This window comes from Heloderma suspectum, chromosome 1 (assembly GCF_057233095.1).
Source record: "Heloderma suspectum isolate Gila_16-S chromosome 1, 16-S_ref, whole genome shotgun sequence".
Classification (NCBI taxonomy): domain Eukaryota; kingdom Metazoa; phylum Chordata; class Lepidosauria; order Squamata; family Helodermatidae; genus Heloderma; species Heloderma suspectum.
The window spans coordinates 108,685,562-108,973,919 of NC_139458.1; the positions used below are offsets into that span (position 1 = coordinate 108,685,562).

At 42.2% G+C, this 288,358-nt stretch overlaps 2 protein-coding genes across 2 annotated transcripts; one reads left to right on the forward strand and one right to left on the reverse strand.

The window, feature by feature from the left end:
* The first annotated feature begins 4,123 nt into the window (after positions 1-4,123).
* KIAA1549L (KIAA1549 like) lies at positions 4,124-239,903 on the forward strand. The gene is made up of 20 exons (XM_084853439.1): positions 4,124-5,005; positions 106,758-110,420; positions 112,745-112,857; positions 115,388-115,607; positions 118,995-119,128; positions 121,960-122,122; positions 124,756-124,815; positions 128,743-128,894; positions 129,839-130,010; positions 137,882-138,045; positions 147,619-147,809; positions 152,863-152,990; positions 165,502-165,680; positions 172,309-172,526; positions 194,256-194,385; positions 203,129-203,479; positions 216,929-217,026; positions 218,388-218,536; positions 227,475-227,626; positions 237,457-239,903. Exons 1-20 carry the CDS (start codon positions 4,762-4,764, stop codon positions 237,736-237,738), a joined length of 6,963 nt encoding a protein of 2,320 aa, XP_084709565.1. The 5' UTR covers positions 4,124-4,761; the 3' UTR covers positions 237,739-239,903.
* Positions 239,904-274,064: 34,161 nt separating this feature from the next.
* Positions 274,065-278,908, reverse strand: C1H11orf91 (chromosome 1 C11orf91 homolog). Its single transcript, XM_084828178.1, has 2 exons — positions 278,494-278,908; positions 274,065-274,150 (listed from the first exon to the last, which is right to left on the reverse strand). The coding sequence occupies exons 1-2, from the start codon at positions 278,906-278,908 to the stop codon at positions 274,065-274,067; spliced, it is 501 nt and encodes a 166-aa protein (XP_084684304.1).
* Between the last annotated feature and the right edge of the window lie 9,450 nt (positions 278,909-288,358).

Genomic DNA, 288,358 nt, shown 5'->3' on the forward strand with positions numbered 1-288,358 from the left:
ATTTCATGTACCATCTGATATTAGTGTTCCAAACTGGAAACTTTGGCTTCTGCAGAAGTTCAGTAGCTTCAGCATGGCAAAGGATTCAATCAGCCTCCACAAACTTCTTTCTCCCCCTCCACTTCAGTTTTTCCTAAACAGCTGCAGGCCTCAGATTATACTGGAAAGAGGGTTCGGATTATGTGATGTCATGATCCAGAAAGGGCTTTAAAATAGGTTTTACAGTTTTAAAAAAGCAAGAAAAAGCCCTCAGCCACCTCACCTTATAAAGTTAATTTAAGTATGTGCAATCCTTACAAACCGATAAATTGCTCTGAAGTGCTACTGCTCTGAAAGGAGCCATTTGTCTTGGGGAACTCTCCCTTTCCCCTCTCTATTTCCAATCACCATTTTCTTTTCTTCTTTTCCCCTTCCCTTCTCTTCCCTGGTCTTTCTCTTATTTATTCCATCCAGAGCATATCTTGGGAGATTTTTAAAGAGAATTCTCTTTGGTGGGCAAGAGAAGTTCTCAACTGTATTTGACTTCATACAAACAGACAAGAGGATTTGTTTTTATCATTCTCCCCTTCACCCAAGACTGAGAAAAGCGGGTTCATGTGGTTGCTGATGGGGCTGTTTTGTCTGTCCATTGCCATTATCCAGCAATAGGAAGGGCTGTAGCTCAGTGGCAGAGCACCTGCTTGGCATGCAGAAGGTCCCAGGTTCAATCCCCAGCATCTCCAGGTAGGGCTGGGAAAGGATCCTGCCTGAAACCCTGGAAAGCCGAGGCTGCTAGTCAGTGTTGACAATACTGGGCTAGATGGACCCAGGGTCTGACTAAGTAAGTATAAGGCAGCTTCCTATGTTCCTATGAACAGAAAGCTTTAATAAAAATAGGAGTTCTTGGTTTGCTTTTTTAAAATGGAGGGGAGATAAATACTGCTCATTTATACAATCCTATGTATGCCTACTCTGAAGCCCCATTATGTTTAATGAGGCTTACCTTCAGGAAAGTGTGCATAGGATTCCAGCGCAAGTTACTTTTGCAGGGAGGTTTGCACCTTGATGTTCCACATGTTTACTCAGAAATAAGTCCTGAGTTGCAAGCATGGTATTGCAGGCTTAATACAGTGCCTACCCAATTTCATCTAATGAAGTAACTACCCTTTCAGCTCAGTCCTATGCATGTTTTGTCATTTGTGTTTTTTTCATTTTGCATGAACTCTAGCTTCAGTGGTGAGGGAAAGGCACTTTGTACATGCTCAGAGTTTCTCCATAACTTAGTCCTGTTTTTTAAAACAGACTCCTTGGCTGAATCCTGGTGAAGTCTTGGCACAAATGAAGTCATGAGGAGGAAGATAAAATGACAGCTAGTGTATAACAAGAAGGAGGTAGAGGAGAGTTGCACAGAACAAAACATCTGTTTTTATGAAGAGTTGCTAGATGATGGAAGAATGAGGAGGAATTGTTGTATGGAGGGGAACAGAATGGGTAGGGGGAGACTGTAAGTGCTCAGTAGTGAAAATAAAAGCATTCTGCATATGCTCAGAGGCACTCTATATTTAAGAACATAAGAAGAGCTGTGTTGCATCAGACCAAGGTCCATCTAGTCCAGAATTCTGTTCACACAGTGGCCACCCAGCTACCCATGGGAACCTATAAGCAGGACTAGAGTGCAAAAGAACCCTCCCACCCATGTTCCCCTGCTGCTAATATTGGTGAATGTAAATTTGGATGGCTTTAACAGGGGATTGGACAAACTCATGGACAATAAGGCTATCAATGGTTACTAGTCCTGATAGTTATATGCTACCTCCAGTATCAGAGGCAGTATGCCTATGTACCCCAGTTGCTGGGAAACTTGGGCAGGAGGGTGCTGTTGCACTCATGTTCTGCTTGTGGGTTTCCCATGGGCAGCTGGTTGGCCACTGTGTGAACAGAATGCTGGACTGGTGGACTTTGGTGATCCGGCATGGTCTTCTTATGTTCTTATATACTTTTTTTCGTGTTATGAAAGGGAGATTTTCCAGTCCAAGCGAGCATTGTGGGTCACTGTCTAGGGGTAATCAGTGCTGCTTTGGGGGAGAGCAGGATACCACTTGTATTAAGAACGGTTATCCACTTATTCAGCAAAAGAACAAAATCTGTAAAGATGAACCAGCCAACTTTAAAGCCTTATCTATCCATACCTTTTTACAGGGACTGATAGAACATGTAAATTGAGCACATGCGGCATATGCCGAATGAGCAGCAATGTTGTAACACATCCTTCTTTAAATTTTTTCAATCTGACATGGTTATGGGAGTGAAATGATTTGAAATCCCTGTAGATAATCAGTGACTGGAGGTTGACAGGGTGACTATTTCCCTGTTGATTCCCACCAACTTTTTACACAATACTATTCTTAGAGATCAAGGGTAGGCAACCTAGTACCCTACAGATATTTGGACTACAAGTCCCATAAACCCCAGCCAACATGGCCAATAGTCAGGGATGTTGGGAGATGTAGCCCCAAACATCTGGACAGCACCAGGTTGCCTAACTTGTTATAGACTGGCTTAAAAATCTAGTCAGAGTATTTGGTGGTGCTCCAATTGTTTAAATAATTATTATCTCACATCTGGAATGTGGAAATTTGGGAGATTAGCTCAGCATCATGGGGTTTGATGTGTAGCGTTCTTTACAGTTCATTGTCACTGGTGCTCTTTGACACCAATATGAAGCTGTTTGGAGAAATCATCCAGATCTCTGGAATTAGATTTTGTTAATATGCTGATGACACCCAGATTTATATGTCTATATCTAAATATGCAGGAGTGGCTGTGTCTGACTTAAGTCTGGAAGTCATTTGTTGTTGTTGTTGTTCAGTCGTTCAGTCGTGTCCGACTCTTCGTGACCCCATGGACCATAGCACGCGGAAGGTATTAAATGAAACTGAGGGTACTTCCAGATGAGGATTTTATTGTTCAGTTGCCCTGCCTTATTCACCAAATTTTACAGGGGTCCAGAGAAAGTTGTCTTCCACTTGTAACCAGCCTATGTTTTCCCACTGCTTCTTTTTTTCTTATCACAGAAAACCCATTAAGGTAACCCCCCCCCCCCAATAGCTGCACAATGCCTTCTGATTGGTAGTGCTAGGAGCCCTCAGCCTGAATCAAGGGAGGTTGGATGTGGTAATGGTAGGTAATCTGTGTGCTCCTCAGCGAACTCTCGTCACTTGCCTTTGGCGGAGTGGTACACACTGCATCAAAACAAGTTCGGAGCCTTGGAATTCTCCCAAACTCTGCTTTGCTCCCAGAAAAATGGGTAGCAGCAGGAGCCAGGAGTGCTTCATATGAGCTGAACTTGTTCCACAGGGGTTCATCTTGTGGGGGGAGTGGAGGAATCACACCATGCTTATCCATGCTTTTGTATCCCCAAGGATTGCCTATACTCACTTTATGTGGGGCTGCCCTTGAAGATAATTTGGAAGCCATCGTTGATGCACAGATATGCCACAGCCTGCTTCTCGATGAATATGAGGAACTGAAAATATATCCAGCAAGTTTTGTGGCAACGGTGCTTTTCCAGACCTAAATTCATGTACTTGCTTTTGAAGCTCTAAATAGCCTGGGCCCAAAATACCTCCCTTCCCACCTCTCTCCATATGAATCCGTGCTGCTTAAGATCTCCTGATCAGCCCTGCTGTGTTTCCAGCATTCCATATGGGGAAATGCTAAACCATTAGGCCAGGGTCTTTGCTGCAGTTGCCCTGGTCTCTGGAATTACTTCCATATGATGGTCAGGACAAGCTCCTCTTGCCTTGATGGCCTTCTTAACCTCTGCAAGGACCACCTGTTTGGGGGTGATTATTGGATGCTTACCGATGAATTGGCAGATTGTATTGTGTGTGGTGTTGAACCCTAATTTTATTTTGAATCACACATTTTTGAAAACCACCTTGAGCCGGGGAATGGCTGTTAGTTAACTATTTTAAAGAAGACGCTTGTCCGTGAGGATCCATTGCCGAACACACTATACCGGTTCCTGGAGAGGAGCGGCGCAATCTTCCTTTCTGAACGTTGGAGGCACAGATTGCAATGGCACCACGTCAGGGCGGGCTGTTCTGCCGGGAAGAGGGGGAAGGCTGGGTTTACTTCTTTTGAAGAGCAGGGGAGGAGAAGAGTGTTGCGCGCCGGCATCTGAACGACCCTGCCTGGGCCACTGCGGTGGCGCTGAGAGGTGCCCTCGCACAAGCCTCTCCGTAAGGAGGGGCTCGCCCTTGCCCAGGGAGGGCCTCGCGAGCCCAGAAGAGGTCCCCCTCGCCTTGGGAGCGCCGCCATCTCTGCGACTAGTCAGGAGCCAGGAGGGGGAGGAGGGTTGCTACGTGATTCCTTTGTCGATGAGGCGCCCTTTCTGCGCTGCAATCTCGACTCCGGCCCCAGAGCAAGGGAAGGAGGCGCCGCGCACGAGGGCCGAGGAGCGAGGGAGCCCCTCGGGCTCTGCTGCCAGGCTCAGGGCCGCCCCTCTCTCCCCACCCCGGTGCCCATAGCGAGGGGAGGCGGGAAGGGCCCGGCGGCGGGCGGATCCAAGAGGAGGCTCTGCAGCTTCTCGCGGCAGCCTCTCCACCTGCCGCTCTGAGGCGGCGGCGGCGGCGGCGGCGGCATTATTGGCGGGAGCTCGCCACCTGTCTCTCGCCCGCCTTTCCTGGCGGCGGCGCCATGGGCAGCCGCGCGCGGTGAGAGGCGAGCGGGCAGGCGCCGGACCCTCGACGGGGATGTGTGAGCTGAGCCGCCCCACAAATGGCTCTCGGCGAGGCGGCGGCCCCGAGGTGTGAGCCTCCCGTGCGCCTGCGGCGGGGACTCTTCGCAGCCGGCATCTCGCGGGCTCGGGCGACCAGCCTTGGCCTTAGCCTGCTGCCGCTGCCGCCATGCCCTGACCGGAGGGCCGCCGAGGCGGCGGCGGCCGTCCGAGGGCCCCTCTCCAAGGCGGTCATGCTCCTTGGGGTGCTTTTAGTCCTTTGCCAGCGCGTCCAAGCGGGACAAGGTAAGACGCGCGCCTGGGTCTGAATGAGCGGGCAAACGGGGTGGGAGGACGCGCTCAGCGATACGGGGTGGTGATGGTGGCGGCTGCTACAAGACCCGCTGCAGCTATCGCCTGAACGGGGATCCTTCTCCAAAAGGAAGAAACCATTCTCGGACCAGCGGCCGGGGTTTGCAGTTGAGCTTTGGGGATGGATCCCGAGGGGAAACGCGCGTCCGCTGGCAGATCCCACCCCGGGTCCCTCCCCCCCGCCTCCTTAGAATGAAGGGACCAGGTCTGTAGGTGTCGCGCAGAGGGGCCATCTTCTCAGCGTCTCTCTCTTCCCCTTCCCAATAATGGTAACAAAAGTTAAGCGCTTCTGCATAATAGCTGCACTTCACTGCAATGCCGGAGTGCTTATTTCTGTGGCCGTGGGGTTCGTGTTTGATTTTCAGAAGGTGCCCGAAGGCTTTTCAGTATTTTAGCATGGCATAACTCTGAGCCCCCCCCCCCCCCGCCCTCTCGTCCTCATTTTTTGTAGCTGGTTGAATGGTAAAAATGTAACAAAGGAGGCCAATTTTGGGCTGTGCTTTGAAAGTTGCCTATAGGGAAGCGTGTACTCTCCTACCTCTTCTTGACTAGCACGTCTCTTCCCCACATCATCTGTTTTACCATGTAGAGAAAAGGGTTGGAAGAGGCTATTGTTGCCTGAGAAAATTACTTTCTTCCTGTGATTTGTTTTGTGGGAAGGGAGGATGAGCGCAGTGTCCAGAGTAGATGAGAGTACAGAAATGAACCTTTAGGATAACATTCTTAGACCCTTGGGATTTTTTTTTTTGGGGGGGGGACCATTCCTGTGGAATTTTCTGTTCTGAAAATAGCAGGAATGCACAGGTTGACATCAAACTGAAAATTGCTACATGCATTCATTCACAAACTGAATAACAGCAAAGTGCCTGGAACTAGTTTCACAGTTCTCTGGATTCTGACCACTGTTTCTAGTATTTATTTGGTTAATATAAATGGTTTATTATTGAATGGCTCATCTGTTGCAAGCAGTAAGGAACTGATTCTCCCACCTCCCTTTGGTTGTTTCTGTGACAACCAAGGTGGCTACCTACCAGTAGAGACGGGATATCAGATAGGGTTAGCTGTTCTTAAGGAAGTTCTGTTTTTCTTGGGTTTTGTTTGGGTTGAACCATCAGAAATCACCTGCTCTAACAGTCTAGTGAAGTCTTGAACACCTTATTTAGGGTCTGGAAGAAGTTTGCCTGCACATCCATCTGACACCTCCCCCCACCCCTGGCTGCTATTCCCTCAAACACTTTGCCTGTTCTCTAGCATGGTTCACTGTGATCTTTCTTGTGCACTGCTTCTGCCATGTAATAACCTGGATACCTGCACAGGGTGCAATCCAGAGAAGACTAAGCCTGCTTAAATTCCATTGAATTCATTGTGACTGCTTAAATTCCACTGAAATCTTTGTGCATTTAAGTCCCATTCAAATAACTGGGTCTTACGCTTGGGACTTATTACTTTTGATTAACACCCATTTAATATTTTTTTTGGATTGTAGTCATTGAGTGTGCTGCCTTGTTATAGGGGCTAACTAATCTTTTGAGAAAATACTTTAAGAAACTAGAGAGTGGTATCATACATATCAGCCTCAATTTGGATCAAGGCAGTAGTTGGTGAGTCACCTCTAGTTGATGTGGTGGTTCCTGAACTGGTAGGAAACCCCACTTTGCTTTGGCGCAGAGATTTCCCTTGCTGAATTGGAATTCCTTGCTGAATTACATTTTAAGTTTGTATAAACTGGTTTATATATTATACTTATTTTACATATCAATTATAAACAATTCTTATTTGTGGCCAATTGCAATAATATGCCGATATGAGCAATTTTGGGGAGCTCCCAGTCAATCTCCCATCACACTCATACCTGATCAGCTTTAATAATTACAACAGAATTATTCACTAGATCCTAATTTGCATTAGGTACAGCATGTTGCATTGCTCTTGAAATAAGTTAGCGGAGAAAGCAGGTTTGAATTCTAGGAGACTTTAGTGTTCATACATCCATCTTTGTGTAGTTACCTGTATCAACTCTTTTGACAAGATTTTTTCAGACCTAGGGGTGACATACAAGTACTTCTTTGTTTTTAATTTGTAACGTAGGAAGAGGTTTGAGGTTAGAGGAGCATAGAGATCTGGTGATGGAAACTCTGAGTTCCATTTCTGTCCCATATGTACCTTCTCGTACATGACTTTCAGTCACAATGTATGTGTGATATGATGTTAGTAGAACTTATCAAAAAAATGTTGCTTGTTTCTTTATTTCTCCAACAGCAGCTTTTTAAAGAAAGAAACATGCTGTAGTATATAATTCCTAAAGTGTAAAAATGAATGAAAAGGCTAGTAATACACATTAATAGGCTCTCCGTTCTACTATACTGCTTGATAGCATATTATTTCTTTGTACAAATGAAATGTCTTTTTACTTGGCAGTTTAGGTAAAGGGTCTCTGGTGATGTGATCACTTGCTATCGGTATTTAAAGGGACATTATGGATCTGTTGCTTGAGTTGGATAAAAGGCAGTTCAGACAACATAGAAAGTTTACAAGATAAACAAGTATAATTTATGTAGTGAACTAATGGGAACATAAGATGTCTGTTTTCACAGAAAAAACACCCTACAAAGAATTTGTTGTTCTTTTAAAAAATTACAAATCTTATCAGAAATGTGAAGGTTGCTAATGCAAAAATTTAAAGCAGGATAAAATGCTGAAGTATCCTTCAGAGAAGCTCATTATCAAATAGTAGTTCTTTGTTTCGAAATGAACAAAAGAAACTGGATGGTTTCAAGATGCATACCACTGATGTTCTGAAAAGGCAATTTAAAAGAAGCCATTATAAACCTGGATTGTTTGATTTCTATTTAATCTGATGACTTAAGGAATTAGGTGGATGCACTACTAACAAGGCTTCATTTTATAACAGTAACAGCTACTTGGAAAAGAGAAATAAGTAAGAATATTAATTAGGTATAATTGTGACATCTAATGAAAAAACTGCAAACTTTAAAATTGCTGCAGCAGAATTCCACAAAATTCATACTCTTCTTTGGTTCACTGTGCTTTGATTTTCATCAGCCATTTCTACTTCTTAGCTGTTACTGTTTTAACTATATTTCTGTGACCCAACAATAAAGCTTTCTGGACATGCAGGGTTATAGACAACTGCAAAATATAAGAAGCCTGATTTGTGAGATCTCCAGCTACAGCAATATATATATATAATTTCAATTTCTGTTAATTTAATATTGTAACTTTTGACAGTGATGGCAGGAGTGGAAAATTAAATTTTTGCAAGCTTCAGATTTAAATCCCAGTGGGACTTACTTATTAGTTCATATATCTAGGTCGGAGAAGAATTAGCCATGAGTAAGGGATAGATTTTTATGCCAAATCCAAGTCTAAACTACATGTTAGACACAAAAATGAGTAATAGACCCTGACATGCCCTTTTTCTTATGAAAAACATTTCTTCCACTGCTTTTCCACTTCCTATTACCTAATAAGCTGTCTTTTTTGCTGTCATGTTCTAGACATGTATTTACACTTGCAAAATATATTTGGACCTGTAGAGGAGGAAAAACAGCTTGGAGGATATGAACTTGGAGCAGAGAAGTGGTAGGTGGGAGAAGAATTAAGCACCTGATCCTTTGCCTCTCCAAGTTAGTCCATTCCAAAGCTTCTTTTCCTTAGAAGGAGGTGCCATTGGGGTTTCATTACTTGTAGGTGACCATACATTTTGGCTAAGTTTGTAACCAACCATTGTTTCTAGCCAGCAGAGTTCAGCTGTCTCGCTTGCTGTACCACAGAGAACAAAGAAGTGCTGACTTTTTGTACCCCTGCCTGGCAAGCCCCCCCAAGAGGTGTTTCTGTGTGTGTGCATGTGTAAACCCCTCCAACCTATGATATCCGAGCACAAGATGCATCCGAGCACAAGATGCAGCTTGACACCATTTTGAGAGAGCCAATGCTGGCAGCTTTTAAAAAAAAATTCAACTCCCTGTGATAGAATATGGTAGAGGTTTTCCCTCCTGGTCACTAGAATTAATTTCTGGCTGCCTCTGGCATATTTGTGGATACTTGGTTACAAGCCTTGGTATGTAATGGCTTTATGTGTAACTTGAACTGTCTTCCTTAAGGCATTCTTTACAGGTACCCTACAGAATCATCACATTGCACAAATAGTGTAGGTCGGCATCAGTTTGCCAATTTACTAATTTGCTGCACATGGTAGATATATGGACAATTGTACATTAGGTTCAAGAACTAACTCATGGGAAATGAACCTGGCTGTGCATTATACACACAATGGGAGAGCATCCCTACCACATCATGATTTTGCCTGTTGGAAATTCTGAAGGACAGGCAGAGAAACCTGAAGGGGCTAGAAATCACACACAGAGGCTGTGTTTGGATGATTGCCAAGGGAAACAATGCAGTATGAGTTGTTTCCCTGGCCCCCGTGTGTGCCGATCACATGCCCAGCATTTCCCTAGTTACCCACACCGTGGGTTGCCATGTTATCTGAATGCTTCTCACCCATCTCACCATCTCTACTGCAAGCCATGGGTTGTAGGGTGGGTAAGAAACCCCCTGCTGAGCCGCGTACCAAGTTTGGGTGACATGGCAACCCATGACACAGTGCAGATAATTAAGGAAATGCCAGCCACATGACTGGGGGAAACAACCCATACTAGGTTGTTTCCCCCACTGATTGTCAGAATCCAGTCACAGTGAAGTAGGAACTACTAGTTGTCTCTCTCCCTCCATTGTTTTTTCACCTTTATCTCTCTCCTGAGTGGCTAATTTCCCTTAGGAACTGGGAGGAGAAGGAGCAGGGAAAATGAACCAGACAAGAAGTAAAGGGATATAAAGAACAAACAGAAAGAAGCAGCCAATGGTGGCTCATGTATCAGAAGTAACCCTCATACCTATGTTAAATCACAGTCTGCTACTTGTTCAATCACAGTTCAGGTTATAGAATCTTAGAATAGAATAGTAGGGTTGGAAGGGGCCTGCAAGACCATCGAGTCCAGTCCCTTGCTCAATGCAGAATCCAAGTCAGAGCATCCCTGACAGATGGCTGTCCTTTATCAGGGGAAAAGCAGGAGGGGAGATTTTCCAACAGGTATTTTATTGGATTCTGTGATTCCTTATGCTGACCAGAATAAACAGATGGTGATCCAAACTCTTAAATAGCTTCGGTGAAAAATCTTGTTGATGGTAGGATATAAGGCAGGGGTGCAGGACCTCAGCCATGAGGGCCAAATTTGGCCCTCTGGGTGTCCCCAGAAGGCCATACCCCTTCCCCTTTCCCCCAACCACTGATTGTTTGGTGGTTTCCCAGTTTTTGTGCAGGTTATTTTTCCATTCTAAGATGTTGAAATGCCTCTCCTAAGCATTTCAACATCTAAGATGTTGAAATGCCTCTCCTCTTATTTATTGGCAATAAGAGCTTTAAGATAAAATATGCTGGTATTTCTTTTTTTTGGCTCTGCCTCTTTTGCCTTCAGCCCCACCCACCCCTGTAATGTGGCCCCTGGAGCATCTCCAAAATGGAATTTGGCTCTCTGCTGAAAGAGGTTCTTCACCCCCTGGTATAAGGTAATCAATGCAGATAGTAAACAAGGGTATTCTTATGGTGAATAGTTTAAACAAAAAATAACCCATCCCTTGCTGCTACTGCTGACCAGAAAAGGTGGGAAATCCACCATGTTTGCAACTAGGGGCTCCTTCACATTGAGCTTTTATTGTGCGATTGAGATTGCTCCTTCATGGAACTTTGAGGGCTCTTTACATGACGCCATGATCATCCAAGGCGTCTCCTGCACTAAATGCCCTTTGTTCCATTTTTAAATAGATGACAGATAGTGAGCTATTGAATTACCCCGTTGTGTTCTGCTTCAGTTAGGAGTGAGATCAGTGAAAGATAATGGAAGACTCAGATACGGGGAGAAGGAGCGGGAAGGGGATGGGGGAAAAGGAAGCACGTGAAAAAGTGAGTCGTTGTGATCCTGCATTTAAAATGGAAGCAGAAAGCCCCATTTTAAATGCAGGATTTTAGGCTGGTGTAGAGATACCCTAAGTATACCTGAACATTCTTGAAGGGGCACATCTGTAGTAAAACCAGCTATCTCTCCAGCCTGAAATCTATGTACAGAGTTCAGAATAACTTTTTCAGAGTAATAAACTAGTTCAACAAGTTAGTGAGTGATTTATGCTCCTTGCCTTAACTAAGTTTAAGAGATTAGATTCTGGAGAAGGAGGGGATTAAGGATTTGCCCCCCCAATAAGTATTAAGGTAAACAGAAAAGGACAAGCATGTTGGGCTGAATAGTCTTTTCCTGTTCCCAAAATGTCTAATGTCCTTTGCTGTGTAGATATGCTTATATCATGATATTGGTAATAGGATTTAACATACAATTAGCTCTCTTTCAGTATGGATGTAGATCTGGGCAGAAACATTATCTGAACTTCTCTTTTACCCAAATTCACTTTACCTCACCTTTTTGCCCAGGTCTTTTTAACCTTCTACTCAGTTATCCCTGGCTGACAGCCAGAATTTTTTTTTTAAACAGAATTTGAGATGGTTGCATTTTCTTGTGAAAGTTCTGACTTGTGCTCTGCAAACATTCCCAGCTCTTGAAAAGTAATTCTGCAGCAGCTAATTGTTGACTGTTTTGTCATTTTCACGTCCTTGGTGGTATGCAAAGTATTATCTTGTTTTCATCTTAATACGCTACTTTAAGTGCCAGTGGTTGTTCACATATTGCCAGTGGTTATTTGACATTGCTTTTACTCAGATCAGAGTGCTGTTTTAAAGATCACTTTTTACTATAAATGCGTGCTTGTGGAATGTGTGCACTACAAGACACACAGTGTGTGTATGTTTTTTACTACATTACTTCAAAAGGTCAATTTATTATTTTAGCATTACTTTCTCAGCTGCCAGCGTCCTTGTTTGGTATATATCTGGCTACATTTGCTATATACTTGGCTACATACATTAGAAATTTAGTCTGCAATTTACTATGATAATATAGGGTTAAATCCAACCAGTGATGTGGGATGGAAATTTTTTCCGGTGCTTAATTTTTCCACATAAAAAGTTCTGTTTCATGTGTACATCAGTAACAATGAATGGATGCCAATTGCAAATACAATTATTGGGCAAGCTTCGTAGTTTCAAAGTTGTAATTAATGTTTTTCAGGCGATTATCCCTAGCAAGTATGTAAGAGAATAGATATATGCCATTGGAATACATATATGTCTCAGTGTAAAATGGAACTCATAGGTAGTGACAGCGAAACGGAAGGTGCCCCAACAGCCTCAATGGAAGAGAGTTGAAACAGATAAGTAGCTGTCAGCATATCATGCACAGTCCTTTGAGCAGCTAAAATTAATTAGTGCAGCCTTCCCTGACCTGGTGCCTGCCATGCTGCTGACTGGCGGTTCCTGGGAGTTGTAGTCCAATACATCTGGAGGGCGCTAGATCGGGGCAGGCTAAATTAGAGTGTCAACAGTTTTCAGTTACTTTGTTTCTTCCTTACATTTAAACAATAACAGAAGTACATTTTTTAAAACATAATTTAAGTTTTAAATCATATTAAGGGTGTAATCCTATGTATGTTTAGATAGAAAAAACTCCTACATCTCCCAGCATGCCTGAGCCAGCATGGACGGTTAGGGTATGCTGGGAATTGTAGGACTTTTTTCTGTCTAAATATGCATAGCATTGCATCCTAAGTGTGCTTTAATTTCCCCCCTCAAATATTTCAGGTCACATTCTTGTGGTGTATTGAGAAAAAAATAAATAACACAGGGTACTTTTTTGGCATTGTTGTGTATTTTACTTGCTACATTATATCACTCTCTATTGGTTTTGCACTGCAAACTGAAAATTTCTGGATGAAAACTGCCTAATTTGCACATAAAAATGTCCAATACAAAAATTATCTGGAAAATCCACATCACTGAATCCAGCATCATGCTAGCAGAAGTCTGCTAGTGGAGCAGGACTTTCTTCCTCTCTCCTCCCCACTGGAGCCCTCTGCACTACCTGAAAATCTGCTCCAGCAGGCTTCTCAGCCCTCCTGAACAGATTTTGGGGGCATACAGGAAACAGCAAAGGCGAAACGCCCCTTACAGTTCTACTGATAGAAGCAGTACATCAATGGAATGCCACCATTAGATCCAACTCATAGTTTGCCATAAAATAGTTATTGCCATGACCAAAAAAATGAAGGGTGTGAACACAATTTTAGACCTTGTACCACCTGCACTACAGCATCACTGTTGGGCAATATTTGAGTATCCAAAAGGCTGTATTATTACACTGCACTACTTTGTAACATCCCCTCCTACCCCACCCTCACTGCCCACAGATGCGAGGTAACTAGAATCCTGTTGCTCAGCAATGCTTGTTTTAGTAAGGGCTTATTGAAATGGTAGATTTAATTAATGCATATTTTAGCCTCTGTCCAATAATCTTGCAGTGCCCCATTCAGAAACAATAGCACAACATCCAGTATTCTGAAAGCTTTTCCTGGCTGTCTTTCCCTATTTGGAATGGTAAGCTTACAAGGAAAGGAAAGGAAAGGAAAGGAAAGGAAAGGAAAGGAAAGGAAAGGAAAGGTTCCTCCTGTGCAAGCACTGGGTCATTACTGACCCTTAGAGGGACACCGCTTGCCCTGGCGTTTTCATGGCAGACTATAGCGGGGTGGTTTGCCATTGCCTTCCTGAGTCATGACTGCCTTTCCCCCAGCAAGCTGGGCACTCATTTTACTGACCTCGGAAGGATGGAAGGCTGAGTCGACCTGAGCCGGCTACCTGAGACCCGGCTTCCGCTGGGATCGAACTCAGGTCGTGGGGAGAGTTTCGGTTGCAATACTGCTGCCTACCACTCTGCACCACATGATGCTTACAAACCAATCACAAAACCACAAGAGGGAAAGTATACGTTGCCTTTCTATGAAACTATTACCAAACAGGCTAAAAAGAAAAAGAGTTAATAAAATCACAGAAATAACCTCAAGTACAGCAAATATATAATAATATAATATATTAAAAATATATGCCCAAAGGTCACTTGCAGATGCAACACTGTTGAGCTTTGCTGCTGAGGATGAGCATAATTTTATCTGAATGACAGCAAGCAAGGCAGTCGGTTCAGCCAGAACAGAACGCTCAAACTGGCTACATCACTGCTGCACTGTATTCTGTTGACATGTAGACAGTTCCATTTGTGAGTGGCACTTTTCCTGTGCAAAAAAGGGAGAATAAAAAGGAATAAAGGAAAGGAGTATAAAAATAATAAATTAAAGGCAAACAAAATTAGATATTGCAGCCATGGCAAGATTCCTGGGAAGGTGTGCATGCAACCCATTCAAGTGAAAATAATTCTGTGAGTTATGCTGGAGAAAGTTCTTTTCATTGGTTTTGTTTTGTCTTTTTTTTCTTCGTGGATTCTTGTTTGCTTAATCTTTTGTTATTTTTACTGGTTCATCTGCAGACAGAAAAGTTCATTTAAAGAACTATATCTTGCATGAGCTTTGTTCAGTCGTGTCTGACTCTTCGTGACCCCATGGACCATAGCATGCCAGGCCTTCCTGTCCTGCGCTCTCTCCCGGAGCGTGCTCAAGTTCATATTCATTGCATCGGTGATGCTATCTAGCCATCTCATCCTCTGCTGTTCTCACCCTTCTCCGTTTGCCTTCAGTCTTTCCCAGCATCAGGGTCTTTTCCAGAGAGTTTTCTCTTCGCATTAGGTGGCCAAAATATTTGAGCTTCAGCTTCAGTATCTGTCCTTCCAATGAGCACTCAGGGTTGATTTCCTTTAGGATTGACTAACTTGACCTCCTTGCAGTCCAGGGGACTCGTAAGAGTCTTCTCCAGCACCACAGTTCGAAAGCATCAATTCTTCGGTGCTCAGCCTTCCTTATAGTCCAGCTCTCACAGCCATACATTACTACTGGGAAAACCATAGCTTTGATTAGACGGACCTTTGTCGGCAAGGTGATGTCTCTGCTTCTTACTATGCTGTCTAGGTTTGCCATAGCTTTCCTCCCAAGGAGCAAGCGTCTTTTAATTTCATGGCTACAGTCACCGTCTGCGGTGATCTTGGAGCCCAAGAAAGTAAAATCTGTCACTGCTTCCATTTCTTCCCCTTCTATATGCCAGGAAGTGATAGGGCCAGATACCATGATCTTAGTTTTTTTAATGTTGAGTTTTCAACAGCATCCAAGGAAAGATAGGCTCTCTGTCAGTTGTATGAAAATCATCTTGCCTTCCTTTTACTTTGGTAGTGGGATTTTAACAAGTGTCTCAGGGGATCCCTCCAGCTCACTGCTTCAAGAAACTACTAGATATCCTTCTGAGTAAAGAAACCTTGCCTCATCTTTAGCTCCTTTTGGGATTTCATGGCTATGAATATTTTACAGTAAATGAAGTTAGTACATGCTAAATTGCCAGGGTAACATCTAATTTTGATGTCAGGAGCCACTGTTTAACTAGTCATTACTGCTTGAATTGCCTAATTTTCTTTTGAGTTAATGCCAACAGTGTGTTCGAGTGAAGTTTATTGCTAGTAGAGCGGAAGTAAATCAACAGTTCACCATTAAACATTTATATTGGCTTACACAACCTATTGTAGTGGGCAGAAGAGGAGGAGATGAGAAAATATATGTCTTGCAGCTGTGACAGATGCACACCCTACAAAGTGGCTGGAAGTTAACTGAATGGTAAAGGTGCTGGGAGCATTGCCTCTGCTCTTTCAAAAAAAGAATTTTGCCCACCTTGTTTATAAGCCTCTGCTCTTGCTATCTTATCAGCAAGGTCCTCCGACTTTCCAAGCAATTTACAGACACCAATTAATTGAAAGTGTCATGAATATGTCGTACTAAATGCAATTTACACATGTTGAAAATCTTGGAGTTCTTCTTTTCAGTGGTGCAAAACAAATAATTAGCTCTTGTTTAAATGAATGTTAGCTGGTTGTAAGATATTGTGTTTTGTATGGAATGGAGTGTAGAACCCATGGATCTTTTCTTTCCTGTTTTAGTTACGAGAACATCCACAAACCTTTCAATTCATGATACTTTGTAGTTTGGTTTGTAAAGGAATGTATTTATATTTAATGCATACAGCATATATTGTGGACATATTTTATGAAGTATTATTAAGTATAACATTGTGGTTTGGGCTGCAGCTCAAGAGCATTTATGGATGAATAAACAAATGTTCTGCAGCTCTCATGGTATTATCCTTGTGTACAAAATGTTCTTGCTTTTATTCTTTGCCTTAGCAGGGTAGAATGCATGTATCTTAATAAGTATTCTTCCCTGAAGCATGTTGAGGGCTAATGCTCCATTTTAACTGCTCTGTTGCATTATTCAGCCATGTGGGTTTTACGCATATTGCCACAGCTTATCCAGGAAAAATACTTTAGAAGCTGGTCATGCCCCGCACCCCCCAGCTCCCACCACTTCTTAGAGAATTTCTTAATTGAGCAAAAATGAACTTACAGTACACTGATTAGAAAGAGAGCCAGTGTGGTGTAATGGTTAGAGTGTTGGACGGGGCATTTGGGAGATCTGGGTTCTAGTCCTTATTTGGCTATGAAGCTCAATGAGTGACTTTGGGCTGATTCTTTGAGTCACAGACTCTCAGCCTAACTTACCTCAACGGGTTGTTGTGAGGATAAAATGGGAGAGCAGGAGGATCATGTACACCTCCTTGGGCTCCTTGCAAGAGGAAAAAAGGCGGGATATAAATGTAATGAATAAATTAGAGGAATTATATTCCTCTAAGAGTGCAATCCTATCCATGTTTAGACAGAGAGAAGTCCTACAACTCTCAGCATTCCCCAGCCAAGTATGGTGGGAGTTGTAGGACTTTTCTCTGTCTAAACATGCATAGGATTGTGCCCTAAATGACTCACTGGGTCATTTATTAAGTGGCCCACTGGAACTCCTCATAGCAACTTAAATAATTACATACAATGTTTTTTTTTTTTAAATCTGCATTATACAGATTTCATGTACATGTTTAATTGTGTTTTACATACATGAAAAGCTTCCTAGATTGAAGTATGTACCCCTTTTGGTTTTTAATAATTGTTTAAAGCTGTCCTAAGCACACAGCTGGAGCAGAAGCACAATGAGAGCTGTTAACCCAGCAACTATCTGGGGGAAAAACTGATGGCTTATATATTGGAAATTCCTGATTCACCCGTTGCAGCTGTGTCTACTTCTGTGGTAACAGCTGGGTCTTTCTCTTAATGTGTAGACCCTTGCTCCCAAGTAGACCCTTCCTTCTGAGTAAACCCTGGGTGAAGGGTCTTCCGGTAGCCAGGTGGGCAGTTCAGGTCTGAGCATCCCACCTGCTCCATTGCTGCCAGTGCTCTGGTGAGCCATGGGATGAGAGAGGGGACTCTGGAATCACAGAAGGGCTTGTGACAGGGTTGAAAGAGTTATTTGGGACTTCAAGGGAGGCATTCCTGCAGTGGGACCGCTGAGGTTGCCCCATGTTCTTCTGCAGGAGTGGGCTTGCTGAGGAATCCCAATCTTCCTCCTCTGAAGAGACCTTGGGCTTGAGTTGGACGGAGCCTGGCAGTTATACAGATAGTTGGAAGCTGGGACTCGAGTAATGAAAGTGAACATGGGGTTCATAGCCCAGCATTCTGCAACATGATGCCCTCCAGGTGTTTTGGTCAGCAAATGGGATGCAACAGCTCTGCACGGTCAGCATTCCCGATGGGAACCAGTGGAGAAACATGTGGAGGGAACCAGTTTGTGGAAGGCTGCCTTAGCTCATGGCTTGCCAGGGCTAAATTCCCAGTTATACTTCCAAAAAGGCATTTGCTGTTTAGTTCAGTCAACGCACATGCAGACATCCGTCTGTGACCTTGCTGACCTTGCTTCTTGTCACCCCAGGTCTTACCCTAGCAATCTACAATATGTGTGCATTTAGTCTCAGCTGTATAAGTTAACCCAGAGAGTGTCCAACATTTTGATGAGCAGAACTCCTGTCACAAGTGGTTCTTCATGCATTTTATGAACACACAATGGGTGGGAGCAGGGCTGTGTCTGCAGGTCCCCCTCCCAACATCACCCTATGACAGTGTTATGAATATATGAATGGGAAGCCTATATATGTAGGTTTCTGCACGCAATCTGGGTTCCAGGTCAAGTGGAGGAGCCTATGCATGTATAGCTATATGCACGTAAATTTCTGTTCAGACATTACGCTAAACATGTGGAGGTCAGGGGCAAAGCACTGAGTATATTGATGCCTGGGGCAGGGCCAGAAGGCAGAGCCCCCCCCCCCCAGTTGTGGAAAGCGCTTAAGTATTTCTTGGCTTTACCAGGCTCAGTCTTAAAAGAGAAGCACATGTACTCCACTCTGTGTTCTTGACAGCACTCTTGACTTGTGTCTGACTGATTATGCTTCAGGCCTTGATCTTAATGTTTTTGTTATTTAGTGCTTTGCAATATATAATTAACTAGGTGCAGTTCTAGTAAAAAACATTTTTTCATTCAGTTTTGGGAGCTGAAACCACAGAGGATATATACCTTAATATTAAAATACACATTTTTAGTGTAGTGTATGCTGTGACATTCACTGCACTGTTTATTCTACCCTGTTGTGATATGAATGTGAATGAGGGACATTTTAAAACCTGAACCATCACTGTTTGTCAAAATGCCTTGTGATCAGTGGGTGAAATCGCATTATTAGAGTAAATGATAAAAACCTTATTCTTGTGCTCTTCCTAGTTTTTGGAGGGAATTCATAAATAGTGATAATTGTACAGAAGTATAGTACATGAATTCAGTGTTATGTGCCTATTATATGTGGATTCACCTGTATTAGTGGAATTACCTGTTTCCCTGTGGAAAGTGAGCTTTCAAATGGGAAACAGTGCCTCATAACTGCATTCTTTAGGGATCTCACATGAAAAAAAAACTTTAGTGAGCAGACAGTGAGACCTACGGGTAGAACAGCCTTGTAAACATGATCACAAAAATTACTAGCCTGTTAAGAAGCTTGTAACTTGCCGCTGAGGAGGGAAAGCCCCCCTCTATGGAGCCAGCATGAAAATGCAGGAAACCAGCCTTTTAACAGGCTACTGAAAATTTTTGTCTTCTGCCAGGCAGCTTGGTATAGTAGGAATACTGCTGAGGGAAGGCTTCCCTTCCTCTACAGCCAGCACAGAAACCAAGTGGACTGGAAGAGGAGCGGCAGAAAGATCTGTCTTCCTCCACAAGCCCTGCTCACTTGCCTGCATGGAACTCCTTGTCATGTGCCATCCCATTCACTGGCTTCCCCTGTGAGGTTCACAGGGGAAGCCAGTGGCATCTCAAAGGGTCAGATCTGAGCAAGGAGAGTCCAACCTAAGTAGAACAGTCAGGTCTAGGCAGGCAAAAGTTGTGACAGATAGATAGAGACCAGTCTAGGTAAGTGCATCTGGCACAGCAAGCTAAGTAAAGGGCCTTCTTGTGTAAAGGGCAGCTGCAACAGGACCATGGATAGCTCAGAGTGAGCTTTGCTCACGAGTGTTGTCTCCTACTGGAAACATAGGATGATGTTATCTCAGCAGCAAGCTAGAGCTTTATGTAGGAAACTATTATTTGTGGTGTGGTCAGTTCTGCCCTCCTCTGGCAGAGCTCACTGGTCTGTTCAAGGCCCCCCCCCCGAATTTGTAGTTTCAGACTTCTGTGGGGCGGCTGAAATGGAGGTTCTGCCAGGGGTTCTTCCTCTGACTTGGAGGATGATGGCCAAACGGTGTCTTCTGGCTGGGGATGGGGGGCTGAATATAGGACTAGCAGTCTGCTCCTTGTCTTCTTCAGAGGCTTTCCTGTATCCTGAAAAGGCTGAGGGTTGGGGGACATGATACCTATAGCTCTCAGATACTGTAAGTTGTTAAACACAAGGGCTTGTGAGGCTGTCATGGACCAGGACTCCAAACCCTCATCTTCAAAATTCCCTATCCCTTGTCCTCCAAGGAGCGACCAGAGTTAGTGGTTCCAGGAGATAACTCGACCACAAAAAGGTGTCACAAGGCTTCCACATCCCCAGGACCCAGTTCACCAGGAAGATCCCAGGAGTTGGCTCCCCTATGTCCAGAAGAAGTCACATTACCATCCTCAGAGGACTCAGGCCCCAAGGACACTAGCATATCCCAGCTACTCCCAAGTTGTCACAACCTGAGATTGCTAAAACAGGCCAGGCCCCTTAAAGAGACTAAGCCTCAGTCAGTATGGAAGCAGGCCAACCCGTCTAAAGGCTGCTATTTAAGTCTCAGTCTTGCTCTGCTCCATGTTCTAGCAACATACAGACAGCCCTGCCTATCTTCTAGCTGCAGCACCACTTTGAGCTTTCTGTGGTCCTGATATTATTCCATCTTTGCTTCTTGAGAAACCTGACCTAACCTGACCCCTGCTCAAGAAGTGATCCATAGCAGAACCCTACAACCCAAGCTACATCGCAGAACATCATCAAAACCCAAAGCCTGAAATGGTACAGTTTCAACTTTAGATGACATAGGGTGGGCCAGGCAAGGGACAGAATTCATAGTGATTTCAGGAGAAAAAAGAAAGAGTCAAAGCCTATATATTATTATTATTATTCATTTTATAACCCACTTACATATGAATATTCTAGGTGGTGTACAAAGTTAAAAACAATTTAACAAAACCCCCCAACAATAAAAACAGCACAGCATAAAAATGATATACAAGAATCAACAAAAGGAACAAGAGTTCTAAAAAAGGGAAGGCCTGCCAGAATAATAGAGTCTTTAATTCCTGCTTTAAAACCTTCAAGGAAGTTAGCATGTGTATTTCAACCGGCAGGTCATTCCACAACTGAGGGCAGCAAAGAATCTCATATTAGGCAGCTGCAGCAGATAGCCCTCAGAGGACATTAGGTGATGGACAGGGACATAGGGGAGAAGGCACTCCCTAAGGTACCTTGGACCTAGACCATGTAAGGCCTTAAAGGTAAGAACCAGCACTTTATATTTTGCTCAGAAACAAATTGGCAGCCAGGGTAAAGATTTTAAACTGGTGTAATATGGTCTCCATGAGGTGTCCCAGAGACCAGCCTGGCTGCCATATTTTGTACCAGTTGAAGTTTCCGAACTAAATATATGGGCAGCCTAGAGTACAGCACATTACAGAAATCAAGCCTAGAGGTTACCAGCACATGCACCACCATTACCAGGTCCACATATTCCAGGAATGGGTGTAGCTGACCTATCAGCCGAAGTTGATAACAGGCACTTCTCACTGTTGCCTCCACTTGGGGTGCCAGGATCAGGGTTGGGTCAAGAAGCACGCCCAAGCGATGAACTTGCTCCTTTGGGGGAATGCAACCCCATCCAGAACTGGATGACATATGTCAATACCTGAAGTAGGACCCTGCACCGTGAGCACCCTTGTCTTGCCTGGATTCAGCTTCAGCTTGTTCTCCCTCATCCAGCCCATGACCACCTTCAGGCAGTCATTCAGAGGACTCATACCTTCCTTGGATAAAGATGTTAAGGAGAAATAGATTTGGGCGTCATCAGCATACTGATAACACCCAGCCCCGAATATCCTGATGATCTCTCCCAGCTGTTTCCATGTAAATATTAAACTGCATTGGGGATGCTGTAGATATTAAACAGCACTGGGGATTTACTCTTGTTTCAGAATAAAAGAACCCAAAGACCTCACTTTCTTGTTAGTCACAGGTACTTGGAAACTTACCAAAGGCACAGCCTGCCCTCTGCTCATGAATCCAAAAGTGGGGTAATCATCCTGGCTGCCTAGATAGCCTTGAGCACCAAGCTTTCCAGAAATAACCCCAAAGGGTTGATATATCTATGATGTAACCATCTCTCAGGTCCGTCTGCCTCCACGTTGGGACAGCTGTCCTCACTGTCCCACAAGCTTTCGCCCCTAAATTCACCAGGTAAAAGAGACATGCAATATGCCTAATTGGTTCCCTTTATCCTTTTGTTGTTGGAAGCATAGAAAGAAAAGGCGGGAAGAGGATCCGGAGTCAAACTCTGAATAATCCCTCACACATTAACCCAGTTATAAATTAACAAAATCTGGATAATATTGTTCATTGTTGTTTGTCTGCTCCCATCCTACACCGAGTTCCTGTAGTTTCCTGTAGGGGAAACTCTGGACCTCTAGATGTTGCCTCCGAGTTCGGAGGCGGCTGCCTATCTGAATAGGATTGTGCCCTTACTGTCAAGAATGCACAATGGTGACGCTACTCACATGTTGGAAACGGAGCATAAATGTCTATCAGTAAATTATACTTTAGGTCAATAATTTTAACAAGCAATGAAAGAAAAAAAAACTATGCTGGGAATCTTGCAGAGAGAATAAAAAAATATTTCCCCCATGGCTTCATTATTTCTAGTCATTTTACATCTCTTGTCTTTCTATAAAAGTGTTCTTATTACATAGCGTTTAGAAATCATTTTGGGGAGGAGTAAAGGGTAGGTAAACTATATATAGATACTTTCTCTTATATTCTAAAAGAATTATTTCATAATCCAAAGCTGTTCAGGAAAAAAAATGGACCTTGGGAAAAAAACCCAGAAAAAATGTCCCCCCCCCAAATTTTCCATTCTCCCCCCCTTCTCATCTCTAAGGGAAGACTCTAGGGAAATAAGATTTTCTAGTTGATGGATTAACTTAACTGATTAGACTCCCCTTTAATTGTGACCTCTAGAAAGAAACACACACACTCTCTTACTTGTTTAAAAACACTGCTATTAGTTTTGGGAATCTAATATATTCAGGTTTTAAGGGCTAGAGAGCTCAATAACCTGCTCTAAAAATATTTTAATCAGGCTGTGGGTGCAGCGAACAAAATTTTGCTGTATTAATTCATGCCTGAAGTGCTATTTCTGGCATTCAGCCGTGGGCATACATACCTAACTTGCTGCAGTGATACACCCTGTTGTGTTGCTTAAATATTTAATTGAACTCTGTATTATAGAAGCCAAAATGATAAATAATTTACTGAACTATTTATATTAGTAATTAAGTGATATGGTTTCTATATTTTGAACTATAAATGTAAAGATTGCAATTAACAGCAGATAGTAAATTGCACTGATTGCTTAGAATTCTCATTAAAACATGACTGTAAGACACCTCCACCGTGACAGAGAGGGGGTATGTTCGGCTCTCCAGCGTTGACACTTCAACCTTCTGCAAGCCCCACCACACCTCTGTCAGGTTCTCATGGAGAACGTCCAACATCCCTCCCTGCCAAGGCCAGACTAGCAAGTGGATGGGGAGTAGGGTGACTCCACCTCACCTGGCTCTGCTCTGAGAATGCTGACAGAGATACTCAAACAGACTCTGACATTCCACAGCCGCAATAGTCTCAGAGTCTTCCAGACTACTTCTAATCAAATCCTAGCTATAAACTACAAGGCCCACTGCGGTGCTGAAGGCAGTCCCTGAGAACTGGTGCTGTTTCTTTCTTCGTAGCCTTATTTTTATTTTTTATTTTTTTAAATGCGCTTGTGTGCAAGCATTGAGTAGATTAAGAAGTTTGTATGGCTCTGCAGAGTATACCATTCAGACTTCAGTAGTCTCTCTATGACTCTGTTAAGTGCCCTAAAGTCTTGTTTTACAGTCTCTTGCACAGAGTGTCTGAATTAGCCTCATACAGAAAGCTCTCCCTGAGTCTTTCCCTTTTTGACTGGTCTAATCGCTGTCTATGTGAGAGATCCTGATGTCTTAATAGTACCTCCCTGGCTCCAAATCTGCCCCTATACTATGTACTCTTTTACTCTTTCTTAACCTGTATCCCATTTCACAAAGATTCCTTGAGCCAGTTACCATGTGCTACCCATGACTTGGGCTTCCAGTTGTTTCACTGACAGTAAAATACACATTTTCTATTTAATGCACACGCATAAGCCAGCGCTCAGCAGTTCTACTTTCCATGTTGATCTTTGCTTGTAAGAATATACCAACAGAATTAGCATTGATTGGTCCGTGAGTGTAGTCTTGCCTACAGAATCCTGTGGCTTTGGGAAAAGTCATTCTTTTAAAACTGTGAACCGTGTAGGAAATCTCCTGTTCATTTTGGAACAGCCACTGCAGGCTAGAATCCCATAAAGTTCAACAACAATGTTTTCTTGTATGGGGAACACAACTGTTCATGTTCGTGACAGCCACATGAAGGTTCATGTATGATTGTATGGCTTACAGTCTAGTGCAGGGATAAGCAATCTTATACCCTCCAGATTTTTGAACTACAGCTTCCATCAGCCCCAGCCAGTAGGGGGTTATGGTAGTCCAAAACATCTGGAGGGTACTAGGTTGCCTTCATCTGCTCTAGCATGTGTGTAAATGATACTGCTTTAGCTGACTTTTTAATTTATTTACTGTGACTTGCAAAATATTCATAAACCAGCTGCTCATGTTGATAGTCAGCCTCCTGTTTAGAATGTGCTGATGCACTTTTGCTCCTTGATACCAGTACTTGGACAGCTATGGTTTTGTCTGTGTTTTAGGAGCACAGCATCCCTTTATGCTAGAATATATGGCTTCTCTCCAGAGAAGTGTTCATGGTGTTCCGCTTGAATAATGGGGTTTTCCTGCCTCCTACTTGCTGCAGCCTCTTCTGCTCCTTAAAAAGCCTCTCCTGAATGGTGGGGGAACCCTATGGAATGATATGGGATGTGATGTGGGTGGTAGTGTTTGCAGCTGGAGGGTGAATTGGCAGAAATTGGGGACTTCCTCTTGTGTGTATGCAAGTGCCTTCTACCTGCGCAGAGGGGCTGTCTGGATCCCACCATATGTATACAGTATTCTTATTGTCAGATGGGGAACTGAAGTCCATAGCTTACTGTGTAATTTGTGTAAGCATTAGACTGTCATCTTTACCGGTTTATAATGCCATCAAATTGTACCTACTGGCAGAACCAATAATTTTTCTTAATATTCTTTGTGTTGCCATTAAGTAATTATGATTAGTGCTGCTTACTGTATTGTTAAAAGTCAGGACTACTATAATGATTGGCACTCAAAGGTCTTCTCCATAATTGAGCTAAAACTACTATACAGTTTCTTGACAAGTTAATTGAGCTTTTTTTTGCTATTAATATGGTTGATATTAATATGGACCCTATGTGGTATTTGCCGATCTTGGCATGCCACACCATAGGCTGAAGCCATGTACTTCTGAATGTGGCATCTGAGTACTACTGAAAACTGCACCTCCTTGTACAGTTTATTAAGATGAGATTAGGCTCACCAAAGTAATTTCAAATGATACAATATACTTACTTTGTTGTTCAGTCGTTAAGTCATGTCCAACTCTTCGTGACCCCATGGACCATAGCACGCCAGGCCTTCCTGTCCTCCACTCTCTCCCGGAGTGTGCTCAAGTTCATACTCATTGCATTGGTGATGCTATCTAGCCATCTCATCCTCTGCCGTCCCCTTCTCCTTTTGCTTTCAATCTTTCCCAGCATCAGGGTCTTTTCCAGTGACTTTTCTCTTCGCATTAGGTGGCCAAAACATTTGAGCTTCAGCTTCAGTATCTGTCCTTCCAATGAGCAGTCAGGGTTGATTTCCTTTAGGATGGACTGATTTGACCTCCTTGCAGTCCAGGGGACTTGTAAGAGTCTTCTCCAGCACCACAATTCGAAAGCATCAATTCTTCGGCGCTCAGCCTTCCTTATAGTCCAGCTCTCACAGCAATACATTACCACTGGGAAAACCATAGCTTTGATTAGACGGACCTTTGTCGGCAAGGTGATGTCTCTGCTTCTTACTATGCTGTCTAGGTTTGCCATAGCTTTCCTCCCAAGGAGCAAGCGTCTTTTAATTTCATGGCAACAGTCACCGTCTGCGGTGATCTTGGAGCCCAAGAAAATAAAATCTGTCACTGCTTCCATTTCTTCCCCTTCTATATGCCAAGAGGTGATGGGGCCAGATGCCATGATCTTCGTTTTTTTAATGTTGAGTTCCAAACCAGCATTTGCAGTCTCCACTTTCACCCTCAACAAGAGGCTCTTTAGATCCTCTTTGCTCTCTGCCATTAGGGTGGTATCGTCTGCGTATCTGAGGTTGTTGATAATTCTCCCGGCAATCTTAATTCTGACCTGTGATTCATCCAATCCGGCGTTTCTCATGATGTACTCTGCATATAAGTTAAATAAGCAGGGCGACAATATACAGTCTTGTCGTACTCCTTTTCCAATTTTGAGCCAATCAGTTGTTCCATATCCGGTTCTTACCGCTTCTTGACCCTCGTACAGGTTTCTCAGGAGACAGGCAAGGTGGTCTGGTACTCCCATCTCTTTAAGAATTTGCCACAGTTTGTTGTGATCCACACAATCAAAGGCTTTAGCGTAGTCAATGAAGCAGAAATAGACGTTTTTCTGGAATTCTCTTGCTTTCTCCATGATGCAGCGAATGTTGGTGATTTGATCTGTAGTTCCTCTGCCTCTTCGAAACCCAGCTTGTACTTCCGGAGGTTCTCGGTTCACATACTGCTGAAGCCTAGCTTGTAGGATTTTGAGCATCACCTTGCTGGCATGTGAAATGAGCGCAATTTTGCGGTAGTTTGAACACTCTTTGGCATTGCCCTTCTTTGGAACTGGAATGTAAACTGCCTTTTCCAGTCTTGTGGCCACTGTTGAGTGTTCCAAATTTGTTGGCATATTGAGTGCAGCACTTTAACAGCATCATCTTTTAGGATTTTAAATAGCTCAGCTGGAATACTGTCCTCTCCACTAGCTTTGTTGTTAGTAATGCTTCCTAAGGCCCACTTGACTTCACTCTCTAGGATGTCCGGCTCAAGTTCAGTGACTGCGCTATCATGGCTATCAGGGACATTAAGATCTTTCCTGTATAGTTCTTCTGTGTATTCTTTCCACCTCTTCTTAATCTCATCTGCTTCTGTTAGATCCCTGCCTTCTTTATCCCTTATCATGCCCGTCTTTGCACAAAACTTTCCCTTGATATCTCCGATTTTCTGGAAAAGATCTCTAGTCTTTCCCATTCTATTGTTTTCCTCGATTTCTTTGCATTGTTCATTTACAAAGGCCTTCTTGTCTCTCCTTGCTATTCTCTGGAAATCTGCATTCACTTGGGTATATCTTCCCTTTTCTCCCTTATTTTTCGCTTCCCTTCTTTCTTCAGCTACTTGTAAAGCCTCATCAGACAGCCACTTTGCTTCCTTGCATTTCTTTTTCTTTGGGATGGATTTCGTTGCTGCCTCCTGAACAATGATACAGACCTCCGTCCATAGTTCCTCAGGCACTCTATCAGGTCTAATCCCTGAAATCTATTCCTCACCTCCACTGTATATTCATAAGGGATATGATTTAGGTCATACCTGAATGGTTTAGTGGTTTTCCCTACGTTCTTCAATTTAAGCCGAACTTTTGCAACAAGAAGCTCATGATCTGAGCCACAGTCAACTCCAGGTCTTGTTTTTACTGACTGTATAGAGCTTCTCCATCTTTGACTGCAAAGGACATAATCAATCTGATTTCGATATTGACCGTCTGGTGATGTCCATGTGTCTCCTGTGCTGTTGGAAAACAGTGTTTGCTATGATCAGCATGTTCCCTTGGCAAAACTCTGTTAGCCTTTGTCCTGCTTCATTTTGTACACTAAGGCCATGCTTGCCTGTTATCTAGGTTATTTCTTGACTTCCTACTTTAGCATTCCAATCCTCTGTGATGAAAAGGACATCTTTTTTTGGTGTTAGTTCTAGAAGGTATTGTAGGTCTTCATAGAACCGATCAACCTCCGCTTCTTCGGCCTCAGTGGTTGGGGCATAGACTTGAATTACTGTGATATTGAATGGTTTGCCTTGGATTCGTTCTGAGATCATTCTATTGTTTTTGAGATTGTACCCCAGTAGTGCTTTTCCCACCCTTTTATTGACTATGAGTGCTACTCCATTTCTTCTAAGGGATTCTTGCCCACAGTAGTAGATATGATGGTCACCTGAATTAAATTCGCCCATGCCTGTCCATTTTAGTTTGCAGATTCCCAAGATGTCGATGTTCAATCTTGCCATCTCATGTTTGACCACCTCCAGCTTACCTTGATTCATTGATCTTACATTCCAGGTTCCTAAACAATATTGTTCTTTACAGCATCGGATTTTCTTTTCACCACCAGACACATCCACAGCTGAGTGTCCTTTCGGCTTTGGCCCAGCCGCTTCACTCTTTCTGGCGCTACTTGGAAATTCCCTCTGCTTTTCCCCAGTAGTATATTGGACACCTTCCGACCTGAGGGGCTCATCTTCCGGCGTCATATCTTTTAGCCTTGTGATATGTTCCATGGGGTTTTCTTGGCAAGAATACTGGAGTGGGTTGCCATTTCCTTCTCCAGTGGACCACATTTTGTCAGAACTCTCCACCATGACCTGACCATCTTGGGTGGCCCTGCATGGCATAGCTTATGGCTTCACTGAGTTACACAAGCCCCTTCGCCACAACAAGGCAGTGATCCATGAAGAGGAATATACTTACTACTCATATTCTTTTTTCCTTTTCAGTAAAAACAAAGGAGTCTTGTGGTACCTTAAAGGCTAATCTGCAAAAGTTTATACCACAACAGATCTTTTAGGCTGCAATCCTATGCACACTTAACTGGGCATAAGTTCCACTCAACTCAGCGGGATCTACTTCTGAGTAGATATGTATAAGATTGCATTGTGAGGGCAGGGTCCAAGAAGACCTGCCACTTCCAGAAATGAGTGTTTCCACTTGTTTTGGGGCTTGCCCCTGTAAGCACTACATTGTGGCTGCCAGCAGTAGGGCCCACATGCGCACCAGGGCCGGCAGGGCTGGCCACGTGCAGAAAGCCCCCCTTGGATCTTCCTTTGGTCTTTAAAGTGCCACATGATTCTTAGCCTGTCACATCAAAGCACAACTAACACGATATCCCTCTGGAATTTGTTCCCAATAAGAATGGCTCCATTTTCTTTCTCCCCCTTTCTTCTACCAGTATATTTACACCACTTTGTTCCCTAAAATACATTATTTTAGTGGAGGTCAGCGATATTTTTATTAAATAAATAAATAAATAAAGTAATAAATAAATAAATAAATAAAGTAAATAAAATACATTATTTTAGTGGAGGTCAGCGATATTTCCTCGAGTGGAGGTCAGCCATATTTTTGTGAACTGGCATGTAAGGATGCACATACTTTCACATTATGATGGGTATTGATACTGCTTGTATCCAATGCTGTACATCTACCAGTGGAACAAAACCACTGGATGAATGGATTCTATCTCTTCCCCTGCTGCCCCCCTCCAGATCTGTTTCAGAGTGATGCCAGTTAAATCCATACCATACAATACATGTGTCTGTGAGTCAGTATGTCTGATGTTCCTCTGTACATCAGAGGGGGGGGGGAACAAAAGGGAAGAGAGCAAGAGGAAGTCCTGTTGTGCAAGCAGAAATTTGCTCACATGACATTGGATATAGCCTACTTAATTTCTTAGTTATAACATTTATCTTCTGAGAAACTGTGCGCAAGTCTTGCAGAAGGGGTACATTAAACCCACGCTTTTCTATAGCATCTGTAATTATAAGACTCTACCAGTAAGTGCAGGTAGCTTTTATGTGTAAGTCTTTGCCTCTAGTTACAGCACTGAAGACTAGCAAGCATATAGGCTTACAACTCAGGGTGAGGAATTTTGCCTTCCTCCTCCGTTCCTGGCAAAAATGTCCAACTCTCCCCCTTTGCAGTACTGGTCTTTCAGGTGGCGGCCTTTCACAGTTTTCCTTCACTGGTGGTTGTCAATTCCTAGGGAAGTAGCTCTTCAGACCAACCAGCAGGTGGAGCTCTTCAGCAGCCTCTTAGAAAGATGCCCTTGACATGCCTGAGGTCTTCCTGTTGCTGAAGAAGTGAGGAGGGAAGAAGCACTGTGGGCTAATGACAAAGAGGGGGAAGGCAGGGCTCCAGTGCTTGAAAAAACAAAATTTATTGTGCTCTACGTGTCTTGGAATATCTCCTTCAGGAGCTATAAATCAAATCATGGCCCCTCCAGGAAATTCCTGACTTGTGTGGCGGATAACTTCCTCCTACAGAAAGTAGAGGAAGGAACTAGAGGATTGGCTATCCTTGACTTGATCCTAACCAACAGAGATGACTTAGTGGATAAAGTAGCAGTTACAGGAACTCTGAGGAAAAGCGACCATGTTATACTTGAGTCCTTGGTTCTAAGGGAAGCAAAAGCTGAGTGTAGTCAAACGTGTACACTGGATTTTAGGAAAGCTGATTTTAATAAACTCAGAACAATGATCAGTAAGGTCCCATGGCAAGCGACTCTAATGAGAAAAGGAGTCCAAGATGGGTGGGAGCTTTTAAAAAAGGAAATTCTCAAGGCACAATTACAAACAATTCCAACAAGAAGAAAAGGTGGAAGACAACAGAAGAAGCCAATGTGGCTTCACAAAAAGCTTAGGGATGACCTGAAAACAAAAAAGGACACATATAGGAAGTGGAAAGAAGGCCAAGTAACAAAGGAAGAGTACAGGCAGGTAGCACAGAATTGCAGGGATGGCGTCAGGAAGGCTCAAGCGGAGAACGAGGTGAGGTTAGCAAGGGATGCTAAAAACAACAAAAAGGCTTTCTTCAGCTACGTGCATAGTAAAAGACAGAGGAAAGAAATGGTTGTTCAGCTATTAAATAAGGCTGGCAAAATGATAACAGATGACAAAGAAAAGGCAGAGGTGCTCAATTCCTACTTTGGCTCAGTCTTCTCCCAAAAGAGGGTCTATGACCCCCCCTAGCAAAGGCGAAGTACAGGCTGAAGGGGCAGGATTGCAGCTTGAGATCGATAGGCATATGGTCAAGGAACACCTCATTACTTTGAATGAGTTCAAATCTCCAAGGCCAGATGAACTGCATCCTAGAGTAATAAAGGAACTGGCATAACAACTCTCAGAACCGCTGTCTGTTCTCTTTGAGCAAAGAGAATAGATCATGGAGGACAGGTGAAGTGCCAGATGACTGGAGGAGGGCTAATGTTGTCCCTATTTTCAAAAAGGGTAAAAAGGAGGAACCTGGGAACTACAGACCAGTCAGTCTGACATCAATCCCTGGGAAAATTCTGGAGCAGATGATAAAGCAATCCATCTGGAAGCACCTTGAAAACAATGCCGTGATTACTCGAAGCCAACATGGATTTGTCAAAAACAAGTCCTGCCAGATGAATCTGATCTCATTTTTTGATCAAGTAACCTCCCTTGTAGACTGTGGGAATGCTGTAGACATCATATACCTCGACTTCAGCAAAGCTTTCAACAAAGTGCCCCATGATATCCTGATGAGCAAACTAGCTCAAAGTGGGCTAGATGAAACAACGATCCGGTGAATCCACAGTTGGCTACAGAATCGGACTCAAAGAGTGCTTATCAATGGGACCTTCTCAAACTGGGGAGAGGTAACGAGTGGGGTACCGCAGGGCTCAGTCCTGGGCCCAGTGCTCTTCAACATTTGTAATGACTTGGAGAAGGAGGTGCAGGGAATGCTGATCAAATTTGCAGATGACACAAAATTGGGCGGGATAGCTAATACTTCGGAAGACAGAAAAAAAATTCAAAGTGATCTGGATAGACTGGAGCGCTGGGCAGAAAACAACAGAATGACATTTATTAGGGATAAATGCCAAGTTCTGCACCTAGGAAAAAGAAACCAAATGCACAGTTACAAGATGTGGGATACATGGCTCAACAATACTACAAGCGAGAAGGATCTTGGAATTGTTGTCAATCACAAGCTGAATATAAGCCAACAATGTGATGTGGCTGCAAAAGAGGGAATGCTCTTTTGGGCTGCATTCATAGAAGCATCGCTTCCAAATCCCAGGAAGTACTAGTTCCCCTCTACTCAGCACTGGTTAGGCCTCATCTGGAGTACTTTGTCCAGTTCTGGGCACCACACTTTAAGAAGGATGCAGACAAACTGGAGAGGGTTCAGAGGAGGGCAACAAAGATGATCAGGGGACTGGAAACAAAGCCATATGAAGAGAGACTGAAAGAACTGGGCATGTTTAGCCTTGAGAAGAGAAGACTGAGGGGAGATATGATTGTGGTCTTCAAGTACTTGAAAGGTTGTCACAGAGAAGAAGGCCAGGATCTCTTCTTGATCATCCCAGAGTACAGGACACGGAATAATGGGCTCAAGTTACAGGAAGCCAGATTCCGGCTGAACATCAGGAAAAATGTCCTGACTGTTAGAGCAATACGACAATGGAACCCATTCCCTAGGGAGGTGGTGGGCTCTCCCTCACTGGAGGCATTCAAGACGAGGCTGGACAGCCATCTGTCAGGGATGCTGTGACTTGGATTCCTGCATTGAGCAGGGGGTTGGACTCGATGGCCTTGTAGGCCCCTTCCAACCCTACTATTCTATGATTCTATGAAATAAAACATTTACATTAAGAATAATATCTTATGAATGATACCCTATTCCATATTACAAAAGTTCAAAAAAAATGTTTTTCACTAAAATGCTTAACCATTGGTGCTCCTGCCCTTTGAAGTCTTAAATTACACAAATGCTCACCTATTCTAAGCTTTAGAGGGCTCAAAGGCTTACCAGTATAGATCTTTTGGCAGGGGCATGCAATGGCATAGATTGTGCCACATGGATGATGTCCTTTTGGCTTTGGTGTATGAAACACTATTGGTTTGTCACAGAGTTATAGCTTCCAACCTGTTTTTACTGCAAGCAGCAGACAAGTGGCAAAGTAACACAAGGATCAGAGAAGAGCTGAAGTAAAGCAAACATCAGAGAAGTGAAGGAACATGACATCAGAGAAACAAACTAACACAACATCAGAGAAGCACATAATGACAGCTCTCAACAGGGAAATGGAGGCTAGACTCCCGCTGGCTAAAAGAGTGGGAAGAGGCCTTTGTGACCTCTTGAGCACATCACTGCCAGGCCACAAAGGCATACCCAGGAATTAATGCAGAGGAATGCAGCACACTGCAGCAGAACTGCTTGGGAGTTGCGTTAATTGAAAAAAAAATAGAGTAAAACAACTTTCCGATAATGCAGCCTTTCAAGATGGAAGTTGCTGATTGGCAGCACACTAGCCACAATGTCATGTGCCACAATCAACCTCAAAACACTCCCAATCCACAGGAAATCCCCCATGAAGACAGCCCTCAAGTATCCCAGCCAATGAAGCCTGAGGTGTGGTTGCAGGTGAGGCACTCCTCCAGTAGCTGCTTTGGCCCTAGCGAGCCACTCTTAACAACCTGTCTTCACTTATTTTGTTCTTCCCACCACCCACCTTTTCCTGCTCATTCCCAGAACTTTATAGCAGCATCTTGATGAGGCCCAGCTGTTGCTGCGGAGGCTTCCTCTCCCACAGCTGTGCTGTGCTACTCTTATCAGCTTAAGCCATCCCCAGGCAGTGCTCCCTTTTATACTTAGACCTAGCTACCTGCTGCCTCTGCCTGGGTGTTTTCAGCAAGAGAAGGAGGCTGGCTTGGTCTGGTGAGTCCTAGCAGGCTGTTTCAGAAACACACAATTATGAATTGCAGCATCAAATATTCTTCACCTTTTCTGCATTTCCAAGGAATTGTGATATATACACACCTCTTGCTTGTACACACCATTCTGACTACACACAGTGCTTTCCCAACATAGTTTTGAAATGCGTTACTGATAACTGGATTACAGGAAAATAAATTAAAATGCTTGGGATTGATGTAAAAAGATTGGGATTCATCTCTCCCCATTCTGCATTCTTAGTTGTAGTCTGAACTAGCTAATCTATTGGAGTTTGAATTTAATTTCCTGCTTTTTTTCTTCCAAAGAAGATGGGCAACAAATAGTTATGCTGGTGTAACCCAGTATAATACCAACTCAAGTGCTGAGTTTGTTCACAGTCTCAAAATTACATGCACTACATGTCAGAAAAACTTTAGCCATTCCCAGTGATAATTTCCACTGATTCTTGCCATGCACATCAGATCCTGGAATCTAATCCTGATGATTTGTTGGATTTTGCAACCTGAGTACTTCAAGCTAGATTTGTTTTGATAAGGAGACAGAGTATTTTGGATGACAACAGCATTGAAGGTTCCTCTTCTGCCTCTCTAGGTTTGTGTGCATACAAACTTTCCTTAAGAATGCTTCTGAAAGTATTCTTTCCATACTTTCCCTTAAAATATTTACCCAGAGTTCCTGAAAACAAGGACTGTTGGAATTACTGCTGGTCAGAACTAAGTATTATATGAGCAAACAAGGGTCAGAAATGTCCATATAGTTTAGTTTATTCTCAGTTCTTACCAAATATTTGTTGCACCAGGGAGACAGGTCATTTACAGTCAGGGCCAGAAATATGAGAACAAGGATAACGGTTTTGGCAGTTGGCCTCTGTACACCGCCACATTGAAGTTGAAAGGAAACACACCCAGATGGGAGTGAAGTCAGGACTTTCAGCTGTAATTCAAGGGGTTTGACAAAAGTGGGGCACTAACCATTCAGGAAGTACAGCCAGCGGCATACACACACACCCGTCGTTGGTGGCTCATAAGTAATGGAACAAACCAACATTTCAGACTTAAGGATTGCCTTTAATACCTGGATGAAAATCCTTTGCAGTCAATGACTGCCTGAAGTCTGGAACCCATGGACATGACCAAATGCTGAGTTTCCTCCCTCGAGATGCTTTGCCAGGCCTTTACTGCAGCTGCCTTCAGCTGCTGCTTGTTTGTGGGTCTTTCTGCCTTCAGTCTTGTCTTCAGTAAGTGAAAAGCATGCTCTATTGGGTAGAGATAGGTGACTGACTTGGCCATTGAAGAACATCCCACTTCTTTGCCTTGAGAAACTCCTGGGTACCTTTTGCTGTATGTTTTGGGTCATTATCCATCTGCAATATGAAGTGGTGTCCTATCAGTTTAGTAGCATTCGGCTGAATCTGAGCAGAAAGTATAGCCCTATACACTTCAGAATTAATCCTGCTGCTTTTATCAGCAGTCAGGTCATCAATAAACACCAGTGACCCAGTTCCATTGGCAGCCATACATGCCCATGCCATAACACTGCCTCCACCATGTTTGACAGATGATGTGGTCTGCTTTGGATCATGAGCTGTTCCTTTCCTTCTCCATACTTTTCTCTCCCCATCATTCTGGTACAAGTTAATCTTGGGTTCCTCAGTCCAAAGAATCTTATTCCAGAACTGGGCAGGCTTTTTTTAGGTGTTTTCTGACAAAGGCTAATCTGGCTTGTCTGCTCTTGAGTGTTACCAGTGGTTTGCACCTTGTTGTGAAGCCTCTGTATTTACATTCATAAAGCTGTCTCTTGACTGTAGATGTTGACAATGACATGCCTACCTCCGCAAGAGCGTTCTTGACCTGGCTAGATGTTGTGAAAGGGTTCCTCTTCACCCTGAGCAGCATTCTGCGGTCAACCACTTTAGGTCTTCCAGGCCTTTTGCTGTTGTTGAGCTTGCCAGTTAATTCCTTCTTTTTCAGGATGTTCCAGACTGTTGTGTTGCCCATTCCCAATGTTTTTGCTTTCTCTCTGATGGGTTTATTTTGTTTCCTCAGCCTAATGATGGCCTCCTTCACTCGCATGGACACCTCTTTGAACCTCATGTTGGGAGTTCCAGTGAACAGCTACCAAATGCAAATGTAACACTCAGAACCACCTCCAGGCCTTTTATCTGCTTGATTGGTCATGGGGTACCCAGGAAACAGGCCACACCTGGCCATGCAGCTGCTTGTCAGTCATTCATTCCATTACTTATGAGCCACCAACAATGGGTGTGTGTGTACTTCCTGAATGGTTAGTGCCCCACTTTTGTCAAACCCCTTGAATTACAGCTGAAAGTCCTGACTTCGCTCCCATCTGGGTGTGTTTCCTTTCAACTTCAATGTGGTGGTGTACAGAGGCCAACTGCCAAAACAGTTATCCTTTTTCCAATATTTCTGGCCCTGACTGTATATAGCTTACCCATGGTGGTAGAGGCACTGGTAACCTCAAAGTTGGATTATTGTAATGTGCCCTATGTGGTGCTACCTTTAGGCCTGGTCTGGAAGCTGCAGCTGGTGCAGAATGCAGTGGCAAGGCTGCTAATTGGAGCCTCTTTCTGACAACAAGCTACACCCTTGCTAAAAGAAATGTACTGGCTGCCAGTAATCTACCAGGCCAAGTTTAAGGTGTTGTGGTTAACATGTAAAGCCCTAACCAATTTGGGACGAGGTTACCTTAGGGAGTGCCTCACCCCTTATGTCCTCACAAACATGATTCTGGAACCCCAAGAGAGGAAAAATCACTGTGAAGTGTAATTTGGGTCAAAGAAAGGGCTATGCATCATTTCTCCTCTTTGCTTTTCTGCTTAGTCTCCTAAAACTGCTCTTTACAACAAAAATGTTCATCAGGTCTATATTGCATACCTTTGTATGTAGCGTGGGTTTTCTCTGCAGTGGTACAAGTTGTAAGGTCCAGCTTTACTCTACACACGTGCTTATCAAAATATGTTTCTAATGAGGAGAGATAAGTTTCATCAGCAAGGTTGCCAGGTTGAAATTTCAACTTTTTTGGAAAATGTGGTGTGTATAAAATTAGCAAAATCTTCTCAAGGAAAGAGACTTCTGATTATCTCTTTGTTCACTTTGTAGTAGCTCATATTCCTGGAGAATATTGTGGCTGCTTTGCATATGTTTTCTTGTAACTGAAGGTCTATCTGTATGAAATGCTATTTTGTCAATGGGAAGACCCTTGTTGCATCACAACTTTAAAAAATTGCTTTGTTAGTTTGCGGTTGCTTACCTTTTCCATATAACATCATGGACAGGAGGACCCTAAAATGCTTGTTTGTGTATATATGTGTGTGTACACATATAAATATATTGTTAGAAGAAGACCCAATAGAAACTGAACAGGACACTTTGCTATTTAAATAACATTGATGAGCTTAATAAAAAAAAAATTTGAACTTTGAAAATGTATCATAAAATATATGCATGATGGAGCATTTTGTGGAAACCAGGGCTGTCCCTTTTTATAGTAGGCATAACAGCATTTTGCTTAGAGCTGAAAAATATTTTCTTACTGTGTATTGTCAGAATGACTACACAGGCACATATATTTTCTTCTAGTTGGCATTGTTTATGCCCAAGGGTGGTCAACATTTCTAATTTGAAGAGATACATCCTAAAATATTTTTATAGCAAAAGCCACAAGGCAGACATCCCTCCATTGCAACGACTTCTCTCTTTGCTAGGGCCCTGGCGATACTACTGCTCCTACTGGCTTTTCCCAGTGATGCCATGAAAGATATAATTGGCCTCTCTCACAGCATTTGCCTGAGAGAGGGGTTGAGGAACAGAGTGCCCTAGAGTATCCCTCCATGCTTGCAGTGCACAAATTCCTTTAATTCTGTAGCCCAGTTCATATATTACTTTTTGTATCACTGTAGCAACAAAAAATAACAAAGATGGAATCACATGTATGTCTTTCCACCTCAGAAGATATGTATGTAAACTTGCTCCCCACAAAGGTATATCAGTTTAATTCTGCTAGAGAAATCACTTAAAATTGGTTTCACTGATATGGTTGAAATTGCTGTATCTGCATGAGAAGGCACTTGACATATGAACAGGCATAGATGAGACTTCATTATTCAGTAGCTATTCCACCACAAAACATGACAATAACACCAACATAAACAGCTTATTTATTTACATTTCTTAGATGCCTTTCTCAAAACAAAGACTCAATAGAATTAAAACATAAAAAGTAAAAGCAGCTACAACAATTATCTATTAAAATACAAACACCCATAAAACAAAACATCAGTGACAACCACAAACAATTTGACTGTTGCCATCAAATGCCTCAAAACAGAGGCATTTTCAGTTTTAACCGGGTGCTGAAAAGATGGCATTGTTGCCACCAGGTGGACTTCAGTGGGGAGAGCATTCCAGAATTGGGGGGCCACTGCTGAGAAGGCCCTTTACCTTTTTTGCCATCCTCTGAACCCACCTAATGTCTAAATCATTTTTATTCATCTTCTGGATTGTCCAGAAACTGCATGTGGCTGATAAGATCATGTTATGCACACCATGTTATTCTAAAATTGCATAAAGCCCAATATTTTACTCCAAGTGCAAAAGATTCTGAAAGAATTGGTTTATTTGACCACAGGTCTTTGAACATCTCAATAAAACTTCTTTCTACCTGCTTTCCAGCCCTTGAGCTTTCATAACAATTCAGAACTTGCCAAATTTTATCTATTTTATATTGGAAATGGGTCCTTTTAGTAATGTGTTAGAACATATGTCTATTCCGTATTTCATCACCTTCAGTGACATATAATTACTTGAATTGAGTTGGCATTAGTAAACAATTCAATTCTGTTCATACACAATCATGAATTCCTTTTTTTTATAGAATCCTAAGTTCCCCTTCATTTTTTTTATTTCCATCAAAGGGAAAGAGAAAAATACATACACTACAATAATTGATTATATCTTTGCTTTCCTGAAATGTACTTTGCTAGGAATCATTTTCAAAGCTGGTTCAGCTGGGCACCTTAGGGAAAGCTGCATTACAAAGAAGCCTGTCTATGAGCAAAGCAAACCTTAAGTTGTGACAATCCATTACTGTCCCATAGCCTTTGGGAAAACTTATCCAGTTAGCTTAAGTAGGCTTGTGTTCTGCTATGCAAACCTCTTTCAAGGTTTGTTATTCATTTGAATAATAATTACTGAAAGATGTTTGATACATTGAAATGAGCCACAACACTAAGACAAGCATCTTGATTCAGGGTACCTTAAATGCAAAGCTACAATCCTTCACCAAAGTACATGTGCTTAGATTTTATAAATAACAATTGGGATGGTTTTGTGTGCTACAGTTATAGCCACAAATTTTCACAGGCTTCCATTTGTTTTGCATTTTTAATAGATCAACATTCTGTGCTCTTGGATCAGTATGATAGGTACCAGTAATAAAACAAGATTTACTACAGATATAATTCAGTTAACAAATGAGTGACATTTATAATAGTTCTTTGTTCTGAAAGAAATAAATGTCCAAACACCTCTCAATTCAGTACATTCTTTATAATGCACTGATATACTTCATAGTAATTTATACCATGCTTTATGCAGTTACATTTTTGTTCCCTTTTTATTTAGTTGCTTTGCCTTAGAGCATTCCAAGCCCAAATAAATATTAATGTTTGAACTGTTTAACTTGTGATATGGTTTATGCACCCTTTGATTAAAAATCAATTTGATTTGTTATTTGGAAGATACTTCAAAGAAATAGTTTACATGCGTGCTTGTTTTTGACTTGTATAATGGCTGATTGGGCAGAAATCTCTGGAGGAAAAGACTACTTATGAAATCTACTCTACAGTGGTCATCAGGGCTGTCATCTTCTTTAAAGCTCACTTCAAATTTTAGATTGTAGCAGATGCTTTAGTGGGCTGCTGGCTTTCGTTTGAAGCATACCATTAGCAGATAATTACTTTTGCAGCTGAATTTTCTAGAAGCCATGATTAATCCCCTGCTCATACAATTCAGTATTATTTAGAGCAGGGAACCTGGCACCCTCCAGATGTTTGGGACTACAATTCCCATAAGCCACAGCCAGCATGGCCAATGGTTAGGGATATAGGAGTTGTAGTCCCAAACATCTGGAAGGCACTCAGTTGCCTTCCCTGACTGAGAAAACCCAAGTTTCTGCAGAGGTTCTAAGTGCTCCCCTTGACCACATTTTGAACAAACATCTGTCCTCTGGGAAAATCAGCTCTGGATTTGAATTTCATTTTAGATTGGGAGACATATGCTTTTCTCAGCAAATAAATCCAAATGAGTGTCAATAGATATAGGTTTTTGTAACTCTGCAAGTTCTACTAAAACATCTTTAATAAAAATCCCTTTTGTAAATTTCTGCTTCAGCTTTTAAATTTTTTATGCAGCCACTGAGACAAGACCACTACTTAGCTGTTTTTCTTTCCATCCTGTAGTTATAGGAAATAACTTCCTTCAGGGTGTTCCAGCCATGTAGAACTCTTCTGCATTCTGTAGCCCTTTCACATCTTTATGTAAACCTATGTCTGGAGAAAAATGCATATTTTTAGATTGACTATTGCACTTAAGTTAGTTTTCTGATTAATTGTGGTAATTTTGAGGTCAAATATTGTGGTATCTGAAAGCAATTTGAAAAATGTACTCAAAATTGGTCCTGGGTAGTTGTTACAAAAAGCATAGAATGACTCCTGAAGGCTTATGTAATAGTGAAAGATATAAAGAAATCCCGAAGAAGCCCACAATGTACTTTGTTCCCTGATGCCATAGCATAGCCTTGATAAGGTAGCTATATTTTAGAAATGCTGTCAAGGATATTCAGCGTGAGCATTCTTCCAAGATTTTTCCAGAGCAGACAAAGGAATGAAATCTACATTTAACAAGTTTCAGGTTCAATTTTGTTTGATGTCAGGAGCAATTAGGCTCCTTTCATCAACTTGTTCTAAGCTCAAAATTGTTCTCACTTTGCACTCTCAGACACTTAAGAATTATATATAAGGTATTGAGCTGGCCAGCATAATACATTGCTTCAATTTGTTATTTTGGAACAAATCACAAAGTAGGACAAATTGGAAAATGGTTCATTTGAAATGTGTGAATTCATTATTGTGCCTTCTAATAAAAACAACAAATCAATTCTTTTATATTTCCTGCTGGTACAAACCACCTACATTCCACTGTGCCCCTTCTGTTCTGACACCACTTCCTCTGTTCTAGTACATAAACAACTCACTCCCTTCTGCTGTCCTTTTTTTTGAGGGGGGGGGGCGGCAGTTTTCATTAAAGTTGTGAACAGTATATGACTAAGCCTGCAGTCTTCATGCAAAACATAAAATAGGTAAGGTGATCTCTTTGAAGTATTTTCTCTTGTTGTTGTTGTTGTTCAGTCGTTCAGTCGTGTCCGACTCTTCGTGACCCCATGGACCATAGCACGCCAGGCCTTCCTGTCTTTACAGCATCGGATTTTCATATGCAAAAACCTGACTTACAGAGAAATCTTAATTTGTTGCAGTGTGGAATGTCTAATTAAGAGTTCTGGGTAAATGAAAGTTTGCGTAATACTGCACCAGGAATTGCTCCAAAATAGGTCTAGCCTTACTGTTTGGTATCTGTTTTTCTCTTGAACAAATATGGCAGTAACAATGAAGCAGCCTTATACTGAGTGGTCCAGTACTGCTTGCTGTTACCAGCAGGTCTCAGACAGATGTTTATCACTGTCTGTACTTCCTGCATTTTATTTCCCTTTGACTTCACTGTCTACACCCCCCCACCCTGCAACCATGATGTATAATAGAATCATAGAATAGTAGGGTTGGAAGGGTCCAACCCCCTGCTCAATGCAGGAATCTAAGTCAAAGCATCCCTGACAGATGGCTGTCCAGCTTCATCTTGAATGCCTCCAGTATGGGAGAGCCCACTATCTCCCTAGGTCATTGGTTCCATTGTCATATTGCTCTAACAGGACGTTTTTCCTGATGTTCAGTCAGAATCTGACTTCCTGTAACTTGAGCCCATTATTCTGTGTCCTGCACTCTGGGGTGATTGAAAAGAGATCCTGGCCTTCCTCTCTGTGACAGCCTTTTAAGTACTTGAAGAGCACAATCATATCTCCCTTTAGTCTTCTCTTCTCAAGGCTAAACATGCCCAGTTCTTTCAGTCTGTCTTCATAGGGCTTTGTTTCCAGTCCCCTGACCTGATCATCTTTGTTGCCCTCCTCTGAACCCTCTCCAGTTTGTCTGCATCCTTCTTAAAGTGTGGTGCCCAGAACTGGACACAGTACTCCAGATGAGGCCTAACCAGTGCTGGTTAGCTTGCGATCTATAATGATTCCAAGATCCTTCTCACTTGTAGTGTTGTTGAGCCAAGTATCCCCCATCTTGTAACTGTGCATTTGTGTCAAGGGCTCCTTGGAGGCCTCTCTCAGTCTAATCCAGTAGCAAGTCGAGACACAGACAAAGGGATTCCTTTCAAAGCTTTATTCTTCTTTTACAACTTAACAACTCTACCGTTTGCAACTAGATCTGAGCAGCACAGTACCTATGCCCTAAGTTGGAACAGTTGGTCCCCGTTTGAAAGGGAATTACTGGCAGACCCCTGAACTTAAGGACTAGGGAGAGTCCCTCCCCTTTTCCTTTGGATCCTCTGGGCGCAGCCATTGTTTGCACGCCAACCGGGCACTACGCCTCCTTTCCACGCCCTCCATCTGGCGCCGCTCTCTGCGTCGGCATCGCGTGTCCACCAAGTCGGCTATCCGTGCTCTGTCACTCCCTGGACTGCTATCTAAGCTAGGGAGGAATCTCCGTCAGCTGTTGGCCCTGGGAAAGAGGAGCGCGCTCCCCTCCCAGGAGCGACTGCTCTTCCTCAGAATCAGAACTACTCTGGGATTCTATGGGCTCAGTGTCCACCCTGACAATTTGGTTTCTTTTTCCTATGTACAGAACCTGGCATTTATCCCTGTTACATTTCATTCTGTTTTCTGCCCAGAGTTCCAGCCTATCAAGATCACTTTGAATTCTGTCTTCCAGGGTATTCGCTATCTCACCCAATTTTGTGTCATCTGCAAATCTGATCAGCATTCCCTGCACCTCCTCCTCCAAGTCATTAATTAAAATGTTGAAGAGCACTGGGCCTAGGACTGAGTGCTGTGGTACCCTGCTCATTCCCACTCCCCATTTGGAGAAGATCCCATTGATAAGCACTCTTTGAGTCCGATTCTGTAGCCAACTGTGGATCCACCAGATCATTGTTTTATCTAGCCCACTTTCATCTAGCCCATCTAGCCTGCATAGCCCATGTAACTCAGGACAACAGTTTATGCATTTGATGAAGTGGACTGTACTCCACAAAACCTTATGTAAAGGATCCACAAGTTCTTCAGGTTGGTGGGTACATTTGGAATTTTGAGAGAGTTTCATGGGTAGTCTCATAAAATGTCTGCCATTGGGTGGGTAGGGGGCTTGCCCATTCAGAAAATGTTTGCCATGGTGGGCACTGGTGGCCACAAAACACCCATTTCCTGGAAGGCAAACTGGAGAGACTAAAAGGTAAGTAACCTGTTCAGTAAACTCAGTACAAGGCAAAGGTGTACTTTCTGGGAATTCCCAGGAAAGTAATCTTGTCCTCAGTATGAAGACTTGTTTTCATACATCACTTAGAAATTTCTTTAATATAAAGCGATTCACAAATATAGTTAAATAAGTGAGGTGGAGTCTGAGCTCCAAGACAACCAGTCTTTGGAACTCTAATAAAGATAGTACTGGAGGGCAGCACTTTGATTTGCAAAATGCCAGCAGCCCAGTTAGAAACAAACGAACAGATAATCTTAAGTAATAAGATAAAAATCAAGAGGGGCAGGGAGAGCCTGGCAGGTGCCAAGAGAAGTGTCCACAGGCAAGACATTGGAGACCCTAGGCTGTCGTGTCTAAGTTGGTTCAAGGTTCCCAGGTGAGCCCATCCGAAGCAGTTCCACTTACTAGAAGGGCAAAGCAAGGCAAGGATGGCTTGGCATTTCAGGACCCTGGACAGATCTATGCTGGCTCAAACTCACTCAGGAAGAAATGTTTGTCTGAGCAAGATGCAGAGGCTGGATTATGAAGGCTGGCAGGTCTGACCTGTTGTTAATTCTGTTCTCTCTGAGGAGCTGGCCCTGTTCAGATTAGGGATGGTGGAGAAATCCGCCATGGACTCTCGGAGTCCATGGCGGAATGGACTACACCCCCTCGCCACCCCCCGAAATCCTGCCAGGACGGACCCTACCTGGTGGAGGCGGCTGCTCTGGGTCGTTGTCTCCATCCACTGCTGGGCTGCGGAATGAAATGGTGGCTGGTGTAGCGGCCGCCATTTGCGTCCCTGCCCGTGGCCATAATTGGCTATTTAAATATTTACATAGCCTATCACGGCAAAGAGCAGGGACACAAATGGCGGCCGCTGCGCCATTTGCGTCCCTGCTCTTTCCGTGATAGGCTACGTAAATATATACGTAGCCTATCACGGCTAACGTAGGGACGCAAATGGCGGCTGCTATGCTGGCCGCCATTTGCGGCCGCAGCAGCCCAGCAGCGGATGGCAGTCCAGCTGTGGATGGGCCCGGCCAGCAGCTCCGTGGACTTGCGGTGGAGCGGAGCTGGCCGGGCAGGATTCTGGGGGGAGGGACGGATCGCCTCCCCCCCCCCCAGTGGATGCTGCCACTCGGAACGGTGAGTGGGGTTCGTACACCCCTAGTTCACATGCACATTGGGAAAGGTGGTTAGGCTAACCATGGTGCATGGTGGTTACTGCTAACCACTGTGAGTGGTACTGCCATGAATGCAGGTAACCATGTTCCACAATGTGGTCTGACTGACAATTCTCTAATTTTCTCTCCCTCTTGCAGAAACTTGCAGTCCTCCAGAAAGGCAGCCATGCATCCCAGTTGCATTTGCTCTGTCAGCTATTTTGGTGCTTGGTACTGCTGGCCATTTTGGTGCTTAATGCTGTTGGCCATTTTGGTGCTCAACAGCTATACCTTCTTTGGCTGCTCTTTCCGTGGAGCTCTATGGCAGCTGTCAGTTAACCATGGGGGCTGTTCAGACATCACGTGAAGCCAGGTAGAGCCCACTAACCATCTTGCAGCAAGTGGTTAGTGAACGTGGTTAGTCCATGGTTAATAAACCAGCATGGCTGGGTCAGACACCTGTTCAGACATCATGCTAAGTCAACATGGTTAGCTCAAAACTCCTAACCATCATGACTTAGCATGATGTCTGAACAGGGCCACTGTCTCCTTCTTAAAGGGCCATTGTCTGATTCTGCAGCCACTAGCTCCTAGGCATGGAAGCAGTGAGGACTGCATTGGAAGGCTGCCTGCTGAGTCTGGTAAAGCCACGTTCTCTGGCCTGGAAGGTCCCAGAGTAGCAGATGATTGGTTACTGGATGAAGCTGCCTCCTGGCCCCTCCAGGAAATTCCTGACTTGTGTGGCGGATAACTTCCTCCTACAGAAAGTAGAGGAAGGAACTAGAGGATTGGCTATCCTTGACTTGATCCTAACCAGCAGAGATGACTTAGTGGATAATGTAGCAGTTACAGAAACTCTGGGGGAAAGCGACCATATTGTACTTAAGTTCTTGGTTCTAAAGGAAGCAAAAGCCGAATGTAGCCAAACCTGTACCCTGGATTTTAGGAAAGCTGATTTTAATAAACTCAGAACAATGATCTGTAAGGTCCCATGGCAAGTGACTCTTAATGAGAAAAAGAGTCCAAGATGGGTGGGAGCTTTTAAAAAAGGAAATTCTCAAGGCACAATTACAAACCCAACAAGAAGAAAAGGTGGAAGACAACAGAAGAAGCCAGAGTGGCTTCACAAAAAGCTTAGAGATGACTTGAAAACTAAAAAGGACACATATAGGAAGTGGAAAGAAGGCCACGCAACAAAGGAAGAGTACAGGCAGGTAGCACAGAATTGCAGGGATGGCGTCAGGAAGGCTCAAGCTGAGAATGAGCTGAGGTTAGTGAGGGATGCTAAAAGCAACAAAAAGGCTTTCTTCAGCTACGTGCATAGTAAAAGGCAGAGGAAAGAAATGGTACTCAATTCCTACTTTGGCTCAGTCTTCTCCCCAAAGAAGGTCTGTGACCCCCCTGGCAAAGGCGAAGTACAGGCTGAAGGGGCAGGATTGCAGCTTGAGATCGATAGGCATATGGTCAAGGAACACCTAATTACTTTGAATGAGTTCAAATCTCCAAGGCCAGATGAACTGCATCCTAGAGTAATAATGGAACTGGCAGAAGAACTCTCAGAACCACTGTCTATTCTCTTTGAGCAATCATGGAGGACAGGTGAAGTGCCAGATGACTGGAGGAGGGCTAATGTTGTCCCTATCTTCAAAAAGGGTAAAAGGGAGGAACCTGGGCACTACAGACCAGTCAGTCTGACATCAATCCCTGGGAAAATTCTAGAGCAGATGATAAAGCAATCCATCTGGAAGCACCTTGAAAACAATGCAGTGATTACTCAAAGCCAACATGGATTTGTCAAGAAGAAATCCTGCCAGACGAACCTGATCTCATTTTTTGATCAAGTAATCTCCCTTGTGGAGTGTGGGAATGCTGTGGACATAATATACCTCAGCTTCAGCAAAGCTTTCGACAAAGTGCCACATGATATCCTGATGAGCAAACTAGCTCAAAGTGGGCTAGATGAAACAATGATCTGGTGGATCCACAGTTGGCTACAGAATCGGACTCAAAGAGTGCTTATCAATGGGATCTTCTCAAACTGGGGAGCGGTAATGAGCGGGGTACCACAGCACTCAGTCCTGGGCCCAGTGCTCTTCAACATTTTAATTAATGACTTGGAGGAGGAGGTGCAGGGAATGCTGATCAAATTTGCAGATGACACAAAATTGGGTGAGATAGCGAATACCCTGGAAGACAGAAACAGAATTCAAAGTGATCTTGATAGGCTGGAGTGCTGGGCAGAAAACAACAGAATGAAATGTAGTAGGGATAAATGCCAAGTTCTGCACCTAGGAAAAAGAAACCAAATGCACAGTTACAAGATGGGGGATACTTGGCTCAACAATACTACAAGCGAGAAGGATCTTGGAATCGTTGTAGATCGCAACCTGAATATGAGCCAACAATGTGATGTGGCTGCAAAAAAGGCAAATGCTGTTTTGGGCTGCATTAATAGAAACATAGCTTCCAAATCCCGGGAAGTACTAGTCCCCCTCTACTCAGCACTGGTTACTTCACGTGTGGCTCTCCACCCTACTCTCACACTCTTTTTGCTGTAGTTGCTTACTCTCCGCAGGGTCTCTCTAGCTTTGCTTTCCTGTTTTTTTTTAGTGGAGGCATGGCTGCTGTGATCTACGTGACCAAAGGAGGCTTCAGACATGGGAAGTGAGGGGACCTGCCATTCATCAGCTGTAAGGTGGCTGAGGGTGGGGGAAAGAGGAGTATGCAGGAGAAATCAGCCAATTAGCTGTGGTGAGGGAGGAACCCAAGAGGCAAAGAACAATGTGATTGGCTAGTTTCAGTGGTACAGGTGCTGGAGGGGAAATTGAACACATGGGCGGGGGAGAGAGCGTGTAACATAAGACCTGCACCAGGAGATTTTGCAGCACTGAATAGAGCAGAGTACTCTCTCAATGATAAGAAAAAGATCCATCTCAATCCATGGGCCAAGTGAGCCTGTCAGAATTTGCCTGCCTGGTGACTGACTGATGAGGCCTTGCTTGGATGATGTAGAAAGGGATGGGGAGGAGAGGCCCCAAAGGCCTTCAGCCAGGTCATTGTTGTTGTTCAGTTGTTCAGTCGTGTCCGACTCTTCGTGACCCCATGGACCATAGCACGCCAGGCCTTCCTGTCCTGCGCTCTCTCCCGGAGCGTGCTCAAGTTCATATTCATTGCATCCGTGATGCTATCTAGCCATCTCATCCTCTGCCGTCCCCTTCTCCTTTTGCCTTCAGTCTTTCCCAGCATCAGGGTCTTTTCCAGGGAGTTTTCTCTTCGCATTAGGTGGCCAAAATATTGGAGCTTCAGCTTCATTATCTGTCCTTCCAATGAGCAGTCAGGGTTGATTTCCTTTAGGATGGACTGATTTGACCTCCTTGCAGTCCAGGGGACTCGTAAGAGTCTTCTCCAGCACCACAGTTCGAAAGCATCAATTCTTCGGCGCTCAGCCTTCCTTATAGTCCAGCTCTCACAGCCATACATTACTACTGGGAAAACCATAGCTTTGATTAGACGGACCTTTGTCGGCAAGGTGATGTCTCTGCTTCTTACTATGCTGTCTAGGTTTGCCATAGCTTTCCTCCCAAGGAGCAAGCGTCTTTTAATTTCATGGCTACAGTCACCGTCTGCGGTGATCTTGGAGCCCAAGAAAGTAAAATCTGTCACTGCTTCCATTTCTTCCCCTTCTATATGCCAGGAAGTGATAGGGCCAGATGACATGATCTTAGTTTTTTTAATGTTGAGTTTCAAACCAGCTTTTGCACTCTCCTCTTTCACCCTCAACAAGAGGCTCTTGAGATCCTCTTCGCTTTCTGCCATTAGGGTGGTATCATCTGCATATCGGAGGTTGTTGATAATTCTCCCGGCAATCTTAATTCCGACCTCTGATTCATCCATGATGTACTCTGCATATAAGTTAAATAAGCAGGGTGACAATATGCAGCTTGTCGTACTCGTTTCCCAATTTTGAACCAATCGGTTGTTCCATGTCTGGTTCTTACTGTTGCTTCTTGACCCTCGTACAGGTTTCTCAGGAGACAGGTAAGGTGGTCTGGTACTCCCATCACTTTAAGAATTTGCCACAGTTTGTTGTGATCCACACAATCAAAGGCTTTAGCGTAGTCAATGAAGCAGAAATAGGCGTTTTTCTGGAATTCTCTTGCTTTCTCCATGATGCAGCGAATGTTGGCGATTTGATCTCTAGTTCCTCTGCCTCTTCGAAACCCAGCTTGTACTTCCGGTAGTTCTCGGTTCGCATACTGCTGAAGCCTAGCTTGTAGGATTTTGAGCATCACCTTGCTGGCATGTGAAATGAGCGCAATTGTGCGGTAGTTTGAACACTCTTTGGCGTTGCCCTTCTTTGGAATTGGAATGTAAACTGACCTTTTCCAGTCTTGTGGCCACTGTTGAGTGTTCCAGATTTGTTGGCATATTGAATGCAGCACTTTAACAGCATCATCTTTTAGGATTTTAAATAGCTCAGCTGGAATACTGTCATCTCCGCTAGCTTTGTTGTTACTAATGCTTCCTAAGGCCCACTTGACTTCACTCTCTAGGATGTCCGGCTCAAGTTCAGTGACCGCACTATCATGGCTATCAGGGACATTCAGATCTTTCCTGTATAGTTCTTCTGTGTATTCTTGCCACCTCTTCTTAATCTCATCTGCTTCTGTTAGGTCCCTGCCTTCTTTGTCCTTTATCATGCCCATCTTTGTACAAAACGTTCCCTTGAGATCTCCAATTTTCTTGAAGAGATCTCTAGTCTTTCCCATTCTGTTGTTTTCCTCGATTTCTTTGCATTGTTCATTTAAGAAGGCCTTCTTGTCTCTCCTTGCTATTCTCTGGAACTCTGCATTCAGTTGGGTATATCTTCCCCTTTCTCCCTTGCTTTTTGCTTTCCTTCTTTCCTCAGCTACTTGTAAAGCCTCATCAGACAGCCACTTTGCTTTCTTGCATTTCTTTTTCTTTGGGACGGATTTCGTTGCTGCCTCCTGAACAATGTTACGGACCTCCGTCCATAGTTCCTCAGGCACTCTGTCTATCAGGTCTAATCCCTGAAATCTATTCCTCACCTCCACTGTATATTCATCAGGGATATGATTTAGGTCATACTCAACCAGGTCAGGTACACAATATCATCACTTGACCAGGGGCGGGGGGGGGGGGGAGAGGTGAGGGCCTCCAGTACTGGTGCCTGGAGCCAAAGTGGCTCCTCCTTGAAAAACAGTAGATCATTGCAGTCTGTTTTCCAATGTGGTCTTAAATCAGTTTATTTCACTGGTGTCTTGTGAAGTCAAGTTTCCTATGTTGCATTAGCATTAGGATCTTGACTGTGGACAAAATGAGGGGAATAGGTAAGAAGACAAAACCAAGTCTTTAGCAAAAGGGTGGACGTTATGACTTCTATGTGCCACTGACTCCTTCCAGTCAATTATCACCCTCTGTGGGTTCAGTATTTCCTCACAGGAATTTTAGGATAATTAATTTCACATGTGGAAAAGGTCTAATGTGCTGTGAAATGCAATAACCTAATGCTGAGATAATTAATTATAAAGCATTTTATCTTTGGCTTCATGTGAATGATTGCATAACTATTGGTTCATCTAATTTTTTTAAAATCTCTACTACAGTCTTATGGATTGAATCTGAGATAAAAACAAAATAGTAAGGTGGTAATTATAGACAAACAGCTCTATCATTACATCTTAGTTTTTAACTTATGAAAGTTATTTCATTTCTTTGTTTTACAAGGAATTCATTTTTGATTTACAAAGAATACCTAGTATCTTTCCTAAATTTATAGCTATTAATTGTGAACTGCAAATTGGCTCATGAAAATATCTGAAACAGGACAGCTTTATTATCCCCTTTCCCCAGAGCTCTTTTTCTGAGGACCTTTTTCCTTCAAAAATCTCATTTAATTGAAAGCATGGGAAAAGATGAAGTAACCCAGTGGAATTTAAGGTAGCTCCATGTTGTACATACGAATCTTTCATTGTTATTATGTTGAACAGTGTGCATGCTGCTATTTGGAATTCTGAAAAACATGTTCAGAGGCTGTACCCTGAATGGACTGGTGGTGCCCATGTGTAGTGGTGTTCTAGAACAGCAGTGGGTATATATCTTGGCCTGTTCTCACTGGAATATTCATTAAGACAAAAGGGATACTACTGAGGATGAAAGCTATTGTCTCTTAAATATTTAAATCTGGGAGGGAGCCATAGCTCAATAGCAGAGTGATTCCTTTTCATGCAGAAGGTCCTAATTCCCCAGAATCTCCAGTTAAAAGTAGAGATAGGCAGACTTACCCCAAGAGAAATAATAATTTGCCTGTCAAGTTATGATTTCTGCAGTCCAGTCTTGGGTGAAAGTTCTCCATTCTTTCTCATTGTGTATATACTAGATGTCCTGCATGCACACCAACAAAGCTCATTTTGGGAACTAGTATGGCATCATGCTGTGTGTCACAACATCGTATGTCACTGTGTTATGTTCTCCTCTCTGATTGGCTGTTTTCACATGCCCTACTGTTTACCCTAAATTGGTATGGAGCTGCTGAAACCAAAGGGAGAGACTGCCGTGTAAGTAGGAGCTGCAGAAGAAGCATATCTATCTGTTGGAGCCCAGATCTCCCTCTTGCCCACTAGCCACTCTGGGCGACACTGCTCCCATCTTGATTTCATTCTCATTGGATTCATTTTCCAGTATCTCCTTACAATGCCACCTGCCAGCACCCAGGTCTAAAATAAATGTTTACTTAAGTGGTGGATACTGTGATGCCCCCACTGGAGGAATCCTCCTTAGAGGAAAAGCTAGAGCTCCCAGATATTGAGGGCACCTCAAGTCAGTCACTATGACCAGACCAGGAGGAGCCTGGGCCCTCAGGTGAGATGGCTGCAGGTCCATCCCTTTCAGTGGGAGGGGACTCTGCCTCTGAGGCAGAGGTTGAGCAACCCCCTGGCCCCCAGGAGCATTGTTGCCTTACGCGACAGGCCAGGAGGGCTCCTGTGAGGAGGACTGCTTGCTTGCAAAGAAGGACTCCTCAGGAGAAAGTGACACCTCATGAGTAGGGCTCTGACCAGAGAGCTCTAAGGTACTGCAGCTGAGCCCTGGGTGGGGCTCAGCAAACTTTGAGGTTAAATGCCTTCAGTGTATGCCTAGCCAGGATTGGAAACAGTACTGTTCTTCCAGCTCCTGTGCCTTCTACCTTGCATCCCAGATCTTGCCATGTCATTGATGCACCATGCTACTGACGCTTGGACTCCTTCTTGACTCTGCTTCTGGACTGTGTAATGTATCTGACTGCCTAACTGTGTTTTGACCTCTGTCTGCGATCTTGACCACTTCTGCCTTAGCCTGAATCCAGCTGGACTGAAACCTGTATGCTTGAACATTTGCTGGCTTCATTGCCTTGCTTCTTGTTTAGCTCTGCACCCAGAGTCTGCTGCAATCAACGCAAGACAGTTGCTAACTTATGTGGCTGTGTTTCAAATGTGATTAATTTGTTGAAGGATTCCGAATTCAAACTTTTGCACTGATAGGAGTAGAAAAAGTAACTAAAGGACTGACATCATTCCATGAGCATTGCAAATGGGATGTTTACATTTCCTTCAGAAAGTAGAGGATTAAACCAGTTAACATCAGGACATATACAGAAATGGCAGAGTTTAGATGCTTGGTCATGCAGACTTTGAAAGCTCAGAACAGTTTTTATTGGTAATCTGCTTTAAAAACAATATTTTTAATATGGTGTTTTATTATTTTTATCTTTTATTGTTCACTGCTTCAGAATCTGTCCAGATGTGGAGCGGTATATAAAAGTTTTTAAATAAATAAACATAGATATCAACTCATAATCAATGTCAGTTTGAATAACAAAATACTAAAGTTTGTTAACTAGTTACCCAGCTTCAGTACATGCATAGGAATTACGAACATTCCTAATTCTACCAATGAACCACTCAATTTCACGTTTCAGCAGCAAGCTGGGAATTGTAGGGCTTTTTCTGTCTAGACATGCATAGGATTGTGCCCAAAAAGGATTTCAGGTGGCAGAGCTGAGGAAGCTATCTCCCTGAAACCCTGGAATGCCCCTTACAATTTGACCAGTTACTGCAGGTTGACCTAAGGTTGGTTGCAACAGCAGAACTACCACCATACTAATATATGGTAACAAAATATCAAACAAAACAAAACACCAAACAAAATTTGGTGATCCCAAATGCATGTTAGGCTAAAGGTGGGTCCCAGGTCTTAAAATTTGAAGTCTGCTGGTTTAAACTATATAACAAGATGAGAGGCTCTCTTCATGGCTCCTACTTTGAGAAGAATTTCAACTGTAGGGGATGAGTAGAGTAGGATATTTTCAGCAGTAGTCTTGAAGCTGTAGACAGCCTTTCCTAACCTAGTGGCCTCCAGATGTGTTGAACTACAATTCCCATCATCCATACCCAGCATGGCCATGGGTGTGGGTGATTGGAGTTATAGTCTAACACATCTGGAGGGCACCAAGCTGTGTGTGTGGGTGCTGTGCAGAGTATCATTGGATTGTCTGAAGTAGTGGAGGAGAGGAAGCATTTAAAACTGTTGCCAATATCTCATTTATTGTTTTACTGGTTTAGCATCGTTATCAGTTCCTAATCTACCCAGCAGTTTCATTGAATAAGGCAGGCTTCCTATCTACTTATCCACTTTAACCTAGAATTTATTTTGTTGATAAATGTTTCTTTCAGCTCCATGAGGAACAGACAGATATAAGAACATCCTGATGAAAACAGTTTGTCCTGTATTATCTAGATTGGCCTGTGTTTGGATTTCTCAGCATTGTAAGCATTGAGGGAGAAAAGATCATCAATAGAATCATAGAATCATAGAATAGTAGGGTTGGAAGGGGCCTACAAGGCCATCGAGTCCAACCCCCTGCTCAATGCAGGAATCCAAGTCAGAGCATCCCTGACAGATGGCTGTCCAACCTCGCCTTGAAGGCCTCCAGTGTGGAGGAGCCCACCACCTCCCCAGGTAATTGGTTCCATTGTCGTATTGCTCTGACACTCAGGAAGTTTTTCCTGATGTTCAGCCAGAATCTGGCTTCCTGTAACTTGAGCCCATTATTCCGTGTCCTGCACTCTGGGATGATCAAGAAGAGATCCTGGCCTTCTTCTCTGTGACAACCTTTCAAGTACTTGAAGAGTGCTATCATATCTCCCCTCAGTCTTCTCTTCTCAAGGCTAAACATGCCCAGTTCTTTCAGTCTCTCTTCATAGGGCTTTGTTTCCAGTCCCCTGATCATCTTTGTTGCCCTCCTTTGAACCCTCTCCAGTTTGTCTGCATCCTTCTTAAAGTGTGGTGCCCAGAACTGGACACAGTACTCCAGATGAGGCCTCACCAGTGCTGAGTAAAGGGGAACTAGTACTTCCTGGGATTTGGAAGCGATGCTTCTATGAATGCAGCCCAAAATAGCATTTGCCTTTTTTGCAGCCACATGACATTGTTGGCTCATATTCAGCTTGTGATCGACAACAATTCCAAGATCCTTCTTGCTCGTAGTGTGGTTGAGCCACGTATCCCCCATCTTGTAACTGTGCATTTGGTTTCTTTTTCCTAGGTGCAGAACTTGGCATTTGTCCCTATTAAATGCCATTCTGTTGTTTTCTGCCCAGCACTCCAGTCTATCCAGATCACTTTGAATTTTGTTTCTGTCTTCCAAAGTATTAGCTATCCCTCCCAATTTAGTGTCATCTGCAAATTTGATCAGCATTCCCTGCACCTCCTCCTTCAAGTCATTAATCAAAATGTTGAAGAGCACTGGGCCCTGGACTGAGCCCTGCGGTACCCCACTCGTTACCTCTCCCCAGCTTGAGAAGATCCCATTGATAAGCACTCTTTGAGTCCAATTCTGCAGCCAACTGTGGATCCACCGGATCGTTGTTTCATCTAGCCCACATCGAGCTAGTTTGCTCATCAGGATATCATGGGGCACTTTGTCGAAAGCTTTGCTGAAGTCGAGGTATATGATGTCTACAGCATTCCCACGGTCTAAAAGGGAGGTGACTTGATCAAAAAATGAGATCAGATTTGTCTGGCAGGACTTGTTTTTGACAAATCCATGTTGGCTTCGAGTAATCACGGCATTGTTGTCAAGGTGCTTCCAGAAGGATTGCTTTATGATCTGCTCCAGAATTTTCCCAGGGATTGATGTCAGACTGACTGGTCTGTAGTTCCCAGGTTCCTCCTTTTTACCCTTTTTGAAGAGAGGGACAACATTAGCCCTCCTCCAGTCATCTGGCACTTCCCCCGTCCTCCATGATTTCTCAAAGAGAATAGACAGCGGTTCTGAGAGTTCTTCTGCCAGTTCCTTTATGACTCTAGGATGCAGTTCATCTGGCCCTGGAGATTTGAACTCATTCAAAGTAATGAGGTGTTCCTTGACCATATGCCTGTCGATCTCAAACTGCAATCCTGCCCCTTCAGCCTGTATTTCGCCTTTGCCAGGGGGGTCATAGACCCTCTTTTGGGAGAAGACTGAGCCAAAGTAGGAATTGAGCACCTCTGCCTTTTCTTTGTCATCTGTTATCGTTTTGCCATCCTTATTTAACAGCTGAACAACCATTTCTTTCCTCTGCCTTTTACTATGCACGTAGCTGAAGAAAGCCTTTTTGTTGTTTTTAGCATCCCTCGCTAACCTCAGCTCGTTCTCCGCTTTAGCCTTCCTGACGCCATCCCTGCAATTCTGTGCTACCTGCCTCTACTCTTCCTTTGTTACTTGGCCTTCTTTCCACTTCCTATATGTGTCCTTTTTTGTTTTCAGGTCATCCCTAAGCTTTTTGTGAAGCCACATTGGCTTCTTCTGTTTTCTTCCACCTTTTCTTCTTGTTGGAATTGTTTGTGATTGTGCCTTGAGAATTTCCTTTTTTAAAAGTTCCCACCCATCTTGGACTCCTTTTCTCGCTAGCATTGTTTGCCATGGGACCTTACTGATCATTGTTCTGAGTTTATTAAAATCAGCTTTCCTAAAATCCAGTGTACACGTTTGACTACACTCGGCTTTTGCTTCCCTTAGAACCAAGAACTCAAGTACAACATGGTCGCTTTCCCCCAGAGTTCCTGTAACTGCTACTTTATCCACTAAGTCATCTCTGTTGGTTAGGATCAAGTCAAGGATAGCCGATCCTCTAGTTCCTTCCTCTACTTTCTGTAGGAGGAAGTTATCCGCCACACAAGTCAGGAATTTCCTGGAGGGGCCATGTTTTGCAGAATTTGTCTCCCAACAAATATCGGGGAAATTGAAGTCCCCCATTACTACCACATCATGCTTCCTTAAAACATTGGCTATTTGCTTTTCAAAAGTTTCATCCTTGTCTTCTCCTTGATTGGGTGGCCGGTAGTAGACTCCGACCACCAGGTTCCTTTTATTCTTTGCTCCATTTATTTCAACCCAGATGCTCTCGATGGGGCTACCAAGCTCCTCCTCCTGTATTTCTGTGCAGAGATATGTATTTTTCACATATAGTGCAACCCCACCTCCCTTTCTGTTCCTCCTGTTCTTTTTGAACAAGTTATATCCTTCAACTGCTGTATTCCAGTCATGAGAGTCATCCCACCAAGTCTCAGTTATACCTATCAGGTCATAATTTCCCTCTTGTATTAAGAGTTCAAGTTCGTTCTGTTTGTTTCCCATACTCTGGGCATTAGTATATAGACATCGAAGACCATGTGCTTCATAGTCTGGCTTTCTTCCTACATATGTCTGAAGACTATTATTGGGCGCTATCAGAGCTGTTCTCTCCATTGCAGTGCATGCGCCTATGTCCATTGTTACCCCCAAATTACATCACCCTTCCCCGTAGGATTCAGTTTAAAGCCCTCCTGATGAAGTTCTTCATGCTGTGGCCAAACACATTCTTCCCAGCCTTTGTGAGGTGCAACCCATCCCTAGCCAACAGCCCATCTTCCAGGAAGTATAGGCCGTGGTCCCAGAATCCAAATCTCTCTCGTCGGCACCACCTTCGTAGCCAGTCATTCACCCGGAGTATTTTTCGTTCCCTTTCTATCCATCTTCTAACTACTGGAAGGATGGATGAGAAAACTATCTGGGCCCCAAAGTTCTTGAGTTTCCTTCCCAAAGCTTCAAAGTCTGACGTGATCTCTTTGTAGCTCCGCTTGGCGGTATCATTTGTTCCCACATGGATGAGAAGAAAGGGATACCTGTCAGTGGGCTTTATGAGTGCAGGCAACCTTTCAGTCACGTCTCTAATCTGTACTCCTGGGAGACAACATACCTGGCGAGTCCATGGGTCTTCGCGACATACTTGGGTCTCGATCCCACGCAGCAAGGAGTCTCCCACTACTACCACTCTTCTCTTCTTCTTGTAGGCCTGGGTTTCATCACCTCTGTTTGACTGACCATTAGCCTCTTGCTCACTCTCATGCAGGTTCCCCTGTGATTCTTCCTCTGCAGGCTGTCCTCCAGTCTCATCCGCAAGTACCTGGAATCGGTTCCACAGCTCCACTGCTTCCACTGGTGCAGAGTGGCGTCTAGTTCTTCTTCTCCTAACTGTCACCCTTTTCCAAGGAATATCCTCTATTCCATTTTTCTTCACCTCAGCATTTCCCACTGCCTCATCTTGCTGTTGCTCTTCAAGCTTCTGGTCTGCCCTTTGCTGCTGTAGTTCCCCCATTCTGTCCAAGAACTCTTTGTGTTCTCTTATTCCCCGGAGGGTCGACAGTCGCCGCTCCAGTCCACTTACTTTTTCCTCCAGCAGCGTGATCAACTTGCACTTGTTGCAGGTGTAGGCCATGTTGTTCTCAGGCAAGAAAACAAACATGGCACACACCTTGCAGGTCACCACCACTGGAGAGTCTTGTCCTTCCATAGCCTCTTTTCCCTTTTTGTGTCTAGCTTTGTGATTGTTCTAGACTAGCCTGTGCCTGCTCCTCTACTCAGTAGAGGTTAAAAGCAGAGTCCCACTGGTGTGGAAGTGTGTGTTACAAGATAAATAAATGAAAAAAAATTAGTAAAAAAAATAAAAAAAAATGTTAGGGGCCTCCCCCTTGACCTCCCCTGCCGAACTCCCCTGGCCAACTCCTGTTTGCTCCCCCCGTTCGCTCGCTCTGTTTGCTCGCTCTCTGGGAGCTTGCCTGCTTCTGTAGTCCCTGGACCAGCTGGAGCAGCTTGCTCTGCTCTGCTCTGCTCAGCTGGGAGGCGGGAAACAGACTGAAGCTTCCCGCCCAGTCAGCTGCTGGGAGTACTCAGGCCACACCCCTCCAATTCAGTTGGAGCTCTCAGAAGCTCCTGGTGAGCTCACAGCCAATCAGAAGGATAAAGGGCAGCGCCCTGGGCTTCCTGCAACCCACTTACCTCTTAGCCTCTGTCTCCTTTGTCTCCTTTGTCTCTTCAACCACTGCAACTCCCCTGGCCAACTCCTGTTCGCTCCCCCTGTTCGCTCCCCCTGTTCGCTCGCTCTCTGGGAGCTTGCCTGCTTCTGTAGTCCCTGGACCAGCTGGAGCAGCTTGCTCTGCTCTGCTCTGCTCAGCAGGGAGGCGGGAAACAATATGTCTTTGCATCTTCACAGAGACTGATTTCAGACTTCAATAGGTACCCAGTAGCCCTGTCACAAAATGTTTACTAATTTAATTGCATTCCTGTGGCATGAAGTAATGGGTAACATTTGCCAAAGTATCCTCCCTAGGGTAGAATTGGTAGAATAGGCAGTATGGTAAATAAAAGAAGCTCTTGTCAGTTTGTGGATGATCAATTAATGATGCTTTCTTGATATTATGGATCAGGAGAAAGTGTTACAATTTTTACGCCATTGTAAAGTTTCACTTCTGTAGCAGGCTGTTACAATTTTGTTATTGTAATTTCCTAAATTATTTGAGGCAGCGTGAACAGGGAAGTGTAATAGTTGCCAGGGTGTGTGTGAGTGGTTGCTTTGCTCCACTGTTTCTTAGTGTGTATTGATTCACTGGATGGGAAGGAGAACTACATGTTGTTTTCTCCCTTGGATTCTAGTACAGACTATTCCCATGAGTATCCTTTTTTAAAAAAACCAACCAAACAAACAAAACTTCTGTTGTGTTATGAAAAAGGAATAAAGCAGTCTGTCTGTCTGTCTGTGTGTCTATCTATGGCTTAAATACAGTTTAAACAAGCTATAATATTTCAGATCCAAAGTAGAAGAGTTGAAAGTTTACAGGAAACCTTACAATAAACAATAACCAAATCACAGAAATAAAACATACAACTCCAAAATTGTATAAAAAGGGACTATTTTTCTATAAATATATTTGTTTCTGAGTTTTGCTGAATCTTTAAGAAATATGGCAATTTAATGAACTTTACTTCCCAGATCTTTTTTAGCAGATTTCTGAAAACTGCAGGATTTCAGATGATTTCCATAAAGAAGCAATATAAACCTTTGCTATGTTTAATAAATTTACTGTTAGGTGTGTATCCTCCAACTCAACTTGTTTGTTTAAATCTCAACGATATTATTTGAGGACACAAGTTAAGGCCTTTCATTTCAAAAAATATCTAAAACTTCTTCAACATTGTTTAATATTGGAACAGTTCCAAAATATATCCAGCAAATGTTCACAAGAGACATGATATCACCGATAGTATTGTTTTTAATCTATGTGGTGTATTGGGGCATTGATAGATGGTTTTAAAGAAATTCTCTTTTAAGTTTCCACTAAGTAAGTTACTCAATACATTACTAATTATCCATCTCCACTCCCTTCCTGTATTTGCTAATTCAAATCTCTATTCCACTTTACATGAAAAAATGGTATGTTCGTGTTCTAATAATAAACTACACATTTTACTCACAGTATTGTTAATTGAATGGTTAATGATCCAGGCCTCACATTTTTTTTTCACCTGCATATGTATATATTTATTCATAAGGTGCATATCATGTATCTGAAAATATTTAAAAATGGGAGGCCTAAAATTGTCCATTTGGTTAATAAATTCTTTGTGTGAAATCCTGTGATTATCCACCAATATTTTTTACTGTAGATATTCTTCCTATCCAAAACAAATCTAATCATGTCCAATATGCAGAGTATTAATCTACAGAAGACAGTAGTTTTTTAAGATTACATTCTGCATGAATACCCAAATCAGATTGAATCTAACCTCCAAGGTACTTAATTGGCTTCACCTTCCATGGAATATTACTTGCTCATGATCATTGTTTATTGCCACCTACTGTGATCTACTGAGATCTATTTTGTTATCAGATGCTTTACTAAATTGGTCTAAGATACCTAAGGGTTCCATAAAAGATTCACTTGGTCTTGTCAAGGCTAAGGCATCCACGTACAATGATACATGGAACCCTCCCCTTTGCATTTTAGCTCTATGGATGTTTTTATTATTTGTTATAACCAGGACTCATGGTTCAAGAAGTATAATAAACATTAACATCATTGCCTAGTGCCACTTTGTTGAGTAATCTGGTGTTTTCTTACTGAAAATCTCTAGCTGTAGGGTTTTGATACACGAGACTTGAGCTGTTCCCTCCTCCCCCCAATTCAATTTGTCTAATGCTTTATATAAGGAGTTCCACTCAACTCAATCAAAGCCCTTTTGGGCATAAAATAATAATAGCTATTGGTTGAGTATTACTCTGCGCTATAGATAATTGTCTAATGTTAGATACCATCTTTCTTTTATGAAAGCAGTTTGATCTGGTTCAACATGAGATATTATCAGATCATTTAGTCTCTGTAATAATTGCAAACCATATACTGAAAACCTGGTTAAGCAGTGATGTAGGGTGGTATGAGTTGGGTATCCTCCAGTCTTTTCCAGGTTTTTCTAACACAATTGCTTTAGCTTCTGTCCATGATTTGCACAAACTTTTAATTCAGATTAATAGGATTAATAGTAGAAGTCAGTGGTCCAGCAATGTTCTCCACAAAAAGTTTATAAAATTCTAAAATATCCTATCAGGGCCTGGAGATGTTTTTCTTAATTTTTAAAATTACCCTTAGCACTTTTGTACTGTAAATGGTGCTTCAAGAATATCCAATTCAATTTGATTGAATGTCAGTAACTTTAAAATCATTAAAACATTGTTTATTAAATGCTGGATCCTGAGTCCTATATACATCTTCATAATATTAATTTAAATTGATGAAATTTCTTGCTGCATTTTAGCCATTTACCCTTATATGTTACAAGTGGAATCAATTCTTTTCCTGTCTCCCTCTTAGTCAATAGTTTTGAGAGTTTATTACCAAATTTGAAGCATTTTCGCCTCATAAAATGAAGAGCTCTTTCTAATTTGTATGTCTTTTTTTAGCTCCAACTGCCCTCTAAATAATATTTTATCATGTATTTCTTTTACTTGATTGTTCAAAATCAGAAATTTACTTAACTAAACATAATTCTTCTTGTTTTATTTTTACCTAATTTTTGAAGGGTTTTTAAAAATAAGAATATCCCTTATATATGCTTTCATTATGACCCAGATAATTGGCCAAGTTATATCAGATGTATCATTTAAGTGCAAAAATTGATCCAATTCTACACTAATTAATGTCTTCACTTCATTAGATATTTTCATGTTATTTATTGTTATGGTCAAAGAGATAGGAGCATGATTGGCATACACCATATGATGTATTTGTACTACAGTAGTTTGTGTTACAAAATATGGAATAATTAAGAAAAAGGCAATACAAGAGTAGGAGTTATGAACTGAATTGGCCAAGTTTGGTTGTTTGGTGGGGGATTGGTTGCCTTCTTTTGGCCTGGTTATGTGACTGGGAGAGAGGATATGGGGTCAAGTGGGGGGACCTGGGGGGCATCAGTGTAGTGACAGGTAGAGGGAGATATGCCATTGGGAGGATGTCTAGCCAGGTAAAGGGAAAGCAGCCACAACAGTTAATGGCTGTGCTGTGTTTTGGCCCTCCCACCACCCACAGGTCTGGTGGTTGCCCTTTCAGCCTGCCTTCAGGTCTCTGGATTCTGCTTTTAACTGCCAGATTGGTGCATAATAAGATCTCCCTCATCTAATACTGGATGAGCTGATTTGGCATGTAAGACTGAGACCTGGATGGGTGAACAGGGAGGAGTTCGTTTCTCCCAGTTGTGCTCACTGTGGTACTTGGTTCAGCATCAGGGTAGACTTGAGGGCTGGTAGGGGTGGGGGTTGTTGTGGCCCAAAAGAATTCTCCAGGCTCTCTGTTGGTCTGACTACTAGTCTGGATTGTTTCATTTTGTGTTGCATCTCTCTGCCGCTATTGAATACTCTATGTGCTGTCCAGCAGAGCTTTTCAGGCTCGTCCAGGGCTTATTTAATGCTTGCCCTAAGGATGGCATGGATCAGAGGCCTCTTGTGTTTGCAAGGGACTTCCAAGATAACATTCTCTATAGCAGGCAAATTTAATGACGTATCCAGAGCACAGTTTTGTCCAATTTTGTTGGATGAGTCTGGTACAGCGTGAGGATGTTGACAAGGTACCTGGACATGTTTGAGCAACTACTTCCATATTGGATCCTTGCCTCTCTTGGCTTATAAAAACTGGCAGGGAGCGAACAGTTGGCTGAGCCAGGGGAATGATTAATGCTGAAAGAGGTGGCTGTGAGACCACTCCTGAAGAAATCCTTCTTGGGATTTAGGTAGCTAATGTTCCTTTCCTGTGCAAGGTCAGGAAAGGTTGCCCACCAGCTCCAGGTGATCTTGAATGAGACCAATTATCTGAATCCATTTCAGTCAGGGTTTAAGCCAGGATTTGGCAAGGAAACAGTCTTGGTTGCCCTGTATGATACCTATGTCAGGAGAGAGACAGAGATGTGATCCTGTTGATTCTCCTTGATATTTCAGTGGCTTTCGATACCATCGACCATGGTATCTTTCTGCGGTGACTATCTGAGCTGGGAGTGGAGCATAGTGCTTTGCAGTGGTTCTGCTTCTACTTGGATGGCCAGCTGCAGAAGGTGGTGCTTGGGAGAATATTGCTCAGCCTCATGGATTCTCCAGCATGGGGTTCCTCAGGCGCTGATTTTGTTCCCATGCTATTTAACATCTGCATGAAACAGTTGAGTGGGATCATCTGGAGTTTTGCCATCCATATGCTGATGACACACACCTCTACTTCTCCTTTTCATCCTCATCAGGTGAGGCTGTAGATGTGCTATAACAGTGCCTGGCTGTGAAAATGAACTGGATGAGGGCTAATAAATTGAAGCTCAATCCAGACAAGACTGAGATGTTGTTAGTGGGTGGTTCTTCTGACAGGATAGATGGTATTCATCCTATTCTGGATGGCGTTGATTACCCCTGAAAGAGCAGATTGATAGCCTGGGGATTCTCCTAGAGCCATCTTTGTCACTTGAGGCTCAGGTGGCCTCAGAGGCACAGAGTGCTTTATACCAGCTTTGTCTGGTGGTCCAGCTATGCCCTTATCTGGACTGGGATAACCTGGCTTCTGTAGTCTATGCTCTATGCTCCAAGTTACTGCAATGCACTCTATGTGGGGCTGCCCTTGAAGTCTGTTCAGAAGCTGCAGCTTGTGCAAAATGCAGCAGCCAAGAGAGACCAGAAAGTGTGAGCACATAGCACTAATTCTGGCCCACTTGCATTGGCTGCCTGTATGTTTCTGAGCCTGATTCAACATCCTGGTTTTAATGTGTAAACCCTTACATGGCTCAGGACTGCAATACCCAATGGAGCATCTCTCCCAACAAGAACCTACCCACTATGATCAACATCTGAGGTCCTCCTCTGAGTGCCTCCTCCGAGGGAAGCTTGAAAGGTGGCAACAAGGAAGAAGGCTTTCTTGGTGGTGGCACTCCAAATATAGAATGCTCTCTCCACTGAGGTCCACATGGCACCAACATCGTCATTGTTCCGGCGCCAGGTTAAGACTGTCCTCTACTCCCAGACATTTGATGGCATATGATGGGGTGTTTATGTCAGCTGTTTTTATCAGGTCCAGTATCTTAGTGTATCTGTTTTTAGCTGTTCCAAATTGTTTTAAAAGTTTGTATTTTAAAGATTATGTTTTTATTGTATTTGTGGCTTGTAATTTTTGTGTCACGAAGAGTCGGAAGCGACTGAACGAATAAACAACAATTTTTGTGAACCACCCAGAGAGCTTTGGCTACTGGGCAGTAGATAGATAGATAGATAGATAAATATAAAGGATAATTCCGTGCTAGGCATAATTAGGAAAGAGACACAAAATTAAGCTGCCTATATTCATAGAATAGAATCATAGAATAGTAGGGTTGGAAGGGGCCTACAAGGCCATCGAGTCCAACCCCCTGCTCAATGCAGGAATCCAAGTCAGAGCATCCCTGCCAGATTGTAATGTCCTTTTACAAATCTATGGTGTGGATACAATTGGAGCACTTCGTAGAGTCTTGTTACAACAGGCAGACCCAAAGCTGTTGGTCCACTTACACTGTTGATATAACGCTAGCGTAAGCAACTTCTGGTGCAACACCAATAATGTATATTGGCATGACGGGTTTCCCGAAAAATCCATCACACCACCGTATACTATTGGCATTGTGCTAGATGTCACTTACGCTGGCATAGCATCAATGTCTTGATCAGGTATTACCCTCTGTCTCAAAGGTGCGGAAAAGGGCAACCAGAATTATGAGGGGGCTGGAGCACCTTCTCTGAGAAAAAGATCCAATGTTTGAGGTGTTTCAGCATAGATCATGTATGTGATCTGGCCACATTCTAGCTAATTTCCCCTAATTCTGTGTATCCAGATATCAAACTGCTTGACAAAAGAAAACTACTGGGAATTACAGAGTTAAATTTTGTTTTGTCTGGAAACATTAATTTCAATTATCTTGTGCCACTCTTGCATTGTGCCCTTTTATTAATTTTAATGGCAATTTCAAGGAGATTTTGAATTCCTGGAGAGTATTTCATAAGGGAGTACTTGGATTCAGAAAGAGAAATTCTTGTCAATTTTCTGTGCTGCAGTGAGAAATAGAAAAAAAAGTAATTGAGCATCTGTTCTCTGTGGAAATAGATTGATTAATGAGAAGAGGTCAAAAAGGAAAATAGAACTAAAATGTTTGTCTCCAGGACCAGGCAAATTTCCTGACCTTGATTTCAGTGATGACACAGTATTGATTTTAACACTGATAATAAATATGCAACAGAAAGCAGAAGACTGAAATTATACTACACCTCAGTAGCATGATAAATATTTCTTCCGTAGAAGGTAGGTAAATTATGAGAAGGAATAATTTATCAGGATACCAATGGAAAGAAAATACATTTTGTGGTGCATTGGCTATTTACTAATACTGCGCACTGATGCATTTGAGAAGCAACTGAGGAGAACTAGCAGGAGCTAGCAACTCCTTCCAGACATGAAGTTCAACATGTAATAAAGAATATCTCCATCAGCTCCAGATTTTACACCTGCATTATAAATAACTTTTTTTAGCCTGTTCCTGTTTTGTATATGCTAAAAATGGGCTGTGCAGTACTTAGAAAACACATTCCACACCAGGCACATCTTGCAGGTTCCTCCTGATTAGCAATTTGTACCTGTTTTGGAAAAACAAATAAATTGATCCAAAGTGGTGGTGTGTGAGCAAAAGGCACGTAGGCAAGGGACAGGGGAAGATCTTTGATGACTCTTCCTGTTGCAGCCCCTCACAAGTAGGGATTTATGAGTTTTGGTAAATCCATTCTGTCTGTTTGCAGATTGTCAATGTGTGTTATTCTGTTGTCCACCATAGACAGAATCTGATTTTTTAAGGGATGTATGATAATTTTGTTCCACTGATATTAATGCACACTTGTAGTAATGCACATTAGCTCAAATGTGAATTAGCACTAATGGTCATTAGTGCAAGTGTGCATCCCCTGCCCCCCTGTAAAAAAAAAAAAAAAAAAGTCCACAAATTCGTGGAATCTGTGTGACTTGGAAAAAGCCTGTCCACTGTGGAATCCCTAAGCCGGATTCCTAGAAATCCCAACTCTTTTGAATCTACTGTGGATTTCTCTGACACCCCTATCCACCACACATGTCATTCTGTTCCAGAGCATCCCCAAACTCTTAGGAGCAGATTGTTAGGAGCCTGTAGAGGGAGGGAAGGAAGAAGAAGGAAAGCCCTGTTTTCTTCCTCCCTAGCCACTCTTCTTATAGTGAGGCTAACATATCGGACTCGGGATGGCTGGGGATAAGTGACTGGGGAATGTGAACATGGGGGCAGATTCAGCTCTTGCTTGCTTGCTCAGCTATACTGCACTTTCAGCCTCTCCCATCCCACGCTTTACAGGAAATTGACAGTGACCGGATTATGACGAACAGGTCTGTTGCCATCACTTCTAGTTTGATCCTGAAGTTAATTGCAGGAAATTGGAAGAGATGGGGGAACACTCCTGAGAGAGCTGAAGGGTAACAGCCTGTATGTAGTAAGAAAGAAGTAGCAAACTCTGTTTTTTAATCTGCACTTCAAAAGGCTGCAAAGATGTGTTCACAATTCCAAACCATTTTTTCTTCTATATCAGTTGTGAAGGACCTTAGAAGCATATTGTTCTTATAATAGGTTTTGGGGTTCTTTTATAAAAATATGCAGCTTATAATCTGTTTTCCTTGGCACATAACTAGGATTTTAATATATTGTTACCACTTCAACTTAGAGCTGTATCCTTAATTTTCTGTTCTGAGCCTTATGAAATCTTTCTTCTTTGCATCAGTGACAGATCTCATAAGAAATTATGTCCCTTTCTTTCCTTACTATCATGGTCAGTGTTTGATGTACCCCTCTCTCATCCTTTTTTCGTTTGAGCAATCCCAGAATCTTCTGTTTTGGGTAGCTCTGTATTCCCTACTAGTTTTTATAAAGAGTTTAAATTTTGTCCAAAATTAATATGGAAATTAGGGGTGGCTTACACAAAGATGTACACCAAACATATTAAACGAAGCCCAATGAGATCAGTTTATTGGGCACAGAGCTACATAGTGTTTTGTAGTTAGTTTGAGATGCTTCTGTAACAGGGAAGATTCTCTAACTACACAGAACTAGACATTAAGGCAGAGGAGGGTGTAGCTCAGTGATAGAATGCGTGCTTTCTATGCAGAAGGCCCCAGGTTTGTTTCCCAGGAAAGAATCCTGCCTGAAATCTTGCAGAGCCATTGCTGCCAGACAGTATCGACAATACTGGGCTAGATGGACGAAGTGTCTCAATATAGGGCAGCTTCCTATGTTCCCAAAATGTGTCTGCCACTGAAATCAGCAGCCTCCTCTTCCTTTCTCTGTAATCTTTAGTAATAGAAAATGTATGACATGGAATCCCAAGTGATATTTGACTGGCTTCCTCTTTCCCTTTTTTTTCTTAAAGCCATTTATTCTGGTGGGCATTTTTTTAAAACTAAAGAGCTTATGCGAATGTATTTTATGTTCTTACTGGGATGTCTTTTATGATACTTCTACTTTGCCTGGGTATTTGTGTATTTTATTCTTGTTTGATTTAAAAATGTTGTGTCTTGGTTTACATTCAGCTAGATACCTGGATTATGCTTGTCATGGCAAGGTGGGATAAAACAAATATAAATGATGTTACATCACCATACTGTGAGTTTCCCTAGCTCTGCTTCATTTCATTGGCTGCTCCATACAGGAAAACTCAGAAATGTGTGACTGCTGCTTTTGATGGCAGCCATGTGCATACTGTAACTTCTAGTTCAGGGCTAAGGTTTAATCTCAGTTCCCTTTAATTAAGGGAAATAGGTCTGGCAGAAATTTAGTTTTAAGTATGCTGTAAAGGAGAAGCAGAGATCAAACTGGGACAGGTGCTGTCTAATTTATAAAGAACCTGAAATCATGGATGCATAGCAGTGTGGCCCAGTTTACAGATGAGACCAAATTATTCATCATATTCATATCTCAAACAACTGTGAAGAATTCCAAAAGCCTCTCTCCAAACTGGGTGGATAGGCAACAGAATGGCAGATAGCTTTCACTTGTAAGTGCAAAATGAAGCACACTAGGACAAAAAAGCCCATCCTAAATATCCACATAGTTCTATAAATTGTGAGTGGTTACCCAAGGAAGAGATCTTGAGATTATAGACTTGCATCAAATATCGCCCTTCTGTAAATGGAAGGAGTTTTTTCATTTAGTGGCTTTTGTTCTAGTGGAGGCCTCTGCTAATGGAATAGGTGCCAGGGTGGGGAAGAGGCAATTTTCACTGATTCCTCCTCCCTGTTGCAGTCCTCTGCACCACCTTTCATGCTGTTCTAGAAAGTCCCCTGAGCAGATCTGGGAGGCCACAAGAGGGCTGCAGGGGAGGAGTGAACTGGAAAAAAATCACTTCTCCCATTCCATTAGCTGAGACTTCTACTGGATCAAAAGTCCTTCTATTTGCAGAAAAGCAATACTGAAGTCAACCCATATGGAAAAGTCACTGACAAAGTCAACCGAGTGTGCTGTGGCGGGATTGGGAAGGCAACTTCATTGCATAAGTAGAAGGCCCTTCAGCTTGCACAAGGCAGCCTTCCCAAGTTCCGGCGATTCCCTCTTCCTGCTGCAGCCCTTTGCCCATCTAAACCTTTCCTAACTCTCAAGAGAAGCTTTTGATGGGGTGCAGGAAGCTGCTGTGGGGAGGAAGGGAGATTGAACCCTGGGTGAACATACTTCCACTTGTATAATTTGGGATGCTATCCAGTATTAAGAATTATTAGGCAAGACCCCTCTTCCCATATGTTCCTGGCTGTACCCTGAGATCATCCGATGCAAGTGCCCCTGCATACTGAGATTTGTTGGATGGGCCTTTTCTGTTGACGCCCCCAAATTGTGGCATGTCCTCCCTAGAGAGGCCTACTTGGTTCCAACTTTGTTGGCATTCCAGAGCCAGGTGAAGATCTTTTTATTCTCCTAGGCGTTACTTTTTTAAAAAATGTTTTAACTTGCTACTTGTTTTATTCCCCACAATATGTTTTAAAGTTGTGTTTTATAATTGTCCTTCTCTGTGCGGATATTTTCTGTTTTTAAATATTGTCACTGCTACTTTAAATGCTTTGTTTTTAAGTGCTGTTATTGGTTTTATTGTGTTTTTTTAAAACATTATATATGTGACCCTGAGAGCTTTGGCTACAGGGCAACTCAAACTGGCAAGTTTTATATATAACTCTATGGTTACATTTAGAATACTCGTGCAGTTCTAATCACTCCATCTAAAAGCATATTGTCGAAATAGAAGAGGTTCACAAAATAATAAGTAAAATGATTAAGGGATTGCAGCATAAGATATTAGTGCTTTTAAGTTCAGTGAAATGCACAGAAGGGCTTCTTTAGACATAACATAGAACATATTTTAGGGACTGAGCTACAGAATTTCATGCTAGTCTAGACCAGATGTAGGCAACCTGATCCCCTCCAGAAGTTTTGGACTACAACTGCTATAATCTCTCACCATTTGGCTATTCTGGCTGGGGCTGATGAAAGTGGTGGTCGAAAGCTCTGCAGGGTATCAGGATGCCTACCTTTGCTCTAGACCCTGTAGACTAATTTCCACCTCTCCCCTGTTCCCTGGTTTTACAGTATGTGTGACTATTGCTAGCCCTGATTAAGGGCACACCTATATTCTCATTCAGGACCTTGGAATTTAGGGATGACTTTTAACAGTGATCCAGGGTAGAGGGAGCAGGAAGAATTCACATGCAGGAGGAGAGGAGGGGACAAGGAGTCTGCAATCTTTTAGTCTCTAAACCTTTGTTTTACACTGTGTCTGCTTTGGAGGTGGCATAATAGAGACAATTTAGATATAAATTATGAATGGGATGAGCAGTGAAAATGTTTCTTCCTCTAGACTTAGTGGGTGGGAGGATGAGATATATGCCTTGAACTTTCTTTCTCCCCTCCCACATCCTACTTTCTATGTTTATATACTTGGAAAATTGTTGTATGTGTAAGAATTTTAAATGGTTTAAAAACTTTTAAAATGCAGGAAATTGGTTAGCAACCAGTTTAGATCAAACAAATAAAGTAGTATGTTACTCAATGTGTAATCAATCCCGGGAATTAATAAAGGAGGTATCCCCCCCCCCCATGTATCTGTGAATGTAAACATTTCTGAAAGCATTTCATAGTATTCTGTTCAGGCCAGTTGCAAAGGTAACAGTCATAGTCCTTGCACAAATCACTGTTAGTTCCTAATGAGAATAGTTGTACTGCTTTTTCCCAAGTATTGTTCAGCTTTTGCTGTCAGAAGCCATTGCTGCTTAATCTGTTCATTACTTTGTCCATCTGCAGTAACCTCTTCAGAAGAACGCAAAATATCAATGGAAGATTTCTCTAGCACAAACAACCTTTATATGTTTGTCTAAAGCAAAGTTCTATTTAGCAATCTCTGACATATTTTGCTGCCTGAGAATGAAAATGCAGGGCCATTTCACACATGACGCTCACAAAAGTGGTGGTCCATATGTTGCTGTGACAAATTGTGCTCTATATATGTCATTTGTTTATATTTCACACTTTATAGTACTCACTGGACTTGGCTCCAGTATTCTGGCAGATCTCCTGTACCTTGGAGAGATGTATTGCAGGCATGTTGCTGTTGAAGGTACAGGACTCTGCCAGAAAAAACAGCCAGAAGAGAAGCAGAGCAGCAGTAGAGGCCGCTTCCCAGAGTTTGCCACCTGACACAGTATTCCACACTACTACCTCTGTTATTTAACTGCTTCTACTTTGAAGTCACTAATCAAACTTGTTCAGTAGGATTTCCGGATGCTTATCACTTTGAAGGGTTATCACATATTCCAGAATACCATAGCAGTGTATGCTAATGGATAGCTGTTGGGGAAAAAATGTATAGGCACACTGAACTCCACAGAATTAATAAAATTAAAAATTATAAGATCTTCATCTTACTGTTTATTATTGTAAATTTGAATTTTATTTATTTATTTAAATGTATAGCCCACTGTTCACCTAAAGTCCCAGCGTGGGGTACATGCACATCAGTGAAACAATATAAAATAACTTAAAACCACTATTAAAACCTCAGTTCATACTAATTCAGAACACAGCTTCACTGCAGGGGAAAACAACACGATCTCATTCTTTAACCACTTCCAAAGAGCTGGCTAAGGAGGTGTGTCTACTTGCTGACAGAATACATCAGAGAGGAGTGAAGTCGACAACCTGGCAAAAGGTAACTATCCCAAAGATTTCACCAAAGACTTGTTAATAGCAGAACTAGTTTGCAGAGTTGCCCTTTTGTAACTAGGAATGAACTAAGGCACATTCCACTCCTTACCTATTGCTGTATATACATTCATCTCTTATGATCTTTAATCTCAGCAACCAACATTAATTTAAACTTATTGTATTGGATCCAGAGTTACTCATACTTGGAGCAGACCAACTAAAGTCAATGGGACTTAAAATGACTAACCTAAATCCCATTGATTTCAGTAGGTCTACTCTAAGTATGACTAAGTCTGGATCCAAACCATTATCTAGAAATTTGAGATGTTATTATTTCATCATCAATTTAGTGGGCTCATAAGGTACACAATTATTCACATCTCTCACAAATTTTAGATCTGTACTCTCACAAATCGGAGATGTGTACATACAATTACAGGCTGTCTTTGTTCCTAGGTTTTAATTGGAGTGTGCAAAAATATTTTATTTCTAATCAATTGAGCAGTTATTTAACCTTTTATTTTTGCCACCCACCAGAGCTCTCCTATATGCTTTTAGGGTTTTTGACTGTCAGTTGGGATGACTGATTTTATTACTAGTGGTGTCACGCCAGATAGAATTTGCAACAATTTTTTTTAAAGGCTATTTATTTATTTATTACATTTCTTAATCGCCCATCTGGCTGGTCACCTGGCCACTGTGGACGATGTACATCAATACAAACAGTTTTAAAATAATAAAATTTTACATTAAAACATCATATTTCTAAAAATACCCTAACTCACCCCAAAAGCCTGCCTGAACAACCATGTTTTTAATGCATGGCGGAAGCTCATTAAAGAAGGTGAAGGAGTCATCATAGAGCTTTAAAGATGAGATATTGTTTTTCTTGGCCAGTGGGGGATGCAAAACCCTCAAAGTGAATGTTAATGATTTATTTCTCAGCCACACGATGCCTCCTGAGTGTCTCCTAAAATGTCTTTTTCATGTCATGTTTAGCTGGGTGTTTAGGTATGATTTATCATAAGTCTCCAAGATAGTAAACTTTGCAATTAACTGCTCGGGGAAATAAAAACACTTCATTAAGGTGTCAGCATTAATTGTGGCTTTCATTACTGTTGTCTTAAATGTTGGCTGCAGGTTGCAATAAAATAGATGTGCAAAAATGTTAGCTTGCATTCTGTTGTTCTGTCACAAACTCCAGCAGTATTTGTGTTGTTCTCCAAAACGAAAATCATAGCAGTGATTTCTTGTGGTTGAATTTCTTCAGCAGTTGCACATGGATGCTCTCTCCCTCCCCCACCCTAATATTGGCAAAGGGCGGGGGGCTAAATTCTAATGATAGTTTACAATGAAATGGAAGCACAATTTAACAGAGTCCCTAAAAGTGCAATCCTTTCTTCAGGTTATGCTGGCCAGACAAGGATAGGATTGCAACTAACTCCCCTTCAAGCTATGCTGGCATACTGACATTGTTACATCACGATAACCTTGTATACATGCTATGCTGTCAATAACTACAGTAGTGAAAGAGGGAAAGGGGCTGAATTGGGTGTGGTGGTGGAGAAGATTGGAGGATTGGCTAGCTTAATTGGCATTCCATTCCCATCATAAAGATATGATAGCCAAATGATGGGAAAACATCTAGGTAGCAGCACCTTTTCTCCTAATGTGTATCTAGTCATAAAAACCATCCATTGCAGTTGCCAGCTATTGTTACTATTCCCATGTTGCTTTTTTCTCTTCAAAAGCAACTGGGGACTGAACAGCCTTTCAACAGGCACAGAGGCAAGTTATATTCTCCCCTCACTCTGCCATGCAGACCACCAGCAAGGCTCCAGCCGCAGTGACCAATGAGAAACCAGCTATTTCTGTGTGGGATTGGTACCTTTTCATTTTAGCAGAGCTCCCATGCCTTTGAAAGCTGTTTGAGAGGCAGTACCCAGGACAGCGGTACAGTGATGGATGTGTGCTACCCTGCTATATGTCATGAAGCTTTCAATGGCAGAGAAACCCTGATAGATAAAAATGCCTGAAAGCCCATTCCTCTCTGCCTCAGGCATTGTCTGCCATCACAGCCCACCAGAGCTGAGGATCTGCACCTTGTCTACAGTCTAACCACTGGAGAGCTTGCAAGTGTTAGAGGGAAAGCTCCAACACTTCTCATACTCTTGAGCCCCCACTCCCATCTCCAGTGGGTGAGGCCAGATGGGATGAAGAACTGGGCAAACAAAGACATATTGGGGCTCAATTGAGGTAGACAGCTACCTGAGTGAGGCCAGTGGCCCTTGTACCTCTCATGCTGGCTACAGCAGTACCATATCTCAGGTTTTTACATGTATCTTTCTTGGCCTGTTCTCCTATGAATCTGTGGGTGAGGAATTGAAACTTGAGCCTTGTGTCTGCTGAGCTCAAGCTATTCCATTCAGCCACAGTTCCACATACTAGGATTTTTGTAATATCCTAGCACCACAATATATGGCTAGGATTGTCCCATTCATGAGGATGTGTGGATGGGTGCATGCTATCTATTAGGCTGCTGGGAGATTACAAAGGCCCCATCTTGAGCTTCTCTGTTGCTTGGTGGAGCAGGAAATGTGGGTTCACTCCTGCTTCCTCTTCATTTCCCATCTAAAATGGTCACCCAGCCAAACACCCAAAAGGAAGGTTTTATCTTCTGGAGGAGGAAAGGCACCAATGTAAAACAGGAGAAACTCCTAAGGTGTGCTAAAGCATCAGTTCTTCACCCAACATGTTTCTGTTATAATCTTTGTTATCACTCTGTGTTTTCAGTGTGCTCAGTTTCAAAAAGTTTCCACTTGTCCTGTTCTCTTTACAGAGGCACCAACATATGCGTGTTGGTGCTGTGGAATCCTTGATTTCATGGTAAGACTCAACCCTCTTTCTTTGGGGGACCTGTCACCTATGAGCTCTACATGCTGGCTTCTTTCCAGACACTATGGTATAGAAGTGGCTGACAATTGTTACTGGAATGGCAGCCCATCATCCCATCTATGGCCCTGGCATTTTCCATGTCACAAGGCTATTTGTTTATTTGTTGGCTGCTGCAGTTTGGTCTTCCAGGTGATTTGGACTCTTCAGGTCTCAATTTCTGCTCTCCTGACCACTGGAGTATGGCATTAGCTATGTAGGAGGAGGTGGCATGTATCTTCTTGCAGCCTGCTTGTGCATTCTGTGTAGGAGAGGGTATGGAATGAGTTAAGTGATGTCACCATGTTGTTCCTGATGTTGCTACATATTGAATAGTGCCACACATGCATAGCTAATATGGGGCATTGTTGGGCGCAACACTGTCACTGATGGGTGGATTTGCTAGCATCTGTGGGAATGGACACTACTGTTGCTACATTGCTATAATGGGGTGTTTGAAGTTTTTGCGGGGACAGCATGGGATACCAGCTAGTTGTGCCACATAGCTCCAGTGTAGTAGTGCATGACCATGCTAACTGCTCAGTGCTGGAGCAAACTCCCCCTCACCCACACCCTTGCAGTTAGGGCTGTGTCACCTGCCCTCTGGAGAGCTACGTTGGCTGGAGAGAGTGACCTGTGTGGCTTCAGAGAGCCAGCCAGGCCCAAATGCCTGGCTCTGAGGGAGTCTTTCCTTAAAGCCAGGCTTTGTGGGAGGGCTGTCCTAGGAGATTGGCATTTGGGCCTGGCTGGCTCTCTAAAGAACAACATCAGCCACTTCCTCTGGTTGATGTGACTCTCCAGAGAGCACAGCCACCCTCTGGCTCAGGCTGAGAGGGTTCTCGTGGTGAGCCAGAGGGTGGATAGCTGAGAGCAGCCACCCATCCTCTGTTTCACTCTGAGGAGCCCCTCAGTGTGAAATAGAAGATGGGCAGCTGCTCTGGAGAACCCCACCAGCAGCTCTCCTGCTACTGTCTTTGCCACAGCCAAAGACTGGCAGGGCTCTCTGGAGCACCTACTAGTGTTGCAGAGTGGGCGCTGTTTGGATAGCCCCGCCAGCCCTGCTGTCCCACTGAAGCAAATGCCACAATGGGAGAGTGGTTGATGGGGCTGTCCAGAGTATAAACCTTGTGAGCACTTTGATACTCCTCTTGCTCTTTTGCCTGAGGTGGGGCATTCACCCTGCCTCATGGGAGGGCCGGCCCTGTAACTTCACCATAGCATTGCCCTGCACATTGGTAGCTGGCATGTCAGTTTTAAAAAATACTTTGTAGCCAGCATTGCCAGTTTACCTCAGTTGCTGTGTAGACCTGGTTACCTTCTATAAATTAGATTTTGTAATGTAATGTTTGAAGGATTGTTTCAGTGTTGGTATCAGAAAGGCAAAAGGAGGAGAGAGCTAGGCAAATATCCTTTTACTGATTTTGTTTATTTTTGAAATATTTTGGCTACTAATGTCATATGTAGATGGGGTGGGGGAAAAGAGAATTGGATCGGATAGATATCATATGCTGACATTTTCTCCTGAGATCTCAGATGCGTACTAATGAGTAAATCAATATCTTTGCTTTTTAGAAGTTCCATTTTCATAGTTACAAAGTTACCATTAAGGTGCTACTAGAATGCACAGCAGGAACAACAATCAGAATAGTGTGCTCTTGCAACTGACCCACATTTTTTTCCATTTTTCACTGTTTGTATCAATTAGAATTTCTACAGAAAGTAAGAGATTTGCAATAAAGCAGAAGGAACCAAAAACCATGGGAAAACATTTTCTAAGTGGCATAATTGGGCTGACTCCATCTTTTGGTCATGTTGAGTAGTGGGTCTTGCAGTGTAATCATATATGTGTCTACTCAGAAGTAAGTGCCATTGAATTCAGTGGGGCTTACTCCCTGGTAAGTGGTTATAGGATTGCAGTGTTGGTCGGTCTCTGGCTGACCATGTTTTTATCTGCTCTATTTTCCTTTTCCTTTGCTTGTTAAGAGTCATTTAGCAGAATTTCAAAAATATTTTCTAAACACCTGAAAGCTTGGACTTTGTTGAGTAACTGCAGAAATTTTTCCATAATGCCCATAATTACTGTTTTTATTTATATAGCACTCTTAAGGTATGGAAAATGTTTTGTAATCTCCCCTTGCTCATACTTTCATCAACTCTCATATTTCATTCGCAGATAGGAAATAAAGGCTGATAGTTGTAATGTGGGTTTCCCAGAACATTTTGAACTGGAAAATTAAGCTAATTTGCATAGGGTAATTTGACTCAGAAAATTTTCAGTTTTCATTTAATAATTTAGCAAGTTTATTTTACTTGAATTTAGAAACATTAAGCTAAAAAAAAGTACCCTATCTTAATTGTTTGTCTCAGTACACCGCATGTATTAGACCTGAAATATTTGAATGGAAAAATTAAGGCACATTTAATGAGGTTTAAATGTTATATTATGTAGAATTTTTATTGGAATACTTGTAAAAAATTAAAGACAATTGCATGTACTTCCCTTACATTGTTAATCAAAGAAAAATGAAAGCACTGAAAACTGTTGACACACTAATACATTCTAGAATCCCTAAGAACTGTACATGATTTGCTGAGAGATAATAGACCACTTGTCTATTTCAAGCATTCAACTCTTTTCCACTGAAGTTGTTGGGGCATCTTCAATTTGTCTGTCACTACTTTTTAGTTCCATTTCACTCTGAGACATATATGTATTTCAATGACATATACATATTATCTCACATACTTGCTAGGGATAATCGTCTGAAAAACATTAATTGCAACTTTGAAACCATCAGCCTTGTCCAATATTGTATTTGTACTTGGCATCCATTCATTGTTACTAACAAACGTATGAAATGGAAAATTTTCTGTGGAAAAATTAAGCTTACAGCCACCCAGTGTTCACAGCTGCATTGGGTAGACTCAGGGCTATATCCATCACACTGTCCACCAAATCATGCTGTCTGTGAATAGATTGTGTACCTTCTCTTTCGTATCTGTTTCTAAGGGTGTTCTACTGCATTTGCTTCACAGTTGTGACAATGCCCTGTTTCCCACTGGAGTTACTAATTTTTAAATCACATTTTTTCCTGCAGAGCTGACACTTGTTTTGTGGTGATTTCTAGAAATGGCAGATTGATTAATAGTAATTAAATAAAGTTCACTTGGAGAGCTGTAAAAAGAGAAAAGCAAATGTCATTTAACAAAGGTTAAGGAGATGTATTTAGAAAGCCAATGGTAAATGTATGTAATGTAGTTTACAAAGACCCTGTGAATAACGGTCCATGAGAGAAAATACAGCTCTGTGAAGCTAGGACCCTCTGGAAATGTTTGCAGGAGAGAAACGAATATCACACACCAGGAATCTAATGCTAAAATTCAGCTGCCCCCAAATTTGACAAATGCAAGTAACAGCCATGAGGTAGGCTTAGAAGTTAAAGATCTTGCCCTAAACAGCACGTTCCTTTTCAGTTAAATGAGCTACTACTGTCCTAAAACATGTAAAGTGAATCTCCCTCTTCAACCCATATTTATTTGCTGTACTTCCTAATGATGGAGCTGAATATCTGCTCTGTGAGTATTTCTCTCATTTATGCAGATAATGCAGCTGTATTTGCTGGTAGCAGAATAATTTTCTCTGACTCCAAGTGACTGCACTTTCTCTTAGGCTTCTCTATTTTCTTACTGCTTCTCCCTTCAGGGTGTATGTTCCTGCCTTTCTGTTCAACTGTTAAAGAGTGTTAAGGAGTATTGAAGTGTGTTCATCACGGTGGATGGGTTTAACACCTTGGATAACTCCGCTAGCGTTCTGGCTGGTTCTGCTGAAACCCAAAATGGAATCAGAGCCCCAACAAAATCGGAGCCACCAACCTCCAATGGTATAACCTGATTTACCACCAAAATTAACACTTGACAGGGAGCCATTGCCAGTCCTGGCTACCTGGCAAATGTACCTATCTGATATTCATGTTTGTCAATGCACATTTGTCACATGCATCATCATCATCATTAATTACATTTCTATACCGTCTCATAGCCAAAGCTCTCTGGGCAGTTTACATTGATAATTTAGCTGTCTGTTGTAAAAATGTGAAAACACCTGAAGTGATTCTAGTGGTTGTTTTGAAGAACCTTGCAGATTCTGCTCTGCTGCACATGGACCCCCAAAGACAAAATACAGAAAACCCGAGGAGAGCTATTTGGAGGCCCATAGTTAATATGTTTTTGCCTTTGCCTCAGAAGTGTGTGTGTGTGTGTGTGTGTGTGTGATATGGGAATTGCTAAATATGAGGCAACAGAGGTGCAGGCGCTGTCTTCTTAGGTCAGGTAAGTTCTGATGCACCTATCACTTGTTCATACTTTAGTCCTGGGATGCTGAACCTCTTTCAGCCAGAGGGTCAAATTCCATTTCAGAGAAGCTGTGTTCTAGTGGCGGGCACAGCCAAAAGCCAAAGGAATGGGACCAATGGGGCTAAAATGCCAAACGTACCAGCATATTTAGCTTAAACCTCTTACTGCCTGTAAGGAAACCTCAGGAGAAGCATTTCAACCTACAATAGCATGGGAAAAATCTCCTCAAAAGCTGGGAAACTACCAAAGAATTGGTGGTCAGGGGAAAGGGGGCATGGCTACCTAGGGAAACTTAATTTTTTTTCAATTTTTTATTGTGAGTTTAAATAAAACAAACAAACAAAATAACAACCCCCCCCCCAATCTAAATCCTCAGTTTCAAATATTACAACATTCTAGGGAGGAAAAAAAGAGAGAAAGAATAGATTACATGTAAACTTCAGTAAAAGCAGACCAGATATCCAAATATAAGTCCTTTTGCAAGTTATGTCTATATACCACTCTTTCAAATGTGGCTGGCATTGTTAAGTCTTCAATCCATTGCATTATGACGGTGAGTGTTTATCCTTCCAGTATCATAGTATCAATCTCTTAGCAACCAAAAGGGCGAGAAGGATTAATTTATGCTGACCATGTGTTACATAAGTAATTTAAGAAGACATTTACATCAGTAAATAATAAAGAGCTTTACAGTACAAAATTTATCTGTACAATAACTTCCTCCCCAAAGGAGTCAACTATTAGGCAGTTCCAAAACGTGAATAAGAGAAGCATTAACTGCATTGTTGTTGTTCAGTTGTTCAGTCATGTCCGACTCTTCCTGACCCCATGGACCATAGCACGCCAGGCCTTCCTGTCCTGTGCTCTCTCCCGGAGTGTGTTCAAGTTCATATTCATTGCATCGGTGATGCTATCTAGCCATCTCATCCTCTGTTGTCCCCTTCTCCTTTTGCCTTCAATCTTTCCCAGCATCAGGGTCTTTTCCAGAGTTTTCTCTTCATATTAGGTAGCCAAAGTATTTGAGCTTCAGCTTCAGTATCTGTCCTTCCAATGAGCAGTCAGGGTTGATTTCCTTTAGGATTGACTGACTTGACCTCCTTGCAGTCCAGGGGACTCGTAAGAGTCTTCTCCAGCACCACAGTTCGAAAGCATCAATTCTTCGGCGCTCAGCCTTCCTTATACTCCAGCTCTCACAGCCATACATTACTACTGGGAAAACCATAGCTTTGATTAGACGGACCTTTGTCGGCAAGGTGATGTCTCTGCTTCTTACTATGCTGTCTAGGTTGGCCATAGCTTTCCTCCCCAGGAGCAAGCGTCTTTTAATTTCATGGCTACAGTCACCGTCTGCGGTGATCTTGGAGCCCAAGAAAGTAAAATCTGTCACTGCTTCCATTTCTTCCCCTTCTATATGCCAGGAAGTGATGGGGCCAGATGCCATGACCTTAGTTTTTTTAATGTTGTGTTTCAAACCAGCTTTTGCACTCTCCTCTTTCACCCTTAACAAGAGGCTCTTGAGATCCCCTTCGCTTTCTGCCATTAGGGTGGTATCATCTGCATATCGGAGGTTGTTGATAATTCTCCCAGCAATCTTAATTCCGACCTGTGATTCATCCAACCCGGCGTTTCTCATGATGTACTCTGCATATAAGTTAAATAAGCAGGGTGACAATATGCAGCCTTGTCGTACTCCTTTCCCAATTTTGAACCACTCGGTTGTTCCATGTCTGGTTCTTACTGTTGCTTCTTGACCCTCGTACAGGTTTCTCAGGAGACAGGTAAGGTGGTCTGGTACCCCCATCTCTTTAAGAATTTGCCACGGTTTGTTGTGATCCACACAATCAAAAGCTTTAGCATAGTCAATGAAGCAGAAATAGACGTTTTTCTGGAATTCTCTTGCTTTCTCCATGATCCAGCGAATGTTGGCGATTTGATCTCTAGTTCCTCTGCCTCTTCGAAACCCAGCTTGTACTTCCGGTAGTTCTCGGTTTGCATACTGCTGAAGCCTAGCTTGTAGGATTTTGAGCATCACCTTGCTGGCATGTGAAATGAGCGCAATGGTGCGGTAGTTTGAACACTCTTTGGCGTTGCCCTTCTTTGGAATTGGAATGTAAACTGACCTTTTCCAGTCTTGCGGCCATTGTTGAGTGTTCCAAATTTGTTGGCATATTGAATGCAGCACTTTAACAGCATCATCTTTTAGGATTTTAAATAGCTCAGCTGGAATACTGTCCTCTCCGCTAGCTTTGTTGTTACTAATGCTTCCTAAGGCCCACTTGACTTCACTCTCGAGGATGTCCGGCTCCATTTCAGTGACCGCACTATCATGGCTATCAGGGATGTTAAGATCTTTCCTGTATAGTTCTTCTGTGTATTCTTGCCACCTCTTCTTAATCTCATCTGCTTCTGTTAGGTCCCTGCCTTCTTTGTCCTTTATCATGCCCGTCTTTGCACAGAATGTTCCCTTGAGATCTCCGATTTTCTTGAAGAGATCTCTAATCTTTCCCATTCTGTTGTTTTCCTCGATTTCTTTGCATTGTTCATTTAAGAAGGCCTTCTTGTCTCTCCTTGCTGTTCTCTGGAACTCTGCATTCAGTTGGATATATCTTCCCCTTTCTCCCTTACTTTTCGCTTCCCTTCTTTCTTCAGCTACTTGTAAAGCCTCATCAGACAGCCACTTTGCTTTCTTGCATTTCTTTTTCTTTAGGATGGATTTAGTTGCTGCCTCCTGAACAATGTTACGGACCTCCGTCCATAGTTCCTCAGGCACTCTGTCTATCAGGTCTAATCCCTGAAATCTATTCCTCACCTCCACTGTATATTCATAAGGGATATGATTTAGGTCATACCTGAATGGTTTAGTGGTTTTCCCTACGTTCTTCAATTTCAGCCGAAATTTTGCAACAAGAAGCTCATGATCTGAGCCACAGTCAGCTCCAGGTCTTGTTTTTACTGACTGTATAGAGCTTCTCCATCTTTGGCTGCAAAGGACATAATCAATCTGATTTCGATATTGACCATCTGGTGATGTCCATGTGTAGAGTCACCTCTTGTGCTGTTGGAAAAGAATGTTTGCTATGATCAACGTGTTCTCCTGGCAAAACTCTATTAGCTTTTGTCCTGCTTCATTTGTGCACCAAGGCCATGCTTGCCTGTTATCCCGGTGATTTCTTGACTTCCTACTTTAGCATTCCAATCCCCTATGATGAAGAGGACATCTTTTTTTGGTGTTAGTTCTAGAAGGTATTGTAGGTCTTCATACAACTGATCAACCTCAGCTTCTTCAGCCTCAGTGGTTGGGGCATAGACTTGAATTACTGTGATGTTGAATGGTTTGCCTTGGATTCGTACTGAAATCATTCTATCATTTTTAAGATTGTACCCCAGTACTGCTTTTCCCACCCTTTTGTTGATTATGAGTGCTACTCCATTTCTTCTAAGGGATTCTTGCCCACAGTAGTAGATATGATGGTCACCTGAATTAAATTCGCCCATGCCTGTCCGTTTGCTGATTCCCAGGATGTCAATGTTCAATCTTGCCATCTCATGTTTGACCATCTCTAGCTTACCTTGATTCATTGATCTGACATTCCAGGTTCCTAAACAATATTGTTCTTTACAGCATCGGATTTTCTTTTCACCACCAGACACATCCACAGCTGAGTGTCCTTTCGGCTTTGGCCCAGCCGCTTCACTCTTTCTGGCGCTACTTGGAAATTCCCTCTGCTCTTCCCCAGTAGTATATTGGACACCTTCCGACCTGAGGAGCTCATCTTCCAGTGTCATATCTTTTAGCCTTGTAATACGTTCCATGGGGTTTTCTTGGCAAGAATACTGGAGTGGGTTGCCATTTCCTTCTCCAGTGGACCACATTTTGTCAGAACTCTCTGCCATGACCTGTCCGTCTTGGGTGGCCCTGCACGGCATAGCTTATGGCTTCACTGAGTTACACAAGCCCCTTCGCCACAACAAGGCAGTGATATCCATGAAGGGGATTAACTGCATTACACCTCCAATAATTAGCTGAGTTTCATAAAATTTATTAAAGAGATGTTGTGGAGTCCAGTAGACCTGAAACAAAAGTTTTTGCTGAATAAGGCGTAAGCAAATATCTATAGAGATATCCGATACAGTTGCCAAAATGGTTGTCCATTGATTAGACAAAATAGGACAATTCCCTGCTCCATTCCTGCTCTAGACCACATGTATCATATTTATTCATTGATAATAAGTATTTGTAAACATGAAGCATGGGTCGATATATCTGTTCAGCTTCAATAAATGTTTCCAATAGCCAAGGAGACTCCAAAGCAGTAAAAGCAGCAGGACCGAATCAAGATACTAGCAAATGTTTCAGCTGCAAATACTGCCATTCCACTGTAGCAGGCAAATCAAATTTATCTTGACAAGTTGAAAATAGCAAAAACTCATAATCAACACCCAGTAACTGATCCAGGGTAAAGATCATTTTATCTGTCCTGGTCCGCCACAGAAACATTTTCTTTCCAGTTCTTAAATCTGGATTTCCCATGCAGTCAATTTGGCATGGGGAAAATGGGTCAAACTGTGATTGGCGTGACATACGCCACACATCTCTAACTGCCGAGACTGTGGGGGAGCTCTATCTGCCTTAATTTGCGAAGAACCTAATGCCATCCATTTAAAGAGAGGCTCCAGACAAGAAGATTCTAACACTGACCAAAGTGCAAAATCAAATCTGAGTAGAAAAGACCAAAATTTAGTACAGGTCAGCAAATAAACCCAATGGTATGTAGCTAGATCTGAAAAACTGAACCCACCTTCATTAATTGGAAGTTGCATCCTTTTCAAATATATTCTTGGTGGAAAGAAACCCCAAAAGAATTTACAAAACAAAGCATTACATTTTTGGAAATATTTTCCAGGTATAAGTATGAGGATCCCACATATAACATAAATAATTTGAGGTATAGTATTCATCTTAAGTGTATTAACCCTACTGCATAAGCTCAACTTTAAAGATGCCCATCTATCTATATCCTGTGAAATATCATTAATCAGCTTATTTAAATTTAACCTAATCATTTGAGATATATCTCTAGGGATAATTATTCCCAAATAAATAAGACTCTGGGTACCATTGAAATTGCCAATTGGCTAATACACTAGAGTATACCCTATCTCCAGTTGGCATTATTTCCGACTTTGACCAATTAATTGAATAGCGAGACAACTCACCAAAATTATTAATCAATTTCATCAAAGCTGGAACCGATGACTGGAGTTTTGAGATAAACAACAAAAGATCATCAGCATTATCACTATTTGTACATTCTAAGCCAAAATAGATAAATCCATGAATATTACTATTTTGTCTAATAGCACACTCCAGGGGTTCCAAATGTAAGTTGAATATCAATGGGGAAAGTGGACAACCTTGTCTAGTGCCCCACCCAAGTAAAAAAAGCCAAAAATAAAACCTTAGTCATTACTCTCGCTCTTGAAGCTTGAGTATAAAATTTTAACCCATTTCAAAAATTCTATAGAAAAACCAAAATTAGTCAATGTGGTAAAAATAAATTTCCATAGAGACTCATGAAAATTGAAAAATAACAGTCCCCAAAGTCCCTTTAGTGCCACATATTGAACCAGGAACACGATATGCATGCTCAATATCAAGTAGAAAATCGGATGGTAAAACCAATAGCTCATGCAAAAGTTTATTCATAAATTCAGCCAGACATATATCAGTAGCCACGTCTTTAATACCAAGGATACGAAGATTTGCTCTGCATGTGAAGGCCTCCAATTGAGAAATTCGAGCAGACAAAATATTATGAGAAGCTTTCATAGCAGTTTCATGAGCAGTAACCTGATCTTTGAGAGCATTAACCTTCGATTCCATCTTTTGAGAAGAGATATTAATTAAATCCACAGCCCCTTGAAGGGTAATGATTGAGTCCTGAATTGTTTCAAGCTTCTTTGACTGCACTGATAGCTGAGAAGTTTTTATCAAAGCAAGCAATTCCTCTTCATCTCCGGCATTTCTAGAAACCTTTGCCAGGGGAGCAATTGAGGGGGGGGGTAGGTGGTATTCCCAAGCCTTCCCCCCCCCCTTTGGTACTGCCATCCTCCACTTTCAAAAGCACAACAAGCAAATATCATTGCAGAAACAGAAAAACAAACACTTAAGCAGATTTAATTGCAAGTCCTCAGATATTGCTGGCAGTTTAAATTCATAAATACTAACTAAAATTAGAGCTCGTCTGTCCTTGTGTCTCCTAATTACTTAGGAGTTTCAAACCATGTTCAGTAGATGATACTCCAACAACTAACCTTAGATTCCAGCCCCTCTGCTCCTGCGCAGAAGCAGCTGTTCTTCCAAGATTTCATCCGGATAATACTGTAAGCTTTCCCTTTTAATTCCAAGGGAAGTTAAAAAAGGGTTTCTCAACCTTTTCATAGCTGTTTGAGATAAGCAACCTGCGGAGGTCCGCAAGTCACTGCCAGGATGACATGGCTCTGACCGAAAGTCCTGTAAAAATAAATTTCCAATAAATTTTGTCAAAGGCTTTTTCTGCATCCAAGGAAATGATGGCTGCCTGGTCAGTTCTTTCAGAGTTTAAAATGACTAGATCAACGACTAAGTTAAGATTATCAGCCTCCTGTCTATTTTTATTAAATCTCACCTGGTTTGGTCTAACCAATGCGGCCATAACTTCTTGTAATCTGTCATCCAAGATTGCTGTTAATATTTTGATATCTACATTAATTAATGATATAGGTCGATAGTTAGCACAATAGGTATGATCCTTGCCAGGTCTAGGAGTCACGGTGATATAAGTGTCATTTAACAATGAAGAAAGGTAGTCTGCCTTGAAAATATGATTATAGAGGCAGTACATCTTTGGAGCTAAAAAACTGGGGAATGTTTTATACCACTCAGTTGGGAATCCATCTCAACCAGGTGATTTCCCAGTGTTCATTTACATTATTGCATTCATAATTTCCTCTAAATGCAGAGGAGATAAAAGGAGCTGTTGTGAAGAATCTAAACATGGAAGATTGATCTGAGGGGGAAAAAAAGCATCCCTATCTTACTCTGATACCTTGCTACTGGTACTGTAAAGATCAGAATAAAACTTTTAAAATTGTGAGTTTATGTCTATAGAAGTATATACGTACTTTGCCACTCTCATCTTTAATAGCTGAAATGACATTTTGATGTTGATGCTGTTTAAGACAATGTGCAAGGAACTTCCTAGGGTGTTCACCATTTTCCCAATGTTTCTGTTGTAGACAAGTCATAGCAAATTTCGCCTGCTGTGAAAGAAGTTCATGTTTAGTATTCTGCAACTCTTTACAAAGTTGTGCAGTGGGGGAAGTGGCCAACTGAGTTATAAGAGATCATGCTTAGTATTCTGCAACTCTTTATAAAGTTGTGCAGTGGGGGAAGTGGCCAACTGAGTTATTAGAGATCATGCTTAGTATTCTGCAACTCTTTACAAAGTAGTGCAGTGGGGGAAGTGGCCAACTGAGTTATAAGAGATTTCAGCTTCTTATTTAAAAATGTCTGTTGAGTTTTTTAGAGTTTCTTTTGATAAGAAGCATAAGAAATAATTCGCCCCCTTATAAAAGCTTTACTGGCCTCCCACTCAATGCATGCAAACTCGCCGTACCCTCATTAGTATTAAAATACTGTGTTAGTTCAGCTGAGTTTTAAGCTTCTCATCATTGAGAAGAGAAACATTAATGCGCCAAAGACTGGGGGTCCTAGGAGTGTCAGAAAATTGCAGTTCCAAACATACTGGGGTGTGATCTGATGCTACCAGTGTGTCAATCTTGCGATCTTTAATTTGATATACTAAAGATGTATAAATAAAAAAAAAATAGTCTAATCTAAAGCAATTATGGTGAACTAGTGAAATACAAGTATATTTTCTGTTGGCAAGATGTAAAATTCTCCAAGGGTCAATTAAACCATATTCCATTATGTAAGCCTAAAATGCCAGTCTCGCAGCAGATTGGGTCTTAAGAGAAGGTGTATTCCTATCTAACAAAGGATTTAAGACCTCGTTAAAGTCCCCACCCACAGTCAAATAATCATAAGTGATATCAATCAGTTTAGCAAAACAATCATGAAACATAGCCAGAGAATCAGTATTTGGCCCATATACATTGATCATAGTAATTAATTTACCCATATACTTCCCTACCAGAATAAAAAAATGCCCCTCAGTATCAAAAATCACCTGTTGGACTAAAATAGAAAGTCACTTATAAATTAAAATTGCAGCTCCTTTACACCATGTTTAAGTATCGGTAACATAAGCCTCACCAACCCAATCCTTTTGCAACATCTGTCCATCTGCAGCCATCAAATAGGTTTCTTGTTAAAAAAAGAAAGAAAAAAAAAGAAAAGCCATGTCAACATTCAGCTCTTTTAACTTAGAAAGAACTCTTTTCTGCTTGTTTACATTTCACAGCCCTTTGATGTTCCATGAAGTCATGTTAAGCATTGAAAAAGCAAAAGCAAATTATTTGCCCCTCCACCCAAACACATCTTTCCAGATTTACAACAAATAACTAAATTTGTATAGCATAAGTGGTATAACAAATACATCCTTAGTTTACATTTAGTACTAACCATTTCAACATCATCAGAATAGTTCTTATTGCATAGAAACTGAGAAAAAAATTAAAATTATTCAAAAATATAAACAATAATTGAAAATAAAAAAGCCAAATAAAAATCAAATAATCTTATGTCCACATCTTTTATCTAATACCAAAAAAGTGCCACCCCACTAACAAATCAAAACAAAAAAACCTGGACAAAAATAAAAACAAAACATAAAAATGTTTGCCATATGTTTGGACTGACGTGCAACCACAGTACACAGCTAGGCCCCTCCTGCATATTGAATACATGTTGTTGTTGTTGTTCAGTCGTTCAGTCGTGTCCGACTCTTCGTGACCCCATGGACCATAGCACGCCAGGCCTTCCTGTCCTGCGCTCTCTCCCGGAGCGTGCTCAAGTTCATATTCATTGCATCCGTGATGCTATCTAGCCATCTCATCCTCTGCCGTCCCCTTCTCCATACACAGAGCAAAATTACAAACAAGGAGATTTAGCCAGCAAGAAATAAAAAAATAACAATAAAGAATAAAAAACAAATGGGTATTTAAGTAATATTTTATCTGGAGATATATACATACATATATACACATACATAACTTTATTAAACTAAGTGTAATGTGATAGTTACATAGAACCTATGTTTAATCAAAATATATAAATAGACACACTCAGGAACACAAATTATATATACATGATTATACATATGCAAAATGAAAAAAAAGAAGGGGGGAAGAATAGAAAAAGAAAAAGGGAGAAGAAAAAAAAAAGGAAGAAGCAATAGGCTACCTACTTGGACAGCTAGATTGGCCAGAGGGCTGGATTTGGGCCCTGGGCCAGAGGATCTGCACCCCTGCTTTATGCCAAGGATGCCTAAATCCTGTACTCAAAAGAAAAACAAATAGGCTGGTGCTATTTAGGCTTCTGCTTTGGTGGAGCAGAAGGTGATGTCTGACTGCTGTATATCTCTCATGAGACAGCCATGGTCTGGAGCCTTTTAGTGCAGTGCCAGTAGCTGGATTAAAATGCTTATCCATTCTCCAGCACACTCAGTTCTGGTCACGTGTGCTTAACTGGAAACGTAGAAAGCCAGTGAAGTGCATAGTTGCAAATGTAGATGGCTTTGTTTTTGTGCTGTTGTAGCAGCACTCTGGCCATGTGCACTACATAGCTGCATTGCTGTAGCATGGGATGCTACTGCTGCTTGCAGATTGTAGGCAATGTGTGTACACTCACTGGATATTTGTCTCCCTTCAAAACTGCTGCTGGACTCTACAGGGGAAGTTACATGGCACCAGATCTCCTTACTTGGATAAGGCACCTTACATTTGCACATGAGGAAGAAGAACTTGCCTATGGCTGATGTTAAATTTTGACAGCTGACTTCTTTAAAAAAAGGTGTGCTGTGAACTACCACATCTTCTTCAGAGACCAATATTCAATGCACTGGAAAATCATTTTTTGCGAATTAATCATTCAAAAAGTAATAGATATTAGTGAATGTTATTTGATATATTAACTTTGATAAATGTTCAATAAATGCAAACTCCATTCAGCCTCAGCAGAAATAATAGCGTCTAACTGTTTTAGGGTTCATAAAACTGGGAAAAAAGTAGAGGTAAGGTTGAGGGTTGGTCTCATGAGGTATTAGCAAGCAGTAAGTCATGAGCTTATAGGGAGGTAAGATAGGGAGCTGGGAAGGTTGAGAAAACCCCAGACTCTTGCCAGTGATTCCCCACTGAGATCCCCCCCTAGTTTTAATCATTTTAGTTGGGACATTGTAATAGGTTTTCTTCAACTTATCTCTGTGATCTTGACAGCTAGAAAATTATAGTGTCAATAGACCCATATATTATAGACTTTAGACCCATGTAGATATAGACCCATGTCTATATCTATACTCATGGAAGGAAATGGCTAGTAGCTCCATTCCACAAATGCTTGCACAACAGTTTATGCAATGCTGTACCAGGTAGGTTCTACAGCAATTATTACACTTCTGCTTATGCAAGAGATAGCACCAGAGGACGTTCATCTTTGGATTTAGTGTCATTTTTTTCACACAATGCTCAAGCACAGGGGTGCACAACCATTTTGGCCTCAAGAGTCACATTGGGTGTCTGCTGGGATGTCAGGGGCTGAACACATGCATTCACCCCCCTCCCTCCCTCCCTCCCTCCCTCCCTCCACACCACTCTCACGTATTCACTCCCACTCGCTCGCACGCACGCACATTCATTCTCTCTCTCTCTCTCTCTCTCACACACACACACACACACACACACACACACTCCGCTCATGCTCATACAGATTCTCAAACCATTTACATGCCACTCATACACCTTCTCTTTCTCTTTTTCTCCTACACCCCGCCCCCCAAACTCATGATGATCTCAGCAGCAACAGATCCTGGTTTTGTAGTAATAGCATTTGTTCATCTTACAGCACCAAGGTGTTGAAGTCCCCTCCCCTCTCTAGGCACATCGCTTCTAGTGCGTGTCCAAGCAAACATCTCTGGGAAGCTGTGTCACCTGCTTAATTATAAATGTGTACAGCCAAGTGTCGTTGCCTATACTAGTGAGAGTCTGATATAACTGTTTAACTATCTTTAATCTTTTGAAAGATAATTTTTGTCTTTCTATTTTTATGTCCAAAAGAGTCTTCACTTTTATTTAAATATTTTATTAGCACTTTGTGATGTTGTGTTTTCATTACTTTTCTCTTGTGGGATAAATGGACAGTTTTCACAGTAGAGGAAAACAAGACGTGTGGTCCACTGAAGATCTTTATTTTTTTTAACTGTTTATAAATGATCTGGAATTAGGGGTGAGCAATGAGGTGGTCAAGTTTGTGAATAATGCCACATCATTCAGGGTGGTGAAAATCCAAGAAGATTGCCAAGAGCTCCAAAAAGATATTTTCAGAGTAGGTAAATGGACAGTGAAATGTCAAATGTAAGTAAGTGCACACTGGGGCAAAAACAAATCTCAAATTCACATATATACTGATGGGGTGTAAATTAGCAGCGATTAACCAGGAAATACATATTTGGATTGTGGTGTATAACTCAATGGAAACATTGAATAGAGTCCAGCAGCTATGAAAAAAGAAGAATTCCATGCTAGGGATGATTAGGAAAGAGACTGAAAATAAAGCTGCCTGTATTGTAATGCCTGTATATAAATCTGTGGTGCAGCCATAATTGGAAAATTGATAGAGCTAGGGAAAGGTACAGAAAGGGGCAACCAAAATAATCAGGGGATTGAGGCACTTTCTTCATGAGTGAAAGGTACACATTTTGGAGACTTTTAGCTTAGGAAAAGGTAACTGACTGTGGGTCATGATAGAGGTTTATAAAATTACACATGGTGTGGACAAAATGAATAGAGATAGGTTTTTCTGTCTCTTAATATTAGAACTAGGGTTATCCAATAAAAGTGATTGGCAGGAGATTCAGAAAAGTCAAAAGAAGATACTTCAAGTATCTTCTGTACTTGAAAAGACAAGTACAGACATTATGCAGTTGGTGAGGCCCAACCTTGGGAGTGGACAGTTGCTGATGGGCTTCCTAGAAGCATCCAGTCCCACACTGTGGGAAACAGGACATTGGATTAGGTGGACCCTTTTGGTCTGATGCAGCAGAGCTCTAATGTGATTTCATATTGTGTTGACCTATGGTTATAAATAACAGCATAATTAACTTGTAATATTGCTTCTGAATGACAAGGTTTGATTGAGCTAAAATGGTTAATAGCGAAGTTCTCAAATCACTTTAAAAGGACACCTAAACTAGTTGATATCACCACATCTTGTAGTAATGAGTTCTATAAATTAGTTATCGAGAACCCAACTCCAACAATTTTAACTGGACAACCATGAATTTTATTATTACATGAGCCATTTTTTCTGTCCATGCTCTCCACATCATTCATAAATGTATGAACCTGTATTATATATTTACTTTTTTTTGAATTGCAAACGAAAAAGCCCCAGCCACTTAAACTTTCTCTAATAGGGAAAGTGCTCCAATTCATTAGTTACTTTAGTTGCCCATTTTTGTTATTTTTTCAGAAATATGATATTCTTATTGAGAATTCTAAATAGGGCTGAACTATAGAATTACATAATTACATAATGGCATTATGACACTTGCTATTTAATTTTTTAATCCTTTCTCTAATAAAGACGAACACTAAATTTAGCCTTTTCATGGCGGCTGCACACTTAAATTGACATTTTCAGGGAGCTTTCTGCCATGACCCGAGATCTTTCTTGAGTATTCACAATCTGTTTAGACCAGACTCCTGAGGCCTGATGTAAAGCGGGCTTGGAAATGAGCCAGGCCCGAGAATGCATGTCTTCTCCCATGTTTTCCTTCCCCCTCTGATGCAAATTTCTCTTCCTTTTTCCTGTGCGCTTGAATCAAAGTTTAGTGTTTTTTCATAGAGACTAATAATTTTAACCAGGATTCAAAATCAGGATATGAAGAGATTTGCTAACTCTGGTCAAAACGTGAACTTTATTAGCAATTAATTGTGGTTATCATTAGTATAGATGTATTGCTAAACAACAGTTAAAGCGGACAAGGGAAGGGAGGGCGGAATTCACTTTACTTTGAAATCATCCAGACAGCTCAAATGGTGTGCAATGTGACATTTTGAAATCATGCACTATGGAACGTTGGTGTTTCTTAATAGGGTTGGATCTTATCCTGTTTGGTTGAGGGTTTGGGTCTTGAAGGGGAGAGGTGGGCTGAGTCAAGCAGATTCAAGTTGAATTTATTTATTTATTAAATTTATTAATCGCCCATCTGACTGGTCACCCAGCCACTCTGGGCGATGTACAACCCACCATAAACAATTTAAAACAATAAAATTTTACCATAATTTTTTTTTAAAAAAATACCCTAACCCACCCCAAATGCCTGCCTGAACAACCACGTTTTTAATGCACGACGGAAGCTCATTAAAGAGGGGGCATGACGGAGTTCCCTAGGGAGGGAGTTCCACAGAGTGGGGGCCACCACAGAGAAGGCCCTCTCCCTCGTCCCCACCAGTCTAGGTGTCCTGGCTGATGGGACAGAGAGAAGGCCATCCGAGGCTGATCTTGTTAAGCGGCCTGTCTGGTGTTGCTGGAGGTGCTCCTTAAGATAGGCTGGGCCGGAACCATATAGGGTTTTAAAGGTCAAAACCAACACCTTGAATTTGGCCTGGAAAACAACTGGTAACCAGTGCAACTCCTTCAGCACTGGAGTGATGTGATCTCGCGGGCGGCTGCCTTTAATCAGGCGAGCCGCCGCGTTCTGTACCAGCTGCAGTTTCCGAACCGTCTTCAAGGGTAACCCCACGTAGAGCGCATTACAGTAGTCTAAACGAGAGGAGACCAGGGCATGTACTACCGATGGGAGCAGATGGTCGGGAAGGTAGGGGCACAGCCGCCGTATCAGATGGAGTTGATACAGCGCTGTCCGGCTCACAGCTGACACCTGAGCCTCCATGGACAGCTGGGAGTCCAAAATGACCCCCAGGCTGCGGACCTGGTCTTTCAAGGGTAGCTGTACCCCATTCAACACCAGGTCAAGATCCCCCAGCCTCCTCTTGTCTCCCACCAAAAGTACCTCGGTCTTGTCAGGGTTGAGCTTCAGCTTATTCCTCCCCATCCAGCCACTCACCGTCTCCAGACATTTGGACAGGGATTCTACGGCCAACCTTGGTGAAGATTTGAATGAGAGGTAGAGCTGAGTGTCATCCGCATATTGATGACACTGCACCCCAAACCTCCTGATGATAGCCCCCAGTGGCTTCACATAGATGTTAAATAGCATCGGGGAGAGGATGGAACCCTGTGGCACCCCACAAGTAAGTGGCCACGGGTCCACTTTCAGTCCCATTTAAATTAGTTAGGTTGAAGTCAGTCAACCAGACGGATCAGAGTAAGTTGTTAGGATAAGTGAGGTTCAATTAAGTAAGTCAGGTTAAAGTCAGACAGGTGGAGGTAAATCAAGGTATGGCTAGTCAGGACAGAATAGTCTCAGCAGTTTGGGGGGAGCAGTAGTCAGGACCCTGGGTAGCACCCAGTGTGCCTCACTAGCTGAAACAGCAAAGGACTGTGGTCTCACCAAAGGACTGGAGTCATCTGAACCTTAAGAAGGTTGGCAGGGCTCAGTCTTCAAATGGCTCCATCCCCTGGTAGAGCTGTCTGTAATCCCTCAATCCCTCCCTAATGTTTGATTCTGCAGCGTCGCTCCTGCATGCCTTTAGAGCAGGAGAGTTCATTCTTAAGAGTCAGAGGATGAGGAGAGAGCTGTGTCTTTGGGCTAGGAAGGTGTGTCTTTGTCAAGGACTCTCCCTGAATAGATTCATCTGAATCCTCCTAGGGGCAATGCTGGGATATGGATGCAGGGGATCTGACAGGATCCAGACTTTATTGTCCATGAAATAGAGTTCCTTCTGTACATGGAAGCCTTTTGATCCAGCAAAGGGATTCCACTGAGGGAAAGGGGGATGGGCAAGGTGACATTTGCTACCTCCCATACTATCCTGAACCATCTGGAGGCATAAGGGCCTACAGGGGGATAGGGAATTGGTAAATGTTGCCTCCCCTCTTCGGCCAGTAGGAGCAAAGTGTGGATACAAGCTATGTAGTTTTGTTCAACAGATGTTCCTTGTTAACCCTAGAATGCAATTACTTGTTCTTCTAAGTTCTTCTTTGCACTCAGCTGCATGTCCCAAGGCTGCTCGAACTCTCTTAGAGGAACCAAGCTAATAGCATCTAGAGCAGGGATAGACAACCTTTTCAGGTTGGCAGGTGCATTTACAATTTTTTTCCAGGTACAGGGGTGCATATATAATTTTTGACTTTTTTTGTTGTTGCTCTCCATGTATTTCCTCTTCTCTTGCTCCCTTCCCTAGATGTCCTTCCTTCTCCCCCCCCCACAGGATTTCCTTTCTCTCCTCCCTGCAGCCATCTTTTCTCCTATCTTTTTCTTTCCATCCTCACTTCTCCTGTCTTCTCTTCCTCCTCTTCCTTCTTTCTACCCCCCGCCCACTTCTTTGCTTTTGCCACGCTGCCTGCCTGCTTTGTTCTTCCTCCCCACAGACAGTTCTGTGGCTGCCCCCTTTCCCTCCCGCTTCTGCTGCATCGCCTGCCTGCTAGCTTTTTCCTCCCCCTGCCCACTGCTTCTGCTGCCACCTGCCTGCCCATCCACCCACCTGTCTGGTTGCTTCTTCTCCCCCAGCTTTTTCCTACCACCCTGCTCACTTCAGGAGCAAAGAAGCAGGAAATCTGCCAATGTCCTGCTTCCTCCCTCTTGAGATGAGTGCAACAATAGGAAGAAGCAGTGCTGAGAGTGAGTGGGGTAGATTCCAGATGGTCTGTGGCACCTCTGCCTGCCAAGCCCTATAGTGACATTAGAAGAGATCAGCTTATAGATTCAGGAGAACCAGGGCAGTTAGAGGTTTAAGCTGAAAGATGGAGGGGTAAGTGCAGAATGGTCAGGGAGGTTTCAAGTGGTTCTTAGGATTGAGTAGTGTGAGAGATCATGGTTCTGCCCCCCATGACCTGTGTATATGAACAGAGCTGGCATCAAGGGTAGGCATGGTTGGGCACCTGCTGAGGTCCCATACCCCAGCAGGGCCCCACTGGCAAGAGCCACCTGGACTTGCTCTTTCTCTTCATCGCTGCAACCTACTTGTTCGCTTGTCTCTTGCTCTGGCCCAGGCAATGTTGGTGAGAAGGCGTAGCAGTAAATGCAACTGCCCGCTTTCTCCCTGGTTGCCTGCCTGCCTGTATAGCATCATTGGTAGCAATGATGAAAACGAGGATGAGGAGCAATAGCAATTTGTGACGGTGAGAAGGTAGATTCACTGACCGGGGGGGGGGGGGCATTGAGAGTGTCTTGCCCAAGGGCCCTCAGAGCCTGGAGCTGGCACTGTATGAAATTAGATGTAGCTGACACAACATGTGGACTCTGAGCATGCTGTAGTATTATACATAAATATGTAAAACAGTAGGGCTCCTTTCCATACATCATTCCCTAATTACAGCAAGGGCTAGGGCAATAGTCAGTCTCTATTCAGTGTTTTCCTTATTAGCTTCGCTATTAGCGTCTGTTTAATTCAGTGCTTCTATGCTGGTCTCCACTGCATGTGGTCTGTGTCTTTGGGAATATGCATTACAGTTCTGGAAAGATCTGTGGTTGAGCAGGAGTTCTGCAGTGCAGAAAGTTCAAGTTGTGTGTAATTTTCTTGAAGGCCAGGGCCTTAGGGAGATGGCATGACGACGGAGTGTAATGATTTTTAACAGCAGAAATACTGGATGATCGCATTACTCATACGTTATGAAGCCAGATAGGATGATAAAGTCTTTATGCCATACTCTGATGTGTTCTGAATGAGCTGTGGACTTAGCAGAATAATCTGGCCTGGAGGTATATTGCAAACTTATTATTATTCGTGTTAAAATCCAAACATTTATAAAGACTGGATTGCCATAATATGACATTACTGATGATGCACTATTTTGGAATAACTGTAAAATAGCAATAAATAATTGTAAAACTGAAACAGTTAATTGTAAAACCAAAACAAATAATTATTGCTACTATTAACATGTTTTAAAATGGTATAGAATTGTTTATTTTTAAAATATAAGCTTAACATACATATGCAAATATAAATTTCCCATGCTTGTTCCCAGAGTCCTTCCATACAGGTAGCTCATAGCGCTCCTAAATCATAGGTCTTCTGCTATAAATTGCATGTGAAACAGCAATTTACTTGCCATATTATGAAGGGCAGAGCACTTTTTGTGTGTTTACATCTTGATACGTTCTGTCCACTCTACTGGTTGGGGCATGGTTATGCAGGTGGAGAAGACACAATTCATCCCCTCCCCCCCCCCACTTTCTGGGGTGGAGCAAAGCAGAGTGAAGCCATTCCCATGCTATGTATGGGAATGCCTGAGACCCACTTCATGGCTTACAGTTGTTTTCAAGGTTTGGTTCATGCAACCTTTTGAGCTGCGTGTGCTGCCACGGGCTTGAAAGGTTATGTAAAAACCAGTTACTTTTGCTGGGTTTGTGCTGCACTTAGCTTAGATCAGTTGTTTGTTTTCAGTCGCAAAAATTCCCAAAAGCTACATCCACAGTCAACAGCAGTTTATTTCTAAATACAAGGCAAGTTCTTGGCAGTAAATAAATTTTAAATATCAACAAAGCAGTATATGGTCCAATGTAAAATTTTAATAACTACAGAAGTCTCTGGACAGTTTTTAATTTCATGTTCTGTATAGTTTGTTCTTTGGCTTCCTTTGCAATTGAAATGTGAAGGTTGTTTTTTCTTGTAGCTGTTAATTGTGCTAATCATTTTTAGAGGCTGGTAACTTAAAACAGAATATGCCCGTTCAGGTACTCATCAATAATGCTTAGAACAGGGGCGGGCAATTTGTGGCCCTCCAGTTGTTTTGCAGTTCCCATCATCCCTTACCATTGGTTATGCTGCCTAGGGCTGCTGGGAACTGTAGGACAAAAATCCTCTGTATCCCTGGAATCAGCACATGCTGCCTGTACTGGGCATCCCACCCTCGTTAACTTGTTGCTCAAATCTCACCAGGTTGTGTTACTCTGATTTGCATTTCAATAATATCAGAAAGCTGGTATATCCCTGCTGCTGCTAAGCATTTTGTTCTAAGTTTGTACTGTTTTCCAGCTTCTTTCCTTTACTGTATACTCTCAACCTGTTACTTTTACTATACGTATGGGCTGTTTCTACCTTCTAGCTCTTCTCTACCTTTAACTGATCCTTTTAGCATTGCCATGAATGTATAAAAGCTGGGACAAGATGGAGCTTTGATAATTGGCTGTTCAGTGCATGCTGGATTCTTGATAGGTAACTTTAGAAGAGCAGAGCCTGAAGCAAATGCAGGGCTCAGAAAGCAGATTGTGAAATTCATCAATTCATTCAATTTCTAGCCTCTGCTTCTCAAGTAACAACTCAAGGTGGTTAATGAGTCCAATAAAAGAGAAGTTAGTTTATTTTTTTTTCATTCAGGGAAGCATACAAAACTAGTTAGCATATTGGAGGAGATCATGTTTGATGTATTAATTCCTGGCCAGCGTTAATCATTTTTACATTTCATTGGTTATAATGGGAGAATTGAGTATGTGCTTAAAGCCCTCCTTTGTTGTTGTTCAGTCATTAAGTCATGTCCGACTCTTCGTGACCCCATGGACCATAGCACGCCAGGCCTTCCTGTCCTGCGCTCTCTCCCGGAGTGTGCTCAAGTTCATATTCATTGCATCGGTGATGCTATCTAGCCATCTCATCCTCTGCCGTCCCCTTCTCCTTTTGCCTTCAGTCTTTCCCAGCATCAGGGTCCTTTCCAGAGAGTTTTCTCTTCGCATTAGGTGGCCAAAATATTTCAGCTTCAGCTTCAGTATCTGTCCTTCCATTGAGCACTCAGGGTTGATTTCCTTTAGGATTGACTGACTTGACCTCCTTGCAGTCCAGGGGACTCGTAAGAGTCTTCTCCAGCACCACAGTTCGAAAGCATCAATTCTTCGGCGCTCAGCCTTCCTTATAGTCCAGCTCTCACAGCCATACATTACTACTGGGAAAACCATAGCTTTGATTAGACGGACCTTTGTCGGCAAGGTGATGTCTCTGCTTCTTACTGTGCTGTCTAGGTTGGCCATAGCTTTCCTCCCAAGGAGCAAGCGTCTTTTAATTTTATGGCTACAGTCACCGTCTGCGGTGATCTTAGAGCCCAAGAAAGTAAAATCTGTCACTACTTCCATTTCTTTCCCTTCTATATGCCAGGTAGTGATGGGGCCAGATGCCATGATCTTCGTTTTTTTAATATTGAGTTTCAAACCAGCTTTTGCACTCTCCGCTTTCATCCTCAACAAGAGGCTCTTTAGATAATCTTCACTTTCTGCCATTAGGGTGGTATCGTCTGCATATCGGAGGTTGTTGATAATTCTCCCGGCAATCTTAATTCCGACCTGTGATTCATCCAACCCGGCGTTTCTCATGATGTACTCTGCATATAAGTTAAATAAGCAGGGTGACAATATGCAGCCTTGTCGTACTCCTTTCCCAATTTTGAACCACTCGGTTGTTCCATGTCTGGTTCTTACTGTTGCTTCTTGACCCTCGTACAGGTTTCTCAGGAGACAGGTAAGGTGGTCTGGTACTCCCATTACTTTCAGAATTTGCCACAGTTTGTTGTGATCCACACAATCAAAGGCTTTAGCATAGTCAATGAAGCAGAAATAGGCGTTTTTCTGGAATTCTCTTGCTTTCTCCATGATCCAGCGAACGTTGGCAATTTGATCTGTAGTTCCTCTGCCTCTTCGAAACCCAGCTTGTACTTCCGGTAGTTCTCGGTTCGCATACTGCTGAAGCCTAGCTTGTAGGATTTTGAGCATCACCTTGATGGCATGTGAAATGAGCGCAATTGTGTGGTAGTTTGAACACTCTTTGGCGTTGCCCTTCTTTGGAATTGGAATGTAAACTGACCTTTTCCAGTCTTGCGGCCATTCTTGGGTGTTCCAAATTTGTTGGCATATTGAGTGCAGCACTTTAACAGCATCATCTTTTAGGATTTTAAATAGCTCAGCTGGAATACTGTCCTCTCCGCTAGCTTTGTTGTTACTAATGCTTCCTAAGGCCCACTTGACTTCACTCTCGAGGATGTCCGGCTCCATTTCAGTGACCGCACTATCATGGCTATCAGGGATGTTAAGATCTTTCCTGTATAGTTCTTCTGTGTATTCTTGCCACCTCTTCTTAAACTCATCTGCTTCTGTTAGGTCCCTGCCTTCTTTGTCCTTTATCATGCCCGTCTTTGCAAAAAACGTTCCCTTGAGATCTCCGATTTTCTTGAAGAGATCTCTAGTCTTTCCCATTCTGTTGTTTTCCTCGATTTCTGTGCATTGTTCATTTAAGAAGGCCTTCTTGTCTCTCCTTGCTGTTCTCTGGAACTCTGCATTCAGTTGGATATATCTTCCCCTTTCTCCCTTGCTTTTCGCTTCCCTTCTTTCCTCCGCTACTTGTAAAGCCCCATCAGACAGCCACTTGGCTTTCTTGCATTTCTTTTTCTTTGAGATGGATTTCGTTGCTGCCTCCTGAACAATGTTACGGACCTCTGTCCATAGTTCCTCAGGCACTCTGTCTATCAGGTCTAATCCCTGAAATCTATTCCTCACCTCCACTGTATATTCATAAGGGATATGATTTAGGTCATACCTGAATGGTTTAGTGGTTTTCCCTACGTTCTTCAATTTCAGCCGAAATTTTGCAACAAGAAGCTCATGATCTGAGCCACAGTCAGCTCCAGGTCTTGTTTTTACTGACTGTATAGAGCTTCTCCATCTTTGACTGCAAAGGACATAATCAATCTGATTTCGATACTGACCATCTGGTGATGTCCATGTGTAGAGTCACCTCTTGTGCTGTTGGAAAAGAGTGTTTGGTATGATCAGCGTGTTCTCTTGGCAGAACTCTATTAGCTTTTGTCCTGCTTCATTTTGTACACCAAGGCCATGCCTGCCTGTTATCCCGGTGATTTCTTGACTTCCTACTTTAGCATTCCAATCCCCTATGATGAAGAGGACATCTTTTTTTGGTGTTAGTTCTAGAAGGTGTTGTAGGTCTTCATAGAACCGATCAACCTCAGCTTCTTCGGCCTCAGTGGTTGGGGCATAGACTTGAATTACTGTGATGTTGAATGGTTTGCCTTGGATTCGTACTGAGATCATTCTATTGTTTTTGAGATTGTACCCCAGTACTGCTTTTCCCACCCTTTTGTTGACTATGAGTGCTACTCCATTTCTTCTAAGGGATTCTTGCCCACAGTAGTAGATACTGTGGTCACCTGAATTAAATTTGCCCATGCCTGTCCATTTTAGTTTGCTGATTCCCAGGATGTCGATGTTCAATCTTGCCATCTCATGTTTGACCACCTCCAGCTTACCTTGATTCATTGACCTTACATTCCAGGTTCCTAAACAATATTGTTCTTTACAGCATCGGACTTTCTTTTCACCACCAGACACATCCACAGCTGAGTGTCCTTTCGGCTTTGGCCCAGCCGCTTCACTCTTTCTGGCGCTACTTGGAAATACCCTCTGCTCTTCCCCAGTAGTATATTGGACACCTTCCGACCTGAGGGGCTCATCTTCCGGCGTCATCTCTTTTAGCCTTGTGATACGTTCCATGGGGTTTTCTTGGCAAGAATACTGGAGTGGGTTGCCATTTCCTTCTCCAGTGGACCACATTTTGTCAGAACTCTCTGCCATGACGTGTCCATCTTGGGTGGCCCTGCATGGCATAGCTTACGGCTTCACTGAGTTACGCAAGCCCCTTCTGTGCAAAGACGGGCATGATAAAGGACAAAGAAGGCAGGGAACTAACAGAAGCAGATGAGATTAAGAAGAGGTGGCAAGAATACACAGAAGAACTATACAGGAAAGATCTTAACATCCCTGATAGCCATGATAGTGCGGTCACTGAAATGGAGCCGGACATCCTCAAGAGTGAAGTCAAGTGGGCCTTAGGAAGCATTAGTAACAACAAAGCTAGTGGAGATGACAGTATTCCAGCCGACCTATTTAAAATCCTAAAAGATGATGCTGTTAAAGTGCTGCATTCAATATGCCAACAAATCTGGAACACTCAACAGTGGCCACAAGACTGGAAAAGGTCAGTTTACATTCCAATTCCAAAGAAGGGCAACGCCAAAGAGTGTTCAAACTACCGCACAATTGCGCTCATTTCACATGCCAGCAAGGTGATGCTCAAAATCCTACAAGCTAGGCTTCAGCAGTATGCGAACCGAGAACTACCGGAAGTACAAGCTGGGTTTAGAAGAGGCAGAGGAACTAGAGATCAAATCGCCAACATTCGCTGCATCATGGAGAAAGCAAGAGAATTCCAGAAAAATGTCTATTTCTGCTTCATTGACTACGCTAAAGCCTTTGATTGTGTGGATCACAACAAACTGTGGCAAATTCTTAAAGTGATGGGAGTACCAGACCACCTTACCTGTCTCCTGAGAAACCTGTATGAGGGTCAAGAAGCAACAGTAAGAACCAGAGATGGAACAACCGATTGGTTCAAAATTGGGAAAGGAGTATGACAAGGCTGCATATTGTCACCCTGCTTATTTAACTTATATGCAGAGTACATCATGAGAAATGCCGGGTTGGATGAATCAGAGGTCGGAATTAAGATTGCCGGGAGAATTATCAACAACCTTCGATATGCAGACGATACCACCCTAATGGCAGAAAGCGAAGAGGATCTCAAGAGCCTCTTGTTGAGGGTGAAAGAGGAGAGTGCAAAAGCTGGTTTGAAACTCAACATTAAAAAAAACGAAGATCATGGCATCTGGCCCCATCACTTCCTGGCATATAGAAGGGAAAGAAATGGAAGCAGTGACAGATTTTACTTTCTTGGGCTCTAAGATCACCGCAGACGGTGACTGTAGCCATGAAATGAAAGACGCTTGCTCCTTGGGAGGAAAGCTATGGCAAACCTAGACAGCATAGTAAGAAGCAGAGACATCACCTTGCCGACAAAGGTCCGTCTAATCAAAGCTATGGTTTTCCCAGTAGTAATGTATGGCTGTGAGAGCTGGACTATAAGGAAGGCTGAGCGCCGAAGAATTGATGCTTTCGAGCTGTGGTGCTGGAGAAGACTCTTACGAGTCCCCTGGACTGCAAGGAGGTCAAATCAGTCCATCCCTAAGGAAATCAACCCTGAGTGCTTATTGGAAGGACAGATAATGAAGCTGAAGCTCCAATATTTTGGCCACCTAATGCGAAGAGAAAACTCCCTGGAAAAGACCCTGATGCTGGGAAAGACTGAAGGCAAAAGGAGAAGGGGACGGCAGAGGATGAGATGACTAGATAGCATCATGGATGCAATGAATATGAACTTGAGCACGCTCCGGGAAAGAGCGCAGGACAGGAAGGCCTGGCGTGCTCTGGTCCATGGGGTCACGAAGAGTCGGACACGACTGAACGACTGAACAACAACAGGTACAGAAGCCAGCAGAATGCTTTGTAATTCTCTGGATGATCTTTCTATCCCCTTCCCAAGAAAAGAATCTACATCTTCTCTCCTCCAGGCTTTAGTATCCACACAGGTTTTCCTGTTGGTAATTCTGAGATTGTCCTCATGAACTCCTTCAAGAACCTTGGATAGCTGATATCAGTCTCCACTGGCATGAGTCATTCAGATTGACCGAGAATTCATGGAATTAACCTTTGTTAGAATGAGTTGTGACCTTTTCTCATCCATGGCCAGAGTCCAACCCACCCTGTGTGCATGTGTAAAGTCCTTCTGCATGACCATGGGGGCAGGGACAATATTTTTTTCCAGGGGCAGCAGCTCTCATGGGGTGGTACCACTCTGGGGGACTCCCTGGTATCAGGGTGCATTTTGAGGTATGTAGGAGCTGCTGCTGGAAAAGTGAGCTAAAAAGCTCCCGTTCCCAAGTGGAACACCATCTGGAGCTCTTTGGAACTGGTCTCTTTTTTGTGTGTCGATGTTGCTAAATGTTTTATTGCTTCTTTCCTTTTATGTAGAGGCCTGAAGCAAGAAGTTCAGCCTTCCCTTTATTTATTGTGTCTTGTTTATTTTGAGCGTCTATTATCCTGCTCTTTAGCAATGTTCTTAGGGCAGCAAATAATTTAAAATACAGAAGGATACAAAATATCTAAAATACGAGATAAAAATATAAATCCTTATAATATAAACAGCCTCAATCCCGTGGCGGTGAGTTTAAGCTGAAGGATAAATTGTGATAATAAAGAGGTCTTCTCCTGGTGCTGGAAATACATCAGAGAGGGCACCAGGTGAACTGCTTTGGGAAAGACGTTCCAAAGCTGGGGCACCTTCACTGAATAATAGGCTCTCTCCCTCATAGTCACCTGCCACACCTTACTTGGCAAGGACACGTGAATCAGGGCCTTTATTTTCCATCAGCTTCTGACCAGAGTAGTCAGCTTTGTGTTCCTTTTCTTTCTAAAATAGTTGTAATGTCTTCTTTGTTTCAGTATCTTTTATTAGCTGCAGCTTGATTTTTGCCTTGCTTTTTTGATCTTTTCTGGATATATTCTGATATAGCCAGAAATACTTCTGGCTGACAATAATGTTGGACAGGTTATCTTTATATAATAGCCTGAATAGAGTATTGTCAAATGATTGAATCCATCGTTAATTAACATACATAAATGGTTTGGGATTCTCTCTCTCCCCTCCACACTCAGTCTTTTTTATGAAGTGCATTATCACTGATTCTTGATGTAGCAGCACCCTTGTATAAAAGGTATTTTCTGTTTGTGTTATCATAGTTTATTGAGATACAAGAGTTACTGACAGCGTTATATCAGTCTGCAGTTCTCAGATAACAGTCACTGCTTTTATTATTTAAGTTCTTTCCTTCTTAACCACTATGCTTTGCCAGTTAAGCAGATTTTCTTTTCTGCCAGCTCTAGTTTATTATGAAGGGCTTGTTACAGAACACCTAATCTGTCGGCATTGGGCAATTTAGGGCATGAATGCGCTTCAGCAATTTAATTTGAACTGTTTTTCTTGATTATGTGAGAATATGCTGGGATTCACACTGCATCTCATCATCAGTTCCTGGTTAACTCTCTTGGGGTGGGTGTTGTCTTCCATTTTGTTGTTCCTGTTGAACCATGTTGGCTCATACTGGCTCTACAGAGCTATCTACTAACATGTGTAATTTGATTAATGCAGGGTTTCAATGAAGTCCTCAACTCCCAATTTCATTTCTCCTCCCACTTCCCTCCATCTGTTCCTGTAGTCCATCTTTGCTTCCGTTTTTGTGGCTGGTGTCTGTGTTCTTCCATGTCACCTTTTCACGTTATTCCCCCAACCTTTTATTTCCACCAATACTGCAGGGCAACCAATACTATTTGCCATTCCCGAAAAGGCTATTTTTCCACCATTGCCACTTTGCCGTTCTCCCTCTCTCCAAGCCTACCCTGCCTTGCCTTGCTTCGTGTGGTGATTGCATCTTGCCTTCTGTCACCCACTCAATCTGTTTTCAGCCCACCCAGTTTTAAGTTATTTTTACAGTTCTATTTCATTTAATTTTCAGCAACTTCTCTGAGGTGATGTTGCTGCAGTTGTGCCTGCAGGATCTTTTGGGGGATAAACGTTTTAATTTAAAATAAAAATAAGGAGGTCCAGCTTAGCAAACTTGCTACTTACAATTTTCGTCACTTGAAATTATATAAAAAGCTTGCCTTTCACTGATAGTAGATTCTACCAATTTACATTTGATTGTGGTTATGCAAGCTGAGGATAATAGGCATAGTGCTAGTTTGACAAAACAAAGTGTTCTAAAAGCAAGCATTTTCTGAAAATATATGCAGCTTAATAAACCTCCCCCCTCCCCATGGCCCAATTGAAGGTAGCCACGTGGTCCACCATACTACTTGCTTTTTTTTGCTAATAGCGTATGTCACTGCAGAAGGCTATTGGGTGTTGTGTGGGACGGGGGGATATATTTTTTGTTTTGCTGATAGTAGTCATCTAAATAAGTTTGAACATTAAAAGACTTCCTTTCACAGGTAGCGTATTTTGCTTCCCCCCCCCCCCAATGTGTAGTGGAGATCTTGAGTGGCTAGGAGAAAGCTGATGGATGTTTAATTCTGGTGAAGGATTTGATCTCTTAAAAATGGCAGAAACAGTGCCCCCCACCCATCCCTGTTAGATGCATCCACTCCCTAGTGGAACTTAGATCTGATACAAATGACCAAACTACTTTGGGTGAGTACCAACCCTGAGGTAGCTTGGTCATCTATATCATTCTGCCAGATTTTGCTTTCCAGAAAATTTTCATGAACTTCTGCTTTCCACATACCGCTTTTCACAAACATTTAGAGAAAGGAGATCTGATCACAGGTCTCCGACATCTAGTATAGTTTGGTCCTTGGTGTGGGGATTCTCCAGTTTTGGTTACTATCTTAGCTCATCCTTCCCCAGCCTAGTGCCCTCCAGATGTGCGGGGGGGAAATATATTTGATGACAACTTCCAGTTTTCCTGACCTTTGCCCATGCTGGCTGGGGCTGATGGAAGCTGAAGTCCAAAACTTCTGAAGAGCACCAGGTTGGTGGAAGGCTGATTTAGCTTCTCAGGTTTTCACCTGTCATTTTCTCAAATAAGAGATTAATCAGGTTTGCCTTCTAGAGTCCAAGGCAGGCCTTTATGCAGTGCCTTTGGGAAAAAGGTAGAGCTTCAAACCTTCAGGTCCTATTTTAGTTATTTATTTGAAACATTTGTATCCCACCTATCCTTTAAAAAGAATCAAAGCTGCTTTGCTCTACCAGAAAAACCTGTTTATACCAAACACGGAAGACATGCAGAAAATTATGAGTATTCCATGTAATTGCAATATGTTGTTATCCTTATTTTTTCTGTTAAGTATCAGCACTTCCTTTACTTGAACTGCGTCTTAATGTATCTATTAATGGTATCGACTGTGGCAAAGGCAGGGGCCTCTCATCCATTATGTCCCAAATATGGCTTTTAAATATAATCAAGGAAAGATAATTTAATCCATGTTTTATAAAAGTGCTACATAGGACATGATATTAAATGGCTGACTGAAGTAAATAAAGCTTTGCAAGTTGTTTGTATCTCAGTTGGCTTAGTTTGGGCACCTGTACATTGAATTAATTAATTAATTACATTAATTATACTAGGGGTCCAACTGCCTAAAACAGCCTTCCCCAACCTGGTGTCCTCCAGATGTGTTGGGCTACAATTCCCAGAACCCCCCAGCCAGCATAGTCCAACACATCTGGAAGGCACCTTTTGGCGAAGGCTGGCCTCAAACAAACTTGATCAATACCTGGCAACTCTTTATGAAAAAGACCTTTAACAGGTATTTTTTTCTTAATAGGGACCCTTAAGCATTTCTGTGGTCAAAATATTTAGAAAATGTTGAGTCCTGCAACATACTATTGCACTTTCTGCTTTGGATAAAGCAATACCATGAAGTGCTGGAAATGAAGCAGGCCCTAGAGTATTCAGTATTCTTTTTTCTGGGGGACTGTTGCCTGCCCTTGCTAGAAATTTACCTTGTCCCACAGTGGTTTGGCTTTGTATAGTAGGATCTTGTGGGGTGAGCTTGTTTCTTCTCACATGCTAAGTCAAAGAGAGCAGTAGGGCCATGGTACCTGCTTATTCGAAGACACACCATAAACGAGTACCACAGGGCATGCAAGCATGCGTGCCACTTATTTTTATAATGCTTCTGATGTACTAGGCTGTCAAATAGTCTATCAAGCAATAGCTGACCCTTTATGTTCAACATAACAAAATCAGTTTTGAACTCTAAATGGTAAAAAAAAAAAGCAAAAGAATGCATGCATGCATGCACGCACAGGTATGCTTTAGAAAATCTGGTAGCCATTTCTGATGTATAGCAAGGTGCAACCATTTCATTGTTACTTTCCAAAATAACCTGTGTATTTGCATGTGAGAGTTTTTGTATGTATGTGTGTTTTTGCATATATGAACCATTCTTTGGTTCATTTTAATCTTTGCTCTTTCTTTCCCCCCTCATTTTGATCCCTGCTTTCTTTTCTTGCTTGCCTGCATGTAATTGTGCACACAATTAAGGCTGGCAAGATAAACACTACAGCTGCTCCATGGAGGAACCAAGCCAAGACCAACACTATTCCTGTGCTGTATCGTTTGCCAAGTCACTGATGCTTGGTTGTCAGCATCTATTCCCTTTGTTTAGCTACTACTAACCCCAAGCTTCTTCCTTAATACATTGACACACTATGACTGCTAGCAACATTGGGAGTTTTGTCCAGTGCAGCATGGTCAGGCCTTTGTAGTTTATAGAACACATTGTCAGCTTGTTCTATATTTTTTCAACATGGTCAAACAGTGTGAGGAATTTCACATGTTCATGTGCAGTTTATCCTTACTTGTGATATCTCTGTACTTTTCTCTGTATGTGTCATTTTAACAGACAAATTGTAGGTGTCTTGTCCAAAAGGTCATTAATTTTTATCTCAGAGAGTTTGTCTCTTCCCTCTGAAGAATGAAAACACATTGCTTTTCATTCTGACAACCTAGTGAGGATGTGCTTTGGGAACCCTTGTTTCTAACTGTGTGTTATAGCCATGATTGCAATGATAATGAAAAGATGGGCAATTGCATTTTGACCCAATCTTTGGCCACAAATCCCCCCAATCAAGCTGCCCATTTCCATCTTATGTGGCGTGGGAAGTCATGTTGCTTAAAAATAATAATATTGTGCTATATTATCTTTTTGGTACTCAGTATAAATGTATTATTTTGCAGGCACTGAGCATCAGCAGATAAATGTTGCCCCCTCTTCAGAGTCTTTTACCAACTGGAGAGCTGTATTATCACCAACATGGCCTTCTAGAGAACTTGAGTCTTCCTCAGTGGGTGACATTTCAATGAGGCAAGCCTTGGAGAATGCCAATCTGCTTCAGATAATAAAAAGTACATTAGCAGGGACACGGACCAGAACTATGGACCAAACTAGGTTTTTGCCAAGTCTGTATCAAGGCAGTGGCAACAGTGCATCCCAGGAGCCTTCTGAAGTATCAGCTGAATCAGCAGTGAAGTCTCAAGATGCTGATGAAATGACTATTGTATCAGGTTTGCCTCAAATCAGTGTGTTCTCTGCATTGTCCACATCATCATCAGTGACACATCCAACTACTACCGTGTCATCTCAGATAATGCCATATGCAACATCTTCCATTTCAAAAGAAATCACACCAGGATCAGACATACTTTCAACCTCTCCATCATCATCCCCTTTGCCATTGGTAAAAGAGTCACCTCATATCATTATTGTTTCCAAGTTGACTGTGCCACCCACTAAAGTGCCTTCATCCACAGATACAGAACATTCATTCAGCATAAACACAGCTAATACTTATTCTAATAAAAGTTCAGGTAATCTACTGACCACAGTAACTACTGGAAATTCCAGCACAAAAAAATATGCATTATCCAAAAATGGTGGCAAAGAATTTTCAGTTGCCACTTCTTTTAGTAATACGTTTGGCTTGATTAATGGACACTCTTCATTACCAGCAGAGAGACACATATACTCAAGGAATAGAAAAGTGCATTCTCCTACTTTGCATGCAATAATATCCAATCCCACTTCTCTTCTATTATCTACTCAGAGAGTGCCATTGAATTCTAGCAAAAATAATTCTTTCTTTGGATTAATTCATAAAGCATCTTCCAGAGCAGTGCTCATGAGACAGCTACCTGATGCCATGACACCTCATAAAGAGAGTAGCATCTCTGTAACCGCATCATCCCCAGTTCATAAGAGCAAGACAACAGTTCCTTGGATTTCTACATCAGTCTTCTATACCTCAAGGATTCCATCTGCATTCTTGAAAATGAGAACTGATTTGCCTTCTGTATCACTGTCAAGTTCCACCAAAGAGAGAGCTTCTGAAAGTCCAAGACTTTTCCAGTTGGTTACAAATGTGTCTTCCCCAACAGTGCCAACTGTAGTTATTTCTGAGGCAATAAGCACAAGTAATGCAATAGCTCAAGCACCAGCATCTACAAGTATGCCAGTCTCCTATAGAGCAGATGAAGTCACTTCCTTAATACTGGGGACAAATGAGAGTTTTAATATAGCGGCAGATGCTACCATTTCAGCACCAAATGATAAAGTTGTCTCAAAAATTCATTTAACAAATCCTTATGTCACAGAATCAACCAACTGGGTTTTTACAAAAGATACTTCTGATATAGCTTATGAATCCATACCTCCCTTACGTTATGAACCTACTTTGTGGCCTCCTTATTATTCCTTGGTGAGATCGTTACAGCGTCGGTCTTTCACAAAAGATACTACAGCAACCGTGTTCACAAATGTTGATGCTAACAGTGTCCTTCCTTCTCAGTCTCCACAGACACAAACCACAAACTTTACTCTAGAAATTCCTGTCAGCAAGCAAACACCATGGAGAACAACGCTTGAGAAAATTTTGTCACTAGAAAGAACCAGCTCTGCTGCATTTTCTGTATCTTTGTTGACTTCCCGTAGAGGCCTTCTGAAAACTCACTCCACTGCCACGTTTATATCTTCACCTAAAGGTTCCATAGATTTACAGCTAACAGATTCTAATGAACAAAGCCCAACATTTAGCTTAACAGAAGAGGAAGGGGGAAATGCAAAGGTATCCACCACTGTGACACAGCATACAGAACATTTATCTTATTCCCCTTTAAATAAATCTGATGCTGAAATGCATGAAAATTCACATACGGCTGATGTATCCTATAGTACTACTGCACGTCCAGACATATATGTACTGCCCTCATTTACTTCAGCAGCAGGACATTTGGAAAGCCCAGGGCCAACTTCCCTAGATGTTTCTAATGCTGTGTCAAAAGGCATTGTAGATACGTCAAACACTGGGAAGATTTCTAGAACCACAGCTTTAGTCTCTGAGTGGGACATTGGAGATTTGCAGTCTTCTACTACTATTAGCGTATCTTCAGGAAAGAGCACAACTCAAATGTCCCAAGCTGCAAAGGATTATGCAAACCCTACCACTTTAAGAACAATATATTCAGAGGTTCCAGGCCTACAGCAACGAACAAATTATGTACATAATCAGACACTTCCTAGTTCTGCACCATCAGCCATTAATACATCTTTAAAGTCTATTCAGAATGTTTCAGCTTCAACTTTCACTGGAATGAAGTCTAAAAGTTTCACAGATTTTAGCACAGAATCTCATCCTATGTCTAAGGATTTCACAGCTACTAATACAAGAACATCTACTAGCACGTATGCATTTTCCCTAACTTTGTCAACATATTCTCACACATGGCCTTTTGTTTCTTATGCCAAATCCGAGACTATGTCGATGCCTCAAACAGCTAATTTTAAAAATGCATCAACAAATGCGTTTTATGCAACTTCAGCTCCACTCTCACTGGCTTCTCAGTTCATTGCTAAATTAACTGTTCCGGTAAATAAGAAAATTAGTGCTGTTAGTGGTAAAAAAACAACAGTTCCTCCCATCCCAGTACATGAATTGCTAAGCTCAACACCAGTATTAAATCTCATTGAAGAATATACAACTTCAGGCAAAACAACACAGTTCACAAATACCCTTGATTCAGAAACAAATAATCACTTGAGTAAACAGCCAACATTACGTACAGGAGGGTGGTATACGAAAGGTACAAGTGATATCCTAGATACAGTTGAAGTGCCTAATGCCACTAAGATCACTCCATTGCAAGCACATAACACTAATGCAGCCATCATAACCTCTATCCATGCATCACGAACACAACTAACTTCTTTGTTGCCAACAACCAACTTTACTCATTCTGTCATTACAGTGTTACCGTCTGTGTCTCCTGGTGTAATACCATCTGTAGCAACTTCAGAAGCAACACCAGTTACAGGAAAATCAGCTCCAACATCACCAATGCTGACTTCATCCTTGTTCTCACTGAGCACAGAAAATTCGCCATCTGTGATGGCATTAAGCACGTTAATATCAACACTAGCAAAAAATCACACCGCCACAAAAATGGCATCAACTTTAAGCCCAATAGTGACACATACAGGCTTTTCAGTTGTTTCAAGAGATGAGTCTACAATACCTGTGCATACCACTAGTTCATTTCCAATCCCCAAATCTAGTACAGTTTCAGCTCCCACAACACATGCACCAAGACAATCTGAAACAACTGCACTTGACACCAAGAAATCCACAAGCCCAGACATCACTAAAACATCAACTGCATACCCACTGACAATTACAGCAGCTTTGACATCTATTACAGCATCAGCGAAAACAACTAGACTTCTCCCTACACCTGCGGAAAATACTTCTGCTGCTGCTACAACACCAGCATCAACAGCTGCTTTTGCTAATGTGACAACGGTTCTTCCTTTGGAATGCCAGCTCTCCAGAAACCTGCTTGTTAAGACAGGTATGTATATGTAGAGGTTTTGTTGTTGTGAGGTATTGCTTCTGATAATGAAAAAATACTAATGTCGAGTAGGCTTTTAAAAATTACTGTAATAAAAGCCACAAGCTGACTAATCTGGTGGATAGCTTGAATGACTATTGCTAGTCATAATTTTTACATTGTGCAGTACAAAGTCAATATAGCTCAGTCCTGTCACATTCCCTCCATCAATGTCAGGTGTCTCAAAATTCTGCCTTGCCAGCAAGGCCAGGGAACAGTTCAGTTGTTCAGGGATCAAGGTGTTCCAGATAGAAGGAGAGCTGTCCAGGAAGGTAGTTATAGACAGCATAGTAACACAAGATTCACCAGTGGTTCACCAATGGCTAGGCCCTAACGGACTGGCTTTATAGCTGGTTTTGCTGCCCTGTCTGTCATGTGGTCTGAACCACATATGGAGTCTGGTTTCCTTCTCATGAGAAGGGCTCAGGTATGGGAGGTCTTGTGCTGTCAGATGGGCACTGTGCCTTCATTTCTGAGCTTCTGCCACTTCTTCTCCTGGGGGTGATTTTGGAGGGTCTGGAGCTGAGGGGTGGGGCCATTCAGGGTGCATCAGTTCCCCTGAACCTGTGGACACCTCAAGCAAGGTATTTTTCCGGGCGGTGATCTCAGGGAGAGGTGTTGGTCTGCTGACTCCCTTTGAGCCCCGTAGGTAACTGGGGCCAGCAATAGGAAGGTCCTCTTCCTCTGAGGTCTGGTCCATTTCTGGGCTCGTCAGGACAGGACGTGGGTGGTTATGACATAGAACTTCCATGCAGATATTTTTAAGGTTGCTGCTTTGGCCTCTTCCCTATATAGTCTTGCAGGAGTCTTTATGGGAACTTCCTAAATACACAATAATGGCAGTTTAATTTCTTCCTAACAATAAGTGGTCATTGTTAAGAGCATTTCCCTGTTCTGGAAAAACCCTTGAACAGATTTGATGCATCATCTCGTATGTTTAATATTACTCATTCCCAGAAGGTCTAGGTCTAGGGCCAAACCAAACATTTTTTTAAAGCATTCATAGTGAAGGTATGCATTCTACTTTTACTTTTTCTCCTACAAGTGTGTGTGGCTCCAATTTGGTTTGGAACCATGGTGCTTCAGTAGAGGAGGGTCCCCACCCATTTTTGTCCCAAAATTCCACTCCCCCATGTCGGGGTTAAAGTAAGAAAGAAAAAAGCCTCACTGATTCCAATGGAGCCTTCCACTGATTCTGACTGCGATTTTTGTGTATGTGTGTGGAATTCTGGGATGAGTGGTAAGCTTAAACCCTCCTCTCCCAGTGGCCTCACATACTTTCAGGAGAGTAAATAAAAATTAAAGCTCCACTATGCATGTTTAAAGGAACATCTAGTTTGGCCTGTAGTGTCAGAAGATTAATTGCACCCTTTGACTCTATGTTGAAAAACAGTGAATACAATAGGCTTCTTTAGGGGCACTTCCTCACCAATGTCCATGCTGAAATTGTAGCATGAGAAAAGCAAAAGGCCCCCCATGCTTGGCACTTGCAGTGCATTCTGAGTAGTAGGGGGGTGGGAGGGTGGACAGAGCTAGCCAGAATGACTTGACATTATCTGTAACATTATGCCAGAAGAAATTTCTGCCAGCCTTATCGCGGGGTTTTACACTCACAAGACTACTAGGTGTCTGTGGCTGCTAAATGGTGAAGCTGATAGCCATATATAAAAGCTTACTTCATTAATAAGAAGGCAAAGCATGGGACTTGGAGAGAAACATTGCTGTGGATTATCCAACATGTAGTCAAAAAGTTGCAACATATCAGGAAATTATATTTTTAAATGTATGCCACCAGCAACCCATTCTTTTGTGTCTTCCTGCCCCCTCCATTACCAATATAGTTTTAATGTATGGATTTATTTTTAAATACATTGTACAGTGAAGCTAATAATGCATACAGAAATATTTTTATTTTATGATACATGGATGTTGATTTGCTTATAACAATCTGCTTTGCAGATTCTTGTAGGCTAGTGAGTCACAATAAAGCATCTAGAATGATAAAATACTTCCTTAATCTATCTCCAGATAATCTTCACTGAAAAAAGTGGCATGGTTATGATGACTCATAGACCCCTATGTGGGTTTTAAATAAGTAGCAACTAATGGTCTTTAATTCCCAATAATAGCCTTTTCCCTATTGAAGGTTTCAGTCCTGGGTATAAGATCATTTGCAGAATGCTGCTTCTTTACAGAGCCTATGTGGCCAGTTATGCTTTTGAAAAGAAATATTAAACAAATGAACCACACATGCTTTTAAACTAATGTATAACTTTGTATTCTAGTTTTGTTTCTGAATACGAGAAGAGTGCTGCTGAGTGACTCTTTAAAACAGAATGTCACAAAAGGTCTCACCCAGGCATTGAGACAAGCTTTCAACCAAAATGTCAATGCGCAAGTAAGCAAGTTTAGTCCATGTTTTATAATCAAATTAAGATATATATATATATATATATATATATATATTTGTACTGCATGGGGAATGTACAGAGTTGATGGAAATGCTTGTGTATTGGACTTGGGTTTTCTGGAATGCCAATGGAATGCTGATGGGTAACAGCCTGAAGCTGTATAGAGAATTATGAGACCACATAGTATTTCTATCTGTCATTTACAGTGAGGTTCATGTCACTTGGAAGATAATATTTCTATACTTCCTGTCTGAACCAAGAAGGAAAATGACTTTAATGTCAGTTTTCTTGTCATGTTTATATTCTCTCTCACTCACTCACTCACTCACCATACCAGTTGCCAGTAGAATTTATTTGCTTGATATTTGGGCAGGCCAGGGCAGGAGCTTTTACTTTTTCAGATCAAAAAATTCTGGACATTTTGCAGTGATGACAGTCTGTCTAATTGGAAAATACAGTGCTTTCAATGGAAGATGTAAGAGTGATTCAAATGGGCCCTTATTATTTTAGGCACATTTGTTGGCTACTTTGTGGGAGATATCTAGTGACAGCAAGCCTTGGAGACGTCTGAAATTAGGGAATTGGGAACATGAGCTCAGTTTTTCCACAGCTTATCAAATCATCTAGGTAGTCCAGTAAAGGCTTGTCACTGTTAAGCTATCCTCTAGTTTTCCTGACAGATTGATTTCTGCAAAGTTTAAAATCTCTGCTGGTAGAAAACAACTTTGGCAGAAGAAAAATGGTAGATGGAGATTTGGAGCACATTAATCACTGTCCATCTTAATTATGTGGAACGACAGGTTATCTTGAGTGTAAGTACTGATGGAAATAGATCCCTAGCATCAACAAACTGAAAAGATATGAAGATGTTAAGAGAATTCTAAGTCTAGTTCTAGGAAAAACCTATGTTTTATAATAAACATAGAATGAAATGATGGAGGAAAGGCAAAAGTATCATATTTAGGTTTGTTGTCCAGATCTAAAAAGCCCAAATATCTAACTTTAATAAGGGAGGTAAACATATTTGAGAGAAAGGAAGCAACCTGCATTTGTTGTATACATTTCCCTGTTGAATATCACAAAGGCTTGAGTTACTAGATGCACAATCAGACTCAAATAAAGGGTTGAGCACTGAAGTAACTTAATTCAGGATATATCGATGCTCCGGGGCACGGGTGGAGTGCCCAAAATATTTCCAACAGAACAATAAATAGAGGCACAAGATGTAGGAAGGTGCTAAAGTGTATTTAATTGGAGAATTGTCAATTTGGGTTAGGTGGGGTTGGTAGATAGAAGTTCTGTCGCTTTCTAGATCACTGAGAGGTGGGAAAATTCTTGGTTCTGATGAGGGATACAGTTGCTCTTGAATATCACAAAAGATCAAGGAGTCCATCAAGGGTCATGGAGAATGAGTTATGCTAATGACAGACAGATCTCTTCTCTCCATGGAATGAAATGACCATCATCCAAGACACCACTGCTTCATTGAAGGGGGAGAGGGTCTGAGCCTGGGCCTGGAAATCCCTCCCTTTTCCTGCTGCCTCTCATTTCAGAAATGGTGGTCTGGATAAAAATGTGTGAGGCTGCAGTAGTGTGTGTGTGTGTGTGTGGCTGCAGTGGTGTGTGTGTAATGGGGCAAAGTCTGTATGATTTCTGTATGTTTTGCACATGGGAAAATACTGTCCTTCCCTCGAAGGCAAGCTCTTGGGTCTTGTCTCTTCCTCACATTACAAATCAGCTTTTATGTATATGGTTGTAGCAAGTTTCGTTCTGCCAGGATATAGTAGTTGATGCAAATTTCATAAATATGGGACCTAAGGAATATAAGAAAAACAATTGACAAAGCCAGGCCACAGTCAACATCACCCGTGTAGTGTGGAATCCTTTAGGAAAAGCTTGCAGAAGCTTTCAATTAACTGAGAAGTAACAATATGGCTCTGAATGATTCTGCATATGAACAAGGCGAGTTGCAACATATGGGAACATATTTAGAGCACAATATTATGCATGTTTGGACAGAAAAAAAGTCATACAACTCCCTGCATCCTCAATGCCAGATATATTGGGTGGGACATGCTAGAAATTGTAGGACTTTTTTCTATCTAAACATGCATGGGATTGCATCCTTAGAGGTTATAGGTAGCCCAAGTGAAGTGGGGTCTTTCAGTTTTATTAGATAGTCTATTTATTTAAGAAAACCATTTTCTTAGAGATACTCACAATTTTGTGGATAGGAAAATTGACCTTATGGGGAAAGGGGAAATTGCTCAAATAAACATTTATGGATTGAAGACTCAGTGGACTACCTGATGTGCAGGCTTAGTTACTTTTGTGGACCAGGATTTACAAGACTTAAAAATCTGTATGTTGCTATTTCACTGGACAAGAATAATTCATGCAGCTTTCTATGAGCTTCTCAATCCAGACCTCTGGAAAATCAGAATTAGAATTATTAATCTTAAGGAAGATGATGTGTGAAATTCAGATGAATGCCCATTTTCTATGTCCTTTTTTCAGATTGAAATTCTGGAACAATCAAACAATGTGACAGTTGGTTACTATGTAACCCAGGAGAGACTTGTTTTCATACCTGCTGTGGTTATCGAAATGCTAATTGCTTATGGTGTTACTAATGCCACTTCGGATATTAGGCAATATGTGCCAAATCTTCATTCTGTTGCTGTCTTAGCCTTGCCATGGAATCCACCGCCAGCTTACCACTTTCAGCTGAAAACAGGCAAGTCTCTGAGATGACAAGGCTGTAACTCATCATCAGCTCTGCTACAAATTCCAATGATCAGAAATAGAAATAAAACCTCCATTTGTATAACCCGCTTTGTTCTAAATCCTGGTATCTGCATTGGATGCAACCATACCTTGGCCAATGAAATAATTGGAACTCTCACTTCGAAGTAAAGAAATCTTAGCTGTTGGATATGTCCTCTAGACAGCGTCTTGGGGAGATATGATTTTTTGGTTTCCCAGCTCTGAGCTCATAGACAGCACTACAAGCTCGCAGCTGGGAAACCGTGCTCCCCTCCCCCTTGTAGCTGGGGTGAAGAGAACCATGGTGGCTACCTCTCTGTGTCTGTCTGTGCTCGTAACATGGAGCACGGACAGGGTTAAAAGGGGGTGTTCCCAGGGGCAGGGAGGGGAGGAGACTGCAGGAGCTGTTTTAGACAGCTTCCTATTTGGTCTCCAGTCCCATTTCCCTCCCCTCTCCGAAGCTGTGCTTAGATGCCTGAAATGGGGCATCTTAAGAGGAACCTCAGGGCAGTCGGAGCACGGAGGGAAACATCTCCATGCTTCAGCCGCCCTGCATTGGATAGGCAGTTGCCTCCGACTTCAGAGGAAGTCAGAGGCGATAATCTATCTCAATAGGATTGCACCCTAATTGATTGAGTTTTAGTCAGTTAATCAACTAAATGAAATTTGCTTACATTTATGTCTGAAGCAAAAGGCACACTTTGCTTTTAATGTATCACAACAGGCATCATCTTATTTTATTTTTTTATTTATAGCATTTTTATCCCACCTTTTAGCCAAAAAGGTTCCCAAGGCAGCTTATAAAGATAAGATATAAGACAGTCCCTGCCCAGAGGCTTACCATCTAAAAGACATGACACAAAAGGAGATGGTGTTTGGAGGGAGGAGGAAGCAGCCTTCCCCAACCTGGTGCCCTCCAGATGTGCTAGACTGCAACTCCCATCATTCCCAGCTCTGCTACCTAACTTACTGGGACACCATTTTTTTATAGATGATCAAAAGTTTTTCATGGATTAATCTAACCAAGTAAACTATTAAATGCTGCATCCCCCAAAATAGTATTTGATCTTTTGGCAAAGTGTGTATTGCAAAGGTTATTGTCTGTCACCTGTCATGAGGGAAATTAATCAGGAATGTATTATTTGTTTCAATGGGGCTTGAGTAGAAGATATTTATTAAAGCATTTCTGTACCACCCTTCAGCTGAAAAGGCTTTCAAAGCGGCTTGCATATCAATAAAAAAAGACAGCCCCTGCACACTCAAGCTTACAATCTAAAAGACACAACACAAAAAGAAAAAGAGATGGGCAGGGAAGAGGAGAGGAGAAAAGCAAATTCAGGCATGAATTCTTAACGTTCAGGTCTTAGGAGAACCAGCTGGGATGGGAACATTTCAGGGAGAGGAGGAGCCAAAAGGATCTGGTCTCTTAGCAGAGCGGCTGGAGTAGCCCTGCCTCCCATCTCTCCCTCTGCTGCAGCCTGATGGAATTGATTTAGGTTGGCTCTTTAAATACTTCTGGAAAACTTGGGTTGTCACCATTATCTTTTTCTACAGAGTTATAAAAGATATGACCAGTAAGTATATATTCAAAGCTCTTTCTGATTGCTGATGAACAACGCTGTATCTCGGGGGCAAACTGCATGTTACGTTAAATACATAGTGTGCAGCTTTCTATGCATTTTTTATTTACTCAAAAGTTAGCCCATGGGCCAACTTCAATTCAGATTGGTACTGTAGTGTGCAGACAGTGGAGGTTTAACCCTTGCCACACTGGCGAGCCAACCCACAGAATTCTCCCTCCTGGTATGGCAGTGATACCAATCAGAGGTGTTGTTTTTTAAACCATCTCTACCTGCCATGTGAAGGGGTTGATTCTGGGGGGCAGATCATTGGTGGGGAGGGAAGGATTGAACCTCTCTTTCCCATGTGCTGCAGTTCTAGGGCAGTATCCAATGGTGACATACCACAAACCCAAATAGTGCTAGCAGAATTCTACTGAATCTTTCCAGTGTGCAAATGGTTGGCCATTATGCTAGCACAACTGGTTGTGTGAGCGGTTGTGTGAGCAGTTGTGCAACTGGTTGCACAATGTGTTGTGCAATCCATTACATAACAGGTGCAAGCAGTTGCGTAACCACTTACATAAGCAGAATGTCTAACCGGTTGCATGATGGGTGCAAACCAGTTGCACAGTTGGTTGCACAATGCATTGCACAATGCATTGCACCAGAGTTGTACAAAACTGCAAAAAAACCAAACAAATACTTGTGCAACCACACAAAACCACTTGTGCAATTCGACTAAAGTTGTGCAACTTTAGTTGGATTCTTCTCTTGTGCATAGTTTAGAACCTAGTTTCCGCTAGTGCAACGTCATTTGCGCCAACAGAATGACACTATTGGATACTGCCCCTAATCTGGATCAGACCACCATGGTTTCTTTGGAGTAAAGAAATTCATTTGGAATGGAAAAAAATCTAGAATAAAAGCTCTGCTATTACATGATGAAAAAGGCGGCAGGGGTTGGGGGATGGGACAAATTTGAAACTATATTATATTACAAGTTGTATTAATTGGATTTTCTTTGGAGTAAAGAAAAAAACATACATAGGAAACTACACATTACATATTTAACATAACCTGTAGTGTGATGAGGCTGCAGTAGCGGATTGCCACATTTTACTAAGGTAGAAATGTTGGGTGCAGCATCTGAGGCCAAAGATGCCACAATAAATTGCAGATAATTTATTGAGTGTATTATTTCACAAGGGCTAGGAATTCCTGAGCCAGAGTGGTGCTGTAATTACTACAGATTACTGTACTTGATGAAAAGTGACTTAATGGCCACAGACTACTTAGCATCAGAGAGGTGGCTTCCCTTTCTCTTCTATATGACAAGGAATTTCATACTCTGTGCACTAAACTTTCTATTGTCAATGGCAATGTATACATTCTGTAACAGTTGTATTTGTTGTGCTAAATATCATAACGTGCGAATGTGATACCATTTGATTTTCTATGTACTCTCCCATCATTTTATATATACATTGATATATAAAGGCCTAAAATGGCCTTTAAAACTGTGTTTTCTGTTTTCTTGAATAGTATTATATTATTGTTAAGTATGAAAAAGAAAATGTTATATGTAATTGCCATTTATTTAATGCAACATATTGGCCAGTTTCCTGTGCTGGATTATGAGAGCCATTTGCATTGCATTCCTATGCATGTCTATTCAGAATACTTCCTACTGAGTTCAGTGGGACTTACTCCCAGGTAAGTATGAATAGGATTGCAGCATTTGGAAAGGAACATAGAAAATATATATTCTCTAAAAACATTGGCTGTTCTTCATCTAGAACTGCAGTTTATGGGCCAGTCAGACAACGTACTGTCATGCAGATTTGTTCAGACCATGGAACGAAGATTGCAGAAAGCATTTCAGGATGCTGAGAGAAAAGTCTTGAACACCAGTAGCAAGTTAACTGTTCAGGTAACAGTTCTTAACTTTATTAGACAATTATGATGATGATATGATAACTATTATGATGACTCGATATTTCTTTGCAGTGCTTGTATTAATCATATTATTATCAGTGTAATTGGATGGCCATTATGAAAATATTTTATCCTCACTATTTGTAACAGGTCCATGATGCTTATGGCTGCATTAATTGTGACTGTTGCATAAAACCCCTAAAATGTATGATGTACGTAAATCATCTTTAGAACCAGATACTGATTTCTAAATGTATACTCTCCTTATAGATCTAGTTGGTTTTATATGCAGCATAATCAACGAAAGAGAATAGATCTTACTTACTGACATTAATATTTTTTCTGCTTTTCCTAGAGGCTGAAAAGCACAGTAATAAGTAATAAATTCCATATATTGGCCCCAGTCAAAATATAACTGCATGTAGATGTGGTTTTCAGCGCAAGAGGAGAGATATACCTGCCAACCTTCTTTCACACGTATATAAACATTAGTAGCTCAGGCAATAATATAAAAAATGCCTCTTCCATGTCAGCATGTCCCTAGCAGCTCTTCAGTTTGATATGCCACTTCCTTTGGACCCAAAATAATCGCTACCTCAGATTGTCCAAATTTTCTTAACTCTGAAGAAAGTACTAGCAGTGCATGTAAGTGTCAATGTTTTTTTTTTTTGGAAATTAGTATGAATCTCTCCTAACTTCACTGTATACATGGCATGTGCAACTTATGTCCCACCAGGTGAAACACAGGCCACCAACCATATATTATGGCAGCCTTTCCCAACCATTGGCCAGGCTGGCTGGGAATTATGGGAGTTGTGCCCTCCAGATATGTTGGACTAGCAGGTTGGGGAAGGCTGTATTATGCCCTTCCAGGTACTCCCCCCTCTGTTTTTGCAGTTACTTGCAAGCATCAAAAACAGGAGGTTTTTGAGAGCCCTGTAGGATGCTGTACTTGGCTAGTGTGTTGTGTTTGGCTGGGTAGGCCATAAATGAAGTAGACCTGCCATATACATTGGATTGAGCAAAAACGGGAGCCAGAAGTGGGTTGGGATAGAAATTGCTTTCAAATACTGCAGCATAGTAATTGTGAGGAGAATAGGTCGTGGATATTTGTACCATTTCACCAAGGGGTGGGATGGTGTAATGGCTTCTTTGTATGATAGTTGTAATAGGTCTTCTATTGAACTGTGCAAAATATATTTTAATTTCTTAATACTGAAGAATATTTAGATGATGTGCCTGTGGGCAAGGACCTGTGCTCTTTTATTTATGTACAGTGCCTAGTATATTTTAGGCGCTTTTTCAAATATTAAAGATGAAGAGTAATTCTTGCTCTTTTGCTTTTCCTATGAACATCCAAAAAGATGGCGGCCTTGTCTGCCTTAGATATTTGCTGCAGGTCAGTGCAGTTTGAACGCACGTGCATTTGACCTGCATAATCTGCTCTGTAAGCATCTGGGAATCTGTGTGGGCATGACATTACTTGGTTGAAAATGACACTAGTGTGAAGACAGGCACATTTCCCCACTTCAGTTTACTTCACTTCAGAAATGTGTGTTGGTGGAAGAAGCACTGGATGTGGAATATTGTGACTCACTGTGCATGGAATATGTTGTGCCTTTTTTTACCTTTCCTGCCCGTTCCTTCTCCCACTTCCTTCTCAACTCTATTGTGTTTAAAGCAGGGGTGCAGATCCTCAGGCTTGCATGCCTAATTCATCCCTCCGGGATCCCAATCCAGCCCTCCAGGTTCATCAGAAGGCCAAGCACCCTTTCCTGGCCCCACCCCCTGACCCACAACTACCAATTGGTTGTGGTTTCCTGGCTTTTGTGCAGATTTTTACCATTCTTGAAGGTTGAAATGCATCTCCTGAGGCTTAGTTACTGACAATAAGAGCTTTAAGCTAAAATGTGCTGGTATTTTTGGTGTGTTTGGTCTCACTCCTTTTGCCTTTGTTTCCACTCCTTTTGCCTTCAGCCCTGCCTACCACTGGAATATGGACCCTGAGAGCTTCTCTGAAATGGAATTCAGCCCTTGGGCTGAAAGAGGTTCTGCACTCTGGCTTAAAGGACAAAATTTTCAGCTCCCCCATTTATACTTTGCACAGTTGAGAACCCTGTACATTTGGTAGATGGGGAATAAGTATAAAAATAGATGGTATCACAACGTGTTCTCTTCATTTAAAAAGGAAGTAGAACCTAATACAATGGTGGAAAGTCAGCCATATCCATGCATACCAACAGACATCCCAAGTATCTCTGAACAACCCCAAATTATGCAGATATGAAGTGCTTCTAAGATAGGAAGAAGCAGGTAACAAACATAAGAAATTTGAACTTACAGCACTCCCACAGGAAGCAGTGCAGATGCATCCTTAATGATGGCCCCAAGAAGAGCTGTTGGTTTGGGATTTTATGGCAAAGCTGAGAGTGAGGAAGATACTTTTTCTAACACACCCCTGTAGTGGGCATGGTACAGCATACCTTTGTCAGTTATGTGGCCTATTTGACCCCAGTGTAGAATAAATCATTCTACAGAGTTAGATTGTATGGATTCCAAATGGTGAAAAAACACGTCCTGAAATAAAAGCTGTCTGGATAAGCCCTGTGTGTTCCTGGAGTGGAAATATTATTTTCCTCCTGCCTGTTCTGTAATGAAGCTGGATAGTCTAGCCTAGGAATTAAAACACCCACAAGCATGTGCAATTTGCAGTGATGGCATGATTAACATTTCCTTTTGTCATTTTCACTAATGTAATAGCATGTGGAAGAAGGAAGAAATCAAAATGAAGCTAACTGCTGTTTCTTTGCTTTGATTTTGTTTCAGATTCTGAACACCGCAAATGTGTCTCAGGCTGTCACTCTGTTTTATGTGGTGAGAAATGAAAGCACAGTCTTGAATGGCACGGTGTCAAGCAACCTTCTTAACCATCTTTCAGCAGAACTGGTGGGATTCTATCTCACCTACCCTCCTTTGACCATTGCTGAAGGTAAGCCTTCAAAATGATCACATTCTTTGCATTCTTTCAGTGTTTGCTAGTCATTCATGGGTAGCTCTTTGAAAGCATTACTATTGCTACTTAAGCACCATAGCTTTTTCCTATCATCTACCTATCTAGCCAACTATTCTTCCTTGATTAATAGAGGCCCAGACTAGGATGAAAATTTAAAGTGCACCAGAAAAAGAAAGCAGCAGGTAATTCATGCAATGATGGCACACTGATATATAAAACTGACTTCAGAAGTATTTCACAAACTTAGGCTTTCATTAAATGACTGCCTATGTTGGTGGCTGTGTCAGTGGCTGAGAGTTCCTTTAAAGCAGTGAATGGATAGGTAAAGAAAGCTAGGATAGAGATCTGAAACACTGTTATAAGTATGACACAGTACAATCCATACGTGCTTCCACAAGTGTGATGCCATGCTGTTCTTTGAAAATAAATGGCTTAAATTGTCAGGTGGGGTGGGAAAGAGAGTGGGCTGAAATTTTACATTTTTAGTATGTTCTTAACCAAAATAAAAAGCCCCTGGCAAATTAATAAGAGGCCACTGGCTCGAGCTTGAGAAGCATACATCTAATTCCACTCAGACACCGGCTAATGTTTCTGACAAATATAGTTCAGGATTGATGTCACACTGCATTTGAAATATGTGGGTGTATCACTTTTCAGAACCACTTTTTATGATGCAGTGTGGGCGTATGTGAGGCAGTAGGTTGTACTGAACTGGTGTCGCTCTGCTGAGGCAAGTCTCTTTGATCCAACAGAGGCTTTTGTCAGCCGAATGAGGAGGGAGGAAGTTTTCAGCAATTCCCTTTTCCTCCTGCCGCCCCCCCCCATGCTTTCCCAAATCTGCTCTGGAGGATTGGGGGACTCTTTGGAACAACATGGTAGATGGTGCGGGGGGCTGTATGGTGGAGGCGTAATTGTCGAAAACCACCCCCCTCCCTATTCCGCCGACGGAAGCCTTTGCTGGATCAAATAATGTTGCATCAGCAGAGTGACACCGATTGAATACAACCTACTGCCTTGCAATGTGTTCTGTGAAAGCAGCTTGAGGATGAGCCAAGTAGCACTGCTCTGAGCTGAACTGAGCCCTGCGGACTTGTTTCTTCTGTCTAATAACTATGTTTCCAGGACTTGCCATTTAAAATGGCATCCTGTGTCGTCCTAGATGCTTCCATGTGCAGTTAAAAAAACTGACACAAAAGTGTAGTGTGAAGCAAACGTTAGATCACTTTCTGAAAAATATCCATTCATGATCCTGCTTTGATTTCCTTACCCTCTCTGGTTAGTAGTTACATGAAACATTCCTCTGAAGTTTCTTGTGTGAGTAACTGCCAACTGGTCTGTCCCTGGGTGATCAAGAATTCCTTAGTCTAGCCAGAACAATGGAATGATGGATATGTATTCATAGGTTCCTGCACTTAATTTGTAAAACCAGAGATGCCTGGCAAAGAGCTGCCTTCAGACCACACATGTGGACCTGCAAGTCTTGCCCTGTAATCCCAGCTGTACAAAGCATGGCTGCAGTTATTCAGCTGTGAGTAGGAATCATTCTTGCCAGCCAGTCTACAGGCATAAGGAAAACAATTCTGACTGATGCGGGATGTGGCAGTCATGATGTGAGCTCTGGTACTGACTCATGAGATCTGGCTTAAAATGAGAGCAACCATCATGGTCTTTCCAAGGAAAACCCATCCTCGCTTGGCTGTAATGTGTAGGAGTGCTAAATATTAAGCCTGGAGCCATCGCAGTACATCTCCATGCTCCTTCCCCATGTTCCCAGCAGCAAGTGGAGATTTGAAATGTGATGGGCCTGATTGACATGGTGAACCACGCTTGCAGATCATGGCTGCGGATGATCCGCCATGTGGAGCTTTTGGTGGCATTTCTATGGCAACCTGCAGTTTTCATACAAGTTCTCTCGTTAAGCCCTTGATGCATTCAAAGTGTGTCGAAATGCACAGAGGATCCTCACCCTGACAGCTTTTTCATTTACTTTTGAGCTCATGGCTAACTTTCACCTCAGAGAATCTGGAGCGAAGACCCAATGGTTAGCAGAGCAGGGTGGTGTTTTCTGTTCCTTCAAAAAAAAAGAGGTGTGGTTTTGCCCAGGAATCACTTGCATTTTGATGAGCCATGGGAGGATTTCTTTTTTTAGGGCTGTTTTGAATTTTCATGGTACTTGATCTTCAGGGTGGAATTCACCTTTTTGAGGATAATCTGTCTGTCTGTCTGTCTGAAATGAATTGGATTTATTGTTGTGATGTTTTTCTAAAGAAAAGAAAAATGTATTCTTATTTCAAAAATGTTTGGCTCCTGTTTTGGGAGGAACAGGCTGTGGATTGGGAGGGATAGTGCTGCTAGCCCTGATGGCTTTATGCCACCTCCAGTATCAGAGGCAGTTGCTAGGGAATATGAGCAGAAAGGTGTCTTACTTGGGGGTTTCCCACAGGCGGTTGGTTGGCCACTGTGGGAACAGAATACTGGACTAAAGTTTGTTGCTTGATATCTCTCTGTTTAGAATTGTAAAAATCTAAACATGGGAAATGTAAGGACAGTTTGGGTATTTGATTGCTATAGAGTTGATTCTTTTCTCTCTCCTGCCCTTTATTTCAAAGCTTTGGAATATCCAAATCTTGATACTTCAGAAGCAACTAGAGACTATTGGGTGATTACAGGTAAAGGTTTGCATTTTTAAATAAATATTTTTCCTACTGTCTTATCCATGATTTATCTTGACTTATGAGAGCATGTCCTGCTGTGAGTACTCTTGGAATTTCTATCTGTTTGTGAACTTGGCTAGTGAAATTTTCAGTGGCTTGTGATTTCTGCAGTTATTGGCCAAAGTGTTGTTTGAGCAGTTCCTTCTTTCTTATCTAGTATTTCTAAAACTATGAGTCAAAACTCCAAGAATAGAATCACTAGGGTCTAGAAGCTTAAAAGTCCTTAAAAATAGTAAGGTGCTGTAATGATAAGGTACATCAGGCTTTGTTTTAGTTTTAATTTTTTAAAATTGTTGTGAACTACCCAGAGAGCTTCAGCTATTGGATGGTATAGAAATGTAATATAAATGAATGAATGAATGTATTTATATACACTTTGTTTCTAAATATGCTTACTCTGTGGCTTTGTTTCCTTAGGTTGCTGATTTCTGAGCAATTTGTTTGTTCTTTTCTGTGCTTTGGGCATTTTTTTAAAAATGGCACACTCAGAGCAGCTCGTGGCAGTTTACCACAGGCATTACCTGTGGTAAAAGGTATTCATGTGGTCCACAGTTGGGGCTCACCTAATTAAGATAAGTTCATTGTTATAAGATGAAGTTGTGAATGTATTAGAAATAGTGTGTTGAGTGCCCAGCCCCTGGCTTCCTTTGTAATCAAACGGCCCTGTTGTACTTCCAGTCAAACAGCTTTATTTTGCAAACTACGGACAGATGATCATTGGCTCAGGCTACAGCTGTACTCCACATGCAGCATTTAGGAACAGACTTCACTAGCCAGCTTTGCCAGCTTTGCATAGCAGCTATCCTGGGATAAGGATAGATAAGCACTATGAGAGAAAGTTATGGCAAAACTGCCACGAGCTGCTCTGTGTATGCCTTTGCAACCTGAGTGAGCTATCAAGTCCTGCCTTCAAGGTGGGTCTTTCTAGGAGGTCACCTCCCTGGCTGCAAGCCTCAGGACTCTGTGTTGCTCCTCCCTTCTCATCTATCTTCTAACCCTTGTGTCCCTCACTCCTAGCCCCTCCTTCTTGCTAAGGATCCTGCATTCTCATGAGTTCAAAGGCCTCCAGATGATTAGGATGCAAATCCTCCTCTCTGTCACTGTTATTTTCACAGATTTCCTGCTCCTGCAACCTTGACGCCTTGAGATCACTTTCCCTTGCCCCTGTCTGACTCAGAATCAGTTCCCATGTTGTCTCTGGGTGTGTCTGCAGAGGTGCTGGGCCAAATCCCTACGAAGTGTGAATTTGTAAATTTTGAAGGTTTTGCATAACAAGGTCTTTCATTAATGGTCAGTCATTCCTTTGTCAAGCAGATCACTTGTTAATAACCTGGAATTATTGGTGGTTGCCTCCTTAATGGAGTTACCCTTTGGGAGATCAGTAGGCCAGTTCACAGATCACAGTAGATCACCCTGAAAATAAGCTACGCTGGGTTGGTTGTTCACTCACTAATCCACGTTACTCCTGACAGACAATCAGGAGGTCTGCGGCTTACCATGGCTTGTTTCCCCTTATACCTCCTGCTTGCTCCTGGCATGTATCCCATGGGCCTTTGCAGCACAAGCTCAGCAGCCTACTCTGCTAATGAGCACAAATGTGCTCATTAGCAGAGCACAGCATATTTTGTAGAATTCTTTTTTGGTGATTTGTGCATATTTAGCCTTATTTTTGTTTTCACCTTTGGGGAGATTTGTGCAAATATAACTTTATTTTAGTTAAATTTGTGCAAATGTCCCTGAAGGTGGAAAAATAATATTAAACATGCGCAAATCTCCCAAAGATGACCCCCCCCGTTAAATTTGTGCAAATCTTCCCAAAAGTGAAAAAAAAAGGTGTTACTGTCTTGGGAGGTGATGAAATAGAGGAGTAAATTGACTGGTGTCATTTCAAGGCATAATAGAGAGGGAATGCCATTAGTGAGATCGCATAGAGTGACTGGGTTTTTTTTTACAGCTCTGTAGCCCTTTTTGACAAGCCACACATAAGCCATCGTGCAGGGTTCGCACATCATGACAAGCCACTTTGAAAACAAACCACCCTGATCAACCCAACCACAAGCCATGAGTTCTCAGGGTGGCTTGTGTCTGGTTAACAAACCACGTTGAGGAAACTGCTGGGTTCAGATGTCATGACAAGCCACACTGAAACAAACAAGGCTGAGCAGCACCATGTGTTGTCATGTTGTGTGAACCAGGTCAATATATCTTGCATGTTAGAAGGCAAAACTATCAGAGCATCTAGAAAGGCAGCAATGGCAACATGTTCTGCTCCTTCCAGCTAAAGCCTGTGTGTGAGAGGAGAAAAAGCATAAGTGTGTTGTACCAGGTTTTCCGCTTAGTAGGAGTGCCTGTTATTGGCTTTAATTTATGGACTACTTGCATATTTTCAAATAAAACCGATATTACAAAATGCTCTCTCTCCTCCAAAGGAAAAATAAACTTGAGTAACACACTTCTTACCCCAGAACTTCTCACTGCTTGGGAAAGTGGAGAGTGTGCAAGAACATGACTTTGTTTTGTCTGTGTGGAAAACTGGGTTTGGCACAATTTGTGTGTTAATGGTGAGGTTGTATGTTAATGGCAAGGTTTATTAGTAGGGGAATCAAAGCTTTCTGGATCTGCAGCATTTGCTCTACTTGCAAAAGTCCTGTCTTGTCTGGAACTGCTTCCACAGAGAGCATTTCTCAGTCTCCCAAGTTAAAACAGGTACTTCGTAATGCAGCCTGATTAATTCCATCTTGTCTATGTATCTGCATAAATAGATCACCAAGTCATTTTGGCAGGGCCAAGTTTTTCTGTGTTTCTCTGCAGTATTCATCTTCCAGTCCTCTGCCCCTTTGTGGATTCTTGCCTTCCAGCACTCTCCTAGAAACAGTCTCCTGTGTTTTTTTCTTTTGCTGTTCTTCCTATCTCATATTGATCTCTAAAAAGTGCTGTTGCCCATGAGGTCTCCAAATGTGTTCCATACTTTTTGACTTGCTGCTGTTTTAGTTTGAACTGTTGGCTTGAATCCTGTAATGTGGTGGTTGAGTTTAGCTTCAGTTCCTATTCTCTCTGACTCTGTCTGTCTGTCTGTCTGTGTGTCTGTCTGTCTCTCTCTGTCTCTCTCTCTCTCTCTCTGTGTGTGTGTGTGTGTGTATGCACTACTTGGAATCATTCACTAGCTTTGTCACAGGTGAAGAACAGAGATAGGGATGTGTTTAGCTTATTAGCTTAAAGTAATGATGCTGATGCTAGGGAAAGTGGAAGGCAAAAGGAAGAGGGGCCGACCAAGGGCAAGATGGATGGATGATATTCTGGAGGTGACGGACTCAACCTTGGGGGAGCTGGGGGTGATGAAAGCCGACAGGAAGCTCTGGCATGGGCTGGTCCATGAAGTCACGAAAGTCAGAAGCGACTGACCGAATAAACAACAACAACAAACAATGATGCTTAAGGGGCGCGGTGTTAATAATTCAGATGTTTAACAACACTTTAGAAAGAAAAGGGAGGTGAGTAGAACAACAAGGAAAGGGATTTCAACTATGGAATGGAAAATTTAAGATACAGCTAGAAGTTTCTCCTACAATAAGAGCAGCTCAACAATGGAATAAGCTGCCTCCCAGGGATAACCTGGTAGAACTTGCTTCCTTTGCAGTTTTCAAGAAAAAAAAGATTTCACAGGCATGCTTCAGGTGTAGGATAACCAGTCTTAAAGAAGTATTTATTTATTTATTTAATTTATTTATTTAATTTCTATATGGCCCAATAACTGGAGCTCTCTGGTTGGATTTGGTGACCCAATTTGTTTCTCCCAGCTCCATGACTGTATATGTCCCTGCAGCGCAAATGTTAATATATCCTTAATCCGTTGCTATAGCATTTTTCCCTCTATTGTCACAGTTATACAGGGAGTTGACATTACATTGCTGGGGGTGAATAACCAGAGTTTTGCAAGACTAATGGAGCAACGTTTAGCACCGCTGTTCATGATGTCCCATCAACAAGGAAGACGATTTAAACGAGCCACTACAGTCGGCAGCTATACTGTGCAGGTAGCTGATAAGACCCTTTAAAAAAAGAAGAAGAAAAGAGAAAGCATTCTGATACGTCTCCCATCTTTATGTAACATCTATGTATATAATTTAGAAACCACATAGAGGGCTCTTCCGAGAAGTGTAAAGTGGAACAAATTATGGTATTTCAGTTTCTTTTTGTATAAAGGTATTGGTAGTTAAAATCATATCTTGCAAATAATTATTTTCTCCTCTTCTCATCAAGAATGAGATAGATAGAATAATTTAAAGCTATAGATAGACCAGGTCCACTGAAGGATTGTCCCCTTAGCTTTCAAAAAAACCCTGTCATTGTGACTTACTGGGACATCCTGAATCCCAAATGTTTTATGCAGAACAAAATCTATTTCTGTTTTGTGATACTGATTGATACTTCACTAAAAGCCATAAGTTAACCAATGGCCCACTCTTTTCTACTTCCTTTACCTTGCCTCTTTTCCTTTGCTCTCCCATTAGTGAGTGTTCTATACTGAAAATGGTTGTGGAGAACTAGGTAGAGTGCCTATTGGGTGTGTGGACCACTAGGTAGAGTACACTATTGGGTGTGTGCACCACTGGCTTTACTTTACATTGGCTTTACATCTTGGTGGCTGCTTTGGATAGCATTTTATAAGGGTCAGACCCACTGTAGCTAGGCGTAGCATTTGTTAGAGAGGTGAGCAAGAGGGTGGAAATGTGGGAGAAATGTTGGGCTACTGGGCAAACCTGTGAGGTACAAGCAGGCTCCAGCTGGCATGAGTTTCTGCAGAAAATATTTTCCTTTTGAATATTTATGCATACTGCCATTTTAATAGGAACGGAGATTTAATTCACCAGTCTGTTTGCATACTAATTTTATCTTATTGGCACAGAAGCGAGCTTATTAATATTATAGATTAATGATCTTTTCCCTTTGTCTTTCTCTCTGTTTTTTCTTTAATAAGATGGTAAAAATGCAGAGAATTCCAGGACCCAAGGAGCTTGCTGAATTGACTTACTATACTTTATACAATGGGAAACCTTTGCTGGGCACAACAGCTGCCAAAATTTTGAGCACTGTTGATTCACAAAGGATGGCCTTGACATTGGGATATGTCGTTCAAGTACAAGCTGATCGTAAGAGTTCTTTTCTGTGCTTTCCCCTCCCTTTTAAATAATGTATCAAATATTATGATTGTTACAAAAATTCAGCATGCAGCCTTCCATACAGTAGCTTAGCCATTATGGGTCAGTAACTCATGCTGATTAGCCATGCTGATTAGCCGCCTTAATATATACCTTCAGTAATAACATATGGAAGAGTTCTTTGGGAAGATATATAGCTAGGATCATCATCCACACTAATTAACTCTTCAGTATTAAGAGGAAAAATATTGCTGAAGTTAGGATGTGCAGCTCCTTGCATGTTGTGGCATTAGCCAAAGTGGATAATTTAAGAGAGATCTGTGCTACCTTCAAACATACTGCTTCTCCATGTCTGCCTATATGATTTGCCTATATTGCCTGTCCCAAAGCAGTATACTTTAAAAACTATTTACTTTAAAGACTGGCAGGAAATTACAATCTCTGAAATTCCATAAAGGCTTGATGGCAGTGGAGGTAATGTCCAGAACCTGGTCACTTTCTAGTCCATGGTGATATTTTGCTTTACAAAGTAAATGGATTGACAGTCCAGAAGTCCAGATCTGGACACTGTAGATGGATCCATCTGTAGATGGATTCCTGCACTGAGCAGGGGGTTGGACTTGATGCCTTGTAGACCCCTTCCAACCCTATTATTCTATGATTCTATAATCTTTTTGTTTCAATTTATATGTTTAAAATCATTCTCCTAACATTTTTTCCTCTACATTAATTATGTAAGTTTTTTCATTTTTATTTTTTTTTACAACACTTTTGTCAAAACAGTTAATGAAACAGGCTCTTTTTTTGGTTGATGCCCTAGTCCTTTTAGATTTATGACCATTGGCAATATTTTCTGCAAAGTAGGAATGACTTGAATTTGCCCTGTAAAGCCTTTGACAGATTTTAGGTCTTCACTAGCTCATGTCCTGACATGAGTATTCACCAGTATATTAGCTGATCTGAAACCTGCAGATCACTGGAGAAGGTGGTCATAGGGCTGGTTGAGATGTAATGCTAAGCCATAGTTTAGTGTTAATTTATTAATTTATTATTAAATGTATTAATTGCCCATCTGGCTGGTCATCCAGCCACTCTGGGCGATATATAGCGCATAATAAAACAGTTTAAAACAATAAAATTCTACAATAAAAATGTTTTCTAAAATACCCTAACCCACCCCAAATGCCTGCCTGAACAACCACGTTTTTAATGCACGACGGAAGCTCATTAAAGAGGGGGCATGGTGGAGTTCCCTAGGGAGGGAGTTCCACAGAGTGGGGGCCACCACAGAAAAGGCCCGCTCCTTCGTCCCCACCAGTCTAGCTGTCCTGGCTGATGGGACAGAGAGAAGGCCATCCAAGGCTGATCTTGTTAAGCGGCCTGTCTGGTGTTGCTGGAGGTGCTCCTTAAGATAGGCTGGGCCAGAACCATATAGGGTTTTAAAGGTCAAAACCTACACCTTGAATTTGGCCTGGAAAACAACTGGTAACCAGTGCAACTCCTTCAGCACTGGAGTGATGTGATCTCGCCGGCGGCTGCTTTAATCAGGCGAGCCGCTGCTTTCTGTACCAGCTGCAGCTTCCGAACTGTCTTCAAGGGTAACCCCTGTCAGGGTGGACACTGAGCCCATAGAATCCCAGAGTAGTTCTCATTCGGAGGAAGAGCAGTTGCTCCTGGGAGAGGAGCGCGTCCCTTTTTCCCAGGGCCCGCAGCTGACAGAGATTCCTCCCACCAACATTCCTAGATTAAAAAGCAGTCCAGAGAGTGACCCAGCACAGATAGCAGACTGGGTGGATGCGCGGCGCAGACAGAGAGCGGTGCCAAATGGAGGGCGTGTAAAGAAGCCGTAGCACCCGGTTGGTGCTCAAAGAACGGTTGCGCCCAGAGGATCCAAGGGAAAAGGGGAGGGATTCTCCCTAGTTCTTATATTCAGGGATTTGCCAGTAATTGCCTTTCAAACGGGGACCAACTGTTCCAACTTAGGGCAAAGGGATGCTGCTGCTCAGATCTAGTTGCTACCTGTAGAGTTGTTAAGTTGTAAAAGAAGAATAAAGCTTTGAAAAGAATCCCTTTGTCTGTGTCTGGACTTGGCTACTAAATTAGACTGAGAGAGCCCTCCAAGGAGCCCTTGACAACCTCACGTAGAGCGCATTACAGTAGTCTAAACGAGAGGAGACCAGGGCATGTACTACCGATGGGAGCAGATGGTCGGGAAGGAAGGGGCGCAGCCGCCGTATCAGATGGAGTTGATACGGTGCTGTCTGGCTCACAGCTGACACCTGAGCCTCCATGGACAGCTGGGAGTCCAAAATGACCCCCAGGCTGCGGACCTGGTCTTTCAAGGGTAGCCATACCCCATTCAACACCAGGTCAACATCCCCCAGTCTCCTCTTGTCTCCCAACAAAAGTACCTCGGTCTTCTCAGGATTTAGCTTCAGCTTATTCCTCCCCATCCAGCCACTCACCGTCTCCAGACATTTGGACAGGGATTCTATGGCCAACCTTGGTGAAGATTTGAACGAGAGGTATAGAGCTGTGTGTCATCCGCATATTGATGACACTGCACCCCAAACCTCCTGATGATAGCCCCCAGCGGCTTCACATAGATGTTAAATAGCATCGGGGAGAGGATGGAACCCTGTGGCACCCCACGAGTGAGTTGCCACAGGTCCGAAACCTCCTCTCCCAGAGAATTAAGTTAAGAGAATTAGACTAGCCTCCTGCTGGTTTCATGTTCTCTTCCTCCTCCGGTGTGGCTGTGAGGAGGAGTTTGGAAGCTTTTGCTTTTGTTTTAGTTTAATGGCAGTTTGCCATGTCATCTGAACCTGGACAAATTGTGGTTAAGTCCAACTGCACTTAGTGGAAACCAGCCAACTTCAAACCATTATTTATGAAACTGTCTTGTTTTCACTAACCATAATTAAGATTAGCTGCATAATTAAGATTAGGTTCGGAGAACACACTAGACCATGGTTACTCTAAAGCAGACGCTTCTCATCTCCTTGTAGCTTCACTGGATAAAGAGAAGGTAGGGGGAAAGTGTTTGAGTCTGTGGGAGGCTAGGCTCATTTTCTTAAAGCTAAACCATAGTTTAGTGTAATGTCTGAACACATCCATAGTTTGACCATTAGAGATTATGGCTTCACTGTAGTCCCATTTATCTAGTAGGCAGCTTTCATTCTTGACAATGTCAGGGAAAAGAACTTGTCATAACTGGTCATAGGAGATGTGTATATGTGTGGCTCTAAATGGCAAACAAATGCTAAAATCCACATACAATTTACTCCTTAGAAGTCAATGATCACTTTCAGGAAAAGGAAACATTCTTGGCTTAGTAAGCAAAGATATTTATGAGCACCAAGAACTTGCACTTAGCTTCTTCATTCCTTTCTTCACACATGAGCAAGTGAGCAGGTCATTCAGAAACTGCGATTAGCCATAGCTTCCTATTACACCAGAAGTGCAAAACTATGGTTAATGGCTTCCAAACAAGATGGAATATGAAGTTTAACATTGGTTTCTGTCTACTTGTTGTTCAGTCGTTAAGTCGTGTCCGACTATTCATGACCCCATGGACCATAGCACGCCAGGCCTTCCTGTCCTCCGCTCTCTCCCGGAGTGTGCTCAAGTTCATATTAATTGCATCGGTGATGCTATCTAGCCATCTCATCCTCTGCCGTCTCCTTCTCCTTTTGCCTTCAATCTTTCCCAGCATCAGTGACTTTTCCAGTGACTTTTCTCTTCGTATTTGGTGGCCAAAATATTTGAGCTTCAGCTTCAGTATCTGTCCTTCCAATGAGCAGTCAGAGTTGATTTCCATTAGGATTGACCGATTTGACGTCCTTGCAGTCCAGGGGACTCGCAAGAGTCTTCTGCAGCACCACAGTTTGAACACATCAATTCTTCAGCGCTCAGCCTTCCTTATAGTCCAGTTCTCACAGCCATACGTTGCTACTGGGAAAACCATAGTTTTGATTATGCGGACCTTTGTTGGCAAGGTGATGTCTCTGCTTCTTACTATGCTGTCTAGGTTGGCCATAGCTTTCCTCCCAAGGAGCAAGTGTCTTTTAATTTCATGGCTACAGTCACCGTCTGCAGTGATCTTGGAGCCCAAGAAAGTAAAATCTGTCACTGCTTCCATTTCTTCCCCTTCTATATGCCAGGAAGTGTTGGGGCCAGATGCCATGATCTTAGTTTTTTTAATGTTGAGTTTCAAACCAGCTTTTGCACTCTCCACTTTCACCCTCAACAGGAGGCTCTTTAGATCCTCTTCGCTTTCTGCCATTAGGGTGGTATCGTCTGCATATCTGAGGTTGTTGATAATTCTCCCAGCAATCTTAATTCCGACCTGTGATTCATCCAACCCGGCATTTCTCATGATGTACTCTACATATAAGTTAAATAAGCAGGGCGACAATATGCAGCCTTGTCATACTCCTTTCCCAATTTTGAACCACTCGGTTGTTCCATGTCTGGTTCTTACTGTTGCTTCTTGACCCTTGTACAGGTTTCTCAGGAGACAGGTAAGGTGGTCTGGTACTCCCATCTCTTTAAAAATTTGCCACAGTTTGTTGTGATCCACACAATCAAAGGCTTTAGCGTAGTCAATGAAGCAGAAATAGACGTTTTTCTGGAATTCTCTTGCTTTCTCCATGATCCAGCGAATGTTGGCGATTTGATCTCTGGTTCCTCTGCCTCTTCGGAACCCAGGTTGTATTTCTGGTAGTTCTCGGTTAACATACTGCTGAAGCCTAGCTTGTAGGATTTTGAGCATAACCTTGCTGGCATGTGAAAGGAGCGCAATTGTATGGTAGTTTGAACACTCTTTGGCGTTGCCCTTCTTTGGAATTGGAATATAAACTGACCTTTTCCAGTCTTGTGGCCACTGTTGAGTGTTCCAAATTTGTTGGCATATTGAGTGCAGCACTTTAACAGCAGCATCTTTTAGGATTTTAAATAGCTCAGCTGCAATACTATCCTCTCCGCTAGCTTTGTTGTTAGTAATGCTTCCTAAGGCCCACTTGACTTCACTCTCGAGGATGTCCGGCTCCATTTCAGTGACCGCACTATCATGGCTATCAGGGATGTTAAGATCTTTCCTGTATAGTTCTTCTGTGTATTCTTGCCACCTCTTCTTAATCTCATCTGCTTCTGTTAGTTCCCTGCCTTCTTTGTCCTTTATCATGCCCGTCTTTGCACAAAACGTTCCCTTGAGATCTCCGATTTTCTCGAAAAGATCTCTAGTCTTTCCCATTCTGTTGTTTTCCTCGATTTCTTTGCATTGTTCATTTAAGAAGGCCTTCTTGTCTCTCCTTGTCTCTCTCTGGCAATCTGCATTCAGTTGGGTATATCTTCCCCTTTCTCCTTTGCTTTTCACTTCCCTTCTTTCCTCAGCTACTTGTAAAGCCTCATCAGACAGCCACTTTGCTTTCTTGCATTTCTTTTTCTTTGGGATGGATTGAGTTGCTGCCTCCTGAACAATGTTGCAGACCTCTGTCCATAGTTCCTCAGGCACTCTGTCTATCAGGTCTAATCCCTGAAATCTATTTGTCACCTCCACTGTATATTCATAAGGGATATGCTTTAGGTCATACCTGAATGGTTTAGTGGTTTTCCCTACGTTCTTCAATTTAAGCTGAAATTTTGCAACAAGAAGCTCATGATCTGAGCCACAGTCAGCTCCAGGTCTTGTTTTGACTGACTGTATAGAGCTTCTCCATCTTTGGCTGCAAAGGACATAATCAATCTGATTTCGATATTGACCATCTGGTGATGTCCATGTGTAGAGTCGCCTCTTGTGCTGTTGGAAAAGAGTGTTTGGTATGATCAGCGTGTTCTCTTGACAGAACTCTATTAGCCTTTGTCCTGCTTCATTTTGTACACCAAGGCCATGCTTGCCTGTTATCCCGGTGATTTCTTGACTTCCTACTTTAGCATTCCAATCCCCTATGATAAAGAGGACATCTTTTTTTGGTGTTAGTTCTAGAAGGTGTTGTAGGTCTTCATAGAACCGATCAACCTCAGCTTCTTCGGCCTCAGTGGTTGGGGCATAGACTTGAATTACTGTGATGTTGAATGGTTTGCCTTGGATTCATACTGAGATCATTCTATTGTTTTTGAGATTGTACCCCAGTAGTGCTTTTCCCACCCTTTTATTGACTATGAGTGCTACTCCATTTCTTCTAAGGGATTCTTGCCCACAGTAGTAGATGCGTTGGTCACCAGAATTAAATTCGCCCATGCCTGTCCATTTTAGTTTGCTGATTCCCAAGATGTCGATGTTCAGTCTTGCCATCTCATGTATGACCACCTCCACCTTCCCTTGATTCATTGATCTGACATTCCAGGGTCCTAAACAATATTGTTCTTTACAGCACTGGATTTTCTTTTCACCACCAGACACATCCACAGCTGAATGTCCTTTCGGCTTTGGCTCAGCCGCTTCACTCTTTCTGGCGCTTCTTGGAAATTCCCTCTGCTCTTTCCCAGTAGTATATTGGACACCTTCTGGCCTGAGGGGCTCATCTCCCGGTGTCATATCTTTTAGCCTTGTGATACGTTCCATGGGGTTTTCTTGGCAAGAATACTGGAGTGGGTTGCCATTTCCTTCTCCAGTGGACCACATTTTGTCTGAACTCTCTGCCATGACCTGTCCGTCTTGGGTGGCCCTGCACGGCATAGCTTATGGCTTCACTGAGTTACGCAAGCCCCTTCACCACAACAAGGCAGTGATCCATGAAGGGGTTCTGTCTACTGGCTTGTTTTAAAGCCATTAACCATTGTTCCCAGTTTGGGTGTAATCAGAAGCTATGGCTAACTGTGATTCTGGGTTTGTTCACTTGCCCATATGAAGCAGCTGTGTCTGGATGCCTGAAGTTTATTAAGCCAAGATCATACTTGTCTGAACTGGGCCAGTATATCTTCTCCAGAGCAGGTTGCTTGTAGGCTGAAACTTAAACATTAGCTGCTTGTATGTAGCTTTGTCAAGGCTGAAATTACATGATTATTCTTACATAAAATAAAAAGTAACTTGTGATGAACTATTCAAATATTGAAGATTATCTCATGTTTTAATTATACCCAGTGATTATACCATCTTCTGGCTAGCTTTGGAAACATTTATATGACATTATTGATTTTAAATCTCTTCCCAGCTGGAAATAGTCATCAGTGACCTTTCCAATTTCTAGTCACTTAAGTGCTTGCCATATTGCTAATAGTTCATTCATAAATATTATTGCTTGAATGTTATGAAAGGAAACAGGGCATTCAATTAGTACTATGTAAGAGCTTGTATTGGGTGGGAAATGGTCACCTTTGCCCTAACTGCCAATAATTACAGCTATTGCTGATATAGTCTACTACTTAACTAAGATGAAGTGGAACATAGTCAGCTGCCTTATACCGTATCAGACTATTGGTCCATTAAACTCAGAATCCTTTACACTGACTTGCAGCGGCTCTCAGGGCTTCAGATGGAGAATTTTCCCAGCCTGACCTGGAGACTGAACCTGGGACCTTTTTGTGTACAAAGCATAGGATCTACAACTGGGTTACAGACCTTCCCCTGGTATTTTTTGATGTGATTAGGAGCAGACTGTACTCACAAGTTATTTTCTTTTCAGAAGCTGGTTGTTCCCTGGGTGGGGCTCCATAGGTTAATGGCCAAGCACGGTTTGCATGCTTAAGTCTCCACTTCCAATCATGGGTAACTCCAGCTAAGGCAGTAGAGCTGGGGAAATGCCTGACTGCCTGAGGCTTTTTGAGAGCTAATGTCAGTAACAGGAGACAGTCCAGAGTGTGATTGGTCTGACTCATTATAAAGCAGATTTATAATTTACTTTCTATCTTGATACATACAGCTGTGGTGAAAAACCCACCCAACAATCTGTGGATCATTGCAGCAGTGCTGGCTCCCATTGCTGTGGTTACAGTCATTATCATCATCATCACCGCTGTTCTGTGCAGGAAGAACAAAAATGACTTCAAGGCAGACACCATGATGAACTTGCCACAGAGAGCCAAGGTAAATGAATTTCATCCCAGGCTCAGAACTGTTAATTTGTTTCTTCCGAGTTACATTCTTCATCCTTCTGTGCTTGGACAAGTTTGTTCAAACTGTAAAACAGTAATCTAAACTCAAAGACAGACAGAAGCCATTTCCGTTTATGAGAATAAGCATTCATGATCTTAGGTACCTGTTTTGGGTTAAGTTGATGGAAATAAAATAAGCTTAGGAGATCTGCTCAATCTTCCTTATTCACAGTAAGAAATCAGTCCGCATTTTGTTTTGCGGTCCCCCCTTCCAAGTGGTGGGAAGTGGAAATCAGCCTTATAGGGTCAGTTTCTGAAGAAGAGAGTACTGGCTACTTAAATAGTCTTCATAAACTCTATTTGTTTACAACTGTACAGATTGGGCAGGAATTTTGGGTGTGTAGAAGCAAGTATTGCAATTCACAGAAATTCACTTCCTGCAACATCTCAAACTGTTCTTACTCAGCTCTCTTTGCTAGGCAGTCCCCCAAAATTGCTGCTATGCAATCAGATGTTTGGAACAGCCTAACAATTGTCAGTGACCAGCCTATGCTGAGCCTGAAGAGAAACTCAGAATATTAGGACAGCATGGCTGTAACAAGATATAGATATTTGTCAGTTGGGTCAGGATGCCACAGCAATAAACTCAAGCTGGCTTCACCATGTCAAAATCGTAAATAAAATTTCCTGATCAATATCAAGCACTGCTTCATAGATTTTTTTTTCAAATTCTCATTTTAAAGCAAGTAACATTTAAGAGGTACTAGAACAATTGGTAGGTTTTGTTATCAAAAGTATATGTCATAACAAAAGAAAAGAAAGATGATCGAATCAGAAAGAATCCAAAAATACATTTTAAAAATAACTACTACTTGCTTGTAGATAGCTCCACAACCTAGAATAGCTACCAACTTGAAACAACAGGCCATATAGCAAAGATGCAAACACAGGGACCAGATCCTGCAACAAACCTAGATGCCAAGTCTAACCTCATATCTACTCTGGAAACATTATTATCTAACATAATTAGATAACCATTATTAGGTTATCTGGAAACCTAGAACATTCACTTGATCATCTTCCAATGTGATATGTACCATCTTCTATTAGCAATGCCCTTTTGCATTCTACATAGGGCAGACAGGTCAGTCTCTACAGAAAAGAATAAATAGACACAAATCTGACATCAGAAATAACAATATTCAAAAACTGGTGGGAGAATGCTTCAGCCTCCCAGAACACTCTGTCACTAAGTCATTGTGGAACAAAACTCCACTTCAAAGTTAGATTATTGCATGAGGCTTTTGAGTTAGACTTCATCAATAGGATTAATTCTATTGCCAGAGGCTTGGCTTACCTAGAGCCAGGATGTTTGTGTTATCAGCAGCAACTGTACAGTGAATGGCACTGTTAATCATGTGATTGTCATGTCAGTACTTTGTGCATTTATTTTCCTTCTGACCTCACTGTTTACAATTGACCCCCTACCCTGAAATGTACTGTATAAAAACCTGAAACTCTCTGTAACACTTCATGGATCTGATGAAGTGGGCTATAGTCCATGAAAGCTTATGCCAAAATAAAGTTGTTAGTATTTAAGTTGCCATAAAACTCTTTGTTGTTATAGTGGAGAGTGAGTTCCACAGTCTGTATTGAGAATGCACTCTCTTGGGTTGCTGCATGTTGAAATCCAGGCAAAACTGCCCAGCCAAGAAGGCATCTCTGTTAGATCTTAATATCCAGGCAGGTACATTCCATCAGGCATTCAGGTCCTAAGCTGTGTAGGGCTTTATATGTTAGTGCAAACACCCTGAACTAGGCTTGGTAGCTGATTGACAGCCAGTGCAACCCATTCAGCACTGGTGGAATATGTTCCTGGTAAGCTGTCCCATTCAGCAGCCTAGCCACAGCATTTTGCAGTAGCTGCAACTTCTGGGCTAGCTTCAAAGGCAGCCCCACTTAAAGCACATTGCAGTAGTCCAATCTTTAGGTTACTAGTGGATGTATCACTCTGGCCAGGCTGTGCTGTAGCTGGCAAACTACCCAAAACTGGGAAAGGCGCTCTTCGCCTTGGAGGCCACTTGTGCCTCCGTTGACAGTGATGAATCCAGGACCTCCTCCAAGATACACACCTTTGGATCTTCCATTTTTTGTTTTTTATCTGTTTTTATGCTGAAGGTTGGCATTTGTAAATTTTTATATTTAAATAGTTTAAAACTTTTTAATGATTCCGTTGTTGTACCCCACTTTATTTATTTCTGGAATAAGAAATAATCTTCTATACAAATAGAAGAAAGAAAGAAAGAAAGAAAGAAAGAGAAAGAAAGAAAGAAAGAAAGAAAGAAAGAGCAGAAATCCATCCGCTCAATTCATGTATGAGAATCACAGCACAATCTTAAACTTGCCTACTCAGAAGTTAGTCCTACTGAGTTCAATAGGTCTTAGTCCCAGGTAAGTGGGTATAGGATTGCAGCATCAGTCTCCAATGTAACTCAGCAACTAGTTTCAGTGCACTTGAAAGCCTTGCATGTTTATGAACAAGAAAAGAACAGTTTGGCTTAGAGTGTATGCCTTCAGTTCATAAACAAACTACATAATTCCAGTGATCAGTAATGATTAACAGAATTTTCCAACTTCTTTATAATTAAGGTCATCCTGTCCATTAGGACAGAGCTAGTATTTCAATGATTTTCAGGACAAAATCATGACAAAAGGCAATCTACTTTAAAGAGGTGAAAATAAAGTAAAGTAGGTAATATTAGAGTCTGGGGAGGGATTACAGTGCTTGTGTTCTTGAGAACCCTTGGGTTTCTTGGAAACCTCTCAGGGGTTACTCATTGAGAAGATCACTGATGGCAAATAAGCTTACCTGAAACATCTGTTCAAGGGATAGTGCGGGATGTGTTTTACATTTCTTGGTGAGGTATATGATGTCTGGCTAGCACCTCATATGAAGTGACTGTGTGGCCTAGAATGCTCCCCTACACCTTTGGATGCAAGGTTCTGTGGCTGCTATGCAAAGGTTGTCCTAGATTCGATTCCTGCCTTCTCCACGGAGAACTGGGAAAGACCCCTGCCTGAAACCCTGGAGAGCCACTGCCAGTTAGTATAGACAATTCTGAGTGTGATGAGCCAGTGGTCTGCCTCAGTGGAAGGGTTTGTGTGGCACAATATCGAAAATGCTGACTGATCACTCCTGCTGCAAGTGAAAGCAGCTAAACAACCCACGGGACCTTTGGTCCATGGCTTGATTAGCATGACATGCAAACCCAGACAACCATGGATTATTTGTACGGCTTGTAAGGGAGAGACAAGCTAGAGGTCAGGGTTTGCACATTACACTAATGGCTTGCAGCAGGAACCATCAGGCAGCATGTAAACAACCTCTGGAGCATTGGCTTATCGTGACATGCAAACTGGGTCAATATAAGGCAACTTCCTGTGTTCCTATATAAATTGATATGGAGAGTGTTCCCTGAAGGTAGAAGTTTTGGAAACCACTGGTGTAATTAAAACTTCAGTCGAGTTTAAACCAGTACAATTCTTTGAAACAATGGGGTTAGAATCATGCTTATGGGGTAGGCCCATGCTTATGGGCTTTCTAAAGTCAGACCTAAAAAATGCTCTAGCAGGACACGTAAATGAAAAACTTCATATTTTAGGTATCAACTAGACATTATGTGGGAGATATGTGAACAGGATCTTCCACTGTTTTAAAAGCATAAATAGCAGTTGGAGGGAGGGGGCAGTGAAATTCAAATTGGAATCATGGCACTGTGGGAGATGCCTTAAGCCCTTTCTCCTGCACTGTTTCCCTGAACAAAATCGCCACATACAGGTGTCATATAGTAGCAGTTTGGGGAGCTGCTTTTTTATCAGGAAATGGTGAGGAATAAAAGGGGTGTTAACCTCCCATTCCCAACACCATATTCCCCATCTGAATTCCCACCTTATACTCGTGGCTACTGTTAACACTTAAAGATAGTGGAAGATCCTATTTGTAGATCTCCTGGTTCACATCTAGTCTGGTCTTTACTTAAGCACCATGGTTAGCATCTGCACAGTTTGGAAGTCTGTGGTTTTGGCTAGGGCTGTCGCTTTGAATATCAAATGTGGACAGTATAATTACAGAAACAGTTGTGCACAAAGATAAGAAGCTGTAGGTTCTTCCTGTTTCTGATTTATGTGCTCTGATGTTAAATGTTTGATTAATGAAATTAGAAGAACATTTTGTTTTCATTTTAGCCTGCTTGGAGTTTTGCTCTTTCAGGCATAACAGTAATTGTAATTGCTAGCAAATTATTAAGCGTAGAATCTAGGCAATGCAAATAGTTGCCAGTAATATGCGCATAGTGTATTTAAATGCCTGAAACTGTTTGAATACTGCAGACCGTCTGGATGAAAAATCTGTTCTGTGACTATGGCTGAAATAGGGTTATTTATTTGTTTGTTAAAAATTCTGTTTAAGAAATAATGTGATAACTTGGTGTGTTTGAAATCTATCTATTTGCTAGGATGGCTGCTCTATGGATCATTGTCATTGTTTGCTGTACAGAAAAAACAACAACACCCACTGTTCAAGCGCTACAAACAGAAACCTCCTTGGTCTGCTGCTTGTATTTGTGGAGTGCTTCTGTTTTACGTGCTCTGCTTGCTCTAATTTCACATATCAAGGGGGAGCAAGGAGCGTGGAACTGCATAATCAGTGCTGCAGTCCTGCTGCTGTTGCTAGCAGAGTTCTATGCACTGCAGTTCTTTGCACAGAAGGGCTGCCCACTGGAACACCTCATAGAGCCCTCCCTCAATGAATGGATCTGAGTGAACTAATGAAAGGATAGAGGGGTAATGGATCCTTTCACATTAAACATTGCAATGTACAGCAGGGGTTGGGAGAAGAGGTTTGCTGCACCACCCAGGCTGCGCTGTAAGAACAGCTCTTCAAAGGAGGCTCAGCAAATGAATGTAATTTGGAAATGATCAATAGCTTTATAAAAGCAACATAGTCTATAGCATCTTGAGAGTTCTTAAATCGTTTTGCCCTCCTTGATTGATTTAACAACTGGAATATTCTGTACTACACTTGGAGACATTTGTTTCAACTGACTTAACTACAAAACCGGGGGAGAGTGAATGGATGCGCATAAGCCTGTTCTTCTTTTTAAACAGCTTCAAAATAAGGATAACTGGCCATGATCAACTTGTGGGAAGTTTTTGCCTGATACAAGCTGTAATATGTTGCAAGGTTAAATGGTTTAAATTGAGTATGTTGAGTTTTATCTGTGTTTTACTAGTGTCTTGATTTGGTGGCTATGGTTAGGGCTTGCATCTCTGTGTTAAACCTGTGTTCCTTTTAATTGCTCGCATGATTTTAGAGATAGTGATTTTATATCTGAAGGGCAGCAAAAGTCAGTCGTATATGTCTTGGGCCCTATGCCTTTATGGTGGATGGCATTATAAATGATACATAATGGAATTAAATGGGTACATTTCTATATGACTCCATTTGCATGTATATCTGCGTACTCATTCTTTCACAGATCTGTGGATCTGACACTATTCAGCCAGCTTTAGACTTCTGCTGAAATTCCAGTGAAATGGGCACATTACAATGCTAAAATAGTTTGTCTGGCTTATTTCTGGAGCTCACGCATGTTTTCACCACTGTAATCCCACATAGCTATTGCCAGAACTGGATTAATCATTACACCAAATAAACTGCAGAGTAGAGTGGAGCCTCAACCAAGGTAAAGTCTATTATTTATAGACATCTAACTAATGTGAAGTCATTATATTTAAGAGTTTACCCATGTGAAAAGCCTGCCCCTCCTATTTTTTCCCTCGTGGATTTTTATTTTATTTTAAAATAAAGTTAAATAAAGGCAACAAAAGGAAGAGGGAAATATATAATAATATTGAAGTCACTAAAGAAACAATGAAATATGTCAGGTTATTAAAAATAATTATCCACAGCACAGAACATAGTGTGAAAGTAGGTGATATGGAGAATGCATGGCCACAAACAGCCACGCTATGACAACTCCCCTCTCCCCTGTAAATCTAAATATATGACATGATCTCAATCCACTGAGAATTCATGCAAACAAGAGCCCATGGCCTGGACGCGAAGAGGTTCTCAACACAATGATATCACTGGGCTGGGTAGGGGAGAAGAATTCTACCTTTAATGGCTAAATTTTTGTCTCAAATAGGGAAGAATGTGTAACTTTATAACTTGTGTGGAATTCTTTCCAATGCTCAGTTTAAAGTAAAAGAAAAATCCCAATTTAAAATGGCCAAAGAAAATTGCTGATGATCTTTGGAAATTGGAATGAAATGAAAAAACCCAGGAAAAATAAATGCCTCTTTTGAAACAAGAAACAGAGCAGTAACTGATAATTTAACCAACAATCTGTTAGGGTAAAGCCAACACTGTGGGTCAGAGTCCCTATGAGCAACCCTGGGGTGGGAGTTCCCTGCTCAGTGTCCCTCCAGTTTGTTTTTGGAGGATAGAACTACGTATATAGCCTGGAGTACAGCAGGCATAAGACACTACTCAACTACACAGTGGTCAGAAGCCAGTCCCTTAGAATTTATACCAGTCCTGCCCAATCCAGAGGCCTTGTACTGCCTACCAATCACAGAGGCTAGTGTAGCACAACCCTATGCCCTTCTATGCCAAAATGTGCACACAAGTTCTGTGAAGTAAGGGAACTGAGTTCATAGTGGCAGTCCGTGCAATCTCATGTGTCCAACATCGATGCGTTGATCATATTGTCAACATAGATTCTGATCATACCATCTGTATACTGGAAAATTACAGTACAGATTGCACAGTTGGAGTCTATGCACATTGGGGTCTGTGAGTTTAGATACCTATGCAGACATTATGATTAAATATGTGGATGTTGGGTGCACAGAAGGGAAGGGACATGATGCTGTGATTGCAGTTGCCTTTCTACAAATATGAATGTCTTCCCAGAGCTTAGAAACTCTAGATCACCACTTCCTGGTCTTTGGTTCCTTGTTCATGCCTCAGAGTTCCTGATACTACCCAACACTCCTACTGTAAGTACTTCTATTTTGAAATAATTCCCAGTGATCGTTAATGTTGTTTTGAAGTAAGTGTGCTTAGAGCAGCAGTTTAAGAAATACTCAGGGGAATGATAAACACTTTAATGGAAAAAATATATAATCTGTTGAAAATAATGCTGAGAAAAAGAGCAAGTAAACTGATGACCAAAGGTCAGGCTAAATGAGATTAGAAAGGCTGAAAAAAGGTACAATGGTTTGTTTTGTTATACTCTTTTACAGATAGCAGCATTTTGATACTCAACTGACAGTTGGTTTGACAAGTTTAATTTGTATTAAGTAAGAACTGTTCTGTGTATTAAAAATTGAGAAAGGGTGAGAAACGTCCCCTGCAGTTGTTTTTCAATCTGTTATGTTTTTTAAAAAAAGAAGAATAAAAAATAAATTATGTTGTGTGACAGGTAATTCATGCAATTTCTTTTTACACATTGTAAAGACTAGACCCATTGAAATGATTGGGGCTTAAGTTAGTCATGACTAACAAGCCCCATTAATTTCATTAGGTCTACTCTAAGTAGGACTAACATTGGGTACTAGCCATTGATTACATGAATAGCTACAGGTTGATTTTGAGGGTGGGCAGGTGGAACGGGGAGCATTTGACAGTCTTGTGAACCACCTTGTGAATGCCTGTGGGGTTGTTGTTGTTGTTGTTGTTTTTTGTAGACTATCCAAATTCAGCAGAGAACTGAGATTTGTGACAGGTATACAAAAAGAATGTGATAGGTATGCAAAAACATTTGAAAGGGTTGAGTTCTAGATCTAAAATAGCTTTACCTATTAATTGTTTCACTAAAAATGTTACAGCAGATTAATCAAATGCTGTTGTCATTGTCTCTTCATGTATTAACAGTTTTTATTAAGATTGAGGAAGAGGGAACTGGAGTTGGAACACTCCTATTTCTTCTCTGGCCATAGCAACTGAAGTTTTGAGGGGTTTGTTTTCTAGATTTGTTTTGTGAAATATGTTAATAGGAATTTACAGTAGTATGGCGTAGAGTCCAACACTGGAGATATGTTTTGGACTTTGACTTTCATGGGTCTGCCTCATGAATCCATTTCATATTGGCTCAGACCTCCGGATTCTGAAATGAATCCATTTTGTGCTCCTTCCATGAACTCTCCCTGCTGTTCCCTTTCCCTCGCTTGCCTAGATGAGTTGGGCAGAAGGGAGGACCTGCAACAGCCATAAGTATCAGGCTAAGTTCCTTTGCTAAATATCTTCTACTATTTATAGCTGTTGTGATACATATCAGATAAGTGGTCATGTTAAAGTACATTGAAGTAAGAATTCTGTTTCCATTTGTGTTAAGCAGTGAGTTAAAAATATAAAGAAAGTTGAAACCACCTTCAGTCAGAATGCGAGCTTCTTTTTTCTGTTTTTTTTAAGGACAACATATATAATTTTAGGCCCAATGTACCTGCAGAATATCGTATGCATCTGTTAAATGTAATTTGTTGTCCCAAGTTACTGAAGAGAAGCAAATCTTTACACAAAGCAGACGGTACTGTGGATAACAGACAATTTTGTCCCATTGGTAAAGTTATAAAATGGATATGTTCCAGCTTGTAGGTAACATAACAAGCTTGAAGGATTGGTTTATTGCCTTGAGCTATCATTTATGGAGTAACACAAGTGTAGAACTTAATATTTCAAAACCATTTTGTTCTGAATGAGTAAAGCAACAGTGTTTGAAGACATTGATTTCAGCAAGGTCAGAATATCTCCCACTGAATATATAAATAATCTTGTTCACATTTATATATTCAGAAGGTTGCTTTATCTGTCTAAAAAACAAAGACTTGTTAAAAAATGTATCCTGTTAATCTGGTGTGGCTTGTGAAGATATTACAATCTGATACATTTTCTATGTTTTCTACTTTGCCTTTTCTCTCTTCCAATATGTCAATTTTATGCTTAAAAATAGGGCTGTGCCAAATACTGTTTCACTACTGTTAGATAGTCTTTTCTGCTGCAGGCTGCTGCTGCAGCTTCTTAGCATGGTCTTTTGTCTTTGCCCTAACAGTTCTCGGCTTCATTTTCCTAAACTGTTTTTTTTAATTCTGTTGGCTGCTGCAACCTGTTGTGGATGCCTGTAAACAAAACTACATTGGGTCACCACAGCCAAACAATGAGGAGGAAATTGACACCAGAGGGAACAGGACTGGAACAATACAAACTGTGTTTGCAACAAATTTCAAAAATGGGTGGCTGTTCCAGATTCACGTAAAGAAACATAAAGCAGGCTATGGAGTTTAAGCATTTCCTTAAAATACTTAAAAATAAACACAAATTCATATATCTTCTTTTCTTTGCTTTTTTACAACAGCAGCAATAGATGTATGAGTACGTTTTTTCATCACTGCTAGATGCATACAATTTGCAACTCTAGCTACAACATTAATTGTACAGTTTAATAACTTATGGGATGTATATCAGATTCAAGGTACCTCTGTTTTTGTTTTATCTCTGTAGCCAGTCCAAGGCTTTGACTATGCGAAGCAACATTTAGGTCAACAGGGAGTTGAAGATGAAGTTTTGCCTGTTACCCAAGAGACTGTAGTATTGCCACTTCCTGTGAGAGATACTCCTGCCTCCCAGGAGAGGGAAATTATTCCAGATGGGAGCACGGCTAAAACTGCCAAGTCCAATGACACAAGAAAGAGGTAACTATTGACAGAAGAAGGATGACCTGGGCTTAGGTGATTGCCTAATTTTGAAACTGTTGTAGAACTGATAACTATTTCAGTGTTTATATCTTGAAAATTCTCAGAAAATATTGCTTGGGCTACAGTGATAAAATTTAACAAAAATAATTAACATCATATTGTTGCAAGCTCTGCTCAGTTGAGAGGTGTTCAATCTATTCTAGGTAGGATTGCACTCCCCTTAAAGCAGCAGGTTCACCATTTGGGGGTGCTCCTAGATCCAGCTTTGTCACTGGAGGCCCATGTGTCTTCTATGGAACAAAGTGCTATTCATCAGCTGAGTGAGGCTGGTGTACCAGCCACAACCCCTCCCAGACAGAGACAGCCTGGCCACAGTTATCTGTGCTCTGATAACCTCCAGTTTAGACTACTACAATGTATTTTACATAGGGCTGCTTTTGAAGACTGGCAGTTAGTTCAAAATATAGCTGCTATGTTCCCAGCTAGGACAGGTAGATGGAAATGTATCTCGCAGGTCGTCAAACCATTTCACAGGCTCCTGGTGAATTTCGAGGCACAATTCAAAGTGTGAATTGGGCCTAGGTGAGCCCTTGGTACCTAAAGGATCTCCTTTTCCAGCCTAAGTTTACTTGTAAATGGATATCTTCTTTAGAGGCCCTCTTCCGGGTACCCCCACCATCCGAGGTGAGGTGGGTGATGGTGGGGAAAAGGGCGTTCTCATTTGAAGCACCCTTTTGAGAATTCTCTTCTTACCTGGCACCTACTTTGATATCTCTTCAGTCCAAGGCACATACTTTTCTTTAACTCTCAATTTTATCTGAGTCGTTGCTTTTATCTGAAGACTTTTGATGTAATTGTTGTTTCGTGTACTTTACTTTGTGTTTTATTTGTAAGCCAACCTGAAAATATTTTTATTGAAGGCTGACATATAAAGTCTTAAAATAAGTAAATGAAGAATTGTCTTCTGAGCCCCCCCCCCGTATTTAGAAAATAGATAAATGATTTCAAAAAAAGTGATAGTGTTCTTTTCTGTCAAATCTAAAGACTATAATGTGAGTCCCCCCTAATAAGAGTAGATTCACACAACCCGTTTGTTCTCATTGCAAGGTGATTCTTTTTTAGCTATCCGTAGACCCAAACATAGACTTAGAAGTGCAGTCTAAAATTCTTGATCTGAAATTTAACACACTCAACTGATCTGGGTTTTGATTTTTAAGGTGTACTGAAGCACTTTGTGCATGTTATATAAAGCAATGCCATTTCTGTGTAAAACTCAGAAGTTGGAATATATGAAAAATATCCTCTCAGATTTTATTGTTAAAAATCCCCATAGCTGCTTTGGTTTTATTCTAACTTAAATGGATCTAAGAAAGATGGGAATCAGTCTCTGGCTGCAGTTTGATGGTAAAGCTGTAGATAAAACACATGCCATACCATATTGGGTGTAGCAGAACCTTCTAGTTCTGTATTTTCATTTATTACATTTCTCTGTCACCCAATAGCTGAAACTCTCTGGATGATTTGCAGAGATTAAAATCCTTAAAAATACAATACTATACATAGTATAAAAACCATTTACAAACATATAAACGGACAGCACACACACACACACACACACCCGTAAGCAGTTTTAAACAATAAACCATAACAAAAATCAGGACCTGATTAAAACCCCATAATATGCTGCCAAATGCCTGAGAGAAGAGGAAGGTCTTAACCTGGCGCTGAAAAGATAACAATGTTGGCACCAGGTGGGTCTTGTTGGGGAGATAGTTCCATAATTGGGAGCTACCACCAAGAAAGCCCTTTCCCTTGTTGTCACTTTCTGAGCCTCCCTTGGAAGAGGCACCTGGAGGGAGGGTGTTAGATGGTGAGTCCTTAGTAGTATATGGGTAGGTTTTCCTTGAGACTGTACTATTTTGAAAGCACTTTATTTTCCACATCAATATAACATTTCATTAACAGCAGTGAGACACGGCAGAGTGCTGATAGCCCCTTTAGATTCCAGGTAAATGGTTGTTCTTGCCACAACCCTTAAAAAGCCACATCTGCTGATCCTAGAAATGGTGGCTGTTTCAAGTGGGAAATCTGGAGTATTATCAGAAGGTGACAAATTGTCAGTTACTTAATTTATTGGCTAGTAAGCCTTAGAACTTCAATTTGTGGATGGGTCTTTGATCCAGTGAAGGCTCCTGCTGGTGTGTGGGGGGGGAGGCAGCAATTTTTGCTGATCCCCACTGCAGCCTTACTGCCACCTCACATGCTGTTCCAGAGTGTCGCTGTCTAGGGCATAACTTGGAGGCACAGGGGGCTGAAGGGGAAATCAGTGAAAATCTTTCCACCAGTAGGACTGTCCCAATAATGTCGCTTTCTTGCATTATGTGTGTGTGCGCATGCATACCTACACTGCTTCAGCTTTCCACCTTACGTGCTAACGTTTCTTGAGCTACTCCTGCTTGTCTTAGGTCACCTTGGGCTTTGGTGCATTGTTGGAAAATGGATATATGGAGAAAACATGGCTTCTGCAGTAGAGCTGTACGAGAATGAATGTATGTTCATTTCATTTTAGCATGGCACTTTTCAGACTAACATAAGCCAAAAGACAGGTCCCTGCTCCTAGGAGTTTACAGTTCAAATTTCAAAAAGGGAGGGCAAGAAAGGCAGAAGCAAGGGCAACAGGGAAATCAATGCACCTACTCATACTTTCAGTAGGGGGTGAAGACTTAAGAGGAAAAATGAAGACTTCACAGAAGAGGTAAGTTTAAGAGGAACATTTAAAGTTTTGCTAAATTACCAGGTAATTGCTGCCTTAGTGCTCACCACACATCTGAGGCTATCTGACAGCTGTAGAAACTGTTTTCTTCCTGTCAAACAACACATTATTTAATTATGGAGTTAAACTTGTCAAATAGTTGTTCCAAAATGCCCTTGTGTTATGCTTTTACTGTCATTCCTACTTGGCCAACAGTAGATTACCCCACATCGATTACAATAAAGGAGTCATTGTTGATTTGCTTCAGTTCTACTAATATCAGTACTGCTAAGGGAGCTATCTAAGAAATGTGTTTGCAATAGTACAACCAATTTTCACTTTACAAACAACATTACTATGATTTATCACCTAGGTCTTTGGCTAGAATACTTAGAGCTGCATCTCATATCTCTCACACTTAAAAGACACAGATGTGCTGTCTTGAATAGCAGCTATGCTCAGACTGTGTGAAAAATCAATGTGAGAAATCCAGTACATAAGTGTCTTCACAATTTCTGAATGGCAAGAACTTGAAAGCAGCTTGGCAGTTTGTGCGAGCCTATTTCAAAGCTATTTGTCACAATTTTTCCTTCTGTTTTATATGTGTAAAATAACCATAAGAATAGCCTTGCTTGATCTGTCGGCTCCAACAGATTGGCCATGTTTGCACAATATGTCATAAACTAGGATTCCTGGATTACTGTAACTTTACACTAGTGGGTAAAAGTAACTAGGAAGCTATGGCTTATTGTGACATCTGAACCCAGCATCCTGGTTTGTTGCTCCCAAATAAGCAAGGGTTTGTCAGAAAAAAACCAAGACTTTGTTTTTAGCTTACAAACCCTGGCTTGTTTGGGGGGAACAAACCAGGATCCCAGGTCGAGGTGCTATGATAAGCTATAACTTCCTGATTAGTTTTACATACTCACACAAAAAGAGGAGTGAGGCTGGAGTGAAAGGACTCCATGTAGCACCACTGTGGTCATTCCCAGTAATTACTTATTATGTGCAAATTTGGCCAGTGTCTTCAAGGGGCTGTCCAGATATTACACACATGCACGCATGTGCACACATACGCATCAGAGTGTAGATTGGGAGTAGAACTTTTAGGATATAATTTTGCCAGGGTCCAGGGGAGTCTCATTTCAAATAAAAACAAAATCTTCCCTGTGGTGAGGAAACCAGGGAGCCCACTCCCTTTCTGTCCTTCATATAATCTCAGGGGAAAATGGCATCAGAACAGAGACAGAGAATGGCCAGAGTGATGCCCCAGGAAGTTCACAGTCATGCATGACAGAGATGGTGATCACTTGATATTTGTCTGCAGCACCTGATAATTAGAGGTATACATCTTCCAATAGACTGTGGTCACATGTAATAGTGTAGCTTTCTGTGCACACAGCGAGCATGCCTTCCCCTTGTCTGACCTCTGGCATAGCCATATGGAAGAGACTGGAAACATTTGCTTCTATTTCCAACTGTAGTTTGTCATTATGTCTGAACCCAGACAAACTGTGGTTAGTGTTAACCATGGTTTATTGAAACAAGCCAACTTTAAAATGTGATTAAGGATCCTGGCTTGTTTTAATAAACCATATGTATCATGGTTTGTCGGACATTACAGCAAACTGTGGCTAGTTGAAAATTGAAGCGGATGCTTCCAATCTCTTTGCAGGTTTGGATAAAGAACTTGCTATATTCTGTTGTTCGTTTTATTGTTTAAAAATATACATACAGTACATAAATTTTACACATGCTGTATATGCATACAACTGTACAAAAACTATAGTGAATACATATTCACAACTGAATGTCTCTTCACAGTGACATTCAGTCACAGTGAAGACTCACAGTGCTAAAAGGATTAAAAGACAATATTTATTTTCCATGAAGACGCCTTTAAACAATGCTGATTGCTCAACTCTTTCTCTTAACATTCTTTTTAGGACAAAGAGTTATGCAGTCAAAATTGTTTAATGGCCTCTGTATGAAAAAGAACTTGTCATTTCATCCTTTACAAGATTTTCTTTATCACTATGAGTTTATAAAGAAGGGACATTTAGTTGTGAATGTATAGACATCTTTCTCAGTTCTGGGCTGTTATAACAAATACATTGTGGCTAAATCCTTGCTTTTATTGTGTTTCTTTATTGCAAGATATTTTTAATATTTCTTTTGGTATAAAAATCAGAATGGAAAAGTCAGTGATGCAAGCCAAGCAAATGCAATAACCTTGAAAATGAGGAATATGCAGGAGAAACTTACAGTCTTCTTCCTTGTTGCTATGGTTACTTGCAGCAGGTCACCTAGTGAGAACGGTTCTGTCATCAGCAACGAATCAGGACAGCCCAATTCAGGCAGAGGCTCTCCACAGAAAGTAATGGCACAGCAGAAAGTGACAAAAGAGGAGGGAAGAAAGAGAAATGGTGAGAAATGTTTCCTGATGAAAGATGTGCTATATGCCTGCCCTTTCTCCCATGGAGATGTGCTACTACAGAAAAGGCAGCACTGCAAACCACCCTTAAAAAAAAAAAGCCCTGAGTTTAATAATCCTTTTTGCATCTATTCTTCTATATAACCATGTTTTGTCCTTGTGTTTATACAAATTTTTGTGCTCTATAAAGCAACCCCTTTATCACTGAGCTCTATATTTATTCAGACCCTAGAGGCTTTGCAGTCATGGATTTGTTCTCACAGGGCATTAAGAAAATAGAGCACAGTGGTTTGCATACATGAACCTAGATTTGTATCTGTGGCACACAGACCTTTATTTCTATTTCAGTGTGGTTTTCAATTGTCCTTGATCCAATAACATGCCTTAATTAGGCAAAATTGGGTGTGAAAAGGTATGATGTCCCTTCAAGGTACCACTTGCTCTTTGTTTTCAGATATCTTCCCTTTTGCTCTACCTTAGTTATGGCCCTGAACTGAAGGCCATCCTGATCTTTAGAGTCTCATTTTTCATACTGATGTTGCAAGCTCTGGGATTGTCTACCAGCTATATTTAATGACAATTGGATATTACTTTCTAGCATCCTGTGTGATGTTTTTCTTTCTTCTTTGCTTGCTTGTTCTTTTTGAGTTGTAAATGTAGTATATTGTAAATGTTGTATATTGAGATCAGTGTCATCACTTCTTTTGCTGTCTGGTTACCAGTGAATGACTCAATCTCAAAACTTGCAGCCCCCCCCCCACCTAAAGATGTGCAGAAAGAAATGTGCTAACTTTTGCACCAATGTAGCTTCACAAAGTATAACATTGTGCTTGCATTACAAGCAGAATAAATACATTGTTGAAGATACATAAGTGGTGGTAGATGTTAGAACTTGTATGTTTGTTTGGCTTCTATCCTCAAACAACTTGCTTGGAAAAGATCCATTGAACTGTGGAGTAGTCCTCTGAGTAAATTGGTTCATCATGGCAGTGTAAACTGTGAATACTGCAGTGCCATTGTTCATAAATCTCTGCATTTAAAGTCACTGTGAAATCTTCCACTGGCAGGATTAACCATATACAGAAACTTACCTATAGTTAGTGAACTATACACAGAAACTAACAGATGGAGCAATTTTCATAAGTTCAAAATGTTGCAGATTTTATGAAAAGAAAACTGCATGTAGCTTTCCACAGATTATTTCTTAATGTTTAAAATTTAGTCCACATTTTAAACATCTTTCCTGGAAACATTTATGAAACACCATTTATTGTCCATTTGTCTGTATGAAATATGTTAGTGAGGATGTGTTATTTTCTGTTTTGTTTGTTTTTTCTTTGGCATTTAGGTTTTAAATCCTCAAAGAAAATTGGTAAGAGATTTTTAGTTTCTTAATTAGAGTTGTACTAATATTTCATTTAATCAACATTCACCACAACTGTAATGTAACCTAGACTGAACATAATGGAAAGTAGTCTTGAAACCAGTCATTCACTATAACATTATTATTTAAAGCTGGAGAGGGCATCCTTGCATTTAAAGTGGGTTGGATCCAAACTTTGGATCCTCAGGCAGACCCATTGGAATCAATGGGATGAGTTAGTCATGAGTAACTTCAGTTCCATTGATTTTTGTGGGTCTACTTCAAGCATGATTAAGTCTGGATCCAACCCAGTGACTATAAACATTTCACTGGGAAGGTATCAATCAGGATGGGTAACTTATGGCCCTCCAAATGTTTTGGCCTACAACTCCTATCATCCCTCACCATTGGCTATGCTGGCTAAGTCTGATGGGAGTTGTGGGCTAAAATAGGTGATATTTAACTTCCATCAGCAGAATGGGGATGATTTTCTGTGATTTCTCCTCCCTGCTGCAGCCCCCTGTGTTCCCCCAACTTTCTGGAGCAGATTTGAGAGGAGGCCACAGGGCCTGCAGGGAGGAGGAAACACCAAAAATGGTCTTCCTCTTTGTTCTGCTGATGGGATCCTTCCATCAGTGAAGGTGTACTAGCTGGATATCTAAACACTATTGTCTAAGTACCAAATACCATTATTTTTGGTATTTGTTACTTTGAACATAGCTAATGATTTAAAGGTACAAATATCACTCTATGCCTGTTCTGTTCTCAAGGAAAGAAGGGTTAGTAGTGAGTAATGAGTAGTGATGTGCAAGATACTGAAGGAGTTCTGTGGGAAAGGTAGCTAACCAGCTCTGAGAATGTACAGCTGCTTGAGTGAAATATGTTGCTTAAGGCCAGAGAAGAAAGGGGTAATGGTGGCTTGATCTGTTTCCCTGCACAGAGGCTCTCAGAGACTTGTGTTCTGTGTTGTGCTCTGTCTAGTGAATCCCTCACTAGTGCAAATGAGCATCTTTCACCCAAAATGTGCTATCTGAATACACAGAAAATGACTCCCTACCACCAACCGCCTTTTTCTAGAAAGCAGAGAAAGGGAGAACTTGAGAAATCCTTATGTGACTTTACTGGATTCCTGTTCATCAGGAGTGGGAAACATGTGGCCCTACAGATGTTGTGGAACTGCAACTCCCATCAGCCCTAGCCAGCATAGCCAATAGTGAGGTAAGTTTCAGCCCAACAACATCTGGAGAGCCTCGTGTTCCTCATCCTTGCTGTACATAAAGTTTAAGCACGCCATATAATCTCTTAATGCCTGCATATTGTTTAAAGAAGTACTAAGTGTAAATGTGGCTGTCAAGGCTGAGCTGTAGGCAGGCATGAGAGGTGAGCTGGGAAGCAGGTGTTGAGCCAGGGAGTCCATGCTGAGAGACTTGTAGGCACACACCAGAGGCAGGAGCACCTTGTTGCTCAGAGAAGGTCCCAGCCCAGACAGGAAGCTGCTTATAGTCTGTCCTACTGAGGAAGGCCCAATAGCTAATCTGGGTGTGTAGAGCCAATTCAGAGCCTGAGAATATTTCACTGTTCCAAGGTGCAGTTCTGATAGTTTACCACATGGGACAGCCACACACAGAACCAAACGTTTCTGGTTCTAGTCCTAGCAGCTCCTGACAGCAGCATATGGACAAGTTCAGAGCTTCATGAGATGTTCACTCCAATGGCAGGAGCAGCTTGGCCTGCTCAAAGAGGCAAATGTTTGGAGCTCCCTGCCATTGAAATTAATGGTTATTTCTTTGTATGCATAGAAGCTCTACTTACTCATCAGAGCACCTCCATGATCAAAAAGCCACTGGTTAGTCTGGTGTTCTTTTTCTGCCCTTGGCAAATACAAGTAGCGAGCTGCAATATCCAAGAACCAAAAGCTATATGTTGGATAATACTTCAGTAGATTGGCTAAGTAAGCCTTTAATGTATGTATCCAAAGTCAGATATTTTCTTTAAAAAATAAAATAAAAATCAGAATATGAAAATTGGAATAACTCGTTGCTATTCACATTGGTTGATTTAGGGGCTCAAAGTTAAGGCTGGTTCATTAGTTGTCATAGTAACAAACCAATTTTAGATCCTATTCCTTTGACATTTAGTTAGAGAGGAAAGTGACAACATTTCGTGGTTACTTTTAAAGGATAAACTTTAATGTAACTCTTCTTAAAAGCTTCCCTGAATTAGGCTCAGCATGTCATATCAGCATTTCTGAGTGGACAAATAGGACATAGATGAACTAGTAGAAGCAGGAAGTCTTGACCAAGGGACTTAATATTTTAGGAGACTTGGCCTGCCATTTACAGTTAGGATTGGGTATTAGGATTTTAAAGAGAAAACTTATTTAAATCCCTGTCTTTGATAGGTTAATGATATAGATCAGTTCTTCACACATCACTGAATGTTCCATTTAATCTTTTCCCCAATAAAGGATACAGTAACATTTGCCACTGACATACTTTAAACACCCCTGTTCTCTTTGTGGTTTGAAAAATTGCGTTCCTTTTCACAGTTCTTTTGGATTTATTTAGTTTAGGCATTCTTTATAGTCCCCAAGACTTGGCCAAATTTACATAAGTCACTGCATGGAGGAGGAGCGATGCCCCCAGAGAGATGATGTCACATATGAAGTGGGCACTCCATGCTGACACCTAATCGCATGGAGGCATCACTCATGCAGTTTCTCTTTCTCTCAAAAGATGGGTGGGGCATCAGACCACAGTTGAGGCAGCTAGGGTGTAAAGGGACTTGTAAAGTAATAGGACTGAGCTGAAATGCAGGGGGTGGTAGGAACCATTCACAAAACCTTTTGACATCTCTATTTTGGTGATATTTTGCATGGAGAGCTATAATGCACAAATGGAATAGCCCCTGTCGTGAACTGGGAAGCCTGTAAACTGTATGAGCTATATGTGCCCTCAGGTCTACTCGGGGAGCTTTGCATTAAAGTGAGAACTTTGCTCCAGTGTGTGGTGACTGGAGTACAATAGGAGAACACCTGAAAAGGGCCAGGATTCTGAAAATACGATTATGTGGTTGTTAAATAGTCACTCATTCATAAGTTTACAAATACTTACTGCATTTATAAACTTATTACAAAAATGGTAAGCAGTGAGGTATAACAGACCTTGTTACCTCGAAAGTCCTTAGTGGGGGGTGGGCATCACTCCTCCTCTAGCTGATTTCTGGCAAGGAGGGGCTTTTTCTTCCCTTTGTAAGTTAATGGAGGAATTGACTTACAAAGGGAGGGGGAAAGTATGGTGGGCACTTCAGCCTGGTCTTGTGGGCGCAATGGCGCCCAGGGGCATCACGTTGGAGATGGCTGTCCTATTGGCCTTATGTGTCCTTGGTCTTTTAATACATTTTTCAGTGAATTCTTTATCACTAGCTGTGTGTACACACATGGGAACAGCAGAGGGCCACCTTGTTGAAAAGGGTCCTTTGGTCTCTGGATTATTTACACAGTGTCTGTGATCCCAAGCTTTAGCCAGAGAGATCCCCAAATGCACTTGAGGGTTTTGTTGTCTTTACAGCTTAGCAGTCTTCTCTGCCAAGAGGCATTTATAACCTTGGCCTGAAAATGTTTGTTCTGTAAGTGGGAGGTGGGTTGGGGTGGGCTCCATGACACTTTGTGCAATCCCAAGAGGCAGTGCTTTTCTAGAAACATCATTAATCTCAGCAGCAAAAGAGTGCCAATGCAAATACGCAGAATATTTCAGTGGACCGTAGTTTCTATAGTAACTAGCTTATTTTCTTTTTCCGTTTCCAAAAAAGTCTAGTAAGTGCTTAGTGTGGCTGAGCTTTGGAAAGAATGGTTAGATGTAATTAATATAAAGATGCCATTGAGCTGTGTACAAGCAAAAAGTAAAATAATAACTTGAGAAGAAAGCTATTTCTATCCTTCTTCCCCCTTCGTGGTATTCATCAGATTGTGGTACTCAAACATCTCTTGCCCTCCCCATGAAAGTGTGTTAAGTTGAGGACCAGTTGCCATAGATGTAAAAATTGTAGTTAAGGCTCTACGATTTTAAATTAAGGCTTCTATAATTAAGTTTGCTGTATTCTGGCAAGTGCATTTTGAAGCTCTGATACATGGCAACATTCTGCAAGTGCAGCAGGTTTCCCAACCACTGTAGTAGTTTGTGAAATGATGGCAGAATATGGGCAATCCAGTACATCCCCCATCAGTTGCTAAGGCTGAGGTGGATGGGCATGTTATTTATTTATTTATTTATTTCATTTATATCCCACCTTTCTTCCATCATGGAACTCAAGATGGCTACATGTGGTTCCCAGGTGGTCTCCCCTCCAAGCACTGACCAGACGTAGACTTGCTTAGCTTCAGCAAGGTGGCTGCCTCAAGTGCCTTCAGACCATGCCTAGGTGTGTTGGACCATAATGTTCCATTCTGTAGTTACTTGAGGCTCACAGCAGAAGCTGGTAATGTCTGATAGATCAGGGCAGGTCCAGTTTAGTAAGCAGAGTCAAGTCACAGTAGGCAAAGTCAAGTTAAGGAGATATACTCCAGTCAAGGTAGATAGGTTAAGAATGATGGGCAAGGCAGAACCCCTCTTAGGCAGAGGAAAACCAGAACTTGGATAGCCCCAAGCAGGTCCTGCTGGTTGGAACTCTCTCATACTAGGATAATAGGAGGATATCATCTCAGCAGGGAACTAATGCCAGCTGAAGCCTTATATAGATTGAAAAGACTCCTGCTCCTGGAGGAGTTGACTGGTTAGTCAGAAGGCCCTTGTCCAATTTTGCAGTCTTAGACTTCTGCGAGGGTGAGGATATGGAGGTTCTGCCAGGGACTCTTTCTCTGAATCAGGCAGGGCTGTGTCTTTTGGACAGGAGGGCCCTGAATAAGGTACTGCCTATCCTACCCTCGAAGAAGCAGCCTGTGCCTCATCCTCATCAGAGCCTCCTGCTGCACACTGGAAAGTCCAAGAGCTAGGGGTCATGACACTGAGGAAGTGACTTCTTAAGATCTGTAGTGGATTGGTTGGGGAGCAGAAAACATTGATAAATGCATAGAGACCTGTGTAGTTTAACACAGTCAGTAGAGTTTAGCAGGCTTTAGCTAACAAAAGTAGGCCCCATGATTGGGGGGGGGGCGCTTCTAGAGCGAGCCTCTCACATACTGTTAATTGGTATTGAGCAAGATGCCTAGTTACTTCACCAGTCTGAGATAGGGAGTAGTATCTCATCTCACTCTGCTCTGAGAATCCCTCCCTATATTCCTTGGCTCTCTGGGAAGCCAATTAAATTCTTAGGCTGGAACGTTTTGGGTAAGAGGGAAGCCCTGCTTCTCGTGTGTGTGTGTGTGTGTGTGTGTGTGTGTGTGTGTGTTACTCTGTTGGTTTTTGAGAGAGGAGGGGTGTTGCTAATGGACTAGAACGAGGCATCTAGCAGAGAAGCTTATAAGATCCAGCTTGCTGGCCCACACTTTGGTCTTGCTCTGAGGAGGAACATGCATGCTACCAGCCTAGAGAAATGTGTGCCCCTAAGGAACAGCCTTTCATCTATCCTGGGGACCCAGATAGACACCCAGCTATGAAAGCTTGATTAGCTGGAAAGACATGTGAACTTCCTTTGCATGTATATATTCTGCATCCATTTTCTATCAATAAATTGTCATCTTTTGCACAACTGGCTTGTTTCATCTTGGTAATCAAAAGAATCTGATTGGGGACTTGACGGAATTGGAACCCAGATCCAACACAAGGTCTTTTTGTTCATGTGAGGGCCTTTCAGCTTATTGATGGATTTGATGGTGATGATGGTGGAGCTTAATTAGATTCTTCTGAGCACTCTTTGCGAAGTGACTGTGCAAGGGGTAGCTAAGAGCAAACATACAGCTGTCCATAGTGTTTGCTCACAGTTCATTGCCTACCTAAATGACAGCTTATGTTTGCCAACATTTGTAAACCACATCTTGATTTTATCGTTCATGTGTCAGTGAGATTGAAACACAAGTGCAGAATTCAGGTTTATAATTAAGTGACGTTTACTGAACAAGTGCTTTATTCAGAGTGAGAGATAAATTCAGCTTCCAGTTTCCTTATGTCACTAGACTGGAACAAACATTTCCTCATGTTTAAATAATGATACTAGCCTTGGTGTTTTGTTTTTATGATGTATTATTTTAATCTGTATTTTACGATGGACATGAAAATCTGTACTGAAACATTAGATATAAATATTTGAAATCAATATTCATTTGTGGAGCACTAACTAAATGCAAGGATTGTGCTTGCTTATTATTTATATGATAACATTGTTTGGTCAGTTTGTATTAGTGTAAGGTCTAAAAATATGGCAAATACTTTCTTGATGGTTAAACCAACTTGTCCATCAAATGCAGGTACTTGCTCCCTGCCTGTTTACGTTTTAGCTCAGGCTGAGAGATGCGGCTGTCTTGCTGCAAGAATGCACTGAATTACACAGACAACTTGTTCGAGATAGGTTAGATTGCTTTTATTGTTCAGAAAGATAATGACATACGCTCACTCTTCAACCTTAATACAGAAACAGAAAAAGAAGAAAGTTAGCTTATTATATTCACCAGTGAGTTTCCATTTATGGCAATGAGCACAGGAGCTAGGAAAGTGCAACAGTATAAAACAAAAGCCTCACCACAGATGTCATGTTCTGTCTTTATTCAAGATTCCTAGGGTCTCCTTCAAGTCAGTTAAGAGGATCCTTGAGGGGAGACAGAGCCTTCACTAGTGAAGGATTATGCCAAGTACTTACTTATATATTTAAAACACATTTGATTTTCCATAACAGCTAAAACCAATAAAATGATGCAGCAGTAATAATATCGAAGTGGAAAGAGTGGACAAAAACTGCTTATTATGGAGCCATCACAAATTGCTGCCCGTGAGGTTCAGTTTCCTGTTTGTGAAGTGGAAATAATCATATTGATCCATCCTAAAAGAGTGGGAAAATACTTAACAAATCAAATGGACTATATAATATAAATGAGAAGCTCTTTGTCAATATATTAGGACAATTTAGTTCAGCTGTGACCCTTAGATTTCCCTCTGAAGTCTAGGTTGCCACCCCACAGGATATTTTTGCCTTGGAAAAGGTTTCCAGTTGCCACTATGTGCCTGGCACACCTGTAAAAGCTACAGATGCTACTGTAAGAAAGCCAGTGGATTCCTGTTCTTCTGTTAGGTGCCATCAATCTTGGCTTCAGGTACCTTCTTAAAGCAGAATAAAAGAACTTAGCCTTGCTGTCCTGAAAGTTGTCCTGAAAGTGACTACTTGTTTAAGTCATTAATAATAGTAATAATAACAATAACAACAGCAACAATTAATGTAGCACCTACATCTTTAGTGCTGCATGAAATTAGGTAAAAACAGACAGGCCCTGCCTTCAGGCTTACAGTCTTAAAAAGTTGGGTAAACGGGAGAGGCAGATATGTGCAAAAGAACTAGGTCCATATAGTACCTTTAGTAAGCATAAAGCTGATTTGTAAAATTTATCTGAAAACTATCTCTCCCCCTGCTCCCAATCTGCTCCAAGTTGTACCCCAACCCTCTGGTTCAGCTTTTGAAGCCACGTGGAGGGCTTCAGTGGGAAGGGGGAATTTTTCTCCTCCCATTTCAGTGATGGAAGCCATTCTCTTGGCAGATGAAGCTTATTGGATAGAACCCACTGCAAATCATCTCAAGGACCTACAACTACAGAACAACATTGATGAAATTTAATCAGTGAAACATATATAGCAGTGCTTGATCTTCACTTACTTATGCTTGATCTATATATGAAGCGGTAGAATGCTGGGGTGGTAGAAAAGGTCAGACAGCAAATGTGGTGAGATAATTTTTTAATGTTTCCCTTTGGAAAAGCAAAGCAAAAAGAACAAGTCCCTGAAGTAGAACTATCTCAGAACTTTACCACCTCTAGTGATGACTCAGAGTTATAACTTCATTGACTTGCATGGGGGGCAGAGGAGAGCTACACTGTCAAAAAAATAGCTGCTGGTGGTGCTCCTTCTCACCAGCCATTTTTCAACAGTGCAGCTTCATTTCCCTATACAAGTGAATGGAGAAATCTGCCCATTCACTTGCACAGGGGGAAAAAAGCAGTGAGAGGCCACAAGAGCCTGGTGGTCACACCAGCATGGTCTCATGGGTGCAGTGGCATCCACACTGGGGATGCCAGAAGTAAGGGGTTGCGTGAGTAAAATTACCATGGTGTTCTGCTTCTTGGAAGAAAAACTTAATTATGGAACTTGTAATGTATCATTTATTTTGTAAATTATGCAACTTCATATCTTGTTAAAAATAATTTTAGAAGGAAGCTATGCCTCACATTTGATTGAACGTAAATATCTTCCCTATTGGTAGGATGATGTCGGGCAATGGCTACATATTAGATAATTAATCTAGTATCTGTAAGCTAGAAAATGCATAGTTCTTTTCTGAAAGCTGTTGAGAGGACTGATTTATGCACAATTTTGCAAACCCTCAGGAAATTATTTAGATGCCTGACATAACCTTTATACTTCTCAGCAATTCAGTAAGTTATATCAGTCTATTGCAGAAACTCAGAAAATGTGTTTACATGAGATTCATATTTTAAGTGTCTTCTATGAAATATTGTCCACCTAAACATCTAGTACTCTACTGGTAGGAACAGGTCTAATTCATTTCTTGATGGGACACATTGACTCTACATTGCAATTCTTGCAGTAATTAAAAAACAATATATTTTCAGAGGAAATAAACCTTTGGCAATAAAGCTCTGTAAATTTCTACTAGAAAGTGATTTCTTCTTGCATCATACTGGAGACAGCACAAATATTGCTCAGTTTCATAGTATCATTAATTAAACTAGTTTGGTAGCATCTGTACTCAATTTGGTATTCTGGCTCCTATGCATTCAATTAAAAATAAGGAGAAAGTAGGTTTATCTTTCCAAAATAATTCAGAGGAATCCTGTTTGCCAAGTAAACCTGAGAGCGGCAGCATCTGGTTTATTATTTGAAGGTGGTTACTAATTTAAGAATAAAGAATATAATTAAAGTATTGGAAAGTATTTGTTATTTTTAGGAAACCTAATCTGCATGCCAAGTAATTTGTCATCTTTAAACTTTATGGGGTCATTGGATATGTTGTTTTGTAAGGAGCAGGTAAAATACCTGGTGTATTAGCAGGTGCCTTATATGTGTGTTTATGACCATGGTGACCCCCCCATATGTGTGTTTATGACCCCTCAGCCCCCACTAAATCAGCCCTAATGAAGACTGCCATCAGACCTTAGAAGTTAGCAGTCATGAGCCTCCTCCTGACCTCTGTTGCCTCTGCTTCTTAGGCTGGGGATATACAAGATTTTTAAGAGATTATGAAAGTGGTTTGACTCATAGCATACATATGCAGTACTTTTGTCCCACTGTTGCCTCTGGTCAAACAGCTCTTTGAAACAAGACCAAAGAGGTGAAATTAGGTTGAGTGTACAACAAATAGTGATCCCTCTTCCCAATTATGTTCCTTCTCTCCAGCCATGTGCATGCTAAATCCATCTTCTGGGAAAGGTGTATGTGTAGAGAAACAAGAAAACACATGGGTGTCTGCTTCTGCTTACTCTCTGTTTTATTCCTTCCTCATCTTTCCTTTTTGGTGAATTTAGTCCTAGCCAATTATATCATAGTAGCTCCTAAAAGAAAGAGCCTCCTAAAATATGACTAACCTATGATGGGTTATTTCATGGTAGTGAAATAACCCATAGATAGGAAATAGGTGTAGATAGGAAATAGGTGTAGCAATATTTACTCTCATGACTTTGCCCTGGATTTAGTGAATCAGACAACACTCATTGTGTTATGCTTTATTGACAGTTGCCTGTTCTGATGGTGAAAATTTGCTGAAATTATGGCCTGCTTCTATTCCCCAGTTCAAACAATCATCTAGACCAACTTTCTTCAACCTGGTGCTATCCAGATATTTTGGACTTCAACTCCTATCAGCCCCAGCCAGTGTGGCCAATGGTCAGGAATGCTTAGTTGTAATCTAAAACATCTGGAGGGCACCAGGCTGGGGAAGACTGATCGAAGCCAGGGCTTAGAAAATCTTGGACAAGCCTGCATGAGCCTTGGGCTTGCACACACCACCCTGTCTTCTCCTTCGTGTACAAGAAGAGAGAAAAAACTTTCAGTTTAACTTTTTAGGATAAACTGCAGTTCCCTGTTACATATGAATTTGGAGAACTGTGCTCTGTATTCTAACCACAGTTAAATTTATTTATTTATTTATTTGTGATATTTATATACCACAAAATATAATAAAATATCTAAGTGATTAACAAATCATAATATCAAACCACGGTTTGATCCTTGTTTGCTTTTACTAACTGTGGTTGGAATGAACCACAGTTCCCTGAGTTCATACATAATAGGGATCTGTGGTTTGTTCTAAAGATAAGGTTTTCTCTCCCGCCCTCTCATGTGTGAAAAAGGAAGGAAGTACAAGTGGGAGGAAAGAAAGATCCATTCATGATCATTTGAACCAGGCCTAAGACTTGGTTATGCCAGTTATTGGGTTGCAATGATTATGTCAACACAATATCATGAAGTATGATGTGTGCAGGCATCACAGGCAAATACACTGCAGCAAATATTTAGAAGCAAAGTACCAGTTGATTGGAAAAATCTATTGTACTGTCCATACTGTAAATGAATTAAAAATAAGCTAAAGGGTCTTGCTGTATACTTTCATTTTTCTTTTTACATTTGAAAAATGCCTGAAAATGGATTCCTACAAAGTGTATTATATCGTTTCACCTTTTGTTGCCTTTTGTTTTGCAATTGGTTTAATGAAATTTATCAGTATGCTCTGCAGTGCAGTCTATTTTAAAACAAAACCTCCTCTATTGGAATATCTCCTTAAAATATACCACTTTGCATGGAAAATAAAACCCACAACAGTTTCTCTCTCTCAGAAATCTAACTGTGGTGATTCCAATTATAGGAGGAACTGGCTCCTTACTGTAGAGAAAGTATCAATTTTGTGCATTCAGTTTCACTTTTTCCTCTCTCTGATCCAGAATTAAAAGGCCAAAACTGTATGCTCACTTAATCCTAATGTATTTTAGTGCCCATAAGTGATGAAGAGGAGGGAAGCATGCTCTTTGATAGTGTTGCTAAGTCTGCCATTGATCCCTTCGACACGTCTTCTGGATCTGTACAATTGATTGCCATAAAGCCTGTAGCATTGCCTCCTGCACACCCAGCTTCGGACAGGAGTCAGGAAACCGCTGTCCTTAATGGGGAGGTAAGAATATATTCAGTAACTGATTTTGTGTGATCATTTGTGTGATCATTTGGGGAAGGGGATGTTGGACAACTGGATGCCAAGCCAAACCTCTGGAAAAGTCTAGGAGTCTTTGGGACCTGAGACCTTTTGTGACTTATGGCACTCAGTATAAAAGATTGCCTGTGGAGCTGTATAAGAGGAAGAAGAGCTTCAGCTATAGACCCCGAAGGCTCTGGCTACAAGTTCTGAGGAGGAAGGATTTGAAGGGGGGAAAAAAAAAACACTCCCTCATACTGAATCTATTTCCCCTGTTGCCTTTTGTGGCTGGTAAAGATGGGGAGGGAGGAGTGAAATCCCCCCGGGGAAAACCATACACAAAGTGTTTTTTCTCTATTTGCATTGCCTATGCAAAGGTCATCTGTAGTCACAATATTTGTGCCAATTGGAAGTAGAAAAACATAGCCATAGATGAATCTTAAGGGTTTCCCTCAGCCAGGTGAAACATAACTGGTAGCTATTCCTTTGCATATATATTTAAACTTATGTTTATTTGATATTTGTCCATTGACCCTGAAGAGCAGCTAGGAAAAAAACAAGCACTTGCAGGATAATGAAATGTCCCATGCAGCAAGCCGAGTTTGCAAAAATTATGCAAACTTATGTAAAGAGCTGTTTGCTTAGAAAGTAATTCTGACAGAAGGGTGTGTTTGGGGGGATTTCTACAGAAACAATAACCCAAGGTATAAGGGAAGGACTAGTTATATCTTCACATCACTGCAGAAGAGGTTTACTCATGTGAATAAATGTAACATTTTCCTATAGTGGATGAAGGGTATCCTTGAAAGGTTGCTTCTCCCACTATGTCCAATAGGCAGGGTTTAAGCAAATCAGAGTTGTATGTGACTTCCTCTGTGAGGAAGCATCCCTCCCAGTTCTGGTTCTGCCTGTCTCCAAGGGATAGGGCATTGCACTATCAACAAAATCCTTAGAGATTCTCTCAAAATGGGCTGGGGTAGTTACAAGCAGGGGTACAGTCCCCAGAAACCCAAGCAGTAAACTCCATCTGCAGCAGTGTAAGTTTCTCCTTATTGCCCAAGAACTAGATCACCACCCAGGAAATAGGCTTGCATGACACTAAGCCCAAGTGAAGCAAAATGGCTGTTAAAGACAGGGGCTTTCCCACCCATCTGGCGATAACAGCTGTAGAGACTGAGGCAGCTGAGGTAAATGTGTAGGGCCTGGAGGGAGAATACAGCTTGGCAGGGATCTCCTCTTCTCCCCATTGCAGGTGGTAGAGACTTCCTGCACCTGGAATTGTTCATTGTTAGTTATACCAGGTTCTGGTCAAGCACCTAGGAATGGGATAGAAGAAGCTACTTACATCCATGAGCTGGGACCCAAAAAAGAGTGGGAAGCCCCATCCTCTCTCCACTTTGAGAAAAAGCTGGGGCCCAGAGTCAGGGCTACCAAGAGGAAAAGCAAGAAATATCTTCTCCACATCTTTCCTTTAACCAAGCCTGTCAGTCCCCAGAGTATTCCTACAATGTTGGGGAGTTACAAGAAAATACCCTCACGCCTAGGGCAGTATCCAATGGGATGCTACGGCTCTGCAGATTCCATTGCGTCCCCACCAGTTCCGTTCCACAAACAGCACCCACCAGATGCGCAGTGGAAATTGAATGCTTCCATATTGTGGTTCAGTCTCACCGCTGCAGTGGGCATTATAGCTTATAGCCAGAATCTGTTCAGAAGTGGTTTGAAAGGATTTGAGTTTATTCAGCCTGTGGAATTCCTGAATTGGTGTGCACTTATCTTTGTCAGTGTTTTTAGAGTTAAAAACAGGAGCTAAGTTACTCTTGTCTAGCTGTTGGCTTTGGCTTTGACAGTAAAGGAAGCTGGCAGCTTCTTTGTGAGAGCCTAACAGAACAGGGGAAGTTTTTGGAGGTGTCATACAGGTTAAAGGGCAGAATGAAGGGCAGAATGGAGTTGTCTTGTTTGGCCAGGGGCTTTGTTGATGGGTTAAAATTCCTTGTTCATTAATTGTTCAGGTGGAGAGCTATTGCAGCTACACCTTTGCTTTTAAGCAGATGCTTAGGCTTGGGAGCCTTTGTTAGGAACATTCTCATCTTCACTGTCCAATTTTTTTTTCTGTTTGGGCTTACTACTGTCTGAGTTTCTTGAGGCATTCTTGACTTGAACTCTCTATCTAATTTGGACTCTTGTCTCTTTGATCTTTGTATTGTTAAGACGTTGCTATGAAAAGTGCTGCTACGCTTTTCATAGACCTTGAATTCTTGTTTGCTATGGATATGGATCTATGTAGCATAGAGATATTAAAGTGTAAGCTATGGTCATTGAAGTCTTTCTTACTCTGGACTTACTCTTGAACTTGCCTTGGCTCTTGGATTTGAAAAGCCTTGACTTCTGTAGCTAGTCTGGAAGTTCTAACAAAGATTTTAAGGTTACGTTAAACTCTGCATGTGTAGATTTGTTTATGTCTTTTTCTAGAACTCTTGTCTTTGTTTGGGATGGCTTATGCCAGGAATCATTCAAGACCCTTGCCCTGTACTTAGAAACCGTGGTCTTAGATGGCCTAGGATGAATTATGCCAGGAATCTTCTGAGCCCCTTGCCCTGTATTCTGAGCCATAGAGATTGCAACAAGGAAACCAATCTGTATAGATCTCTGACACAGTTATAATTATTAGTTTTTGACTGTTCTAGAGTTACATGGAGCCTATAGCAAATTACCATCAGCTATATGGTTTCTGAAGAGTGTAACCATTAATTTTTTACCATGGGATTTGCTACAGTAAAAGAGTCTCACTGATTTAGAGTGTCCTGTGTCAGAATGCTAGAATGTGTGCTTGAAAGATCAGGCCCATGACATTCCAGGAGCAGAACTGGAAATGAGCAGAAATGCTAATTTCTGGAATGGTGCAGATCAGTGGAGCTCACATAAGGGAGCTCCACCGATGTGTCCTTATTCAGAAACAAATGTTTCTGCTCATTTTGGGATTCCCAATAGGAAGCATTAAATTTCCATTGTGCAAGCAGTGGGTCCTGGTTGCGCAATGGAATCAGTGGAAGGGGCTGCTTGCACAATGGCCCCATTGGATACTTGCCCTAGTCAACCAGTCCAAAATATCCCATATTTGGGGGGGTACATGAAGTGGAATTACCTCAGTACACCAACAGGTTAACTGCGCCAGACCCCTCCCCTTTCAGAAAGAGAAGAAGCAATGAGTTTTCTGATGAGGAAACTCAAGAGTTGTAGAACTGCTTTTCTGAGCAGTATATTAGACACCTTCTCCCTCAAAAACAGAAGGAGCAGTGGGAAGAGACTAGAGACTTACCTTCTAGGTGAGACATTTCCCATCGTTTTCTCTGAAGCTACTAGAATATGAGGACCAGACTGTGCTAAGTTTAGAGAGCTACCTCTCTTTCTCCCAAGCCATGAGGGGCCAAAGGAGAGTTTTCAAGGAAAACTGTTTAGCTCCTCTAGATAGCTATAGATCCAAATCCATAGGAAACAAGAATTCAAGGTCTATGAGAAGTATAGCAGTACTTTTCATAGCAAGTTCTTAACAAATTTACTTCATGAACTCATGTGATGTTCAAAGGCTTACCTGGTGAATGGCCCTGTAGCTGTACTGATTCTTGACACTGGGGTTCCAAAGCTGTGGATAAACCAAAACAGAGAGCCAGTGTAGCGTAGTGGTGAGAGTGACGGACTGGGAGCCGGGGGAGCCGGGTTCTAGTCCCCACTGGGCCATGGAAGCTCACTGGGTGACTTTGGGCCAGTCATAGACTCTTAGCCCAACCTACCTCACAGGGATGTTGCTGTGAGGATAAAAAGGAGGAGGAGGAGGAGAATGTAAGCCGCCTTGGGTTCCTTGCAAGAGGAAAAAGGCGGGATATAAATGCAATTAAATAAATAAATAAATAAATAAAAAACAGGGGTAGGGAACCTGTGGCTGCCCGGATGAAGCTAAACTACAATTCCCATCATGCCTCACCATTGGCCAGGGTGGACGGGGCTGATTGGAATTGGAGTCGGGCATCTTTGGAGGGCCACAGGTTCACCAGGCCTGAATTAAAGGAATGAACTTATCTTATGCAAGTCCCATGAAACCTCAGTTTTAGCCATTAAGGGAGCATGATTGCTTCTCTATTCAACAGTGTTTCAAGATCCTTGTCCTAAGGAACTCCTGGAATGTGGTGCACATTCAGGGAATGTGCACCACATACAGGGAATGTAGCTCCCTGTAAGGTCTATGCAAGTTAGATAAGCCTTCTGCCAGTGATGGTAGATGCAAGCTTAGACTCTACCTGCAACTGTGACCAGGCTAAATGTATCTTTTTGTAATAAATGGACTGTATGTTTATATCTAAGGTTAATTTATTCTTACTCCTTTTTTTTTTTTTGGCAAGTACTCCTTTTGGGGAGTCATCTGAAGATCTTTTAACAGACCCAAAGGACAAGAAGCAGCTTCTTCCTAACAACCTGAGTAAGAGGAGAAGAAGCCTTCCAAGCCCTCTATGTTCCTTATGTCCCTTTAAACAGCAATTTAACCGTATGGATTATAGAAACCTCATAGTATCAAACAGGATGACTATGTCTTGCTAGTATGGAGAAGGGCCCAGAGGTTTCACCTATTTGGAGAAGCTTTACCTGCAGGCAGTTTATGTTTTTTCTCAACCATGTAGGTTCAAGGCAAAAATATGTTTAAGTTCTCTGAGAAATCCAATATCACCTTGGATCTCAGGATACTGAATGGGTATCCCAACCAGCTCAGTGTTCATTCTCAAGTATCTTCTCCAGATGGTCCACAGACAACTCTGATGGGCTCATGGAAGCAATTGCTATTAATACAAGGTTCTCCTGTCCCACATTTTTCCAAAGCTGACTGCCTCCATATGGGCTGATCTGCATCTGTAGGGAATTCTCATTACCCTGTACTTACTTAACTGTTGCATCTGGTTTTATTTTAAACAGGGAGTTGGAACTCTCAGGTGTCCTTCAAATGCAGTACTCATTAGTTGCTAGTAAACTAGTAAAATAATTGTTGGGTTCCACTCCCCCTTGAGGGGAAAAAAAAGAAAGGGCTCAAACTGATTGCAAAAGAATGGAAGGTATAGAATTAATACAACCACATCATCAAACTTACTGCCCACATACCATCTGCTCTCTTGGATGGATTTCATTCACATACTTTATAACATCTATGAGAATGTACTGTAGACAGGAAAGGCAATTCAAGGCCGTATGACTGCCTGCATAGAACCAGTCCTGTGGTCCAGATTTCATTCCAGATCCCTCTAGCAGCTCAGGCAACCTTATCAGGAGGTGATTGCAGCTCAGTGTCATCTTTGTGTACTGCTGACACAGGATGTGACTACATCCTTCTCTCAAGGCCCACTGCAGTGCTCAAGCTGGGCCCTGACACCTTCAGATGGTGGTTGACTTGGAGTTATCTGTCTTGAAATCATAATCCCTTTCAAGGGACTTTCCAGGCCCAGTTTACAATGCATATAAGCATATTGGACTGGAGAACCTACTGAGGCAGTTTAGAGGAACAAGGCAGGTGGTTTCATAATCTAGTCACAGCAACAATGTTCAGGATAGGCTTTCAGATTGGAATATCTAGTATCACCTATTTTCCCAGGCCAGGAAGAGTAGGAGATGTTATCACGGGACTCACCATAATAAGATCCTTTTATACAGATGGCAGAGAGTATCCTACCCACCCTGGATGGATGTCTTTCACTGCTGGGGGGAATAGGCGGTGGTCTCTGACTCTCTGGGTTTTTCGGTTAGTTTGTTGGGTCCTGGGACGCCTCACATTTCATGTCTCTTATTTACGGTGGTTCTGTGATTTGGCCATTAAGAGTTACAGTCCCCTTATAAATAGGGAGAGTTGAGTAAGCTTATAATTATTACTGTTTTTTTGAATCCACATTATATCCCAAAACTGGGAGGAGGTGATCTCCTATAGAGGAAGGCATGTAAAAGTCTGATTTTCATGCACCTTCCCTATTACATAAGTGAGTGGAAGAAACAATCCATTCGAGGATATCTTCCATTCATTGTAGAAAAGGAATGTATCATGGTAAGTCCAACATTCCATTTAGACTATGAACCTGCATGACTCCTCTTCCATGAACTGGAAAAACTTGTAACATGTGATTTTCCATTACAGAGAATTAGAGCAGTGATCTCGTGTGAGTTCACTGGGAGTTGAATGAGAGAGTACCGCTACATTTCCCTGTTCCTTTATTGAAAATACTGTTGTTATTTGCCTGATGTTGAGGTTGGCATAGGCAAGTCAGGATTGTACCCCATTTTCACCATTATAAGTTATGGATCAGACATTATTGTCTAGGTTAGGATCTAGCAATATCTGGGAATTAAGTACATTAAAATATGCACTCATACATGAAGCATCTCAACCAGTTCCTCGAGTTTCTAAAAGTAATCTATTTGAAGGCTGTAAAAAGAATTGGCAAAAGGTCTCCAACTGCATATCTCTTTCAGTGCAGGTGAATTAAGTTTATGGTTATATTCGCTGTTTCAAGGCATTAATCACATGAAAAAGTGATTTGATTAATTTCTACCTTTTTAATTTATTTTTGTTTCTTGTCAGATTAACAAAGCATTGAAACAGAAGTCAGATATAGAGCACTATCGCAACAAATTGCGCCTGAAAGCCAAGCGGAAAGGCTATTACGATTTTCCTCAGGTTGATAATAATAAGGGCCTGGCAGACAGAAAGAAGATGTATGAAAAAGCACAAAATGAAGTAGATCATATTTTGGATCCCGATACAGATGGATCCTCTCCATTTGTAGAGCCCAAAAACAGGTGAGTGATTCTGTATATTTTTGTAGGCTGTTACACCAATTCTTTCTTTATCCCCCCAAAAAGCATATTTTGAGGAGTAGTGCTGCCTAAATGTCCTAACATGAAGTGACAAATGTATTTGTGTATGCAGATTTTTTCATATGTGCCATCTTTCTTCTCTTCATCGGGTTGTCATTTCCCCGAGATGATTGGTGCTTTATTTATGAAGGTGTAAAGCTGTAACATGATGATGGTAATAATTTTTTTTGAAAAGCAGTATGGCTATAGGGACAAAATGTTCTATATTTTTCCCTGTTGATCAGAATTAAAAATTACCATTATCTCTTAATATCAGGAATGGGATGATATCCTGATAGAGTGTGCTGTTCTCTACTGTTCTATGTACAGGTTTGTATCTGATGCAAAAATAGATGATAGTACAGAAAGTGTTAGCAAAACATAAAAGTCAGTTAGTTTTCAGTAACAACATCGTTAGCATGTTAAGACAGGCATGTAGCGTTGACTTGAAAATAGTGATGGTAACTGCATTACAAAAAAGGATAGCAGCAGAAGGAGTTATCTGGCTTTAAACATGGACATGTTATATGCATTTTAGCTGAAGTTCTCTCATAAGTACAGTTAACATTGTCAGAAATTTCTCCAGCTCATGATGCTGTTTATAAAGAGAGTGATATACAGTTAGGATAACTGTTTTGGCAGTTGGCCTCTGTACACCACCACATTGAAGTTGGAAGGAAACACACCCAGATGGGAGCGAAGTCAGGACTTTCAGCTGTAATTCAAGGGGTTTGACAAAAGTGGGGCACTAACCATTCAGGAACTACAGCCAGTGGCATACACCCCCCCCCCATCGTTGGTGGCTCATGAGTAATGGAACGAATGGCTGACAAGCAGCTGCATGTCCAGGTGTGGCCTGTTCCCTGGGCACCCCGTGACCAATCAAGCAGATAAAAGGCCTGGAGGTGGTTCTGAGTGTTACATTTGCATTTGCTAGCTGTGCACTGGAACTCCCAACATGAGGTCCAAAGAGGTGTCCATGCGAGTGAAGGAGACCATCATTAGACTGAGGAAACAAAATAAACCCATCAGAGAGATAGCAAAATCATTGGGAGTGGCCAACACAACAGTCTGGAACATCCTGAAAAAGAAGGAATTAACTGGCAAGCTCAGCAACAGCAAAAGGCCTGGAAGACCACGGAAGACAACTAAAATGAATGACCGCAGAATTCTGCTCATAGTGAAGAGGAACCCTTTCACAACATCTAGTCAGGTCAAGAACGCTCTTATGGAGGTAGGCATGTCATTGTCAACATCTACAGTCAAGAGATGGCTTTATGAATGTAAATACAGAGGCTTCACAACAAGGTGCAAACCACTGGTAACGCTCAAGAACAGACAGGCCAGATTAGCTTTTGCCAGCAAACACCTAAAAAAAGCCTACCCAGTTCTGGAATAAGATTCTTTGGACTGATGAAATCAAGATTAACTTGTACCAGAATGATGGGGAGAGAAAAGTATGGAGAAGGAAAGGAACAGCTCATGATCCAAAGCATGCCACATCATCTGTCAAACATGGTGGAGGCAGGGTTACGGCATGGGCATGTATGGCTGCCAATGGAACCGGGTCACTGGTGTTTATTGATGACCTGACTGCTGATAAAAGCAGCAGGATTAATTCTGAAGTGTATAGGGCTATACTTTCTGTTCAGATTCAGCCGAATGCTGCCAAACTGATAGGACACCACTTCATATTGCAGATGGATAATGACCCAAAACATACAGCAAAAGGTACCCAGGAGTTTCTCAAGGCAAAGAAGTGGGATGTTCTTCGATGGCCAAGTTGGTCACCTGATATCAACCCCATAGAGCATGCTTTTCACTTACTGAAGACAAGACTGAAGGCAGAAAGACCCACAAACAAGCAGCAGCTGAGGGCAGCTGCAGTAAAGGCCTGGCAAAGCATCTCGAGAGAGGAGACTCGGCATTTGGTCATGTCCATGGGTTCCAGACTTCAGGCAGTCATTGACTGCAAAGGATTTTCATCCAGGTATTAAGGGCGATCCTTAAGTTTGAAATGATGTTGGTTTGTTCCATTACTTATGAGCCACCAACGATGTGTGTGTGTGTATGCCACTGGCTGTCCTTCCTGAATGGTTGTTGTTGTTGTTGTTAAGTCGTTCAGTCGTGTCCAACTCTTCGTGACCCCATGGACCATAGCACTCCAGGCCTTCCTGTCCTGCGCTCTCTCCCGGAGTGTGCTCAAGTTTATATTCATTGCATCGGTGATGCTATCTAGCCAGCTTATCCTCTGTCATCCCCTTCTCCTTTTGCCTTCAGTCTTTCCCAGCATCAGGGTCTTTTCCAGAGAGTTTTCTTGTCGCATTAGGTGGCCAAAATATTTGAGCTTCAGCTTCAGTATCTGTACAGAGGCCAACTGCCAAAACAGTTATCCTTGTTCCAATATTTCTGGCCCTGATGGTAGGTTTAATGTCATTGGCTTCTGTTGTGCTCTGTCAAAAGCCTGTCATTCTGTTGAGCTTTGATATGAAAGCTTGAAAAGACCAGCTGAGAAGAAGGCACAGAAACTACTGTCTACTGTATATAGTATGTTATGCTGAATTTATAAGGTGACTGACAGTGCAATCCTGTACATGTCTACTCAGAAGTAAGTCTCACTGGGTTCAATAGGACTTACTACTAGGTACGTGATTATAGGATTGTAACTAAACTAAACATAATTCAGGCTGTCTATGATCATCCATGGTTTGAATCCTCTGAAAAGATAGAGATGTAAGATCCTAATCTTAACAGTCACATCTCCAACTTCTGTTCTGAACAGAGAAACTGAAACATACCTTGGAGTGGCCAAAAATTGCATGAAAATGATTGGGATGGGGGTGGCATTATTTCAACGAAATGGTTCACATCGCAGGAATATGACTCTATGTGATGGTGTCTGCATTGATGTCACTTATATGTACGTCCTTGATTGTGTGGAGGATGTAACTTGTAACCCAACTTGTCCATGGCTGCAGTTGCAGTAATCTGGCAGCAATTTCCCTTGTTAGGCTGACATTTGATTAAGAAGTTGTAGTTAGAGGAATGTCTGTCCAATCATTATCTCTGTATTCATGAACAGTCTGGGTCCCCTATTATTCTTTCATGCCGTTGAATTTCCAAGGATGGCTGAATGTGGAACATATTGTGTGGAGGCCAATTTTTGGATGGTGAGAACTAGCCCTTTTTTTTAGCTCATTGGAGTAGCTGAGAATCTGCAAGCAGTAAGAGCTGGTGGAAGGTGTCTGCCATTATCATTGAGTGTGGAGCTTTAGTTTTGACTGCTTTAAAGTGTTGTTTCAATGAGTTGTTGGTTGAAAAACCTATCCCAAGATAAAAGGCCATTTAACTTCCAGCAAATGGCCATCCATGTTGAAATAGGATCCCATTTGATCAAAACTTTTTGTGTGTGGAGAGAATAATGCTTGTCCTTCAGAACTGGGTGTTGTGCTAAGAGATTTAACAACAAGTTTTCCTGGACACCATTTATAGAAATAGTTTCCAGGTAAGCCTGTAGATTACATTGGACCCCTGCTTTTGTGTCTTGATATAATGCTATTAATAATATTGGTAATGTGCAATTCCTTTGAGAATTATCTAGATGTTTCTTAATGTTCCATATGCAAATTCTTAGCTTTCTCAACACTTAATATGCTTATATTAATTTTATAAGGATGGATAGTTGAGCTGATGTCTCATAGTATTGTAATAAACAAGATCCATTAACCTTTATGCTAGCCATTACTTTTTATACTGTGACTGACCTTCATGGGCTTCTGGCTGTAAGATAATCGAATGAATCCAGTGGATAGAAAGTATTTTGCCATTTAAGGCTCACCAAGGGGATATCCTGTTCTCTTTGACACAAACTGCCAGTTAGAACTTGCAAACTCCTGAATTAAATTCCTGTGGTGTGTCAAACAAGTGCTACTATCTAGGGTTTCAGAATGTACTTTACTGGCTGTCACTAGCAAGAACTGAGCTGCTGTAAGGAAAAATTACAATCTGGGAAATACAGGGTCTGGGGTTAGGTTCCAGGTGAAAATAAGAAGCTCTGGTAGCAGTAGAAAAATATTAGAACAGCTGTGTGTTCATCATTCACTAGAATGCACAGTGTAGTCCTATCTTCAGATTTTTCTCTGCAGTTGAAAGTACTGGAATGTCCGGATAGTTCACCTTAATTTTTTTTTAAGCTGTACATCCCAGGATTCTAATAAAGATCTTGGTTGTCCTGTCAAGACTTTTATTGGTATGGAAAACTGGACAGCTGGATAGATGTATGTTTGATCATTACACATACAGCAGCCACTTGCTGTCTTTGATGTCTACAGGCATTTGACACTTCCGTAGACATAGGCGCTAGCCCTGTAGACCAGCCTTCTCCAACCTGGCACCCTCTACATGTTTTGAACTTCAGCTCCCATCAGCCCCAGCCACAATGGCCAGGGATGCTGGGAGTTGTATTCCAAAAAAATCTGGAAGACACCAGGTTGGTGAAAACTGCTATAGACTGTAACACTCCCATATCCTTTGATATCAAATGCAAGTAAACCTGGTTTTCTGGAGATTCCATGTACTCTTATTCACAGAAGCACATTTTTCTGCCTGAGCTACAGTACGTTTAGGAGGTTCAACTAAGAAACTACAAGTCTTTTTGTCATATCATTGTAGGAGTATTCTTATCTTGGTGCAATGTCCTTGACAGTTGCATGGGATAGAACAATCATTGCTCCTATGTGGCACTCAGGTGCAAGGACAGGTGAGTATCTTGATGGTGTGCAGGTTGAAGGCAGGGATGTGATGAAGACAGGCTTTATGAAGCCCAGTAGACTGCATAGAGGGAGAATTGGGTGGCCTCACACAGCAACAAGTTGCTCAGACTGAGAACGTCTGTCTCCTGAAAGCCTTCACACTTTCAAGTGGCACCAGACTGGACCTCTAGTATCAGATTTCTTTGGCCAGAAGAATTAGAACATGCTATGTCAACCTTGTACTGGAATTGCCTGCAGTTCCTTCTCCCAGCACAGGTATTAGTTTGCCGGGGCCTGTCGGCTCTTTGTTCAAGGCCTACAATGCCTGAACAGGGCAGGGAAGAAGTCCTAACACAGAATTTCTAGAATTAGAATATGTTTGGAATATAAAGAATGGTGAGAGCCAGCAGCTTTATGCATATTGGAGCCTGGAGAGAATTAAATGAGGAGAAAAGCACTAGAGAAACACAGTTCTAAGGTGATTAAGGTCAGCAAAGAATGAAGTTTCTTGCTTGGTGTATCTGATGCCATTGCTATGGCTGTGGGGCATTAGGGTTTTGTTCAGGTCTCCAGTGAAGAGGGAGGGGGGATTATTACATATGCCCAGTAAAAGATAAGTTAACTTTTAAATTATACAGTAACCTCTTTTATTAGCATACACTATCTTAGGAATATAAATGAAGCAGGCAAAAAATTCATATTAATGTACACAGCAGATGTAATGTAGTGCTGGAACCATGACTGGAAGGTTAGAAAGTATCAAAGGGGTAGGAAATCCTCAAAATATATTTTGCATGAAGTTTTAATATTGATCCAGTAGATTTTATTATCCACACTGGGATTTTTCTTGCTTGTGCACAATATAGAAAGAGGCCATGAAATATGTTTTCCAAGGCACATTTTAATCTTTTCTTTGCTATTTTAGAGAAAGAAACTTCCATATTCAAATCCATTTCTCTACTGCTTCACTCAAAAATACATTTGAATTAAATCAATGGGGGACGCTCACAAATGAATTCGTTCCGGGTTGAGGTCATTTTAGGTTTGCAGTAAAAAATGACCCTACTGTAATCAGAGTACAAACTGAAAACTTTGTGAAAGGAAATTTAAAAACAGATAATTGGCCACAGGAGCTGAAATGATTTTTTTTCCCATATACACCTTACATAGAAGGCTTTCAAAATTATAGAATTATGGATTATTTCTTGTGGTACTTATTTAGCACTGCCATTCAAATTTTAATCAGTTGGATCTTAACACTCTGTTTACTTTCTTTTTCTGAAGTAGTATTCAGCATTGGTAGGTTAAATAATAATGATTGTAGCAGTCTTGTTGAATGTTTTCTCCTTATTCCTCCGCAGCTACATTTATTTTTCTTTCTTTCGTTGGTACTTAGAAATATAAGCTGATGAAATATACAGTCACTGAAATGTATTATTCAGGCAGGCCTTTACAAATTCATATTCTTATATAACAACACTCTAAAAACATTTACAAATTGTCAGCACTAAATAATCTGGGTTGTACGAGGACCAAGTCCCCAGCCCTGTGCATTCCTCTGAGTATTCTCTGCCACATGTTCAATGCTTTAAATTCTGCTCTTGTGTTCCCTGTTGGCATTGACTAACCTATGCTTTGCTGGTTATTAATGCTGATACCTCCCTTCTCATTAGTGAGTCTTCCTTAAATCTGCTAATTGGCGATCTCAGGGCAATCTCACAAAGCCTACTCATTATATGTACTGTTCTGGATTCTCCCTTTCCCCTTAATGGTTTCACAATTAGGTCAAGGGTGCCTAAATTATCTGAAAACAGTGCAATTGTTTAATCACAGAAATGCAGGGCTGGTGTCAGTCCCACCCTGCTGTACCTGCTGAGAAGGACACCTTAGCTGCCCTGTCCTTGCTGGCTCTCATCATTCTTTGCAAAACGGAGATGAAAAATACTTCTGGTGAGCTGAACAACAGCATATTCTGAGAGCACTTTGGCTCTGCTTCTGACAGGGGTGTTTCTGAGTGCAGGGTGTGGGATAGCAGTTCACATTCTGAAGGAGAACTGCCAGACATGGAGGAGGTGTTTTCCCAAGCTAGTCCAGACATGACTGGGCTGGCTTCTCAGGTTACAAATGCCCAGCTGGCTGAGGATGTGGGTCCTTCTTCACCCCACCCCCCGTGAGAGACAGTGAACAGGGGGAGGTGGGGTTTGGGGAGTCTGATCTAATAGATGCCAGATGCAGGCGCACAGCAAAGAGAGAGAAGGGAGGGGCAGAACTTAGACAGTCTACCCAATTGGCCTTGCGTGAAAAGCTGCACTCAGAGTCCTCATGAGAGAGAGGGACCTCCCCCGCTTAAGTTAGGGTAGTGAGACCGCCTTCCCTTCAAACAGCAGGCAACTCTTAACTTCCTTTGGAATTCCCCTGAAGGCATTCCTTTGTAGACTGAGAATCACTGAGAATTTGCATCTGTATGATCCTGTGAAGTAATGGATTAAAAGCTGTAGACTGAAGCCTCTCGTCTGTGTTTGTCTTCGGCACTGAAATAAAGTGGGGGCTAAAGGATTCCTGACACCTTGCCCGCTGTCCTCTTTTTTTCTCTCTCCTCCCTTCATTGGTCTCTTTCAGTGCCCGCACTCTTGGGGGGCGCCATGGAACAGGCTTTGAACACATTGACTCAGAAGAACCAGGCTCTTCATGATCAGGTCAATGAATTGACAGGTGCTGTTCAAGCCTTACAAGTGGCTTCTCAACCCCCCCGCCTCCCAGATCTCTCCCCATCGAAAATGCCTGGTAGCACTGCTGGAGAAATTTGCTGGAGACAAAGGACTGTTTCAAATTTTCCGTGCCCAATCAGAACTGTACATGCGCCTCCGGTTGGAGGATTTCCAGATGGACCAGATTCATGTGGGGTTTATCATTAACCTGCTTTCCAACGTGGCTGCTAAATGGGTCTCTGCACTTCTCCTTGCTAATGACCCCCTGCTGGTGGACTACCAGGGCTTTATGAATGCTATGGGTGGTAGTGGTGGCCCCCTTCGTGCTTAGATGGCGACTCAGGATATTTGCTGCCTCAGGATATTTGCCACCTCAAGCAAGGCAAGGACTCTGTTTCTGGTTATGCAACCAGTTTTCACTTGCTGATGCAGGATTTACAATGGAATGATGCGGCTCTGGTGGCCCAATGTTTGGACAGGTTGAATTACGAGATCTTGGATGAGCTAGCGCAGGTGCCACACCCTCCAACGCTGGCTGAGCTTATCCAGTCGTGCCTGCAGATTAACAGTCAGCTGGAAGGGCGCCGCCAAGACAAGAAGAGCTCTGTTAGCTGGGATTTCCCTCCTCCCATTCCCCTGTGGCTGCTGCCCCCTCCACCCCACTGCAGGGGCAGAAGAGACCCCTATGCAACTGGAGCAACCCGATCAATGCTGCCGCTGGAAGAACTGGACCGGTGGTGCGCTGAACGTCGGTGCTTCACATGTGGAAAGAAGGGTCACTTTGCCAGATTCTGCTGGTCCCGACCAACAGCCCCGTCTCCCTCTCCACTTCCTGCCCCCAAAGCCTGACTAGGCCACCACCCAAGTCTGTTGGGGGATCTCCAGTGAGGAGGGACCATCCGCAACTGGGGTACGCCTCCCTCACATCTCTCCCCCGTTCTATCTGCTGCTCCCTGTGCACCTCCATTCTTCCCAGTGTGTGTGTGTGTGTGTGTGTGTGTGTGTGTAATATGTCATGGCATTGGTGGACTCTGGGGCTACTACCAGTTTTATGGATGAAATGTTTGCTTGGCAATGCAACATTTCTCCTCTGCTCCTGCCCGCCCCATTGAAAGTGGAGAGTATCAACTGGCATCCTCTCTTCTGGAGCATTTACTCGGATTACAACTCCAGTCACCCTACATTCCCAGGGGTACGTCGAGCAAATCCAATTTCACCTGGCCAAGGTGCCCCAATACCCAGTTGTGCTGGGCATGTCCTGGTTCTCTAAACACAATCCTCAGATTTCTTGGACGCTTCACCAAGTGCAGTTTTCATCCCCCTGCTGTCAACAGCATTGTTTCCTGGGAGCTAAAATGGCTCCGGATCAGGCCTTAACCCTTTCCTCTCCCCCCTCGTCTTCCCCAAGCAGTTTTTCTGCTCTGGTGAATCTACCAGAAAAATATGCGGCTTTCCAGGATGTTTTCAACAAGAAGGAAGCCGACCGGCTGCCCTCCCACTGCCCCTCTGATTGCACCATTGACCTGATCCCAGGAGCCACCATCCTGGCTGGCCGACTATACTCTATGTCAGAGCTGGAACTCCAAGCTCTATGGGAGATTTTGGACACTAACTTGCAGCGTGGTTTCATTCGCCTCTCCAACTCCCCTGCCAGCGTGCCTATGTTCGTGAAGAAGAAATTGGGGGAGCTCCATCCCGTCCATGACTACAGAAACCTCAATGCCATTACTGTCGGTGACAAATACCACCTCCCTCTTATCCCTGAGATGCTGGAGCGCCTGGGGCAAGCCAAGATTTTCACTAAGTTGGATCTACATGGTGCCTAAAATCTCATTAGCATCCGGGAGGGGGATGAGCGGAAGACCAGTTTCTCATGCCGTTACGTATGGATCGTAATGGATACTTAGTCATGCCGTTCAGCCTAGCTTAGCTCCCTCTACATTTTCACATTTTATGAATGACATTTTCCGGGATTATTTGGACTCTTTTCTCATCATTTATCTGGATGATTTTCTTATATTTTCTTCGGACTCCCACTCACATCAACAACATGTGAAAGCTGTCCTACAGCAACTCTAGGAGCACCATCTCTTTGTTAAGCTGCAGAAATGTGCTTTTGATTCGACATCCTTGGACTACCAGGGTTATGTTATTTCAGCGGAAGGCATCAAAATGGATCCTGCAAAAGTCCAAGCGGTTCTCTCCTGGCAGGCTCCATCCACTAAAAAGGACTTACAACATTTCCTGGGCTTTTCCAATTTTTACAGAAAATTCCTGCCCGGCTATGCAAAGCTGACAAGTCCTCTCACAGACCTCCTCAAAGGCAAGAAATCACCCTTTCACTGGTCCACCTCTGCCCAACCGTCTTTTGAAGAGCTCAAGAGGCTATTTAGCTCTGAGCTGATCCTTTTACATCCCGACCCACAGAAGTCTTTTGTAGTGCAAACAGACACCTCTGGTTTTGCAGTGGGGACAGTGCTCTTCAAGCCAGGAACAGCAGAGGGTGAGCTGCAGCCTTGTGCTTACCACTCCAGGAAATTAAGCTTGTGTTGTTTGGTTTTAGTTTTTGTGAACCGCCCAGAGAGCTTCGGCTATTGGGCAGTATAGAAATGAAATAAAGAAAAAGAAATAAAGAAGAAATTAAGCGTGTCCGAGCGGAATTATACCATCTGGAAGAAAGACCTGTTAGCCATAAAATCCGCCTTAGAGAGATGGTGGCATCTTTTGGAGTGGGCACAGCACCCAGTTGAGGTGAGAACTGACCATCATAACCTGGAACATCTCTGGACAGCCCGGGCCATAAATCAGCATCAAATTAGGTGGTCTTTATTTTTTTCCCCATGATTTAACCTCAAGATTTGCCACATGAGAGTCAGCGACAACCAACAGGCAGACGCACTCTCCTGCAAGCTGGAATTGTGGCTGGGGGGTGAGGAGAGCCCCTCCCCTGCCCTGATCCTTACCCCCCCCCCAAGTCTGGCGGCTGCTGTTGAACCTCACTCTTGGATAGAGCTCCTTCGCACTTCGAACAAGCTCGGGATCCCTTTGTGTGCGATAAGGTGGTGGAATAGGGACAGGCAGCTGGTGCCCCCAAGTCTACCCCCTTTTCATTGCAAGGTGGGCTGCTTTACCACTTATGCAGGGTCTATGTGCCTTCCAAATGCCTCCGAGAAAAAGTCCTCCATCAATGCCATGACTCCTCCACCGCTGGGCATTTTGGCTTCTCTAAGACCTTATATGGAGCTACGAGAGACTTTTGGTGGCCCCGAGTGTGTCGGGATGTCAAAACCTATGTCGCCTCCTGTGATACCTGTCAATGAGTGAAGGACCCCATGGGCAAACCCACTGGCTTACTCCATCCCTTGTCTACACCCTCTGGCCCCTGGAAGCTGCCTTCCCTTGATTTCATCACTTCATCATTGATTTCATGGCCAGGGACACAGCAGAACTCTTTTTGACACATGTTTTCCAGCTGCATGGCTGGCCTGAGGAGCTTGTTTCGGATTGGGTGTCCCAATTCTCAGCTCGTTTCTGGTGAGAGTTGCTTGCGCTGCTCAATGTGACACTCCAGCTTTCCTCTGCTCACCACCCCAGACGGATGGGCAGACTGAACGCTCCAATGCCACGCTGGAGCAGTACTTATGCTGTTATGGAAACTACCACCAAGACAACTGGGTCTCCCTGCTGCCTCTGGCGGAATTTGCTTATAACAATGTGTGCTGTGCCTCCACGCAGCAAACTCTTTTCTTTGTCAATTTTGGGTACCATCCCAAGGCCTTCCCCTCCTCGCTCAGCCCTGCCTCGGAGCCCACTGCCCATGAATTTTTGGAGGAATTGTGCTCTGTGCACCACCTCTTATGGGACAAAACCAAGCAAACTAAAGCAGTGTGTAAAGAAACTGCGGACCGGTGTCACCAGCCCGCCCCACCCCTGAAGGTTGGGGACTGGGTGTGGTTGTCCACCCAATACCTCTGCTCTCACCACCCCCCAAGAAGCTTGCAGCCTGACGGACAGGCCCCTTCCAGATTATGGCCCAGATTAACCCTGTCACTTTTTGACTGGCTCTTCCCCCCTCCCTGAAGGTGCACCCTGTTTTCCATCACTCCTTGCTTTCACCACTGGTCTCTGGCGACCCCCATCACTCTGACTGCCCCCCCCACCTCCGATGTTGGTGGTGGGGAGGAGGAATTTGAAGTCACTGACATCCTGGACTCGCGCCTTTTCCGGGGCAACTGCAATACTTGGTGGACTGGGCAGGGTGTGGGCTGGACAAATGTTCCTGGGAACTGGCTGAACATTTGCATGCCCCTATGCTGCCACGCCATTTCCACCAGCAATACCCCCACAAGCCCGAGGCCCCAGGGAGAGAGCAGGAGGGGGGGCCTCATGGAAGTGGAGATGATGTCAGGGGTGTTTCTGAGCACAGGGAGTGGGATAGCAGTTCAGGAGAACTGAAGAAGAACTGCCAGATATGGGGGAGGTGTTTTCCCAGGCTAGTCCAGACATGATTAGCCCGGCTTCTCAGGTTACAAATGCCCAGCTGGCTGAGGCTGTGGGTCCCTCGTCACCACCCCCATGAGAGACCGCGAACAGGGGGAGGCGGGGTTTGGGGAGTCTGACCTAATAGATGCCAGGCGCAGGCGTAAAGAGAGAAGGCAGGGGCGGAACTTAGCCGATCTACCCGATTGGCCTTGCGTGAAAAGCTGCGCTCAGAGGCCTTACAAGAGAGAGGGACCTCCCCCTCACCCTTAAGTTAGGTTAGTTAGACCGCCTTCCTCTTCAAACAGTGGGCAACTCTTGCTGTAACTTTCTTTGGAATTCCCCTGAAGGCATTCCATTGTAGACTGAGAGTCACTGAGAATCTTCATCTGTATGACCCTGTGAAGTAATGGATTAAAAGCTGTAGACTGAAGCCTCTCGTCTGTGTTTGTCTTCGGCATTGAAATAAAGTGGGGGCTAAAGGAATCCTGACAGCTTCCCATACAGGATCTACCTGTCTGTCTGACCTCTAATCAGGCCTGTAGCTACAGGAGACCTGGTCTCCTTAGGAAGACTCCAGGCCACCTCCTGTTTTAAGTATACACCCAAAATTTGAAAGTCTGCCTAATGTGTTTGCAAACATATATACCATACAGGTACACTCATCAGGCAGCTGTGATTGCTGTAGCTCCCTCTGGAGTACATACTCTACCTGTTTTTGCCTCTCTGTGAAGCGTGAAATGGCCCAAACTAGATACTGGATGCTTCCAGAAGGAGGGGTCCTCAGACTAACAGTCAGAAAGCAATGTGTAGCTATTCCGTCTTTTTTTTTCCCTTAACAGATTTTCCACAGTAAGAAAAAAGATAGAAGAAGTGGTGGGAAAACACAGTAGGGCTAGAAATAGAAGATGAAGACGTCTGGACTAGGGATGTATGAGAAATTAGTTTGTTTGTTTTTGATCAGGATTTACCTAGTTCTCACCTTCTGGACCAAGCATGGACTCAGTCACAATCTGTGGTCAGTGTCCGTAAGTTTCTGAGCTTACAATGTGATTCACAGACCAAAAAAATGCGTTTGACAACATGCATAAATTTGAAAAATGTGCATTAAAAAATGTGTACTTTTGAAAATTCACACAAATATGCTTGAATCAATGGAAGAAGAATGTGTATATTTCAAAGGTGTGCACAGTTGATGCTTACATTTGGAAAAATATGCACGAAAATATGTATGGGTTTTCAAGCAAAAAGCAAAAAACACGGCTCGCAATCTGATATGGACTGGAGCTGGAATGAGTGTCGAGATGGAATTTGGAGAACTTTGGCGAGCTCACATTTTGCTGATTCTCAGATCCCTACTCTGGAATCCCTGTAAAATTCTGTGAATGAGGCAGGATGAAGGCATTCTAAAAACCTCATCTGAAAGCACCCATTGTGATGGCATGATCTGTATGTCATGCCATCGTGGTGGTTTCTGATAAAGTGAGAGGGAATTTGAAACACTAAGTAAGTGGGCAGGAGGGATGCATAAACTGCCCACACTTTCCATCTCAAAACAGCCTCTCTCCAGCTACTTTTGGGGGGGGGGGCGGTGGGGAGGTATATAGCTCCAAGACCAGAAGTAACCCTTACTAGAAGAGAAACAGCTAGGCAAAGCCCTTTTTGGGTGGAAAACATATGCAGGGGAATAGTTTTGCAGTTCTCCCACTCATTCTTTCTTTAAATGGTCACCCCCTTACCCTGCTTTATAGGAAATTCTTTGTATAATTTCTATTCCTTACCTTCAACAATCATTTTGTGTTACCAGGATGACTGATAAATTCAGATGAAAATAAAAATATAATGTTCAAAATATTTAAAACATAAATCATAAAAAACATGAGACTATAGCTGCAGCAATCCAAAAAAATTAGTTTGGATCACTGACCTGGAGTAAGAATCTTGACAAACCTAAGGCACCTTTATACTAGTTACTGTGAGGCAGAATGTCCTTCAAGATTATATTCTTATCATTTATTGTTGCTACGTTGTCATAAACTGCCCAGGTACTTAGAAATGAAGGCTGGTATATAGATATTTTAAATAAATACATTTTGTGGAGGAGCCTGATTTTTAAAAGTTCTATTATTAAATATATTAGAATATTACAATAATATGAATATGATTAAATTTCAATGAATTTTGGTAATGTGGCTGATCAATTTATTCTAGAATGTTTTCTTTTACCAAGTGTTCCTTTAATATTTGTCTCCTCCCCCCTGCCCCCGTTCTTTGCCTACTCACTTTATCTTATATTCAGAGGAAAACTGGCAAATTGGAGCAGCCGATTAACCTTTATACCACTTTGTTGTACATGCCTTCCCCACCTCTTCTTGCACTTGAAAGCCATAATCATCTCAATATCTCTAAAATGGAAGTGCATCTTTGTCTAATGTTTTTTGTTGACTTTTTCTGGAACTTTTAAAGGAAATACTTTACATCCAGCTATTGTGGTAATTTTAATATACTGTCACCTTACCCCAAAAGCACATGCATACTGTCTACCACTGATATTCAGATGCTCTTATGAAAGTTTTATACAAGACCCAGTTATGTAAGAAATAGATGTCCAAATTAAGAAAAAAACGAACTACTCAGGCCAATATCTTTTAATTCTTATTTAAATCTCTTTGCTTACTACCAAGGTGCTAAAAAGTATCTAACAAAGTATCAAGTTGCATATCAAAACAGAGCTGGTAGTTTCAAACTTGGGCCTCTTCAAATGTTGCATAGCAGAAACACATGCTTGTTATATGCATACACTGTCATTTTAGATTCTCATGCCAACCATTTTATATGTGAAGCAATTATTTATGACTTTGTGTCAGGAGCAGGAAAAATGTGTGCCTCCTGGATTCTTGGTCTCAGTTTAAAGAATCAATAGCAATTAACAGTCACCAAATAAAAACATTTCCTCTACTTTGTTTCCATAAGATTTGAGAGGATGCTACTAATGGGAAAAGGGAAATTACTTATTCTACCATTTTCTCATTCCTTTGTGACAAGTGTGCTCCCAATCTCACAACTTAGGAAAGGGAGAGACAGGCGCAGTTCTATATTATGCAGTAATAAGCATGTCACTACCCTGCCACTAAGTCATACTAGCATATAATTCATGTAGGAAGTGGTTACAGCTCTGAGGGAAACGTGGTTGCATGAATCGTGCTACAGAGTGATTAACTGCACTCTTTACAACCTGTTATTCTGGCTTTCTCTAGCCAGATAAATACTTCATGGTACAGGATATATGGTGTTGAATTCTTAGATAAATCATCTTGTATTCCTGTAATAAAAAGCTGGAAATTCAAGTAGGAATACTAAGTCCCAGCTTTACTAAGAAGTGATATGAAGCTGTCAGCTGTGGGTAGCAGAATCCAGAGAAACCCATTTTCTCTCATTATTTGTGATTTTACCCCATTTCCTGGCCAAATATGTCCCCAAAGCAGCTTATACATAAAAAATAGGGTATGTGCGTATATTGTGGGAGGCCCAGTCGGGCCACCCATTGTTATGGTAAGCTCCCCCTTGTCCAATCTGCCCCACATTTTGCATGTAGATAGCTATGTAACTTTCTAGAGGACTAGCTAGGTTTGGTGCGTAACAAAACTTATTATGGGATGTTATAAGGAAAAAGGATTTACCCCTCATGTAGGGCCTCATGGACAGAAGTTAGTGTTGCCCTTTGAGATATAGGTCTGTGGAGAGTTCTTCTGGTATATAGGCTACGGTAGAATTTTTTTTTCCTGTGGAAAATCGAGAAAAAAGAATGAAAAGGCGTGACCAACTAAGTGCTTATCATGCAAAATAAGATTGTATGCTGTTCTTTACCCTCATCCCTCCCTATTCTTTTTTGCCTTGTCTGTCATGTCTTTTTAGATTGTAAGCCCTCAGGTAGGAATTGTCTTCACTTACTGTTTGTTTGAGTTCAACGTGCATGTGGTTTGTTGGGTTGTAAACTTGTCCAAAGCCGTTATAGCATGTTTGATTTGATGATCCTCCTTTTGCATTGTGTTTTTGTATGCGCCATGCAACATGTAATGAGAAACAGCTATGCCACATGGCTTCTCCATCTTGGCTCTGTATTTCCTCCTCCCTCCCAATCCCCTTTCCTTTTATGTCTTTTAGAATGTAAGCCTGTGGACAGGGTTACATTTATGTCTTTTAGAATGTAAGCCTGTGGACAGGCTGCCTTATTTCCTATCTTTGTAAATTACCTTGGGAGACCTTTGAGCTAAAAGGGAGAATAAAATGCAATAAATGAATAAATAGGCTTGCATACAATTTCAGTCAATATCTCTCACTCAAAAGTGGTTTTGAAAAAGTGACTGGCAGTGTGGGAGCTTCTGTGATAAAAAAAAATTAATTAAAATTTCTGAGGGCATGATATGGCGTACTTCTGATTCTGTTGTACAAAGAATCCTATGTAACTAGAAAGATTGCACTTTTCTTTTTGTTTGAATCTGCTGAAATTGCCCTAAGAAGATGTGAAATTACTTTCCTTATACAGTATTTGCCTGACTTGAACCAGAAAGTCATGGATTGTGTTTGTGTGTGTGGGGGGCGACTTTAAGACTGCATTGAATCATCGGTGCCTTGCAGCATTTTCCCATCTCCTCAACCAAGTCAATTCCTTTCCTAATTATGCCTTGGAATACAAGGAATTTGCCTTTTTTCATAGGAGCTGCACACTGTGTTGACATTGTCATCATATTGTCAACCATAAGCCCAAGATCAGGATCTTGGTCAGTCACGTTGGGATCCCCCCCACCCTCCAATGTGCATCACTTTACACTTGCTTACACAGAACTGCATTTGCCATTTTGATGTCCATTTTTCCACTATGGAGTGATCCTTTTGGAGCTCTTCACAATCCCTCTTTAACTGCCCTAAATAATTTGGTGTAATCAGCATATTTGGCGGCCTTGCTGCGTAGTTCTCATTACAGATCATTTAGTATTATTACTATTATTAGAATTGCTGTTGCTACTACTATTATTGCTTTTGTTATTATTACATTTATATCCTGCCCTTTTTCCTCTTGCAAGTAACCCAAGGCAGCTTCCATGGGCATCCTCCTCCTCCATTTCATCCTCACAACAACCGTGTGAGGTAGGTTAGGCTCAGAGTCAGTGAGTTGCTCAAAGCCACCCACTGAGCATCATGGCTGACTGGGGACTAGAACCCAGATCTCCCAGGTTCCAGTCCAACACTCTAACCACTACACCACACTGTCTTAATGAACAAGTTGAAAAGCATTGGTCCCAATACAGAACTCTGCTATCTAAAAAGCTATCTAAAAGTTCCATATGTTTTAAAATATATTTTAAAACTTAAGCAGGAAAACAGTGAATACACTTTTAAGTTGTTAAATGAAATCATGCCACACAAGAAGTCTTAAGATATTAATGGTTTATAAAGAAAATTAAATGCAGAAGAACATCATATATAGAAGTAAAATGTGAAACATGCAATGATTACAAAGAAAATACATGTGTACGCTATGCAACTCTTGCTAAAAAAAACAATGTTAATAGGTCCCGTACAACCAATGTTATTAGGCCCAAAACAATGTTAGTAGGCCCAAGTAATCCCAGCAGCAGTTTCAATTGTACTTCACTGTACTTAAACTTCCACCAATCCAAACTAGTTAAATGCAGTGTTTGAAGCTTTCAGTGATGAAGCAGTATGGTCCAAACTTTTAGAGAAAAGGAAGAGAATGAGGGGCGGCAGCGGCGAGGGAATTAAAAGGAATGTATAGCTACCTATCCCAAGCATAAATCTGAAGACTAGGCTTTCTTGGACCAAGAAGAAGGTTGAAAGAGACCTCTCCTAGAATCCAGAGTGTAGAACTCAGCAAGTCCAGGTAGGGAAAATTAATCCAGTGCGTGAAATAAAATAGCAGGCAAGAACTACACTGAGCTTCTCAGGTGCCAAGTGCCTGGCTCAGGGAAAGTGGCTTGGGGAAAGATAGCCCAAAAATAGTCTCAAAGCCAAGAGAAAACATGTTTAAAAGAGAAAAGAAGACTCTTCTTCTCCCAAAAGGGAGGCAAGAACCAAAAAAGCCCTCAAATCAAAATTTGCTAATAAATTTCAGAGTTAAGTAAAAGGTAAAAATCAAGCAAGCCAGGTTGGAACAAACGTGATTCTTGTCTTTTTCACAGGGCGCTGTTGCTTTCTTTAATCCCCTGACAGCCCTCAATATTCCACTTTTTGATTGGCTCTTTTCTGTAGTTGCTCACTGGAAAATTTGGTTCTGAATGACATATGCAGGGGTGGTGGTGGTGGCAGCGGCAGAAACCTTTAGGGACAGTTTCTCATTGTTTTAGGCAGCTGATGTTACTCTAGGCCTTATCAGGATACATGGGTACACTCTGGACTTGTGGAGCTGCTAGCTGCAGGGAGTAACAAACATAACCTTTTCTAATACTGCTGCATTGTTCTGTGGCTTGACCACAGATTTTGTCAGCACAATAACAGCTTTCGCCTGCTTCTCAAACTCCAGGCAGCAAAACCTTCTTCCCTCAAGGAAAGACAGTCCTGCTTATGAAGCAAAGTTTCACTCCCATTCCATGCCATAGCTTCCTTCTCAGGCCTCTCTTCTCAGCACTTGAATCCAAAAAAGGACCTTAGTAACACAAACAATTAAGGGGAAAGGGGGGAGCAGAGGAAGAAGGGGAACGGCTGGGAGTGGAGACCAGTAAACAGAAGCAGCGGGGTCCGGTCATGCTGAGGGGATTGCTTGTCTGCATACGCACACAGAGGACCCATAAACTCAGTTAGCTGCTGCTGTTGCTTTTTCTCTACACGGCAGTTATTCCCCCCGCCCAAGATTCCGAGCGTTGTGTTACGAAATATTATAGGGATTCATTATACCAATTACAGTGATTTAAAAAAATATGTAAATTGAATTTAAAAAAAAAATTCATTCCACCAACTACAAAGGAAAGGGAATAGGAAAACAAATATGGTTTTCATATATAGCCTCCAGCTTTTGGGCAAATGATGGGCACAAATGGTTGCAAACACATGTTTTCAGTGCCAACACTGTGTGACTGATAATTTATTTTATTTTTTCCTGTTAGCTACCCTTTCTCCCTCAGTCTTTAACCACTCTTCCTGAAATTTTCAGGTTACGTAAAATAGACATTTCTGTCTGGCACATGAGATTTTCAGGAAGATTGGTGAAACCCTTTTGATTTTATTAAGGTTAGAATAACCCACCTCCCTGATTTTCATTTAACATTGCAGAACTGTCAGGATTAGGGATGGCGGAGAAATCCTCCACAGACTCCAATGAGGCCGGATTCTTTAGAATCCAGCCCCCCAGAGTCCGTGGTGGAATGGAGTACCCCACCCCCACCCCATGAAATTTTCCCAGGACAGACCCTACCTGCTGCCAGCCGGTCCGGGTCTGTCTGCTGCCATCCGTTGCCCCAGTCTGCGGCCGCAAATGGCGTCCAGCGTAGGGGACGCCATTTGCGTCCCTGCTTTAGCCGTGGTAGACTACGTAAATCTTTACGTAGCCTATCACAGCAAAGAGCAGGGACGCAAATGGCGTCTGCTACGCCATTTGCGTCGCTGCTCTTTTCGTGATAGGCTATGTAAAGATTTACATAGCCTATCATGGCTAAAGCAGAGATGCAAATGGCGTTCCCTATGCTGGACGCCATTTCGGTTGAACTAGGAGTAAGTTATACTCCTAGTTCATCAACAACTAGGATTGTTACATCAACAACCAACAACAGCCAAATCTAATCTGGATTGTATTGTTTCTAATCTAGCCCATTACTAGCATAAATCACTAGTTTACAGAATTCACTGTCTCACTGGCATTCAAAGAAAAAGGTAAATATAATTTGCTATCATCACCATATTAATGAAATGGAATTCCAGATTGTCGCACAACCTGTCCTAGTGGCTTCATGTAGATATTACGCTTCATGGGAGATGAGGGGAACTTCAGCATACCATACACTATTCTATGAAGAGGAGTAATAGTTTCTCAGCACCATCTTCTGGAACCTGCCCATCAAGTAGATGTTGAACCTCTGCAAGACTGTCTCCAACCTCCAGCTCCTATCTCATACACTTCCTTTTTTTCTTTCAGGCACATAAGTGGCAGTGAACAAACATACTAGGGATGACAAATATACTCACTGGATTATTCTTTTCATGCAGAAAGAACAAAATCAGCTTTTTGTCCAAGCGCTAGGGCAGGGAAAAGTAAAGAGCTCCCTCCCTGGCAAAATACCGTATCACGAAATGTGAGTCCAACAAAACTCACAAGCATTAGAGTTTAATTGAATAGCCTATCTGGATACCTCAAGTTGGCAGGCTGCTGTTCAGCTATGAAAGGGAGTAGAAACTGCCTTCCACTTTTGATTTTACCTTCGCTTGTCTCTTGCTTATCTGTACTCTTAATGAGTCATGTGATAGATAGTCCTTGTTAGTCTGGTTTATTTGTAGAATTTGTGTCTCAGAGAAAGACGGGCATATTTTATACATCCACCATCTGTTTATACAGGGTAGTTCTTTATATTTTCTATGTTTTGGGTGTGGATAAGAATGACCTTGATTCCTCAGATTACTTTAACTATATATAATGAAATCAGTCCTGGATTAGGACCATACAAATTGACAACCTGGATCAGACTCAGTGCTCACCAAATTCAGCACTTTGTGGCTAGAGAGATGCTCCTGAGAATCCCTTTCTTTCCCTCTCTCCCTCTCTCTCACACACTTAGCCATGATGGGAGATGGCCACCCTCTTCAGGTTCTCCTTGCTGAGCCTTCTTGAGCTCTATTATTGGGTCAATTAATCTTATCCTTTTCTGGGCCCATTTGTCTGACCTCCTTGGAGTAAACTGGAGAGCTTTGGATTAAATGCTGGTGCTTATTGATTTTCTTTATGTATACTAACATAAAGAAACATAGCAGCAAAAAGATCTGTGAAATTTATGGGGACTGATTTCCCATAATTTTATTAGAACTATATTTCTTATTAAGCATTGGCTTTTTCAAGAACCTGTTGTACATATGTAGCAGTTTTTGAAAGCATTGATGATATTGAATATTGTGTTATGATTACAGTATAGCAAAGAGATTCAGTGGGACTGTGACATGAACAGTCAGGAAACCTGGTAGGCAGCGTGCTTGAGGAAAAATCGCTCTTCTTGTCCTTTTATTTACTGATTTTATACATCACTGTTTTTTTAATCACTTCCCAGTTTAGAATTTTTGTGATTGAGTGATTTTCTTTGAGCAAGAATTTGACATTCAGACTTTATGCCAGTGGTGCTGGCAGGCTGGAATTCTGAACTAGATTAGCAGCTAATTGGATGGTTAGTTAATTTATATGAAAGGTTGTCCATATGGTTTGGATGTTTTTCAAGCACATCAGGCAAATCCATCATTATCAGACGTTATGATTACCATGAAAATTAACAGAGAAGTAGATTGATATATGGGGATAGCAGTTTAAAATGGTAGATTTGTACACAAATCTTCACAAAGTAGAAGCATTTCAATATTTGTTTGGAATTTGTTGTCTAGTAAATTCTAGTTTTCACTTTCTAAGTACTTCATGCCTCATTATTTAAAGTAATTGGTCATAACTCAGAATGTAGCAAATACCGAAAAGATTAGAGCGACCTGCTATTGTTTTGCCCTCTTTTAAACATTTTTCTCTTCTGCAGGCAACAAATGAAAAACTCTGTTTACCGAAGCAGGCAGTCTTTGAACAGTCCTAGTCCAGGAGAAACTGAAATGGATCTTCTAGTTACACGAGAGAGACAAAGGCGTGGTATCCGCAACAGTGGATATGATGTAAGTGTATGCAATTCCTGTTGGTTGAGCCAATTTCATGGGCTATAAGTTATCTTGGAACAGGGGCACACAACTTTTTTTAGCCTTGAGGCTCACATTGGGCAGCACCAGGGGGCTGTGCATGCATGCATATGCACACATACACACACACGCACCACGTGTGTTCACACATGATCTCTCATCAGAGATCGGAGATAGAGGAAGGGATTCCCTTGACAACACTAGCACTAGCTAAGGAAAGCCTGGGATTTCACATGCTAGCATTAGGAAGGAAAACCCTTCCCTTATCTCCGATCTTTTATCAGAGATAAGGGAAGAGGCAAGTGCTAGCACTAGCTATGAAAAACCTGGGGTTTCTCTTGCTGGTGCTAGCAAGGGAATCCCTTCCTTATCTTCAATCTCTGATGTGAAAGTGCTCTTATAGCTATTTAGTTCTTAAAGATGTTCAGAGGTAAGGCTGTAGGTTGATGATGGAGCCATTTTTATGCATTTGTGAGGCCTCAGGTTTAATTTTTGATGTAACCAATTGAATGAATTCAGTAGAAAGCGCAGGAAAGGCAGCCCCTGAAATCAGGTTTGAATGATATGCATTCAAATTTATTTATTTAAAACATTTACACATTCACATATCCTTTTGAAAAGTTCAAGGTGGTTACAATCTGGCTAGACAATTATTCTGGTAGTCCATGTGTTTGTTAGTTATAAAAACATATTATTTGTTATAGCAGTATTGTCTTGTTGAACGGTCTGTGCATCGTTAGTTATAACATAATTTTTTGTAAGTTTCAGGATAAACAAAAATGTAACTGAACCCCCAATTTATTACTAATATTTTATTCTAATGAATCTACAATTTCAGAGTTATGCCAAGCAAGTTTAGAATTTGGTATTAGGCATAGGAAATTAGATTCTAAATCTCAGCTTTCTTTCTTTCTTTCTTTCTTTCTTTCTTTCTTTCTTTCTTTCTTTCGTTAGCCACACTCTTTTAAGGATATAGTCATGGCATGATAAATCTTAGAACCTGAAGGTGAGGTGGCTGGGGGACTGTGCAAGTTTTTATATGATGATGCTTCAGTGTGCAAGATAGTTTCTTGTTCTTTGTCATAAAAAGGAGAAGTAAAATAAACAGGTATATGCAAATAATTTTTATGTAGAATATAGAATTTAGGGGATGGATCCATATTTACGCTGGATCAACTGTTCTGGAGGAAGTGGACTTTCCCACCCGCTCCTTCTCATGACAGCCCCTCCAGCCCTCTGAAAATGCTACACAGTGACCTAGTTCACATGACACGCTAGGCTCATTGGGGGTTGTTTAACCTGTGATGAGCTGTGGTGTGTGCCAGATGACATTTTGAATATGCAACAACCCTTACATAACCCTACAACAAACCAGAGGTTACGCGAGGGTTGTTTAACCCTCAGATAACCCTTAGAGGCTGAGTTCGCATGACACAGCAACCCCCACTTGGCATTGCATATTCAAAATGTTGGCCAGAGCTGGCTGTATCATGTAAGCCAGCCCAGAGAGTCAGGAGACCCTGCGGAATGGGGTGAAGCATGGTGTGGGAGAAGAGGGGATCCCCCCAAATCAGGCAGAGTGATCTTCCATGAGCAGAGCACTTCCTCTTGCAGAAGGCAGATCCTGCATCCAATCCTAGGTGGGGGGGTTTCTGATTACCTTGGTGTAAAATTCTGTGTGTGCATATGTGTTCATATATGTGGGCAGAGAGAGAGACCACACAACACTTATGTGGCAACTTATAAGATAATATTTTATTTTCAGACAATTTTATTCCCGTTCCCCCCAACCACTCCATTTTATTCAGTTTATGAGTCGCCCTAGAGCTGAAGCTGTCAGGGCGACATACATCATAAAAGCAAAAACAATACAACCAATAATAAAAACCAATAGTAAAACACATCAAAAAGTATTGTTTTTAAAAGCACCAACAAAAATCAGCATTTAAAAGAGACAAATAACTGATCAACTAAAAACAGATATGATTTTAAAATGCAGCAGTACACATGTTAAAAATAAAGCAAGCAGTAGTTTAAAAGGGTTGAGAGAATAATTCCCTTTTTAATGTGTGTCCAGAATTGTGGTGTCATCCTCTTGCCCATAATCAAGCTTTACACAAAATGTTTTGACAGTGGACTATGTCAGTGTCGCATGAGCACAGATATGGTGTCATGTAAATGCCACAATTTGACTACTGGCTCACAACCTCATCAAGGAGTCAGAAACGAAGAAGCATCCACTTTTACCCAGCACACTGCCTCATGCCTGGAATAACAGGAAAACTGTGGGATCATCTTGAGGTAGCAGAATGATTTCATAAGAGTTCAGCCGGAGTCAATGGAAATTCAGTTAACGTTCATAGAGCATGTGTTATGATGTATGGTCCAGAACCGTAGTGGAGATATATATATATATATATATATATATATATATATATATACACACACTAATTATATCTGGGGAGGGGGTAAAAAAAAGAATAAAAAGAAAATTGTGCTATGTGGCAAACGGGAGCAATCTGTTCAGAAACTGTCTGAGTGCTTGCAGAAAAATAGGTGCTTTAATAGCAGCAATATTTGGCAATATAAATGGCAGGGAAGGGGAGGGGGACGCTTGATCCAGGTTGGGATTGCAGCAAGGTCAGGGAAAGTTAAAGCCATCCTAACCCTCCACTCTAAAGTCCCAGCCTGGATCTGGGGGCCCTGCACTTACTCTAGAGCAGGGGCGTTGAACCTCTTTCTGCCTGAGGAGCAAATTCCATTTCAAAGAAGCTCTCTGGGCTTGCGTTCTGGTGGTGTGCAGGACTGACAGCAAAAGGGATAGAGCCAAAAGCGAAAGGGGTAGTGGCAAAATACCAAAACTGCTGGCACAATACAGAAAGTACCACTGTATTGTAGCTTCAAGCTCTTCCTGCCAGGAACTGAGCCTTAGGAGAAGCATTTCAACATTTTAGAATGGGGAAAAACCGCACAATAGCTGGGAAACCACCAAATGATCAGTGGTTAGGAGGACAAGGGGGGGGTCCTGGGGAAGGGGACGTGGTCATCTGGGAAGTCCCCGAGGGCCAAACTGGGGCCCCAGGCAGGCTGCATTTGGACGCCAGGCCTGAGTTTCTGCACCCCTGCTCTAGAGTACAAAAGAGAGAAAGAAGTAATATGTGCTCTTTGCTCTTTCTTTGAAGTAATATGTGCTTCACATATTACCTGGCCCTAAAGGTGCACCACAGATTTAAACTGGTGTAACAGTTATTCCCTTTTTCAAGAGAACCATTTGGAATTGTAGTTTGGAAGGGATCTCTGACAAGGAATTCTCAGCAGTACTCTCACTTGACTGCAGTTACTGAGATCTTTTGCTACGAGTCATGATAGCTCAACTGGTGTAAAACTGTTTTAAGTTTATAATGTAGATAGGGCCACAGCATAAAGCCCAATCAGCTGTAGACATCAATGCTGCACATTTGTAGTCCTGTGAAATGTATAAAATGGCCTTTTTAATATATACATGTCCCTTTTCCTCACAGTGCTTTTATCATGGTTAAGTGTACAATCTGGGTTCAGGCAGGGTTTGGGGAGTATAACAGCTTTGGTCACTTTAATGGATGACCAGTGGCGGGAACTTGGCAGGGGGAGTGTGCCCTTGTTGGGTCTGGTGGACCTCTCAGTGGCATTTGATACCATAGACCATGGTATCCTTCTGTGGGGGTTGGCCTGGGGGCACTATGTTTCAGTGGTTCTCATCTTACCTGGCTGAGCACTCCCAGATAGTATTGTGGGGGGACTGCTGCTTGGCTTTATGGCTTTTGGCATCCCTCGGAGCTCTGTTTTATCCCCTATGCTGTTTAACATCTACATGAAGCTGTTGGGAGAGGTCATCAGGAATTTTGGGGTTAGGTCTCACCAGTATGCTGATAACACCGAGCTCCATCTCTCTTTGTCAACTAATGACAAGGAAGCTGTGGATGTCCTGAACTGTTGCCTGGGTGTGTGATGGATTGCATGTGAGGATAACAAGCTGAAGCTCAATCCAGACCAGACAGAAGTACTGTTGGCCAGTAGAAAAGCTAATCTAGGACAGGAGTTACAGCCTATTTGGATGGGGTGGCACTCCCTCTGAAGGATCAGGTTCACAGCTTAGGGATTCTTCTGGACCCAACATTGCACCTGGAGGATCAGATAGCTGATTTGGCCAGGACCACCTTTGCCCAGCTTTGACTAGTGCGCCAGTTCTGTACATTCCTGCTGAAGGCAGATTTGGCCACAGTGACTAGTGATCTTAATCACCTCCCATTTAGATTATTGCAGAGGGCTCTACATGGGTCTGCCCTTGAAGAATGTTTGGAAACTGCATCTAGTGCTTTCTGGCATGCACTTTGTTGACCATATTACACCGTGGTATTGTATCGACTGCACTGGCTGCCAGTCTTTTTTTGGGCATGATTCAAAGTGCTGGTACTTACCTATAAAGCCCTAAATGGCTTTGGGCCAGGATATCTGAATGATTGCCCCCTTCCATATGAACCTGCCCATAGTTCACGATCTTCCTTGGATGTTATTCTGCCTGTTCCACCACCAAGAGAGGCTAGGATAGTGGGAACATAGGATAGGGCTTCTCTGTGGCGGCCCCCCACCTATGGAACCTTCTCTCAAAAAGGTTGGGTTGGCCCCTTCTTTGTTCAGTTTAAGATGGATGCTAAAACTTTTTTTATGTTTGGGTTTTTAGTATTTTAAGAGCACAATCCCATGGGGTGCACTGTTGATAGACAGAGGGCTCTGAGTTCAGAGCCCTCTGCCTATCCTATGCTAGGAGCTGATAGCTGGATATCCTATCCAGGAGCTGACTTACCTTTCAGAGGGTAGGGAGAGGACTGGAGAGGCCATAGGATTATGCATATCCAGGTATCTCCCCTCCCCTCTCTACCCACTAGCACGTCCCCTTTTCTCTCTGTCCACCTTCTCTTACAAGGTCACAGCTGCAACCTCCTAAAAGAAGCTATCTGTGGAGGCTGGGCGGGGGTGGGGGAGGGAAGATCTGTGATTAGATCTCCTTCTCCACACTCGTAGCTCTGTCTACGAGTGTGCAGGACGAGAGCCACAGCATCCTGTGGCACCCCTGACACTGTCTAGGGACCATAGGATTGCTCTCTCCATTTATTAGCTCCACACTCTGTTTTTAAGATTGTCTCCTGCTCTTAATTCTGCTGTTGGTGATGTTTTCAAGTTTTAACATAGGTTTTTCGAGTTTTAAATTGTTTTTCAAGTTTTAAAATGTTTAAAGTCTTTTTTTGATTTTAAAGCTTTTAAATTGTTTTACGTTTTAATTATAAGTTGCCTTTGGGGGCCTATTTGGTCCAAAGGCAACTTGTATATTTATAAATAAATACTATATTGTAATTATTGCACCTCGCTGAAATGATACCATAATGTAGTGACACAACAAAGATATTTAAACAGCTAGTTAACTATTCTGCTTTAGTAGAGGAAAATCCAGGTTCATATAAACCTCAGCATTATGTTCTAGTCTGCTGCTAGTCTGTTTTTTTTCCAACTTGCAGGATAATTTGGGATCTATGTCAGGAGCAAAGACATAGCTATGGTCCAGTCAATAGACAAGGGGTAGACAACCTGGTGTGTCCCTGTGTTTTGGACTACTCCTCCCATAATTCCTGAGCATTAGTTATGCTGGATGGGGCTGATGGGAATTGTAGTCCAAAACCTCTGGAGTGTGCCAAGTTGCCTACCCCTGATCTAGACTGTGTAAATGGGCCTTTGACAATAATAAATGAATAGGCATGAGATAGAACAGTTTTAAGACAGTTCTAATATATATTTTCTGTCCCCTGATCCTGTCCCAAAGAGGGGCCAGCAAGGCTAAAGATAAAAGATAGGTAATATCCTTAAAAAAATAAGAGCACATTTCTTCTGGATATGGGAATGTTTTCATATATAAAGATGGCTGGATCTGACCAAGAGGCAGTATCTAATACTGCCACTGTACTCCCACTGTTTCTGCTGCACTTATGGGACCCATCACAAGCACAACACCAACTAACACTTCCAATTGCGACCCCAGAAATGAGTGGAAATGTTCATTTCCTGAAGGGATAGGTCAGCGGAACTCCTTTGTGCAAGAACCGCTGACCTGCCCTTTTCTGGAAATGAGTGTTTCAGCTCGTTTCTGGTTGCTGAAGGATCCATTAACTTCCCATTGCACTAGCGGTAGGTTCCACTGGCATGTGGGGAGCGTTGGATACTGTCCAACAGGTTCATCTAGTCCTTTTCAACACTGGCCAGTCAGATTCTTCAACAGGGGCAGTTTTATATTCAGTCCCTAATATGGAATTTGCCTTTTTCCTTGCTGCTGCACACCGAGTTAACGTTTTCATTGAGCTGTCTTCGAGACCCCAGATATAGCAAACAAGGATTGTAATGCTTATGATGTAATAAATAACCTAGCTGTGCATTGTATAGTTAGTTACTCCTTTGCCATGTCATTTGACAGGATGAGGGAAACTGTGAAACATCAAAAGATACTCACAGGAGTACATTTGTGAAAGGATTGTCCGTGTTTTGACAGTACCTGTCAGAATACATAAATCATAATATGCCATGTATCCAGGATTATGTTCTGCTATGCTCTAGTGCAGCAGAAATTTAAAGAAACAATCTGTTTAAAAACTGTTTTTAAACATGCTGCTTTTAAATAACCAGTAGATTTTGCAGGTAAAAACATGGCTTTTTAGCAAAGTGTTTTAAACTGGTTACATGTTGGATAGAGCTGGCTTTTGTGTTGTCACTCTTGAGCAATATTTACATGACTGCATTTTGCCCTGCTATATGCTTTTTAAAAATTAGGCTGTTAAAGAGGTTTGTGTGCCATTGTATTGACTGGCCCAAGATCTTCCAGTGACCTTTTATGGCTGAACCGAGATATGAATCCAGGTCTCAGTGGTCTTAGACCAACACTGTGATATAAATAAAAACACATTCTTGCAGATCCAGGTTAATGAGATCCTAGCTACAATTCAACTGACTTAAACATATATAAAATCATTTATCTATTTATTTATTTAATTTATACCCACATTTCCACCAAATAAATGGCATTCAAGGTGGCTAACAATCATAAAAATGTAAAAAAAACCCACCGTAGTTAAAAATAACAGTAAAACACACACACTACAAACCCATATAAAAACAGACAAAAAATTACAGAACAAAAACAGCACCCAGCCAAGCAGACCAATTTACAAGCCTAAGGGGCTACTTGAAAGAAATATATATTTTCTTTCACCAACATTTTCTGTCATAATAAAGTGCAAGGCATCTATCCTTTCTGTTTCCTCTGTTTCAACCTATGGTGAGAGGGCAGGTTTGAAATGAGAGCTTTTGAGCAGTTGTTGGCTCCTAGAATCCTTGTTGTGACTATGTGAATCTGTGCGTGACTGCTTAGAGGATCCAATGACAGTCCAATCCACTTATTGTTAGCTGTTTATTTATTGAGACATATGTACTTTAGGAATTTGCTTATGAATGTTGTACTATGTTTATTAATTGGGTTGCTAATTTTTTCCTAGGTATTTTTATTGATTATTGTAGTGTTCGTTTAAATAAGTTTCATATTGTTTGGCTTGTTCTTGATATTATTTGGTTTGTTTTTGATATACTGATACTGATAGATAGAAAGTGGGAATTCTTACCATGGGAAGGATCCAACGGTGCGCTACCATTAGCACTGTTGACGTTGCAGTAGCGGAAACCAATGCTTGTGCAACATCAATGGCACCTACTATTGCAATGGGTTTCCCAGGAAAGTTGTTGCACTGGCAAGTGCTGGTTTCCCCTAGCACAACTTCAACAGTGCTAGTGGTAGAGCATCATTGGATTCTTCCCAATATGTTTGTAACATACCTAATGCAATTTGTTCAATATATATGTTATCCTGTAATTCTTAAGCAGCTAATAATTGGCTCAAAGGGGAGTCAGACACCCTATTCTCACTGAATTTCAATAGAAAATGGATGCTTAGTTGCTCTTAATATTTGACTTATTATTACTAACCTAAACTTATTAGCTTATATTTTCTCTGATTATGATGTATCTAAGTAAAAGTGTGGAATTAAAACAGTAAGTAAAAATGATAAGTCATAAAAATGATATTGTTTTGGACTTGATTATAGGGATTATAAAAACATACAAGGGAGGTAGCCATCCGTGCAAGTGTAACACTGACACAGCTGAGCAAGTTATGTGGTGCACAGCCATGTAAATGCTAAACTGGTGTAGGACATCGTGTATGGCTAAGAGAAGAATGAATTCCCAGTCTGCTTGAAGGGATGGGGTTGTGTCCTTATTATGACAATAATGGATGGATAGGGGCAGAAGTGGAGAGGGTGAAAGATAGACAGACATTGGGAATGTTGTAACCATTTGTTCTCCTGCCCTCCATTCACTGAATAACACATATGGTAAAGTGCGACCAGGATGATAATATTTGATATATTAAATATTTGGATATGTTTGTCCGTTACGGATAGGCTTAACTGGCTGATGAGGTTTATAAAGAAAATGTAGCGCTATTTGAAGCTCAAATGTATATTGAACTTCAAATGTGTAATGAGCTTTATATAGGCCTTAGATATAGACATGGTTTTGGCTGGAAAATATTTTTGCTTTAGAAGTGTGTACAACCGTCTCCATTAAATGCTCCTACTTCATCCAACAGACTGAACCTGAAATGATAGAAGAAACAAATGTTGACCGTGTCAATGAACCCCGAAATTATACCAGAGCCCATCAAGCAAAAGGCCATTCAGAGACATCAACTCTGAGTTCTCAGCCATCCATTGATGAAGTCAGACAGCAGATGCATATGTTACTAGAAGAAGCCTTTAGTTTGGCTTCAGCAGGCCATGGAGGACAGAACAGGCAACAAGACACTTACAGCTCTACACAGCACTTGCCATACTCTGAAGTTGTGACCAGTGCTCCTGGCACCATGTCTCGACCCAGAGGGGGAATACAGTGGGTCCCTACCTATAGACCTGAAGTGTATCAGTACAGTTTACCAAGACCTGTAAGTCAACATTGCATATGATAAACAAACAATTGTTGTGGAAATACTAGCAGTTTGGATTTCTTTTTGTGTGTGCAAGAACCACCACCCCACCCCTACCTGCATGTTAGCAGAATGTATTTGTATATGAATGCAGGATCTTCTTTCTACAGTCTTTTACTTGCACTTTCAGGGCACTCTCTTTTGACCACTGTATTGCATATTTCATATAATGACTCTACGATTATGCTAGGCTGGTTTGGGTTACATGTAAGTTTGAGATGAATCAGCAAAGTTGGCTTTACCAAATAAAACTTCATCTATGTGTTTACTCCTCTTAGTGCTATCAGAGTAAAGGTCAACTTGGGTTTCAGCACAGCAATGGCTGTGTTGGCAAATCACAATAAGTCAGAATTCTGCCTTATTGTGAACGAGTCAGTGTGCTGGTGCATGCTATTCAGTCGCACCCACTGCAAGTGGGAGTGGTTAAACAAACTGCATACCTTCTGTCTATGGTTTGTTTATTGTGACATGAGAACAGGGAACTCTGTCTTGTCTGGGGAGAGATAAGCCAGAGTTTCTGAGACACACATTATGCTAAACAAATTCCGGTCGGAAAGTCTGTGGATTGTTTATGGGCAGTGTGCACCACCCATATTGTGATGTGCAAATGCGGCCAATAAGAACATGATGGGTAGATAATGTGACAACATTGGCAATTATATGCTTTTTGTCATTGACCTGGCTCATGAAAGTGAGGCTAAAGTTTGATAATCTAAAATGAAACAAGAGAGACCAAGGCTTGCTAGATGTTCCTAGTGGCAAAATCACTGGATTCCAGACATGTATTGCCAGATTAAGAGCCCAAATGCAAAATGGCTCATGCTGAATCCACACTATGAATTTAGCCAGGCAGTATCTATGCACAGGATATATGCAAATGTCATATCCCATCTAGGCCCTAATATGTTTTCAAAGGAACATGGTCTTGTGGTTAAAACACAGAGTCAGGAGGTTTTATTTATTTATCCCATTCTCCATCATTCAGAGCACCTTAAAACAAAAAGAAAAATCTATAATGGTCATATATACTTATCCCAGAAATCTCCCACACGACGCTGGGAAAACGGTTACCTGTGTGCTCCCTGTGTTGTGGGCTGGCGTGTATATAATCCAGACTTTAACAAGGGAGAAAGGGGCATGACTAATCCATCTCATTTTCATAGAATCATAGAATAGTAGGGTTGGAAGGGGCCTATAAGACTGAGTCCAACCCCCTACTCAATGCAGGAATCCAAGTCAGAGCATCCCTGACAGATGGCTGTCCAGCCTCGTCTTGAATGCCTCCAGTGTGGGAGAGCCCACTACCTCCCTAGCTAATGGGTTCCATTGTCGTATTGCTCAAACAGTCAGGAGGTTTCTCCTGATGTTCAGCTGGAATCTGGCTTCCTGTAACTTGAGCCCATTATTCCATGTCCTGCATTCTGGGATGATCAAGAAGAGATCCTGGCCTTCCTCTCTGTGACAACCTTTCAAGTACTTGAAAAGCACTATCCTATCTCCACTCAGTCTTCTCTTCTCAAGGCTAAACATGCCCAGTTCTTTCAGTCTCTCTTCAGAGGGCTTTATTTCCAGTCCCCTGATCATCTTTGTTGCCCTCCTCTGAACCCTCTCCAGTTTGTCTGCATCCTTCTTAAAATGTGGTGCCCAGAACTGGACACAGATGAGACCTAACACAGTACTCCAGATGAGGCCTAACCAGTGCTGAGTAGAGGGGAACTAGTACTTCCTGGGATTTGGAAGCTATGCTTCTATTAATGCAGCCCCAAAGAGCATTTGCCTTTTTTGCAGCCACATCACATTGTTGGCTCATATTCGGCTTGTGATCTACAACAATGCCAAGATCCTTTTCTTGAGCCATATATTCCCCTATCTTGTAACTGTGCATTTGGTTTCTTTTTCCTAGGTGCAGAACTTGGCATTTATCCCTATTAAATGTCATTCTGTTGTTTTCTGCCCAGCGCTCCAGTATATCCAGATCACTTTGAATTTTGTTTCTGTCTTCCAAGGTATTAGCTATCCCTCCCAATTTGGTGTCAAATCTGATCAGCATTCCCTGCATCTCCTCCTCCAAGTCATTAATCAAAATGTTGAAGAGCACTGGGCCCAGGACTGAGCCCTGTGGTACCCCACTCATTACCTCTCCCCAGTTTGAGAAGATCCCATTGATAAGCACTCTTTGAGTCCGATTCTGTAGCCAACTGTGGATCCACCAGATCATTGTTTCATCTAGCCCACTTTGAGCTAGTTTTCTCATCAGGATATCATGGGGTACTTTGTCGAAAACTTTGCTGAAGTTAATAGACAGTGGTTCTGAGTTCTTCTGCCAGTTCCTTTATTACTCTAGGATGCAGTTCATCTGGCCCTGGAGATTTGAACTCAAAGTAATTAGGTGTTCCTTGACCATATGCCTATCGATTTCAAGCTGCAATCCTGCCCCTTCAGCCTGTACTTCGCCTTTGCCAGGGGGGTCATAGACCCTCTTTTGGGAGAAGACTGAGCCAAAGTAGGAATTGAGCACCTCTGCCTTTTCTTTCTCATCTGTTATCATCTTGCTATCCTTATTTAATAGCTGAACCACCATTTCTTTCCTCTGTCTTTAACTATGCATGTAGCAGAAGAAAGCCTTTTTGTTGCTTTTAGCATCCCTTGCTAACCTCAGCTCGTTCTCAGCTTGAGCCCTCCTGATGCCATCCCTGCAATTCTGTGCTGCCTGCCTGTACTCTTCCTTTGTTGCTTGGCCTTCCTTCCACTTCCTGTATGCGTGCTTTTTTGTTTTCAGGTTATCTCTAAGCTTTATGTGAAGCTACATTGGCTTCTTCTGTTGTCTTCCACCTTTTTTTCTTGTTGGAATTGTTTGTAATTGTGCCTTGAGAATTTCCTTTTTTAAAAACTCCCACCCATCTTGGACTCCTTTTCTCATTAGAGTCGCTTGCCATGGGACCTCACTTATCATTGTTCTGAATTTATTAAAATCAGCTTTCCTAAAATCCAGGGTACACGTTTGGCTACACTTGGCTTTTGCTTCCTTTAGAACCAAGAACTCCAGTATAACATGGTCGCTTTCCCCCAGAGTTCCTGTAACTGCTACTTTATCCGCTAAGTCATCTCTGTTGGTTAGGATCAAGTCAAGGATAGCTGATCCTCTAGTTCCTTCCTCTGCTTTCTGTAGGAGGAAGTCATCTACCACACAAGTCAGGAATTTCCTGGAGGGGCCATGTTTTGCAGAATTTGCCTCCCAACAAATATAGGGGAAATCGAAGTCCCCCATTATTACTACATTATGACTCCTTGAAACAATGGCTATTTGCTTTTTGAAAGTTTTATCCTCGTCTTCTCCTTGATTGGGTGGCCGATAGTAGATTCCGACCACCATGTTCCTTTTATTCTGTGCTGCATTTATTTTAACCCAGATGCTCTCGATGGGGCTACCAAACTCATCCTCCTGTATTTCTGTGCAGAGATATGAATTTTTAAAATATAGTGCAACAGTTCTCAACAGTTAAATGGGAACAAAGTTATTTTTCTGCCTGAACTCAGTCAATTATGAATCAACCCATTGATATAAAAGATAGAATATGCAAGAGCAAACCTGCTGGGGCTGTTTCTGCAAAATGTGACTAAACAGAAGTAGCTGATGATCCCTAACTCATCTACACCCTGAACAAATCATTCACAAAGGAAAAACATTGCATTCAGTCTTCCTTTCCCTGTATTGAGCTCTGAGAACCTAGCCAGCCCAATCTGTTGCCTTTAGTAAGGCCCAGAGTACACATTGCATAGAACAACAACTCAGTGCTCCCCAGTAATGTGTAGTTGGAAAAAAGTCTATGACATGGCACCACTACATTAGCATTTCACTGTTCCCCATAAGTTCTAGCCAGTACAGCAGAGCAGAGGCAGGGAAACCCTAATATGATGATAACACACATTTTAAAAATTGCATATTATTGGAGAGACATGGGGGTAGATGTTGGTTGGCAGATCCCCCACACATGTGTCAATTGGACCTGAGGGTTGAACCAATACCTTTCTCATCCTCTCTCCCTTGGAAAGATTTTCAGAAGAAGCATTTAGTTTTGTATGGTCCCTTTTGGAGGATAGAATAGCCAACAAGATGGTTTACCCTTAGCACACCACCCACCATTGCCCAGAGTGTAGTGTGAGCCCTTCCAGACCTTTCCCAATGACACTGTAGGTGCATAGGAAATCCTGATAAATCCAGGGTACTTTCAGTTTGCTGTTTATTTGGTCAGTCACTTCTGACTCTTCGTGACTTCATGGACCAGCCCACGCCAGAGCTTCCTGTCAGCTGTTGCCACCCCCAGCTCCTCCAAGGTCGAGTCCGTCACCTCTAGAATATCATCCATCCATCTTGCCCTTGGTCGGCCCCTGTTCCTTTTGCCGTCCACTTTCCCTAGCATCGGCATCTTCTCCAGGGTGTCCTGTCTTCTCATTATGTGGCCAGAGTACTTCAGTTTTGCCTTTAGTATCATTCCCTCAGGTGAGCAGTCTGGCTTTATTTCCTGGAGTATGGAATGGTTTGATCTTCTTGCAGTCCAAGGCACTCTCAGAATTTTCCTCCAGCACCACAGTTCAAAAGCATCTATCTTCCTTCGCTCAGCCTTCCTTATGGTCCAGCTCTCGCAGCCATAGGTTACTACGGGGAATACCATTGCTTTAACTATGTGGACCTTTGTTGTCAGTGTGATGTCTCTGCTCTTCACTATTTTATCAAGATTTGTCATTGCTGTCCTCCCAAGAAGTAAACGTCTTCTGATTTCCTGGCTGCAGTCAGCGTCTGCAGTAATCTTTGCACCTAGAAAGACAAGGTCTGTCACTGCCTCCACGTTTTTTCCCTCTATTTGCCAGTTATCAATCAAGCTGGTTGCCATAATCTTCGTTTTTTTGAGGTTTAACTGCGACCCAGCGTTTGCACTTTCTTCTTTCACCTTCGTCTTAAGGTTCCTCAGCTCCTCCTCACTTTCAGTACCTTCCTAGTATCTTCTTCCTCTGGCACTGATTTCAAGGGCCATTGATCCTGATCTCACTGGGCAGTATCCAATGTTGCCTTTACACTAGCAAGAATGACCACTAGTGCATTGGGAAGCTAGCGCTTGATAGCACAACCAGAGACTAATTAAAACTAGTGTTTCTGGAAAAGGACAAGTCGGCATGGAAGGGAGCTCTACTAACTTGTCCCATTCTGGAAGCACTTGCTTGAGCTAGTTTCCAGGTCTGCAGTATGAAGTGCCAGCTTCTGCTGTGTAGCAATCATTCCTGCTAGCACAATGTGACTGACGCTGGTAAACTGTCAGTTTGGATACTGTTCTTTCAAAATAACTGATTTGACCAGGCTCTTGTTTGACAAATGAAAAGTTAGTAACAGTTCAAGGACTGGCAAAAATAGGTCTGTGAAACTGTGAGTTTACTGTGAAATGGAGGATAGTCTGGAATTTGCTTTAGGGCTGGGTTGAGTGAGCAGGAAACTAAACCTAAAATTCTTGTTGTAGCTTACCCTTTTCATTTGTTGTTGTTGTTGTTGTTTATTCGATCAGTCGTTTCTGACTCCATGACTTCATGGACCAGCCCACGCCAGAGGTTCCTGTCGGCCGTTGCCACCCCCAGCTCCCCCAAGGTCGAGTCCGTCACCTCCAGAATATCATCCATCCATCTTGCCCTTGGTTGGCCCCTCTTCCTTTTGCCTTCCACTTTCCCTAGCATCAGCATCTTCTCCAGGGTAACCTGTCTTCTCATGATGTGGCCAAAGTACTTCAGTTTTGCCTTTAATTTCATTCCCTCAAGTGAGCAGTGTGGCTTTATTTCCTGGAGAATGGACTGGTTTAATCTTCTTGCAGTCCAAGGCACTCTCAGAATTGTCCTCCAGCGCCACAGTTCAAAAGCATCTGTCTTCCTTCACTCAGCCTTCCTTATGGTCCAGCTCTCGCAGCCATAGTTTACTACGGGGAACACCATTGCTTTAACTATGCGGACCTTTGTTGTCAGTGTGATGTGTCTGCTCTTCACTATTTTATCAAGATTTGTCATTGCTGTCCTCCCAAGAAGTAAACGTCTTCTGATTTCCTGGCTGCAGTCAGCGTCTGCAGTAATCTTTGCACCTAGAAAGACAAAGTCTGTCACTGCCTCCACGTTTTCTCCCTCTATTTGCCAGTTATCAATCAAGCTGGTTGCCATAATCTTGGGTTTTTTGAGGTTTAACTGCACCCCAGCTTTTGCACTTCCTTCTTTCACCTTCGTCATAAGGTTCCTCAGCTCCTCCTCGCTTTCAGCCATCAAAGTGGTATCATCTGCATATCTGAGATTGTTAATGTTTCTTCCAGCGATTTTAACTCCAGCCTTGGCTTCATCAAGCCCAGCACGTCGCATGATGTGTTCTGCGTACAGGTTGAATAGGTAGGGTGAGAGTATACAACTCTGCCGTACTCCTTTCCCAATCTTAAACCAGTCCGTTGTTTCGTGGTCAGTTCTTACCATTGCTACTTGGTCGTTATACAGATTCCTCAGGAGGCAGACAAGATGACTTGGTATCCCCATACCACCAAGAACTTGCCACAATTTGTTATGATCCACACAGTCAAAGGTTTTAGAATAGTCAATAAAACAGAAATAGATGTTTTTCTGAAACTCCCTGGCTGTCTCCATTATCTAGTGGTTATTGGCAATTTGGTCTCTAGTTCCTCTGCCTTTTCTAAACCCAGCTTGTACATCTGGCAATTCTTGTTCCATGAATTGCTGGAGTCTACCTTGCAAGATCTTGAGCATTATACCCTTTTCATAAAAACTTTGTTTTATGAAAAGGCATTTCAGATTTTTGTAATGGAGATAAGCACACCCATAACTTGAAAAGAAAGAAATTGTCAGGTGGCAATCAGCACTGCTATGATTGGGAAAACATAAAAATATTATTTCTGATCCATTCCTTTAGGGCTTATTTCCAAGCCAGTGATATTAAATGCACAGGTTCAGGCTGTTGGTGTTTAAACCTTGGGAAAAGTTGCCTATGGCACTCTGAAATCGCTGACTGATACTCATGACGTATTTGAACAAATTTTATGGTTGGAATCCATCTAGATACTATGCTGGCACATAGTGATCAACCAATCTTTCTTACAGTCTTTCTCAAAGGAAGTGAAAAGCTAAATACATTTTTATGCGTGTGGAAGGACATTAGGCCTGTTCCTTGTCAAATGTTCTTGTGCTTTTTAGATGGTAGTTGTAGGCAGGCGTAGCTTCTAACAAAAGTATAGGTAAATAAAAATTAGGACAGGATAGCACGAAGACTGCATTTAAACAATATATTTGCTGTCTCATTAGTTTGCGTTGTTTAGCCATTTACCTCCTATAAAACTTAGTGGTGGACTGTTTGTTCACAAAGGTACTTTAATTCACTGCACATAGCACCTACAGTTTACAGTTCTTAGGCATCCTGATCCTAAACATGCTTACTTGGCAAACTTATTGAAATCAATTCAACTCGTGTCCAAGTGAAGGCCTTACAATGTCTTCAGTGTATGCTTGCTATGGGAAAAGTATTGCCTCTTGGTACCCGGTTGCTTCAGCTCACATGAGGCTGGGTTCAGATTTTGGCACATTTCATGAAAAGCTGTTCCTATGAAGAATTAGTTGTATGAATAGGTGCTGAGAATACTTATGATCATAGCCTAAGAGCTGGTGTAAAACAGTGGGTAGGAGTCTTGAGTGGGAAGGTCTCCTGTGCAGCTAAGCCCAATGAGGAGAAATGTAACCCGGTAGCCCCCATGGAGATTATTGAATCTGCAGTTAGGTCTAGTGGCATTTGTGCTAGTCACAGGTAAAATTTGCTTTTTTTTCAAGAAAATCTGTCGAAGCAAAGAGCTATAATTCATAGAATAGTAGTAGGGTTGGAAGGGGCCTACAAGGCCATCGAGTCCAACCCCTTGCTCAATGCAGGAATCCAAGTCAGAGCATCGTGCTTCCACATAAGTGCATGGAATTTGGGGACCTGGCAGCTCCTATAGAGTGGACTGAACCTGCCAAATTTCAGACAGTCAGGTCCAGTGGCTTTTGTGCTAGCCATGCATAAAGTTTCCTTTTCTCAAAGACTGAAACAAAAGGTAAAAACTGTCAAGCCACACAGAGGATTAGAGATCCTAATCAGAAGGTGTTTAAAGTGACCATTAGGAGGTCACTATCCCTAATCTCTAGCGAAGAGAAAACTCCCTGGAAAAGACCCTGATGCTGGGAAAGACTGAAGGCAAAAGGAGAAGGGGACGGCAGAGGATGAGATGGCTAGATAGCATCACGGATGCAATGAATATGAACTTGAGCACGCTCCGGGAGAGAGCGCAGGACAGGAAGGCCTGGCGTGCTATGGTCCATGGGGTCACGAAGAGTCGGACACGACTGAACGACTGAACAACAACAACAACAATCCCTAATCTCTGGTGTCAGTTTTTTTGAAGTGCAAATAGTACTTTACTAATTTAGCTCACATCATGCAGGCAGCTAAGAATACCATAAACAGAGGGCAGTGGTGAATCATAGAATCATAGGGTTGGAAGGGGCCTATAAGACCATCGAGTCCAACCCCCTGCTCCTTTTGTCTGTCTTGAATCTGCCACTATTCAGCTTCACTGAATTGATGACCTGAGGCTCCTCATTAAGGGAAGAAAAAGTTAAACATCTCTTTGGCTGCAATACACATTACGTGGGAAAAAGTCACACTGAACTCAGCTTATTTATTGCACTGCTTCACTTTCACTACTCCATATAATTTTATAAACCTCCCCCCTTATTTGCCTTTCTTCTGAATTAAATAGCCCAAACACTGAAGCCTTTTCTTGTGGAGAAGTGATTGCACTCCACTCTCAATCACCCCACTGTGATTGGAGATTGCTGGTTTAAAAGTTCAGCCCTGTTGGCAGCCAGATGTCACTTGTCAAGGTTCAGTTCCCCCTCCCAACTCCCCCCCAATCTTAAGGAAATAGTTACATTTCCCAGACAGGCTGTCCAGGCTTCAGAATCATCCAAAGTGATCTGAAGTGATTCGGACTGATCTGACCCACTTCGGACCTGTTTTGGATCTGGACTGATTTGGTCCCAATCACCCTGCTTCGGTTCAGAATTTGGATCTGGATCTGAAACAGTGCACAGCCCTACTTAATGCAAGCCTGCTTCTTCTCTCTGAGCTCAGTAGCCTTGCTGTTACTAGGAGGCCTTACGACTTGCTCCCTTGGCAGACCAACAGGGATTCCGGTGTGAATGCACCACCCTTTTAAACTAGAGGGGAGACTGCCACCTTTCCGTCCACAGTCTGCTCATTGATTTTTCTCTCCTCTCCTACTTTTCTGCTCTTACATGCCCACTGTTGGAAGCTTGCTTGCAAAGAAATATTGAAGAGGGAGAAGGAAGGGAACAAAGAGCTCCATGGGAAATACTGGTATTTCACACAGCATTTGATTTTACTGCCCCAAACTGGAATCTTTGGCTTCTGCAGAAGTTTAGTAGCTTCAGTATCAGCAAAGTATCCAATCAGTTCCCACAAACATCTTTCGCCCCCTCCACTTTAGTTTCTTCTCAATAGCTGTAGGACTCAAATTATTCCAAAGGAGGGTTAGGACTATGTGGCGTCATGATCGAGGAGCTGCTGAGGCTTTTAAACAGGTTATACAGTTTAAAATCCCCCAAGAAAACGCCCTCAGCAACCTCACTTCATAAAGTTAATTTAAATATGTGCAATCCTTACAGCCCCCCCACAGCCCCCTAAATTCCTCTGAAGTACTACCTCTCTGAAAGGAGCCACTTGGCTTAGGGAATTCTCTCTAAATCCCCCCCCCCCATTTCCAATAATCATTCTTCTTTTCTTCTTCCCTCCCCTCCCCTCCCCAATTCTGTTCTTTCTTTCTCCTCTTTATTCTACCCAGTTCATATCTTGGGGAATTCTTAAAGAGAATTCTCTTTGGTGGGTAAGAGAAGTTCTAAACTGCATATGACTTTATACAAACAGGCAAGGGGATTTGTTTTTCTCTTTCTCCTCCCTCAAGCCTTTGAGAAAAGTGGGTTCACATGGCTGCAGAGAAACAAATCTGGGGCTGTTTTGTCAGTTGCCATTATCCAGCAGTAGGAAGGGCTGTAGCACCTGCTTGGCATGCAGAAGGCAGGGTTAGGAAGGAATCCTCCCTGAAACCCTGGAGAGCCACTATTTCCAATCAGTGTCAACAGTACTGGGCTAGATGGACCCAGGGTCTGACTCAGTATAAGGCAGCTTCCTATGTTCCTATGAACAGAGAGCTTTAATTTTTTAAAAAAGGAGTCTTTGGCTTGTTTTTTAAGTGGAGGGGAGATAAATATTGCTAATTTATGCAATCCTATGTATGCCTACTCAAAAGCCCCATTATGTTTAATGAGGCTTACCCTCAGGAAAGTGTGCACAGGATTCCAGCACAGGTTACTTTTCCAGGCAGGTTTGTACCCTGAACTTATGCATATTTACTCAGAAATAAGTCCTGAGTTGTCAGCATGGTACTGAAAGCTTAATACAGAGCCTACCCAATTCCAGTCTGATGAACTGATTACCGTTTCAGCTCAGCCCTATGCATGTTTTGTCATTTGTGTGTTTGTTTGTTTTTTCATTTTGCATGAACTTCAGTGGTGAGGGAAAGGCACTTAGTACATGCTCAGAGTTTCTCCATAACTTAGCCCTAGTTCTGAAAACAGACTCCTTGGCTGAATCCTGGTGAAGTCTTGGCACAAATGGAGTTATGGGGAGGAAGATACAATGAGAGGTAGGAGGAGGTAGAGGAGACTTGCACAAAACAAGACATCTGTTTTTATGAAGAGTTTCTGGAAGATGGTCGGATGAGGAGGGATGGCTGCATGGAGGGGAATAGAATTGGTAGGGGGAGAATGTAAGTGCTCAGTGGGAAAGAAAAGCATTCCACATATGCTCAGAGACACTCTATATTTAAGAACATAAGAAGAGCCGTGCTGAATCAGACCAAGGTCCATCTAGTCAGCATTCTGTTCACACAGAGGCCAACCAGATGCCCATGGGAAACCCACAAGCAGGACATGAGTGCAGTAGCAGCAACCCACCCATGTTCCCCTGCTTCTAGCACTGGTGAAATGTAAATAAATTCTAGTAATTCTAAATTTGCATGCATGTATATCATTCATAAACTTTGCAGATTTCTTGCCTGGGGGACAACTCCAATGACCTGTGCATTTTCATTCAAATTTACCCAAAAACTATTGGGGGGGGGGTGGAGGGAAGGGAACGCAAATCACTTCCTCCCAAATTGGAGAACTCCCCTTCCATATGAACTGCTGCACCTATCCTTCTGAAACTTTTCTGGTTTCTTACTTAGGGACACTCCTATGCTGTCTGTAATTTTCAGAACAATGCTCCACAAGGAACATAGGGAGATAAGTATGTCCTCTTTTGGAGACCTCAAAATGTCAAGGCTAACCCTTGCACAAAACCCCCTGTGGCTATCATTCTGAAAGTTGACAGACATGATCTCCTTTAATGGGGCAATGAATCCTGAAATTTTTATCCAATTCTTCCAAGAAATAAAAATGTTATTGGCAGTGCTCTTTAAAATAAAATCAAGATATAAACCCTGCATCTATTTTCTGACATTGGTAGGTGGAATCCCATTCTAGGGGGCTACTGTGCCTGAAATTAGCATCCAGTTCCGACCAAGAGAAAAAAAAGTATCAGTTTTTTTTTTCTGATTTCCCATGGTAGTCAACAGGAAACATAAAGACTAATTTTTTCCAAACCTTGACTCAAGTTGGGTGCTGAGTTGAAGTGGACTGACTACAAATTGGCCTGAGCAGAAGCCAGGATGTTTTCCAAAATGCTCAATTGGGATCTGAGTTGAAGTGGGGTGGGGGGGTGAGGGCACACTTGTTCTGTATGTATGTAATCTATACCCATATACACACATGCAAACACACCACATGTGCACACCACACACACGCGCACATACACACACACACACACACACATTTTAGAGGTATGCTTATATTAAAGGTGCGCTTAGAGTTGTATATGCACATGCAAATTTGTCTGATGGACCTGTGGCCCGGATCTTTTAAGAACCTAGCAATAGCCCTGTTAACATCTCACCTCATCCTTAAATTTGCTAAATGGCCTTGGCTTAAAAATGCTTTCTGCTTCAAGCCTCTGGTCTGCAATATGGGAATAACAATACTGACTTACAGGGTGATATAAGTATTACTGAGATAGAATGTGAGAAGTTTTGAACACCCCCAAAGGCCCTATGTAAAAATTCTAGGTATTGTTACTAATCTACGTCCTTTGAGGCCACCATCTCTGTATAGGATAGATTAGGAAATGTACTTTATAAATTTTAATTAGGACCAAAGATGGGTAAACTGCTAGGCAAATACTGGTATTCTTTCCCCTTAGATTAGGAAATAATGTAAATGTGTTCTCAGCTACCTCTTATAACTCTTGGAGGCAACATGTAATAAGGGTTTGAAAGCTGGAGGCACATAGTTTTCTGGTTCTTGCTACACCTCTTATGTCTTGCTGTGTCACACTATGTTTAGGGTACCTATATTGCCATGCTGTGCTCGGTGATGATTTTGATATTCTTACTATTCTAGGTGATTGTAACTGGAGTGTGTCAGAGTGGTATTTCAGTCTAGCTGCTAAGCAGATTCAATAACTGTCATTGTATTTCCAAGTGAATGTGACAATCTCTGTCATAGTACAAAGGCCTCAAGATTAATATATCATGCTTTGGGCCATAGAGTGATGGAGAAACATGTTGCGAAGGTATTTCTGCACATGTATAACATCGCAAAACCTCTAACTTTGTTTTATACCATTTGCTGCCAAGTTCTGTAAATGCAGCCCCTGACAGAAGCTAGATGACTGATCTGATGGCCTCTACACTCTGATTCTTAGGACTACTTTGTTTTGCTGTTGTGGTTTTAAAAAAATCTTTATATTATCATAAAAAAGTGACTTGTTTTTTTTCTTACCTAAAGGAATATGAAAAAACATTCCCCCCATAAAATAAGGGAAAAAAGCTGAAATATAAAATAGGTGCTTCCAGGCAGTTTAGTTTCCTGTGATAGTGTTTGAAGCTTCCAGATGTCCTGACATCAAAACATTTCATTTTCAGTGGGGAAGAAACAATTCTGATTTCTCCTTGGGGAGGCTCAGGCAGAGAAGAACATAGTGGTGTTGCAATTTTAGGAGGTGCTAAAACATTTAACTGGAAGGATAGACAATATATAGTGGCATGGAGTTCAGTCAAACAGTGTTCTTCCAGTATGCTTCTCCTATAACTTGGAAAAATGTGATGTAGTATAATTTTTATGAGAAGTCAATAGATCTTTGAGGAAATAATCTTTCCCCCCCATTCTTAACAGGCATATAGGTTTTCTCCACTCCCTGAAATGGTGATGGGTTCTCCGCCTCCTCCTGTACCTCCCAGAACTGGACCTGTTGCTGTCACCTCTCTTAGGAGGTACTATGCTGTTGTTTTATGTTTTAGCTGATAATTTTAAATCTCTTTGTAACAGACATTGAAACCTTCGGGTATATTACAAGGCTCGATTCCTTGTACTCAAGAGATATTTGTGAAATTGCAATAAAATGGTCTCATTTCAGAATCTTAGATTGTCAAACTGTTTTAAAAAGCAAGCAGGCAAAAAATGTGGCTGTTAATTCAGCAGTAAACTACTCATCTACATAATAAACATGCCATATCTATTCTCTAGTATCTTTTAAACCACAAGTCCTCTATTACAAAGGCATAATATCTCATTAGTTGTGCTATAAAAAAGTGAATGATTCATAGACCTCCCAGTTTTTCTTTTCTGAGATGACCAGCTGTAGGCAGCAAAAAAATATGGATGACCTGATAAAATTGGTTTTGGCACTCTGTAGACATTTAGAGGGTTACTCTCAGATTTCTTATCCGCACCTTAAATGCCTAATAAATATGAATCAGTTTTAATATTGTTTTAATATTTAGTGCACAGTTCTTCAGGCATTGCTGTTGCACAGCCTCCATTCATTTTAATCTGGTGGACAGTGCCTTTTAAATTTTGTGTTCTCACAGCAAGCTAGAGTATAAAGCACCTCCTGTCATGCATTTCTGAGTAACTGTTGCATGGTTCAGGCATATGAACTCACTTGGTCTTCCAAACAATGCTTTTACAAAAATAACACACTGGGCCATCTGCAAAGCCAAAGCGTAGCACGCATGCTTCTTCTTCTTTTTTTTTTTTACTGTGCATTGGCATAAGAATACAGAAATAGTTGAGCTGCCCTGATTGGCTGCCAGTGATGTCATAACAGTTGTGCAAAAATATCAGTGAACTGTAGAGCACTGGCAGCTATGCTCATCCATCATTGTCAGCTGGACGATAGCAACAGTGAACTAAAACAGGCCATATTTAAGAAATAGGAACTCTACTGAAAGCATTGTGTTTTAAAATTTATCAGATTTAGCCTTTGTTTTCTGCCACTTTAGGCAGGATACAACAAATAACCAGTACAATTTATTGTAGCTGCACTAGTTTGTAATTTTCTAACATGTATTTGTGCTATACCAAAATCAGGATATATATTTCAGGTATAGGGTAAAAGATCTATGTCAAAACAAAAAACCAAACATTCTCTGTATCTTCCTTTTACACAACCCCCTCCGCCCTTGCTGCTGCTCTATGGCAAAATTATGTTGCTTCTGGACAGTGTTTGCAAACTACAGTCCATTTAACCCTGGGTAGTTAACTGGTTTGCCCCAGAGTCAGCAGGTTGTAGATTGCAGCCAATGTATGCTTGATGTTGGAATGACTGATGTTTGCAATATACATTATACAGGTCGACTTCCGATATTGGCAGCAAGACAAGAATATCAGAGTCCAGTGGGACTGAACAGATACAGCCGCATGATCATGCCCCTTTTGTCCCAGTACCAAGAGCCCCAGTATCTGTGGCTCCACTGGATCAATCAGCTTTGAATTACTCAGGTGAAAAACGCATGCGGTACAAACAGAGACCACATCTAAGTCTGTATGGCATAGAGACGAGCGTATGAGATCTTGCAAATGCCCTTGTTTAGAACTGTGTTAAAGGGTTCTCTTGAAGGCTTGAGGAGGAGGATGATTAATAAAAGGAATCACACACACTCCTTCATTTATCACATGCAGTGTCTTTCTAATATGAGAGAGGAATGGGGAGGAAGGACATGGTCTTTCTATCTGAAGCACCTGGAATTGGCATCTTTCTGAGACAGGATCTTGGAACCAATGGTGTTTTGTGGCACAGAAAACAAATGGCCACGTCCCTTGCAATGGCTGCCCACTCTTGGGTTGAATGCACTCTGCATTGATCCAAAGGCCACAAGCTCTCTTTAGAAAAAGTCAGTTCAGTTACCACTTTCAGCTCAATGTGGTGAAACTAACCTGAACTGATGGTAAATGTCATGTGATTGTTTCATTGTGTCTCCAGCTTGCAAGCTAGCATGTCCTTGCAAACCTTTCAGAAGTGAATTAGGTGAGGATATCCTGATTAGTGATTGAGAGGTTCCCAGTGTGGTAAATCAGTTCAGATGAACTTCACCCCATCATTAATAAGCTGAATATGGTTGTGCACATAGGCATTTCCTCTGGGAGCTTTCCAGCAAGTAGATGCTACCTACAACAAGAAACTTCAGAAAATAATATTAAATGTATGAACCTGCCTCACACTGAGCCAGATCACTGGTTCATCTTGTCCAGTATCATCTGTTCTGACTTGCAGCAGCTCTCCAGGGTCCCAAACAGAAGTCTTTCTCAGCATATGCTGCCTGAGTCCCTTTTAACATGAGATGCTGTAATTGAACCTGGGACCTTATACATGCAAAGCATGTGCTCTACCATTGAGCTGTGGCCCAAACAAATCTCTTTGATTACAAAGAAATCCCAGCCAACTGATCAAAATCCTTTCTGTATTAAGGAAATACTGCAGACGGACATTATATCTCCTTGGGTACACTGGACTTCTATACCTAAATGTTTGTATAAGCCTGTGTGTGAATGAGTTGGGCTCATCTCCTATTTTACATTGTAAATTTGATCTGCCATTTTGTTAGTGTTCCTGTGTTCACTGCATATTGCTGAAGCCCATGACACATAAGAGTATTGAGAAAGATTATTCAGTTTAGTCAGGAAGCCAATGAAATGTGTATTGTCTTCAAATAAGGAATAGTCGTGTTGTCGGTACAATGGGGCAGGAAAGGCAGGTGCAGGCAAATTATAGGAGCATCCCTTGTGTTGGCTGGATGATGAAGAGGTCTGGAAGATGCAGATTATTTTCAGGGCTTTTGAAACCTGCTGGCATGACACTAAATGCCTCCTCTTCGCCCAGCTGTCTTTAACTGAAAAAGCACGTGTGACAAATTAAAGGTAAGCAAAAGAAAAGTAACTGTTCTGCCTCTTTAAAAAGCCTGAGTGAGGGTGAGATCAGGGTCTCCTCTTGCTTGCTTTTGCTAAAAGTAAAGTAAAATTTGTCTGCTATCGTTATTGTACCATGGATGTTGCTCATCCTTTTTTTCAGTCTCTTCAGTAAACCAAAAGTGGTAAACATCCCACAGTGTTTTGGAAAAAGTTAACCTGATCCTCTGAAGGGTCAGTTCACAATGAGACATCATATCTTAAAGGGCAATTTGATCAAAATAAATTTGGAAGGAAAGAAGTGTATAGGAAAAAATGCTGGTTCACTGACTTAGGGTGTAATCCTATGCATGTTTAGACAAGAAAAAAAGTCCTACAACTCCCAACGTTCCCTAGCTAGCCATGCTGGGAGTTATAGGACTTTTTTTTCTGTCTAAACATGCATAGGATTGCACTCTTAATAGTGTTAAGCTTTTTTTCCTTTGGATTTTCTTTTCTAATATGTATGGTTTAACACTCACTTAACTATGTTCAAATCCTGGGTGCTGATACACACACAGGCGACTGCTGTCCTCTATGCCTTTCAAGTCCTTCTGCCCTAGACTGAGTTTTCCATCTACTGTTGTAACATCTGCCCATCCAAATCAAAAGTTAATAAAAAAACCCTTTCCCTTCCTGCTACAATGCTGGTATCTCTTTGTATTTTGAAACTTATGAATAGCAGTAAATGATCAGTGAAATAAAAATGTATTTTCAGTAATTTGGCTGCTTGCCACTTAAAGAAGTAATAGTTGGCAATTACACAGTTTATAAAACAATGTTAGTATGTTCATGGAGGCTAGGAATATACATACATCCATTTTTATGTTTAGGTATCCCAGTATTTTAAATTTCTTGAGACCTGGAATAAACAGGAGAGAATGGACTACTGCCTTAGTTATTGATAGTTCTGAAACATCAGGATTTGGAGAAATGAGCTGTTGGCCTTGACACAGTTGACTTTCGTTTATTTTTCTGAATCTGAAATCCTGAGGTGCTAAGCTATTGCAAGAGCATTATGTCCACTTTTCTTACACATGTAAAATAACATCTTTGTAAAAATATAGAATCCTTTAATTTTTTGTAATATCAGCATTTAGTAATGCAACTACAGATGATGCCTTTGTCTTAAAGAACTGCCCCTAACAAAAAAACAGCAACAAAGGCCACCGTCCTAAGTACACTTACATGGAAATGAAGTTTCAGTGAAACCAATGGGACTTGCAATGTTTTTATGGCTAGAGATAAACTATGTTGGTTTTTTTTTTTTTTGCACCAAATTGGAAATAAAGGGCTTGTAGAAATTTCACTATATTGCCTTAGGCTATGATCCAGTGGAGCATTTAAATTTTTTTACTTAATTTTAAGCATGTGTGAATAGTCCCAGTGGGACCACTCAGACTCAGCACAGTTTGCATGTTGTCAAGGGATTTGTTAGCGCTTGTGTGCTCTTTTACTCAAGGCTCCCAGTGGCTTTGAAGGCTCTTTGCTTCTCTGAAGCATGGTAATTCAGTAGATCCTTCTGGGCAGTCCACTGCCACAGATAACTTTTGTCATGAGGTGTTTCTGAAAAGTGAAGTTAAGCTGAGTATTTTTGGAAATGATCAGTAGTAGGACTGTGCAAAACTTGAATTATGGGAAGAATAGAATTTTGACAACATCTGGTTAATGAGCGCAGTGGCTCCAAACTACTATTTAAGAGAGTGCTGGCATTTAGTTTTTCACCTAGGACACATCTCTGTCCCAGCCTCTAAATGGACAGTCCATTCTGCTGTTGCCTGTCCCTCACCTTCTTACTCCTGATGTTACATTCTTCACTGCCTGAAGCCAAGGCGACTCCACACAAAAGATTCTTTCCTCTGTGATCCACATGCAGTATTTGGGAACCACTGTGCTAGCATTTGCTTGATTTTTTTTTAAAGGTAGCATAGAATTATTTGCTGATATTTGTTTGTTTAAACATATATTATTCAGTTCAGGATTTGGGTGTTGATATGCCAAAAAGGGATTGTGTGTCTGATGCAGAAGTATCTGCATTTTAGTGTTGTGTAAAGCACTACTGCCATGGCATATTTACATACCATGGGTAGGTTGCTTAGAACAGTACAAATTAAATGAGATGGTCTCCCAGTCCAGAAGGACTTAGGGTAACTGTTAGGTTCTCTGGATGCAATTTAAGCAGTGTTTAGTGCAGCCAGGCTCTCAGGGTCGAAACACTGGGACATTTTTATTAGCAGGGACAATGATGGCATCTCTCTCCCCACCCCCACCCCGCTTCCCTTAGCATAACTGCAATTCTCTTAGTAGCTGGCAGGGAATGGGGGTAGGGAATTGATTTTTTATTTTTTTTTAGCAAAAAAGTGTGAGCTATCCTTATTGTAATGCAGAATATTTGGGGGTGGCTTGGTCTTGAATGGGCAATTAAGACCCATTGGCTTTATAAAGGATCTGATCTTGGTGGAGATAAACACTTCTAGAATTAGTTTGTTATATATGGATTAACACAGCTCATGGCATTTTGGGGCTCTCCTTGGGGGTGTTGCTATGGGGACTTTCATGATGAGTGCATGCACATAAAAATTTACCACAGCACCACTGAATTTAAGATACAGTTAGTATGGTGGAATGCCAGAATTTCTAGTTTTACTGGGGAAAAGATTACATTTCCTTAATCAGATTTAATAGATGTGTAGCAATCTTGAATTTTTAATGTACCCCAAATGGACTCCTGAACATTTGATAATTCTGTCAAATCTTTCATTATATCCACTTTTACCAAGTCTCCTTAGAAATAATTATTACAAATTACATACACATACTGGAGCATCCCTTGACAGAATACTTACAAGAAATGTTTTAGCTTGCTTATTTTCTAGGAAGAGATAGAATATAATAGCCTTCTGAATTCTTACGCCAAAGCCCACTTTCTCAGTTTTGCTTTATATAAACTAAATAATTGGATTAACATGCTTAAGTGGAAGAGCATGTAAGATGGCCTGGCCTTGGGAACCCAAGAGTTATCATAGAATGGCTGTTATTTGAGCACTAACAGCCTACTGAGGTTGTCTGGCAGATACAGCACATAAGAACATGAAAATAGAGGGGAAATAATGTAGTAATTTCAATCAATGCTAGTTATCAACAGGGTGTTTTTTAATGAAAATTTTGTACCTTTAGTTTAGTGAATTATGAAAGGCTGTGGGTGGAGGATAACAGGGGACTTCCATCTTAACATATGCATTTTTAGTCATTTTGATTATTTGAAATGTGGATTAAATGCTTTTGTGGGTGTGAATCTGTAACTGGAGGCATTGAATGGACTGCCTCGAAATAAGAATGACTATTTGGAGATTTCTTTAATGAGGAAGCACTCGTTGCCAAGGCAATGCTTGAGCTGTGATAAAGAACCATTATGGCAACCCATGTAACTTTTCAGTAGCCATGGAGCTGCAATCTTCAAAAGAATCACTGCAGTCCAGAGTCATCCCACTGGGTTCTATAGGACTTTTAAGAGATATGTGGTTTCAGGCAGTGTACCTTGAGTATATGGGTCTACAACTCTGGAATTTTCAGCAGCCTGAAAATGTCATTCATTTGACCAATTTTTCTTGAATTCGCCAAAACAACAACAAAAACAATATCTGTCTTCCAACATACAGTGAAGACAAAACAAATATAGGTGGTTCAGCTGGCATGACTCAGTCTAAGGAAAAGTTCAGGATTCTCGAGGTCTTCAGCATGTTTTGACTACCTCAGAAAAAATGACCTATATAAAATAATTGGCTGCCTCTTGGCCTCTAGCCCCATCAATACAGGTTAGCAGGATAAATGGCCCATTAAGGCACTCATTTTGATGTGACTAATCAAGGCACATAAAAAATTGGCCCCATGTTTGGGATTGTATTTCTTTTTAGCCTATCCCCATGCTTCCTTAGGTGAGACTTAAGGATCAGTGATTCTGAATGATAGCAACGGAGTCCCAAAAGTATAAGCAATGTTCATTCAGTTGCTTATATGAGAATGGAACTTCTATGGCAGCTCTACAGTATTAAAATCCATATTGCTCACCATTGCCAGTGTTGGAAGATTCTGCTGTGGCCACATGGATCTGATCTTAGCAATGTGCATGACCACAACTCTTCCCTTCTGAAGCAGAAACAGTTTGAAATGTAAAGTTATGCAAATGCAAAGCTTATCTAATAACACAGCATGTGTACTGATACAGTTCTTTTATGATCAGGCCCTGATTCTGAGTGGTTGTTTTTACAATTGCATTAGAGCAGCTGCCCCGTTTTTTTGTGTTTTTTTTAAACCTTGATGGTAGGAGGGATTCTCTCCGCTCCTGTTCTGTTCAGGATCAAAATGGCTGAATGTGTGGAGAAGATGTAATAATGGTCCCCTCTTATTTTTTGGTTACTGTTTATGAATTAAAGGTGATGTAGAAAAAGGCATAGGAACGCTACGTATTTTTATTTGGTTTAATATTTGCATCCTTTTGACTCTGGGAGCAGTATATTGGTAAATGTGGCTCCTCAACAGAAACTTACAACTGTCCCAGCAGGACAGCAGCTCCTCACTACCCTCATCTTGGGTTTAATGTCACAAGCCATCTCTGTGATTGTAAAATGTGGTGTAAATATACAGCCGTGGTATAAATATTGGTACTGGAAATGGCTTTATTCAGTAAAGGCATTTTCCCAATTTAAATTACTTGTGTTGTATCTACAGTCATCCCAACCTATGACTTCAAGAGACTCTGTTTGTAATATGATGTCTCTGTTTTTAATGAGTTTTTTCCCTTTTTTTCTTTTTTGGAATTGCTGTTTTTAGACTGTTGTTAAGTCCCATAAGGACAAATGCACCCATGCCACTCCCACTTCAGCAGAGGGAGTATATTCTCCTGAAAATGTCTAAATTCAGAGTTCAAGGTATCACGCTAGAGTGGTCATATGTCATTAGAGGACCATGACTTCAAGAACACATGTGGTTAACTTCTAACATCTCCCCTTCCCCTGCGTGCCAAATAAAGGGTGCTTGGTTCCATTCATTTCATGTAACTCCATAAGCAACATTTATGCAATTCTGACAAGCCCATTGTAGACAACGAAGGCTGGAAACTGTGCTGTAAACTGAAATGGAAAAAAATGGAACTTGTCTTATTAAAATATATTGTTTCTGTTTAACATCCCATGTGTGAAGTGTTTTGTTTCAAGTTACGCAGGTACATTTGTCAATTTAATAAAAGGCCACAAAGAGAAGGTTGGCCTGTTTAGTAGACAGGCAGGTGGAAAGGCATTCCTTACGACCGATGACAATAATGGGACGGCCTTGTTAGTTTTTAACTACTATTTACTGACTTGTTGAGTAGTGTATCTGAGACATCCCTATATAGAGATCAAACCAAAGGGGGAGATACAGAATACACTTGCTCTAAGATTCTGCAGGGAAACTTCTGGGAACTGTATTGGCATCAGGAATAGATTTTACCAGGATACTGTGAGTGAATTAAAGTAAGGCGATAAAGGCTGCACTGAGTACAGATGACATTGAATTAAGAATTGCTGAGTGTCAAACTCCTGTCTGTTGATCAGTCTTTCACTTGGAACATTTTCACATGTGAATTTTAAATCAATTTTTACTCCATCTGTAAAACTGGAATATACTTTCAGCGTGCCAGACATGTTGTGCATAGCACAAATATTTCGAGACAATTAGGTGTCTTTTAGTGTTACATATGAAAACAAGTTTTAAAATTAGCATAGTTTGGGGAGATTAATAGAAAAGAAGGTCTAAAGCTGAAATCCTTTACACAGTTAATTGGGAGTAAGTACAGTTGAATTTAATTACTCTTATTTCTGAGTAAACATGCATGGGATCAGGCTGTAAAGAACAGTAAGTTTTATGCCTAGCAATCACAGGAGCAGACCAGGGCTAACAATGCACTAAAGCTATGGCCAAATGAATGGCTTTGGCCCTAGAAAAAAGCATTGGGGTGTTAGAAGTTGATAGCATCTGCTGTTGATCCCCCCAACACCCCAAACCATGGGTCAACAGCACTAGAGGAGAGGATATTTCAGCAATTAACAAATAATTAAAGCCAGTCTCTGTAATGTTGCCACACCAATGAAATAATGCCTTATATTATTTGAGATTCTGAATCCAAAAAGGTTACAAAATGTAGTTGAAATACTTGTTGCACTTAATACACTTACATGTTAGCAGCGGATGCATGCATTATGTAAGAGAGATGCTTCATTGAACAGAAGATAAAGATGGATTCTTTTTCTAACACTTGGCAACATATTTCAAGCTGAAAGCAGTGATGTGTTGCCAGCAATTTAACAAGTGGCTCCCAGAAGATACCAGTGAGTCTGAAGAATCTATCCATTTGCCAACTGATGAAGATCACCCAAGTGGACAAATAAACTGTTTATGTGAATATGATAGAAAGCATCAGGACCCCCCCCCCCCCATGGGTTTATGATCATGTAACCATCTGTATTAATGTAAATTGATGCAGGCATTAGGAACTTTGAAAGAGCAGAAGGTTGAAATGACATTAATTTAAATACCAGGTGTTTGGTAAAACATTATCCATGCTATGAGAAGGCCAATCCACACTTTGGAAGAGGAACCAGTCACACCTATATTTAATTTTATTCCCTTTCTCCCTTCCCATAATCCAATAATTGTGCATATATCATGTTGACTAAAAAATGTTTCATGCAGGAATATTTTACAGATGTCATTCCCCTTCAGGAATGTGCAGAGCACCATATGCACACAAACAAACCCAGTCCCAGAGTAGCAACAGATGGTTACACTGCTCTCCAGAAGTTCCAAATCTTGCTGCAACTGCTCACTATTCAGTAGGACTATGATGTCCCAATGTCCTAAGAGCATTTCATCCCTTTAGATACTGAAAAATACTGCTATATTGGTATTTCAGCTAATAGATTTTAGAGTAACACAAGAATCAAAATTACATGTTTTAATACCACACATACTACTTTACATAAATTCACAAAGCTACTAGAAACTTGACTGGCCACAGCTCCTTGGCTTCTCTTTCTCTCTCTCTCTCTCTCTCTCTCTCTCTCTGTCTCTGCACTAGCATAAATCCCAAAATATGCATCTGCACTGTGCCTATGTTCGATTTATACAATGGATTACCAACTGATATTCATTCATTCCTACTGCAGACAAGTATGATCACTAGTTTTTTTGGTGTCTCCACTGTGTCAAGAGCAGTGTCATTGCTGGGTTGTCATCTTCAAACAGGTATATCCTGCTGTGGGATAATTCATCCTACAACAGTGGCAACAAGGCACTAGGTGCAGTTACAGTAATGTGTGTTCTATCTTTGGCAAGGGTCTCTATTGCCAATGCAAAATGGCATCTTCTAACTGGAACATCTCAGGTATCCTCTGCAATGTTCCTCTAAGTCTAGAGTAATACATTTTGAGTACTAATCATCTTCCCTATTTCTTGATAGGAAGTACAGTTCCAGCGGTGTTTGCCATCCCAGCAGCAAACCGACCCGGGTTCACAGGCTATTTCATCCCAACACCACCTGCAGCATACAGGAACCAGGCTTGGATGTCATATGCTGGAGAAAATGAATTACCAGGGCAGTGGGCTGACTCGGTAATTGTGCACATTTTCTTCCGATTATTTCTGTGTCTCAATATTCTCAGTAAAAGTACTACAGTTAGGTATTTGGAAGGGAAAATTTCCTCACAGATAGTAACATTCTGTACAGCTGATGTTGGTTGCCATTTCTACTACTTGACTGTCTTGCACTGGCCTAAAGAGAAATTGGAAGAATGTTAGTATGGGACAACAGGACTTCTATTTCCTAAAGTTTGCAATAGTTCAGATTTCATTGTATACAACTTTCTGAACCTTGGTGCTATATACATTGCTAATGCAAATTCTCCAGTATGCCTAAGCAGAATTTAGGTCCAGTAGATATTTGCACTGCCAAACACACACGTCATATGAAGAATTAAACAACTGAAAGTGTAACCAGAGCCTTCATGACCAGAAATTGTCTGCATTTATGTTTGTATTATGCTCTGATCCCTTGAGAAGGGATATGTTCTAGAGCCACATCTTATGTATATGCTCTATCTTGACCTAAGCCCAGTTGTCAAAAATCCCACTGAGCCACTAACCATAGCCTGAAGTCCAGCAGTGTTTCCCAAAAGACAAGCCAGGACATGTGGATGTGATTTCCCAGTCTGTTGGAAGTGGTTCAGCGCACACTAAAGAGCTAAGGAGATGGCTAGATAGCATCACCGATGCAGTGAATTTGAACTTGAGCATGCTCCGGGAGAGAGCGCAGGACAGGAAGGCCTGGCGTGGTATGGTCCATGGGGTCACGAAGAGTCAGACACGACTGAACGACTGAACAACAACAAAGAGCTAAGAGTGATACGTATTAGAGATAGGCTGGTATGTGGTCCCCAAACAAAAACAAAATACTGTAAACATTTACTGATTGTTCAGCTCTCATCCAGGCCCATCCCACCCCAAATAGTTGAGAGCAGGGATACAACTGATATTTCTTTTATTCTAACAGGGATGCTTTAAACTGGATTCCTGCACCGAGAAGGGGATTGGACTCAAGGGCCTAAATGACCCCTTCCAATTCTATGTTTTTTGTTATCAAAGCCACCTATGTATGGGAAAGCCTGAGTGACAGGAAATGGGCTGGTTCACACATGACACTAAACCATGGTTTAGTGTCATGTGCGAGAGATGCAAAGAGTCTGAGCAAAGCCTTGGAGCCATGTGCTCCATCCTCCCGTGTGACTCGGAGAATGACTTCCATGATGTTTACTTTCAGTTTTACAGAATCCCAGTTTAGGATTATGTACAAACCAGAGATTGTGTTTTAAAATTAATAATCTTTGGACAGTTTTTAAATAAGCTATCTGTAAGCCATTCTTATGAAGCTGGTTTGTTTAACTAACCAGATTGTGTTTTAAACCGCAGATCCTGGTTTGCATGTAGTACTAAGCTGGGACACTGTGAAACTGAAAGTAAACACAACAGAAGACCTTTTCCCAGCTGTGCAGGAAAAGGAAAGGGGAGTGGGGAGCATCCAAGCCCTAGACTTCACTTGGTCTCCTTCCATCTTGTGCATGTAGCACTAAATTATGGTTTAGTGCTACATGTGTGAACTAGCCCAGTGATAAATACTGGCTATGCTTAAATTGGTTATAAAATGAGAATTTTCTAGTTTAATTAAGAAGCAAATGGTGAGTGAGCTCTAGAAGTGATATCTGATAGCTTTTAAGACTATGGTTGGACCTATTGCATGATGCTTTCTATTGAAAGGGAGTGAGCTGCACACTCTAACAAGGACACACTATGGCTGTGACAAGTGCAACTACTGGGGCTTGTTACTAGAGTTAGAAATCTCTGTCTTTGTGATAAAGGCAGAAAATAACTAAAAAATGGGCTGCTCTTACAACTGCTTCATACTGGATTCATTTCCTGCATTGTGATCACTTCTGTAAAGGAAATTATGCAATTCACACATCGTCTTCCTACCATTTATATATGACAAAACAGACATTTGCTTTCATCGCATCAGACAAATGACGTGCAAGATCCATAGTTTCCTACACTGAAGTACCTTTGGATTAAACATTTTTGGGAAGCAAATGGGAGAAGTAGCATTTAGAATTTTGCTCCGGTTGGGTTCAACCACCTTGAAGGCTTTTAAGTGAAAAGTTCTGAAGTTCTACTGTACAAGTTAGTCATGAGCTAAAATTGGTGAAATACTGGCCCCTAGTGTTCTAACACAGCTCTCTTCACAAAATTTGTCTAATTAGCATAGTTATTCTGACAATAGGGGTGTGCTTTGTCGTGGTTGAATTTGATTGCCATTTGCATCCTGGGATCCCATAGGTTTTAATGTTCTGCTACATGTAGATGAAGTAATGGGGATCTTGCAGTGCATGAGTAGGAGTGAACAACCAGGTGGGAAGCAAACTCAGCATCTAACAGGTTCCCAGGAAGTGACGCTTTTAAGTCTGGACTACAACTTTCAAAGGATAAAAGGTGTCGTTATATTTTTTGTGCAAAAGCCTTTATATAATAGTTGGATTGATTTATGGTAAATACAATATTCCAAACTTGAGAATCAATTCCAAACCTGAGAATCAGTGAAATTCCTTTTAATTATTGCTATCTATATTTAAAATAGTTATCCTTTATGTTTCAGAGGGTACTTCTCTAATTAAGAGAGTTCAATTAATATAGCCAACTAAAGGGCACACAGAATGAAGGTTTGTTGGTTTTTACCCAGTTTGATATACAAGTTCAAGTCAGCAGATGCTGTATAAAACATTTCGTTTTAAATAATCAGTATTATGGATTAGATTGCTAGTTTGAAAAATCTAATATCCCTAAGGGTTTATTTGCTCATGGATCTTCCATGAGCAAGTAAACTAGACAAATGTAAAACTTCTGAGATTATTGGAATATTATGGAAATACATTGGAATAACAATAATGAATCACACAAGGAATTAATATTTGATGGTATTTAGAAAACATTGAGTTAATGTAGTTAAACACCAGCTGTCCATACTGTTTGAAGTTACTGAAAAAAGGTAAATAATTAAATATGCCTTTGCAGTAAATTATCCATCAGGATTTTCAGCAATGGGGAGCTATTGACTACTGGGACAGGATAGTTTTCAAGAATAATTAAACTTTGAAGCATGATTAAACAGTACATTACAAGTTCAATATCAAGAACTAAAATCTACAACAATACAATAATTAGAATAAAATTATAGACAATAAGACAGGAAAGGCAGTAATAAATAACAGTAACATGCTAAAATAGCAGACAGGAGTAAAAGGCACATCCGCTATTAAAAAGTCAGGAGAACAGGGCTGGCCCAAGACGTATTGCTGCCTGAGGCAAAGGACAAGATGGCACCCCATCCCCATTCCATATACAGATGACTTCTGAACTTGCAGTTGAATCTGCTTTTAGCACTGGCAAAGGGATAGTGTCCTCCACCACACCTGAGGCAGCAGGCTTAGTTTAGGGGGCACAGGTGAGGTTGTGTGGCATATACAGGTCTGTTCTCTAACAGAGGGGAACAACCAGGGAGCCTGGGAGGAAGAGCTAAGAGGCTACCATCGCTGCCCCCCAGAATCTGCCACCTGAGGCAATCAGCTCAGTCTGTCTAGGTAGGGCCAGCGCTGCAAGAGAATAAAAGTGTTTTGATTTGGTACCTGAAAAGTATGTGCCATATGAGCATCCCCAGGCAGGGAATTCCACAGAAGAGATAACACCACAGAAACGACCCTTTCTTCAGTCACCACCCACCTAACCTCTGAATGCAAGAGCATCTGGAATAAGGCCTCTGAAAATGACCTCTTTTTGAAGTAGGTAGTCATTCAAAAATTACTTTTTCCCTGTAATAAAACTTCCCTAGAGGAAATGGTTCAAGAGCTCATACAGTGCAATTGTCCATTTCCACCACTGAGAATATGATCTTCCAGTGGCAACTGGTGACTCCAATTCTGGAAGGGTCATAATTCCAATTGAGCTGCTTCGTTAGCACCAGCCAGAACTCTTAACAGTGCTATCTAAGGTGCTGAAAGGTACTATCCAAGCTGCTGGACACTATCCCCAAAATGGGTTTACAGCCCCTCCAGAAATGGACTCATCAACCACCACTGGGATCTTCCTTTTCACAAGGTGGTGTTGTTGTTTATTCGGTCAGTCGCTTCTGACTGTTCGTGATTTCATGGACCAGCCCATGCCAGAGCTTCCTGTCAGCCATTGCCACCCCTAGCTCCCCCAAGGTCGAGTCCGTCACCTCCAGAATATCATCCATTCATCTTGCCCTTGGTCGGCCCCTCTTCCTTTTGCTGTCTACTTTCCCTAGCATCAGCATCTCCTCCAGGGTGTCCTGTCTTCTCATGATGTGGCCAAAGTACTTCAGTTTTGCCTTTAGTATCATTCCCTCAGGTGAGCAGTCTGGCTTTATTTCCTGGAGTATGGAATGGTTTGATCTTCTTGCAGTCCAAGGCACTCTCAGAATTTTCCTCCAGCACCACAGTTCAAAAGCATCTATCTTCCTTCGCTCGGCCTTCCTTATGGTACAGCTCTCGCAGCCATAGGTTACTACGGGGAACACCATTGCTTTAACTATGTGGACCTTTGTTGTCAGTGTGATGTGTCTGCTCTTCACTATTTTATCAAGATTTGTCATTGCTGTCCTCCCAAGAAGTAAACGTCTTCTGATTTCCTGGCTGCAGTCAGCGTCTGCAGTAATCTTTGCACCTAGAAAGACAAAGTCTGTCACTGCCTCCACGTTTTCTCCCTCTATTTGTCAGTTATCAATCAAGCTGGTTGCCATAATCTTGGGTTTTTTGAGGTTTAACTGCACCCCAGCTTTTGCACTTTCTTCTTTCACCTTCATCATAAGGTTTCTCAGCTCCTCCTCGCTTTCAGCCATCAAAGTGGTATCATCTGCATATCTGAGATTGTTAATGTTTCTTCCAGCGATTTTAACTCCAGCCTTGGCTTCATCAAGCCCAGCACGTCACATGATGTATTCTGATTACAAGTTGAATAGGTAGGGTGAGAGTATACAACCCTGCCATTCTCCTTTCCCAATCTTAAACCAGTCCGTTGTTCCATGGTCTGTTCTTACCGTTGCCACTTGGTCGTTATACAGATTCCTCAGGAGGCAGACAAGATGACTTGGTATCCCGGTACCACCAAGAACTTGCCACAATTTGTTATGATCCACACAGTCAAAGGCTTTAGAATAGTCAATAAAACAGAAATAGATGTTTTTCTGAAACTCCCTGGCTTTCTCCATTATCCAGCGGATATTGGCAATTTGGTCTCTAGTTCCTCTGCCTTTTCTAAACCCAGCTTGTACATCTGGCAATTCTCATTCCATGAATTGCTGGAGCCTACCTTGCAAGATCTTGAGCATTACTTTACTGGCATGTGAAATAAGTGCCACTGTTTGATAGTTTGACCATTCTTTGGTGCTTCCCTTTTTTGGTATGGGGATATAAGTTGATTTTTTCCAATCTGTTGGCCATTCTTGTGTTTTCCAAATGTTCTGGCATATGGCATGCATCACCTTGACAGCATCATCTTGCAAGATTTTAAACAGTTCAGCTGGGAAACCGTCGTCTTTTGCTGCCTTGCTATTAGCAATGCTTCTTAAGGCCCATTCAACTTCACTCTTCAGGATGACTGGCTCTTGCTCACTGACCACACCGTCAAATCTATCCCCGATATTATTATCCTTCCTATACAGATCTTCCATATATTCTTGCCACCTTTTCTTGTTTTCTTCTGCTTCTGTTAGGTCCTTGCCATCTTTGTTTTTGATCATACCCATTTTTGCCTGGAATTTACCTCCGATGTTTCTCATTTTCTGGAAGAGGTCTCTTGTTCTTCCTATTCTATTATCTTCTTCCGCTTCCATGCATTGCTTGTTCAAAAATAATTCCTTATCTCTTCTGGCTAACCGCTAGAATTTTGCATTTAATTGGGCATATCACCCCCTATTACTGTTGCCTTTTGCTTTCCTTCTTTCTTGGGCTGCTTCCAGTGTCTCAGCAGACAGCCATCTTGCCTTCTTGGTTTTCTTTTTCTTTGGGATGTTTTTTGTTGCCGCCTCCTGAACAATGTTGTGAACTTCTGTCCATAGTTCTTCCGGGACCCTATCTACTAAATCTAGTCCCTTAAATCTATTCTTCACCTCCACTGCATATTCATGAGGAATATTCATGAGCTCATATCTAACTGATCTGTGGGTCTTCCCTAGTCTCTTTAGTCTGATTCTAAATTGTGCAATAAGAAGTTCGTGATCTACAATCAGCTCCAGGTCTTGTTTTTACCGACTGCATAGACGTCCACCACCTTTGGCTACAAAGGATGTAGTCAATCTGATTTCGGTGTCGACCGTCTGGTGAAGTCCATGTATAAAGTCGTCTCTTAGGTTGTTGGAAGAGAGTGTTTGTTATGCACCATGAGTTGTCTTGGCAAAATTCTATCAGCCTATGTCCCGCTTCATTTTGTTCTCCCAGACCATGCTTGCCTGTAATTCCAGGTGTCATTTGACTACCCACCTTAGCATTCCAGTCTCCTGTAATGAAAATAACATCTCTACCTTTCACAAGGTAATCCTTATGAAAAGTAAATTGCTTACTGTTAATCTTGTATAACATTAAAGTCTCACTGAGATTCACCTGGAGCCAACATTGTCATCTTTTCGGCACCATGTCAAGGTTGTCCTCTACTCCCACGCATTTGATGCCATATGATGGGATGTTAATGTCATTTGTTTTATCATTACCAGTATCAGTACCTGTATCTCATTGTAACTGTTTTAGTGTTTAAATTGTTTTAAAATTTTGCATGATAAAGCTTTTATATTATGTTTTGTCATTTTTGTGGGCTACCCAGAGAGCTCTGGCTATTGGGCAGTATAGAAATAATAATAATAATAATAATAATAATAATAATAATAAAAAAAAAAATATGCAGTTTAGAGCTTGTACATACAAATATTGTGGAGTATTGTAAGATGACCATGCACATTATCTGCACAACTGCAGCACCACACAAAAAATGTCATGTGCACAAAGTGGTAATAATAAACGACCTATAGCTAACTACTATTGCAATTAGGGCCAGTTGGTGCTGTCTGTCTCCTGCTCTCCCCACCCGCAATGAATATGAGCAATCTAAGACATACTTACAGCTAAGGATGTTGGAGAAATCTGCAATGGATTCAAATGAGTTTGGATTTCTATGAATCCAACCTACAGATTCCACAGTGGACTGGCTTTTTCCTAGTCACACAGATTCTGCAGACTTGTGGGTAATTTTTTCACTTTGGGGGGAGATTTGTGCTAATTCACATTGGTGCAAGTGCGCATTAGCACTAATTAGCGCTAATGTTAGTTAATGCAAGTAGAAAAAAAAACTTGTTTCCCCCCCCCCCCCCGATTCAGTGAGCAGATGATGGAATGAAAGATGTTTGATAAACCACAAAACACAGATGGAAGAGAGTTAACAAAATCTGTACATCCCTAGTTACAGCAAACCTATGCTAGATGATGAAACTGTATTTTTGCATTCTGATTTTATTGGATTTTACTGTACATTGCTTTGAGGGCCCTGATGGGCATAAAAGCTATATAGAAATATTTTAAATAAATAATATACATTTTTTGCTCTGTGTTCACACCCTTAGATAAATTCATTACAGCATTATGAATTATTCAGGTTAACAACACAGAATTAAACTATATTGTAGATTAAAGCTAGACCATCATATTCAAACTAGCTTACTTTGATGGGTAGTGGTAAGTGGTAAAATTATAAATGTGATGTTCATAGGGATGAGATTTCCTTGTTCTGTTGCATTATTGTTCCTCTGGTTCACTCTGTCCTGAATTCTACTCCTCCAGTATCCTAGTTTAACTACAGCCCTATTTAGACATTAAAATTTTGTATTGATTAAAAATGCAAGGGGAGATTTTCCAGGGTTCTAAATCATGTGGGGAGCCTAGATGAGTAGAGAAGGCTCTCCGCTTCAGATGTTATTCCTCCTACTTATGGAGGACAACAGGGTATGGAGCTATTAGTTCCCATTTGCATATTTCATCAACATAGAATCTTGACACCATAAGGACACAATTCTGTTGATTGTGCCCTCGATGAGTGGAAGCTCCCAAACTCAGAGACTTTCGTTCACCCAATACAGGGTGGGAGGAGCGGTAGAGTGATTTTTGCCTCCCCATCCTCATGCCCTGCATTTTTCACTAGACAGGCATTTTTCCTATCTAGCAGTGGCACTTCAGAGGAGGAGGGAAGAAATCTGGAGAGGACTCTGGATAGCTCATACCTTACCTCCCTGCCCAGTGAAACTTTTTTCCCCTCTCCAAGGTCACTTTTCCAACCTTGGAGGGCAGCCAGCACAGTTCTTTCTGTGCCAGCTGTGAGGTGGCAGGGTTGGATCTTTGACTCCCCCTTCTGAGATGGAGGACCATCTTCAGAGGGAAGAATCCACAGTATCCTATGGTCCCTGAGCCAATGCCTAAGAGCCATAGGATTGCTTCCTAATAGGGCTTAGGAGAATTTCTAAAAGTAATTTTGGAACAAGCACAGTTTGCCATAGTTTTCATTTTTTTCAGTGCATTTGCATCTCCCCCTCCCCATACTCACACTATGTTACTGGTACATACATGTACATTGATAAAACACTGCCAAAAAAGCAACCTTGATGCAATTGTACATATGATTGCATCAACATTCTTTTTCTGCACTGTTTTACTGATGCAGAAATGTGCTGTCGCCCTTTAATAAAAGACCATAGAGAAAGGAATACTGACAGCACAGTGTGTATGTATGAACAGACCTGGATTTCTTTTTTGTATGTTTTATAATCTACACATACACATTGGTCAGGCTGGCAGGTACAAGGAGTCACAAATGAACTGAAGAAACTGAAAGGCAAACTCTGCATGCACAGTGCTCTTGACATCATTTGGAGATTTTAAAAACACACACATAACCAGCAGAACAATAGAAAATTCCTGATATATCAGTTCCACTTGGAAACAAGACCAGGTAATTCAAAGGTCCAAACTCCAGAGAGAAATTCAGGCAAGGAGAATTTTGGAAGTATGCCTGGATAATTCCATCATTTGGGGGAAAGACGTAACTATACTTAAGGAAGGATGAATGAGAATTCTGTAGATTGATAATGAAGCCGAAGGGCCTATTCTGAGTGTGGGGCATATTCTACGGTTTTATGGGATCAGGTATCCATAGGTTAGAAATTGTATTTTTCTGGAATGGTGGGGGGGAAGGGGATCAGCCTGCCCTCCTTCATTCTCATTTAACCCACAGTTATATCTCCTATGTCAATCACAGACTTATTAGGAGGCCTTGGGCAAGTTACTGTCTCTGTATTTGCAGATACAGCTGCATTATTATGTATTTTAAGTATTTTTTATTTATTTAAAAAATTTATTGGCTGCCGTTCAGGGCAGAAGCCTTCCCAAGGTGGCTTACAGCAATAACAGACATTAAAACAGTTAAAATATTAAAAGTGATAAAAACATAAAAACAATAAAAGCCAACTATAAAACCAGCAACAACAATAATAGCAGTAACAGCAACAATAGCAGTCATATAGTTACTTTGCTGTCATAAAACGGTTTGTTCTTGTAAATTGAATGCTTTTGGCAAGTAACGCACTGATTTATTGCGACAAAGAATGCATGCAATAATTTCCACTCAAAAACTGCTTTTATTAATACATAGGCTAATTATTTTCTGATTTTGCCCCCACGTGGCATCTTTCCACATGGCAACCATTGCAGAAACACTGTGACGTATTAATAAATAATTAAATAAATCAGAGGACGATTTATTTGTCTAATTAAAATTTTCTATAGGTCCCACTGCCTGGCTACATAGAAGCTTATTCAAGGCCGCGCTATCAGCACAACTCTCCTTCGAGGCTTCCCCGTCAGTACAGCCAGCCAGCCAATATGCACCCCAGCCTGGAACAAGCACCGCTGCCCTCTACTGCTGCTTCTCAACAGAGCCTAACAGAAAATGACCCCTTGGATAATCCTCTCCCCAACCTTTCTACAGCTGCTCTGGTGAAGGCAATAAGAGAAGAAGTAGCTAAGCTAGCCAAGAAACAAACAGACATGTTTGAGTTTCAGGTCTGATGGCTTCATGTGCAGAAAGTTTGCATCACAACAGTAGTAGGCTTCTAGCTTTCAAATCAGACTTGTGGCTTGTGCCAAAGCAATGCCATGTTTTTCCTATTCTGAAACAGTCAACACTGGATTCTTTTTTTAAAAAAATGTGAGTAAATAGAACAGTCAGCCTGTAGATCCGCTCTCTGTCTCTTAGGGCAGGTGTTCCCTGGCAACTTCATTTAAACATTGATGTAATATATTTATCATATGCAATTGTCTGTCACATACCTCTTGTTCCATGGAGCCTCTGTTGTTAGAAACATTACTTAAACCATATGCCTGTCTAATGTTCCAGTATATTAAGAGCTTGGGAAGCACAAATATAGATCACTCTGTAGCAATGTGTGCATGTAAAAAGTAAACTTTATCATTCTGGATCAAAAAGAAACAATACCAATACTGTGACAATTAAGGGCCATGAATTTATATATTAGTGGTCAAGCTAATACATTTTGGAACACAATATCAAAATACTGACTGCAACAAAGCAATAGAGCTCACTTCTGCCTAGAAACCACATTTGAACTATAAGAATGTGATGTGAATGAATTCTGTAAGTCCTTTGTAAATATCCCCACACTCATCATCTTTGTTCATAATCCAAAACCAGAAAGAGGGAGAACTCTGAAGAGGGATACTAGCGTAATTGGTGTCTAAAGAGCTCGTGTAGTGTTACTGTTGAAAGCACAGAAGCGTTTTCAATACTCTGCCTCTCTACCGTCAAATGGGAAAGAAAATTGACAAAGTGGGTGTTAAAAGTGCCCTGAAACCTTTCAGGGAAAACAAATTCTGAGTGTGTCCTATATTTTAAAAGGTTTTCATTCTGAACACATAGTGAATGTGGTGAATTTGAGAACCTTGAATCTGTCTCAGTTTAGAATAATGAATGCACCTGCTTTCACAAGAAAACTTCTGTCTAACACAGAGCTCTGTCCTTTTTCTCTTTTAAACAATGACTTCTTGTGAACTGATGCCAGAAACAGCTGACCAGAGCTATGACTGACTTGGATTACACTTGAGTACCGACTGTGCTAGCTGATTAAGAAATCACAGTGACTTTTGGGGTTGACGACAACCTGTTGATTATATTAAAGTGTAAATAACTAGACAAGTACGGATTGAACAAAATAGTATTCTGTAAATAGTGGTTGAGAGGTGATATTTCACCAGACCCAGGCTGTAGATTCTGAAAGATAAATGTAATTCTGAAAATGCAGCTTCTGCTTAAAAAAAAAAAAAAATGATAGCAGAATGTGACTATGCTGATTTAACTTTGGTAGCTGGAAAAAATGGACTGTTACAGAACACTTCCTTAGGGCAGAATCCAACAGGCCCTTATGCCCTTGCCGAGTCTCTTATGGCCTGCTAATTCTGTTGCGCAAGCAGCCTCCACTGTTTACACAACGGGATTTAGCACTTCCTGGGCAACCCTAAATGAGTAGAAATGCTTGTTTCTGGAAGGAGGCAGGTCAGCAGAGCTCTCATAAGGTAGCTCCACCAACCTGCTTCCTTCTAGAAATGGGTGTTTTTCTCATTTCGGGGCTTCCCCTAAGAAGAGCTAAATCTCCCTTGTGTAAGCAGTGGATCCCGCTTGCACAACAGAATCTGTTGGACCCACCACTTGCAGAAGGGATTTGGCAGGGCGTAAAGGAATTGGTGGGGATGTAAGCACCCCATTGAATTCTGCCCTTAGTTCTTTATTTACAATATAATGTTAGTACCAACTGAGACTGCTTGTGGGATACTATACTGGTATAAGTGATGACTGCTGGAGTAAAACATGCCCTTTACCCTGTTGATTTCTTCAGCTTTAATTTTGTAATGATCTCTGATCAAATTTCATTTTTATGAGTTTCTTTGGTCTTTGCAAGTAAAGAAGAAATGGTAGTTTCTAGCCACAAAATAACAGATAGAGAGACAGAAGATAGAAATAGGAGACTCAAAAGTGGTTAAAGCGCATACTTTTTAAACTAAGCTATTTAAAAAAATGGAAAACACATTGCCAAGACTGCTACTTAACTATCATGGTATTCATGAAGATTTCCCCAAATGTCTTAATAACTGCAAAACCTTTGGTGTAATTGCTGTCTTGTTATTTAAAGAAATTGCATATAAATAAAATGTATTTTTGTAATCATGATGTAAATAGTTAGTGTATATTTATAGAAATGCTCAACCTGCTAGAAACAGTAAATATTTAACCATAAATCAATTGCAAAAAAAATTAAAAATCAACTTTATGGGTCCAGATTATGTATGTATGTAATGAGACAACCTTATTGAAGTACCAAAGAAACTCAGTCTCCCTTAAAAATGAATCTAAAAAATCTTTTAATCTTCTATCAGGCAATATTAAGTGTATTATTGTCATGCAGTACATTCATCTTGTTGTGTTCAGTTGTCTGTTCTTGACAATATTGTAACTGACAATGGAGGTGAAAAATGTGGCAATTGAATCCTGATCAATGTAGGCAGATTTCTGAAAACACAGAGTGGGAATCACAGCCACTTGAATGTGTTGGCTTCCACCTATGTCTACACAAAAGAGATGAACAATCAGAACTGGCTGTCCCAAAGGATAAACCACCAGTAGGGCACCGAGTAATCCTGTTGCTGGGGACCTCAGGGTGCTATTAACAATCTGGAACACCTCTGTTTCACTCGGAGTGGATATGGTAAGCAGCATAAGTTAAGAAGATGGGCCCAGACTGGGGGCTGTGTTTTTTGTGCATGGGGAGGGTTGCCTTGTGCATACCAGTTTAATGTCAACTATTTAATATTTCAGTTAAATGGAAGTGAATGCCTCTATAGCAATTCCTTAATTTTATTTTGAAAATAACGCAATTTAATACTGATCAAATCTAAAATTATGTTTAAAATACTATAGGAAATTGATATACTCCTTTCAGTGAAACCTAGTTAAGAATGCCAATTCCTCCATTTTAAAACATGCTTTTAATTAATCACAGGTAATATGAGAAGGTCTGTAGGAGCATCACTACAAAATTACATTTTAGGATCTTGAACATCAACCATGCAAATGCCTTCATGTTTTTAAAGCCTCTGGCCTCCATGTATTATTTTAATTCATAAACCTTCTGAAAGACTGGAAGTCATTATTCAAAGGAAATCTGCTTTTTACCTAAATGGCCACAATCCAGTACAAAGTTACACACGCGCATGCACACCTTTGATTTCAACACACAATTTTGCCCTGGTTTCTGGCCAATATATTTGCTCAATGGGAAAGTAATGATGAACCATTATTCCTTCAGAGAATAGTGCCTGCATACATTGGGCAGTATCCTGCTCCACTCCTGCTCATTCCATTGCACCAGCGGGCCTCTGGAAAGCATGGAAACAAGCGTAAACCCTTGTTTCCAGATCAGGACAGGTCAGTGGATCAGGACAGATCAACATTTCCATTTGTTTTGGGTAGCTTTTAGAACCAGCAGCTCCCTGTTGGGCTGATGCATGGGCAGCATAGGATGATGCATGGGCAGCATAGGATGATGCATTTACGTTGCATCATCTTTTGAACTTCTCTAAGTGAATACTTTATAAAAATTCCACCTGATATGCAAAATTGATAGATGGAGTTGTATTAATTTCCTAATGCAATAAGAACCTGATAATGTCAGTAACAAATCTGCGTAATTTGTAAAAGTTGTAAGTAGGATACTTGTTTTAAGACTAAAGAGGACATTTTTGGAAAGAGAAACCATGTTCTAATATATACCAGTGAGCACAAAATGCAATCATGAAGTAAAAATATGGTGTATGAATAATTTGTTATATATTAAAATTTTTGTATGGCAGTAGTTGCAACACAGTTTTTCAATTAGGGATTTTTGCATCATCTCCCTGTAAAGCAGAAAGCCTACTTTGAAGATATCTTGCTCTCTCCAATGTTTTGAAAGTGATCCTTATTAACCACAAAATGCTTTTATATGCAAATTTAATGCTCTACTCTAACTGACTATCAGTTAAAGAAAAACAGCAAAAAAAAATCATAAAAATATCCACACAATAATGATCAGAAATAGACATTTTAAGTTTGTGAGATATATTAGTTGTCAGTTGGTGTATGGGGTAGTACACTGTTAAGTGTAGATACATGAACAGTATTTTAATCAACCATCATAGAAGAATGCTGATAGTAGTACATGGATTCCATACATACTATAGAGACCTGCATCTACTTTCTACTCAATATAAGTCAATCATCACCTCAATAATGCTTCGCAAGTCCCTCCTTAACTCAAAACTTTATGCTTATTTTTTTTTTTAAAAAAAAACCTCCTTGCCCCTACTTTCCCCTTCAACTGCTCATTGCATCAGTACTCTTGGAGCCCATTGACACTCCATGCCCTATGTACACTTTCACATCTTGTCGCTCCCTTGTCTTCAGCTGGCATGCATCTCAAACTCCCTTATTCCTAGCCCCTTCACACTACACAGCTCCTTCATGCCTTTTATAGGATTTTTCCCTAGCCAAACCAAGCCACCACTTCATAGCAGTTGCACTGGTTTTCAAGATTCCACAAACAGTGACTGCCAAAACAAACATTACTTTAAATCTGTACCAAGCAGTGTGACGTATCTAGGTGTTCCATATAAGGCCCTGGCCCCTAGAGGTCATTGAGGCCAGACTCTCCCAAAACACCAGCTGTCACCACCAACTGATTTACAGAAAACAGTACTCTTTATATCCTTAGCATGTAGGATGACATACACCAATCCTCAATTCCACCCAGGCCAGAACATAGGTATTTAAAATAAAAATTGTGCATATGTTCAACAGGTCAGCATTCAGAAATGATGTTCCAAAAACCTAAACCCACATCTCTGCTTCAGTAGCTTCTCTCCATCCCTTCTCATTCACACACTGCCTGTGAATCTACTCATGAACTAATTTAGCTAACCCTGGCCTCTTATTCGCTATCTCTGTCCTTTCTAACTCAGCACCCTCCTTTGCTGACCACCCCCCCTCCAACTCCTTCTGACTTTTAAAAACTGTCACTACCACTGAACATTTCATTCTGGTCTCAGCAGTCAATCACTCCCTCCACTCACCCTTCTGTTACAAGCAGCTACATCTTTTTTCTTTTCATTTCTTTTCATTTTTACTCTTGGGTGCAGGGCACCTGACCCAGACTGGGATGCTAGCACCGTGGGGGAGGCTTTTAAGATCTGGATTGGGGGAGCCCCTGCACCTACTTTAGATTAAAAATGAAAAAGTGAGCTGGTCATAAGCAGTATTTAGCCTACAGCACAGGTGGGCAGTCCTCAGGCTTGTAGGACCTACTTTTAAAAAATAAACCCTGAATACCACCAATTGGAACCAGGTGCAAAATAGTGGCTTAGGAGGGTGGAGCCAGTTGTCTACTGCTCTTATTGAGCCAAACTGAGATAACCTGTGTATGTAAGTACAAGACTGCATCTGAAATCAGAAATTCTAACACAAAATCTGACTGGCAGAGCTGCAGAAAGATCTGGTTGAATACAACTATTTAATATTCATGTTTTCCAGGTGAGAAACACTGAGGCTGAGAGATAAGCATTTTTGTGCTTGTATTTTTAAGGAATAGAAAGGTATATCAATGCATTTAAGCATAAAGTCTCATTTTACAGCTGGAGAACACTGGAGCAAAGAGATAAAAAAAACACACACCTGGCCTGTGGATCAGGCAAGTAAGTGTGTACCAGACTACCGGATTTTGTTGTTGCTTTTGTTAAAACAATTGGGGGCCACAAAGCCACGTTGATCTGCCGGTAAAGCTCTCAGCTGGCTGAAAGCCCTAAATAAGCATCTTGTATTTGGGAAATCTTCAGTCCTGGCTGCAAGCTCATTGATTTGACCATGGAACTTTCTTTTCCTTCTTCCAGCATTAATGGGAAGATAACATGGGAAGGATATAAAAAGTGGTTAGTCCTCAAGGAAATTAGTGGCTATCTTCTCTTTTCTTCTAAAGTCCCTGTACTTTAATTTCCTGGGGTTTTTTTAGATGTGAGCCTACAGCCAGGGAGTGATTCATGTTTTAAAAAAATCTGTACTGTGCCTAGTATATATTATGCACCTAAATAAATGATTACTTTGTGAGTGCAACATCTCAACTGGGGTTGGAAATATTAGAGTGGAAAGTAATTGTATCAAATGGCCCAACCATGTAGTCTCATAAATATTACTAGAATCGTATGGGCAGCAACAATGTTGAAAGTGGCAACCATATAACTAAGATACAAATCAACTCTTGCTTTTCTAAGAAGAGATTGTCAACATCCCATAATCTCTCCCCTGTCTTCAGCTGGTAGTGTTCAGCTGTTATCACATTTTGATGTGGGTGGGGCCACTCCTTTGTCTAAACTGCAGCTATTTTAAGCTGATGCATCTATACCCAGCCTTCTTCAACCTAGTACCCTCCAGATGCTTGGGGCTTCAACTCACGTTAGCATCAACCAGCATGGCCAATGGTCAGGCATGCTTGGAGAGAGGCCTGGCAAGATTCTAGCATTTTGGTGTTGTTTTAAAAATGGAATTATATTCCATTGATTAAAGATCACTCTCACACACGCACACACAAAAGCAGGCATGCTGGGGGTTGTAGTCCAAAGCACCAGGATGGCCCTAGGGTAGGGGAAGGCTGTATACCCCAGCATTTATGACACTATCCCTTGATATGTTGCTTCTCCATGGTGAAACGTCTCTCTGAATTCTGACCTCTGTTAGCTATTGTTTAAACAAACACAACTGATTCCCAACCCATCTCAGTGTATTTCTGCCTCATGTCCAAGCTTCCAAAGGTTCATTTTGGATATTGAGATCTGCATATTGTAAGGATAAAAACCAGCAGTACTTTAAATGTGTGTTTAGGCGCTATACTCCCCTGTTTTACTCTAGAGTATGTATAGTGGTGACAATCTGGATCAGGCCCCTTGCATGGGAGGAAGGAGGGTTAAGATCAGGATTGGCTCCCTGTGCCTACTCTAGAATTACTCTACTCTAGAATAAAAGACATAGCTGCTAGACACATATTTAAAGTAATGACTGTTTTGGCCCTAAGAAATGCTTTATCAACTCAATACGTTTGTTTCTCCTTATATAAAGGCCATCTTAAAGGTTGAATGTTATGCTTGTATGCACAAGGGAAGGAGGAAACAATGTTGTCATTTCTTGGCTTTCTTAAAATCTTGCTACAGGATACTGGAGGGGGCAGGATTCAAAGTCTGTATATGGAAAAAATATTTCAACAGGAGGCAATAGGAACAGCCACATGTGGGGCTCAAATTATGGGAGAAAGGTAGGAAGGCCCTTAAGACCCACCCCTTGAATCCCTCCATTAGCCAAATCTATCCCCCATAAATAGATAAGGAGGCTAAACCCCCTGGAACCTGAGCACTGGTGGCAATTCAGATGGTAATAGAAGTAGGAAGAATGGAGAATGGGTGCCTAGGGTAACAATAATAAACACAAAAATGAATTGTACAAATATGTCCTGATACTGTCCCTTTTGTGTGTGTGCACAGGACTAAGTGTCCCTCCAAGAGTTCTATCTTATTGGCCAGGCCTGGTGATATTCTCAGGACTGCTGACACATACTGGTTAATTCATGTACACTTTGCTTCTTAAGACACCCAGATCTCTTCAGTTGCTTACAGCTTCTTCTGATCTCTTCAGTGGCCACCCATATAAACATATTCCACTGAAAGCTTCAGTGCCTATCCTCTTCAGCAGAAGTTCCAACTTTAGGCTGCTGCAGTACTACACAATTACATGTAATTAGGTTCCATTGAACTCAGTGGTGCTTACTTCTGAGTAGACATGCCTAGGATTGCATTGTTACTCCTCCTTTTTTACCTCAGACAGTAGGCTCAACAGACTTCCTCTCCAGTCCCCCTTTGCTGGGTAGTAACACTTTCTCATCACCTAGTGCCCACTTATGCACACTGCAGCATCGCAATACTTCCACATTTGAAATTTCTATAACTATATGCCTATCTGATGTTGTGTACATGTGTTTTCTGATAGCAGTCACTGTACTTTCTGAACCCACAAGGACTCTTCGGGCTACTACACATACACGTGATTCAGGCTCAGAGAAAGGGTTGGTGTTCTAATATTTTTGGTCAGGATTACAAAGTTACAGACACCAAGTACAGTTTGGCCATTTTTCTTAACAGTGTGTGTGTTTCAGAGCCTGTGATAGGCTCCTGAAAGAAAAGTAATTTTGTTTTTGACAACAGAACAACAAATGGAAACATACTTGGTGCATCACTATTATACACTGTTTCAGGTCCCACTCATTTGCCTGGGTACAGTCAAGTAACATGCTGTTCTTGAACAGAACAATATATACACTCCAACACAGACAAGTATGCTTAAGGTAGCGCAATGAAATTGAGTGTTAATTATGAAATCACAGCAATAGTACATTAGTAATAATAGTAAGCAAATTAAGTGCACTTCACTCAGCTCTAGACTGTGGCCAGAGATTCCAGGACCTAGTTTATGCTAAGTCTTTTTTTGTGTAAAGCCCTTTAATGTTATAGGGAATTAGCTGTACAGAATGGTAATTCCTTTCAAACAGGAGTGGACAACTCAATCCACTGAGGATTGCACAGAGGCTACAGCGCACTGTATATTTTGTGTATCTATGGTCACACCACCCAACCAAGGAGCTGGGTTGTTTACTTTGGTTTGTGTATGGGGGCCACTTTGGCACTGCAGAATTCAAACTTTTTCTGGACTGCACACACACAGCTTTGACTTCAAGGTTCCTTGCCTTCAGCTTTCTACTAACATTAGAGGCTTCCTTTTTGGTGGCTCGCTTCTCTGGCAGCACATACAGACATACTTTCAAAGAGCACATGTTCACAACACACTGGGAGTATGTGCTTACAAGCGATTCCACAGTTGATTATGTCATCAGCCTTCCCCCTGCTTACCCTGTGTGTCAGGCAGCCTGTTCCCCTTTCTTTTAATTCTTCAAAGACCTGCTTGGACATTTAATCAATCACAATGTCAATCATTTCCTGGAAAAAATAAATACCCAGGATCAGTTTTAAAATGCTACAAAACTGCTCTCGGGAGGATGCTACATGATGTCACAAGCACCCGTCAAACAGTACAGGGCACAGTTAGCTGCTGTTGGTGCAAACTAGCAAAACCAGTTTTTGCTGAGCTTGATTTGTCAAAGGTACATGTGACAAGGAAATGGTGAGTGTGCTTCCAGAGTGTGCAACAACCACTCTCTTTATGTATATCTCTAGACATCTGATGTTCTTCCCCAATGGCATAAATCCAACAGCCATAAGAAAAGTAGCAAATATTATTACCTAAATGGAGACTGTGTCTCTCCACATACGCATCACTGCAAGGAGCGTGGTCAGAAAGAGTGAAGCCATATAACACCCTCAATCAGTTTGCCTCCTTTCTGTAGCAATGTACTTTTCTGGAAGACTTCTAACATTCAAAATGCCATGGCAACTAAGTAGGCCAGAGACCATTATGTGTCTAAGGGAAACTGGACTACCACTTCTGAGTATTCATAGTTTGCATTAGCTCCAGGTTGTTTATTTATTTGGCTTTATTTTTTACTTCTCTCTACCACCCAATAGCTGAATCTTTCTGGGCAGTTCACAAAGCAAAACGTAAAACCATAAAATACAATAACATATTAAAAGCTAATATAAAACCCTTAAATTTAAAACAGAATACAACCAAAGCAAAAACCAGGGTAAAAACTAATAGCACAGCAACGATCTAAAAATGCATACCATTATACAAAAAAAATGCATACACTAATACAATTTTTAAAATCACAGGACTAAAAAGCCTGAGAAATTGAAAAGGTCTTCACCTGGTGCCAAAAGGACCACAATGTAGGTGCCAGGCAAACCTCTCTGTGGAGGTCATTCCACAATTGAGGTGCCATCACCGAAAAGGCCCTCTCTTTAGTAGCCACCCAGCTCACCTCGTTCAGCATGGACATCCAGAGAAGGCCCTTTGCCAATGACCTCAGGGTCTGGGCAGGTATATATGGAAGGAGACAATCTTCCAGGTAACTTGCCCCCAAGCCATTTCAGCCTTTAAAAGCTAACATCAGCACCTTGAATTATGCCTGGAAACAGACTGGCAGCTAGCGCATAACCTAAAGCACTGGTGGTAATATGATAATGTAGCCCACTGACCCTGTTAACAATCGCACTGCTCTGCTTTGGGCCAGTTGAAGTTTCCAGACCATTTCAAAAGCAGAGCCATGTACATTGCAGTGATCCAATGTGAGTTTACCAGAGCTGCTCCTGGAATGTTTTTGGCTTAGGAGTAGGATAAAAATACTTCAAACAAACATTCTCCAAAATCACTAAGTTTAGCGGTACCATTACAACATTACAGGAGTTCTATTAAAAATGCAATCACTGAAAGTGCAATCCTATGCATGTTTAAAGAGAAAAAAAATCCAGAAAAAAGCTGGTTAGGGAATGCTGGGAGTTGTAGGACTTTTTCTGTCTAAACATGCATAGGATTGTGCCCTTAATGCATGAGAATATATCTAGTATCCTCTACTCCCCTAATGGGCTTCTTTCTTCCGTTCCCTAGTTCAACAACTAATTCTCATGCCCTCTCAAAGTTATATAATCTTGCCTCTTCAAAGGCAATGAATTTCTCTCTTTACCCAGAAGTGAAACCAGAATTGTGTTAAAATATACAACATATTCCATGTGACTAGGGTAAGTCTTCCAAAAGAGAAAGGGCAACACTTGGTAGATGCATGCCACTGTAAAAGGTGAAGGAGCACCCGTGGAACTTTTATCTTTCTCAGAGGTTTTAAAGAAACAGAGATCTTGCTCCCTTTTGGTGCTCTAATAGCCATCATTTATTAGAAAATAAAGAACATATTAAGTGTATCCGTTCATTATTCCCCAAGACTTTATGGCTATTTTTCTCCTACCCCTTAGAATCTAGGACCTAGATGAAGTAGAAAACTGACAGGAAGTGTAAGTTCAATGTATTAACTTTACAAGTAAGCATATTTTGGTGGCTTTTGTAGTGTGAATAAAGGTAGTGTCAACTCAATGTTATTTTATAATCTGATAGTCCATAAATTGTAATTTTAAATACATAGTTAAAAAAATAAAATAAAAATAAGGCAGGAGTAGAATCACTAGAACAAAATGATTAGGAAGCTCATACATTTCTCTTCCAACAAAATAAACCTCAAATGCTTCCTTGTCTCTAAATGGTGCTGTATCTAACTGTTCCCATCACTAAGAAGCCAAAACAGTGTCAGATTTCTGAAGTGGAAGAATTTGCCGCATTCCAGGGAGGGAAGACATGAATATCACTGTAGACACACTGTGCCTGAGGCTATTGTATCTCCACTCTAAGATGCCTGTTACTGTGATACTGTGTGGAGTTTGCTTCCTTTTCTCTCTCTTTAGAATGAATGGTTAGCGATCCTGGAAAGAAAGCATGTGGATTATTGACATTTTCAAAAATGTTGTCCACACGTCTTCTCTAAGTGCTGTTTCTCTGATTACAGTGCAGATGGATGGGTTAATTTAGAAGACTGCCTTTTATGATGTGGATGAATTGTACCTGAAAATTACAGTCTGACAAGCATAACTGAAAAAAGTGGGAAGAGAACTGGTGTGTGTGTCCCTGCCCCACCCACCGACCCATTGTTTTATGTAATTTGTGTAATTCTCCCTATAAAGTAGGGTTAGGCCTTCATCTAGAGTTTTCTCATCTGGGCTTCAACATTACTTCCTTTCCATGTCTCTCCCTGCTCCCCCATTATGCACTTCGGCTGCTTCCAGCCATGCAAGAACGGGCATCTATCTTCCTTCATGCTAATGACAGAGGCAAGAGATCCTTTCGCAGAGTCCCTCCTCCCGCTGCACACATATTAGCTGCTTCTCCGCTTCCCAGTGTACACAGCTATTGAAGCGTTGACAGAGCTCCTCCTCCTCCTTTTCCTCTTCTTCAGATGGCTGCCCATTTTCTTCCATGCAACTTGAGCCAGAGACAAAGGGCTCCTCAGTTTCCCCCTTTCTGTTGTTCATTGTCAGCAACAGAAAAGGCTTCGCCTGAGTTTCTCAGCTACTTGTTCTCTGCAGAGTCTCAGAATTAGTGGCTTAGCTGCAATATAAGGGTGTGTGTGTGTACACTCTTGAGATGCTGTCAAAACTTCTGCTTTGGTTTTATTCTGTTTTTAAACTGGTAAGGGTTTTATATTATGTTTTATCATGGTGTATTTTAGGGTTTTTAACTTTTGTGAACTGCCCAGAGAGCTTTGGCTATTGGTTGGTATAGAAAAGTAATAAATAAATGATGAAATAAAATTCTTATATTCTTCAGACTGGGGAGGAGAGAGTATATGAGTCTCGTCTTATACAGACATGTCGATGAGTGCAATTAATGTTGCTCCCCCTTCAGCCATTGCTCAAATCAAAACAAAGCCCTATTAAAAACTAGTTGCCAATGTGTGAAGTAGTAACCATCTTTTTATAAATTTTCCCTCAAAGATCCAGAAATCTCTTCATAAAGAATGAACTGGTGTAATGGTTGATGGAAAAGGTGAAATCCCACATGTCAAGGCTTTTTGTCCCCAATTGGCACTTATTATTTATTTATTTATTTGATTTATTAGTCGCCCATCTGGCCGGCTACCCAGCCACTGTAGGCAGCATACAATACAAACAACACAAAATAACAACATGAAATACAACAAATTTACATAATCAACTGAACAAAATAACATTGCTCTAAAAAAAACCCTAACCCACCCCAAATGCCCACCTGAACAGCCAGGTTTTCAAAGCCTGGTGGAAGCTCATTAAAGCTCATTAATCCGCTTATTGGGATGGTTGTTGTTGTTCAGTCATTAAGTCATGTCCGACACTTCGTGACCCCATGGACCATAGCACGCCACGCCTTCCTGTCCTCCTCTCTCTCCCGGAGTGTGCTCAAATTCATATTCATTGCATCGGTGATGCTATCTAGCCATCTCATCCTCTGCCGTCCCCTTCTCCTTTTGCCTTCAGTCTTTCCCAGCATCAGGGTCTTTTCCAGGGAGTTTTCTCTTCGCATTAGGTGGCCAAAATATTTGAGCTTCAGCTTCAGTATCTGTACTTCCAATGAGCAGTGAGGGTTGATTTCCTTTAGGACTGACTGATTTGACCTCCTTGCAGTCCAGGGGACTCGTAAGAATCTTCTCCAGCACCACAGTTCGAATGCATCGATTCTTCGGCGCTCAGCCTTCCTTATAGTCCAGCTCTCACAGCCATACGTTGCTACTGGGAAAACCATAGCTTTGATTATACGAATCTTTGTCGGCAAGGTGATGTCCCTGCTTCTTACTGTGCTGTCTAGGTTTGCCATAGCTTTCCTCCCAAGTAGGGATGTACGAAATGTACTTAGCTTTCCGCGGATTACGTTTATGGTGCGGGGGAGGCGTTCCGTCCCTCCCCCCGGAATCCTCAACGGGGGGGAGGCGCTCCGTTCCTCCCCCCCGGAATCCTCGATGGCCGGCTGTGCTCTGCAGCGGCTCTGCGAAGCAGCCGGCCAGGCCCAGGCCAGAGCCATCCACAGCCGGATTTCCGGCCGCGGAGGGCTCTGGGTAAAAAACCCTAAAAAACCATGTATGCAAATGGCGGCGGCTACGGCCGCCGCCATTTGCATTCCTTATTTTTGGCTGTCTTAGTCTACGTAAATATTTACGTAGACTATGACGGCGAAAATAAAGGGGAATGCAAATAGTGTAGTGGGTGCTATTTGCATCGCTTTTTGATTTGCCGTTTTATCCTACGTATTTATGTAGGCTAAAACGGCGAATCAAAAAGGGATGCAAATAGCGCCCGCTACGCTATTTGCGTTCCCCTTATTTTTGCTGTCTTAGTCTACGTAAATATTTATATAGACTAAGACACCAAAAATAAGGAATGCAAATGGCGGTGGCCGTAGCCACCGCCATTTGCGTACGAGGTTTTTTTTTACCCAGCCATGATAGGCTACGTAAATCTTAACGTAGCCTATCACGTCTTGAAAAAAAAACAAAAACAAAAACACCACAAGTCTGCAAATGGCGGCGGTGGCAGCTGGTTGGAAGACCAGCCGCCGGAGCCACCGCCGCCCAGAAGATCCGCCCCAGGTAAGTCTCGTCCCGGGGGGAATCCATGGGGGGGGGTGGCAGGCCGTTCTGCCACAGATTTCAGGGGGCTGAGTGCACTGGCATTCGGCCTTACCGAGATCCATGGCAGAATTCTCTGCCATCCCTACTCGTCTTTTAATTTCATGGCTACAGTCACCGTCTGTGGTGAACTTGGAGCCCAAGAAAATAAAATCTGTCACTGCTTCCATTTCTTCCCCTTCTATATGCCAGGAAGTGATGGGGCCAGATGCCATGATCTTAGTTTTGTTAATGCTGAATTTCAAACCAGCTTTTGCACTCTCCACTTTCACCCTCAACAAGAGGCTCTTTAGATCCTCTTTGCTTTCTGCCATGAGGGTGGTATCGTCTGCGTATCTGAGGTTGTTGATAATTCTCCCGGCAATCTTAATTCCAACCTGTGATTCATCCATCCCAGCGTTTCTCATGATGTACTCTGCATATAAGTTAAATAACCAGGGCAACAATATACAGCCTTGTCGTACTCCTTTCCCAATTTTGAACCACTCGGTTGTTCCATGTCTGGTTCTTACTGTTGCTTCTTGACCCTTGTACAGGTTTCTCAGGAGACAGGTAAGGTGGTCTGGTACTCCCATCTCTTTAAGAATTTGCCACAGTTTTTCAACAATCAAACTTGTTGCCACAATCAAAGGCTTTAGCATAGTCAATGAAGCAGAAATAGACGTTTTTCTGGAATTCTCTTGCTTTCTCCATGATCCAGCAAATGTTGGCGATTTGATCTCTAGTTGATCTGCCTCTTCGAAACCAAGCTTGTACTTCCGGTAGTTCTCGGTTCACATACTGCTGAAGCCTAGCTTGTAGGATTTTGAGCATCACCTTGCTGGCATGTGAAATGAGCGCAATTGTACGGTAGTTTGAACACTCTTTGGCATTTCCCTTCTTTAGAATTTGAATGTAAATTGACCTTTTCCAGTCTTGTGGCCACTGTTGAGTGTTCCAAATTTGTTGGCATATTGAGTGCAGCACTTTAACAGCATCATCTTTTAGGATTTTAAATAGCTCAGCTGGAATACTGTCCTCTCCACTAGCTTTGTTGTTAGTAATGCTTCCTAAGGCCCACTTGATTTCACTCTCTAAGATGTCTGGCTCAAGTTCAGTGACCGCACTATCATGGCTATCAGGGACATTAAGATCTTTCCTGTATAGTTCTTCTGTGTATTCTTTCCACCTCTTCTTAATCTCATCTGCTTCTGTTAGTTCCCTGCCTTCTTTGTCCTTTATCATGCCCGTCTTTGCACAAAATGTTCCCTTGAGATCTCTGATTTTCTTGAAGAGATCTCCAGTCTTTCCCATTCTATTGTTTTCCTCAATTTCTTTGCATTGTTCATTTAAGAAGGCCTCGTTGTCTCTCCTTGCTATTCTCTGGAACTCTGCATTCAGCTGGATATATCTTCCCCTTTCTCCCTTGCTTTTCGCTTCCCTTCTTTCCTTAGCTACTTGTAAAGCCTCATCAGACAGCCACTTTGCTTTCTTGCATTTCTTTTTCTTTGGGATGGATTTCGTTGCTGCCTCCTGAACAATGTTACGGACCTCCGTCCATAGTTCCTCAGGCACTCTGTCTATCAGGTCTAATCCCTGAAATCCATTCCTCACCTCCACTGTATATTCATCAGGGATATGATTTAGGTCATACCTGAACGGTTTAGTGGTTTTCCCGACGTTCTTCAATTTAAGCCGAAATTTTGCAAGAAGAAGCTCATGATCTGAGCCACAGTCAGCTCCAGGTCTTGTTTTTACTGACTGTATAGAGCTTCTCCATCTTTGGCTGCAAAGGACATAATCAATCTGATTTTGGTATTGACCATCTGGTGATGTCCATGTGTAGAGTCGCCTCTTGTGCTGTTAGAAAAGCGTGTTTGCAATGATCAGCGTGTTTTCTCGGCAAAACTATTAGCCTTTGTCCTGCTTCATTTTGTACACCAAGGCCATGCCTGCCTGTTATCCCGGTGATTTCTTGACTTCCTACTTTAGCATTCCAATCCCCTATGATGAAGAGGACATCTTTTGTTGGTGTTAGTCCTAGAAGGTGTTGTAGGTCTTCACAGAACCGATCCACCTCAGCTTCTTCGGCCTCAGTGGTTGGGGCATAGACTTGAATTACTGTGATATTAAATGGTTTGCCTTGGATTCATACTGAGATCATCGTATCGTTTTTGAGATTGTACCCCAGTACTGCTTTTCCCACCCTTTTGTTGACTATGAGTGCTACTCCATTTCTTCTAAGGGATTCTTGCCCACAGTAGTAGATATGATGGTCACCTGAATTAAATTTGCCCATCCATGTCTATTTTAGTTCGCTGATTCCCAAGATGTTGATGTTCAGTCTTGCCATCTCATGTTTGACCACCTCCAGCTTACCTTGATTCATTGATCTGACATTCCAGGTTCCTAAACAATATTGTTCTTTACAGCATTGGACTTTCTTTTCACCACCAGACACATCCACAGCTGAGTGTCCTTTCGGCTTTGGCCCAGCCACTTCACTCTTTCTGGCGCTACTTGGAAATTCCGTCTGCTCTTCCCCAGTAGTATATTGGACACCTTTCGACCTGAGGGGCTCATCTTCTGGTGTCATCTCTTTTAGCCTTGTGATACGTTCCATGGGGTTTTCTTGGCAAGAATACTGGAGTGGATTGCCATTTCCTTCTCCAGTAGACCACATTTTGTCAGAACTCTCCGCCATGACCTGTCCGTCTTGGGTGGCCCTGCATGGCATAGCTTATGGCTTCACTGAGTTATGCAAGCCCCTTCCCCACAACAAGGCGGTGATCCATGAAGGGGTATTGGGATGGTGTTTTCCCCCTTTTTAGATAAGGGGTAAAAGTAGTAGAAAGCTGTTACTCCCCCCCCCAACTCCAATAGCTTGTAACAGTCCGGGCATCCACTGTAGTGGCTGCCACAAGTTTCCCTTTCTGCCATGTGAGCTGCCCCTCAATTCCAGCTACTAGTGTAGGTATCAGTGCAGATAGAAACAGCTTCAAGAAACATAAGCAGTGCCACCCCCTCCAAGACAAAAGTCAGTGCAAGTTCCAGAATCCAAGAAGCTTCCTTCCCTAATGCCTTCCAGTACACAACCAGTTCTCCCCAAGACACAACTGCAGCTAAGGTGTGATGTCTTCCAGGAAAACACTTTGGGTTGGATCTAGAATCCTCGTTCTGCCAGCAGAAGGATACAACATGTGGAGTGGGACTTCTGTGCCCTCTTCCCTCCCTTGCAGGCCCCCCCTACATTACCTTAAAATCTGCTCTAGAGGGGTGGTGGAGGAGATCTGGTGGGTGGGAGATGATGCGGAAATCCCTTTCCACAAGTGCTATCCTCCTGCTGGCAGAATGAGGATTCTGGATCCGACCCTATGTCTGGCCAAGGCTGTAGAATTGTTGAAAGTGTTTCTTTAACTTCATTCAGCCACCTATTCCGCATTGCCTTCATCAGAGTCACGGATGAATCTAGAATGTGCAACATGTGAGACAAATGGCTACAAAGCCCCACTTTGATATTACCCAACTTAAATACACCGTTTGACAGATTGTTGTTGTTGTTCAGTTGTTAAGTCGTGTCCGACTCTTCGTGACCCCATGGACCATAGCACGCCAGGCCTTCCTGTCCTCCGCTCTCTCCCGGAGTGTGCTCAAGTTCTTTGACAGATTAGGGAGGGACAAAGAGTGTCTTACCCCATTCAGTCAGTGGCCAGAATGCATCTGCAATATATCTGAGCAGGCACTGTCATTCTAACTAGGGGTATATTTCTCACTCTGGGTGTGGGAGGTTCTGGATCCATGGTTTTAGGGCAAGGGTGGGCAACTTTGGGAGGTCCATAAAATCAGCTTTTATTATCAAGCTGATTTTATTATCAGCTTGATAATAAAATTATCAAGCTGGAGCAACTTCCCTTTGAGGAAAGTTTACAACTTCTGGGACTGTTTAGTTTAGAAAAACGGTGAGTAAGGCAAGACATGCTTTGTTGTTGTTGTTGTTCAGTCGTTCAGTCGTGTCCGACTCTTCGTGACCCCATGGACCATAGCACGCCAGGCCTTCCTGTCCTGCGCTCTCTCCCGGAGCGTGCTCAAGTTCATATTCATTGCATCCGTGATGCTATCTAGCCATCTCATCCTCTGCCGTCTCCTTCTCCTTTTGCCTTCAGTCTTTCCCAGCATCAGGGTCTTTTCCAGGGAGTTTTCTCTTCGCGTTAGGTGGCCAAAATATTGGAGCTTCAGCTTCATTATCTGTCCTTCCAATGAGCACTCAGGGTTGATTTCCTTTAGGATGGACTGATTTGACCTCCTTGCAGTCCAGGGGACTCGTAAGAGTCTTCTCCAGCACCACAGTTCGAAAGCATCAATTCTTCGGCGTTCAGCCTTCCTTATAGTCCAGCTCTCACAGCCATACGTTACTACTGGGAAAACCATAGCTTTGATTAGACGGACCTTTGTCGGCAAGGTGATGTCTCTGCTTCTTACTATGCTGTCTAGGTTGGCCATAGCTTTCCTCCCAAGGAGCAAGCGTCTTTTAATTTCATGGCTACAGTCACCGTCTGCGGTGATCTTGGAGCCCAAGAAAGTAAAATCTGTCACTGCTTCCATTTCTTCCCCTTCTATATGCCAGGAAGTGATGGGGCCAGATGCCATGATCTTAGTTTTTTTAATGTTGAGTTTCAAACCAGCTTTTAAACTCTCCTCTTTCACCCTCAACAAGAGGCTCTTTAGATCCTCTTCGCTTTCTGCCATTAGGGTGGTATCGTCTGCATATCGGAGGTTATTGATAATTCTCCCAGCAATCTTAATTCCGACCTGTGATTCATCCAACCCGGCATTTCTCATGATGTACTCTGCATATAAGTTAAATAAGCAGGGTGACAATATGCAGCCTTGTCGTACTCCTTTCCCAATTTTGAACCAATCGATTGTTCCATGTCTGGTTCTTACTGTTGCTTCTTGACCCTCGTACAGGTTTCTCAGGAGACAGGTAAGGTGGTCTGGTACTCCCATCACTTTCAGAATTTGCCACAGTTTGTTGTGATCCACACAATCAAAGGCTTTAGCGTAGTCAATGAAGCAGAAATAGACGTTTTTCTGGAATTCTCTTGCTTTCTCCATGATGCAGCGAATGTTGGCGATTTGATCTCTAGTTCCTCTGCCTCTTCGAAACCCAGCCTGTACTTCCGGTAGTTCTCGGTTCGCATACTGCTGAAGCCTAGCTTGTAGGATTTTGAGCATCACCTTGCTGGCATGTGAAATGAGCGCAATTGTGCGGTAGTTTGAACACTCTTTGGCATTGCCCTTCTTTGGAATTGGAATGTAAACTGACCTTTTTCCAGTCTTGTGGCCACTGTTGAGTGTTCCAGATTTGTTGGCATATTGAATGCAGCACTTTAACAGCATCATCTTTTAGGATTTTAAATAGCTCGGCTGGAAGACTGTCATCTCCGCTAGCTTTGTTGTTACTAATGCTTCCTAAGGCCCACTTGACTTCACTCTCTAGGATGTCCGGCTCAAGTTCAGTGACCGCACTATCATGGCTATCAGGGACATTCAGATCTTTCCTGTATAGTTCTTCTGTGTATTCTTGCCACCTCTTCTTAATCTCATCTGCTTCTGTTAGGTCCCTGCCTTCTTTGTCCTTTATCATGCCCGTCTTTGCACAAAACGTTCCCTTGAGATCTCCAATTTTCTTGAAGAGATCTCTAGTCTTTCCCATTCTGTTGTTTTCCTCGATTTCTTTGCATTGTTCATTTAAGAAGGCCTTCTTGTCTCTCCTTGCTATTCTCTGCAACTCTGCATTCAGTTGGGTATATCTTCCCCTTTCTCCCTTGCTTTTCGCTTCCCTTCTTTCGTGAGCTACTTGTAAAGCCTCATCAGACAGCCACTTGGCTTTCTTGCATTTCTTTTTCTTTGGGATGGATTTCGTTGCTGCCTCCTGAACGATGTTACGGACCTCCGTCCATAGTTCCTCAGGCACTCTGTCTATCAGGTCTAATCCCTGAAATCTATTCCTCACCTCCACTGTATATTCATCAGGGATATGATTTAGGTCATACCTGAACGGTTTAGTGGTTTTCCCGACGTTCTTCAATTTAAGCCGAAATTTTGCAAGAAGCAGCTCATGATCTGAGCCACAGTCAGCTCCAGGTCTTGTTTTTACTGACTGTATGGAGCTTCTCCATCTTTGGCTGCAAAGGACATAATCAATCTGATTTCGATATTGACCATCTGGTGACGTCCATGTGTAGAGTCGCCTCTTGTGCTGTTGGAAAAGAGTGTTTGCTATGATCAGCATGTTCTCTTGGCAAAACTCTATTAGCTTTTGTCCTGCTTCATTTTGTACACCAAGGCCATGCCTGCCTGTTATCCCGGTGATTTCTTGACTTCCTCCTACTTTAGCATTCCAATCCCCTATGATGAAGAGGACATCTTTTGTTGGTGTTAGTTCTAGAAGGTGTTGTAGGTCTTCATAGAACCAATCAACCTCAGCTTCTTCGGCCTCAGTGGTTGGGGCATAGACTTGAATTACTGTGATGTTGAATGGTTTGCCTTGGATTCGTACTGAGATCATTCTATCGTCTTTAAGATTGTACCCCAATACTGCTTTTCCCACCCTTTTGTTGACTATGAGTGCTACTCCATTTCTTCTAAGGGATTCTTGCCCACAATAGTAGATATGATGGTCACCTGAATTAAATTCGCCCATGCCTGTCCATTTTAGTTCGCTGATTCCCAAGATGTCGATGTTCAATCTTGCCATCTCATGTTTGACCACCTCCAGCTTACCTTGATTCATTGATCTGACATTCCAGGTTCCTAAACAATATTGTTCTTTACAGCATCGGATTTTCTTTTCACCACCAGACACATCCACAGCTGAGTGTCCTTTCGGCTTTGGCCCAGCCGCTTCACTCTTTCTGGCGCTACTTGGAAATACCCTCTGCTCTTCCCCAGTAGCATATTGGACACCTTCCGACCTGAGGGGCTCATCTTCCGGCGTCATCTCTTTTAGCCTTGTGATACGTTCCATGGGGTTTTCTTGGCAAGAATACTGGAGTGGGTTGCCATTTCCTTCTCCGGTGGACCACATTTTGTCAGAACTCTCTGCCATGACCTGTCCGTCTTGGGTGGCCCTGCACGGCATAGCTTATGGCTTCACTGAGTTACGCAAGCCCCTTCGCCACAACAAGGCAGTGATCCATGAAGGGGAAGACATGCTAGAGGTGTACAAAATTATGCATGGTGTGGAGAAAGTGGGTAGGGAGACATTATTCTCTCTCTCTCTGATAATACTAGAACCTGGGGTGATCATCCCATGAAGGTGATTGGTGGGAGATTCAGGACAGATAAAAGGAAGTGCTTCTTCACGTAGTGCACAGTGAAACTATAGAATTTGCTACCACAGGATGTAGTGATGGCCACCAATTTGGATGGCTGTAAAAGGGAGTTAGAAAAATTCGTGGAGGAAAAGGCTATCAATGGCTACTAGTCATGATGGCTATGTGTTATCTCCAGTACCAGAGGCAGTGAGCCTATGTACACCAGTTGCTGGGGAACATGGGCGGGAAGGTGCTGTTGGACTTGTGTCCTGCTTCTGGGTTTCTCATTGACAGCTGGTTGGCCACTGTATGAACAGAATGCTGGACTAGATGGACCCTTGGTCTGATCCAGTAGGGCTCTTCTTATGTTCTTCTGTACAGATGCCATTTTTTTAAAAACAAAGATCCTGAATTCAGAGGAGCAGTGGGGGGCAGTGGGGGCCACATGTGGCCTTTGTGTTGCCCACCCCTGCTTTAGAACTTGTTCAAGAACTCAGTGGCTGAGCATGAACTTTGCATGCAGAAGGTGTGAAGTTCATTCCCAGGCATCTTCAGTTACAAGGTGATGGGGAAAGCCTTTCTATCTGAGACCCTGCAGAGCCAGAGGAGACAGTACTGTGATAAATGGACAAATAGTTTCACCTGGTAGAAGGCAGCTTCCTATGGTCTTAATATGCTACTGAAATTTTACAGTTGTCACGTGGAGCCTCAATGAGTTTGAAACAATTTTCAATGGGAACTTTGTTGCTGAGTAAGAACTGAACGGATCCTGAAATGTCAGATTAGAGTTATTTGGCATATTATGTTGATAATGGAAGATACAACAGGCAATAGAAAACGTTGGTGCCAAATGCTTCATAAAGGGGAAAAGGGGGAGAGAGTTACAAAAGGTGTGATTTTTTTTAGAAGTATTGTAATGGCAATAGGGATGGCGGAGAATTCCGCCATGGATTTTAGTGAGGCCAAATGCACTGGCATTCGCCCCCCGAAATCCATGGCGGAACAGCCTCCCACCCCCTGCCCCCCTGTGAAATCCCCTCGGAACGAAACTTACCTGGGGCTCCGGCTGCTGCGGCAGCAGCTGGTCTTTCGGCCGGCTGCTGCGGCTGCCATTTGCATCCTGTCAAGCTGCCGTGATAGGCTACGTCAGTATTTACTTAGCCTATCACGGCAAAGAGCAGAGATGCAAACGGCGGCCACTACGCCATTTGCGCTGCTGCTCTTTCCGTGATAGGCTATGTAAATACTTACGTAGCTTATCACGGAAAGAGGAGCAGCACAAACGGCATAACGGCCGCTGTTTGCGTCCCTGCTCTTTGCCGTGATAAGCTACGTAAATACTTAATGTAGCCTATCACAGCAACCTGGCTGGAAGCAAATGGCGGCTGCAGCAGCCTGGCTGCGGCCGGAATTCCGGCTGCGGACGGCCCTGGCTGGTGGCTCCGTGGAGCTGGCCAAGGAGGATTCCGGGGGGAGGGACAAAGCGCCTCACCCCCCACCGCGAATCACACCTGCGAAAAGGTAAGTGACTTTGTACATCCCTAAATGGCAAACCATCCAAATATTGTTGCATACTGCCATCTAGTGGATAAAGTAGGTTTTTCAAAAACCAGAATTCTCTGTGAGTTGTCTTAATTTTTTCAGAACTGCACCACACACTTGCCGCTCCTCCAAACAAAGCAGAAGGAGGGTCTGCAAAATCATCAGGAAGCATGCGCGATGTGGCATGGGATGCACTAAAAGATGCATCCAACAGAAATAGAATATAAATAAGGACATGAGGCATGCAATATGTTCTATAAACATTTCATTAGTTGAACCTTGCATCCATGAGAAAACAGTGAATTATTTATATTATTAAAAATACTTTTAAACTGACCTTCATCATGGGTTATCAGGCAGTATGCAAGAGGCATAAACACCAGAATATGCCACAGCATAATACCATAAACCCATAAATCAATGTCACAATAAAAACAGATCAGAGGCATAAAACAGGAGAGCATGTTAAACATAAACCAGCATAACATTTTAAAATGCCTGGCAAATAAGTCAGTTTTAACTTTATGCTGAAAAGATAACTGTGCCAGTGTGAACTGAGCTTCTAGGTGGAGGCATTCCAAAGATGGGGCATCACCACTGACAGGGCCCTCAACTTTGTTCCGGCACAACAAACTTCTCCTGGTCAAGAGATCTGGATTTACCCAAATTATGTTAGAACATAAGAAGGGCCATGCTGGATCAGACCAAGGGTCCATCTAGTCCAGCATTCTGTTTACACAGGGGCCAACCAGCTTCCCATGGGAAACCCACAAGCAGGACATGAGTGCAAGAGCAACCTTCTGCCCATGTTCCCCAGCAACTGGTGTACATAGACTCACTGCCTCTGGTCCTGGAGATAGCATATAGCCATCAGGACTAGCAGCCATTGATGGCCTTCTCCTCCAGGAATTTGTTTAACCTCCTTTTAAAGCCCAAATTAGTGGCCATCACTACATCTTGTGGTAGCAAATTCCATAGTTTAACTATGTGCTGTGTGAAGAAGTATTTCCTTTTATCTGTCCTGACACTCCCACACATCAGCTTCATGGGATTAGTAGTCCTGAGTTCTAGTATTATGAGAGAGGGAGAATAATGTCTCCCTACCCACTTTCTCCACACCATACATAATTTTGTACACCTCTAGCATGTCTCCCCTTACTCACCTTTTTTCTAAGCTACACAGTCCCAGATGTTGTAACCTTTCCTCACAGGGAAGTTTCTCCAGCCCTTTAATAATTTTATTGCCCCTTTTGCCCTTTTTCAACTCTACAATATCCTTTTTTAGGTGTGGTAACTGTAGCCATGAAATTAAAAGACGCTTGCTCCTTGGGAGGGAAGCTATGGCAAACCTAGACAGCATAGTAAGAAGCAGAGACATCACCTTGCTGACCAAGGTCCTTATAATCAAAGCTATGGTTTTCCCAGTAGTAATGTATGGCTGTGAATGCTGGACTCTAAGGAAGGCTGAGCTCAGGAGAATTGATGCTTTCGAACTGTGGTGCTGGAGAGTCCCCTGGACTGCAAGGAGGTCAAATCAGTCAATCCTAAAGGAAATCAACCCTGAGTGCTCATTGGAAGGACAGATACTGAAGCTGAAGCTCCAATATTTTGGCCACCTAATGCGAAGAGCAAAGTCACTGGAAAAGACCCTGATGCTGGGAAAGATTGAAGGCAAAAGGAGAAGGGGACGGCGGAGGATGAGATGGCTAGATAGCATCACCGATGCAATGAATATGAACTTCAGCACACTCCGTGAGAGAGCGGAGGACAGGAAGGCCTGGCGTGCTATGGTCCATGGGGTCACGAAGAGTCGGACATGACTTAACGACTGAACAAACCAGAACTCTATACAGTATTCTAAGTATGGTCACACCATAGATTGGTATAAGGACAATGTGATATTGGCAGTTTTATTCTCAATTTCCTTCCTAATTATGCCTAACATGGAGTTTCCCTTTTTCACAGCAGCTGCACACTGTGTTGACTTGTTCATTGAGCTGTCCACAATAACCTCAAGATCTCTTTCTTAGTCAGTCACCACCAGCTCAGATCCCATCAGGTTATACTTGAACTTGGGATTTTTTGCCCGAACTTGCATCACTTTACACTTGCTTACAATGTACTGCTTTGCCATTTAGATGCCCATTCTCCCAGTTTGGAGAGATCCTTTTGGAACTCCTCACAATCCCTTTTTGTTTTAACCAACCTAAACAATTTAATCTCCTCGGCAAACTTGGCCACTTCACTGCTCCTAGTTCCAGATAATTCATGACAAATAAGTTGAAAGGCATTGGTCCTAATACCTATGGGACTCCACTGTTTACATCCCTGCATTGGGAGAATTTACCATTTATTCCTACTTTCTATTCTTTAACCAGTTTCTGATCCAGTTACTGATCCATAAGAGGACTGCTCCTCTTATTCCATGACTGCTAAGTTCTCTCAGAAGTCTTTGGTGAGGGACTTTGTTCAGAATTTTTATAATTGGCCTGTAATGCTGAATGTTCAACTGTAAATGTGAATTCTAGGGAGGGCATTTCTATTAATTTAAAATCTCTTTTTAGATTATCAAATGTGCATTTAGTAAATGGGGCATGTGCTGGACTGGGAGCTGGGAGATCCAGGTTCTAGTCCCCACTCGGCCATGGAAACTCACTGGGTGACTTTGGGCCAGTCACAGACTCTCAGCCCAACCCACCTCACAGGGTTGTTGTTGGGAGGATAAAATGGAGAGGAGGAGGAGGAGGAGGAGGAGAATGTAAGCCGCCTTGGGTTCCTTCCAAGAGGGAAAAAGGTGGGATATAACCCACCGGTTTTTGTGAACCGCCCAGAGAGCTTCGGCTATTGGGCGGTATAGAAATAAATAAATAAATAAATAAAATATAAATGCAATAAATAAATAAAATAAATAGGTTGTCTGCATGGTCCAAAACAAATTGTACAAGTGTAGGCCCTGTAGACATGATTGGGGACTCTCAAAAAGCAGTCTCTAACCATACTTCTTAGAGAGCCTAGCCTATACATGCACTGTTTGTGTTGTTGTTGTTGTTCAGTCGTTCAGTTGTGTCTGACTCTTCATGACCCCATGGACCATAGCACGCCAGGCCTTCCTGTCCTGCGCTCTCTCCCGGAGTGTGCTCAAGTTCATATTCATTGCATCCGTGATGCTATCTAGCCATCTCATCCTCTGCCGTCTCCTTCTCCTTTTGCCTTCAGTCTTTCCCAGCATCAGGGTCTTTTCCAGGGAGTTTTCTCTTCACATTAGGTGGCCAAAATATTGGAGCTTCAGCTTCAGTATCTGTCCTTCCAATGAGCACTCAGGGTTGATTTCCTTTAGGACTGACTGATTTGACCTCCTTGCAGTCCAGGGGACTCGTAAGAGTCTTCTCCAGAGCCACAGTTCGAAAGCATCAATTCTTCGGCGCTCAGCCTTCCTTATAGTCCAGCTCTCACAGCCATACATTACTACTGGGAAAACCATAGCTTTGATTAGACGGACCTTTGTCGGCAAGGTGATGTCTCTGCTTCTTACTATGCTGTCTAGGTTAGCCATAGCTTTCCTCCCAAGGAGCAAGCGTCTTTTAATTTCATGGCTACAGTCACCGTCTGCGGTGATCTTGGAGCCCAAGAAAGTAAAATCTGTCACTGCTTCCATTTCTTCCCCTTCTATATGCCAGGAAGTGATAGGGCCAGATGCCATGATCTTAGTTTTTTTAATGTTGAGTTTCAAACCAGCTTTTGCACTCTCCACTTTCACCCTCAACAAGAGGCTCTTTAGATCCTCTTCGCTTTCTGCCATTAGGGTGGTATCGTGCAGGGTGCACTGTTTATACAGATGGTCTAATGTAGGGGTGGGCAGAAAGTAGATCTCCAGATGTTTTGGACTCCTGGCATTCATGACCATTGGCCATATTGGCACAGGTGCTTCTGGGAGTTGGAGTCTAAAACATCTGGAGACCTACCTTCTGCCCACCCCTGGTCTAGTGAATGTGCGTAGGTCAGGCATTGGGACTTGCTGTCATGGCCCAACTGTTCTTATGCATGTACACTGTGTGCATGCTTAATTGTTTGGAAAGTACTTATATTTAAAGCTAAGTGAACTAAATTCCCATTAGAATGAAATGGGTCCAAAAAAGTCATCAAGATTCATCCATTTCAAGGGCAGACTATTTTAAAAGGTCTGCAGAAATCTGAAGAGAATCCCTATCAGGTATCCATGACAAATGAGTTACATTAAACTCACCCACCCGTACATCACCATCATCTTGCTTAGCAGGGCAAACAAGCAAGCAAAGAAGCCCAGAGTGTGCCCTGCAACATGGGTAGGTCCTGATAGTGATTGAGACAGGCCTGTGCGGGCCATGAATTCCTGATTTGCTGCTTGAGGGGTTCTCAGCATCAACTCTGTAAGCTGCTAGAATGTTTTAGTAGAGCCTGATGCCATGCCAGAGACACTACCTGTTAGCTCAGGTAGGGAGGCAGTCGGGTGGGAGGTGCACCACCAGACACTCAATCCTGTCTCAAAGACCCACCACCAAGTGCAAAACCTGGAGATTACTAGACAGGACACCTAGACTACTGCTGTGCTGAAAATGTCTCCGATATTTTTTTTCAATCATTCTCATTCAATTTGAGAGAAAATAAATTGCTTTCAAAAAGAAATTCAGTGGTGAAAAAAGTTTTGGAGAAATTCTCCTGGGTTGGGTTTGGCTTTCTTGTGCTTACCTTACTTAGGAGGTGGCTGAGGAGTGTGTGCAAGTATCCTCTTGTCATTGTGCAATCATCTCTCTGGCAACCTGCAGCCTCCTCGGCTTCCCACACTTCAATTAAAGCCCAGGGGAAGACATTATGAGGTCATTCCTCCCACTGGGCTTTTTTTCAGATCAGGAAGTGCAGGCAGCCTGGAAGGCTGCAGAGCAATGGAGAGAAGTGTAATAGAAAGAAAACATACGCAGTACCCTTGGCCGCTCCACAATTACTAGGTAAGCTCAAAAACAACACAAAAATAAATTATTAAAAACACGCTGAGAATAAGGCAGATCAATGGAAGCCTCTTTCATGGGAGAAGACAACTTTTAGGAAATTGGAGGAAAGATTTTTGCACACCACTAGCCACACCCCTTCCCTGGAGCTAGACACAGCACTGTCCTCTCAAACCTGCATTGTGGTGGGTGCAAAATGGAGACCAGCCTGCCAACACAGACTTGCAGTGGCAGCACACACACACAAAATCCCTTACAAGAAAGAAAGAAGCAGTGCTACAGCCCCTGCCAGTGATGAGCCCTACCTGTGAGAAATTGTTGAGAATTTCTTCTCCCCCAGGAGAAATTCAGTGAAAATGTCTCTCCCCACAAATAGGGTGGAGAATTTTGAGAGGCCATTTGTGCACAGCTCTAGCCTTGTCAGAGGGATGGATTCCCAATAGAATAAATTATTGCCACTCCATCTCCCCACCATCCAGCCCTGGCCTGCTACTGCACCAAGAAACCTTGTGGAAAAAGATGGGACAGATTAACTCCTCCCAGCTCATCCAAAAAGGAGTTCATAAGGCATCCCAGGTCAGCATGCTCATTCAGGATCAAATGCTGGGTGATCAAGGTCTTACCATTAACTGACCTGACATTCAGCAGCAGAACCTGGCTTTGACCAAAGAGGAAGTCACCTGGATGTTTGTGGTTGAAAGGAGAACAGGTATTAAGGATCTGTTTCCCTTCCACTCTAATGGCCTGCTCTCCTCCCTCCGTCATTTCTCTTCCTATCCAACACACAATTAATAACCACACCCACAGATCTCTCCAACTCTGCCCCTGAGAAACCACTAAACACACAGGGTAGAATCCATCAGGGTACTTACACCCCTGCTGATTCCACTTCACACCTCACAGCAGTATAAAACAAGGGAGAGAGGCAAAGAAACAACAATCCAGTCCACACACACATGCTTTCTTCATATAGAGCTTTTATCCTGTGATTGAGATTGCTCCTTCATGGAATTTTGCAGGCTCTTTACATGATGCTGTGAACCTCCAAGGTGTCTCCTGCGCTAAATGCCCTTTTGTTCCATTTTTAAATAGATTGCAGATAATGAGCTATCAAATTACCCCATTGTGTCCCACTTGATTTCCCTCTGTGAAAAGAGGAAAAGTGGCATGAAGAGGAGAGAGATCAATGAAAGATAATGGAAGACTCAGATACAGGGAGAAGGGGTGGAGAAGAGGAAGCGGGGGAAAGGAAGTGGGTGAAAAAGGGAGTAGTTGCAATCCTGCATTTAAAACGGAAGCAGAAAGCCCCATTTTAAATGCAGGATTTTAGGCTGATGTAGAGATGCCCCAAAACAGCCCAGGGGAATGTACAGTGCCCTCCAAAGAAATATAAGGTGGCCCTTTTTGATCCCTTACTGGCCACCATATGGCTAGTGGATTGTGTTTGGCTTGGGGGTTCACATATTCTGCCAGCCAGGGCTGTTGTTATATGAGGCCCACATGGGCACAGGCACAGGATCTTTTTTGAGCTGTGCCCCGGATCTTTTGAGCTGTCCTAATTGCCATTTTTTAACATTTTCCCATTGACTTGCATTGGAAAACAAAAATGGCCATAAACTTTTTAGTTTGTATGATAAATAAATGAAATTTGGAGGCTTGGTATCCCCCATGGAGCTTATTGAATATGCCACATTTCAGGCAATTAGGGCTAGTGTCTTTTGTGCTAGTCACAGGTAAAATTTGCTATTTTCAAGAAAATCTGTCAAAGCAAAGAGCTATAATTCTTTTGTGCTTCCACATACATGCATGGAATTTGGGGACCTAGCAGGCCCTATGGAGCTGACTGAACCTACCAAATTTCAGACAGTTAGGTCCAGTGGCTTTTGCGCTAGCCATGCATAAAGTTTCCTTTTCTCAAAGTCTAAAACGAAAAGTAAAAACTGTTAAGTCACCCAGGGGATTAGAGATCCTGATGTTTTAGGTGTTTAAGGTGACCATGAGGAGGTCACTATCCCTAATCTCTGGTGTAGGTTTTTTTTGAGGTGCAAAAACCCTCTCTCCCCCTACTTTTCTTTTCTGCTCTTGCATGCCCACTGTTGGGAGCTTGCCTGCAATGAAATTTTGAAGAGGGAGAAGGAAGGGAAGAAAGAGCTCCATGTGAGATACTGGTTCACGTTTGGGGCAGTTAAATCAGATGCCATGTGAAATACTGGTATTTCACTTGGCATCTGATTTAACTGCCCCAAACGTGAACCTGTGGCTTCTGCAGAAGTTTAGTAGCTTCAGTACAGCAAAAGATCCAATCAGCCTCCACAAACTTCTTTCTCCCCCTCCACTTTAATTTCTCCTAAGTAGCTGTAGGACTCAAATAATCCCAAAGGGAGGGTTAGGACTATGTGGCGTCATGATCGAGAAACTGCTGGGGCTTTTAAATAGGTTCTACAGTTTCAAAAAAGCTAGAAAAAGCCCTCAGCCACATCACCTCATAAAGTTCATTTAAGTACGTGCAATCCTTGCAAACCCTGCACAGCCTCCTAAATTCCTCTGAAGTACTACTTCTCTGAAAGGAGCCACTTGGCTTAGGGAATTCTCTCTACCTGCCCCCGCACATTTCCAATCACTATTCTTCTTTTCTTCTTCCCTGCTCTGCCCTGCCCTGCCCTGCCCTGCCCTCCCCTCTCCTGTTCTTTCTTTCTCTTCTTTATTCCACCCAGAGCACATCTTGGGGAATTCTTAAAGAGAATTCTCTTTGGTGGGCAAGAGAAGTTCTAAACTGTATTTGACTTTATAAGAAAGTATCAAACTTGACAAACAGACAAGAGGGTTGGTTTTTCTCTTTCTCCTCACTCAAGCCTTTGAGAAAAGTGGGCTCACATGGTTGCAGAGAAACAAATCTGCGGCTGTTTTGTCTGTCCATTGCCATTATCCAGCAATAGGAAGGGCTGTAACTCAGTGGTAGAGCACCTGCTTGGCATGCAGCAGGTCCCAAGTTCAATCCCCAGCATCTCCAGGTAGGGCTGGGAAAGGATCCTGCCTGAAACCCTGAAAAGTCGAGGCTGCCAGTCAGTGTCGACAATCCTGGGCTAGACGGACCCAGGGTCTGTCTCAGTATAAGGCAGCTTCCTATGTTCCTATGAACAGAAAGCTTTAATTTTTTTTTTTTAAAATGAGTTTTTGGTTTGTTTTTTAAGTGGAGGGGAGATAAATATTGCTAATTTATGCAATCCTATGTATACCTATTGAGAAGTCCCATTATGTTTAATGAGCCTTATCCTCAGGAAAGTGTGCATAGGATTCCGGCACAAGTTACTTTTGCAGGGAGGTTTGTACCTTGATGTTCTGCATGTTTACTTAGAAAAAGGTCCTGAGTTGTCAGCATGGTACTGCAAGCTTAATACAGTGCTTACTCAATTCCGTCTAATGAACTGACTACCCTTTCAGCTCAGTCCTATGCATGTTTTGTCATTTGTGGGTTTGGGTTTTGTTTTTTTTTGCATGAACTTTAGCTTCAGTGGTGAGGGAAAGGCACTTAGTACATGCTCAGAGTTTCTCCATAACTTGGCCCTAGCTTTGAAAAAAGACTCGTTGGCTGAATCCTGGTGAAGTCTTGGCACAAATGAAGTTAAGGGGAGGAAGATACAATGAGAGGTAGGAGAAGGTAGAGGAGACTTGCACAAAACAAGACATCTGTTTTTATGAAGAGTTTCTGGAAGATGGTCGGATGAGGAGGGATGGCTGCATGGAGGGGAATAGAATTGGTAGGGGGATAATAAGTGCTCAGTGGTGAAAGAAAAACATTCTGCACATGCTCAGAGGCACTCTATATTTAAGAACATAAGAAGAGCCATGCTGCATCAGACCAAGGTCCATCTAGTCCAGCATTCTGTTCACACAATGGCCAACCAGATGCCTACAGAAAACCCACAAGCAGGTCATGGGTGCAATAGCACCTTCCCACCCATGTTCCCCTGCTGCTAACATTGGTGAAATGTAAATAAATTCTAGTAATTCTAAATTAGAATGCATTTATATCCTTCATAAACTTTTCAGGTTTCTTGCCTGGGGGACACCTCTAATGACCTGTGCATTTTCATACTTTGCAGGTTTCTTGCCTGGGGGACACCTCTAATGACCTGTGCATTTTCATACTTTGCAGGTTTCTTGCCTGGGGGACACCTCTAATGACCTGTGCATTTTCATACGAATTTACCCAAAAACTATTGGGGAAGGGGTAAATGGAAGGGAAAGCAAATCACTCCCTCCCCCAAATTGGAGAACTCCCCTTCCACATGACTGCTGCACTTATTGTCCTGAAACTTTTCTGGTTTCTTACTTAGGGACACTCCTATGCTGTCTGTAATTTTCAGAACAATGCTCCACAAGGAACATAGGGAGATAAGTATGACCTCTTTTGGAGACCTCAAAATGTCAAGGCCATCCTTGCACAAAAACCCTTGTGGCTATCATTCTGAAATTTGGCAGACATGATCTCCTCTGATGGGGCAATGAATCCTGAAATTTTTATCTAATTCTTCCAAGGAATTAAAATGTTATTGGCAGTTCCCTTTAAAAGAAAATCAAAATATAAACCCTGCACCTATTTTTCTGACACTGGGCAGGTGTAATCCCCTTCTAGGGGGCTACTATGCCTGAAATTATCACCCAGTTCTGACCAAGAGAAAAAATGTTATAGGATTTTTTTTCTGATTTCCCATGGTAGTCAACAGGAAGCATAAAGACTAATTTTTCCAAACCTTGGCTCGAGTTTGGTGCTGAGCTGAAGTGGTCCAACTACAAATTGGCCAGAGCAGAAGTGGGATGTTTCCGAAAATGCTGAATCGGGGTCTGAGTTGAAGTGGGGTGGGGCGTCAGTGCACGCTTCTTGTGTATGTATGCATGTAACCTATACATACATGCAAGCACACTGCATGCGTGCTTGCGCATGCACACACACACACACACACATATTAGACGTGCACTTGGACTCATATATATGGGCCTGTGCCCTGGATCTTTTACGAACCTAGCAATGCCCTTGCTGCCAGCCAGCTCTTGCCTGTGGAAGCTCACGCCATGATAACAGTGTCTTTAAGATGCCAGAGTACGCTTTCTTTTGTCATCCAAGCAGTTCATGAAATCCATCGATTTCAGCTGGAATTAAGTGTGATTACCTCTGTTGATTGCACTCATCTTTTATAGTTTATAGATGATGCGAGCTCTTTCTTTGTCAGTACAAATCAAATGATCCAGAGCTGTCACCAATCTGATTTCTGTTCTCTTCTCCTGTGGGATGGAGCTAAGTTCTAAATGATGAGGATGGAAGTAGGAGAAGTTGGAGGGGTGAGGTGACCGTTGCCTGGTCCCAAATCCTCAGAAATTTAGAAGAAGCGGGAGGAGGTGCCGCGCCACCCTAACGTGGTTTCTGCTGCAGCTGTGTCCAGCATCTTAAAGCAGCAGCTCTTCACTTGCTCCAACAGAAACTGACTTCAAACAAAGAATAGTTGCCTGAAAAAGAGTGGCACAGCTGCTGAGAGGGATGCAATGGTGCAGTATTTTCTAGAGTGTTATTTTAGAATGGCACATTTGTCACCTCTGATACTATGGTGCCAAGCCATGGTAAGTTGGTCTAGTCTCCCTCCTTCCCCCCGAAGCATTTTTGACCCAGGGTGGCCATGTGCCCTCTTTGACAGAGAACAGTCAGGCTGCCAGAGGACTGTCCTCTCTTTTGAAGGCATCCTCTATTTGAAGGGCTGTCCGGTCCCAAGTCCAATATAAAGATAAAGAACCATCAAAAGGAAGAGCGTGCAGCAGTTGTCCATCAACAGCACCTGGACAGCAGCCTGAGCAAGGCACACAGCTCACCTGGTCCCAGTCTTCCACACCATGGTGAGATGTACTGTATTTCTATTTAAATTAGAATAATTATTTCTACATGTGCATACACATAAAGTAGCATATTTTGCAAATTTTATGCAAATCAGTGTCCTCTGTTTGGGTGATGAATGTCTTCTTTTTTGGCAATTCACAAATGGCTACCCTATGGTTGACTGATCTGAATATTGGTGGAAGAGAGTCCCCTCTTTATTAGACAGAAAAGGGATTGTTAGGGAAAGGATCGAAAAATGATTCTGCCAGTATTGCAGTGCACATGCATACATCTACGGTTCAGACAAGTTTGGAATGCTGTGTACAGTTCTGGTTGTCCCATCTCTAAAAAGGAGGTTGCAGAGCTGGAAAAGGTGCAGAAAAAGGGGACCGAAATGAGGAGGAGGAGGATGGAGCACCTTCCAGACAAGGAAAGGCTGCTTGGGCCTATTTGATTTATAAAAAAGGCAGCTGGAGAGGCATGATAGAAGTTAATAAAGTTACGCATGGGGGAAGCAGATAGAGAAGTGCTCCCCCCACCCCAACACTAGAACTCAGTGTCATCTATTGAAATTGGTTGGCAGCAGATTTCTGACAGACAAAATCAAGTAATTCCTCACAAAACATGTAATTAATGCATAGAAATGGTCCACGGGGTCACGAAGAGTTGGACACGACTTAACAACTGAACAACAACAACAACTACTAGCTCAGGTGGCTTTGAAAGGAGGCGAGGCCAGGGCTGGGCCTACCAATTGGCAGAGTGATGCAGCCACCTCAGGTGGCAGATGCTGAGTGGGGGAAGAGGAGTGGGCAGAGCTGTGTGTGCACCACATAGCCTGCCCTATACCCCCTAAGCTAGCCTTCTGCCCTCAGGTGCAATGGAGGAGGCTGTACTGTTTCCATCAATGAAGATTCAGCTGCCAGTCCAATTTTCTTTTGTACATGGAATGGGGAACAGACCATCTTGTCTGTCACCTCAGGTAGCAAACTATCTTGGGCCAGCCCTGGGTTAGACAAATTCATGGAGAATAAGACTATCAATGACTGCTACTCATGATGGCTGTATAGAATCTCCATGTTCAAAGACAGCAGGCTTGTGAGTCCTGGTCGCTGGGAGTAACAGTAAGAGAGGGCTATTGCCTTCATCTCCTGCTTGTGAGCTTCCAGAGGCATCTGGCTGGCCACTGTGGGAAGCAGGATGCTGGACTAGATGGACTTTTGGGTCTGATCCAACGGGGCTTTTCTTATGTTCCTTGCCTCAGAATTCCCAGCAGCTGGAGGACTGCCATCCATGTGATTCTTCAGTGTATACGAACCAAGCCTATGAGCTGCTTCAGACACGCATGTACATCACGCAGAGAGTGATCCTATGCATGTTTAGGCAGAAAAAAGTGTCACAACTCTCAGCATTCCTCAGCCAGAATGGGAATGGCTGGGGAATGCTGGGAGTTGTAGGGCTTTTTTCTGTTTAAACTTGCATAGGATTGTGCCGTTAATTACTGTTTGCTTGGTAACTGGCAGCTGAATGTGTGAAACGCAATCAGTTTTAAAGCTCAGTATTTGATGTGATGTGAGTAGGATAGGAAAGTTCTGTCTGTGCTTTTCTATCTGATATGGACCAGGCACAGATGCAAATTGATGTTGCAGTCATCAAGTGATGAACATTTTGGGGAAGGGTCATAGCTCAGTGATAGAACACCTGCTTCTCATGCAAAAGGTCCCAGGTTCAGTCTTTAGTATCTCCTGGTAGGGCTGAGAAAGACCCCTGCCTGAAACCTGGAGATCTGCTGCCAGTCACTGTTGACAATACTGAGCTTGATGGCTCAGTGGTCTGTCTTGATATAAAGCAGCTTCCTATGTTCCTAACACAAATGTATAAACCAGCTAACAAAACTTTCACATCGTCATGCAGTGGTTTTCATGTATTCCGCTTCTGGTCATCAAATGATGCCGTCGCCAACCTGGTGCCCTCCAGCTGTTTTGGACTACAACTCCCATCATCCCTGACCATTGGTCATGCTGGCTGGCCCTGATGGGAGCTGAAGTCCAAAACATCCAGAGGGTTCCATGTTGGAGAAGGATAATCTATTTGCATGTGTACACCAGCGCTAAGGCTCACCTCTCAAGTGTCCAATGTAGCAGAAGTGCGCAGTGCCTTGAAACATGCACAATTAAGTGGATATTAGTATGCATGTCATGAGCGCATGCTTGGATAACTGTAGAGAAATTACAAACTTGAAACTTTAGATTACTTTGCATTTGAAATATATAGTATTGGGCAAATGTACAAAATGCTAATTGAAGAATACTTGCAAATTTCCATTTTGGCAGCATAGGAATAAAATGAATAGCCATTAAATTGATACATAATGAGTCCATTAGAATAGTGTGAGGTCAGACATAAATAACTCTCATGATGCAGGTGAATGTTCCTTTAGAGTCAGTCCTGTCATTACATCTTGTGTCTTTTCATCTTTCAGTGCCTTCAGAAGCTTATCTAGAAAGGAACGGAACCTAACCTTAGTTGGCTATCAGTTACAAAGTCAAGTGTACAGTCATTGGAGACAAGGATGTAACATTCCAGCGCAATCCCCACCAATAATATTGACCCTCAATGGATAAATTTTACACTATTATTTGGGAGAACCAAACAGCAAGATGGGAAAAACTGAGTCAATGCTTTTGGGAAAAGTGACACCATGCAAACAGTACAGTTAAGCAAAGTAGCCTTGTCGATAGTCTGATCCCATGCTTTGTGTCACAGGAACATAGTGCCTAGGATTGCCCACAATTACATGACAATTTTAAGCTTAGGGCTAATGATGACCTCTTGAGTCCCATCTTAAGGGCTACTGGAGTTTCTTGCATTGTTCCAACTCCCAGCACTGGAGCAGCTCTACAACTATTGGAAGCTGTGGCAATCATTAACCATTTCCTTTATTGCAGAGGTGGGCAGAAGGCAGATTGGGACCTAATGGTAGATCTGTTATGTGATTTGCCGTAAACTGGCAGGGTTTCTGATGCCCAATTGCCTAACAACAGCAACAACTAAAAAGCTCCCCTCTCCCCTTTAAATTAGGTTGTTGAAAAAGATTGCTTGGGGGAAAAACCAGGAGTGTGTTTTATGTGAAAGGACTTGTGAGCTTGGTACCAATCATATATTCCTGGGCTGAGCATGTGCTCAAAGACTCCTTAATTCTTGGCAAATGTCTGCCCACTGCAGCCTCTGTTTTGCATCCATATCTGGTTGGTGGTTCTCTTCATAGTAAAACATGAAGTAGATCCTGCAAGCCTGACATCTGCCCACCCCTACTTTTTTGCAAGTGGAACAGGGTTGTCCTTATGCTTTTCTTAACAGCTTACATTTGTCAAAGCATCACCTTGATTACAGTGATTTTACTGGTCCAGTGAATGGTTCCACTGATCCAATGGTTTGGCTCAATGGTTTCTAGCTTCTCTCTATACTTCTGACAGAAATCAACCTCCAAAGTTCTGGGTTTTTTTTTTAAAAAAAATTGCAGTCAGAAATCCTTCTGTTTCAACTTTCAAATAACCAGCCTTCACCTGTTGTTAGCAGATGTGAACAACATCTATGAACAACAACACCTGATTTAAAGTCAATGATGGGCAACTTGTGGCCCTCCAGATGTTGTTAGACTGCAGCTCTGATCAGCTCAGCAGCATAGCCAATGGTTAGGGCTGATGGGAGTCCAGCAACATCTAGAGGGCCACAGGTTGTCCACCCAGTTTTAAGTATTTGTTATGCAGGACTTTGGACATCCAAGTTGGTGTTCCATCTGAACTGGTTATCAGATTTACTGGTTCAGATTTCTGGAGTGAACCTATTATCTGCTAGCATTAATAATACTTAGGAGATCAGAGAGATGAGTGGTTTTAAAATATTTTCTCAGATTAGCAACCTGACTTTTACAAAATGTCAATAGATTTAGAAGCTGTGTCTCAATCTCTTCCCATTCCTCATCTCCGGACATCTAGGCTTGGACCTAAGTAGGCATCTGTGAATGGAAGGAGCCTGTCCATTCATGGATGGGACCAAGATCCAGCAGAGGATTCTGCTGGTGGAAGGGGGGGGGATGGGCTGGTTCTGTGCTCCCCCCTCAGCTCCTCCCACAGTTCCAGGGGTTCCCCAGTCCACAGAACAGATTTTTGGGACAAAGAGGCTGCAAGAGGCAGGGGGAATCCATGGAAGTTGTCTTTTCCCACCTTCTGATGGTGGGACCATCCAGGAGCAGACGTCTGCTCAAGGGATGCTTCTGCTTGTGAAGCAAACTCATGATCCCAGCCACAATCACTTGACCAAAATATTGGGAAAATGTATTAGAAAGTTTGTCAGGCCATTTAATTATTTCCATAGAATGCCTCCATGTAGAAATGGGCCTTGTGTTGATGGCATTTATATTTAGCAAAAGATCTGTGAAGTCCAGTTGTTCAATGGAGCAACTTCAAGCATCTTTATACTGATTTATTATAGAATGGTAGACAGAAAACACAAGGAAACACCCTGTTTGGCAGCTCAACAAAGCAACTTCAGATCTACAAGCTTAAGTATGTATAGGAAAAGAACAAACAAAAGAGGTGATCATCCAAGCTCATTAGGGCAGAAAATACCCCTGCCTAAGAAAGACCAGAGCATGCTTTGAGCTTCCAGCCTGGATCAGGGGGTGGGATCCCACATTCAACATACCCAAAGATTTCAGCTGTGCTTGGATATTGGGACCTCTGTAACTGTATCTCTAGATTTAGATTACATTGCTGATTAATGTGGGCAGAATTAAAGTCTGGAATGCCTCTGGATGTTCAGACCTTGATCCAGATGGGTTGCCAAATTGCAACCCAGAGAAATGCACTCTGCCTTTAAAACAGGGGCAGGGAACCTCTGCCAGGTGGGCTGGATGCATCCTCCCCATCTGGCCCGCAGTCTCCCTTCTGCCAGTGCTGCTAACCCTCCTCTCCCAGATGCAATTAGGGTTTTAAACAAGGGCAATTGCTGAGTGGGTGGCATTCTTTGAGGGGTGGGCGATGCTGCTGGAGAGTGAGGGGCTAACCTCCCCTCTCTGAGCACTGCAGCCCCCCTCTAAAAATCTCCCCATGCTGCCAATGGGGGCTTTTAAAAACCCTAACTGCAGCATGAGGGGCATTTTAGGGTGTGTGTGTGTGTGTGTGTGTGTGTGTGCGAAAGTGTGTGTGAATGAATGGGTGTGTGTTGTGTGTGAGAATGCATGAGGGTGTGAAAGAGAATGTGTGCAAGTGAGAAGGTGGGGTGGCCAGTGGAGGCAGGTGGCTCTGATGTCAGTGGGGCAGTGACTCCAGGATAGCTCCTTTAGAGTTCTGACTGAAACCTGGAGCGGATTCACTGCCCCACTGACATTGGAGCCACCAGCTTCCACTGGGGATGGCAGTCCCCAATTTAGTTTCAACCCTGCCCATGTTTGGTGGAGGGCCCCGTCCAGGTCTGGCATGCAGCCCCTGGAAATTCCCCCCAAAGGAATGTGGCACCTGGACCAAGTAAAGTTTCCCACACCTTATTTAAAATCTGCAATGCAGTGCGAGGCAAGGTAGCCATGGTTTTCCTGCCCATTGCTTCATCATCCTGTCATTTAGTATCAGTCCTCGACTTACTGTTTGGTGTGTCTGGAGTAGCGCTTGTAACAAAAGGTGGACAAAAGCACTGGATGACAGGCCCATGTGAAGAATGGGTGAGAATAGCTGCATCTGTGCCATCCCTCTTAGCTATAATAAGAGCATTTAGGGTGCAATCTTGTGCATGTTTAGACAAAAAACGTCCTGCAACTCCCAACATTCCTCATCCAGCATGGGGAATTGTGACCCCTTAGTGAGTAACATGAAATTACAATTTGGCAACATATTGGCTTCTTCTTGATGGAAAACTTGGAAATGGGTTGGTGGGTCTATGGATTTGGTTTGTGGGAGTACGGGGATTAGAATGGTCAGGTTTCGTGAAGGAAACAGCTCCTGGGTTTTTCAATCATTTGTGTAGGGGAGAGAATGTTGGCAGATAATTCCTTCTCCTGTTGCTACTTTTGTGTGAGAAGCAGACATTTTCAGTTATGCATTTGTAGGTGATTCCCAAATGAAATTTGCTAACATTATGGAGACATTATCTAGGGATTGTAGGATCCATATGGAAGTTTTTAAATTAAGGTATTTAGGATCAAGGTAGAGATGCCAAGGATCATGGGATGAATTAAGATCATGATCTGTTGTGGGCAGATGACAAGTGTGGATAGTGACATATTCTGGTACTTTTGTGTTGTACCATTGGGTTCCATACTTTTGAGGTACTATAACAGAGACATTTGGGATCCACTGTTAGGGTACAATATCAAAAGGATCTTAGGCAGTGGTGTCATGGTAAATGTTGAAGTGCAGGTGCTCATCATGACAATTCCTGCAGCCACAGCCCCATGAAGAGTACAAAATTGCAGGCAGGTGGGTTGATCCATAATAAACAAACCAGTTCCAGGAGTTTTCATCTGCTAGAAGCAGGTATTTTATAAAGCTAATGGGCCTTAGTTGCCCATGCAAGACCAGGCCATCCCCAAAACTTTACATTACAATAGGGAACAATATAGTGCTGCTAGGAAAATTCATCCCCTCCCAGCTACTCTGAGGATTGCAGCTAAGCTCAGAGAGAACAGGGGATTCTGAGTGGGTGGCAGATGATGCCAGCATCCTTGCTAATCAAAAGGTGCTGGAGCTGCCTCCCCAGGAGCCCTGGTTCTACCACACCACTGCTCTTCTGGATATTTGTGGGTTCTGTACCAAGAGGCTTTGGGGATCAGCCTTTGGTTTACTTACACTGCTGAGGGTCTGAGCCATCCCCAGTGAGTGCAAGCAGTTCCAGCTCCTTCAGACGGATGCCCAGCTCACAGATCTCCCCATCTGGCTGTTGATGTGCCCCTGTTCCATGCTGGGTGGTGCCCTCAGTAGCAGGGCAGAAGAAGCGCAGTGGCTCATAGGGGATGGGGGCCAGGCCAGCTGGCCAGGGAGGCGGGCAGCAGCGCTCATTGGTGGGGGGGAGGAGCCCAAGCCCAGGCGGAGGTCTCTGAGGCCCAGCCGATCCTGCTTCACCCCCTCGCAAGGGCACAAAAAGCTTCCGCCAGAGGCTGCAGTCAGCTAGGGTGGTGTTTTGTGCTGTCCGGTCATAGAGGGAGGGGAAGTAGAGAGGGGGTGGTGGCCGAGGGAGTGGAGGGGGCTGCTGCTGGTGGCTCATGGGGCTCCTCCTGATGGCTCAGCAACCAGTGCTGCTGCCATGGAAACCATGGAATCCGGAAGAATTCATGAGCTCTGTGTAGCATAATCCTCTAGAAAAGGTATGTGTCACTTTAAGGACACAGGAAGGAGACCATAGACGTGGATGTCTAGGATGTTTCAAGGCTGCAACGTGGTTTTAAGAAACACACGTCTTGCTGAATGGAGTTGTGTGTTACTGTCCGGAGCAACTGAGAGTATATGAATGTCCACTCAGAGGCAAATGCCTGGAGTCAGGAGTGGAAATCCATGGAGGAGAACAGCAGCTTCTTTGGTGTCCATTCTGCCTAGCACTTCAGGAGGAGGGCAGGCTTTGTGTGGTTCTCCAGTGATGTAAATGTCCCTCGAGTTCAAAATTCCTGATGCAGGGTGCTTCCAGACAGAGGGCTCCTACTGCTACTAATCAAAAGGCATCACACACCAAGTGCAACCTTTTTTCTGTAATGGATTTTCCACAGAAACAAGCAAGATGAAAGAAGCAGTGGGGAAATATGGGAGGATTATAAATGGGAGAAAATGGCATCTGGATTCCCTCTCCCCCTGTGAAATTCTATGAATAAGGCAGGGTGATGGCAATATGAAGCACCCCTAATGCCTGAACTATCTGGATGCACCCCTAATGTCCGAATCAATGGGGATCTTTTAATCACAGCCAAGCTATTTTATATGCTTTTATTCTGTGCTCGCATCTCTGCGCCATCCATGCAGTTTAGATTGGAGCTACTGTTGGGGCCGGTATGGTGTAGTCCACTCTACATTCTTGTACACACTCCACAAGGTCTTGTCGTGGTCATGATTGGGTCTATAATGGGTGAAATGCAATGTTGCACAAGGCGACTTCCATTTGTGCATCAGGACTTCCCATTCCTGTCCTGCTCTCTGCAGTCTTGTGTGCCCCCCAGCATCTTCTCTGAAGGAGAAGATTTTGGAGATGCACAGGGAGCTGTGGGGGGGGGGGAGGGTGAATCCACTCTGCTGGTAGATGCCATTCTGTCAGCAGTGAGAGACACCTGGATTTCACCCTGAACTTTAACTTTATGTCTAGGGCTGGTTCCAGATGAAGCTTTTATTCTGAGAATTGCCCACAGAATTTTACAGGGCATCCACATGTTATTTGTGTCTTTTTCCACCACTTCTTCCATCTTTTTTCTTACCATAGGAAATTCATCTAGAAAGGGAAGATGGGAGAGCAGCACAATGTCTTTTGATTGGTAGCACTAGGAGCTGGAAGCACTCTAGATCAGTGTTGACCTCCAGCAGCAGCGACTCAAAAGGCTGCAGTGGCAGCTGGGAGTGAAAAGTCAATCGAGGCTGAGATTAGTACGTGGCATCAGCCTGCACATGACCAATTCAACTCATAGCACTAAGCAATTACTACGGCTGTGCACTGCTTCGGTCTGAAGCCTGAATAATGAGGTGAAGTGGGCTGATTTGGAGGTGCCTCAGCACGATACAAGGCAGATCAGAACAGCGCCGAGGCACCCTGAAGTGAAACGGCTCGCCGACAAGGCGCCTCGTCCGCCTTGGAGATTCATAGCTCTTCTGATGCCTTCTGAGCAGCCCAGACACACTGGCTCCAAATGTATCAATTTGAGAGAGATTAGAGAGGGGGAGAGGAGGAGGAGGAGGAGGAGGAGGAGGAGGAGGAGGGGGGAGTGAGCTTTGGCGAATGGCAACTCTAGTTGCCAAATTAGGGCTGAATGGAACCCAGCAGTCTCTAGTCAGTGACAGTGGAGAAGTGGGGGGGGGGATACTGAATAAATGTGGAGAAATGGCTGGATTTGCTCATTGTGAGAGAGGTGATGTTACTGGAGAGGGCTCTGTCTGAACTTGACTAGAGGCATGCGTGCATGTGCATGCGTGTTGTACTAGTGCTCTTCTTCCTTCCCAATTCTCTTTCTTTTGTAGATTCTTTATTTTAAAAAACCCAGACATTTAGTACTTATTTGGAGTTTCCTCCCTGGGTCTTAGTCTTCCCCCCACCCCACTCTGCTCTAATAGGTATTATGTTTGTCGTCTTGTTTGTTCATTTAAAAAACCAAAAAAATTCACTTTGCCTCATTCTTTAGCTCCCCCCCACTTCTCAGTTCTCTATCAACCATTAGTTTGCCCTTAATTTGAGTGTGTGTGTATCTATATCTAATCTATATCTATATATCTATAACCTTTCTTGTCCTTGTTCTTGGCTCCCCTCCACCACCACCCCTTCTCAATTCCTGTATTCCTTCCCTTCCCATTTTTGATCTCTCCCCCCTTAAAAAAACAAAACAACCCCCCTTTTCTCTTCTATTAAGGATTATAGTTAGCCCCCCCCTTGCTTGTAGGTAGTTCAGTGTTTGCTTTTCTTTTGCTTGTGTTGTGTGAACAAGCAAACAGTGTGTGGCAAACAGTCCACATTTCCAAAAACAGCAGGCAAAGCACTACACACACACATTAAGTTAACAACAGCTATTGTTTAAATAATATAAGACTACGCTGTGTGGCAAAGCAAGCTAGCCAATATGAGGCATCTTCAGGGTGTTGTTGGCAGGGGCAGGGACGGGCGAGGCGCCACTGGGACTAGCAGCACTGGTAGACAAGCTGGCTCTGCCCCAGTCTGGGTAGTGCATCCTGGTTTAGCAGGGCAGCAGAGCGCGGAGGCAAGTTGCAGTGCCTGGAGGTCACTGTCTGAGGAGGCAGCGGCAGCACCGTTGCCTGCCAAAGGAGCGCCATCGCCTTGCGTAGTGGACGAGGGGAGCCCGCTGATGGGCGTTACATCAGAGGTGTCTGATGTCCTCAGTGTGGTGGGGGGTCAAGAGGAGGAGATCCCCCGGGGTGTGGGGGAGGACGAGCAGCAGGCAGAGGCTCCAGCACCTGACCCCTCTTCCTTTGTTCCCCCTGCTCGTGTGGTGACCCCTGAGACTCAAGGCAGGTAGTCTCCGTCTCCCCCGAAATGTCAGGGCAGCGTCGTGTGGGACCACTGTGAGGTGGGAGTGGATCCCAGCACTGCTGTCTGCCACCACCGCAAGGCGTCTCTGAGCAGGGGGACACAGCCAGGGCACTACACCAGCAGCCTGCTCCTGCATTTAAGGGGGCAGCACCAATCGGTCTTGCTCAAGGAAGAGGCCCCCATGTCCCAAAAGGCTGGTGGTGCTGGAACTCCTGCAAGGTCTCTGTCTCTCACCCCCAAGAGGCTTAGGCAGGCCACCATGGAGGAGATGGGGTGGGGGAAGTGAGGGTCCACAAGGTGGAGGTGTCCAGTGCCTGACCAGATAACCAACTGCATATATAAATATAAACTGGATAATGATGTGCACTTTGCTACACTCTCAGTTCCTTCAGTTCACTTGCATCATTTCTTTAATTTGGCAGGTGTGGTATAGCTAAATAAAATAAAATATAAATATAAAATATCCATTTGGTGTGTGTTTAAAAAAAGCACATTACTACAAAAACCACTCTGCCAACCTGCCTGCCAGTGTTCCTAGGTAAATGTGTATTCCAAATTCAGCCAGAGAGAGCCTGAGGTCATCCATTGTGAAGCTGAATAGGAAAGTAGTACTACGGGAGAGAGGTTATTTGCAATTCAAAGAAACCTACTACAGCAGAGATTAGGGGTAGTGACCTCCTCTGCTTCAACACGGAACTTCTCTGATTATTATCCCTTCTGAGTTTGTTTTGAGTTTCTGAGAACAGCACATTTTACCTGCGCCTAGCACAAAAACTACTGGGCCAAACTATCTGAAATTTGGCAAGTGGGATCCCCTCCATGGTGGCAGAGAGGTCCCCAAATTTCATGCACCTCTATGCAACCTGTGAAAAGTATAGCTCTTTGCTTTGAGAGTTCTCCTTGAAAAAAATCAAATTTCACCTGCACCTAGCACAAGAACTACTTGGCCAAACTGTCTGAAATGTGGTAGGTGGGATCTCCTCCATGGGGTCTGAGAGGTCCCCAAATTTCATGTATTTATCATGAAAATTGAAAAAGTTATGGCCTTTTGTGTTTCTCAATGCAAGTCAATGGGAAACTGCCATATCAGAGTGATTCGGATATCTCTTTTTTAAAAAATACTTTTTTAAAAAAAATCTTTATAAATGAAATAAACAATACCAACAACCTAACCAGTAGGTACAGTTTCCCAACAATACAATATTCTTAAGAGGACACAACAATATCAGAAAGGAGCAAAAAAAAAAAAAAGAGAGAGAGAGAAAATTAGTTAAAAGGAATAAATTTAAACCCCAGTACACACGAGCTTCAAATTCCATTCACTTAAAATTTTTATTTATTTATTTATTTTATTATTAAATTTATTAATCGCCCATCTGGCTGGTCACCCAGCCACTCTGGGCGATGTACAACATACAATAAAAACAGTTTAAAACAATAAAATTCTACAATAAAAACATTTTCTAAAATACCCTAACCCACCCCAAATGCCTGCCTGAACAACAACGCTTTTAATGCATGATGGAAGCTCATTAAAGAGGGGGCATGACGGAGTTCCCTAGGGAGGGAGTTCCACAGAGTGGGGGCCACCACAGAAAAGTCCCTCTCCCTCGTCCCCACCAGTCTAGCTGTCCTGGCTGATGGGACAGAGAGAAGGCCATCCGAGGCTGATCTTGTTAAGCGGCCTGTCTGGTGCTGCTGGAGGCGCTCCTTAAGATAGGCTCGGCCAGAACCATATAGGGTTTTAAAGGTCAAAACCAACACCTTGAATTTGGCCAGAAAACAACTGGTAACCAGTGCAACTCCTTCAGCACTGGAGTGATGTGATCTCGCCGGCGGCTGCCTTTAATCAGGCGAGCCGCCGCGTTCTGTACCAGCTGCAGTTTCCGAACCGTCTTCAAGGGTAACCCCATGTAGAGCGCATTACAGTAGTCTAAACGAGAGGAGACCAGGGCCTGTACTACCGATGGGAGCAGATGGTCGGGAAGGAAGGGGCGCAGCCGCTGTATCAGATGGAGTTGATACAGCGCTGTCCGGCTCACAGCTGACACCTGAGTCTCTATGGACAGCTGGGAGTCCAAAATGACCCCCAGGCTGCGGACCTGGTCTTTCAAGGGTAGCCGTACCCCATTCAACACCAGGTCAACATCCCCCAGCCTCCTCTTGTCTCCCACCAAAAGTACCTCAGTCTTGTCAGGGTTCAGCTTCAGCCTATTCCTCCCCATCCAGCCACTCACCATCTCCAGACATTTGGACAGGGATTTATATTTTTATAATATATAAAAATTATACCTATAACATTGATAAAATTGCAATTCAATACAGCACAATTAATCTTATCATGTCATCAGTCTTATAACAAGGAAGCAGGCCTACAATTCATTTCCAGTAACCATATAGTCAGTCTCATAATAATAATAATAATAATAATAATAATAATAATAATAATAGGAGAGAAATTAAAAAGGATAAATAATGATAACAAATCACTAATAAGTTTTATAATGTTATATGATAATAAAGGTTAAAAACAACCTTACAACAATCAGTAATATCATAGAATCATAGAATAGTAGGGTTGGAAGGGGCCTACAAGGCCATCGAGTCCAACCCCCTGCTCAATGCAGGAATCCAAGTCAGAACATCCTTGACAGATGGCTCTCTGGCCTCGTTTTGAACGCCTCCAATGTGGGAGAGTCCACTACCTCCCTAGGTAATGGATTCCATTGTCGTATTGCTCTAACAGTCAGGAAGTTTTTCCTGATGTTCAGCTGTAATCTGGCTTCCTGTAACTTGAGCCCACTGTTCCGCATCCTGCACTCTGGGATGATGGAGAAGAGATCCTGGCCTTCCTCTCTGTGACAACCTTTCGAGGACTTGAAGAGTGCTATCATATCTCCCCTCAGTCTTCTCTTCTCAAGGCTAAACATGCCCAGTTCTTTCAGTCTCTCTTCATAGGGCTTTGTTTCCAGTCCCCTGATCATCTTTGTTACCCTCCTCTGGACCCTCTCCAGCTTGTCTGCATCCTTCTTAAAATGTGGTGCCCAGAACTGGACACAGTACTCCAGATGAGGCCTAACCAGTGCTGAGTAGAGGGGAACTAGTACTTCCTGGGATTTGGAAGCTATGCTTCTATGAATGCAGCCCAAAAGAGCATTTCCCTCTTTTGCAGTCACATCACATTGTTGGGAAAGGAGTACGACAAGGCTGCATATTGTCACCCTGCTTATTTAACTTATATGCAGAGCACATCATGAGAAATGCCGGGTTGGATGAATCAGAGGTCGGAATTAAGATTGCTGGGAGAATTATCAACAACCTCCGATATGCAGACGATACCACCCTAATGGCAGAAAGCGAAGAGGATCTCAAGAGCCTCTTGTTGAGGGTGAAAGAGGAGAGTGCAAAAGCTGGTTTGAAACTCAACATTAAAAAAACTAAGATCATGGCATCTGGCCCCATCACTTCCTGGCATATAGAAGGGGAAGAAATGGAAGCAGTGACAGATTTTACTTTCTTGGGTTCCAAGATCACCGCAGACGGTGACTGTAGCCATGAAATTAAAAGACGCTTGCTCCTTGGGAGGAAAGCTATGGCCAACCTAGACAGCATAGTAAGAAGCAGAGACATCACCTTGCCGACAAAGGTCCGTCTAATCAAAGCTATGGTTTTCCCAGTAGTAATGTATGGCTGTGAGAGCTGGACTATAAGGAAGGCTGAGCGCTTTGATGAAGAATTGATGCTTTCGAACTGTGGTGCTGGAGAAGACTCTTACGAGTGCCCTGGACTGCAAGGAGGTCAAATCAGTCCATCCTAAAGGAAATCAACCCTGAGTGCTCATTGGAAGGACAGATAATGAAGCTGAAGCTCCAATATTTTGGCCACCTAATGCGAAGAGAAAACTCCCTGGAAAAGACCCTGATGCTGGGAAAGACTGAAGGCAAAAGGAGAAGGGGATGGCAGAGGATGAGATGGCTAGATAGCATCACGGATGCAATGAATATGAACTTGAGCACGCTCCGGGAGAGAGCGCAGGACAGGAAGGCCTGGCGTGCTATGGTCCATGGGGTCACGAAGAGTCGGACACGACTGAACGACTGAACAACAACAACACATTGTTGGCTCATATTCAGCTTGTGATCGACAACAGTTCCAAGATCCTTCTCGCTTGTAGTGTTGTTGAGCTACGTATCCCCCATCTTGTAACTGTGCATTTGGTTTCTTTTTCCTAGGTGCAGAACTTGGCATTTATTCCTATTAAATGTCATTCTGTTGTTTTCTGCCCAGCGCTCCAGTCTATCCAGATCACTTTGAATTTTGTTTCTGTCTTCCAAAGTATTAGCTATCCTGCCCAATTTTGTGTCTTCTGCAATTATGATCAGCATTCCCTGCACCTCCTCCTTCAAGTCATTAATCAAAATGTTGAAGAGCACTGGGCCCTGGACTGAGCCCTGCGGTACCCCACTTGTTACCTCTCCCCAGTTTGAGAAGGTCCCACTGATAAGCATTCTTTGAGTCCAATTCTGTAGCCAACTGTGGATCCACCGGATCGTTGTTTCATCTATCCCACTTTGAGCTAGTTTGCTCATCAGGATATCATGGGACACTTTGTCGAAAGCTTTGCTGAAGTCGAGGTATATGATGTCTACAGCATTCCCATGGTCCACAAGGGAGGTTACTTGATCAAAAAATGAGATCAGATTTGTCTGGCAGGATTTGTTCTTGACAAATCCATGTTGGCTTCGAGTAATCACTGCATTGTTTTCAAGGTGCTTCCAGCTGGATTGCTTTATTATCTGCTCCAGAATTTTCCCAGGGACTGATGTCACACTGACTGGACTGTAGTTCCCAGGTTCCTCCTTTTTACCCTTTTTGAAGATAGGCACAACATTAGCCCTCCTCCAGTCATCTGGCACTTCACCTGTCCATCCTCCATGATTTCTCAAAGGGAATAGACAGTGGTTCTGAGAGTTCTTCTGCCAGTTCCTTTATTACTCTAGGGTGCAGTTCATCTGGCCCTGGAGATTTGAACTCATTCAAAGGAATTAGGTGTTCCTTGACCATATGCCTATCGATCTCAAGCTGCAATCCTGCCCCTTCAGCCTGTACTTCGCCTTTGCTAGGGGGGGGGGGGTCATAGACCCTCTTTTGGGAGAAGACTGAGCCAAAGTAGGAATTGAGCACTTCTGCCTTTTCTTTGTCCTCTGTTATCATTTTTCCATCCTTATTTAATAGCTGAACCACCATTTCTTTCCTCTGTCTTTTACTATGCACGTAGCTGAAGAAAGCCTTTTTGTTGTTTTTAGCATCCCTCGCTAACCTCAGCTCGTTCTCAGCTTTAGCCTTCCTAACACCATCCCTGCAATTCTGTGCTACCTGCCTGTACTCTTCCTTTGTTACTTGGCCTTAGTTCCACTTCCTATATGTGTACTTTTTTTTTTTCAGGTCATCTCTAAGCTTTTTGTGAAGCCACATTGGTTTGTTCTGTTGTCTTCCACCTTTTCTTCTTGTTGGAATTGTTTGTAATTGTGCCTTGAGAATTTCCTTTTTTAAAAGCTCCCACCCATCTTGGACTCCTTTTCTCGTTAGAGTCGCTTGCCATGGGACCTTACTGATCATTGTTCTGAGTTTATTAAAATCAGCTTTCCTAAAATCCGGGGGACGCGTTTGACTACACTCTGCTTTTGCTTCCCTTAGAACCCAGAACTGAAGTACAACATGGTTGCTTTCCCCCAGAGTTCCTGTAACTGCTGCTTTATTCACTAAGTCATCTCTTGGTTAGGATCAAGTCAAGGATAGCCAATCCTCTAGTTCCTTCCTCTACTTTCTGTAGGAGGAAGTTATCCGCCACACAAGTCAGGAATTTCTGTTTTGCAGAATTTGTCTCCCAACAAATATCGGAGAAATTGAAGGCCCCCATTACTACTACATCATGCTTCCTTAAAACATTGGCTATTTGCTTTTCAAAAGTTTCATCCTCATCTTCTCCTTGTTTGGGTGGCCGGTAGTTAGGGATGTACGAAAGTCACTTACATTTTCGACGGGGTGATTCGCGGTGGGGGGGAGGCGCTCCGCACCTCCCCCCGAAATCCTGATCCGGCTGGCTCCACTCCACGCAGATTCCGCAGAGCTGCTGGCCGGGACCCCCCACAGCTGGACATCCGGCCGCTAGGCAGCCTTCCGGAAATGAACATGTACGCAAATGGTGGCGGCTACGGCGGCTGCCATTTGCATTCCCTTTTTTTTGCTGTTTTAGCCTATGTAAATATTTACGTAAGCTATTACAGCGAAAAAAAGGGGAACGCAGATGGCAGCCGCTGTAGCTGCCGCCATTTGCAGTTTTTGTTTTTTGTTTTGCTTGCCGTGATAGGCTATGTAAGTATTTATGTAGCCTATCACGGCAAAGGCAGCTACGCAAATGGTGTGGTGGCCACCATTTAAGTTCGTAGCAGCCGGCCGAGAGACCAGCTGTCGCCGCCGCCG

Coding starts and splice junctions, on each gene's coding strand:
- KIAA1549L (XM_084853439.1), top strand. CDS start 4,762: ATGGCTCTCGGCGAGGCGGCGGCCCCGAGGTGTGAGCCTCCCGTGCGC. Junction 112,858..115,387: donor ACCAAAATGTCAATGCGCAA/GTAAGCAAGTTT, acceptor TCCTTTTTTCAG/ATTGAAATTCTGGAACAATC. Junction 138,046..147,618: donor ACTTGCCACAGAGAGCCAAG/GTAAATGAATTT, acceptor TTATCTCTGTAG/CCAGTCCAAGGCTTTGACTA.
- C1H11orf91 (XM_084828178.1), bottom strand. CDS start 278,908: ATGAGCCACCAGCAGCAGCCCCCTCCACTCCCTCGGCCACCACCCCCT. Junction 274,151..278,493: donor TGGCTCAGACCCTCAGCAGT/GTAAGTAAACCA, acceptor GTTCCTTTCTAG/ATAAGCTTCTGAAGGCACTG.